General features: G+C 39.7%; 2 protein-coding genes and 2 pseudogenes across 7 annotated transcripts; 1 reads left to right on the forward strand and 3 right to left on the reverse strand.

Moving 5' to 3' along the window:
• Window positions 1-579: 579 nt before the first annotated feature.
• On the reverse strand, window positions 580-162578 carry RALGPS2 (Ral GEF with PH domain and SH3 binding motif 2). 4 transcript variants are annotated; one of them, XM_079105939.1, is made up of 20 exons: window positions 162442-162578; window positions 114735-114870; window positions 108309-108413; window positions 107091-107141; window positions 91525-91608; window positions 83762-83851; window positions 81329-81421; window positions 66981-67107; window positions 31736-31873; window positions 29969-30059; window positions 26094-26161; window positions 24288-24423; window positions 23354-23505; window positions 19739-19793; window positions 16904-16981; window positions 15039-15144; window positions 12223-12315; window positions 6577-6682; window positions 4314-4405; window positions 580-1789 (listed from the first exon to the last, which is right to left on the reverse strand). In XM_079105939.1, exons 2-20 carry the CDS (start codon window positions 114789-114791, stop codon window positions 1760-1762), a joined length of 1752 nt encoding a protein of 583 aa, XP_078962065.1. In that variant the 5' UTR covers window positions 114792-114870; window positions 162442-162578; the 3' UTR covers window positions 580-1759. The 4 variants fall into 4 exon arrangements, with proteins under 4 accessions (XP_078962065.1, XP_078962064.1, XP_078962066.1 ...); XM_079105938.1 differs by having other exon boundaries at window positions 162404-162560; XM_079105940.1 differs by lacking the exon at window positions 162442-162578 and adding an exon at window positions 161824-161943.
• On the forward strand, window positions 38791-57953 carry ANGPTL1 (angiopoietin like 1). Its single transcript, XM_079105945.1, has 5 exons — window positions 38791-39434; window positions 44460-45325; window positions 55174-55367; window positions 55951-56221; window positions 57589-57953. The coding sequence occupies exons 2-5, from the start codon at window positions 44503-44505 to the stop codon at window positions 57774-57776; spliced, it is 1476 nt and encodes a 491-aa protein (XP_078962071.1). The 5' UTR covers window positions 38791-39434; window positions 44460-44502; the 3' UTR covers window positions 57777-57953.
• On the reverse strand, window positions 75778-78643 carry LOC306641427 (large ribosomal subunit protein uL16m-like; annotated as a pseudogene). Its single transcript has 2 exons — window positions 78635-78643; window positions 75778-77191 (listed from the first exon to the last, which is right to left on the reverse strand). The product of its transcript is annotated as a large ribosomal subunit protein uL16m-like (transcript).
• On the reverse strand, window positions 147438-148174 carry LOC306641988 (small ribosomal subunit protein uS7m-like; annotated as a pseudogene). Its single transcript has one exon. The product of its transcript is annotated as a small ribosomal subunit protein uS7m-like (transcript).
• Window positions 162579-288358: the final 125780 nt, after the last annotated feature.

A 288358-nucleotide genomic window follows, 5' to 3' on the forward strand; every position in this document is an offset into this window, starting at 1 on the left:
CTCCGCCCTCTCCAGCCTGTGTCACTAAAACCCAGAAACAATGTATTTCTAATTGTTATATGAGAAACCTATTTGAACTGTTAACATCTTTTCCAAATACAAAATTAAATTTTAAAAAACTCAAAAAAAGTTCTTTTACTTTCCTTTGGATGCATTTTAAGCTATTATTGTATACACAACATTTTCTGTTTGTTTTATGGACTTGAGGGTGAAACTTCCAATAAAATTTATACAGTTCTATAAGAAAATAAATGTGAGAAATTTTATGAGGTCCAAAGTAATCAGTCTATAGGAGGTATCAGTCACAAAACATTTCTTACTCTGGACCACTGCTAAAATTTATGATGCCTCATGAGTTTGTAATATCTGACATAGAGTCCTTGTTCAAGTGCAACTTTTTTGTTAAAATTCTAAGGTATCACACCTTTTAACTTCTAAGTTTGACATTTAGTTTAGAAAGTGAATGCACTGTTACACAGAACTCTCAAAATTGCTTGGTTAACTACTGACAATATGGGTTCATGTCAGGACTTACAGTAAGTTCTTGGAAAAATGTTTTGGTTTGTTTATTGTAAGTCATAAAAGGAAGAAGGGTTTGATATTTAAAATTCCTAGAGCCTCAAACTCTTTATCCCTCTTAAAATTACTGTCTTATGATAAAATACATACATATTTATGAGGAATCTTTTAAACAAATGTGATCTTGAGTATCATATTAAACAAAAACAAAATAAACAAACAAAAAAAAACTGGCATTATGCACATTAAACACTGTAAAAGAAAATATCCTGGCAAAATATCAATATTATCACCCTTGATGACTCCCTGTGGTTGGGAGAGAAATAATCTAATTAACTTGAAAAAAAAATTTATAGTCATTGTAAAATCTTCTCAGGAAAGTTTAGCTTGAGATTATATTCTCTACTAAGCAGATGTATGGTTCCACAATGAATTCATAGAGAAAGCTAAACCTGAACCCCAGCTAGAAACAACCATGTTTTCTGGAACCTATTTTAAAAAAACTGGTATATGAACACTCAGCCTTTGTGCCTCCCGCAGGAAATAATGTTCCCCATACAGTACTCAATTCAGAAGTTTAGTTTTTAAAAAGATGTGCCCTCAACCAAAACAAACCCTTCCTCCCCCATCCCAAACAGACCCCGACAACTTACATTATCAACATGTCTAGCCCTACGTTCTTGCTGTGAGAAAACCAGTGAGGCTATGGATGACTGGAGGCAGGACAAACCTCTCAGGAGGGCTGCTGGTAAATCCCCGCTGAAGGAAAGGATCTGCTCACCACAGTTCAAAACCAGCTCCTGATACAATCCGTAAGAAATATGTCTATCCTTTGCAAAGTGTATCTAAAAAAAGGTGATTCCCCCCTCCAAAATTAGTACAAAGTTAAAAGAAATGGAAATTAGCTATGATCTATTCCAAGCACAGCACCGCCAGAAGATTCACACACACTATTTGGTGTTTCATGTTGGTTTTCCTTTCATTCTTTAAGGCAGTGGTTTCCACAGGTCAGTTCAGAGATAAGAAGCATGGTTCATGGCAGTTTGTTTTGCAACTCCAATTTGTTCTCTGGGAATATCTCACTTGATTCCCTGAAATGAGTGCTTTTTGGTTCAGAATTCCAAAGGCTGGGCTGGAGCCTGTGGGCTCTTCCTGGCACAGGATGGTTTGCCGCTGGCATCTTCTGTCAGGTCCCTGCTCTCACCCAGGAGCAGAGCTTCACCTCTTCCTCTTCAGGCTTTTACTCAAAAGTCATCAAGTTTGTAGGAACCTGAAAAATATAAGCATCACAAACTCATTCTTTAAAATCTGTTTTTCAAACCAGTATTTCTTATCTTTTCTTGTCCTCTTGGCAAGCTGGAATCTTTAAAACCTAACAATCATTTAAAGGAATGTGATAGAAGGCACTTCAATAATCTATGAATAATTAATGTAACATACTGTAACAGTTTAGAGAGAAAAATCACTGAATTAACATGCTCTTTTAAATAAACTGATATTTGCAAGGAGGAAAGGGCAGAAGGGGAATCTTTCTTGCTTAGCATGGGGGCTCCACACAGGTGTTTACTCAACGAACTTAACTATGGTTCTTATGAGATTTCAGACAAACAGGCTTGACATCACTTTCATGGTATGTCACAATGAATTCCTACATGCACACCTTAAAAACCAGCACAAATGCTTTCATAACATTAAGAAAATTTTTGTGAAATCATTATGAACTTTTTTGTGAAAAGAATTAATTAATAATTCTGATCTAATACTTTATGACTCCAAAAGAGCAACAGATTCATTGCTTACAGATTGCACTGTATTTGAGTTCTTCTAAGTTTGGAAATAATTCTCTGGAATACTTTTCATTGTAAAAATTAGTTGATGAATCCTACAGTTAACGGACTAATAAGATGTTTAAAAAAAAAAACCTCAAAACAAAAAATGAACAAACAAAAACTGACTCGATCCTAAAAACCTTTCCAGAGCTATCTGAAGGCCAGTGCTCTCCTCCCTGCCCTGCAACACAGCTCAGCAGTCTGCTCAGTCGTCTGTCTGAAAGCTCTTACACTCAAAACTGTGTGTTCCTTAATGTGTCAGCTTCTGAATGAGAATTCTATTGGGCAATATAATCACGACTGACTTATAAATCAAACATAATCCAGTGCTCATGTGCTTAAAGTGTAAATTCCCAGGTTTGGTTTTAAGAAATTCATATTGAAGAGTAAAAGTCTCGTTTCTTCCTAAATTACCTAAAATGCATTTTGCATTTGAGTCAGTCTTCTAAAAATTTTCAAATTTCAGATTCTTTTTATAAATTTGCTATCACCCTGATTCTTATAAATGCAGAAGCAAAGAAACAACAATAAACCCATTTATGCACATATGGCTGACTTTATTAGCAGGAAAGCCCATCAATGCAGAGAAAGAAACTTGTGCCTCCATGCTGGTGTGTAAATACTGTCTAGATTAATCTTGGATCTGAGTTTTTTTTTTTTTTTTAATTTAAATAAACAAGACTCAATATCCTTAAGGTACATTTAAAGAAAACATGTAGCACGGAAGTGAGTCCAGAAAGGCTTTGGTCTTAGGCAAAAAATGTTTCATTCTGTCCCAGATACTAATGTGTCAGGCGAGAAAATGACTTCTGTATTTCATGCACTTTGTGGAGGTTACTAAAAATGGCAAACACTTTAGTTTTTCATACATAAGTGAAATAAAAATTATGAGAACAAAGCTCACTCTGACAATACTTAAAAAGAAGAACGGACTTACTGAAATTTAAAGGATGACTTTTTTTTTTTTTAAGAGTTCATGTTGTGGGTCTACCACTTTTTACTTGTTGAATCTACAAAAGTGATTCAGAAATTTTTGTAATGTTTACTTGTTATCTACCAAATTGTGATTCAAATCTAACTCTGCACCAGGGTGGGAAAAACAACTCGATAAGATTCCCTCTTCTCCTTAGTAGCTGAAAATCTTTCCATTAGACCATCTTTGTTTCAGTAAAATAAAAACATACAAAAAGATGAAAAAGGTTTTTGGTTTTACTGCAAGCACAGGAAACATCCTCAAGTGGCACTCAAATCAGAGATAACAGGAGCAGTTCCTATCAACTGATAGGTCATCTAGTTCTTGCCCCCAGAGCAGTCCTGCTGTGCTGCCCAGCGCTGGCTCCCTTCTCCATCTTGCACACTACACTGGAATAAGCCGGCTCCAGCTTCAGCGTCTGTGCACGCGCTGTTCCCTTTACCAACACTCAGCTCTCCCTAATCCTCACATGGATGGTTCCTTCCTGTTTTTCAGGTCACTCTCCTTGCCTGGGGTGGAGGGGGAGGTCTCACCTATTTAGCCTTGGGTATCTAAAGCTGTCTCTACTCTCTCTGTCACACAATTCTATTACATAGTTCTCATTATTTGGAATTTTGCTTTTTGTTTACTTGTTTATTATCTAGCTCCTCTCTGAAATGTGAACTTCATGTTTTATTGACCACTACCAACAAGAATAAAAACACCATCATTTTCCCAGTTCATTAAGAAAACCAGTCTACTTCTCTTTGGAACTTTATTTATTTAGGCACTGGGGACAGAATCCAGGGATACTTTATCACTGATCTGTATCCCCAGCCCTTTATTGAGACAGGGTCTTGCTAAGTTGCTGAGGCTAACCTTGAACTTGTGATTCTCCTGCTTCAGTCTCTAGAGGAGCTGGGATTACTGGTGTGCACCACCACGTCCAATGGAACTCTTTTAAATATATTCCCAAGTTATGGACTAGTCTGATAATTAGGAGAAAAGCTCACCTGTTGTTTGTTACTTTGGCAGGCTGCACTCAAATGCTTAAACCACAGCATTGCATTCATTCTACTGCCAGCTTGAAACTTGTATGAATTCCCTAAAATTATCAAAACAAACAAATGCAAAGTAATAAGGATTTTACATAGTAATTCTGTCAGATATTAAAGAGTAAACTAAACATCACTAGAGTTCTCAGTTTCAGAATTCTATCATTCAATACCTAGTCTTCCACTATAAATAAAAAAGAATAGTTTTCTATGCAACACATCCACATGCTATCCTGTATTCAGAAAGTCAGTGTTTTACAGCTTATAAATTGGAAAATGTAATTATGGCTCCTCAAATGTTCTTTAAGAAAACATATACAAAAAGATGGCTTCTCCAGATTTGTTGCTGTGGATAGATGATCTAAATACTGGATGTTAATAAGTTTTTACAGGCTAAAAGGCTTCAAATATGAACACTGGCTACTGAACATGATTAAGGATTAGTCAGGTAGCATCAACACGGGCTCAGTTTTTAGCCTTGAGTCGTTTGTCAGGATCAGAATGTCCAAGATGTCTTTTTTCTCTTTTATGAAATTAGAAATCATCATTGGTGTGTATTCAGGAGTTCTGATGCTAACTAATCAAGGCTGGCACACACTAAGGGTATTTATATGGCTATATATATATTAAGATGAGTAAAGAATAAACTGAAAAAGATTCATGTGCTAAAGGCTGCTCTAAGTTCAGGTCTGCTCACTTTTTTCATTGATTTAAGTTCTTATTTTGCAATTCTTCTGAATTCTACTCTTTTCTTTGTATCTGCCTCAGTGACTGAGGAGCCTGACTAGATGTAAGTAAGCATTATCCAGTTTTCCCCTGAGATTTTAACACACAAGAACTTTTCACTTTCAAAAGCAACTGTTTTTTTCACCAAATATTTAATAGGTCAGATAATACTGTTTTGCTTACTGAACTCAGATTCAGACTAAGGTCAACAGAATAGAACACATCTACAGTTAAGCTGATCACAGCCATAATTTGCTACCCACCCCCCCATGAGCACAGACATCATAAAAACCTTGGCTACTATGAAATAGTTCTATTAAACATGCTAAGGGAAACTGAAGGAAAACAAAACATTTCTTAGCAAAATTCAATGATCTCACTCTAAAATGCAATTTTATAAATAATGTCTTTGGGATTTTGAGGAGCTGGGGCTTTTAATTCAGAATGTTGACTAGGGAGTGCTTATTCTGTAAATCAATCTATTTCCCTGAAAATAAGACATTTTGCTATGATTATTTTTTTTTTTTTTTGCATCCAACATACAAACTTACTTAATTTTTTACTTAAGACTATTAACATCCTAAAATAGAATTTCTTTTGATATGAAATACCAACTAAATAAATGGAAGTCAAGATACAGTTGTAAAGTCAGCAGAATTTTAATGAGTTGCTGGAATGGATGATTCTGGCAGATGTGATGGGTATCTCTCTTTTGGCCTCCTCTGTAGTGCTTGGGGACAGTTGGTGGCTGTTATGAGGGATAAGCAGCAACCAGGGAGGGAGTCTCCTGTGGACCTGCTGCATTCTCTGATGGGGCAGGCAGAGCCAGGAGACGTGGGAGGGTCCACACAGGCCATTTGCACTCTCTCTCCTCAGCTACTCCAGAGGCTGAGGTGGCAGGAACATTAGCTCCAGCTCAGCCGGAGCAACTTAGTGAAACCACACCACACACACACACAGACAAAACCCAAAACCAAGACAAAACAAAAACCAACCCATTTTTCTCTCTTCCACTTTACAATATCTAATGGTTAACAGTCAATTGTTATATTCACAAATGTCTCTGTATTTTACATAACATATCTTAATTTGCAAAGGGATTTGAGCCTACTTAGATTACTGAAAGAAAAGTGTCACTTTCAGAACCTGAGAACAACTGCCTATGGGGGGGGGGGTGTTTATGGCAGGGGAGCATCACCCGCAGGGCAGCCTCTGAGATTTTAAAAGGCTACTATCCTTAGATGCCTCCCTCCCTTCCTGATTAACCCTTTAGGGATTACTTGGGCTTTTAATGTTCAAGTTTATGCTTATGTAGTAAAGAAAGTAAGCTCTAAGAACACTGGGTTCATTAAAACACATGTGACAAAAATATTTCTTGGTAGATAAAAGCTACACAATCACTTACCCTGTTGAATATTCCAATTAAATTAGTTTTGGCTCATCAAGTTATGTACAACACACAACATCTTAAACCCTAGTCATGCTAACAATTCACCTTTCTCAGAGTCAGTCAGCAGGAAGAGGTCTGGATGTTCTGGGTCATCAGCCATCATCACCATCCACCCCACCACAGAGACAGTCTTATTTGATGTTGATTTGAACTGAGACAAAAAGATAATCAGTAAAAACAAGTAGTGATAATTAGTGAAAAGACAATATGCAAAAGTTAAGTGACAGGGAGTATATTTTCAGTTTCTCCTTAATGAGAGGTTAGATTTGTGACTTCCTGGGCTGCGGCTGTAGCTCAGTGGTAGACTGCTTGCCTAGCACTTGTGAGGCACTGAGTTCGATCCTCAGTACCACATAAAAATTAATATGTAAAATAAAGGTATTGTATTCATCTGCAACTGAAAAAAAATTTTTGTAACTTCCTTTGGTCCAGGTCAGTTTGGGACTTTTACTAGTAAGCTGCTGCATGCAGGCACGCCCTCTTCAGAGCCCACTTCTTTCCAGACCTTCCCCAGCTTCAGTGCTATTTTCCATTCCCACAGAGCATGACCCGTCACGTGTCATTTTTCCTAGTTACTGTGCTACTGCTAGGAAACACACTTATGTTTTAATAGCTGTACTTTCTTAAACGTGGTAATAATTCTTAGTGATAACAATCCTTATATTTCTCAAAAACAATTACCATGCACACAAAACAGCATGCCTGCTGTTCTTTTATTATTGTTACTTTAGTTACATTTCCTTTTATAACCCTGAGAAGGATAATCTCATTCATGAACATAAAAGAAAAAACAAAGCGTTGGCATACTGACTAGCAGTGTGTGAAAAGTCTGTTAAAAGATACCATATAGGCCTGGGTCCTAGCTTGGTGTAGAATGCTTGTCTGTACGTGTGAGGCACTGGGTTCAATTCTCAGCACTGCATGCAGATAAATAAAATAAAGGTTCATTGAGAACTGAAAAAATATTTAAAAAATACCATATAGAGAGTAAAAAGTAAGTTAAACTGGAATAAGGTATTTTTTTAACACATAACTGCTAAGAGATTTGTATCTGATATATAAAGAACTTTCATCAATCAAAATAAGTAAAATAGTTTTGCAAGCATTTCACAGAACAAGAAACATGAATGATCAACAAACACTGTAAACAGGGGCATGCAAATTAAAATGATCAGGCAACATTTTACTCATACTAGATTAGCCAAGATTAAAAAGCCCGAAAATATTAAGTATGGTGAGGATATGAACCTCATTCTACTACTGGTGGCTATGAAACTCATGTTCTTGTAAAGTAACATTTGCATTCCTCAGATACATAATCTAGACAACCTGTGCACAAAAATATTCACAGCAACACTGTTAGAAATAGCAAAGAAATAGGAGTCATCCAAGTATTCACCTACAGTAGAATGATGAATAAATCATGACAGACTCATAAAATGGAAGACTATTCAGTTATGAAAAGGAATAAATGATAGTTACATGCATCAACAACAACGAATCTCAACAAACAATTAGGCAAAAAGGTTTGTGCTTAAGAATATGTATGTGATCCATTCAAGCGCAGTTAAAAAATAAAACTAAGTATTGTGTAAGGAAGCAAATACAGTAAAACTAAGGAAAAACAAGGCAATGATGAACATGAAATTCAGGACAGCTGATGGGGAAGGAAGAGGATGCTATCTGGGAAGGTTTAGATATTCTGGTAAAGTTCTGATTCTTAAGCCGGGCGGAAGTTATACACGTTTATTTTATTTACTTTGCTTTAAAATGTGCATGTACCTATCTACTTCGTATGCATTTTTCATAATGAAAAGAAATGGGGAAAAGGACTGAACACAGCATATCTGTAACAGTACAGGTACTTAAACAACAAACACTAAAGAAATAAGTTTTAATATTATGAAGAATGAAACTGGCAATACCAAAGAACTGCTGACTTGAGGTTTATAACTCATTTCGAGTAGACAGTATGATTTTTTTTCCTCTTTCTGTTTCTGGTATTGAGGATTGAATCCAGGGGTGCTTCACCACTGAGTTATATCCCCAGTCTTATTTTGAGACAGGGTCTATGTTGCTAAGGGCCTCTCTAAACTGCTGAGGCTGGTCTTGAACTTGTGATCCTCTTGTCTTATCCTCCTAAGTTGCTGGGATTACAGGTGTGGGCCATGGTGCTGGGTAATAATATGGTTTTCTACTATTCTTAACCCTCAAAATCTCTGCTTCTTAAAAAAGAAAAAGTAGGGCTGGGGCTGTAGCTCAGTGGCAGAGCACTAGTCTAGCATGTGTGAGGTACTGGGTTCCATCCTTAGCACCACGTAAAAACAAATAAAATAAAGGCATTCTGTTCATCTGCAACTACAAAAAAAATTAAAGAAAAAGCAATATACGTCCCTCAGTATACAGGGATCAATCTATAAATATAGTGCAATGGCCTTTGATCCCCAGCAGAATCCCATTCTGGTCCTAGGATTGATCATCATTTGGGTGAGACACCCCGATCTTTTTCTATGCATTTACTTTTTGTTATTCTTGCTGTCGGTTTTTAATATACTAATGGGAGTTTGTTTATACTGTGACTTGTGGTTTGTACCCATCAGTAATGGTTTCCTTATTGATAAATGTTTTGCGTGTTTCTAGATTTCTGCTGTAGCAGACACTACAGGATATCTTTCTACGGACATCTTGGTGTACTTGTTCAAGGATTTCCATAGGGCACATTCTCAGATAAGAAGTGCTGGTTAGTCTTCCCACCACAATACCAATTTAAGTTTCTGATAACCATGGACAACAGGCCATGTTTCCCTACTCTAAGGACAATACTATATTATCAAAAAGGTGTCTTCTACAATTTTTGATAACTAGTAAGGTTGACTATCTTTTCCTATTTATTAGCCATCTATATTTCCCTTTTGCATTTTGTTTTATTCTTAATCAATCATGGAAGGTCTATATGTATGTGTGTATATGTATTATGTATATATATGTATTTTTTATAGGTTTTTTTTCAAGTGCAGATTTGGTTGGTTTTTAAAATTTAACCAAATTAAATTTGGGCTGGGTTTGTTGGCTCAGTTTGCAGAGTGCTTGCCTAGCAAGCACAAGGCCCTGGGTTCAATCCCCAGCGCCACACACACACACACCTGCATGCGCACACACAAAAAAACCAAACACCAAACAATATTTCTTCACTCACTACCATGAAGTGATAGGTTCAAACATATCTGTAAATTTTTTTTTTAATAATACACTAACACTAAAAACTATTTTTACATGAATATGCTTTCATTTATAAACATTAAAAAAACAGAGGCAGAACAAAATAGAGTCCCTTCATTCTTCCCATTTTCCCCAAGCATTCTTTGGTCCCCATTGACCCAAAAAAAAAAAAAAAAAAAAAAAAGTATTTTAGAGAACATTAAAGTATTTAACTCCAGGATTCAACCAGAACACATACTACAATTAGTTGTCAAGTATCTTTTAATCTAGAACAACTGTCCCTTAACCTCTCCTCTACCTGCCATTTTTTTTTTTTTTTTAAAGAATCTAGGCCAGTTGTTTCATACAATGTCCCACACCCTGAATTTGATTGCTTCCTTATAAAATTCAGTTAAATACTTTGGCAAGAATATAATGTAGCAGTGCTATACCCATTACAAATTTTATCTTTATCTGTTGTTTATCTATAGCAGACATTTTCATTCAACAATGTTTTAATTTTGTTTGAAAACAGTTCAAAACTTTTTTCCTTCATTGCTTTTAGTTCTGTGCCACATCACTCCTAATCCCCAAATTAATACTGAATAGCAGACCTGTCTCTATGCCTTCTATCCTATTCTGAATAGGTAAGGAATTGAGTCTATTTTTCACATTCATTTTATTTTCTCACAACCTACTGCACTCTAATTTTTAAATTATTTCATATGCATTATCAGAAATCCCATGTAATTAACCCGAAGCTATAATAATGGATTAGTATATATTAGTATGCATAAGTAGCAAGGTCAAATAGAAAATGTATGTTAGCGCACACATTACATGACAAATTCAGTTAAAACTTCTATAATTTGGCCTCTGATTAAACCTAAGGAAGCAAAACCAAACCCCATTTTATTTTTGAAAAACGACTTCTTTATAATTGTCAACCAACTGAAATTCAACCAAGAAAGTATCTCAAAGTGCCACCTGCTCTGTATCTGAAGACAAAGGGCACAACCTTTTTTCTCCCCCTGCATGCTGAGTACTAGACAATGGCTCTGCACAATGTGCTCATGAGACTCATCAGCGCGGGTCTGTAGGGTATGCAGCACAGTTAGTATTACTGACAAAGAATACCCTTCCATTAAAAACTGCTTTTATAAAGAGTATGCTTTCATTTTTAAACTACATTTGACCATTCAAAATGGAACACAAAATACTTTCACAGAATGGGTCTCCGTTATCACTGACTCAGCCCTTTACCGCAATGCAAGAACCATCTGAAGGGCTGGGGCTGGAGCTCAGTGGCAGACTAAAGCGTTTGCTGTGAGGCTCTGGGTTCCATCCTCAGCACCACATATAAACAGGTGTGACCCAGTGGTGAAGCACAGGCTTGGCTTGCCCAGGCCTCAGGTTCAATGCCCAGCAAAAACACACCGCACACACAGTCCCACAACGTGCTGTTGAGGGAGACATAGATGACAACACCCTAAAGAAAGGCAGGACACGAAGTTCAGGAAAGCGGCAGGCAGTGGGAATGGCTGGTAAGGAAGGCGGTGCGATCTCATGGCACTTCCTACATTCACTTAAACCCAAACTGCCCTTTTCTACACTTTTGGTTTGATTACAGGGCTAAAACCGTGGGGACAAAGAGCATCTGAGCTACACAGTATCATTTGCAAAATGTGTAAGTAGAAAAAGCATTTAAGTTTTCTTTAGTGGCTTGCCTTTCCTCAGTAGGCAATTTCCCTTCCCCAAAACACATGATTTAGAAATAAAGGGATTTTATCTACGTAACATGACAAACTGTCTTCCTTTCAAAGACTATCACTAGCATATAAAAACAGAACAGCACGCGAAAGAGATTTACAAAAAGATTCTACACTGAGAAAAGAGCACTGAGGAGCTTCTGCCAAGCGACACAAAGCACAGGAGAACAGAATGGAGACCACTGTATCCCTGACTGAGATGGAAAGAACTTTAGATGCTGGTCCTAGAGTTTCACATTTTATACATGAGGAACTGAGACTATAACTGAACCATAATCTCAGAGGTGAGGAAACTTCCATGCCAAGATATTGTAATGTGCAGGTTTTGTTTTTTAAAATAATTTCTTAGGTTGTTGACAGACCTTTATTTTATTAATTTATATGTGGTGCTGAGGATCAAACCCAGTGCCTCACATTTGCTAGGCAAGTGCTCTACCACTGAGCCCCAACCCCAGCCCCTGTAATGTGCAGTTTTGACACTTGTAATGGAAAAATGGTATTCAAAAAAGAAACTTCAACTAAGAGAGGTTACTCCAAGATGTTCCCTTGGAATGTTCTAAGTAAAAATAATTCCATTACAGTACTCACACCAGGAGTATGTGTAAGAACTTCTGGGTTAGAACATGGGAAAACCAAAAAACTCTTCCAACTAATAAGTCTATTTTCTTTATAACCATGAAGAGAGGTCTGTGAAACAATGCTAAAAATTTAGAGGAATACTTACATGTTTTCTTTCTGTAGCCTTCAGAGATTTGGCAGCATAGTAAAAAAGTTGTGTTCCACACAAGGCTGCCCAATATTTTGTCCAAGATGCTACCTAGAGAGAAAAACACACAAATATACTATTAAAATATTATGGCTTCTCAGTTTCTTTACCTTCTTAGTGACCATGATCTACTCTTCACTTCAACTACTTAAGTCCTCAGCGCAGAGTTGAGTTGCAGCGGTTCTGAAATCTTTATCTCAAGTATTGCTATCATTTTCAGCTAATATACTCTCTCTTACTCCCACTCGTATTTTTAAAATTTTTTTTTTATTTTTTGGCAGTACTGGGGTTGAACCCAGGTCCCTGGGCATGCAGGCAGGTGCTCTACCACTTAGCTACATTCCCAGCCATCAGTTAATTCTTGATCTCCTCAGGATTCCTGTCTAGTACAGACACTGCCTCCCTGACGCCACAGGTGTCTTCCCTCCCCTTTCTTCAAGCAGGCTATAGCACCATGAGCTAGCACGGCATCCAGTTCCTTCAAGTACTTTAATTGCACAGCCCCTCTCCTCCTGATAAAACCCTAACTCTAGTCAAATCCATCTCTTTGACTGCTTGGCACCAAATCACAGTAGCTGAACACTGTTGAAGAAATAACATGATTATGCCAAGTGGTAAAATTAGGATTGCCAATCTCAAATGGAACAGTATTTTCTTTTTCCCAATCCAGTCAACATACTCTTCACCATCTCCTCAAAATTCCAACTGCCACCTCCCACCACATCACATTTCTGGAGAAAAACAGGAAATCTGGTGAGAACTACTTCACATTCCTTCTGCCTGTTTTGTAGATCCATATATTCAGCCTTTGATCTTGCTACAACAGACTAGTTAACCCTGATTCTACGTAAAAATAAACTCAGCTCTCCTCTTATGCCCTTCATTCCCACTAGCCTCACTTTCAAGTCTGCTTTTGCTGTAAGACCTCCCTCTGCTGCATCCCAATTTCTCTCCCTCCACCATCATCACACAAAGGAGTCTTAACAGAACTCCCACCTTGAAAGTCCCTCCTTTCTCCCATCCCTTTATCCTCTTGACGCCATATATTTTCTCTGCTCCTTTTACAGCATAACTTCTTGCGGGATTGTCCAATTCCCTGCCCCTACTTCTACTTCATCTATTTTCTACTTCATTGGCTGTTAGGCCAAACGAAGCAATGAGGTCACTCATTGCTGATATATCACCAAAGGCTTTGTCCTTATCACAGTCAATACCCTAGCAAGTAGGCCTATAATTTTGTGGCCTGGCTCTATATCTAGTCCCTTCCAGTTGACCACTTTTTCTGCTTCAAGTATTTTAACCACCAGGTTTCTGGGATGAGTTCCTTTGTTTTCCTTTAGTCTTCCAGCAGACTTTTGATGCCACTGAGTTCTAGCTTGCTTTATTTTTTCCTATCTGTTCTATCAGTGTTTTTTCCTTCTTCCCCAGTGATACTCTCTTCATAGATGATCTATCTCATCTAGTTACATATCTCAAAATCTGTTCGTAAGCTAATGACTTCCACATTCTTATCTCTGGTCACCATCTCTGACAGTTCAACTTGAATGTTCAATAAATGTTACACTGAACCTGGCCAAGAATTATTTGGCCCCCTCATTTCAAAAAATGTTCCCAACATCCACCTTCATCAGTCCCCAAATCCAAAAGTTATCTTCATTTCCATATAATACACATCATCAAGCAACTTCAGTCTGACTTTATCTCCTCAGCTCCTGTCTTTCAGGGCTTCAACCACACAGGTTCTCTTGTCTCTAGATTTAACTTCACAAGGCTACTCGCTTTCTCCATAGATCTTGGCTCAAATGCCTTCCTACCACACCACGTTTTGCAACCCATGGTCTTATTATGAGTTTACTTTGTTTTCCCCACTGGAACTAATCTCCGCAAGGCAGGCGCCGTGCCTCTTCTTGTTCACTGCTCTATTTCTAGCTGCAGGCACACAAGAGAGTAAGGCCTCACCTGACACTCTATTCTGAACTCACTGGATGGTTCAGTGCAGCTTCCTGATTCTGTGTACTGGCTGATTGCAATATAAGCAGTGATATAAGATTATTTAGATGGAAAACATTTTTATATTTGAAGAAGGCTTTATATTTTCAAAAGCTTTTAATGAATCCAAGATTTTATATTTCAAATTAGATAAACTACAATGTTATCTGAGAAAAGAAAAAGAGCTCTTTTTCTTTCTACTACTGTGCTGATGTTGGGAAGGAACAAATTTCTTTTCCTCACTCTAGTTATAGTTTGGAGAACAATTACCATCTGAGTTATATTTTGTAAGAAAACAAGACTGCATTAAAGAGATTCAAATAAACCGATGAAATAAAATTGGTCAATTTCCATTTTTTACAGTTGTTACTATATTCTATTTTCCCAAACATATTACTCCAGTACTTCTCAATGATTTACTTGCATAGTTTTTTTTCTTTTTTGTGGTGCTGGGGATTGAACCCAGGGCCTTGTGCTTGTGAGGCAAGCACTCTACCAACTGAACTATCTCCCCCGCCCACTTGCAGAGTTTTCTAAGAAAGTTTTGTGTAAGAATTATACTAGGAGATAAAGAGAAGTACAGTAGTATCTTGATTTAAGCACACTTAACACAGAAGTAACCTGAAATCTGCTAGACAGATGTTAAGAAACATAGTGAGGAAAATGAGTATTTTAGTTTACTTCAAGTCTATCTGGTTCTTTTTCAATTGTTTAGTACCTCTTAGGATTTTATGCATTTGCACATGTTTAGAGGTTTGTTAAAACAGAATACAATGAAATCTTACCGTAGGCTTTTTGCCTTCTTTTAACAAAGTTTTTCTCCTGAGAACACCTTGAATAGTAACAGCTCCTGGATATAAATGTACTGCCAAATCTTCTGACTCTGCAGAACTGTAATAATGAAATGAAAAAGAGAACAAGTAAGAGCTTTTGTCTATAGTAGTCATTTAGTAGGTACTTAAGTAAAACACAATTGTTCTAAAAACTTTGCTGCTTAACTCAGAGTCAAGAGAACAAAATTTTAAAGGGTTATTAATCCAAAATTTGTAAGTTGCCACAAAAGTTAATTAAGAAGTTACTGAAGTCAGCAAATGGCTAAACACACACACACAATTACATATTTGAACAATATAATTGAGAAAGAATGCAGGAATTCACTTTAATAAAGATCACTTTAAGAACTTAAGATTTTTTTCTTCTCATCATGCTACACTGCATCACTGTTGCAACTTTATTTTGCTGATTAGAAACTGTAAGTCCTGGTAAGAAAGAGGAGGACTCTATTTGTTAGAAGTTTTTAAATAGATAAAACTGAAAATGAAAAGAGCAGAAGCTCAAAAAAAAAAAAAAAAAAAGGAAAAAAGAGAAAATGCATGCTTAATTCCTAAATAAATGGATAAAATAAAGGCAAAATCACATTTTAAAAAACTGGTTTCCACGATAAATTTAAATGACTATCTATCTATTGATCAATCAATCGATCATATTGGGGACTGAACCCAGGGGCACTCTACCACTGAGCTGATCTTTTTTTTTTTTTGAGACACAGTCTAGCTAAGTTGCCAGGCTGGTGTCAAACTTGCAATCCTTTCATCTCAGCCTCCTGGGTCACTGGGATTACAGATATGTGCTTTTAATGACATTTAAATGTTGCCAATGCATAAGTGGTTTTTGGTCTAACAGCTCTCCAAGAAAAGAATAACCCCAACTCAAAATTTCCTTTTCATAAAATAATCCAACATTTAAATATCTTTCCTCAATTGATTTAAGATACTACACATAAAGTAAGAATGATTTCTACATGAATCAATTAAAACATACACACCGATAAAAACGTCACTGGTGATTTGAGATGCAGAATTACTACGACAGCAAAGAAAACGTAAGTTTTCCAGTTTATTAATTTATGATTATTTAGGTGTCTTCAAAGTGACTTAAAAACCTAGCAACCAGCAGAAATTTCAGGCTAGAGCTATTTATATTCAAGAAATATGTACACAAGGAGATTAGACACCACAGAATTGACCTAAAGCTTGCTATCCTGCTGCATTCTGAATTGACTGATTACCCATCACTATCTCTCACATCCCAACCAATGTACCACCATCCTTAGATGCTTCTATAGCAAATATGGTGCAGAAAGAGGCTCAGTTAACTAAATGAAGAAATCAATGAATATGAGTTGAAATACACAAATAGTACTTAGTGAAGCATTTGTGTCTAAATTCAGGTTCTGTGGTTTATCTGAAAAAAAAAAAAGTTCTTAAAAAAGACAAACCAAATGTAAAATTATTAGCAAAGTAAATGCTTTGATCACAGCTTAAGAATAACAAGCAGATTTTTTTTTATTTCTCATCCAATAGCTAGCAGCATTAGAAAGACCTGTGCAGTTAAAAGGTTATCAACTTGGAAGCAATTTAGAAAATGTGACATAAAGATTCAAGTTTTAGCAATTAGCACTGTGGATCAGAAAGAATGGTTCAAATTTATCTCTACATTCAATCTTGAAAAGAAAGTTTTCATGGGCAATTTGTTGAGTGTTAAAACCAATTAGTTGAGAAAACAGAAATAATGTCAGACCACACCCATGTATGCCAATCACCAACACCAGAGGGGAGTTCTGTGACCCCTAGGTACAGGGGAATTGTACCTGCTGGCCTTCACGTGGCTTCGATAGCCATTTCGTGCCACTCTTGTCACCGGGCCGAGAGAATGGTATAATCTGTTCCTGTTGGATTCCATTATAAATTGTATGTATTACATATACTTTCATTCACATAATCATCACCATCTAGAATAGTATAATAGTTTGTTCGTGTAATATGGCTTTTTAAATCTTGCAAGAGGACAGAATGTGGATCTGTCCTTTCTTTTTTAAAGCATGCAGAATGTTTTTCAAAAAAATTTCTTTTATTGACTCTAGAAATACTAGTGTTTAGTACATAACTATACATTTATATACACACTTACTTTCACAAATCTGTCAAAAGAATTAAAAATAGCCAAATATAAAAACCTGAACAATGTCTCATAAAACCTTATTTCTATTCTACTTCTTGGATTCCAGTTTAAATATGATGCCCAGATTTATATAAATAATTCACATTTATTACATGTCCCTATGAAGACACCTAAAAGCAATGTGGCTTGTAAACTTAAAACTAATAGGAAAACCTCTTTATTTTTGATAGTAAATCAAAGAAAAAATAAAGGAGACAAACTGAGGAATAAATATAGGCATTATTTTAGTTCTACACCAATTGACAAAGTCAATAAATGGTTAAGAATGGGATGAGTTAATATTTACCCCAAATGGCACCTCACAATTAACAAAGGAAATAAACACAAACACATTGAAACACTGATACTGCTCTACCTGGGAAAAGCTATATGCAGCACTATTGATAAATTATATTTAAAACAAAGACACTGTTTTAGTAACTTAAGCAACAACATATTTGATGTCTCTGTAGGAAATAAGAAGAAAATGATTCTAAAATTCAGAGTACTATTTTCAAGTTCACTATCCACAGACAATACTTTAAATCTTAGTTCTACATTCACTTTTTATTATTTCATGACTGAATCTTGTGGACAGCATCCATTTACTGTTACAAACTATTCCAAAAGCCACTGATTTAACTTAACCCATTAAGTTCCAAGTTTTCCCAATTTCACTGAAATTGATACAAGTGCATTAAACAATGTTGGAAATCAATCTCGATCACATATGTTATTATAATCTAATTATATTCTTATTGTTATTATAATATAATTATGCAATGTATTATATACTATATTTAAGATTCCATAGGTGTTTAACATCTGGGACAATGGGACAAAATGGGTTAAAACTGTCACAATTATAGGTTTCTTAAGCTGCACTTTTTGCAAAGCAAAACATTTACTGGATAAGAAAACTGTTTTGAAATGTGAAGGTAACACCATTAAATACTGTCTTCATAGGTAACCTGCTGGGATGAGAAGGGTTTATTAACACACCATCACCTGGGTTACTCACTTACAACTCAAGCAATCTTTTAAGAAATGATTTTCTTATTCAATACTTCATCCCCAGCTCATTTTTTTTGTATTTTATCTACAGCCAGGTTTTCACTAACTTCCTCAGTGCCTCACTAAGTTGCTGAGGTTGACTTTGACTCTTGATCCTCCTGCCTCAGCCTCCTGAGCCGCTGGGATTAGAGGTGTGCACCACCAAGCCTATCTTCATCAGTACTTTTTACCTAAAAATTACGATACACTCTATAATCAAGATCTGATGGTATTATGCTCTTTCTAGAGGGAAAGACAATTTGTGCAAATTTAGAGAGCATGCCAACTCTCGTGTTTTTGCCATTTCAGACAAACCCAAATTTAGAGAATGAAAGTAAAGGTTGGAAGAGAAACAATACATAAAAACAAATTGTTAACACTTCCCCAAAGAGAACAAAACTTGGAAACACTGATAATTAGGAAAGAAAGGATCAACAAATATTTTGAAATATATAGAGCTTGTAAGTAAAATCTTAATCACATAATAATGAGAAATCTTTATGAAGTTTCATCAGGAATAAGGAACTAATTTTCCAAATAACAAGCTTGAAATTAACTGATTCAAATTTAATTTAATTTAAATTGTTTCCTATTAAAAAGAGACTGATAGGGAGTTAAATATTTTCAACTACAGTTTTCCTATGAAAGTAACATACAATCTAAATGTTGCTGAGAAACTTAGCTGCTTAGTTTATATACAAAATAGAACAATTATTTGGTCAAGAGTCAAATGTGAGAATGGTAGTATTGACATGGTCAGAGATGTGTAAGAATCCTGAACTACTGAACTATCTGGCTACATTCTCAGGGAGACCTTGTATTTAAAGTTCAAAACAATATATTTGCTCCACAGAGATGAATTTTTACAGTTTAAAGCAACAAGGGGAAGAGAGCACAGTTGACAGGATTCGGTATTCGATAATATATAGACTCTGTCCTCTCTAAATTTTGAATTCAAACTTCAAGCTGCTTTACTTATAGTACAATTTAAAATTTACCAATTCACTGTGCCCTTGACCAAGTGAATGAAGTTGACCATTACACTAAATGCCTTAGTATTACTTAAAATTACCTAGACTTAATTAAGGAAATAATTTTATTTTTTGAATCTATAAGTAACTATATAATATTTATAAGAATCTATATAATAACTATAATTGATTATTGAAATTTTATTAAAAAAATTATAATAAAAAATTTGTTATAATTTTAAATGTATTTAATATTCCAATATGTATAAAGATACCAAATAAACATGTAAAACTATGAAAAGCTAATCATTTTCATTACTTATAATTTCAGACTTAAATATCAACTTCTAATTTCTTTCACTAACAGGAAACTTAGATAGTCCTTTAGGGATATTGTTAGTATCATATCCTTTAAGAAACTAAATAAATTCAAAGCAGTTCAACCGGGCATTTTCTTTTACCTTTCAAAAGCAGGCCATGAGGTCTCTTCACTTAGTTCAGAACCATCACTACTACCTAAAATCAAAAGTTATTCTATTATTCAAACATCAGAATTGTTTTTCCAGCTTGGATTTTACATTTAGAAAATAAATTCTCTGTGCTTATAAAACAATAATCACATCGTGGGTGAACATCCACATATTAATTCTTTATTCTACTACTATACCTGCTAGGTTTATTTTGTAATCTATTGGAATACAGTTGACAAGACTACCTAAAATAACAAAATAGCATGGTTCATTTTTGCATTCCTACTTATAGCTCAAATACATTATGTTAAGAAATAATTTGTCTACATCAGAGAATGCAGAGGAAAAAATTTTTGTTTGTCATAAGTTAGGACTAATATAATTATGAAATCCTAAGAAGTTCATGACACACTTGTTTCCTTTTATATTAAAACTCATACTACCCAAAGGATTAAAAAGTTTAATGAAATTCATTTGTCTTTAGAAACAAGGCTGAAGATAACAGCCTTCAAAACTAAAAATAAAACTGCTAAACTAAAAATAAAAACAAAAAATTGGTGCTATAACAATGTAAAATTTTCCTTTTCAGCCAGAATATCTGTTAAAATGGTCTTCAAACAGAAAACTTAATATGGAAAAAACCTGAAGGGAAATGAATTTGAAGAAACCACAATAGATTAGATTGATTTAAAAGTAATCTTAATTTTGGTTCTATTTAGTTAAGATGATTGATATGTCAAGTTGGGTAGTTGGTCCAACTTTTACAAGCAGGGTTCCACAAGAAACGTAAACTCTTAAGCTGTGAACTATCAACTATATATTTGGCATGTGTTAATTATGTACCACCTTTGGATGAACTGAGATAATGGTCAATGGACAAATTTCTATATTGTGTGGCTCAAATGAGAACCAGAGGGAACATAGTTGTGGTGATGGTGGGATCTTGCAGATTATCTTTTTTTTTTTAATGTGTTTATTTAATTATTATTTTTCTGTGGTGCTGGGGATTGAGCCCAGGGCCTTGAGCATATGAGGCAAGCACTCTACCAATAGATTATCTTTTGATTTGTAGCATTATGTAGTCAAGATTGAAAAATTTTAAACATAATCAATATGGCTTATTTGTAGAAAATGTAAGCTTTTCCAGAAGAATGAAGATCAGAGTGGATCAGTCTCCCTTAGTTAAGCAAGACTATTTAGGTTACCCAGGACACATACGCCACATTAGAGAAGGTTTGAGATTACTGTTGTCCCAACACTGGTATAGATTATTGTTGCATATAAAATTTACAGCTAAAAACTCCATTCTTTTGTATGCCTACTAATACCTATTATGGTAACAGACTTATTCCCTTTCATGTTAAAGCTAAAGCTTTAGTTTTAAAAAACAAAATTTTTAGAAGGCAAATGACCATGTAACTTTAATTTACAAAAAATAATGCAATGTTTTTTTGTTATTTATAGTCTTGGAATTAAAAAAAGAAAAAATCCCACAAAAGCAAAAGAGAGAGTCTTAAGGACAACAGTCTCCAAAGAGATGCTCTGTACAACTGAATGAAATAGCTAGATAATTATCTTGCAGTAACCAAAAGAACATCTAAGGAAAGCAAAAGCTACAAATAAACTAGAGAATAATTATCACTGTAATACTGATGATGGGACAAAAGGCCAAGTATGTACCTGAGAGGTATAATTTTGAAAATTAATTTTTGCTTTATGTGGCATGCTGAATTCTAGCTTTTAACTAGAAAAAAGTTCTTTTTTCCTTCAAGAGTATTTTGTGTATTATTTCTTAGTTTGAGGTTGCTATTTACACATGAGAAACTCACAACATTAATAAAGATATATTTCAGGTGACAAATCGTTTTTTATTAAAAAACTTTTTTCATTTAATAAGATGCATTTATCAAAAGGAGAACATTGGATAAACAACTGGTGAATGGTGCTGGAGAGTTCTGAAGCAATTTCCTTTCAGAGCTTGGAACTTTGAAGGGCTAAGGAAGTCATGATGTTCAAGAAAATGAATCTCTGTCTGCATCTCTCTATTGGCTTTTCATGAATAATGAGATGATCATATTAACAATAACAGGCTGAGCCCTCGAGCAACCTGGTAGCTAATCAGAGAGAAAGACATTTTCCTCTTTTATTTCTTTTTTAAAATAGAAACACCATAGCATGGGTATTGTTTTCTAATTAAGAAAAAAGAATGTTCAGTTAGAGGATTCAGAAGATAAACAGATGTTTAGGAAATAAAAACAAACCAAACCTTCTATTAACCTCACATCACTTTCCAATGTGGACCCCATTTCCTGGGGTCCTTCAGAACAGCTGTTTCCTCATCTCTCATTTTCAAATCTACCCCAACCAGGGCTTTGCCTCCGTAATTCTATGAAGAAGTTCTCATCTAGGTTATCAATGCCTGTATCTTGCTGAATCCCCCTGGTCAAGTCCCCTTTCTCATGTGCTATACTTTGAACTAGAATGTCCTAAGAGGTACATGTTAAGTCTTGGTCCCATTAGGCATTATTGGGAGGTGGTATAGCCTTTAGGAGATGGGAACTAATGGGAGGTCTTCAGGTCACTGGGGGGCATGCCCTGCAGGGCGGGTATGGACCCAGGTCTCTCTTACTTTCTGGCCCTGAGGTGAGTGGTTTTGCTTTGCAGACTTGTTTCTGCCATCATGTGCTGCCTTGCTGCAGGCAACAACACCACAGGGTCAATCAATCATGGACCAAAACCTCCAACGCTGCGAGTCAAAATATACCTTTCTCTTTAGAAGTCAATCTATCTCAAGTATTTGTATGGTGACAGAAAGCTGACTGTCATCACCAGCTTAGTTCTCCTTTTTGCTTTGGATATTTGCTACATTTAGCAGCTGCCTCTTCCGTGAGACACTGAGATTTTGAGATACCACTCTGGTTTTTCCCCTGCTTCAATGGTCTTCCCTTCACAGTTTCCTTTGACAGTTCATTTTTCATTAAAAAAAAAAAAATTTTTTTTAACTAAATCTCTAAATGTGAGAATGTTCTTATTTATGCTCTCCCTGGGTGAACTCAACTAGTTTTATGGCCTGAAATACTGAACAAATGCTAACTCTCATACTTCTGTCACCAGAAATGACATTACCCCTGCAGATTTGTATATTTGACAGTCTAACACTATGGGGCCTAAACCTGTCCTAAGTCATTCTTGATTCCCCCAAATCAGCCACCCAAGCACCTCACTGCCCACAAATGATTGCTCTTTCAGTCCTCTCTACCTTAGTAAGAGCACCACCTTCTAAGTAGTTGCTTAATTCAAATAACTTGGAAGCATCTTGTTTTCACCCTTGCCTTCATTCCCAAACCCAAATTGCTTGCAGTTCACCAATCTAGCCAGTCTATGTTATTTTCCCACCGGTGTCCAAATGTTTCCTCTTTGGGAATAAAAAAAATATCAGCACTTTAAAAACCATCACAAATTATATTGCCTTTATCCTGTATGTAATTGTTACTTTTTTTTTTAATCAATTTTTCTCTACTTGTGGTAGTGTTAATGAATTTTATTCCAGCTATTTAATTTCTCATTTCATACAAGTTGGAAACCTTTCAGAGAACTATTTCTCACCTATTGATATTCCACTAGAAAGAGTAGAACTTTCAGCTTGGCCTCGAGACGGTGCATGGGGCTCCATGACACTATCATCTAACAGATGTCTTGGCCCTGCATTTGGGAACGTTGCACTCTTAAATTCTGCTGTATTCATTTTATGAATGAAACTGGAAACAAAGAGAAATATTTTCATCACTTTTACTAGGTTACTAATTCAGGATATAAAAGATCCTTTTATGAAAAGATTCAGGATATAAAACACTTACCCATTATCCTGAACTTATTTCTGAACTCTCATAGTAATGAACACACAAGATTTTTTTACCACAAAAGCTACAAATTAACAGTTTAGGGAAAAATTTCTTTTCAGGAAATCTATATTTACCTATATAACTAGAGCATACTTTAATTCCATCTTGAACCAACGGTACATTAAATTGTTTATTAGTTCTAGAGAACATTTTTTAAATTTTCACAAAAACTATGACAAAGGTGAACATGGTCCCCTTTTTGGGAAAACAGTATCGCAAAACTAATGAAGTCAAAGAAAAAATCACTTTACCTTTGTGTATAGAGTAATTTTTTAGACCTAAATTACTTATTTCAGTTAAGACAAAACAAGACTGTCTTGATATAAAGGTTATGATTTAATGGTATGCTGCTATCTCAACTTTATTTATGATGGCTCTTTGCAATGTTCGCTCATCTCTCAAGTATGTAGGGGCTGTCGAGGACAGATCAATTCCAAACTCAGGTAATGGAAGAAATAAATTCTTTTAGACAAACAAGATGTTTTATTTATCAGAAAGACTAGTGTTATAAAAAAACCCCAAAACAAACAAAAACCCAAAACCTATGCAAGGACATTGTAATCTGTTCAACTAATAAATAGGAAATAAATTCAACTATAAATAACTTAAGAAACAAAGATAAGGTAAAGAATGCTGACTTATAACCCAAGCTGTGGCACTTCCTGTGTCCGTGTGGAATCAGGTTCCGGGGGGAAGGGGGTGTCTGTGGCAGCAAGGCTCCCTCAGCAGCTATACTTTTCCTCCCACTCTGGGGCGATGCTCCTACTTCAGGACCTATGGGTTCAATTAAAAGAGAGAAGGGGAGAAGTTTTCAAATGGTTTCAAAGAATTACTTTATTTTTAATCCCTTGGTATAAAAAAGAGATTTAACTTTTAAGATGATATTAATGTTAGTTCTATATTGACTTGAACATGAGAAATAGTTATTTTCCAAATCCTAAAACATGGAATCACAAACCATACAAAAATCCATTAGTTTTCATCTTACTTGCACTAAGTAGAGGGAATGCAAATATCCCCCCCACTGCAAGCAGCAGAACCAGATCAGCTCAGAATCTTATTGCGCGGACAAAATCTGTACTAAATACCCAGATTTTGAGTCCTAGGTTCAGTGCTTTTAATTTTAAACATTGATTCTATACTCATGGTTTCAGATTCCTCTTAGAATGCACTTGAGTTAGAATTTATACCTTCATGACACTTTGCTCAAGTTTATGGGAATAAAAAACAACTCAGAATTTGCACAGATTTGCAAAATATCACTTTAAGAATTAAAGGGAATAAAAAAAAATAATACAAGGGAGATGAGAAGAGTGTGTAGATCAGGTGGAGAGAGGAGGAAAGGGAAAAGGAAGGTCCTGGGGAAGGAGACTAAGCAAATTGTTACGCGTACATTCAAATATGGCTAATGAACCTGCTATTAAATATAACTACAATTCATGAATAAAATTTTTTAATAAAGGAATTAAAAGAAGCAAATTTAAGAGATCAAACTGAATGTGCTCTCCCCTGGATACTGTCACAGCTTGTTTCCTTCTTCACATCATTTAGATGGTACTTCAAACATTCTTAGAATATACAACAGAAAGCACTGCAATATACAACAGAACTGCACTGGCAATTTTTGAAAAGGTGCTTATCAGGTTGAAGATACAGCTCAGTGGTGGAATGCCTGCCTAGGAAGTGTAAGGCTCTGAGTTCAACAACCAGAACAGCGCGCGTGCGCACACACACACACACACTGCACTTATTAATTATTTCTTAATAATGAGTAGTTTTAATGTTCAAAAATATTATTTGTGGGGGACTGGGTTGTAGCTCAGTGGTGGAGTGCTTGCCTGACACGTGTGAGGCACTGGGTTCAATTATCAGCACCACATATAAATAAATAAATAAAGGTCCATTGAAAACTAAAAAAAAAAATTAAAAAAATTATTTGTGGTATACCAATAATATCCCTATTGTAAGGCAACAGGTCTGATTTTTGTATTTGAGTACCTGGCCCAGTATTCAAGTAAACTTAAAAAAAAAAAAAAAAAATCCACTAAAACTGACTCCTGTAATTATTCACAATTTGTAGAATTTTCCACTTAAGACCAGAGAAAATTTCTAGTGTAGTCAGCCCTCATTGGCTATGCCATTGCATTCTTAAAAATAATTAAAAAAATGAATATTCATAAATTCTTACCTATTTTTTTTCTGTTGTATGTTTTTCTTGATTATGCAACATTTATTTGTATGTTACTGACAAATCATAAGCAACTTTTTAATAAAAAAATGAAACAACAAGAAAAAAAACCTGACAAAACTGATGCATTTTAATGCCCAAACCATTTTTTCCCGGGTATTACAAGATTGTTAAGTATTTATCTGTGTTGGGGTCTATTCTTTCTTATTAGGTACTCTGATCATTATGTGGTAAAGACAGAAAGCAACACACTAACCGACCAAGTCTTCCCTGGAAGCAGCAGAACGAGGCGTGCTTGTCCCTGGTTCTATCTTCAGTGAGAGCCTGAATTTTAAAAAGACAACACAGGGAATGATCAACATCTGACAAAGTAACATGGAAGTCACATATTTTCTCATAAAAAACTAAAAATGTTTTTATAAAACTGAGTTACATATTTTTATTCCAGAGAAATCCTTAATTAAGATGTTAAGCCCCCTATCTCTTTCATCCAAAGCTGATCTTACGATCATTCCAGGAAATATTAGTGAGGGGAAAAACACTGAAATGTTATATTTAAATACACAAACGTCTCCCCAACTATCCCAAAGGTGCCACCAAATTAGGAATCTTCACATAGAGTATTTAATGTAAGATGCAAATTATTTCTAGCATCTTTACTGGATGTTATTGGTTTGACTCTTAAAACCAAAATTTTCAAAAACACCTTATTCCAAACTAACCATCCTACGAACCAATTAATACAACTTATCAGAAGAAAGACTTATACAGGGTTGTGGTTGTAGCTCAGTGGTAGAGAGCTTGCCTAGCATGTGAGAGGCAGTAGGTTCAATCCTCAGCACCACATAAAAATAAATAAATAAAAAAATAAAGGTGTGTGTCCATTGACAACTAAAAAATATTTTTAAAAAAAGACCTATATAAAGAAAAAGGCTGTTTGTGAAATTCCTAGTAAATCCCTGTTACATAAAGTTTCTTTTAGTCTTTAAGTTCTACTTAGAATAATATATCTAGTTTTGAGTTTCACAGCAAAAGAAGCTATGATTTCTATCAGTGGAGGCAACTTTGGGAACAATACCAAAGCAGTGGTAGAAAATGCTTTGGTATGATAAATTGAGTCTAATATTACTAAGAATCAGAAGACTAATAAAGACCATTTAGCATTTTACTGACTAGAATTTTCAATTAGATTATAAATACAAGTGGCATTCATAATGATAAACAAATCTAATGTACCTTCTTATTTTAAGTAATTATTTCCTTGATAACTTGGGATGGAATTAAATGATTACATTCCAAATATTTGACAATGTAAAATGAAGGTATTAACAAGATAAATGATTAATTGGAACACTCTGCTCCTTTTATGTTTACTACAAACAAAAAAAGTACCAACTATACTGTATTTACTCATCTGACAAATATTTACTGAACACCTGCTTTGAGTTAGGCACTGTGCTGAGCACTGTTATGTAAAAGGGAGAAGGCAGATGTGGTGTTCCTGTCCTCGGAAGCTTATAGTACAGTGAGAGAAAGACGAGAAGTAAACAAAATAACCACGATTTCCTAACGCAGCGCCCAAACAGAAAGAACAAGAAGGGAGCTTACTGGGTGCATCACACTGCTCTCTGTAGAAGCTGAAAAATGATAGCTGTATAAAAAGCAGAAGCATCTTAAAAGAGCACAGCAGTGATTGCTACTCTGGTGCTTGTATCATCATCAAAGCACTATAAAGGAAGTGGTGCTAATTCACCAAGAAAAGATAGTTTGGTATTAAAATTAAACAACAGATTTTCACCCTGATTAAAAGATACGTTTGTCATTTGTATACTTATACAGGCTATTTAAATGAGGCTGCAAAAAATAGAGGTCTTTAGATAAATGAAGTCATTTTTATTTAAATATACTTCATTGTAAAATAATTTTTAACTAATTTTAATGGCTCTTAAAATTCTTTAACTCTCAACATTTAATAAGTAGGCTGATGCAATATAACTGCATTCTCAGAAAAACAAACTACCTCTCTCCAGTCTTTCATATGATGCCCCAACACCACCAAATGACCTGAGTTCCCTAAGCCGTTTCCTGTTCCGTTCATCTGCTCATTCTATCCCTGGAATGCTGTCCTGTCCCTCCCTGGGTTCCCACTCACCTGTTAAGGTGCAACCTCAGGTGACACTGTCTCCTGCAGCTGTTCATGTTTCTCTTCTCTCTACTTTTCCCTCAGAGCTGGGTTAGGTGTACCCTCACCTATGCTTCCATAGCATTCTGGGCACAGCTCTACTATAGGACTATTTCAGTGTTCTGAAATCATCTGTGTTAGATGCATTAGACTGAGCTTCTCGAGGGCAAGAACAATATTCTATTTATTTTTATAATCCAGCAATTAGCATAATAATCAGACCACAGCAAATGCTTAATCAATATTTGTTAAATTCACCTAATGAGAAGGCTGTTTTGGTTCTGGCCACTCATGAAGACAAAAGTTAACATAACAGCATCAGTCTTCCTATAAAAATGAAGGTATATGGGGAGTCAGAACTACTTAATAGTGCCAATAGCTAAGTTTATCTTTCCAACAAAATAAAAACTAACTTCAATAAACAATACACTTTAACTGTTGTCAGTAAAAATTTATCATCTTTATAATTGTGCAAAATTTTCTTACAATTCACTTCCACTTCCACTTTTTAAAAATCTAGTGGTTTCTTGAGCCAGATGAAAAAAATTTTAATAGATACTCAAATTTTGAGTTTCAAGACAACTGTTCTACAGCTCACTGGACAAACTGTTAAGTGTTTATTAGGTACAATTTCTATATTAGTTACTAAAAAGAGATGGAAAAAATAATAGTAAATAAAAGACACAGATGATTGAACTCAAGAAACTCACAACCTAGGGCAACAGATCTGCAAAACAACTCCAGATTTAAAAGCTGACCTCATATGTTTTCAAATGAGTTACTATATAAGTCTTTTATAAAATAAAAATTGATATAGGGATATAAAATGTTAGTATCATATGGTGTGTGTATGGGTGGGGGGAGTTGGCAATAAAGGTGTTTCTGAGCATTAATGAAACTTTTAATATAAATCCAGAGCTTAATGTTTATATTTGGAGAAAAGCTAATTTCTAGCTGTCTTCTAGAATTTCAGTCTTTCAATGGGACTAATTCTGTTGTACAGAATTTTTAGAATATAAGGGGGAAGGCAAAAAATTCAATTTGAAAGCTTGGAAACAACTAGAACAACGAAATGAAGAAAAAGGCTGGGCATAGTGATATGCCCTTGCAGTCCCGCTCAGGACGCAGGAGGATCTCGAGGCCAGGAATTTAGAAGCAGCCCCAGTAACATAGATGGATCCTGCCTCTATTGAAAAATTAAAGAAGAAAAAAGGAGCCAGGCAAAAAATAAATAAACAAAATATATTTCTCTAGGTTAACAAATGAGGAAATGAAGCTAAAAGAAAAATGAGAAGCCTCTAGAGAAATAAGCTCTTAATCCTTCACCCTCTGAGAAAACCAGCAGCTATGATGTAAAGCAGTATCACTGAAAAGGGATAGCAATTTAAAAATTTCTATCCTTGAGAAACACTGGATGGTAAGGAGAAAGGAGCAGGCATCAAGGACTTGCTATGATAGAGAGAAAAGAATAAGCAGTGCAATACCGGGGCAATTCATCAATAGTCTGGAGGTAAGAAGGTTCAATAATCTCTCTCAATCCACGAAAACTGGAAACAAGCTCAAAGATGTGTCCAAAAATAACCATTAAAAAGGAGCGATTTTTCTAGTTTGTAGACTGTTTAATTTTTCTATTAAAAACTCAATTTCCATAAAGATTGAATGATTAAGATAGTGAAAGGAAGAAATTCAAAATCTGAATTGTCAAACCTCAGTCCTCTGCAACCTGAGAAAGATAAAATCCTTTTAAATAAAGGAACAATCAGGTATTTGTATATTGGTTCAATTATACCAAGTGATTAAAATGAAAGAAATGTAAGCATCCTTACCACATTAACGTACCACTAGATTAGGCATTTGTACACAATATGGGATTTAGATGTTTAAATAGATGGGGATGGAAGCATGGAGGACAGGACAAAGTACAAACCCATTTTGAAGATCCAACTTACTTGTAATTATCGTCTTCCACAAACTTTTGTAGTTCCTCTATATATTGAACAGAGTTCAGGTATTTTTGGACATGAGGCAATATGGGAATATCTAGGCAAAAGGGCACATATATCAGATAAAGGGTAGCTTAACCAGAACTTTCAAAGTTAAGCTGAGAAAAATAACTGAAGGAAAACTAAGTCCATAAGGCACCAAAATTAATATTAACTCTAGAAGGGCAAAACTGAGATAAACTTTATTTAAAATAAAACTGAAGATAATTTAGAAAGCTGTTGTTGCACACTGCTTATACAGATGTTTTTAAAATGACAAAACGGCTCCAGTTACAAAGTCCCACGTTTGAGAAATTTCATGGAAAATAATCAGAAACTTCACTGAGATTTACATATATGCCTCAACTCAATATAAGAAGTGAAGACAGTTATTTTTCTTTTTAAAAAACTTGGCTCTCATGTTGGGGTTGTGGCTCAGTGCTATAGTGCTTGCCTAGCATGTGTGAGGCACTGGGCTCCATTCTCAATACCACATATAAATAAATAAAATAAAGGTCCATCGACAACTAAAAAAAAAAAATCATTAAAAAAAAAAAAACTTGGCTCCCATTTATAAATGTTTCCCACTTCCATTATAAATTTCAAGTAAGAACAGAGGAAAGGATTATTTCAATTTCAGTAAGATCCTACTACCCCCCCCCTCACCCACTATCACTTTTAGAAAGCTTTTAAGGTTTTCTTAAAAAAGTATAGGTGGACATATGTAAAGTTAGCTTTAAAACATATTTAAATTAAATAATGTAAACCCATTATTTAAAAAAATTTTTTTGTAGTTGTATATGGACAGAATGCCTTTATTTTATTTATTTATTTTATGTGGTGCTAAGGATCAAACCCCCAGTACCTTATATGTGCTAGGCAAGTGTTCCACCACTGAGCTACAGCCTCAGCCCCTCATTATTATTATTATTTTTTGGGGTACTGGGGATTGAACTCAGGGGCACTTGGCCACTGAGCCACATCCCCAGCCCTATTTTGTATTTTATTTAGACAGGGTCTCACTGAGTTGCTTAGCATTGCACTTTTGCTCAGGCTGGTTTTGAACACTTGACCCTCAAGAGTGCCTCAGCCTCCTGAGCCACTGGGATTATAGGTGTACACCACTGTACCTGGCCCCTTATTATTTTTAATACCATAAAAACTATATGAAAATCTAATTTTACTCCCTATCAAAATGAAAACATTCAAATTTTTTAAACCCTCTTTTCTAATCATTTGGGGTAACTTAGTTTGTTATTTGTCATTCCATAAAATATATCTTGGACAAAAATTGGTTGTTTACTCAATATCTGACTCAAGAAGGTAGTCAACTGTTATCAGGAACAATGGTCTCAGCTACTTTCCTAACTGAAAAACATAACAACTACTTCCCTAACAGATTTCAGAGAGCAAATGCAATGAAGACAATAGAAAATAATTTTGTGAACTTTCATAATGGGCTAGAGTAACCCCTGTGCTTTGTTAACAAAGTTACTATGAAATAGCAGAAGAATAAAAGATCAAATGGAAAATTTAAACACTGAATTCTTCCAATTCCTTAAGCACAATCTTAAAAAGGACTGGGATGTAGCTCAGAGGTAAAGCATCCCTGCAGATGAGAAAAACTGATGCACCCTGCCGCATGAAAAGTGGCCATCAATGTGTCAGTGCATCAACAGAATCACGGCCCGGTAATGGCTTGGCTCCCCGCACCCCCCTACCCCCAAAACTTACCATACTCACAGGACTGCTGTAAATCAGAAATTATTCGAAGGATATTATTCATTAAATTTGATCTTTGCTCATTTTCTAGAATGCTGCCAGTTGATGGGTATGCTGAATCAATGTATGTTAAATCTGACAAATAGATACCTGAAACAATATTTTAGACAAATCAGTGTTTCTACTTATAGTGTGGAAGAGCATGACAAAGCATGGGGGCGAGTAGCTCATTTACCAGCAGATTTCAATACATGCCACATTTAGAATCTATTGGTATTAATATATCAACAACAGGGCTGCTATGCCCTGTATGTCCATAAAGTCGGAGTCAGACATGCAAATAATGTGTTCATCATAAATGTCTTCCTATGACACCTTTTTTATGTATGGTTTCAGGTTGCAACTAAAAACTAAAACTCCATCATGTATGGGACTTAATGGAAAGAAACTGAGCTCCTGAATGGGCTCTGCCTGTGACTAAGGTGTGTGGTAGAGAAAGTCACTTCAGTCTCCGAATCTATTTCTACATTGACACAACATTTACCTATTTTCCAAGTTTCCATATGGTCTAAAGAAGTTACCTTGGTCATCCTAGTCAGTGCCTTGCATAGGGAAGTTATTTAGTATCAGTCTTATACCTCCACCTTGAGTTGATTACTATTATCAACTGGGTCTTAACCACATTGAAAATTGTCTCCATCAGGTAGAAATACCTTAATTTTAAAGATCAACAGTTGGATTTCTGAAAGTGTTTATGCAACTACAAATGAACTTGCCTACCTTTCTCTGTTTTCTCTACCAATAAAAATAATACACTGGGCTGGGTTTGTGGCTCAGTGGTAGCAATGCTCACCTAGCACATGTGAGGGCCCTGGGTTTGATCCTCAGCACCACATTAAAAAAAAAAAAAAAAAAAAAAAAAAAAAAAAAAAAAAAAAAGGAATTGTGTCCACCTGCAACTAAATAAATAAAATAATACATTTCCCAAAATAATTTGATTTTACTAATCCCAAACATGGAAGGTCACTCACTAAAAGTATTTCCTAAGAGTTTATCATGCAAATGTAAAATGTATAAAATACTAGAGCTAAAGAGAAAAAAAATATATTTCCCTACTTTACCTTTCCATTCATTTTCACAAACTCCCAGGGTAAATGCAAACAAAATTACATACCTAATGCCTTTTAAATAAGCCCAGTTTTCCTCCCCCACCTTGAATGTTTTTTAGACACATTTCTGCCCATTCAAAATCTTACTATCAGTCATTCTCTAGTTTTCTCACAGATTTCAAGAAATACATTTAGAACTTGTTTAGTTTTTAACAGATGAAGAACATGTCTAATGCCATGCAACTTGTTAGTTACAGAGTTTGATCTCAGAAGTTTCACTTGTAGCCTAGGTTTTTAAAAAACTACATACTGAACTGGATATGGTGGTGCATGACTCTAAATCCCACTACTCAGGAGAGTGAGGTAGGAGGATTGCAAGTTCATGGTCAGCCTAGGCAACTTAGACCAGGTCTCAAAACAAAAAAACAAAAGGGCTGGGGATGTAGCTCAGTAGTAGAATACCCACAGGTTCAATCCACAGTGTTGAAAAAAGACTGTATTCTATTATAAACTTATGCATTATCTATACTATTCACTTAATAACTTTTATGGCCACATAATCTCTTCAGCTGTTTAAATTTCCTCATCTGCTCAATATCATAAACTTGTTTAAGGCAGTTGCTCTACCTTGCACTCTTAGAGAATCCTCTTACTGTTGTGACTGCAGGTGGCATTGAATGCAAGGTAACAGGCAGGCATGGCAATCCTTTCACTCATCTTTGCCCCATTCATTTTCCCTGAGTAACTCTTTACAGTATCTTTTAAGTCACCTTCTTGAAATATTTCCCCTCCCTGTCTTCCAATGACCTACAGCCTGGATCTTTCTGACTTCTTGCAATCTCAGAGGAGAATCCCTTTCTCTTTTTTCCAAATCTGAACTGCAATTCTGAATGCGCATCCCTACTGCCTCCTTCCAAACACCACTGCTGCCTCTGCTCCCAGTCGCTCCCCTCTGACTCCTTTCCCAGAGCCGACACACACAATTCTCTCCCATCTAAGAAAATACAATCAAAGCAACCCTTCCTTCAAATCTGATGCCATTCTCAGGAAAGGACCGTTGCCCATATCCCCTCAACAAACAATGTGAAAGAGAAACACAGAACTTATTTTATGTTGGGGGCTGTGCCATGTTGATCACATCGGCAGCGAGGAGGTTAATTGACATAAGCACACTCAGGTGATTTTCTCGTCCACGCACACGTGTGCACATGTGTTCTCGAACACTAACTGCCTGCTCAGCGCGTCTCACCTAATCTTTGCGAAAGAGGCGTGGCCCTGCTCTCCGCCTCCTGGAGGTGATATAAGCATAGGCGGAGCGAGACAGAGAAACACAGCAGTCATTAGAAGCAGCCAGAGGGAAAAACACGCTACAGCAGCCATTAGCAGAAGAAAAGCAGTAGCAGAAGACACGCAGCGCGGCAGTAGCCAGAGAAGACACGCCACAGCAGCCATTAGCAGAAAAGCCAGAAGAAAGAACACAGCAGCGAGTGGGGGCAGCGGCGGAAGGCAGATCGCGGAATGGAGAACTGAGACACTTCACTAGGGCACCTTGGGTGGACGTACCCTTAGTTCACAGGATGCAGGACTTTAAGGCGTAGCAAATCTCTTCCTCTAAGCTCTAAGCAAAGCCTGTCCTTCTCTCAAGGTCTCTCTTAAGCAAAGTCTCTCTCTCTCTCTCCTCTCAAAGCAAGTAAACCTCATTTCCTCTATCCTCTATAAGTAAACAAGCAAGAAAGCAGTGCACTAAAGAGAAAGATAGAAGTGCCTCAGTTTCCACTCCACCACCCATAAGACCCGTGCAAGTTGTTGCTGCAGGCGGTGACAAATATCCATGGATTTTGGAACCGCAAAGAGCCAGCGGCGTTTTATCCTCTATTTTAATGTAATATTTGATGCACACTGACGTTTACATGAGTCAGAAAAAACTGTGGAAAAACTTTGAAATGGGCAAAAAAGATCACTAAGAATCCTGGGTTCAGTGCATCATTTTGGCCCTTATACGCTGCTGAGGTCCAGTAATAACACAAATTCTTTCTTTTTTCAGAAATAACACAAATTCTTGACCTGAACAATGCCAATGAATTATGTCCAGTGGGATATAACTGACTATTGCCCTTGGATGTTGACCAATTTTGCAAATATTTGTTAATTCATTTCAGCATTCCTAACTATTTACATGTGTTATTACTTAGAAGCAAGCACCCCTTGAAATGGTTCCACCTTCCTGATTCCCTTATAAAAATTTGGCATGTATTGATTTTATATTTGTGTGAGATTCATGAATTTATCTTTAAAACAATCATTGTTTGATGCATGTAATATTTGTTATCAATGTTTGTCAAAGACCACAATTTAAGAATTACAGCCTCCCTAAGGAGAGTGAAAAGGTTCTTCAAGGAACTGACACAGGATGTTAGTGCATGTACATCAGTAATAGCAATAAAAGATATGTTAAAGGTGGCGTGCTGGTGCATGCCAGTAATCCCAGTTGCTCAGAAGACTGAGGCAGAAGGATCATGAGTTCAAAGCCAGCCCCCAGGAACTTAACAAAGCTCTTAGCAACACAGGGAGACTCTGTCTCTAAATAAAATATAAAAAAAGGCCGGAGATGTGGCTCAGTGGGTTCAATCCTTAGTACCAAAACAAACAAACAAACAAAAAATGTTAAAAGTAACACAGAACAGGACTGGGATTGTGGCTCAGTGGTAGAGCACTTGTCTAGTATGTGTAAGGCACTGGGTTCGATTCTCAGCACCACATAAAAATGAATAAATATTCATCAACAACTAATAAAAATATTTGAAAAAAATTAACACAGAACAGGTTAAAGCCAAGTTTTATTTACAAAAATTCTATGCAAGAAAATGTCATTCATACCAGGCACAGTGATGCAGACCTGTAATCACAGTGACTGGAGGCTGAGACAGGAGGATCCAAGTTTAAGGCCAGCCTCAACAACTTAACAAGGCCCTTATGTTTCAAAACAAAAAGTGAAAAAGAGCTGATGATGCAGCTCAGTGGTAAAGTGTCCCTGGGTCCAATCCCCAGTAGCAACAAATAAAAACAAACAAAAAAGCACCAAAAAACAAACAAAAAAAATCATTCCCTGCTGATAAGATCAGAGGCAGCTTCAAGGTAGAAGTGGGCTGGGCACTTAAAGGGCCAACTATTACCATTTGTCACTAAATTCAGATGAAAACAGTTACTGCTATGTGAGGACTATTTCAAAAGTGTTTATTCTGAATTGATGTGTTTAAATAAAATACTTTAAAAAAGAACCAGAATATTATCTGTACTGTTCCACTATCTATATGCTCCTTCTTTCTAGAGGTAACCACTATTATGAAGACCCCTTTTCCCCATGACAAGCCTGCATCCCCACATGATATACAATTTACTTTTACTTATCTTTAAACAAAAAAATCATATTTCACATGTGATTAAAATTGAATATTTGTATATTCTAAATAAGTTATAAGCATTTAAAAATAATTAAAAAAATAGTCTGTGATTGCTGTGTCTCACTTTTTATTACCATTTTTTTTCTGCTGGTCAATGCACCTGTGATTCCTTATATTGAGAACAAACCAACGTGTGACTGTATCACAATGTACTGATTTTATCTGACAGACTTCTGAATTGCTTCCCTCCTTCATGTTGCCAGACACCTGTGCGCCCCCTCGTACACATGCGCAAGATTTCCCTACAAGCCCCCGCCCCACCAGAAACTGCTAAGGTTCAGGAGTCTATCAATATTCAACTTTACAAGAGGATGCCAACACTGTTTTTCAAAGCTTTACCAATTCACACTACCATTGACAATGTTTCTATTGATTCATATCTATATGGACAGTTGGTATTATTAATCTTAATATTTGCCAGTCTTATCAGTATAAAATGGTATTACCTGGTATCTTAATTTTCATTTCCTTGACTAGTAATGTCTTTTTGTTTTTTTCCTGATTTCTGTGTTTTAGTACACTGTGGATATTGATCCATTTGTTAGTTAAATTTTATCCTATCATTTCTTAACCCATTGAATAACCTGAACTGTTATCTATCATGCTGCTAAAATTTACTCTGGCAAAGCCATTAATTACTTTCTCATTCTAAATCTTTAAGCATCTCTTTTAGTTTCTCCCTCCTTTGTGATCTCTCTGCAATATTTTAACCATTCCCTTCTCCTTGGTTTTTCCCAGGATGAACTTTCCTAGACTTTTTTTTTTTTTTTGTCTTCATTCTTCTTTTTCCTCACATTCCTAGAAGTTGGTATTTCCCATGGTTTGTCATTAACTCTTCTCTTTTTATACATACTGGCTCTGTGACATCTTGGTTCTACAGCTTCAGTTACCACCTAATTACTGATGAATTTTCAGGTCTTTGTATAGAACTGAATTCTCAACTTTCATTTTTCAACTTAACAAGCCAAACCAACCACTATTTGTTCCTAAACATCTGCCATTTCAATTTCCTGTGTGGGTTAGTGATAGCACTCACTGCTCAAGTAAAAAAGCTTAAAATTGCTTAAATTAAAAAGCACAGGAGAAATTTAACTACCTCATATTTTACCCAAATTAAACTAAAATGTAACCATCAAGTAATACATGATACGAAATATATCAGAGGCTAGAAGCTGGCAGCCCATCTGGCCTAATGTTTTTATTTTATTTTATTTTTTTCCTAATGTTTTTAAAATCAGGTAAAAGCAGAGGAAAAATCTAAATGACTTTCTTTTCCTGAAAAATGGGAAGACCTTGAAATACTGTCTCATAATTCTTCGTGGCCACCACTCAGGTGCCTCAGAGAAGGCGCAGAACTCTTTAAGCTAACGGTAAGGATTCCAGTTTGTTATAACCTTCATTTTCCTGTTATCTTACTTTTGGTTTACTTTCTTATTTATATAACCTGCTTCATGGCTGTCTGGAGCATTTGTGTTTATTAGGCCTTTAGTTTGCGATCCCTAGTATACACCCATGTGACACAAGAATTTGAAGAGACAACTTGATGAAAGGGATGGAAATTAGACTTTACCTCTACCCCTTTCTTTTTTGGTACTGGGGGCTGAATCCAGGAAGGTCCTGGGACATGCTAGGCAAGTACTCTACCACTGAGTTACACCCCCAACCCTACACATTTTAAATAAAGGAAGTAGATCTATAGGGCCTATTGGGAAGGTAAAACCAGAACAAGCTACAGTAACAAGGAGGGGAGAGTATGTGGTATGTATGGGAAGCAGGAGCCCAAAGGCTCTACTGAGAAGCAGCATTTGGCAACTGGGTAATCCAATGAGAGGGTGGTATAATGCTTTGGCATTAGGTTCAAACCCCACTTGTATGTCTCAGCACTTAAGTACTAAACCAAGTCACCTGAGACACCTGTTTGTGTTTCCTCAGTTATTGAATTACTTACTATTTCTTGATTTAATGAAACTCAATAGCACAGTTGGTACTCAACACTTATAAGTTCCCCCCCAGCACCCTGTTTTCACACAGCAGAAACTGGGCCAGAAGAGGGTGAAGTGACTGTCTAGGTCCACACAGCTCATGGGGAGTGTTTTCATTCCACTCAGGGCTGTGTTTGTTTTTAAATGGCAGCACATCAACTAATAACCAGAGTGACCTTATTTAGACAAAAGGGGTCATTTTGTAGGAGAATGTAACATTATATAACTTCAGAATTTAAAAGTATTAGGTTTCTGAAATTTCACTTATTTTTGGTAATTACACAGAAAAGTTTTATCCTAAGAAACATATTACAACAAGCTTCTTATGAGTCTGAAATCTTTTGAAATGGCAACTTAAGTAAAATGCTTAAAAATTTTTGTAGGCTATAAAGAACATTGTTATTATTTAGGTGCTGCCTCCTGGCAAGTTCTAACTCCTCTTCTTTGTTTTAAAAAAAAAAAAAAAAAAAAAAAAAAAAAAAAAAAAAAGCCAAACTCATCAGCCTGCAACTAACTACTTCTAAAGTGCAGCCGAGTACTATTTTTTCAGCAACTTAAAGTCTCTGGCCGCAGACTAAGATGTTTGTTTTATGATTGCCCACTGAACTATAAAATGACAGTCTGTGTCCAGATGGTGGCCTTCCTTCAACCTGCACACAATCTCCCCTTGTTCAGAGCACGCAACCTCCTGCTGATCCCACCACCCCCACCCCTATTTAAGGCCACAGAGAGGAAATCCTAAGGAGGAGGAGCCTTTCCCTCCTAGTCTCCAGCTATTTTTTGGTGACGTAATACGTGGGCTGAACTCGAGTCTGCACAGAAAGACAGGGAATCACTCTTAAGGGGTGTACAGTCTGTCAGCTGCAGCTGTTACTGCGCTTCTCCATGTGGCAGTCAGAGCAAAGCCACAAAGCTTTCTCTGAGGGACTAGACACAGCCCACAGACCAGACCTTCCACTAGACGACTTAAAATTACATAGGTGGCTTGTCAAGTTCAATTAATTAGTCCTATAAAAAGAAAAAAGAAGCTCCTTATTACAGCTTGGATTCAACGGTCCAAAACAAAAATGCAGTTGCCATTAAAGTCACAGATGAACAAACTTCTGCACTGACTTTTAAAAATCAAGAATAAGGGCAGCAATTTTCGGGATTTGAAAAGGTATTTTTATATTTCTTTTATTTTTATTAAAATATACATATATCAAAATGCTAATTATTTTACATTTGTAGTAGTAATTTCAAAATCTATTTAACAAAGAACTTGGGAATATGGTATAATTCATTTCATCTGTAAAGTATTTTATTTTGTAACTTTCTGATGTAAAAACTAGTCATTAAATACTTTATGTTTAATGTATTACTTGAGGTTTGATTTAATGATACTTAGTGCATATGATTGTAGACTAACACATACATGCTTGATTTCTGAAAACAAATGCTTTCATGACCCTAGGAAGACATTTTAAAGAACTGATTAAATATACGCAGTTTATAGTACAGTAATCAACAACAAAGGAATCTGAACTAAATAGGTATGAACATGATCAATTTCTCCTCTCATAGGACAAACAACAAACTGTTGGAGTTCTCAAAGTACTGCTGCAAGACAAAGCTAAGAAGATATCAAATAACCAAAGGCTTTGCAACAAAACAATTATATTCTAACCAAATATTTAACAAATTCTTGTAAAGATTAGGGCATTTCTTGCTATACTTCAGAATTTTACAGTTTTCCAAGTTTACATTTAACAGTAATTTAATTTGGCTAACAAATTAAAACTGCTGAAATTGGAATTACCCAGAAAAGCAAAGTTGTTAATACACAAACAAAACCTAAACCTTCTTACATGTTAGAATTGAGAAGTATTAAGTAGACAGCATTAAAAAATAGAAAACATGAAACTCAAAGAGGTAATTACTTAAACCCATGATTAAAAGGCCAAAAACGTGCAATATTTTTTAAAAGAAATAATTTTGTTAACCATACATAAGAGGTGTCCTTCAACATTCTACCTGGGGGTGGTGTTTAATTATATTAGAGAATTATTAAAAGCAAAATTACTAGTTACCATTTTAACACCTAAGCCACAAGTTTGTTATGATTTGGGGATCCTCTGAACTTTTAAAATTTTTAATGCTAAGAATTTTCAACAAGCAAATAATGGTAAAGGTCAGATGTTTTTCAACTTTGCTTTCATGTCCTTTCCTTAAAGACTCTAGACTCTAAGTACTATGAAGATCTCTGTTAAGCACATATTTTACAAAAGATTCTGATAAAATTTCCAAGCAATACTGGATCTGAAACACTGTCATCTCTCTGTTGCTGCTTGCTATGAAAAGTTCAGGATCTTATCATTAAGCCTCACTTCTTCCCGAAGCTTTGGGCAAGCATTTCAACTGAAACCCACGTCACACAGATAACCATCCTTTTCTGAAATATAGCCAGAGAATGAGGTTGTTCTCAAATCTCTTCCTAGAGCATATTTCACAACCTAGAAGTTCTTTATCTAACACATCCTCAATGCTTCATAAATTTAACTTCATTGCCTCATGCTGTTTTCGGTGCAAGACACAGCCAATTAAATGCCTCTATGAGTTTACCATCTGCAAAGAAGTAATTCCTGGCTTTTATTTTTTCTAATAGCTGGCAATGTAGCAACTACGAAGATAAACAGTACTAATAAAATTAACCCAAATGCATATAAGATGTTATTTTCTTTTCTAAAAACAACCAAGCAAAGATGTAGATTTATATTTAAGTATACTGTAACTAATTTATAACATTCTCTTGGGATCTAGGAAAAACTTAACATATAGAGAAAGGTTTTATGAGGTAACAGATTTATGGATCTTTCACTTTTAAAACTGAACATGTGGGAAAATATTAAATAATATTTTTAGAAAATGTAATAGTCAATGTATTTTAAAAAGCAGTTCTTTACTCATGACGTAGTTAGTCTACTACTTAAGAAATGTGGCTCCTTGCTCTGCTTTAAGTGACAACGAAGTCATTACTTTTGTAAGGACCAGGGGATTATTACTTTTTTTAAAGGAATTTTAGTTGCCTCCTTTAAAATACTAAATCTTATGATTTAATTTTATTGGAACCATAATGACCCAAGACAGAATATAAAACTTAAAAAAAAAATTAATTAACATTTTGACTTTTTTTATTTTTTGGGTTCTCCAATGATAACACTGATACCAAGTCTTGGATAATATGTTCTTAGCTGTTCTATAAAAAAAAAAATCTGTGTATGGTATTAATACAAATTGTTGAATCAGAATATTATTTATAAAATTCTACTTGTTTTTTTTTTTTTTTTTTTTTTTTTTTTGGCGGTGCTGGGGATTGAACCAAGGGCCTCTACCAACTGAGCTATATCCCCAACCCTCTACTTGTTTTCATGATACTTTCTGAATTTTCCTTGTTTCATAGTAGGAATTATTCAACTAAAGCAATTCTATGGTTTAAGAGTTTACATTCTATTATTTAAAAGAAATGAGGGAATTTTAACACTAAGTAAGTTAAATAGGTGAAATGGTAACATTTTTTACTCTCTTAAAAATAAACCACTTAAAAATTCCCAGACTCTGTAAACACAACACAACATCTTTTATTGGATTTAGTAAGGCAATTCTCTTATAATAAAAGTTTCTTTTTCAAAAATAAAATGGAATGAGGATTCTTAAAAGTCTAAATTTTCTACCAATGTCACAAGGCATGGTATGAAAACATAAAAAGTACTTATTCATCTGTGCATTTGGCCATCAGTCAACAATAAAGAGCTCTGATACATTATCATACTCATCTCCCCTATCTTGATTAGGTTGGTATCAGACAACTCTCATTCTTTGCATTACCTGCCTTATCTGTCCACACTAGACACGACGCTGGCTGAACACTCACTGTCAGAGTGAAGTGTGTAGTCCCTCCTCCCCCAGCTGAAGAGTCTCTGCTTCCTGAGACAACCTTTTGTGGGGGATCACAATCTCAAGTCAGATACATAAACATAACTGACAGAACACATATGGAGGAATGGGAACAGCAGCAAAAATGTTGGGGACACAAATGTGGTGGAATCATATCCCAACACGACTCACAAAGGATGGAGTAGTAGAGTGCTTGACTAGCACGTGAGAGGCACTGGGTTCAATCCTCAGCCCCACACAAAAATAAAGAAATAAAATAAAGGTATTGTGTCCATCTATAACAAATTTTTTTAAAAAAGTGACTTATAGGGGCTGGGGATATAGCTCAGTTGCCAGAGTGACTGCCTCGGATGCACAAGGCCCTGGGTTCAATCACCAGCACCACAAAAAAGACTTTTAAGTACCTTTGCATAATTGGGTAATCAGTCAGTGAAAAGAGATACAAGCCAAGAAAATACCATGAAACATAACACATTAAGTTCCCTCTGTAGTCATGACATGACTAAGAAAAAATAGTAGGTCTAGAAATAATGGGAGTAAAAATTCTGAATCCCATTTGAGTGGTCTTTAGCTTCTATAGGACTTTAAAACCTTTGTAAAATGATGCAGCATTTACTTCACAGTCTTGTTGTGAATGAAGTACTACATACATATATGGGATTGTCACAGTGTTACTGACAGAAAACAGAATATGATGCCATACTAATGCAGTGGTCAACTAAAAACTCTGGAGTCTGCCTGGATGCAAAATCTGGGTCTCTTAAAAGCTTTATGAGACTCTTAATAAAGCAATCAACTTCTGAATGTCAGTTTCATCTGAAAATTGACCTCATCAGGTTGTGGTGAGAAGTAAATGACTTACTACAGGTAAAGGTTCAAAGTAGTGCTAGCACTGAGAACGTACCCACAAGGTTCTAAATACTGTACCCTGTGGTGTGGTTATGTTAATGGTGGGCATGAGTAACTTGGGATCTGCCTTCTCAAATTAAGCAACAAGTACTCAGAAAAGCCAACAGAAAGCTCTTGGAGCACCTGCTGTCATCCTTTAAAAAAGCAGCACAGAGAATTAGCTTTGTAAGATGGAAGGTGGGCTGTAACACAGCAGCTTGCTAATGACCCTGAGGAGGAGAACACGCACATCTGCCAGTTACACTGTTCCCACTCTTTTGGGAGGCACATACAAAGGAAGAACTTGGCTCTCAGACTAGTTCCAGCATTTCCTCAGAACTGCACTATAAACAGGCAGTACTTCTCATCTCCCACCACAAACACAATACATTCCAAGCACACATTTGGATACATACACTGATGCTGACCAAGGGCCAGGGAGCCTGAGTCTTAGGCCTGATTCTGATAGTGTGGCCTTGGCCCTCAAAATGCACCTGGGCCCAGAGAGGTTCTTCATATTCAGTTATAGGTACTTTCCTTCCTCTGCTGAATCATCTATAAGCTTATAGCATGTATATGATTATTACTCAGAATAATGACTGTGAGAATTCTATGAATTTTAAACCTGTCAGCAATATCAAAAGCAGATGCTACAAAAAAAAAAATCAACAGATGATGGCAAAACAGTTTAGATTTGTTTATATTTATCTGATAGGTTAAAAAAAATACATAATATTTATGGTAGGGGACCAATTTAATTGAAATTGCAAGATATCAATCTAAAATGCTGACTAGTAAAAGCACCTAGTAATTTCAATTCTAGTTAGGCAAAAATGTTTAAATTAAACCTATGAACACTGTGTACCCTTTACATGGTCTTAAAGAGAGAGCTTTCTCAAGGTAAGAAACGCATCTTACTGGGGTTTCAAAAGACCGATAGCACCTACCAGTGCCTTTGCAGAACCCTACAACAGTGGGCACTGATGGACTCTGCGTAGTGAGCTGGGACCGAAAGGCATTATAGAAAGGTGGTAGCTGAGGGGTTAGCTGCTAAATCTCATTATTAAAAAAAAAAAAAAAAAAAATTGTAGTTGTAGATGGACAGCATGCCTTTATTTATTTTTATGTGATGCTGAGGATCAAACCCAGTGCCTCACACGTACTTGGCAAGCACTCTGCCAAGCTATAGCCCCAGTCCTAAAATCTCATCTTGAAACAAGTATCGAAACATTATAAGTTAGTGTCAAATTTAAGAAATAACGTTGATTCTAATTTATGAAGTATTCCAATTTTCCTTTAGAGTGTTTTTACAGTACTGACTTTAAATGTAGGTTAATATGAACTCTTTACTTTTCCCCCTCAGTGACCTGTTTTCAAGAGACGTCACTGTACAACGCAATTTCAAAATGAAGGCTTTTATTTGGACCCTAGGTGTGCTCCTCTTTCTACTAATGGGCACTGGACACTGTAGAAGTGGGCAGTTGAAAATAAAAAAAATAAACCAGAGGCGATACCCTCGTGCCACAGACAGTAAAGAGGAAACAAAGAAATGTGCATACACATTTCTGGTACCTGAACAAAAAATAACAGGACCAATCTGTGTCAACACCAAAGGGCAAGACACAGGTGCCATCAAAGACATGATCACCAGGATGGACCTGGAGAACCTGAAGGACGTGCTCTCCAGGCAGAAGCAAGAGATAGACGTTCTGCAGCTGGTGGTGGACGTAGACGGAAACATCGTGAACGAGGTGAAGCTGCTGAGGAAGGAGAGCCGGAACATGAACTCTCGCGTCACTCAACTCTACATGCAACTGCTGCACGAGATCATCCGGAAGAGGGACAATTCACTTGAACTTTCCCAGTTGGAAAATAAAATCCTCAATGTCACTACAGAAATGTTGAAGATGGCAACAAGGTACAGGGAACTGGAGGTGAAATACGCTTCCCTGACAGATCTTGTCAATAACCAGTCTGTGATGATCACTCTGTTGGAAGAGCAGTGCTTGAGGATATTTTCCCGACAAGACACCCACGTGTCTCCCCCGCTCGTCCAGGTGGTTCCACAACACATTCCTAACAGTCATCAGTACACTCCTGGTCTGCTTGCAGGTAATGAGATACAGAGGGATCCAGGTTATCCCAGAGACTTAATGCCACCACCTGATTTGGCAACTTCTCCCACCAAAAGCCCTTTCAAGATACCTCCGGTAACTTTCATCAATGAAGGTGAGTCAGTTCCTACTGGTAAAAATAGAAATATGAGGTCAATATGCTTTATGACTTATGAAACGATGCTCATATAAATGCTTACTCTTCATTTTGATGATGCTACTACCCGTGTAAGTTAAGATTTCGATTTTTGTTTTCAATGAATAGTATCAAGAACTGAACTTAAATATATCTCCTCTCCCTGCTTTAAATTTCTAGGAGTTTAAAAAATTGGTTACTCTGTGAAAAAAGCAGCCGTCCCTCCAAGCTCCTAGAGTCTAGGTTTCCTCAGTGACAGGACGTGCCTGCTCGGTAGCCGCCCACGGCGCCTCCAGCTGGGACCTCACTGCTTCTCAATAGTTGGTGTGGTCCCCTCGTGCTGCTCATTCCATCTTCCCTTTTAAAAAGAACTCTTAAGATTTTGCTTCCATTCTCTTCAAGCCTGCAATTATGTGTCCTTACCCCCACCCCACTCTCAGATCACTCATTTATTACTTAGATCAAATATCACATTCATTATTAGAAAGGAAGTCTAATTAGGTCCTGCGTTCTTAGCTCCTTCCTGTAAGGTAATGAAAACAGTTGTATAAAAACCCAGTCTTTTGGCTGTCAGCCTAAAGACGAAAAGATACCTTCCTATTTTCCAAGACTAAACAAATAATAATTTGTACCTGTAGTCAAATAAATACAAATAAGTTTCCAGTACCATAAACCACTGTGCACTGATCTGAGATTTCCTGCCTCTACTCCTTCATTTCATTCCTTCCTCCATTCACTCACTCACTATCAGTCTCAATCTAGAAGCCCAAAAAACAAAGATGAATAATTCTTCTGTTTCATTTTCAAGTTCACTGCCAACTTTCTGAATGAATATCTTTCATTTATATTCATTCATTTTTCACCTGCATCCATTTTTTTTATGAACTGGTTTTCTTCCTTTGAATGGAGGAGAAACCTAAATGCCCAAAGTAAAGATGTAAGAAAATCACACTCATTCACTTACTGAAAAGGTGGACATAAAACATACATAGACTATGAGATAACTTTAAACAACAAAACTACAAAACAAAGGTGGGCAAGAAATACACCACAAAGAATTGACCATTCACCCCTCTGCTTTCTGGGTTTCCACCTTATAGTATTCTGATTCTTCTTACTTTTCTAGGCCTTTCATCCTCTTTCTATGCTGTAAAAAGCCAGCCTTCTTCATAGTATTCTATTTTGGAGGTTTCATGTATCACTGAGGCTTCAAGTGTCACCCTGCCCAGGAGTTCTGCCTTCTGATACTAACCTAAGATGCACGTTTGCATTTGGACACTACCATGACCACCCTTGCCATGGCGGCTTCTACTGAGATACTTTCATTTATCTGTCAATTGAGCAGATTAAGGCTTAACTCTAGGTTTAAAGGTTCATGTTTTGCCTTCCCAGATTCAAACGTACCTACCTAGATCTCCCTCCCTAAAGCATAGGCTAATCCTTCAAAGTATTTTCTGTGTCATATTACACTGAAGTTAATGATTTATTTGTATGTTTCCCTGCTGGCCTGGATGTTTCTGTAAGATAATGAAATTTCTTTTCATTATTTCATCTCCGTATCTAGTCAGGATCAGATGTGGCATATTTTTTAACATAATGAAGGTATTTGAGGAATGAATGAATGAATTAGTAACTAAACTCTAAAATTATTTCCTTTTCTCAAACTAGCATTCTTTTAGAAATAAGTAATTTATCAGCATTAAAGTAGTAATTTATTGAAGGAAATCTAGAAAATAGCAATAAGATTTTTTTTAAAAAAGCATCACTGAAGAGTGAAATACTCAAATAGTTAACATTTTGGTAATAATCTGCAAGTCTCTTTCCTTCTCATAAACATGGTAACCAATATTTCTGGAACTTTTAAAAATAATTTTTCTTTCCTTTGTTTTTCTATTATTATTTTGTTATGATAAATTCCTGTAAGTAAAATTGATAGATTCAATTATTTTGATTTCTCTGTTTTGACTTGTGTTGCTGCTCATTCCCCCATCTGGCCTATGCACACGCCCAACTGAATTCGGTCCATGTCTCCCATTTCTGCTCAGAGCCAGAACCATTAACATATTCAAATTACCCACAGCAGTAGCTAGAAGACAGAGGCTTCCTGAGTTACTAGCTGTGTGGCTTGGGAGGAGGGGGCAGACTTCTCTGTATTTCAGTTTCCTCATCTGTAAAATAGTAATACTGCTGCTACTACTACTACTTACACCTCATGGAATTTAACACTTGAAGACTGGTTACAGTAGTGCCTGGCACTCACGTTTCCTTTTACTAAGAACCGTACAATAGCTTGCCAACTGTTCTACCTCTGTTTTCTCTCTCCATCAAAACATATTCTGCATTGTCACCAGATTCATCTTCAGCTACCCAAACATCACACTTCTGGCTCAACAGTTCCCCACCACAAATACAAAAAGTCCAATAAGCTTAGTCTGACTAACAATAATGTCCTCTCCTAAGAATAAAGACTACTGTGTTAGTTTCCCTTCCATTAGTTTTCTTCGTAAAACCCACCTCTGCTCCAGTGAAGTGAATCTACTCATTTTCTCCTATTTTCCATTACTTTTATTTGATAAAATTACAAAGCTGAAATCAAATGAAATAAACAAACAAACAAGTGGTAATTTCTCCCTAAAGCCCTTGCTCATTCCCACAGGCTTAAAGTGATCTTTGTTCTCCATGAACACCTCTACTCTCTGATACGAGTGGTATTTCATATAGTCTCTCTTGGATTATCAGTTACCGTTACATGTATAGACAGTACATCTAAATAAAATGCCTTCCAACTATACATAAGCTCTTCCTTGATGGATGGATATTGCATCTCATCTGCAGCTAAATTAAACATTAGCTGATTTTACAGCATTTTATATAATATTTTAAAGTTGACATTCCAAAGACCTTCAATGAAAATATCTTACTTATTATACTGTACTGGATTCACTCAGTATAAACTGTTCTAAGAGTAGCAACGGTCCAGAGTATCATTAAATTAAGTAAATGATGATTTTCAAAATGAAGATGTATAAAAAATGATCCACTGAATTCTATAGAAAGAAAAACATTTATTTTTGGTAGACGTCTAAAAAATTGTTTTGCGTAAGCTTTTAAAGTATATAATGTATCAACACAGTAGTTTGTATATATAATTTATAAATAAACAAAACCGAGGCATGTGGATTTTTAAAAACCAATGGTGTGTGCAACTACCTATGTGTGTGAAAGTACGGAGGTGACTGCTGTGGCGCATTCTATATAGTCCCTCAATCTTAAGTGGAAAGTACCACCAATTCTAGCAGAAATGATCAATCACATATTTATACAGTGACAAACTGACAATGAAAATGCTTATAGCAAAATGAAAAATATCAGTTCCAGATTTTATTATATATTGAGATTTAAAATGATAACAAAACCCTCTAATATTACGAACACAAATCCCATCCTAGAGATTTAGCATGTCCAAATATTTTACACATAATTTGCTTTAATGAAACAATGGTGTGCATATCCCCAATAAGCCAATTTTTAATGTAAAAATTAAGGATAGGTAACTTTTCCTTTTATTCATGATTTATTATTTTAAGTAAATCCTACCTCCTTGTTCTATAAATGGTCTTTTAAATTCAAGTCCACGATTAATTACACCATTAGAATTATCACACTAATCAGTAAACTAATGAGCAAGAGAAAGAGCACAGAATTTGGAAAACCTGGCTGCACCACTACCTTTGCCATGTGACCTTGGGTAAGTCAATTTGCCTGCCTTTTTCTGTATGTGCCTTTGTAGAAGGAGATTGTAGAAGTGCTGATTGGACTAGATGATTCTCATGTGCTTTTACAGTCCTCATACTCTGATTATTACCAAATATAAATTATTATTAACAACAACAAACAGGCTTGCTGTTTTCTTTATATAATGTGCTGAATTATTTGCTCATGTTATGTCACAATTCTCTGGAAATAACTTCTGGTGCTGTTTGGGCACTTGAACAAAAAGGGCACCAATGGGTGTCTACTGCTGTATGTATGCTTCTGAACCCCCACGGTCACTCTAAAGTCTTTAAGTGTATAACGGGAAAATAATGACAATTTGTATTATTTTGAAAGGTGTTCAGCCAGTTACAAAAAGAAAAGGACTGTCATTCTCCTTATATGAGGTAGTCAAATTCATAGAGACAGAAAGGAGAAAGGAGAACAGATGTTGTCAGTTTTTTGGGGAAAGGTCAATGAGGACGCTACAATTTTTAAAAAAGGTGATATAATGACAATTTCATATTTTCTTTTGAAATGGTTATAAGAAAATGTATCTGAAAAAGTATAGGGAATAATAATGTTTTAGTTAAAAAATGTTTTACAGAAATATTACTTTCACTCGACCTTAAAAATAAAGTATTTGGGAAAATAATTATACATCTGGAAAGCAGTCCACTAATGCAAATCTTAACTGGACTATTTGCAGTCTGCTCCTTGGGCTAGCGTTTTATAAAAGAAAAATTTAAATTTTTACAAAGTAAATTTTAAAAATAAGTTCATTCTTTGTAGTCAATGGAGTTGAGAAAGCTCCTTCACAGTATAAGAGCAAAGATTTGAGTATCAGCAAACTTGGATTTTGGCCAGCTTTTCTAAGGCACAAATGCCTTTGTGTAAAGACCGCCCCCTTGTGGGGAGACTGTTGTGGCTGCATGAGGAGATGCGTGAAGAACACATTCACTCTTGTTCTGGTGTGGTCTGACCACCACACATTTTAATAGTTTGCGCATGTCTATTTATGTACCTTGCCATGTCAGATAAATGGGGGTCTTAAAAGGTAAGCTTAAATGGTTAAATTTGAGGCACAGTCATTAGATATTAAAAAAATGTGCTTTTTAGTGGCAGGTTTGTTTTAAATCATAGAATATTCATGTTTTTGAAATAATTTGTACTGTCTTCTATTAGTAAATTCTCAGGTTCAATTTTCAGTGGAATATTTATATTAATACTTTATAAAATATTTGCCTCAAACTTCCTTCTCTTGAAATGAACATAGTTATACTTAACTCACAACCAGATTAAAAAGTTCATCTCTTAGAAGATTCTATTTGCTAGCCAATTCTCTAAATTTATGCTTTTTATTTCTCTTATCACAAAGAGGATTTTTCTTGTAATTTAAGGTACTTAAAAAAAGTTCATGTTAAGATGGCTTCCTTATATGGGTTTATAATGAAAAATACATTTTGGAAAATAATGTGGTACAACAAGTCAAAATTTTTCTACACTTGATCTTAGCCAAAAGTTGGAAGAGTGGTAGTCAGTATTTTCCTATGAATCAAATTCTACAAATTGGAATTTATTAGCCCTACATAAACTTTAATCATCACACAAACTGCAGGAGAGAGAGACTGGTACTTCAACTCAATTTACAGAATTCCGGTTTTCTGCTATGAGAATAATCCAAATGTGTATCAGGTAAGATGAAAACTATTTCAAGATTATTCAATGCAAGAAAAAGGTTACTACAAGTCTTAAAGAAAGGATAAATACCCCTTTATCATTAACAAATTCCTGACCCACATGTCAAATTTTGTTTCTGATAATATGCAAGCTAACAAGTTAAATTTGACCTCTTGAGACTAAAGTTGGTAATTTTCTATTAGAGATTTAAGAATTCCAAAATCTAGTCTCGTATGATACTTAGAAAGAAGTAAAACATTTAATATAGGAATAAATTATAATCGAATTCTAGAGCAGAAAGTAAATAAGATATACAAATAATAAGAAAATGTTTCTGTCACTATCAACAGTCTGCACTGGGCTAAGACAGATTAATGGTTTATTTATTAAAATAAACAAATATTGAATTCTGATACTATCTTTACTTAGGAGAAAAAGCACTGCTAATTTTATCCATGTGTTCTGGAAAAGGATTTCAACTAAATTTTCCTAAGTCTTTATATTAACAAAGTCTAATGGACAACCAAATTAAACATGAAGCCCACTGCCAAAAAATGGAATGAAAAATAAAGTTGAAGATAATTTTAAATTTGCATAAATTGAAGTTTTGTCAAATCAAAGCAGGATTCAGAAAATCATTCACTTAAACATCTGAGTACCATTAAACAGCAGAAAAGGAGTTTAGGAATATGTAACAAATGGTAGTTGACAAATAGAGGTTAATCTGAAAATCTGAAATGTCCCCCAAACCTGAAACTTGAACATATTCCAAAATCCAAAAATTGCCAAAATTGGAAACACTTTTGGTCTGAAGTATTTTGGATAAGGGATATTCAACCTAAATTCTGTCAACATTCAACACATCTTGACATTTCTAAATGTCTTCCAGCAATTCAAATACCCCAATGAAAGTCCAACTTTCAAATATACACATATATGTAAAACAAAAACTGTCAGAACTATGCTCAAATGAGTGCACAGTAAACATTTACAAAGATGACAATCAGAACAAGCAATGCAAAAGTGACAGAACATGCAAATTTCTGAAATGAGAGAAATATTTATGTGTATTACAACAAAACCATTTTGTGTACGCACTAACTACAGTACCAATAGGTTTTAAAATAAAAGGAATGTTCCTCAGACATCCTTGACTTCTCTGAAAGTGACAACTTTGAGGAAAATTTCTGGCTAACTTTGGAAATAGCCATGACCACACTTTTAAACAGAAGCAGTCAAGCAACTGACTGTGCCAGGCTCTACAGCCTACCTGAAAAGTTGTAACATCACCCTCAGCCATTTTTACTTGAGACATAAGAAACTTGGTAACTGCTCTGTTAAGACCAAGCGCTCTTGTCTCCATGCCTCAGCACACGTTACCCATGTGTGGCCTTAATTAGACCTACTACTCCCAATGGCTTCTTCATCTTCACACCTGAGCTCAGACAGAGGCAGGATCCAATTTTCCCCTCAAATTTCAGTTAAATCTTAGCCATAGTTACCATCAAAATACTTAATTACTGTAGTGGAATTTTCCTCATGTAATTTCTCCCACCTGCCCCTTGACTCTAAGGTTGTTTAACCCTTTAGCCCAGAATAGAGTAGATGCAGAAATTTCTTAATGCAGAACTAAGGAAAACATGGCAAGCATGCCTATCAGATCATTTAGTTCAAATATCTTCATGCCTAAGTGAACTCAAATTTACACACAATCACTAACCATGCACCTGGGTGTCAAACTTCATATTTCCTTCCTTCTCACTATCACATAGGAAATTCAAGTTCTGTAAATTTCATCCTATCTGAAATATGGCTTCTCTACCCTTCTTTGACCACAATGCATGCTTCTGTAATATGAAATAGCTCATATGTGACTGAGGAAAAGGAAAATTTAATATTCGTAGAAGAAAGAAGTCACACCAGTTTACATGGGATTTTTTCCCAGGCATTTTAATGTCTGGTGTCACAAGAACCCGAGGATGAATACAAAGTATGCTAACAGCTAAAACCAGCTATTATTTTTAGTTCGTGAACTTGCAGAACAGAAATATTTCTCTGCAGTAGAAATAACTATACATTAATCTTTAACTGGTCATATTAAATTTATAAATTAAATAAGCATGTTTATTAAGTAAGCTATTTAAGTTGTTAAGTAAGCTATTACTGTGTGTTAACATCAGGAATAGAAGAGTAAAGAAAGGACCAACAGTTACTGATGAAGATTACTTTGCTAAGTACTCTTAAGGGCTCTGAATATTTTGACCAAGATGATTCCACCCCAGGAATACAATAATGTTACACTTATAATTGCTATAATTTCCCATATTAACAAAGAAGGAAAAATCCCATCACTATCTCAGTGACAGATTAAAAAAAAGCCTTTGGAAAAATACAAATCCATTAATGACAAACAAAAACAAATAAATAATCTGTCAGCAAACTAGGAAAACAAAGAACAAGAACTTTAAAGTACTTATTATAGCTATCTTGAGGTATTGCTAAAGAATGCAAAAATAAGGAAATATCAAGAGAGAAAAACAAATGAAATTGAAACCCTATCAGTAAAAAGTGTAATGCCTAAAATAATACAACCTGAGGAGGACACCATAAATCTTTCCAGTTTCTCTCTCTCTTTTTTTTTTTTACTAGTAATCTGTAGTGTTTGTTGACATGGTATAATTTTTGAAAATCTGAAACATAATCGAATATGGAATACAGAGAAACATGTTCTCTTGGCTTTTGTGTGTACTACTCAGTTTCCTTGAGCAGACTGACTCATTTATTTAACAAAAAATTACTAATACCAAAAGTTACATCAGTTGAGACAAGAAGTCAGAAGAAAGCAAAACATTATCTCCTTCCCTGAAAAACAGTCCTGAAAGAAGAGCTCACAATCTCTGAGAATCTCTTCTAGTGACAGATGCGTATCTACTTAATGAAGCTAATTCTGTTCTACTAAAGCCCAAAAGGGACACCAAATTCTTTGTACTGTACACTTAACACACTTCTTAAAATTTTAACAGTTCTATTATCCTTATCAAAACCAAATTCTTGTAAGAACTTTACTAGATTTTCTATTTTCACTTAATTTCTAAAAACTATGAATTTTAAAAACTTCTAGCAAATAAAAAAATTTAGCAATAGGAATTTCTGCATGTTTCTTCTAATAAATCTTTAGGATAATTCTTGTTTTTGAATCATAATTTTTCCCAAGCTTATAAAAAAAGGACTCAAAATACTGGTAACAGATGAAATTAAAGAATAGTTAATAAAACTAGATACTATCTTTCTCTAGATTCCATAATGTAGAAATCACAATGTAAAGAATCAGAGATTCTACATGTGACTTTACAAAACGCTATGTCATTTAAAAATTTTGAAGAACTTATTAGTTGATTAAAGGGAGAATATCTTAAACTATGAAATAACAGGAGGGCAAATGCAGTACAGTAGTTCAGGGCACAGACTCTGGGACTACAAAGAGACAGGTTTATATCCAGGTTTGCTACCACCCAAGAAACAGCCCTTCCCTAACTGTTCTTCTGCACAAAGTTTGTACACTTTCACAGGGTAGTTGTGCAGAGAGTCATAAACTGATACAATGTGGAAGAAAGGCATTTAGGTCAACATTCTTGAAATGCATTTTTATGGGCTGTTAGTAACTGTTGAATGAGGGAAAATAAGAGATTCTCTAAGTCTGGGACACTGGTTTCTTTCAGGGTTTCTCAGTTTTAATATATGAATGTATACCATGAGTTTCTAAAAGGGAAATATTTAGGATTTCTAATACTTATTTGACTTTGTTACTTCATTTCACTGAGTATCTCAAAGGACTAGTGTGTTTCACTAAAATCAAATTTAGGAAATTGTAAATTGGGTACCATGATGATATATATAAGTGTGTTTAAATCCCCTTGATCAATCCCACAGCATTTTTATAATATAAAAAAGGGAAGCCAGTAAAAATGAAGATACTTTGTACAGTAATGACAAAAATCAAATGAAACTTCCAGGTCCAATGATAGAAATAAATATTGATACATCAACATCAAGGACTATTTCATAGTAATTATAAGCGTTAGAATGGAAACTATAGCTTCATGGAAATGTTTGTTAAATTAGAAGACAGAATCCAATTTTCTACTTGTTTTAGGGTTTTAGCAATACACACAGCGGCAAAGCAGAAGAATGGGAAATGAAATGAGTTAATGTTACAAATAAGGGATTGGAATAATCCTTTTAGTTAGTTTCTTTAACTTTTATAGTATTGTATACACAAGAGATAAAGAGTGGTTTTGTAAAGAAAAATGTAAAGGTAAGAATCGTGATTAAAATTATTTTAATATCTCTTTTCATATTAAGTTTTCTGGTGATTAATGGTATTTAAATCACAGGGCCATTCAAAGACTGTCAGCAAGCAAAAGAAGCTGGGCATTCAGTCAGTGGGATTTATATGATCAAACCTGAGAACAGCAATGGACCAATGCAGTTATGGTGTGAGAACAGTTTGGATCCTGGGGGTTGGACTGTGATTCAGAAAAGAACAGATGGCTCTGTCAACTTCTTCAGAAACTGGGAGAATTATAAGGTAAATCACAGGGCTCAGACTGAGGGGAGGTGAAACAAAGCAGTGCTCGCATTGTCTCATACATTAATTTTACTTAAAAGAGAGCTAAAGATAATCTTTTCTAAAACACATGCTATCATTTTTAATGAGTAACCCATAATAATAATATTACATATCCTTTGACAAAGATGGGGACAGAAATCGTCTACTTTCAGGGAAAAAAACGGCTCTCTGAATGAGTATGAGACAGATAAAGAATCTCTTTTAAGGATGTAGGTAGTTCACTAGTTAATGTTTTCAGTAGCTATGAATTTATTTTGTTCTCTTTTGCCTTTGTCTTATCTGTAGGGTTTGAAGCTAACTAGCTATGAAAAACAAAGACAAAAACAAAACCCCCTGAGGTAGTAAGAGAAAGCAAAGTGAAACCAAGTAGCAGTGTGGAGCTTACAAAAACCAGGTGATTTACTAAAACAGAAGCTCACCTGTACCACTGGAATGGCCAATATCCTTCTGCTACTGAATGTTTTAAAATTTATCTACGCTAATGTTTACTATCTCTATACTTATTTATGCACTCATGTTTCTTTTTTTTTTTAATTAACAGAAAGGGTTTGGAAACATTGGTGGAGAATATTGGCTTGGATTGGAAAATATCTATATGCTTAGCAATCAAGATAATTATAAGTTGTTAATTGAATTAGAAGACTGGAGTGATAAAAAAGTCTATGCAGAATACAGCAGCTTTCGTCTGGAACCCGAAAGTGAATTCTACAGACTGCGCCTGGGAACTTACCAGGGAAATGCAGGGGATTCTATGATGTGGCATAATGGAAAACAATTCACCACACTGGACAGAGATAAAGATATGTATGCAGGTGAGTAAGAAAAAATGACATTGGGCTAGGGCTACAGTTTAGCAGTAGAGTGCTTTCCTAGCATGCACAAGGCCTGGTTTGCTCGGCACCACAGAGACACACAAAAACACCAAAAATAAAACAAATTTCATGAAAGTCACTTCACCTGCTATACATTAATCTTGTTATTAAAGTACATGCTACTAAATCTTTTCAAAAAGGTCGTGTGGACATGGTCAAAGGGAATACAACCTATTGAAAGAAACAATTTTTGGGGGATCTCTTCCAAGTGGGATCTTTGTGGAAAACAAGGGTAAAAATAAAGCAAAATGAAACCAAATTCATTTGAAAATAAAATTTCCCCTCAAATTCAATGCTCATTATATACCTCCCATATGCCAGTACTGCTGTAGGTGCTGGTGATACAGCAGTGAACCAAGTTTCTGCCCTCTGTTACTTACCACTAAGGAGGAGACAAAAATCATTTACTAGGTAGCCATGTATGCTCTAATGAAAATAAAACCAAGTAAGGGAACAGAGTGATGGGCAGGAGAGCCTAGGACATGTTCTGTTTTATGCAGGTGGCCAGGAAAGGCGATTGTGAGAGGGTGTTATTTGACTAGAGACCTGCAGGAAGAGAAGAGGGCAATTCATTTGGATGTATGGTGTAAGAGCAGTTCTTAGAGAGGAACAGTTAGAGATGGTGAAGACGGTGAAATGTGGAACAATAATGCAAAACAGCTTGATCGAGAGGGAAAACTAACATTTTAATTAGAAAACTAAACCATCCATATAATGCTAAATATAATTCTCATATACTCTGCCTTTTAAACTTGGGTTTCTGGCACTGATAAAGACACAGCCACCAAGAAAAATGATTTATTTTTCTCTTTAGTTGTTATCTTAGCAAGCAGCATTAGGGTCTCTGTTTAACCTATTTCACACTGGAAAAGAGGGAGAAGAAAGATATGACCATAACATATGCCTTGTGTGTTTACAGAAAGTCAATTGATTTTTGGTAGAGCTATTTTATTTCATGCGATTTTAGTATGAGATCTCAGTTTCTCCTAAGCTTGACCCTCTGCCTTAGCCGACTCTGTGTCTTTCTTTTCCCAGTCTTTCCCAGTTATGTCTCACAAACACTGGGCTTTTACTTACCCTGCTACTTAGAAAATCACATCTTAAAACAAAAACAAGCACGTATTAAGCAAGTACAAAGCAAAATAAAAAGACAATTCAAAGAGGTCTTTCAAGTAGAGCAATTGAATAAATGAAAGAAAACTAAAATAAGGTTAACTAAGATGAGTAAGGAAAGCTCAACTTAAATTATTCCAAAGGTACCGCACTTAGAACCAACTTTCACTTTGATATCTGTTTTTTCCTCAAAGGAAACTGCGCCCACTTTCATAAAGGAGGCTGGTGGTACAATGCCTGTGCACATTCTAACCTAAATGGAGTATGGTACAGAGGAGGCCATTACAGAAGCAAGCACCAAGACGGAATTTTTTGGGCAGAATACAGAGGCGGGTCATATTCTTTGAGAGCAGTTCAGATGATGATCAAGCCTATTGACTGAAGATGGTCCCCAACTTAAATGACACAGAATCTTGTATTTTTTCAGCTCTCAAGAATGTAAATGTTACATGTACATAACTTTGCACAATTTTTTTCTACAGATACATTTTATAAAATGTATTTTACCATAATTATGAAAAGAGATCTATAAATGTAGTTTCATCTTCTTGCAATATACTACAAAAGATTATTTGTATCCATATCCTAGCTATTTTAAAATTATACTGACTGAATACAAGCCAAGTTTGTTTTCTAAAATGTAAATATTTGCCAACAATGTAAAACAAACCTTAGTTTTATTTTAAAGCAAAACTAAATACATGATCAAGATATTTAGCAATTTATTTAAAAACTATGAGATCACTCTAACTTCCAATGAAAAATAATTTTAAGATTTCAACCAAGTAATACAGTTTATTTATAAAAACACAGACAGGAAATTAGAGAGAAATCTCTAATTTTGTCAATAGAAAACACATTTTTCCAATGAATAAAAGTATACTTAAAAATGAATTTCTGGCCTTCATGTGTAATGATTACATTTGAACTCTTGACAATACAAAGAAATAAATGATGTACAGTATTGAAATATATATATTATTTTTTAAAATGAAAAATGTACAAGTAATACATGCATTATTTAAATGGAAATTTTATTTTAAAATATATGAATGAATGCAACATTACCTTCATTTGATATGGTCAACACCGAATATCCTGAAATACATTTTATGTAGTTATAAAATCAGAAAATTTATATTACAAAAAGAGTATTTATTGCACCAATGTTTTACAGACTTGAATTATAATTTTACATGTATTTATTAATGCCTTTTTTCCCTGACTGTTTAGTGTTAAAAAAAATCCTTTCAGCTATTCCATTTAGAAAGCTTAGACAGCTTTTACAAGTATTAGCATACACTTATAAGTGGTACTAAAATAATTACATGTTTTACCATCACTAAGGATTTAAGAGCTTCAGAACAGAAGCTTATTTCACTTCAGAGTGTGTGATGAACTTAGCCTTACGCTATCTTTACAACAGGCTTTATTAGGATCTTCTGAAACGATTTCCTTCCAGAAATATGTTCACTGCTTAGAGGTGACTCTCCCTTAAGTCACCCGTGAAACTAAAATTTTAAAGGAATACCACAAGACCTCTGCCCAAGCAAGAAGCAAATTCAACCATAACTAAAATGTGTGAGGCAAACTATCTACAGGAATGGGCTGATCTGAAGATAACCATCTGAACAACTCAAGGCCATCAACTAGACCGATGTTTTTCATCTGCCACATCTCAAAATAAAACTTCTGGTGAAAGTTATATTTTTATAATTACATGATTCTTTGGTTTCCTTAAGATGGTTTTGAGTTCCCACCATTCCCCGAACGAAAAAAATCTGCTATAAGATTTCAAGGAGAAATTGGGCATCTAATTTTTATACTAAATTTAACTGAATAAAACTGAACCAAGGCATTCCATTTATCAATAGAATTACAAGTTTTCCATTTTAAACACCCAAAACCTCATTAAAGACAAGTTTTAAAGAATTTTCAAACAATGTTATTAAAACTAGAATAACGTGGAAGTCAACATACGAACTAGGAAACTGGTCTGAATGCTAAACTGCCTTACCCAACGGGCCCATTCTATTCTTCACATAGCTTGGTTATGCAGGTCTAGAAAGCTTAAGGATAAACTGGGTAATCAAGTTCCTTGGGAGAGCAGAATAAAAGGAAGTATTATATGATGGTTAGTGTAGGTTCTAAAGTCAAAATGGCTTGGGCCTGAGGCTCAGCATTATCATTTGCCAGCTGTGTTACCTTCTGCGGTTTATATGCTCTTGCCTCCGTTGCCTTATCTATAAATGGGGATAATAACCATGTGGTTTTTGTGAAGATCAAATGAGGTAATATATGGAAAATAGGCAGAATCATTCCTAAGTACCCTGAAGATTGTAGCTATCACATTATTACTAGTCACATTTATGCTTTCTGTAATGATGATGTCTTACATAGAGGTGATCAATACAAGTTCAAAGTACACAAAATCCAAGCTTTTAGGCATGAAATTACACTGATCCATGAACTTCACTTGCAAACCAAATAGAACTATGTCAGCTGTTAAAGCAGGTAGCTGATTTAAAAACAAAATGAAAAATCTAGGCAACTAAATCTAATTTCCCTATGTACATATACCACAGTGAATCTCAACATTGTGCACATCCACGAGATCGAGATCCTAATTAGAATAAGATATACTCCATGTTTGTATAAATATGTCAAAATAGAAAAAAATCTATTGCTATTTAGAAAGTGTTTTGGTTTGAAATGTAGAAAATATTTTGGTACTCAGAATCATACTTCCCCACCATATATATTTTGGTACTCAGAATCATACCTCCCCACCATATATATATATATCATTAAAGTCCTAGAAAGATATTGATACAAAATATGAAGTCAAATGAAATACTGATACTATGTAGTTAAGTTAAATGAAGTTAGTAATGGAGTAGCCTACTATAAATTATTATCTCATTAGTATTATATAATAATGAATAATAAGGTGTATTATTTATTACCCTTATAAACAAACTGTGATACAGAAAATATTTTGAAAAAAAAATTATTCATATTAAAAAAAAAATCAAGGCAAGAATAGCCCACAGTGGGAATTCCAGCCTAAAATGAGTTTTGTGTGAGATTAAGTTAGGTCACTTGTGTGGTAAGGTCTAAGAGCTCCCTACTTTTCAGGTTAGCTAGGAATAAAGATGTGATTTTCTTCCCTGCAGTAAAATTGAACTCATAGAACCCTGACTTGGAGTTTACAGAAGGATTCTTTATGTTCAATTATTGTTAATGAATGCAGTTAACTTTATCCTACAAGACATGTAGACTCTATTCTATACTCAACGGGAGGCCATAAATGTCTAGAATACTTGGCCTCTCTGAAGTAAATTTTTTTAAAAACTTGAGATTTTGGATAATGCCAAAATTAGACACTAACTTGAAAATTTTTTACCCCAGGGCTCCAACCCTGGTGGAGCATAAAGATAAATTTTCAGTCTAATGTTTACTTCATTCTGAGTCATGATATGAGTGCCAATTCTTTTATTTATCATTATATTTTTCTAGGACTCCTAATACAGCACAGTCTGTAAAAGTTTCTGTAACCATGAACCTGTTAACTTATTTGTAAATCCATACTAATGTTACATGATTTATACATAGTATATTCAAATTCATCATCAAAATAAAGATTATTATACCCTAACCAATTTTTTGTCTGTTATTTTAGAGCCTGTGAAAGATAACGAAGCAAAAAAATGAATGATTCTACCTATAATGCCCCTGCAGAAAAATACAAGCTCACTTTTCAATTTTATCAGTGAAGGCAACAGCCATCAAATTTTAATTCTGTAGTAAATTAGACGAAAGATGGATAAATAAATCCAAAATTTTAACCCATCTATAGATTCCAAAACCTTTAATGTAATTCATAATGCTTTCTTTAATCTATAAATAAAATGGTTATAAAGCATACCTTTTTGGTAAGTCAATTTAATCTCTCTTGCCCCAGTTTATCTGTTAAAAATGACGAATACCAACTACTTTATAAAATTGTTGGGTGTTAGATAATTTATGTAAACTACAGTGTGCCAAGCACATTAGTTCTTAACATTTTTATTTTTCTTTTAAGATTTGTTCAAAAAATCATAAAAAACAGTTTAGCAGTATCAAAAGTTGGAAACAGCGCTGGCAAAGTCATTCAGACTGGGGGACTCTGATTCTGTTGATGATTAGCAGGCAGAGCTGTATAGCTGTTGCTTTTCTTTTTTAAAGAAAGATAAAAGTTCTTAAAAACCATGAACATAAGAATGAAATTAATGCAACTCCAGGCTCAGTTGTTTTACATTGCAAGTCTCTGGTCTAAAGTAATCTTCAGAAAATACGCACCAACAACCCCAACAACAACAACAACAAAAACAAAAACTAGAGGAATTTTAAGCATATAAAAAAGAAAGGGTAAAAAAAGGATATAAATGAAGTAATGGAAAAAGGGAATGTAATTTTGGCTCAAGAAAAAGCTAGGGCAAGCTGCCATTTGGTCAGAGCTCATTCTCAGGAGTCAAAGAAAAATGATAGAACATGCTTTGCTGCTATTTTAGAGCACAATATATAACAATATGTGATGAGAACAATAGGGTCAAGTAACCCATGGGTGTACTATCTACAAATCAAACCAAAGAAGTGAAAATGGAGTAAAACTCTTAAAATATTAAAAGGCAATGTCATCTTTATACCACAAGGCATTTTTGAGATCACAGAATCTTTTATGTATTTAATCAAGTAAAATCACATCAAAGGGAAATGAAAAGAACCCATTAATTCATACAGAACTGTAGAAAGTCTTGGGTTTTGTTGAAGTTATTTGAATAGAAATGTGACTGAAATAAATCATTCAGAAATATTTGTAACAGGTTAGAAGAAATTTCTTAAATTAATGTAAAATTAAAGAACTGTATTCTACTGAGAGATTGGTATTCGAAGTGGCAAAACTAGCAAAAACTACTGGAAAACAAAAAAGATCAGATAAAAATCTTAAGATTCTTCTAAGTTTAGGTATGCTTTAAAAACGTCATTAACTGTGATGAGGATACCACTAACAATGCAATACAAAAGATAATGACACATCTCTTTCACAACAGATTAAGGGAAGTTAACCCATGAGGCAATGATATCAACCTGAACTTTGGTTATTAAAGTGATATTAAGTCCCTCAAAGGCAGGGACAGATCTAGCACCAAGCACAGTACAAAACAAAACAAAACAAAACAATACAAAACAAACAGCAAAAGCTGGTTGCCAGTTGAGACACCAAGAGAAAACTGGGTTGAGTACACAACTGATCCATGCAAGTATGCCACACAAATGCATTTACTGTAGTTACACAGAAATTAAAACAAAGTTGCTGAACCAACTTTGTTTTTCTGGAAGAGCCAGAAAACTAATTAATTAATTAATTAAATTCCTGGAACTAACAAATATTTATTAAATTCTTACCTTTGTTCACATGCTTAAGCCTTAAACCAAGACAAACAAGGGTTCCCACTTGTTGGGGGTGAGATGACTAATGAAAATATCTAGAAATTTTCCCAGAGAGCAGTAAGACTGATATTACAGAAGTTATGAGGCAGCCCTCTTGACATTTTAAATTGAAAATTCAAGGGAGGAAGGGAAGGAGAGTTGTCTCTCAAAGAGTGAGAAGGAGTTAAGTATCTGGACACATCAAAACAGCACACCAGCTTCCTACAGAAGGGCTGGAGATTTCACAAAAACGTCTCTAACATTCTGCTTCCTTACTTAGTAGGAAGCAATATATAATACTAAAACAATTTACTTATTTCCATAGTTTAAAAAATATGCCTTCTTTCCCAGAAAGCTACCTAAGCTGGCTGAGCTACTGCATCTTCCCATTACATGACTAAAATAGAAATGAGGTTTTAGAAAACACATACAAAGGAGTATTTACCATGTTTCACAGAACTAAATTATTTTTGTACAATTTTGTTCTATCTCTGCACCAAAGCAAAACATCCCACACCAAATTCTTCAACAAGATTGTTTTCCAATGACAAGAACAAATGAGTACTGTTAATGACTTTCAGATTTAAAGCAATAATTCTCATATAAAACAAAATTTTCCTTAAGATTTGCCAAACTATTCCTCTCTAGACAAATTGCATCCTTGCGCTAAGAATTTTTCACTATATTATTCAGGCCGACTACGTTTTTACTTTGAATGCAAACCAACAGAACAGGCAATTTTTCAAGGGATGAGGAATGGGGAGCCAAGAAGACATTTTCTATTTCTTATAAGTCAATCTACATTGAATTACACATACATTTGGTGGTATGAATACAAGGGCTTTTGCTCCACTCTATCCCAGTGGCTTGGGAGGCTGAGGTTTTTCAAAGTCAATTTCAGCAACTTAGCAAGACCCTGTCTCAAAATTTAAAAGGCTGGGGATGTAGCTCAGTGATTATGCACCCCTGGTACCAAAACACCAAAAACAACAAAAAACTCAAGGGATTTATCACCACATAAGCCCCATGCCCTTTTTTAAGCCTCACAAAGAATGGTCGATTTGGATTATTATTATTAGCAGAAAAAAACACTATTAGTTTAGACTACCTCTCTCATATTAGGAAATAGTCATTACCTCTTCTCTATACACTATAGATTCCTTTTTATTTTTTTTTTAATATTTTTCTAGTTGTAGATGGACACAAACCTTTATTTGTTTATTTATTTTTTATGTGGTGCTGAGGATCAAGCCCAGTGCCTTACACATGCCAGGCAAATGCTCTACCACTGAGCTACTGCTCCCTGACACTACAGATTCTTTGGGTTGATACATTCTTTCCAGAAGAACCTCTGTAGACATAAGACATAAAGAGTAGCATTATGCAAATCCTGTATACCCAAAGAAGAACAGTTTTAGAAGCCACCAAACTGCATAAGGAGTATTATCTTCCAAATGTCTTCATAGCAAGGTCTATCTTATTAAATGTACAGTATCTATAAATATGTAAATTTTTGGCAGTAGTACTAGGTCAATTTTCAGATGAGTGGGAAAGGATTCTGAAATCAAGGCAAGTTAAATTTTAAAAATCAAGACAATTATAAATTAGAATAAAAGATGAAAAAAGTAAATATTAACAGGAAATAAATTAAGGTTAATAAAATGTGCATTCAATGTACTTTGGTACTTAAGATCAGGAATTTTAAAAAAATGAACTATCTATGATATAAATCAAGCAGTTAAAAGTTGCAAAAAAAAGTCTACCTCACATTTTCTTGAGAAAACCAAACTGTCACTACATTAAATGATGATTTTCATACTGCAATCTAACTAAACTGAGTCATAGTAACTTGTCTAATATTTTATTTTCAAGTATTTATGCCAAATGGTCCACAATCATCTCACAATCTATATGCTTCATCACATGACAGTATAGCGATGAAATATAGGAAGACTGCAAATGTTATGGTTTGGATAGAGGGTCCCTCAAAAGCTCCCAGATTAAGGCAGGAATATCCAGAGGTGAAATGACTATACTGTGAGAGTTGTAATATAATCAGTTCATCAGAGCTTTGAATGGACTAACTGGGTGGGATATGGCTGGAGGAGGTGGGTCACTGGGGGCACGCCCTGGTGTTCATCTTCCTTGACTCCCTCCTACCCCCTTGCTTCCCACCATGGGTTGAGTAGCTTTCCCCTGACAAGCCCTTTGCCCATGATGTTCTTCTGCCTCACCTGGAGCCCAGAGTAATGGAGTGGTGACCTTATTGGGAAGATTGTGTCATGAGAACATACAAAGGAAACTTGAGAGAAGGAGTCATTAGAGATCAAACTGAAGATACAGAAAAGATAATCATTCTAATATTTTCTCTTAATTAATATCTGCAACTCAGTATTTGTCTCAAGTATCAGGGCTGGGAGAGAATAGGTATAGGTCTCTAACAGAAAAGTCCTTTCCAGATTCCACTGAATAACTTTGCTAGTGTTTCCTCCCCATCTTCTCTGTACATGTATGAGAGTGTGTATGAATATACATGAGGTGTACATGCACACAGTTTCAAATTCTGTCCTGTCTTCACTATGGAAAAATATATAACAACAACCCCTGTATAGCTTAAGGCTTCATTTATTTTGTTATTTTTTTCGCTCTGAATAAAAATATTTTTTCTACAAGATAAAAATTATAGAATTTAGTGTGAGAAAAACAAATTCAATGAAAAAGAAAATAATCACAGGATCTGTGAGAGTTTACCAAGTACAACTAGAGGATGCCAGGTCAAAAAAAAAAAAAAAAAAAAAAAAAAGATTTTAGGTTGCAAATCTGTCATTAATAGGTCTTAGGACCATAAGCTAGTTCTTCCATCTTTCTGGATGATTTTCTAAATTGTAAAATAAGTGTATTAAAAGACATCAAGATGGCCCCAACCAGCCTAAAGAAGAACATGACTCTGATCCTATGCATGCTATTTCTAGGTAAAGATAAAAAGGTTCAAAGAAGACAATCAATGATTTGAAAGCTCAGTATAGAACCATTTTGGGAATAAGGATTGCCAATTTTCAGTCTAATGTTCTTAGTGCTATAAAAGCTTATGTTCTTGTGGATTATGAAGATACTTTTTTAAAAAAAATCCTCTATTCCTTCTTTTCCTCAAATTATATTTTCCAGTATGGCCACATCCATGGCAACAGAAAAAAGTGGAACACATGCTGTGTAGTGACCACTAACTACACTATTCTTGGGTTATTCTGCACAACATGTCTCCATTCCTACTGGAATGCTAGGACATCCCACAATGTTCTATGGACAGTTACAAAAGAGACAACAGAGATGGGGGATGTGGATATTAGAAAGAAACAAATGTTTGTCATTTGCTTACTGTCTACTAGGATCAGACCAAGTAATTTTAGTGTATGCTAGGTACATAGCACCTAGAATTTTTTCCTGTATATTTAATTTACATAAAAATGTAAAAGGACAGCTTATTTGAGACCTCTTTTCATTCAAACACCCAACAGTGTTATTCATATTGTACTGAAAACAGTATTATAATGCCACTGATTAAATAGTTCTGTGAATTTATAAACAATATAAGATATACTGTTAAGGAGATAAACTTTTAAGTCATAATATATATAAAATACAGAACTGTCCCAGCACTAGGCTAAATTTCTACAATTGAACAACTGATTTCCTCCAGGTAAACTATAATACCAATATACATTAACACTACTCTTCAGAACTCACACTGAAATATCTGTCAAGAACTTTAATCAATGTTCAGTTAATATGTTAAACTTCTGTCTTTATAAACTACTGTCTCATTCTTTAAAAGCATTACTAAAACAGCTAAAACATCATTTTACCATTTGGCCCATTTTGAAGAAAATGATTTGTCTATGAAAAAAACCTTAAGGGCAAAGACTAATTCAATATGAAAACACATTCTAGACAATAAGGCAACAGCTTCCCTAGTCAATATTTTCAGCTTAGCAATTTTGCAATAATTTATTTTCAGGATACATATGCTTTTTACAATGCCTTGAATTTCATTTAAATTACTGAATTAAGGAAGAGCAACAACTAGGAATAACGAACACACAGTGACATAACTCACCTAAATAGGGAATGCAAGGTGTCATCTTTAAGCTACTTATATAGTCTCTGAGTCTTTTGTAGTTATCTTCTTTACTCATTACATATTCTAATTTTTCAAAGGTAGTTTTGTCTTTTCGACTTAATAACTAAAAAGCAAACAGAAAAGTCTAAGTTATTTACAAGTCCCATTTTATTGTAGCAAAGATCTGCAGTTGTATTTAGTCCAAATTTGGATTTTTATTTCAAAGTTATACCTTCTTTGATTATATTTTGGTATTATACAAATAAAACAAAAATCAGACGTCTATTAATAACTCAAAACTATTTGTAAACTAACCTTTGCATGTACATAAAATTGTTAACTAAGTAGTAAATTATAGTACTTTTTTTATCTTTATCTAAGTGATAAAGCAATTTTGGATCATTTTCCTAATTTAAAATACATATTTACATTCAGTTCAAATGCCCAAATATTGTAACTGACTACCTCCTTAAAACAAATAAGATTATGCTTGCAGAATCATTAAAGAGATACTGAATTTTGTGATATAAATCACAGTTTTTCTTGACAAATCTAATGATGGATGGTCCTAGTAACTATAAAAACCTGTAATTCCCTATCTTTGAAGACTTCTCACAAACTTTTACTAGCTTTATCACACACAGCATAACTAAAAGAGATATTGTTTTAAGAGACTTGGGTAAATTTGTAGTGAATGTCCTCTGAGATCAAGAGAGATAATAACTAAGGGGAGTAAAAGATAAGTAAGGTCAGTTACCCACAAGTGTTAATTAAAAGGTTCAGGAATTTTTTTTTTTTTTTTTGGACTCATTCCAAAGACGGGAATATTTTTTTCTTTAAACATATGAAGTTATTATTTCACTACTATATAATAAAATTTCACTTCAGTTCATATCAAAATAGTGTTATATTATGTGAAACACTTCTACCTGTACAATTCTCATCTAATTCTATAAGGTTAACAGAAAAGTTTGAGTACTGGACATGAGGAGACCGAGATTCAAAGGTGATCACGGGGTTTGCAAGCAGCAGAATATTAATGCTCTCAGTCATCCACTCACTCCCAAAGATGTCTGTTCCTGTTTTTCAGGGTCTCAAAGACAGGTTTTGGATACAGAATATTCTGACATCTAATCTACTACACTTCCTAGTATTACAAATAGTACAGGTGTGATGTTTTCCATACTCAAAGATGCAGATTAACTGCTGATCATCTCTTCAAAAAAATTAATAGTATCCCTCTTTAAAATATAATTTCGCTAATTACTAGGGATGATGAGCACGTTTTTACATATTTGTTGATCACCTGTACATCTTCTGTGAAGTGTCTGCCCATTTCCTTAGCCCATTTATTGATTGGGTTCTTTGTATTTTGGGTGTAAAGTTTTTTAAGTTCTTTATATAAACTTTGGAGATTAGTGTTCTGTCTGAAGTGTGCATGGAAAAGAATTTCTCCCACTCTGAAGGCTCTCTTTTCACATTTTTGTTTCTTGTGCTGACAAAAAGCTTTTTAGTTTGAATCTATTCCATTTATTGATTCTTGCTTTTATTTCTTGCGCTATGGGGGACGTAAATTAAAACCACCCTAAGATTTCATCTAACTCCAATTAGAATGGCTATTATCAAGAACACAAGCAATAGTAAGTGTTGGTGTGGATGTGGGGAAAAAAGCACACTCATACATTGCTTGTGGAGTTGCAAACTGGTGCAGTCACTCTGGAAAGCAGTATTGGACAGTCCTCAGAAAGCTTGGAATGGCTCCACCATTTGACCCAGCTATCTCACTCCTCGGTTTATACCCAAAACTTAAAGTCAGCATACTACAGTGATGCAACCACATCAATGTTCATAGCAGCTCAATTCACAATAGGTAGATTGTGGAACCAACCTAGATGCCCTTCAATTGATGAATGGATAAAGAAACTGCGGTATATACACATAATGGAATACCACCCATCCATAAAGAAGAATAAAATTATGGCATTTGCTGGTAAACGGATGAAGTTAGAAAATATCATGCTAAGTGAAATAGGCCAAGCCCAAAAAACAAAAGGTCGAATGTTTTCTCTGGTAAGTGCATGACAATATATAACGAGGGCGAGGGGTAGGGGGAAGAGAAGAATGAAGTAACTTTGGAAGGTGTAGAGGAAAATGGGGTGGAAGGAGGTAGAGGACAGAAAGACAGTAGAATGAAACAGACAGTATTACCCTATGTATATGTATGATTACATGAATGGTGTGAATCTACTTCGCGTACAACCATAGAAATGAAAAGTTGTACCCCATTTGTGTACATTGAATCAAAATGCAATCTGTAAAAATAAAAAAGATTTTAATAAAAAAAATATAATTTCAAAGAGCTCTTTGCTATAATGTCTTAGGCAGATATTCCATGGTTTAAAACCATGATTTTACAATCTTCCCCTGGGTCCATTTGAACACACTTTGATTAGCATTCTCCAGACTGGGTGTGAACCCCTGCTTGCTACCATCCTTCTCTCATGCATAACAAGCAGTCAGATATGCAAAACAGGGAATGCTGTATGGATGACAATAAAGCTATCCTTTTTTTTCTAAAACAATTATTCAAAAACTTTGGTACAAAAAAATCAAGAGAAATAAGTTACTTGAATTCTTAATTCATCTTGCCACATTTGAAAATAAAATAATATTTTGCAATTTTCAAAATAAATCAATAACCAGATTAATAGGATTCAATCTGAGATGTGGTAGAATTTTCAAAAGAATAATAATGATATAAAGAATTAATTAGATGCTAATACAGGTAATTTCCCTAGTGATAGCTCAAACTTGATATAACTATAAAGTTTTGATTTTCTTTTCAAATTTTTAAATGTTTTCAATATTATCTTTATACTGTCACTTCATTATATTCTCCCTTCCAGAAGCAAAAAGGATGGGGAGGGTCAAAACACTATAATGTTCCAACTCAACATGATTTTGGTTCTATCACTCTTCTTTTGGCCAAGAGTAGAACACCTGGGGGCAAACTCTTCATGTTTTCATTGGTATCAAGGAAAAACGAGGCCACAGATATTTAGATGTTTCTGGTTAGATATCTGTAACTCCTTAACATCACTGTTTGCCTGCTCATGTCAATCACCACAGAGACCCAAAACTTTCAGATTACCCCTCATCACCTTCATTTGCCTTCCCATACAATATGTATATATGTGTGCATGTGCCTAAGTAAACATTTTTTAAATCTTGGCCTTGGATACAAATTATAATTCTTTGGTTGTGAAACTAATTATTATTTGTCTCTGGCATGACTTTTTAAATTTAAGTTTTATAACAAACATACATGTATCATCTTCCTATATTAAGAACTATACACCAATAGCTTTAAAGTTTATATTTTATATTCAAGTCTTCAATTCATCTGACAATGATTTTAAAAAATTGTATAGGGTCTTCAATTAATTTTTTTCTCCAAATACCTGCTCCAACTAATAAATAGTCCCTGTTTCCTGAGTTACACTGCTGTCATATGTCAGAGTTTTAAAGTAAGGATATATTTCTGAGCTCTTTCTTCTGTTTCATTTGAAAATATACCGAAACCTGCATGAGTTTTACATTGCCCAAATTATTCAATAATCTTCATATTGGTTAAACCAAGTGTGCATGTCCCTAACCCCCATTTTCTTCTTTAGGAATGTCTTGGCTCTTTGTAAATCTGTGCGTCTCCATATAATTTTATAACCAATCATTTCCCTCCCCAGCATTATTAGGGTATTAAATGAGAAATTGTATATATTCAAGGTGTACAATGTATTTTGATATGCATATATTGTAAAGTGATCATCAAACTATTAATATACCCATCACCTCATGTAGTTACCTTTACACATGTACAGTAAGAACATTTACAATCTGAGCAAATTTAAACTGTACAATACAGAATTATTAACTATAGTCACCTTGTATGCTAGATCTCCAAAACTTACTCTATGTAACTGAAACTTGGTACCCACTGACCATCATCTCCTAATATTCCCCAACCAGAGAAACTATTCTACTCTGCTTCAACTTAGGATTACAAATATGAGATACAGTATTTCTCTGTGTCTTGTTTACTCTACTTATGATAATGTTCTTTAAGTTCATTCATGCTATTTACTGCAAGTGACAGAATTTCCTTCTTTTTAAGGCTGAATGATATTCCACTATGTACATATAATATATTTTATCCATTCATCTGCTGATCCTTGGTCGCTATCCCATCTTGGCTGTTGTGAATGATGCTGCAATGAACATGCAAAGTGCAGGTATCTCTTTGAGATACTGATTTCAATTCCTCTGAATAAATACCTAGAAGTTTAAGTGATGGATGTTATGGTAGATTTATTTTAATTTTGAGGAACACCCATGCTGTTTTACCTAATGACTGTAACAACTTACAAGGGTTGCACAAGGGTTCCTTTTTCTCTACATTCTAACAAACATTTGTTACCTCTTGTCTTTGATAACTGACATTCCAACATGTATGCAGTAGGTGTTGTGGTTTTGATTTGCACTTGCCCTGATGATTAGTAATGTTGAATACCTTCTCATATACCTGCTGGTTATTTACATCTTTTGAAAAATGTCTATTCAGGTAATTTTGTACATTTTTAAATAGGTTGTTTTCTTCCTCCTGCATTAGATTTTTGGGATATTAACCCCTTAGTAGATGTATGTTCAGCAAACATCCTCTCCATTCTGCAGATGGTCTTCACCGTGCAGCAATCTTTTAGTTTGATGCAGCCTCATTTGTCTACTTTTGTTTTAGTTGATTGCATTTTGTTGCCTGAATAATGCTTTTTTTGGATATGGGATGATATGGGGTTTTAAACACCAATGTTTAGAAGCTTTTCTTTTCTCTCCCCACCCCCTACAAGTCTTACAGTTAAGTTTTTAATCCATTTTATTTTTGCATATGGTGTGAGATAAGGGTCCAATTTCATTCTTTTGCATGTGGATAACCAGTTTTCTAACACTAATCCTTGAAAAGACTATTCTTTCCCTCTCCTATATTGAGGCATGTTTGTTGTATTTATTTTAACCTTTATTTTGTTCCATCTGGATGTTTTTATACTATGACCACACTGCTTTTTAACTGATAAAAATAATATATATTGTCACGTATAACACCATGTTTTGAAGTATATAGACACTGTAGAACAATTAAATCTAGCCAGCTAACACGGTTTTGTTCACTATAACTTTGTAGTATATTTTGAAATCAGGTAGTGTGATGTCTCCAGCTTTGTTTTTGCTTAAGATAACTTTGGTTATTCTGGGCTTTTTATGACTTTATATGAATTTTAGAATTATTTTTTCTATTGCTATGAAAAGTATCATTGGAATTTTGATGGGGATTATAATGAATCTACAGATCACTTCAGGCATATGGATATTTTAACAAGATGAATTCTTTCAGCCCACAAACACAGGATATCTTTCCATTTTTATGTATCTTCTTTTCTTTCATCAATATTTTAATGTTTTGAGGACTGGGGATGTGGCTCAGTGGTGAAGTGCTTGCCTAGCATGTATGAGGCACTGGATTCAATTCTTAGTACCACATAAAAAAGAATAAATAAAGGCTTGTGTCCATCTACAACTAAAAATTTTTTAAAAATACTTTAAAGTTTTCAGTATACAAATCTTTTTGGTTAAATTTACTCTTAAGTATTTTGTTCTTTTGGATGTGACTATAACTGAGATTTTTCTTAATTTTTCAGATAGTTTGTTATTAATATATAGATACATAACGGAACTCCGTACATTGATTTTGTATCTTAGAATATTACTGAATGAGTTTATTAGAAGAAATATAACCCATTTTGTATATTATTTATATACTTATTCACCTTAGTAAAATCCTAGTTTTTAACTGTGGTAAAATAGGAGTAACATAAAATTGACTCTCTTAACCATTTTTAAGTGTATACTTCAGTGGCATTGATAACATTTGCACTGTTGTGCAACTATCACCAGGACTTGCTCATTTTTTCAAACTGAACACTTAATAAGTCAGATTTATGTCACTGAGAGATTATAAACTTAGGAGGAAAGGTTTATTTTGGCTTCAGTCCCTCATTGCTTGGCTCCTTTGTTTTGGGGCCTGCGATGAGGGGGAATACCATGGTGGGGAGGATGTGGCCAGTCAAAAGCTGTGCATTTATGTTTTTATGAGAAGGAAAAAAGTGTGTGGCGGGGAGGGAGATAGAGATATCCCCAGGATTCCCAACATCCCCTGTGAAGGCACATTCCCAATAACCTTCACAAGGCCACATATCCTGAAGTTTCCATCATTTCCTAACAGGGCCACATGCTACCAACCAAGACTTTGAAGGGCATTTAAGAATTAAACCATAACATTATCTCTTGTTCCCAAAGGCTTATAATGCAAAATGGATTTAGACCATTTCCAAGAGTTCCCCAATTTCAACAGTTCCAGTATTGCTCAAAGGTCCAAATACAAAGTCTCCTTAGAAGCTCAATGTAAACTCTTAGATGTGAGCCCCTGTAGAAATCAAAATAAACAGATTACATGCTTCTATATATAATGGCACAGGGTAAACATTCTCATTCCAAAAGGGAGCAGTAAGAAAATAGCAAGAAGAATTGGATCAAAGCAAGACTGAATCCCAGCAGGGCAAACTAAATTCTCTAGCTCCATGTCTGCTATCCAAGTAACACAGTGGCGTGGTGTGAGCTGTAGCCTTGCTGGTTGTCCCTCTTGGTACAACTCAGCTCACTGTCCTTAGTAGCATTTCATGCTCCTGGCACCCCTGATTTCCTATGGTCTCCACTGCAGCCTCAGCTTTACGCTCACAATGGCATGCACTGCTGGGGTCTATTTGTAGGGACTCTAACCCTGCCACCTTTGCCTGGCCTCCCAGACTTTCCTTTGAAATCTCTGTAGAAGACTCCATGACTTCCTTTCTGAATGCCTGCAAAATCAGCATTATATAGATGATGCCAAAGTCTGCCACTGCTGCAAGATCTTCCAGTACCTGGGTACAGCACAGCTGCAGTCCTGAGTGCCTAGATAGTTGAACAAGGCAAAGGAGTCCTGGGGAGACAATTCCCCGGGTGGCCCTGTGCAAGGAAGGCTCCTCAGGACTCCCAAACAACTCTGTGACCCTGTGGATGGGTGTGATCTTCATGATTCCTGAGATGATCTCAAGGCATCTTTCCCATTGAGCAGGTGCAAAGTACTTGGATTTTTTTTTTTTTTTTTAAATGGTCCTAGTATCTTAGGCAACCATACAACTTCAAACACATTTCTTCTCTGACCACAGTGCAAGCTTTTCAAAACTTCCCACTCTCCATTTTGCTCCCCATTCCATACCCATGCCACTGCCTGAATGCTGTGCTGCCTTGAAATTTCCTCTGCCAGATAAACCAGTCTGTTACCTTTAAACTCAGCCTCCCACAAAGTCTCAGGGCATGGACAAATTGTAGACAAGCTGTTCTGTGCCAGATATAATACAAATGGCCACTAGTGCACTTCCCTAATTTCCATCTGAAACCTCGGGAGTATAGCCTTTACCTTCACTGTCATATTCCTACTACCATTCTGGTCTTCTGGTTCCAGTATCAGAATCACCCATTAAGTTTTGCTTACAATGTTCGCAGCTTGCTCTAGCCTGCTTATTCAAACTTTTCCAAACTCCCCCCAGAAACCAATTCTAAAGACCTTTCTGAATCACATTACTAGATACACTCACAGCAAAGACCCCAATTCTCAGCTATGTTACTCAGCTTTCCTTTGCTGTTATAAATACTTAGACAAACCTACTCTTAAGGAGGAAACAATTTATCTTGGCTCATGGTTTCAATCCATCATCACTTGGCCCTGTCTCAAGGCAGAACACCATGGTGGGTAGCAGAGTGTAGGGCAAAGTTGCTTACCTCACGGCAGCCAGGAAGCAAAGACAGACAGAAAGGGGCCATGGTCCCAATATTTACCTTTTAGGGGTACATGCCCAATGACCTAACTTCTGTCCACTAGGTCTCATCTCCTAAAAGTTCCACTATCTCCCAAGAGCACCATGATCTGGGGACCAAGCCTCCAACACCTGAGCTCCGAGGAACATATAAATCATAACAACTCTATACCCAGTAAACAGTTACTCCCTCTTCGTATCCTTCCCAGTCACTGGTAACCACCATTCTATTCTCTGCCTCTATAAAACTCATGATGCTAGGTATCTTATATAAGTAGAATCAATCAAATCATATTTGTCTTTTTATGTCTACTCATTCCACACAGCATAAATCTACAATACATGTTGTAGTATGTTGCAGAATTCCATTCTTTTTAATGCTGAATAATGTTCCATTATACATATATACCCCATTTCAATCATTTATTCATCCACTTACAGATGCCTGGGTTGTTTCTTCTTTTTGATTGCTGTTAAAAATGTTACTATGAACACTGAAGCAAAAATATTTGTTTATTCTCTGCTTTCAATTGTTTTGGGTATACGCTCAAAAACAATTGCTGAATCACATGGCAATTTTGTATTATAGGAGAAATTTAATACAGTTTGAGTTTTCTACAGATGAGTAAATAATCGTAAATAATGATAAAATTTTCCCCTTTTTATTCCTTATAAAAAAAGCTTCTTTTATTTTACTATGCTGGTTAGGATCTCCAAATTGAAAAAATAATGAAAATGGACATCTTTTTTCTTGATGCTACAGAGAATGTTCCTAATGTATTCCCTATTACAGGATTTTGTAGACTTTCTGTTACATTCCCTTTGTCAGTTAAAAATATAACAAAAACCTTCAATTCTTTAGTCATTAAACATTTTAACCCAAATAGGCATGAAACCCACACAAGTTTTATTTATTCTCTAACTTGATCTAATCATTACTCCTCCAAAACTTTCCAACTATACTCTCTGAAATTCTTGGTCCTCTTCTGCAAAACCCCATTCTTAATCTTTCCTCAAGGAGCCTCTGTTCTTTTCTTGTAACTTGAACTTGGAGGTAGGTAGACATAATCCCACTGCTTACTCTTTACAATCCCTTTCCAGTTTATTATCTTACTTTCCTCCCTAAAGTCCTCTGTCATCTATTAAGTTCAAGGTTCTACAAGATCAGTGCTGTCCAATACAATAGCCACTAGCCAACATGTGACATGAAGCACTTGCAATGTGGCTAGTATAGCTGAGAAACTGAATTTTTATTTTTAAAATTTTTGTTTGATTCCTGAAGACATTTAATTCACAATCCACAAGAACCAAGAGCTCTTAATCATTCTTAATCTTTTAAGGGATTAAAGGTGACCAATGAGAAGTTATACCCTGAGGTTACACTTAAACTTTAATTTAAAAAACCAACAGACAACACACTTCTACAGAAGTCATCCAACACATGCTGCTGCTTAGTTATAACCTAAGAGGCACCCAGAGACTTAAAGGGCAGGCTGAGGAGAAGAAAAATACAGGTCCCCCTCTCAGCAGCCCAGGTCTGTGCATTCCTGTGCTCTCACCGCACCCATCTGAGCATGTAGAATCTGCCTCAGCATCGACCCTCCTGGGTCCAGTCCCACGGGCTCAGTACTTTCCGCTGGCAGCATGTTGGCAGTGGCTATACGCGCAAAGGTCCAGGAGGTTCTGACTGTTACATTTTTTCTCCTCTGGACCTTTGTGTGCCTTCTCTAGGGTCTCATGACTCAGCCTTTGCTGGGAAGGGCAACCTGTGGGCAGACTACTTCAGGAAGTGTGGTACTTCTCTGAATTCACACCACCCATCCATCTCGGCTATGAGACAGCCTGCCTTCACTGATGTCATGTAGTGATCAATGGCACCTTTGTCTCCCCTGATGCACTGCCCAACTCCATTGCGGGCAATGGGCTTGAAAGGGGCTGGTACTCGCCCTATGGCAAACATATTCTTGGGGTCCATAGAGCAGTTGACTGTCAGGTGCATCATTTCAAAATGGCCACAATGGAGAAACCACCTCTCAGGGCCAAAACTGTAAAACTGCCTTCCGTGAATTCAGTAGCTTCAGTGGAAGGTCCCTGTATGTCACAGAAGTTTTTCGGTTCTTTTCTTACTTTTTGTAGAAGTGGTACCCTTTCAACAAATTTAAGCTTAGGCTTTTTAGGAATAGAAACATCTTCATAGGATGCATTGGGAGCAGCATCTTTAGGCCAGCACTGGCGGGCAGGGCTGCCCTACGTTCGGACACAGATGCCCCAGGAGCAGTGTACTGGCTCAAGCCAGCAGCCTGCTCAGGACACTGCTTAGCCCCTTATTTTTATATTATTTTTTATTTTTTGTGGTGCTGGGAATTGAACTCAGGGCCATGTGCATGTGAGGCAAGTACTCTACCAACTGAGTTATATCCCAACCCTGAATTTTTATTTTAATAACTGAAACTTAATAGCAACACGTGGCTAGTGGTTATCATGCTAGCTAATACTACGTAAGATTTTAACACATTACTGTCACTTATTTACCTATTGTTATTCCCCCCGCTCTATCCTGAAGACTTTAGTGGAGAGAAAGAGCCTATGAAACGATACTACCCTTATCATAAATCTTAGTGATTGCAGTATTCAGAGATGATACTCCCAATACCCTGGTGTCTCAGTTTCTTGACTTCTGATCCTCCAATGATTTTATCTTCCACCACTTTTATCTTCCACTCCTTCTGTCACCTTGAATTAATTATCTGATACCACTGGGACCTCCAATTCAGTGACCACACTACCTTTCTACTGTTCATCATCTCCCTCCTTTCACTTGGCGTGGTTTCCTCATGTATCAATAAAACAATTCCTGAAGTCTCCCTCTTTCATCTCTTGTGCTACCCTGGAGCTCTCTGATACAAACACAGTTTGAAAAAATCTCAGCTCTGATTAGATACAATTCTTAGCCCTACTCCAGACTTATGCTGGGCATATGAACCTGGTTGGGAATACATAACTTTATTGACTGGTTTCACTGTAAATTCATGATCCAAAGCCTCAAGTGTATTCTTCATAAAGGCCTATCAAGTCTATTAAGTTCTCTTATGTACTGTGATTTCACTGTCCTGCATGACTTTCATTTCCCTTTCTTCAACCCTTCAGCACTTCTTCCTCAAAATTCTCAAACCTTGCTTCTTCTATTTCTGAAGAACCAAGGCAATCAAAAGAATGTCTACAGAATCCCACCATCCAATCTACCAATTTACCTGCATCTGTAGCCAAACACATCCCCTTTCCTCCTGTTAAAGTGGACAAACTATTCCTGCTACCCCAGAGTCTCAGCTAGTCAGGAGTACTGCTGGAGTGCTGCTCTTCCTTTTGTAGTTTTCCCCATTCTACTATGTCATTTCCCCCAGCACTAAAACATACTGTCATGGATTCCGATTAATAAACAAAACACTTCACCTCACATCTTTTGTCTTTTATTCCTCCCCAGCTACTGCCAGATTTCTTTGCAGCATAATTTCTCTCCAGTTCTTTATAGCAAAATTACTCAAAAGATGCCCCGCTTCTTTGCCACCAATCCCTCAAGTCCAATCCATTCTTCACCTCCCCACTGGAGTGAAGCCACTCTTGCCAAGTCACCAATCCTCTCTAACTGTCAGATTTAATGGGCATCTCAAAGCTCTCACTCATTCAACTTACTGTCAGCATTTTGGCAAAGGTGATCAATCTTTCTTAAAACATGTGCTTTTAACCCGACTATGGAAAACTTCCCCTGCCTATCATTTCCTTTGCTGATTCCTCTCCCTGTTTCCGATGTTTGTATCTCAAAGGGTGTCCCAGGTTTTCCACCTGTGCTCATTCCTTAGGATTCCACCTAGCTCTAAATACTTTATGCTGATGACCACCGCATCTCTCCGGTCCCAAACACTCCTTTAAACTTGTATATCTAACTGACTGTAATTTACAGTTAACATGGATTTTCGTTTATTTTTTAAGTACTTAGTTCCAATTGCTCCTTTCTCCCAGACTCTGTTAGCCACTAACTTATCATCTATCTTTAGGACTCCCCTATTCTTGACATTTCTTTTCTCCCCCCTTTCCATACTTTTTTATTGGTGCACTTTAGTTGTGGGATTTGTTGTCACATATTTATACATGCACACAATAGAACAACATAATTTAGCCAAGGGTTACCCAATATGTCCCCATTCCCTCTTCTCCTCCCTTCCCCGATCCCTTTCCTCTACTCTATTGATCTCCATTCAATTTTTGTAGGATTCCTCCACCTTTCTTTTCCTTTCTCCCTTCTAATTTTCTACATATTACATGGATGTTTATCAATTCAAACCCAGTATGTGTAAAATAGAGCCACACCCTGTAAGCTCTATGTCTCTCTGGCTATGAGTAAGCAGCATTTCTGCTGTGATTCAGTGTCATCTCTCTGAATGCATCTCCTAGCCACTAATCCTAGGCTAAGTCCATCGTGTCAACAATGACTGCCCTGCTGTTCTCTAAACATAACTATAACTTTTTATACTCAAAATTCTCAACTCCCAGATAGTCACATAAATGGTTACCTTAATTTTCAAAGGTATCTCTCTGCTATAATTTTGATCTGGAATGTTCCAAAAGGCCCCCGTGTCAAAGGCTTGGTCCCTAGCTCAAGTGCTACTGGGAAGTGGTGAAATGTGTGTGTGTGGGGGGGAGAAGGGGCAAGGAGAAGGAAGTTAGGTCACTAGGGTATGTCCTTCAAAGGAATATTGGGATCCCAGTCCCTTCCTGTCTCTCTCTGCTCCAGGTTACCATGATGTGAGCATCCTGCTTCACCAAGTGCTGTCCCAGTGACATACTGTCTTGCCACAGGTGCAAAGCAACAGGACCAATCGACGTAGACTGGTGGAAACTTCTGAAACTGAGTCAAAATAAATCTTCCCTCCTTTAAGCTAATTATCTCAGTGATGAAAAGCTGACTGACTACCCATTTACACTTACGAGGAATTCTCTTTCCACATTACATAAACAGTGTTGCCCGCTTTCCTTTCTATCCTGTTTACTTCAGAGCACTTTATCACTATGATATGTCATTTATTTAATTCCAGTTGATCATTCTCAAGTAGAATCTAAGTTGTATAAGAATGGGACTTTGTATCATTCAGACAATTAGTGCTTGACACAGTGAGGAATATTTTAAAATTTAATACAAACACCAAAGCTTTGTTTCAGATTAATGTAGTTGTTACCAAATAAAATAACTTCCATGCAAACACATGAGGGATAACAAATATATCTTCAAGGAAAATAAAAATTAACTTGAAGGAAATGTATATCATTTCTAAACTATAGAAGTCAGAGTACAATGCTTTACCCTAAAACTTTTAAGATGGAACACATAATTGTTTATTTATAAGCATTTCCATTGGCCCATGAAATTCAAATTTTAAGGGAAGAGAATAAAGGCCATAATTTAAAAGAATTCTTTTAGAGTAGAAAAACGTTTAACTCAGATGTTCCTATAACACAATTAAACAAGATAAGTTCTTTCACACTGTTTTTCTAATATAGGAATCCACCTGGTTTTCATGAACAAGTTACACTTTAATAATAAAAAAAAAATAGGTTTTTAAGGTTAGGTCTTTAAGCACGGGGCCTTTAAAACACATGAAACCTTTGTAAAAACATGTAGTAAACTCTAAACAAAATCATTGGCCTTTAACATGAAATAGTACTGAATATAAACACATTTAATTCAAAATATTACACGTATAAAATCTAAATGAAAAATACCTGGAAAAATTGAATGCAGTATCATGTCACTCAAAGAGGAAAATACACAAATTTGCAAATGTCAAAATTCAAACTCTAACCTTTTCAATGTAATAGAACCAAAAATGATTAGTACACATCATCAGAACGTATAGTAATACCACCTAAGTCCATGTTGAACATTAGATTTTCCATTAATCATAAAGAAAAAACTGTAAGGTTTATGACTAAATTGTAAACAGTAAATTTAGATTTTCCTCAAACTTACCAAAATCATAATCTTCACATGATTAAATTTTTTTGCAATTTTCTTGCCTTCATACTTTCCCATCAGCAAATATGAAACACTATGTTTGTCAAAGATACTTAAAGAGGATATAAAAATGATTCTCTAAGAAGAAACCAAAGTATAAAACTGTAATCTAATCACAAATTACATGAAAAATCTGTGAATTGCTTAAGGGGAGAAAAATGCAGGTTTCAAAGAATAAAGTACAATGTAATTTAAAAGAATTATTATTAAAAATTCTTATCTATTATCATAATATTAACCTTTATAAGAACAAAAGAAATTAATACACCTTTACTTCCCACAGGAAGCCTAACATTTCATTAATGAAGAGTACTCACCGCCCATGTTTTTGTCAATCTGAAAATTGGGGCACTCTGTAAGCCAGAAACCACTGCCATGAGTGCATGAAGGTTATTCAGCTCATATAGTTTCTGAAGATTTAAGAAAAGAGGGAAGAATGGACAAGAAATTTTAAAACAAATACAAGAAAAATAAAGATTAGTAAGTCAATGTACACAGTTGGTCTTGTTCCAGGATTTACTACCCTCACTGTTGCAACCTACTCTATTTAAAGTAGATTGTTTTCAGCCCCCCAAAACCCTTCCATTTTAACCTTGATATTGTCCCTAAGCACTGGGAATAAATCTGCCTCTAAAAGGGTAATATACTTAAAAAACATGTTATGGTTCAGTATCAAGTTTACCTTGTATGAACACATACCCTGACTCTAGTAGAAGATTCATTCCTTAATCTTCTGTTAAGCCTCTGTTTTTTTTTTTTTTTTTTTTTTTTTTTTTTTTTTTTTTTTCTGGTGCTGGGGATTCAACCCAGGGCCTTGTGCTTGCAAGGCAAGCACTCTACCAACTGAGCTATATCCCCAGCCCAAGCCTCTGTTTTTTGTTTTCCAAGTTTCAAGAAAGTTTCTACCTAGGATGATCATCTGGTTTCCTGCCCAATATTCCCATTATTCTAGATCGTCTCAATCCCTTGCTTCCTACTGCCTAAAACTCCAGATTCTTTGTTTCTCATTCATTTTATAGTGTGCATGCAGAAAACACCTACCTAACTCTAGGTTCCATCCATTTGCCTAGAGATTTGACATTTATTCTAATTTGCCTGGTAGAATTTTGTCATACTTTCTGATACTTACAATTCCAAAGGTCCTGTCTAAAATTCAGTCATTTTACAACAGTCCTAACTCTGCTAGCGGTAAGCCCAGGTCTAGAAAATGCTGTGGGTCGGACATTTAAATGAAAACCCAAAGAAAACAAATAAAATAAAAAAATATATAAAACAGTATATAAACCTTTACATAGGAAGGTTATCTAACCTACTTCAGAAACTATTCATTCAATATCTTATGTGAAGCATTTACTATAAACTAGGCACCATGTTCGACTCTACATATGCAAAAATAAAAATGATCTATAAGGAAAAGAACTCCTGCCTCAGTTTCCAGCCTGTTGGCATGCCCTACAGATTTCAGACTTGCCAGCTCATATAACCTCATGAGCCAATTCCTAAAATCTCTTCATACATGTTTACATGGAGTGTTATTGGTTCTGTCTCTCTGGAGAACACTGACTGACACAATCTACTAAAAGAAGAGTCAGACCTGCTAATTTTATAACAAACAATACAGAAGGCAGAGAGTCAGAACATAGCAACTTAAGAGAGTGGTGAGAAAAAAATCAGTTATGAATTAGAGCTTGGGATAAAGGCAAAGGCTGTCAAATATAACTCAAGGTCTAAAAGTTTAAGAATTAAATGATTATTTGATGAGGAAGCTGAGATATGTTTGATGGGAAAATTGGTGATTTTCAGTGTAACTACATTATGTTAATAAAAATATGTAAATAAAAAACCAAAAAACTAGAAAATAATGGAAATCCAGAATCTATGAGAAAAGTCATTAATTTCTACTAGCTAAAATCCAGTATTTATCTGACTTACTGCAAAGAATGCTAATTTTATGACACTTCTGCAAATTTGCAGAAGACTTCTTCTGCCACCTAGTGCCACAGAATTTGATAGAATTCAATTGTTTCCACGTGCTCAAGTAAAACACGGCAAGAGTCAAGGCCTGCATCAGCTGCAAACACAGTACTTTCACTTCATTCTACCTTCTTCATTGATGGGTGAGTTAGTTTATGTATTTATTATGAAAATCGTGAACAATGAGCTTGGCTACAATCGCCACACTTCTCAGTGAACTAAATATAAATCTGAAGTTGTTCAGGTTTATCTCATTATACTCTTTAAATTCTGAGTATCCATGAAATCGAAGCTCCCTTGCTCCTGCTCTATGTACTATCTATGCCACACAATAACTGCTCAGTTAACAGATTTGGTAACATCACATACACTATTTTTTTTTACAAGTCATTCTCCACATGGTTGGTCAGGGTTGATCTATTTCAGAAGCAATTCTGTTTTTGCCTACTTGATCATAATTATATGGCTTTCTCCATCACCTTCAGAATAGTCTCATACTTCATAAATACCATAATCTGACCTCTGTCTACTTATCCAGTGAAATAGATCATGTAATTTAGCTACTAAAGAAGAATGGATATAAAAGAAAGAGGAGGAAAACAAGAGGAATAAAGGAAAATGTAGAGAAAATAAGCATTCAATAAATAAAAAGACTGACATTAATCAACAGGTACTATTTTTCCAGTCTCAATAAAACAGTAAAGTATTATTGGCAAATATTGACTAAAAACATTAATGAAGAGTTGAATTACAAAATAAAAACAAGTTTTTCTTACCTTAGCAGTTTTAATATAGTGGCTCAAAACTTCTGCTCTAATTTTTAATGTTTGAGCATGAAGAATCTCTCTTACAACCCAAAAGCTTACCTGTAAATACAAATTAAAATCACTTGAAGGGCAAGATTATTTACTTGCTAGGATCAAATTAATGAAGAAAACTATTTGATGAATTTCCAATAGTGGCTTTAAAAAACACCGTTTTCTTTTGCCCTTGACTTATCACAGCCAATCTTCAAATATTGCACTTTCTTCAGACACAGAAATACAATGTGTGTGCCCAAACATAAAAACATCATTAATAAATCAAAGTTTATATAAAGTTTTATGGAAAGGCTGAGGTTGTGGCTCAGTGGTAGAGCTCTTGCCTGCCATGTGAGAGTCACGGGGTTGGATTCTCAGCACCACATATAAATGAATAAAATAAAGGTCTATCAACATCTTAAAAAAAGAGTTTTAGGGAAAAGAGCTAAGAGAATGCAACACGACCAGAGCAGTACAACACGAAACTACACAAATACAATTTTTTGTGTGTGCTGCATTTTGAAATATTTTGGCAGAATTAGGTTAAGTTCTAAAATCAGACATTGTTGAAGACACTACTAATAGCCTGTTTTTCTGTGGCTGTGTAATCCTACACTGTCATTTGTTTATACTAAGCAGAATTATAAGCATGAAGGTTCCCAAGAATGGTTTTCTTTTTATGACTAAAACAAAATGCCATAAAAAAATACATATCCGAGTTAGCATTCTCATATTAAGACTGCATTTCAAAAATCTGATGCTTTCTAATTCAAAGAAACCATCTTCTTGATATGGAATTTTCCAGCTGTGGCATCATACCAGTGCTCAAAAAGTTTTGGATTTTGAAGCATTTCACATTTGGATTTTCAGATGAAGAATGTTCAACCTGTATATTATTCTGAGATTGCTGTTTATTATGTAGGATAAAGCAAATGAGGGGACTATTAGACCCTGTATCATGCTCTGTGTTCTTTGGAAAGAAACCAGGATACCGGATGTGGAAGAAAAAGGACATGAAAATATAATATAGAAGAGATGATATAAAGATTCTACTCCTAAGTATCTGAAGTAGCAATATAAATTTATGTCATATTTTACAAAGTTGTGTATTACATATAGATATACAAATATCCTAGATAAATCTGCTAAAAAGACCTAGAAAAATCATCATCACCCAAGTAGCAACAAGCATCCTTGGCATCCAGATCCATTTTCCACTGTTAAGAAACCAGGACTTCTTAAAGAAATGTGGATTCCACACAGGGGGCAGAAAATACACAAAATAAACCTTTATACTCTGGCTTACCAGAGTATAAAGAAATGATTATGAACTACTAGGTCATGACAAAGACATGAAAGTCAATCTGAATAGACTCCCACTGGCCAAAAATAGGACAACATGAAAATGGATTGAAACTCTTAGGTTTAAATCTATCAGTTTATAATGATATATATATTTTTAAAAAAATCTGGTCACCATCTAAGGATGACAGATCACCAATTCATTATATTTAAAAATACTCCCTCCTATCCCAGGAAAATGGGCTTCTGGGCAAGCAAATACCAACTAAGAGAAAATGTCTCTTCATACAAGTATTCCAATGAAAAAAGAAATCAGGAAATGAGAATTTACCTCTAATAAGCCCAATTAACAGATTTGCACACAATTATCAAAGAGACAACCAGATATTATGTGTCTCCTGATGAGCAAAGTACAACACAATCTATACTCTTGCCAAGGAGATTGAACCTGATCCAGAACCTTTGGAACCAGCAGCTATTTGCAAAAAACAGAGTACGCTTTACTCCACAGGATGCAATCTAGGTCAAAATGCCTGGGTTGTACCATACAGATAATTGGTAAAGAAAATAAAGGCATAAAGGGGGAAATTGTAGATTAAAAAATCTTAAAACATCAAAATTTAAAAACAAAACAAGAAATAAAAGGAAGTTAGTACTGTTAAGAGAATGGCTCTTTTTGGAGGAAAAAGGATGTGCCCGGGGTGGGGCACATGGATGGAGCATCTAGGGCAGCTGGAAATGTTATTTTTTGACCTGAGTAGTGACTATAAGAATATTTGCCTAATGATAATTAAACCATACATTTATTTTGTGGTTACACCCATGTTTTATGTTACAATAAGTAGTTTAAAGCAAATAAGAAATAAGGAAATAAAAAATGACAAAGATCTAGAAATGGTAGAACTTCTAAAACTGGGTACAAAAATGAACATTCTGGTAGATCTATTATACAGCACGGTAAGTGTAATTAATAATGTATACTGTACCTGAATTTGCTAAGAGAACAGATTTTAAATATTCTCATAAGAATATAATCATTTCACATGAGGTACCTATTAATCAACTTGATTTAGTCATTCTATAATGTATGCATATATCAAAATACCATGTTGTACACACGAATGTATACAATTTGTCTATTTAAAAATTAAAAACTTGGGGGCTGGGGATATAGCTCAGTTGGTAGAGTGCCTGCCTCGCATGCACAAGGCCCTGGGTTCAACCCCCAGCACCGCAAAAAAAAAAATTAAAAACTTGGAACAGTCAGAATGAAAGTTCCTTGAAGGTAGCGATCTCTATTTTTCTTATTCACTGATATATCCCAAACATCTAGAACAGTGCCTAGGACATAGGAGGAATTTAATAAACATTTATCAAAAGAAAATGAGAGATAAAGTCATTTTACACAAATTGGGCTGCAAAGTGTGATGATAGTATTGATAAGAATATGCAGAAAGGAAAACTCTTATAATACTACTCTGCTGGTAGGAATATAAATTATATAACTGGAAAATAAAACTTTTCTACGGCTAAGCATGAATATACTCTATGACTCAAATTTTATATCAAGGGGCATATTATTTCTAATAGAGCATTATGTTCTTCACCCATTTTATAATATTAATTCAGTGAGTCTAAGCAGCAATTTTTTCAACTGATTTTTCTAACAGAAAAGATCAAAGTACATATCATCTAATACAAGAACTCAACTATGTTGAGTTGCAACATATATTATATCTTACTATACGTCACAGTAAATAGTTTGAAAGCCCCTGCCTACAGAATGTACTAAACAAAGGCAGCAAGAGACTTTTGTTCTTTGTTAAGAGCAAAAAATTAAGAAATATACCTCATGGTCACCCTCAAAAGAATGATAATTCATTCTGATATATTCATGCAAAGAAATCTGGAGAGCAGTGAAAAAAAATCAATGTACTGGAGCTACAACATGCATCACCAAGGATACCTCAGAGAACCACACCCGATGCAAAAAGTCATGGTAGCATATATCTAGTATGATTGTTGGTGCTAAGCAAGGCAGGCACCTTCAGGGGAAAACTCCGGTATTAAAGCACATTCAAAGTTGTCCTTTCTGTTTCAGCCAAGAGTCTTTGAAACAACTTGCAGAAGAACTGACGTCACCAGGCTACCATGACTCATTCTTTTAGGTGACCTGGAGTATACCTGGCTTATTATAATATTGGCCTGAACATGCCTAGAAGTGTTTAGGTTCACCATCTAACCCTTTTTGACCATGGGGGTATATGACTATGAACTGAGCATGCCCATAAATGTGTCTGCCATCTGACCTTCTTGAAATATGATTCTAAAACTGAGCATGCTCAGAAACATGTCTGTACCTATAATATTCTTCTATATGAACATTATAAGCTCCCTGAATAAAATCCCCATGCTTCCATTTCTCAGAGGGCATTGCTTTGCAAACAACCTTAGTGCTCCCTTCCCTGCTGCAGGTAATAGTCTTCTCCATCTTTTTTATCTCCTACTTGTGGTTTTTGGCTTTGTGCTCACCAAGATGGGAACACATTACATTCATTTAGATGATGGTATAATGTAAAAAGATGAAAAATAAGCATGATTATACAACATGTTGATACAAATCTATATCCCTGTGTAAAGACACAAATATTTCTGGGAAATCTAAAACAGGAATTAGGAAGGAGTTAAAAAATTTACTAAAAAAAGGAAAAAGGAAAAAAAGCACATATATAGATCTCTAGATAATGGTACCTACTGAGTGAAAACAGAGGGAAGAGCACAGAAAAACAATTCAACAGTGTTTAGTAATATTCTTATGTGATGAATTCAGCTGTTATAATGCTTTTTAACATGGTATATTATATATATTATGTGTTATATATTATAAAGTTACAATGCTTTTTAACATATATGGGGTTAATCATATAAATTGATCATTTTTAGAGGCTAAAAATGGCCATAAGTGGGCAATTTCATATGACTCAAATACTTAGCACACTCATTGAAATACATCAATTATTTCATAAAAAAGTAAATCTTAGAAAACATTTATTTATAAGATATTAACTATAGTTGCTTTATTCAGGGTTTATAATCATATATAAAAATCTTACATTCATAGTCAAAAATGTTACACCTTAAAGATAGTTCTTTAACTATTTTTTTAAAAAATACATATATTTTTAAGTTGTCAATGGACCTTTATTTTATTTATTTATATGTGGTGCTGAGGATCGAGCCCAGGGCCTCACACATGTTAGGCAAGCGCTCTACAACTGAGCTACACCAACCCAGTTCCTTAACTTTTTGTTATGGAAAACCACAAGTGTTTACTGGACTAGACAGAAGATAATAATAAAGTCCCAGTACACACCAACTATCCTTAACAATCAAGTCACTGCCAAGTTTTTTACCTGTACTGTCTTACCATCCTCCTATGCCCTGGTAATATGAGGAAGCAAATGAGACAACATAACTGCTTCTAAATTTTTTTAAAAAGTTCTTTTTAATAAACATAACTTTTTAACTCCTAAAAAGACTAATTGTTAACACTATCATATTTCTAATCAAATTTCCAATTACCTAAAGAGAGCACTGAAAAGAATTTAACACAGTTTTCTCTTGAATTAAAGGCGGGGCAGGAAGTCACTGGCCAGAAGTATGATCATATCATCAGAAAAATACTGAGATGGAGGGATTATTGAAAGAATAATATGTTCAAGTAATTAATATAAAAATCTAATTAAAAGTAAAGAAAAGAAACAAAGGAAAGCAGAAACTAAAAAACTGGAAAACTGATTCCTGAGAAGCAAAGCACACAGGCAAAGATTCACTGCTAGTTTAGGGCAGCTAAAACTCAAGCAGGTGGTCAGTCCGAATGGCTTCCTAAGGGCTTGAAAACCAAGACAGTACTAAGGCTGCTATCCTGACTAACAAATGAGAGGAAAATTTCTAGAAAGGAGGGAGAGATAGAGGGAAATGTCCCAATGGACAAATAGCTGTATAATCAATTCCTTGGCTGACCTTGGACCCTAGTGCATGGGGAGCGGAAACTACAAGACCAACTGAAAACAAAATCTAGACGGCTAAAAGAAATTATCTGCTCCCCACAGAGAAAGAGAATTTGGATGATCAATCCAGCCAAGGAGACTGCTTGCTAAAATAAAAACCAAACCCTATGAAATAGAGTCCAGAATCTCTGTAACATATTGTCCACATGCTGAGTATACAAATGAAAAAAACTACCAGATGTGCAGAGAAACAGACTGAGAATTGAGAGGAAGCATTTGCTGGGTGCAATGGTGCACGCCTATAATCCCAGTGGCTTAGGAGGCTATGGCAAGGAAGGACCACAAGCCTGACACCAGCCTGGACAACCTAAGTAAGACTGACTCAAAATAAAAATTTGTTAAAAGGGCACAGGATGTATCTTAGTGGTAAAGTGCCCCTGGGGTCAATGCCCAATGTAACAACTTCACCCCCTTAAAGAGAGAGAAAGCATTCAGTAGCAACAGCACCCCAAGTTAAGCATTTTGCTGGAATTAGCAACAACCAAATGCAACACAGTATCCCAAACAGTATCTTAGAACAGTAACAGAAAGGATACTAGTGGGAAAACTAAAGAAATCTGAATGAGGTCTTTAGTTAATCGTATACTACCAATTTTAACCTGATTCTGTTAACTGTACTTGTTATAAAAGCTGCTGACATGGTGGGGAGAGGGAGTATGGATAGATAAAAACTCTCTGAACTATTTCATTTTTTTTCCTAAGTCTAAATTAGACTTCCCTTTTGTATCACATTAGATATAGCTGCCCACAAGACACTCATTTAAAAAATAAAGATGCATGATCTCCAGGACCATAAAATCATTCGATCAAATGCATTACAGGTTCTCTAAAAGATTCTTCCCAACTTCTTTTCCAATGTTCAATTTCAGATCTTCTGTGACCTTCCAGAAAATAATAAGAGTAATGGAATAACTATGTAAAAAAGCTAGCGAGAAGATCAACTACAATCTGGAATAAGGACAAAAGCTTTTGGTATTTTGTGATATGTTTGACAATGTTTTTGACTTACTTAAGAATGAGAGATTAAAAGCTTAGATCAAATTTCTGAATATTCTAACAATGCTTTTGTATATTTAAAAAAAAAAAGTGTACTGTGATGAAAAATTCTGACCAACTCAGAAGAAATTTTAAAGTAACTGTTACGTAGCTCAGATACAGAATTTAGTACAAAACAGGTCTTCCCTATGTGCCTCTAATGGGTTTAATCTAATTCTTAAAAATTTCCATTTTGGGGAGTTCAGGGAACAACATGAGAAACTATTTGCTATAAGCTCCTAGAAATGCTAGATTAAATAAAACAAATTAACAACAGCAACAACACACACACATATGTCTGAGATGAAAGGATTTCCCTAGAGACCAAACACAAAGAAGGCAACAGCAAAGCAGTGGTTATAAAAGTGGACACTGCAGCTGTCCTTGCAAAGCTGCAATGACAGAAGTCTAGGACTCAGACTTCTTCAGAGACAACACAGCCTCACACTTCTCCCCTCTACCTCCATTTCTACCCAAGGGCTCCTCAAAGGACTGTAATCTCAGTGAAAAGGTAGACTAAAACAATGCACCTATTGGAAAAGGGAGACAACACGTAAGTTTATCTATTGGGATGTAGGCTCTGGGACATCAAAGAGAAAAAATTAGTCCCTCATGAAAATTTGGAACCAAAGGCCTGCCCTTAGCTGGATTTGGAGTTTAAGGTCCCATTACAGAGAAGTACAGACATCCACCAAGCAAAACATTTAACGTAAGAAACAGTCCCACGAATGTGACAGCTCCAGGAACCAGCAAAGCACGCAGCCCCCACGGGGCTACACCCTCAGTATGGGCAGCAGTGAATTCCCACGACAAAGCTCACACGGGCACGGACTTCCATGGGCAGTTACCGATCAGCTAAGAAAACGAACCACCGTAAGGACCAGCAGAAACAAACAGAGACGTATCCCAGGAACTTCAGATAGTAACAGAAACTATACAATAAATTGTCCAAAATTATTTAGGAAACTTTTTACTTTACTAAGTAAGAACATGACACTTGGGTAAAAGCACATAGTCTGAAACAGAACACATTGGAGAGAATTAGTGAGCTGAAATACAGATTTGAAGAAATCACTCAGAATGAAACACAGAGAGAGGTATGAAAACAGGAAAGTTTAAGAGACAAGCAAGAAAGAATGTCAACCTTCAATAAAATCCCAATAGTAATTATAGAGGGGAAAAAAGCAATAATCATAAGGAGACAAAATCTGAAGAAATACTGGCCAAAAATATTCCAGAACCGATGAGAAAATGAAAACTATTTCTTAAATAAAAATTATGTTCTAAGGAAATGAATTTCAGAACCTAAGCATCAAAAAAGTAAAAACTCACGTGATTAAATCTTCTTGTGAAGGCAACTGCATTTGGTGCAGAACTATATTTTTCTTTTTTATTCCATCCACAACTTGAAAGCTCCTAGAAAATTAAAGTGCAAATTAAATAAAAATTAAAGAAATAGACGTGTTTTCTTGTCATATTAAGGATTTTAGGACTTTAAAGAGAATATGTGTTCTTTTCTGGAATGACTAATTTTAATAACAAGATATCCATTATAAACAGTCAGTAAAATCACAAATGCAAATTTTGCTGGAAGAATATAAGCTAGCAAAATTATTTGTTTAAAAGAACACAGGTAAACTTTAAACATAAGTGGATTCTTCTGGGAAGAGATGCGAGTCAAAAGAGGAAAGATGCAGAAGTAATAAAGCTGAGCACTTCACAACTCACAGTGAAGACTCCTAGTTGTCGAGTTCCATTCTGTCACCAGAGTTCCCATAATCAGCTTTACAGTATCTCACTCTGACCTGACAGTTGCTGATTCTAGACATTTGAAAACACCTCTAGTAAAAGGGTTCTTAATCCCCCAAAGGACCCAAGAACTAAAATGCAAAAACTAACATTAACCTTTAAGTGAAATGAGACATTTCTTTACAATTATAAACACAGGCTGAAGAGTATAGTAGTATTGGCAACACATGTACTTGTCTCCAATAAAAATCAGGTATTTTCAGTTGGTGCAGATCTCAAAAATATTTATACTCATCATTACTTCAAAATTGTGATCATTATTAGGTCTACCTCTTATTTTACAGAATATGTTAATAAAGAAGCACATATATTGCTATAGAACAGTTTTCAAAAATATTTGGATAAGTATAGTTTACTAGAACAAATTTCCTTTGATTTTAAAAAAGTTTCTGTCTGCCAAAGGAGTCCATGGTCCCATGTGGGTCAATGACCCTCTGGAATATAACAACAGCCACCAAATAGAGAGACAGACAAACACACACACCATTCACAGGGAAAAAAAGAAAAAGAACTCTTGAGTTAGGGCAGGGAACAGAAGAAAACTGAAAAAACAAAAAGATAAATCATGTAATTACTTAAATGAGAAAAACTATTGTGCTCAATTAGGCAAAAACTAGATATAAAGAAGAAACACTGAGAACAAAATAAGGCTTTTAGAAACAAAAAAAAGAGAAATTATAAAATCAACAGAAATGAGATAAAGGTGATAAAATCTTTTAAATAAAAAGCTAAAATTAGGTACCCATTAATTTTATGGTAATGAAAAGTCTGTAAGAGTCAATACCTAAATAACAGGAATTTTAATAGAAAATAAGAGAAAAGTAAACTATTGAAAGGTAATTCCATTCCCAGAAATTTAAGATAAGAAATAGCCTGCTTAATGTTCAACATAATAGATTAAAAAAAGAAAGAAAGAAAAAAGAAAAAAGATGTAAACCAGAGCAAGCCATCACAAAATTGTAGGATACTGATAACAAGAGATCATAAAGTCTGTCAGAGATTCAAAAACAGAACAAAAAAATAGATCACATATAGAAAAACAGGGACCAGCTCTGGAAGTTACTAGACAACTGAAGGAAGCAATGTCTTTGAAATTCTTGAGGTCCACATTCAACAAAAGTATCAATTAAGTATGAAAGGAAACTACAGACATTTTTAGACACGAACATTTCAATTTGCCTTCTGTGCACTTACTCCCAGGAGAGTCAGTAATAATACATGCTCCTTTAAAGTAAATTAGCAAACCAAGAAAAGGGAAAGGAACTGGGTTTATAGCATGTACTTAGTGTGCAGAAGGCCCTGGGCTCAATTCTCAGCACCAAGAAAGAAAAAGGAAAAGGAAAATGGAATACATGAGACCCAGGAAATGGAGGAACCAACAGAAAAACAAAGTATTTGAAATCTCCTGATTAATCTCTAAGGGTAATCCTGGGACCTTAAGAAGAGTCAAGAGAGAACAAGAGGAGAAATTTCACAAGAGAAAGATTTAGAAAATGAAATCAAATTCCTGATGTGTTTCAACATATTGAGAAATTCACTACATTCAGTTTTGGCAAGAAAACTGATAATGGATACAGAGTGAGCCAAAGTAAATTTTCAGTGCAAGGAAAACAAAATTTGAATAATCACAGCTCAGAAGTAAAGAATATAGTTACATAGTCAAAATCGTGATAGAACTAGAGGGGGAAAAAGAGTGAACAGTGCTAATGTGATGGGGGGCTATAACTTATAACAGTGAAATAACCTACTACAGCATAATCAACAACACATCTGAATCTAAAAAATCAAGAAACAATACACGTTTAGGCATTATTTGAAAAATGGTCATAAATTCCCTAAGGAGAAATAGCTAGGAGACTTGCAGGTGGGAGGCAGGGAGAGTGGGACTGACAGGGCTGCTGTCAGTTGTACTCTGCTCTCGTACAGAAATCTGGGGTTCCTCGAACACGCACACGCGTATCTCCACCAAAATCTTAAATTAAAATAGAAACAAACGAAAAGGAATGGACTGAGTGGAAGACTGCAGAAGTAGTTATTACCACAGCACAACGCTCCAGGAAAAAAGCAACACTCCCTTGACGAGGGTACTGCCAGTGTATATCGAGACAGTGGTAGATTCAAGATACCCTGAAGGCAGACAGGACTTCAAGTGAAGAACTGGATTTATATGATTTAAGCTAAAAATGAAATATCCAGGACTACTAAATCTCCAGGTGTCTGGCTTGAGATGGCAGAATAATGAAGAAAGCGCTGACAGCTACTGTTTGAACAAAGTAGAAAAGCACTAAATGCTCTATGGATGTGAATTACTTTAAAAATTAGATTATAACTTTTCTTTTTAAACTGGGGATTGAACCCAGGGGTGCTTAACCACTAGCTGCATCCCCAGCCCTTTTTATATTTTATTTAGAGACAGGGTCTTGCTGAGTAGCTAAGGATGGCTTTGAACTCGTGATCCTCCTGCCTTAGCCTCCTGAGCCACTGGGACTACAGGCATGCACCACCATGCCCGGCTAGATTATAACCTTTAAGTTTGAATTTAATGAAAGAAAAAACAAAATGACAGAAGCAATTCTACACTAAAAAAATTGCTTGCTACTCTATTAGCCTAGATGTATGCTCATTTCATAAAATCCCCCTGTAAAGGCAGAGAATATTATGCTAATATAAAATTATAAATATAACTACTATATAATTTATGATAAACATTATGGTAACAATGACAGATAACATAAAAATGATATTATAAACAACCTGCTTTCTAGAAAACACTTTTGTTCTTTCTAAAATCACAGCATACTTAAGACAATGACATAAAGATATCACATTTTAGGGCAAAATTCCCAGGGCTAAATCTATACATATACTGAATTTGGTTTTTAACAAAGTACACAAAATTTCCAAATTTGTATTACTGCTACAATCAAAATGTATCCATCAAACTTAGCAAACCACTCAAACAGCCATTTGACACAATTCAATCTCAATTATAGACCTTTAAACATAAGATAGATTTCATTTTTCTGTTAGAAGTAATACTACATTATAAATAACAAACTTTTTCTGACATTTCTCATCATTCCCTAAAAATATAGTCCTACAAGTGGGATGGTTAGGTCAAGGAGCACATAATCTTCTCAAGGCTTTGATACCTGTCAAATTTCCCTCCCAAAAGAAGGGAGGGGCCAAAAACATCTAAGAACTACACAGACATGTATTGTTAAGTTTCAATTTTCTGGATTAACTTTGTACTATAATTAAGATATAACTGCTGAGGAAAAAACTGAATGGAGGGTAACTAAGACTTTGTCTTTACTATTTTTATACTTCCTATAAATCTCTTAACTATTTCTGTACTTTTTTTTTTTTTTTTTTACAATTTCCTGTGAATTATCTCAAAATATAAGGCTTACAAAACAACAACAGAAGGATTCATAATGGATTATGAAACTAAAACTGTCTTGGGACTTCAGGACCCCGCTCACTGGTTTCTTCAGAAACCTTGACATGTGTTATGGTTATCTCGCCTCAAAGGAATTCTGTCCTGCCCCAACAATCTCAACCTCCCAAAAGCCACTTAATTTCTTACTTCCAAGGTTTTCTCTTAGCTTAAGGGAGATCAAAATAGGCCACCTCGAATATACTTCTTTGTTATATTTCAAATTGGTTATTCAGAGAAATTGGAGACTTCTCTAGTCACAGAAATGGCTCTGAAAAGCTATACTTTAAAAAAACATTTTAAAAATACCTACTTATGTTAGTAAGCAGGGGATATAGGAAGAGAGGCTCTCTCCAAGATCCCCTTTTTCTTAATCTTTACACAGGAAGGAGAGATTGGGGGTATGACATCTGGTCCACAAAGATCAATTACTACAGTGGTCTCCTGAAGGTTGCTACCCGGGAACTTTGTTCCCATAAGATAGCCTTTGATGGCTCTGCAGTTCCTCTCCTGACCCTCCCATAGCTGCATCCCACCCACCTGAGCGCCAGTTCTTTGGCTATAATGTAATTTATTATATAAATGGCTATCATCATGCCCTTTTCTCGAGTCTCATAAATATATATGGTTTCTATGCCTAGGCATATAAATTTTTGTTTAGTTTTTCTATTGATATATCAATTGTCAATTCATTTCATTCAACTAAAATTATTGAACTCTTTTGGAAGGAAAAGAGAAATTTTTTAACTTCCCTACAGTTCTTTCTTTTTGTCTTAGACTCTTAGGATCTCTCTCTAAATCACACTAGTATATAACCTAATAAATAAATTCTGCCACAAGTGTCATCTTTGTATTGACAGTTTATTGGCCTGGTCAAGAGACAGAACCACTGTATGACCCAGCTATCCTACTCCTTGGTATTTATTCAGAATCCAACTAAAATCAGCATACCATAGTGATACAGTCATATCAATGTTTACAGTAGTGCAACTTACAATAGTCCAGTTATGGAACCAGTCTAGGTGCCCATCAAAAGGCAAATGTGTGTATATATATATATACACAGTGGAATTTTATTCTGCCATAAGAAAAATGAAATTGTTATTTGCTAGTAGATGAATGAAAATGGAGAATATCATGCAAAGTGAAATAAGCCAAATACAGAGAATTACAAGTCAAACATTTTCTTTCATATGTGGAAACTAGGGGTAGGGAGTGGGAATGGGAGTAGAAGGAATTTTAAAAGGTGGGAGAGGGGAAAAGTAAAAATTGAAGACAAGGAGGGTAGAGGAAAGGAATGGGGGTGGGGATGAGAGCACATGACGAAGTACTGGGGTATGATTATGCCATGAACATGCTGTAACGAGCCCTGCAGACACAGACACACACACTGAAGATTCACTAACAATAATCACAGAAGCGCGGTACCAGAGAGAAGCAGATCAGGGGGAGGAAAGATGCAAAGGAATGGGAAAGAACTGGGGAATGAAACTGATCATTATGTGCATTTACAAATATAGCACCATCATCCTATTACTATGTATAATCATAAAGAACTAATAACATTATTTAAAAAGAGATAATTTACTCCAAAGCATCTCACATGAACATCACAAAGTCTAGGCAAATTTAGTGACTCAAAGGATGCTTTTCTTTTTTAGGGTCTGACTTAAGAATAGGATTTTTTGAGAATATACTGTGTTATGGTTTAAATATTAGGTGTCCCCCAGAAGCTTATGTGTGAGACCAACGCAAGAAAGTTTAAAGGTAAAATGATTGGATTATAAGAGTTGTTTTTTTTTTTTTTTTAAACCTTATCACTGCGTTAAACAATTAAATGGGTGGTAACCGTAGGCAGGTAGGGTGTGGTTGGAAGAGGTAGGTTGTTGGGGGTATATATTTTGTCCTTAGTGAGAGAAGTCTCTCTCAGCTTTAAGGTGATGAGTTGCCTTCCTCTGCCTTGACCCTCCCACCATGATGTTCTGCCTCACCTTGAGCCCAGAGCAATGGAGCTGGTTGTCTATGGACTAAGACCTTTGAAACTGTGAGCCCCAAATAAATTTTCCTCCAGTAAAATAGTTCTTGTTGGATCTTTTGGTCACAGTGGTGAAAAAGCCAAATGAAACTCTATGTAAATGAGCCTCCATCTTAGCAAAGGCTAAGTGAAATATAGCAGCCATGACATCCCTTAAAATTTATTCCAGTTTTTTGTGGTGCTGGGGTTCACACCTAGGGCCTTGTACATGCTATATCCCAGCCTTTAACTTGCAGTTTTAAACTCAAAAGGCAAAAAGAAATAACTCTGATATATAAAGGCAAATTCTTAATGATCAATCAAAGTATATTTTAAAGAATATTCATGGATTCATTTTGAATCATCAAACTATTAAGCCCAATTTTCAGATGCATTTATTCTGGAAACACAAGGGAAGGCAAAAACCACACAACTGTTGACCACCTACCCTATGCAAGATTTACTGAATTCACAGGAGTCACAGCTTCTCTTACGTCTTGTAGGTCTGATCTGTAAAGGGAAATTCTTGATCTAAATTTCATCTTGTAGGTTCCAACACTCTTAAAAGGACTGTTCTAAGGGTGATGATGTAAGGATACCTATAGATAGAAGAAGAGAAAAGGCCAATATAGACTAGCATATAGACAGAGACCAAGAGAAGAAAAGAAAATTTGATGAAGCTAAAGGCCAGGGGTGGGGTGGAGTGGGGGACTGGAATGGGAATTCTCAGGAGGAAAAGATAACTTGCTGAGGAAACTTAATGCTCAAAAGTGGAAAGATTAAAACAGAATCATACATCCACTAGTATTCAGCTTATATTGCCACACAGAAAGAAGTCTCTGCCACAGATGAAGTACTCCTATTGCCACTATATTTTTAACCCACAAAATACAACCTTAATGTAATAGGATAAATTAAAATTACTCCTTCTCTTTCATAATGTACTTATGCCCTCTTTTCCTTCCCGCCTCACAATAGGTTAAAGTTATCTCTATGAGATAAAAAAGAAAGGCAGGAGCTATCTTTTCCTTCCACAAATATCCTGATGAACAACTCTCCAAAACACATTTTCTTCTAGCCTTCTCTAGTCCTAATCTAAGCCTTACCTTACTATATATGAAGGAAGTTCATGGCAATGAACAGCAATAATTCATGACAAAACAGCTGCGTCTTACTTCTAATAGGACAATTAAGTTTATTCCAGGCTACAATTAGAGCTTCAAGTCTGTGCTACTGTTATGGTTTGGATATGAGGTATCCCCTAAAAGCTCATGTGTGACACAATGCAAGAATGTCCAAAGATGAAAGAATTAGATTATGAGAGTTATAACCTCTTTAGTGGACCAATCCACTAGAATGGATTAAATGGGTGGTAAACTTTAGGCAGGTGGAGCATGGCTAAAGGGGGTGGGGTCACTGGGGGGGGTGTACCTTGGAAGGTGCACCTTCCCTGTGGCCCCTTCCCCCTTTTCTCTGCTTCCAGATTGTCATGTCCTGAGCTGCTTTACCCTGCCACAACCCTCTGCTATAAAGTTCTGCCTCACCTTGGGTCCAGAGTTATGGGGTCAGCTGACTGTGGACTGACCCTCTGAAACCATGAGCCAAAATAAACCTTTCCTCCTCTGACTTGTCCTTGTTAGGACTTTTGGTTACAGTTACACAAAGCTGACTAAAATAGCAATCTTCAAATATTTCTTCATATTCATAGATTGCTTATGTTTTAACAAAAATGACAGCTTTCATTAAAACAAGGGTAGGATGGTGATATTTCTGATGTCAGGCTTTGGAAGTTGCCACGATTATAGTCTTTTGGCCAACACAAAAAATGTTTGCTCAGAGAAAGCACTTTATACACACATTGCCAGAAATATCTCAATTATAAAATTTTCAGAAACATTTTAAGTTTCAGAATTAGGGCTGGGGTTGTGGCTCAGTGGCAAAGTGCTTACCTACCATGTGCAAGGCACTGGGTTTGATTCTCAGCACCGCATGTAAATAAATAAAAGGTCAATTGCCAACTAAAAAAAAAAAAAAAAAAAAGAATTCAGAATTAACGAACATGTCCCTCACTTAACCAATAATCTCCTTAAATCTCTAGTGTATCCCAGATGTATAGAAGAGTCTTATGTATTTTTATTTAATGTCTGTTTGTTGCTATATAGTCTTCTCTTGGTATACAGTAGAGGATTGGTCCTGGGACACTCCCCTAACCAAAGTCTGCAAAATGGCATGGTATTTGCATAGCAAATACCTCGAAGTATTTCTACATTACATATAATACCTAAAACAATATAAATGTTATATAAATACAGGCTGAATATCTCTTAACTGAAATGCTTCAAGTGAGAAGTATTACTAAATTGACTCTAAAAGGTCTGAACAAATTTACACTCTCATGAACAGTTAACTATCATTATCTCGTGGCTTAATTTATATGCCTTATCTGAAACGGTGGGGACCAGAAGTGTTTCAGATTTTGGAATATCTGTATGGACTTTATAAGTTGAACATTACAAATGAAATGCTCCAAAATCTTATGGATTTTCAGATCAGACATGCTCAAACTATAACTATTCTACTTTGTTTTGGGAGCAAGGACAAGGAAAAAAACCTGTGTATGTTTAGTACAGATGTAATCTTTTTCCAAGTATTTTCATCTGTGGTTGGTTAAATCCCTGGATGCAGAACCTGCAGTTACAGATGCCCAGTTGTAATCTAAATAACTTACTGTGTTGATCTGCTAGAACTCAAGTAAGGAACTTTCTTCTTTGAATGTGGAGCTTGTCACCTTAGGAACACTTCAGATTCTTCTAAAAGAAGTAAATGATATTACCCATTTAACAACTAAAGTGTGGATTTCAAGCACAAATCACTTCTTGCTTAAGACTTATCCAAAAAGTCAGAGAAGAGGAAAACTACATTGGCAAGCCATCATTCTGCTGAATGACCCAAAACTCACTCTGAAGGGAAACCCCAATGGTGTAATAAATATGGCAATGCCTTCAGAAGAAATACAAGCTTTGTAGAGAATCATGGCATTTTTAACAGGCAAAATAAAACCCCTAAGAATGTAATAACATGAAGAACCTTTAGAATACAGTCAAGGATTCCCAACATGAAAGAATGCATGCAGAGAGGCCTCAGAATGTCCAAGAGCTTTCTAAAAGAAAAAACAAAAACAAAACAAAAAAAACCCTTCATGGTCAAAGGAGAAATCATATGGGGAGATCTACGTATGTAAGAAATGTGAAAAAGTTTTGGCAAGAGTTGAGCTTCAAATAAACACCAGAAATCACACTAGAGATTAACAAATATACAAAACCCTGTGCTAAACTTCCACCCTTACTCAGCACTGGAGAATTCATAGTAGAGTAGCCTCCTGAAAATATTCTAAATTACAGGAAAAAAACCTATTTCCACAGAGAAAATATTAGTTCACAGAATTCTCACTGGATAAGTAACAGAGTTTTGCTTCTCCAAATGGGACAAGCAATGGGAGGTGACATGGGTATAGGAAACACAGTATGAAGCTTTGGAACACTCACTTCAAACTCAAATTCTGAACAGGTTAATGAGAATGACAGACCCTCAACCTAGAAGAGTTTGACTCATAACCACCCCTCATCCTTATCACCTCTTAAGACTGGTAAGTTTTTATCAAAATTCCTATTTATTATTGTCTTACAACTACATTTAACTGTTGCTCTTCCAGGAATTTCTTTTTCTTTCTTTCTTTTTCTTTTTTGGTACCAGTGAGCCACACCCCCAGCCCTTTTTTATATTTAATTTAGAGACAGGGTGTTGCTGAATTGATTTAGGACTGCACTAAATTGCTGAGGCTGGCTTTGAACTCGAGATCCTCCTGGCCTTACAAGCCACTGGGATTACAGGTGTGTGCCACTGTGCCAGGCTCTTCCAGGAATTTTTCTGAATATCTAGTAGGTATTCTGAAGATCAGTCAGTCCAAATATCCTTTTTATCAGGTTCAGAAAAAGAAATTAAAGGCTAAAGATAAAAAATATAGTAATTAGTGGCACAATGTATCAACAGCAAAGCTGAGATGAGCCCACAGATCTTCCAGTTCACGGTTCCAATGTTTTTGTCACTAAATTTTATTTTATAATTCTAAGAAATTTAAAATAAATTTTAGATTAAGTGAAATTAAGTAAAATTTACTAAACACCCATTCAGAACTCTATGTTGGACACTGATTTAAAAGTAGGAGTCAGCAAAATAAGTAATTTGCCCCCAAAAATGGTTTAAAGAAGAAAAGACAGCCAGGCACAGTGGCACCCCCCTGTAATCCCAGCGGCTCAGCAGGCTTAGGCAGGAGGATCTCAAGTTCAAAGCCAACCTTAGCAACTTAGTGAGGCACTTTGCAACTCAGCAAGACTCTGTCTCTAAATAAAATATTTTAAAAGACTGGGGATGTGACTCAGCAGTTAAACACTCCTGAGTTCAATCTCTGGTACCAAAACAACAACAACAACAACAACAACAACAAAACAACGAAACAACGAATAAAAAAGAATGCAAAAGGAAAAGGAAAGAGCAAGTGATAAGAGTTGCAAAGGTCTGTTGGTAATGACTGAGCACAGATCATAGAACTTATACCATGCCTTCTTTGTAATCACTATCTTTATAGTTTCAGCAACCACATTACTGTGTTTTCTCCCCATCACCAAGAGAAAAAGGCTACTTATTGGTAGGAGGAGAGAACAGCCAAAGCCTAGTCTTGTGTGAAAGGGATCACTATGCACTGTGAACGCGAATAAATCACCACCTGAAATAAAGTTACATGTGGATACATACAGTGGTCCCTTCTTATCCATGAGGGACTGGTTCTAGCACCTTCTTCCCCTTAAATACCCAAAATCCACAGATGCTCAACTCTCTTATATAAAAATGATGTAGGTTATTTGCATGTAACTTAGGAATATCCCCCAATATACTTTAAATCATCTCTATACTACTTGTAACACCTAATATAAAGTAAATGCTATTTGATAGTTGTTATACTGTATTGTTTAAGAAATGAATAACAACAAGAAAAAAAGGATGTTATGTGTTCAGTACAAACTCAATTCTTTTCCCCCAAAATTTCTGATCCTTGATTGGTTGAATCCATAAATGTGGATCCTTAGGGGTATAGAGGGCCAACTGTATACATAAAAAATGGGCTGGGATTTGAGTAGTTTTGGTACAACTTAACTAATGATCTTTCAAGTAGTTTCACAAAGTGTACGTACAGCTTTTATAACATTTTATATAAGCACGGATTCAATACTGGTATAATGGGGTAGAAACGTGAAAATAAATTTACTAGTTATAGACTCACAAGACAGTCAATATTTTTTCATAACGTGAAATTTAATTTTGATTTCACAAGAATTTCTTCAATCTTTAGTGAATGTTCATATTCTAACTGCAAACAAAAGGAGACAGACACTTTTATGCTAGTAAGTACACTAGACTAATAGCAGAACCTACACAATCTTTCGTCAATTTATCAGTAGCAATAGCTTGACAAAATACTTATAAAACCATTTTAGAAAACAATTTGACAGTACTTAATAAATTTAAAGATGTTCATGATCTACAGCCAGTGATTAACGTACTAGAGCACATGTATCAATGTGAGTTCTAGTCAACCATGTTGAACATAAAAAGCAAGCTAAAATATACAAAAACAACAGGATATCATTTCATAACAATCTATAACTTGTAATAATACATATTGCTACAGGATACCTATTATTATGGAAAAGATATAACCAAATGGACAGGAAATATACTAGTTAGTGTTTACCACAGAGAGGTTGCAAATGGGCTTCTAGTTAGGTATACAGGGATTTACCTAACAATTTTTATTCCTTGTGGTATGTCTTCCATATTTCATACTAAATAAAGAAACATTTTTCTGCCAGATGACAAAGTCCTGTTTATGCTGGCCAAATGGTCAGGAATGATAAGGACCAATACCAGTTAGTGTTCCCCCCACAGGGAGGATACGTTCATTTATTTTGAGACTGAACCCAGGGCCTCACACATACTAATACGTGGATGCTCCACCATGGAGTTCCACCCTCCTGCCCCGCATCCTCCCTTTAAATGCCATCTATCTCTACAGTGGTATCCCTCAAACTTTATTTCCTGCCTGGTCTGAAAATATATGCCAGCACATACTGCCTAACTGAAGGTAACATCTAAAAGACAAGTAAAGTAAGTACATCTGATTCTAGCACTGGGGTCTAAATCTGTCCCTCCAGCCTTTCTCCACAGGGCTGCATTCCACCTTATATTCTACATGAATGGATGCCCCTGGAGTTGAACAACACAACAATCATAACTTTCTACCCCGGAAAAATATCAACCTCATGCTTCTGGTGTCTGACCAAAAACTCTGGCGTCGCCCTTGGCTCCTCTTGCACATACACTGACCACTTCTTACTCTACCCCTCCCATTCTGATCCAAGCTCTTCATCTCTCACCTGGTCTCCCTGATTCAGTCCCTGGTACTGTCCTTCTTCCCTACCTATGCTCACTTTCCCATATGCCCTAGTGGGCAGTCAGAAAAGTTAGAGACCTACTTAATACCTGAATCAGAAAAATCACGCCTCTGCTCGAAATCCTCTGATGGCTTCCCATCTTTCCAGATTAATGATCTTTGAGCTTCACACTCATCGAGCCCTCACTCTGCCTCTCATCTTCTACATTCCTCCACTACTCATTGCAGCTCACTGGCCTTTGCCCAGCCACTCCTTGCCTGGAACACCTTTTCCCAGACACCCTCATAACTTGTCTCTCACCTCTTCCCAGTCTTTGTTCGTACATCACCTTCTCAGTGAAGCCTTCCAGATCATCCTATATAAACTGAAACTCCTGCTATTCTCACCTTCCATTCTCTTGTCCCTGATTTATGCTTTTCATGACACTGTTCAGCTCACCTCACCAAATTAAGATCATGGAGGGAGGAACTCTGCTTTTGTTTACTGCTGCATCTTCAGCAACTAAACCAGTGCCTAGCATGTAACAGGCATTCAGTAAGTACTTCCTGCATCACAACACAAATGGAAAACTGCAAAGGACAAGACCAATGAACAAGCAGAGTGCTGAAAGAGCCTGTAGGAAAACAAAAAAGCTTATCTGAGAAAGCCAAACTTGATGTGAGACAAGTTCACTAGGATGTGCACAAGCTCAGTGGTGAGAGGGACTAAAGGAAGCCCAGTGTTAATGAGAGGAAAAGAGGTAGGAAAGGTGTAGGATAAGGTTGGAGAAGAAAGGTGGAGGCAAAACCATGGAGAGAGCTGTCAATTTTATTATGATGGTTTATTCCTATCCTCAGTGTGTCAGGAAGCCACTGGTTTTTTAAGCAGAGAAACCACATAAGCACACTTACATGGTGAGAAGATTACAATGGCTACCAGGAAGAGAAGAATTCTTGAGGGGTCAGAGTAGAAGCACACAGATCAGGTAAGAAAGTACTGCAGTAATTCAATTAAGAGCAGATGGCATCTTGGAATGGGGCACTGGGAGTAGAGGTAGATATGGTATGCAGGAGGTTAAAAAAAAATGGTCAATGAGATTGGTGTTGAATGATATTAAGGGAGTGAAATCAAGGCAATTTTAAGGTTTGAAAAGTACTGTTAAGGGAAACAAAATGTTGCCTTAGAAGCGAGTCTATGTCTTTAAGTAGTAGTATTTAGATCTTGTGTCCAAGTCCCTAGCTACAAATGGCTACTGAGCACTTGAAATGTGGTTCCTCTGAATAAAGAGGTGTAGGGCTGAGGTTGTGGCTCAGAGGTAGAGCACTTGCCTTAGCATGTGTGAGGCACTCGGTTCAATCTCCAGCACCACATATAAATAAAAAATTAAATAAAGGTTCATCAACAGCAAATAAAAATAAAAAGAAGTGTAGTAATTGTAAAATATATACTGGACTTCTAAGGTTTAGTACAGAAAAAGAATACAAAATATCTTAATTTTTATCATGTTTACAAAGTTGAAATGAAATTTTAAATGCAACAGGTCAAATAAAATCATTAAAGTTTATCTACCTTTTACTTTATTATGTGGTTACTAGAATATGTGAAGTTATAGAGATGACCTATTGGCATTGAAGATGACTACTTTCATATGAAACGGCAATGTAAATGTTGCAGTTTATTCCAAAGGGAAAAAGTTATGTCTAAGGAGAAGATCACCGAGTTTCAGGGAAAAATTTTAAAAAGTAATTTCGTAAAGGACTTAGTTTCTTTGGTTCTGTTTTTCTGGAAGGTGAGAAAATGAATGTTTCATTTTTTGGCATTTGAATAGAAAACCCATTTTCTATTGATGTTATTTATAGAATATATCATTTCTCTTTTGTCTACTGCTTATCCAGTGGTTCTATTTAGGGAAGTTTCTATATTATGGGAGAAAAGTTAGGAAAACATTGTGGAGATGACAGGGACTCAAATCATTTGGATCCACCCCTTCATTTTATAGGTAATAAACTTGAGACATTAAGTAACTTATTTGAAAATCACTGGACTAATACCATTTATATCACAAGTATGAGGGAACTCATTACAGTCACTGTAGTGTTCAGGTCACTATAGATTTGTAATTTCACAAAAGACAGAGTAGTACATTTTGTTCCCTAAAGAGCTTTAAAAAATCTGTGCTATGATACTGACTTTTAGGATTATCAAAGACTGTTTTGAGGTACAAAATCCTATTCATATTCTTACTTGATAAAAGTGGGAAAAGCATCAGTTTTTAGAATCTGAAACCTAGTCTCAACCCTTAGCTGTTGCTATGGTTTGGATGTGGTTTCTGTGTGTTCCTCTAAGGTTCGTGTGCTGGAAGCTTGCTCTCCAGCATTGTGTGTTGGGATATGGATTGAAGTTTTAAGAGGTGGAACCTTGTGGGAGGTGACCAGGTCATGGGAGTACCACCCTAGGAATCCTTGGTCTCAAAGAGCAAGGGAGTCCTCCGAAGAGAGAAATGTTCTAAGTTAGGCACCCCATGTGCTTGGCTCCTGCTGTACATGGCTTCCTCCCTTTCTAATTCTCTCCTATGCTGTGCAGTAGCCTCAAGAACTGACATCACTGAAGGTTCAACTGATACCGTCTCCTGATTTTGGACATTCAGCCTCCAAAACTCTAAGTTAAATAAGTCTCTCTTCTTTAAAGTGCATCAGTAACACAAAATGGACTAAGACTGCTGTGTATCGAGGATAGCTGTCACTTGTTTCCTCATCAGTAAAATGGAGACGCTACCATTCCCCATGGTGTTCTCCTAACGTCAACGCAGTTCCGCCTATGATTCAATGTACAGCTATGAATGCCATGTTTCTGAGGCCTGAATAACAAAGATGTTAAAGCAAAAGCTTTAAACACTTTAGAATTAAATATAAAATCTGACATTTCTAAAACATCTTAATTTAAGATACTATAATGTACTGTTTTCTATATTTAAAAGAAATACTTCAAAAAAAATTTTTAGATGTAGATGGACACAATACCTTTATTTTATTTATTAATTTTTATGCAGTGCTGCAGATCGAACCCAGTGCCTCTCATGTGTCAGGCAAGTGCTCTACCACTGATCTACAACCCCAGCCCCAAAGGATACAGTCTTAAAACTACTTACATCTGGTTGAATAGCTTTAAATACTGGGACATCCATTAGTGTTATCTGACCCTGAAATAAAAAACAAACATCAATTTCTTCTTTGGAACTTTAGGATATAACATATTCTAAACAAAAAAATTTATTCTGTACTAAAATATTACTGAATAATTCTATAAGGAATTACAGAAAAACGAAAATTTAGTTCCTATGCCATTAAATAGAATTATTTCTAGTTAGCTCATGTCTATTTTTATTTTCTTGAGATAAATGAGGTAAAATTATAAAATAAAGATAATTAAAAAATCAAAATCAAAATCATGTCTATTGGTTCATAGAGCAATGTTATAATAATGATTATTATTTCTCAACTAGTAATAGAAAACTGATATCAATAAAAAAAGTTTTCTTCCTGGTCAGTGTGGTAATCCTAGCAACTCAGGAGACTGAAGCAGGAGGGTAAAAGTTCAAGGCCAGCCTCAACAACTTATCAAGAACCTGTCTCAAAATAAAAGGACTAGGGATGTAGTTCAGTGGTAAAGCACTCCCAGATTTAGTTCCCAGTAACCACCCCAAAAGGGTTTTCTTTCTCACTTATAAAAAGTACTAACATTACATTAAAAAGGCAATATATTATATCTATAGACTTTACATGCTTAGGAACTATATCACTTATGGTTATAAATATAAAACAAAATTTAACAATACACGAAAGAATTATATATTCTGATCAAGCATAGATCATTCATGGAATGTAAGAGTGGTTCAATATAAAAAAATCAATGTACTATGTTAACAGATTAAAGGAGATATAAATGAATATTTATGTCAGTCAAGAAATAAAAAATTTTCTAGATACCTGTCACAATATTCCATTGATGTCTCCATATTTCACTTCTCAATTTTTAAATTTAATTTTTAAATTTTCCAAACAGTAAAAATACTTCTTTGATATGTCAATAAAGTACAATTGACTTGGGAAGATAGTATAAGTAGCAATGAAAGGAAATACTACTTACTAAACCGAAGGTCTAACTTATGAAGCTGCTCTAAAAACACTACACAGTTCTTAACCTCCCCATGCCATCCTTCTGCTGGTTCCAGTCGCGCTATTCCCAAAGAATTCCCACACCCAGCTTCTTTAACCATCTCCTCTGCTAAGGTTACAAATTCTAACTCAATAGCACCAGTATGTAAAATATATGCAAAAACCGGAGTCAGGACAGACAGGAGGCTTACCGCATATTCTTCTGGTGTAACCTTAAGAACATCAAACACCACAGCATCGAAGCTTTTCTTCAATTCGGAGCCTTTGTCACTTAATGATTCAGAGCTGCTACTTTTCTATTAAATTGAAAGAAAATGTGGACATTTTAATATTATCTCACAGTCAATGTCAGAGAACCCACACCGACCTTAAAAGTTGAGGAAACTAAGAACTGCAATTAACAAAGGCATGGAAAGCTGAGCAGAACATGCTGCTAAGCTGGAAGAGTACTAGACAAGGGCCCAGGCAACCTCAAATCTAACCTCAAGTTTTGATTTTAGGTTCTTAAGTAACTATTTCTTTTTTGGAGGTGCGAGTATGTGGGTTTCTTCATCCAGACATCCTATCATCCTATCATTTCCTACAGAAATAAAAGATATAAAATAGTACCAAGATTCTCAAATGGGACAAAGGAAAGTTGGGGAGAATGACACACATATACAGTCAGATATCAGGTACACGCTGAGAAGTATGTTGTTAAGCAATTTTGTCACTGTATAGACATCACAGAATACACAGACATGATAGAAAATGTTTATGGCCTGAATACCAATGTACCTAACTACATAAAAAAATATTTCTTGACATTAAATATCAGATAAACCTTAATACAATAATACTGGGTGATTTTTGACATACCTCTTTCACCGAAAGGTCATCCCAACATAAAAATCAATAAAAATATTTCTAACCTAATATGATAAATCAAATGAACCTAACAGATATCTACAGAATACTCTGTCCAAAAACAGCTAAATTCACTTTCTTCCCAGGAATTCATGGAAACTTTTCCAATACAGTCCATATTCTGCCAGCGCAGTTGCACATGCCTGTAATCCCAGTAGCTTGGGAGGCTGAGGCAGGAGGGTCATGAGTTCAAAGCCGGCCTTAGCAACTTAACGAGGACCTAAGCAACTTAGTGAGACCCTGTCACACATAAAAAATAAAAAAAGGGATGGGGATGTGGCTCAGTGGTTAAGTGTCCCAGTTCAAACCTTAGTACCAAAAAACATAAAACCATATTCTAGGTCATGATTTAAGTCTCTTCATATAATCCTGTGTATTTTATCAGTTCATAATGGAATGAAATGAGAAATCAATAGCAAGAAAAACTATAAAAACCAGGTAAACACATGGATTGAACAATACTTCTATTTTTTTAAAATTTGTTTTAGTTGTCAATGGATCTTTATTTTATTTTATTATTTATATGCAGTGCTGAGGATCAAACCCAGGGCCTCACACATGCCAGATAAGCACTCTACCACTGAGCCACAACCCCAGTCCAACAATACTCTTTTAAATGAGGAACAGATCATAGAAGAAATGAGAGGAGAAATCAGGAAATTCTTAGAAACAAATGAGAACAAAGATACAACACATCAAGATCTCTGGAACAGTATAAAGGCAGTTCTAAGAGGAAAGTTTATAGAATGGAGTACCTACATTAAAAAAAATAGAAAGATCCCAAATCAATCTAATACAACACCCTCAATGCTTTAGAAAAGGAAGAATAACCTAATGCCAAAACCAGTAACCAGTAGAAAATGGGAAACAAGATCAGAGCCAAAATTAATGAAATTGAAAATGGGGAAAAAAAAAAAAAAAAAAAAAAACCCAATACAAAGGATTAATGTAACAAAGAATGGATTCTTGCTGGGTGTGGTCGCACATACCTGTAATCCCATCAGCTTAAGAGGCTGAGGCAAGGAGGATGGCAAGTTTGAGACCAAACTAAGCAATCTAATGAGGCCCGAAGCAACCTAGTGAGACTCTATGCCAAAATAAAAAGTAAAAGGGGTTGGGGGTATAGCTCAGTGGTAAAGTGCCCCTGGATTCAATCCTCAGTACCAAAAACAAGAACTGATTTTTTGAAAAGATAAATAAGATTGATAACCTCTTAGCCAAAATAATCCAAAGACCCAATCAATGAAATTAGATGATAAAAGGAGATATCACCACAGACACTTCTGAAATCCAGAGTATCATTATAAACTATTTTGAAAATTTATACTCCAACAAACTGAAAAACCTCGAAGGCATTGACAGATTTCTAGACACATATGACCTACCCAAACTGAACCAGGAAGACACAGACCTGTTTAGGTTTAAACAGACCAAAATCAAGCAATAAAACTGAAAGCAATTAAGGGTCTTCCAACAAAGAAAGGCCCAGGACCAGATGGATTCTCAGCTAAGAATCACTGGTATCACCCTGATACGAAAATGAGATGAAGCCACACCAAGGAAAGAAAACTACAGACCAATATCCCTGATGAATACAGATACAAAACCCTTAATAAAATACCAGCAAAGCACATTCAAAAACACATGAAGAATGTACACATGACCAAGCTGAATTCATCCCAGGGATATGAGGTTCCTTAAACATAAACAAATCAATAAATGTAATTTACCACATGAATAGAATTAAGGATCATCTCAACAGATTTAAAAGAGTACTGTTCAAGAAAAGGTCTGTGATAAAATCCAGCACCCATTCATGTTAAAAATGCTGGAGAAACTAGGAATAGAAGGACCTTACCTCAGCATTATAAAGGCTATATATAAAAAACACAAATCCAACATGAGACTGAACGGAGAAAAACTGAAAGCTTTTCCTTTAAAATCAGGCACAAGACAAGATGTCTACTCTCACCACTCCTATTCAACCTAGTTCTTGAGGCAAAAGAGGAAAATTTAAGGGATACAATTAGGAAAAGAAGTCAAATTATTGGTTTGCTGATGACCTGATCCTATATTTAGAAGAACCCACAAAAAACTCTACCATGTGTAGAGTTTGCCACTCTAGAGGTGGCAAATTCAGCAAGTAGCAGGATACAAGATCAACATATAATAAATACCTTTTCTATAATCCACTAGTTATTCTGCTGAGAAAGAAATCAGGAAAACTATCCAATTCACAATAATATCAAAACAAACAAACAAAAACCTTGGGAATTAATCTCACTAAGGAGGTAAAAATAGAACAATGAAGAAAGAAACTGAAGATCTTAGAAGATGGAAAATATCTTCTATGTTCTTGGATCAGCAGAATTAATAGTCAAAATGGCCATACTACCAAAAGCAATATACAGATTCAATGTAATCCTCATCAAAATACCAATGATATTCTTCATAGAACTAGAAAAACAAGTCCTAAAATTCATTTGGCAGAATAAAAGACCCAGAGTGACCAAAGGAATGTTGAGCAAGAAGAAGGATGCTGGAGACATTGTAAAACCTGATCTCAAATTATACTAGAGCTATAGCAACTAAAATAGCATAGTGTTAGCATCAAAATAGACAAGAGGACTAAAGGAACAGATTATAAGACAGAGATGAACCCACATAGTTAACAGTCATCTGATACTTGACAAAAGTGCCAAAAATATATGTTGGAGAAAAGATAGCCGTTTTAACAAATGGTGCTGGGATATCCATGTGTAAAGGAATGAAACTAGATCCTTCTCTCTCACCCTGCATAAAAGTCAAATCAAAGTGGATCAAAGACTTAGGAATTAGATCAGAACTCTACAAATGCTAGAAGAAAACATAGATTCAATACTCCAATACACTGGCACAGGCACCAGCTTCCTTAATAAAACCCCTGAAGTTCAATAAATGAAATTAAGAATCAGTAAGTCAGACAGCAAATTAAAAAGTTCCTGCATAGCAAAGGAAACAAGGGTATGAAGACAGAGTCTACAGAACAGGGGAAAATCTTTGTCAGCTTTGACAGCAGATTAATATTCATAACATATAAAGGACTCAAAAAAGCTTAATGTCAAAAAAAAAAAAAGGCACAAGAACCAGACATTTCTTAAAAGAAGAACTACAAATGGCCAAGAAATATAGAAAAAAACAAAGTTCAACTTCTCTAGCAATCAGGGGAATGCAAATCAAAACTACACTGAGATTTCATCTCATTCCAGTCAGAAAAGAAATTATTAAGAGTACAAATAAAAATAAATGCTAGTGAGGGTGTGGGGGAAAAGGTACACTCATACATTGTTGGTATGACTGCAAATCAATACAACCACTCTGAAAAACAGTATGGATATTCCTCAAAAAACTACAAATGGAACCACCATAGGACACAGTTAATCCATTCCTTAATATCTATCCAAAAGGACTCTCAAAAGTTCAATGATACACCCACATTAATATTTACAGCAGCACAACTCATAATAGCCAAGTTATGGAATCAGTTCAGGTGCCCATCAACAGATAAATAAATTGAGAAAATATAATACACATACACAATTGAGTTCTCCTAGATATAAAGAAGAATGAAATTATGGCATTTGCTGGTAAGTGGACAGAAATGGAGAAAATCAGGATAACTGAAAGAAACCAGACTCAGAAAATCCAGGATTGAATGTTTCCTCTCATAAAGAATCCAGGGTAAAGTAAGGGGAAAAAAATGGGGAGGCATGATCAGACACCCTAAGGATAGAGGGAATACCAGTGGAGTAGAAGAAGGCCGTTGAGAGGCAGGGAGGAGGGACAGGAAAGAGGAAGAAATGTGGAATGAATGACAAAATTGTTTTGTACATATATAGCATAGTGAAACCTATCTTTAAGTAAATCTACAGAGCACCCATCAAAAAAATAGGGAGCTGGAGTTGTAGCTCAGGGGTAGAGCCCTTGCCTAGCATGTGTGAGGCACTGGATTGAATCCTCAGCACCACATAAAAATATATAAATAAAATCAAGTACTGTGTCCATCTATAACTAAAAATATTTTTTTAAAAAATAAACAGAATAAAAAATGAATACATTTATGATAAGCCAAGTAAATATATATACAAACAGCACAGTTCCTATCTCAAAGAGGAAGAAAAGTTGTGCACAAATTTATACAAAAAGAGCTCAAAATTTTTTGAAAGTGATAGTTTCAAAAACAGAGAAATTCCTGTTTAGGGAATTAGAAAAGCCTTTATTAAAAGTACAGTGTTTGAAATATATTTCAAAAGACAATTTTGTTTCTGTGCAGTGAGGGAAGGGGCACATTGGAAAGGGAAGAAAAATTCTGGGTGGAAAAAATGATATAGGCAAAGTTATAACAAATAGGAAACACTAATGATTTATATAAACATTAACAAAAATGTAGTTATTTTCTTAACAGAAGTGTCAAGTAGGAATTATATCCACTAGAAATAAAATTGGGGGTCCATGCGAGGAAAATCTTGAATGAATAGCTATGGGGGCATTTGAATTTTATTATTTGGTAATGAGAAACCACCAACTGTTTGGGGATAAAAATTCAAAAACTTTATTTTAACGATGTTAATGTTAAATTTCAATCAAATGGACCAGAAACAACAGAGAATAGAAGTGTACAACCAAACTAAAAGGTTGCTGCGATGTCTAGACAAGAAATCATAAGTAACCCAACAAAGATGGTAATAGTAGGCTCCAAGACAGCCGCCAAGGATCTCTGCTCCTGGCATTCTCACCCTGTGGAATTCTCTCCCCTTCAGTATGGCAGGACCTGTGAGTTGTTCCTAATTAGTAGAAAATGGCAAAAGTGATGGGACAGCACTCCCATGATTATGCCACCAGGTTGTAATTTCTGTTTTGCTAGTAGACTCTGCTGGGATAAGAAAATGGTTGTGGCAGGCCAAGAGAAAGGGAGTAAATAAAAGAATCTAAAGATTTAAATGTGGGTGGCTACGGAAATGAACTACTAACAGAACTGAGAGAAAAGTGTTGGACTATTAATTGTTATTAAAATACTTTGAGATCAAAGTGTTAAGAGTCGTGTTAGTATCCTCCAATATAGGAGAAAAACAAAGGAGAAATATAAGAGACAAATGCTAAAGTTATTAAATATCCTAGTTTTGTAGACAAGGCAAAAAATAAAATCAGAAAGAAATAAAATTATAATATACTAATTAGAGAGATGAACACCTGGCTCAGTCCTCATTTCCATCTAAATTCCAAGCTACATCAGCAGAATAAGTCTTTCTAACAGTCCACTCTGAGAGTTCTTTGATCTCCTTCAACAGGCTTGAAATCAGGTGATCTATATGGTATCCAAGAATCCAGTGATTCCAAATAAAGGAAACTTACTTTGCCTCACTTTTACTATTGTCCTCAAAGTTCACATAATGTAGGAATATTCTAAAAGGAAATTATGTTTCCTCTAAAATTAAACCTAAAAAGAAAGTTTTAAATAATCATTTCTTATCATTATCTTTCAAGTATTTTAAATAGATAAGGACTATTTCTAAGATAAACAGTGAATACATGAATGGCAAAATTGCAAGTTCTTAAACACATGTAGCCCTTTATCTCACATTCTCATTTTAAAATGCAACCAACCACACTAACTGAAAAACTAGAAAAGGCAGGTGAGAAAATTTACCATGCGGTTTTGTGAAACGTCTTACCTCAGAAGCAGTAGCTGCGATATTGACACTGCTTGCCTGCCCGTTCATCAGGTCCATGCTTCCTTCATCAGCCCCACCCTGTTTACAGTAACAGAGGGCTGATTACTTCATGTCCAAGGCCACAAATACATTATGCCTGCAACAAAAACAAAAAACAAACAGAAGTTAAAATGTGCATCTCCCCTGAAGTTCAAAAACATCAATCCATGCCTACCACCATGCTAAGAAACAAAATAGTTCGACTTTGCTGAATTCTATTTTTTATTTTAGCTAAGCCACTAAATCCAGATTGAGAACATGAGAACAATCCTGTAAGCTATTTTCAAATAAATGGAAACACCAGATGGGCAGTATTCAATAGTTGTTACTGTTTTCTTCCTAAGTGAAGCATTACTTTTCACTGATAATGCAGATACTGTGAGAAAAAAAATCAAATTGAATAAACTTTTAATAACAAGTATAAAAATCATGTGGCAAAGTAATGTATACCCTACACAATAAAAATTTCAAGATCCAAATGGCACCTTTATATCAAAAATATTGAATAAGCTTTCCATTTCTGGTGATCTAGCTTTTTAGGAACCAAGATACCACAGACACATAAAAATAAAATATGGAATGTGTCATTAAAATACCACAAAATATGACCTGTTTATTTGTACAGGGCTTTCAAGGTTTACTGAATACCCTTGACCCATTATCTCATTGATTTTCAGAGCTACCAAAAACATTAATTACTGAAGATATTATATCTATACAATACAATGTTATATTATTCCCAGGTAATACAAAGAAATAGAACCTCTGGGAAAACAGGCGAGTAAATGAGGAGCCAAGAACAAGACAAAAACCATCAAAACCTCTAGTTAAATATTCTTTCCATAATATTGCAGTTTTTCTATCTTACTGAAAGTCAGAATATTTTCTTGAGGTTCTACGATCTTTACACAAATAACTTGCCATACAGCACTGAGTGAGTAACTTAACCTCTCTGACAAAATTTTCTCCTCTTGTAAGTTGACTTTAAGGTGACTGGACTTTAAGGACCCTTTTAAAATTTTCACAATATTTTTCATAATACAACGATAAGTGTTTATAATTTAAGCATTCTACTTTAAGTTTACAATGTCAACAGTAACTCCTTCAATACTAAGTTTTCTTTCTCTGAAGAAGCAATGTAAGATAGCAACTGAAAAGCAGAGAACCTAGAACAAGATTGCCTATGTGAACCCAGCAGACTTGAACTTTCCTGTGCTGTTTCCTGGTCTATAAAAGGGGGATAACAATAAGTACCTACCTGACAGAGAGTGCTGGAGAGAAACAAGCTAACGTATGCAAAGCACCTAAACAGTGCTGGTTCCCAATAAGAGTGCTATTATGATGATGCAGATTTTGTTATACATACTTAATCCACATAAAGTTTGAATTTAATGGACTCTTCTACATAAAGACAAAAACCTTAGAAATATGCCTCTGCTAAGCACACACCAAACTGTAAATGCAATGAATGAAAACGCCAACCTATTTCCTAAATGTAGCAAAACATGCTCCTGGTTTTCAAACACTTAAAAATTATTACTAATAACAGCCTTCAGTTACATCCTAGATTTATCTTCATTTTTTCAGATTGCCTAAAAGTACTCAAGATGAAAACACTGTGCTACAATTTTTAAAATAAAAAATGTTTGAAATAATGGTGGTTTTGTGGCTGGGGAGATGGCTCAGTCGGTAGAGTGCTTGCCTTGTAAGCACAAGGTCCTGGGTTCGATCCCCAGCACCCAAAAAAAAAAGGTGGGTTTAAAACCATTTCAAAGACTTTAGAAAACTGATGTGAACATGAAAATTCCCTCCAATGGATATTATCTTATTCTATAACTATCATTAACCCTATGACAACATTGTTAATGATCAATTTATGTTCACGCTATTATACAAAACCAGCTTGGTCATTCTCCTTCTCTTGACAGTAACATTCAGTTTGCGGTGAAATGTTTTCAAATAATTTCATCTTTTTCCACATTCTATGCAGAGACTAAGTATGACATGAATTCATAAATCAAGAGTGCCCCCTAGTGCTATAAGATTTTAAAAATTTAATAGTTAAAGGAATTGTACTTTACCTATTAAATATGTAAATTTAATTACTATTATTTACTGAAAAAAGGTAATGCACACTAGGAATAATAATACATTTACAAACTATGATCATAAAAGAATCAACTTTCCTCCACCTGGTTTTAATTAAACTGTCAAATATTCCATGATAGTGGAGGTCATATTAAAGTTCATTATGTGTTTGAAAAAAAACAGAATATAGTATATCTTAAAGAAAATTCCTCATAATTATTGATGAATGTACTACATGTCAACTATATTTAATAATGCTGAAGTAAAAAAGGTTCACAATTAAAACTGCAGGTTCTAAGGGAGACATGGGTTTATTCTTTTAGTATGTGTCTTAAGACAAATATAAACTTTAATGTTTTAAGCTTAGTTTTTAAGCTTATTTTTCCTAGTGTTATACATGGCACAAGCACTCATAATGGCTATCAACATCACAGCAGCTATTTTAAAATTCGTTAGTTCCTACTTACTCTCTTTTCAACTTGTAAGATGGTTACCAAAACAGGGACATTGGTTCATTCCAAGAAACATCCCCAAACATGAAATCTTAAAAGTATACAGACATACTTCCTTCTCAAATTCACAGAACCAGATTATCAAATTGCAGGCACAATCTCTCAGTCTCCTAACTGCCTACACCTTGCCTTCCCAATGTTATTTCCACAAGAAACCAATGCCTTTTTATAAATGAACAAGGAACTGAGCCAAAGCAAGAATTTCTCACGGATCTATTAAATCTCATTTCACAGTACCAGTTGCATATTCTTTTCTAAAATAATTTACATTATCATTACAAATATTATGCTAAAGATTTAAGAATTTTACAAAACATACTCTAGAAAAGTTAAGCAAAAGAATTTTACAAAACATACTCTAGAAAAGTTAAGCAACAACTATAAGGAAACTGGTAATGAAATGCATAACTGGAAACTTTTGGACAGTATGGAACTGAAATGCACAGGTCTGGTCCAAAAATCTCAGTTCTGAAAATTCATGCTATCAAAATTCTGTAGAAAAGGATAAAAACAAAAAACAAACAAAAATCCTACAGAGAACTATCTGATAAAGCACTATTTACCATGCAGAAGCAACTTCAATGACATTGTATATAATTACTTTTCTAAAATACAAACTGGGGATGTAGCTCAATGGTAGAGCACTTGCCTAGCCTGCACAAAGCCCTGGGCTGGATTCACCAGCAGCAGCAGCACCACCACCAACAAAAACAAATTTGCAAGGGGTGGTGGTGTGTGCCTGTAGATCCAGATATTTGGGAGGCTGAGGAAGGAGGATCAGTTGAGCACAGGAGTTCAAGTCCAACTTGGACAAAATAGCAAATCTGTCTCAAAAATAAATAAAATAAAAATAAACCAAATTTTAAAATAACAATTCAAAAGGACAATTATAAGAAACATGAAAACAGCAGAGACAGTTTAAATAACAGAAACTAAATCTTCTCAGGATAATATTCTTATAAAGTTTCAAGAAGAAAAAAGATCATAGGGTAAAATATTTAAAAGTTACTACAAAGTTTCCTTTAACATTAATTTTTAAACAAAAATTAAAGGTACACTTTATAGGATATTCACGGAAGACTCGAAGATATAAATGGCCTACATGTGGTAGCACTAAGACAAGCCCACTTTCAGCATATGACAGGTAAGATTATATGGCCTTCTCCATTTTTTTAATCTAGGAAAATTAAATATTAGCCCCAAATTTGCCAACACTTTATTTTCAATAATTATAGCTGGCTGGGCGTGATGGCACACACCTATAATCCCAGTGGCTCAGGAGGCTGTGGCAGGAAGACCTCAAGTTCAAAGTCAGCCTCAACAAATTAACAAGGCCCTAACAACTCAGTGAGACCCTGTCTCTAAATAAAATATTAAAAAAGGGTGGGGATGTGGCTCAGTGGTTAAGCATCCCTGGGTTCAATCCCTGGTACAACCCTGCCCCCAGCCGCCCCTGTCAAAATAAGCTTTTTGGACAAAAGTATGATGAATGCAGTTGTCTCTTAAAACCACTTCTGGGATAGGACTAAGCAAGATCATCTTTGCTATTTGCCACTATGAAAAGTTCAAGTTATTAAGATGGGAATTTTAAAAGGAACTGAATTGAGACAGGTTGGAGACATAAAAAGTTCCCTGAATACACCTCCCAGAGTTTAGTCTCCCACCTTTGTGCTTCCAGGGCTCTTCTGCCAAAGTAGATTCCTGTATTCTCACACTGTTTATGTTCTCCTCCTTAATGATCTTTGACTTCCTTGATTTTCAAGACCCATATTTAAAAAACAAAACACACAAGACTAAACAATGCAATCATTCATAAATGCCAGACAAAGATGAAAGTACAGGGAGAATAGCAATCAAACAACCAATACACACAAGATTTAACAGTGTGGTGAAGATTTTTACTTTGAGCAATACAGCTGACAAAACCACCTAAAACTATGCTCCAAGAGAAATTTAGAATAGGGGCTTGAATTCTGATACTAGTTGGAAAGAAAAGACAAGGTCGCCAAAACACAAGAATGGAACTAAGCTCCATGCTATCTCCTTCCCACCATATCCCTGCATATTCCAACAGCTCGAAGCCTACCCACCCCATCAGTGCTAAGAAGCTCAAAGGGGAAAGATGTATCTGGTAAAGAAGATGAGATGAGTTGTCTGGGCTAGCCAGGGCTTCATGTTGAGGCTGAAAGTATTCCCAAAACCATCATCTCAGGCATGTTACCACACAGATACAGAATCTGAATTTGTTACCAGCATGGTTCAAGACCCTCAAAACAAGAAAGTCACATAGAATATGTTCACAAGCCAGCAAGACTGCTCAAAGTCAAGGCAGATGATGGGAACAAAAATTTAGGAGAGGAACATGCCTTCAACCCAGGTAATATGAGATTCCTACAAATGAAGCCCCACTGACAAACTCAATATAAAAGTATTACCAACTCTATAAGCTACCAACCTACTGTAGGTAAAGGATACGAAACATCAATTATGAGGATTACTTTCCAAGAACTTCAAATGAAAAAGTATTAGAAATAGGAGATAAGACAAGGATTCAAACAGTGGCCTTAAAAGAAGAAACTGAAAACACAGGACATGATAAAGCAAGACAAACATTTCTAAAAGAAATAAAAATTAAAAAAAAAAAAAAATACTTTCACTGAAGAATTAAGCAGTAGATTAAACCCCAATGAAGAGAATTCATGAAGTCAACTCAACAGAAAATTTTAATTAGACAAAAATTCCAAAGAGTAAATGAAATGGAAAATGTAAGATTACAAAGAAATGAAAAACAGAATAGGATCTAACACAATCTAAGAAGAAATCCAGGAGAGAGAATGAAAGAAAGGCAATATTTAAAAATAATGAAACATGGACTGAGGCTGTAGCTCAGCAGCACAGCGCTTGCCTTGCACGTGTGAGGCACTGGGTTTGATCTGTAGCACCACATAAAAATAAAAAACAAATAAAATAAAGGCATTCTGTCCATCTACGACTACAAAAAAAATTAATAATGAAAGAAAGGAAATACTTAAACGTCCTCAAAGAAAGAATATACCACAAAATTAGTCTACGTGTTAAGCAATTAAGAATATCTTACATGAAAAACTAGTAACTTTTAAAGTAGAAAAACCTGTCCTGGTTTCTGTTTACTTTTATAGCAGGTGAAAGTAAAGTTAGGAGGAAAAATAATTGTCTCAACCATGATTTTTGAGATGATTAATATTTCTGAATTACTGTCAAAGTTTTTAAAAATTCAAAATTAATTTCTCTTCATAGCAATTTTTTAAAATGACATTCTTCTTATATAAAAGATGTACTATTGCTCCTTTCCTAGAAAATTCTATCGTTTATTTTATGCATTGGAATGTACAGCACAATAACAAAGACTAACCTTTATCAGGCCGTGCACTATGTAACTCCTCTTCAACCTATGAGGTTAAATTACATTACATACCCATTTTTAGACATCAGAGGCTCGGCAACTTGCCTTAGCTTAGAGAATAGGAATGGATAGCTGAAGAGAGGAATAAAGACAGATGGAAAGGGAAATTAAAAGGTTGTTCTACTCTGTCTGAGTTTAAAATATGGCCAGGAGGGGGAAGGAGTAGGAAATCAAAGATCAAGAAACTACAACTCCTACACTGTAATTCAGCTTCAAGAGTCACAGTTTCCACACGAGCAAATGTTTGGGATTACAATGGAACATAGGCTGGAGTCAAGAAGAAAGCAGAAGTCAAAGCAACAGAGTAAAAGTAAAAGCAATATAAACAAAAGCACAAATTTAAAAGTAAAGATGATAACATGGAACACCGGCCTGCTAAATAAGAACTTTCTGATGAGCTCTGGTAAAGCCTGAAGTGACAGAACCAGATTGTGGAAGAATTTTAAGTGCCAAGTAGTAGAATTTAGAATAAAATCATTAAGTTTCTGAGTAGGGCCAGGTGTGGTGATATAAGCCTGTAAACCCAGTGACTCAGGGGGCTAACAGGAGGATGGTATGGTGTGTTCCAGGAATACCTGGGCAAATTAGTGACACCCTGTCTCAAAATAAAAAACATAGAAAGGGCTGGACATATCGGTCAGTCGTATAGTGCCCTGGGTTCTACACCCAATTTCCCCCTGGCAGGGGTGGTTCTGAGTAGGGAAATGATCTTAGGAAACTAATACCTATATTTAAACACTTAACGAGCTAGGAACTCAGGGAAGATGAGTAATAAACAATATCTTTCCACCTGTTGCCAAAGACAGGAAAGTATCTGAAGTGATGGGCAGGTCCCTTCCTTCCATGCTTCTCCAGTCTCCTCTTTAGGACCTTCTTTTCTAGTCTTCCATTTGCATGCTCACAATCTAGCCCCTTGACTTCAATCACCTTCATCCTATCACCCAGTCCTAATTCAGAATCCTTCATCACTTGTAAATGGCAATTTCTGATAGATGGTAGTGCAAAAAAAATTAAGCATTCACACTGATTCATGAACAATCCTCACTACCCATTATGCCCACGGGGCAAAGAAAGCAGTACGGGGGAAAAAACATGAGACACAGAAAGCCAACTTCAGGACTGACTGGGTGTGTAATGCCGAATAAAGTATTTAGACAGGACAAAAAAAAATATATATGAATCTATAATTTAAAAATATTCTTAAAATTTACAGTTTGCAATATTAAATCACTGATTTAATGATGAGAAGAACCTTGAGAGAGGGGCTGACTGATTTCCACAAACAGGTTGGGTATCCCTTATTCAAAATTCTTGGAATCAGAAGGGTCTTAACCTATATAGATTAAATGTAAATGTTATTTTATGAACTTATTCAGAAATACACAGTTTGAAATTATCCTTAGTTCTTTAAAATTGAAGAATCATTAATCCTTAGTATAGAACTAAAATATATCCTAAGGTACACTTAAATCTTAATAAGAGAAATTTTAAAGCAGCAGCAATTCACAAGGACAAGAACACACCCATTTTTTAAACCGTAAGAAAAAAAAGACAAGTTCTGGAGAAACTTCCATCACTGTAAGCCAACAATGACAGGTTTAGCAATTTCACACACCACCCAAGTTGCAAAAGAAAAAAAAAAAGTTGGTAATGAAATTAATCCACCCATTTGAATGAAGAATAAATCATTCCCCAGTAAGTTTGACTAGATCACTTACCAAATAACTGTTTAACTAGAACATCTATTTACATTTTGCAGATTTTATATTTACTTCTAAGTATTTTAGGCACATATTCAAGATGTATGAGAAAGATGAGTTTCAAAACAAACTAAGCTAACATCTGAAATTAGAAGATGACAGCAGAAAACTGTTTCACTTACCATATAACCATCTTAATATCTACTTGAAATAAAGTGCATAATACTAAAGGCAATGGGAAAAACTGGCCCACTCAACATGTACCTTATGCTGGGCATGGTGGCGCACACGTATAATCCCATCAACTTGGGAGGATCACAAGTTCAAAGCCAGCTCAGCAACTTAGCAAGGCCCTAAGGAACTAAGCAGGACTCTGTCTCAAAAGAAAACATAAAAAGGGCTGGGGAAGTGAGCACCCCTGGGTTCAATTCCTGTTATAAAAAAGAGAAGAAAGAAAATGCTTTGTGGTGCTGGAGGTGTAGCTAGATAGTAGGGTGCTTGCATACCACATGTGAGGCCCTGGGTTCCATCCCCAGCACTATAAAAAGTAAAATATTTTGTAGATCACCATCTTTAAAAGAGCACACATTATTTCTTCAAAGTGTAAAGGAAAGTTTAAAAATAATGAAGTTACTTTATTCACTGGAATTAAAATTATTTTTTTAAACTACAAATAAAAAGTTTAATTCAGAAACTGAGTTCATCATTTATAAATACACTAAAGTATAGTCCACTCAAATTCAGACTAAGTACAGGTACAGTATTTTAACAAAATGACTTTTCTAAAAGGTCACGTGTGAGAGAATTGTCTCACCCAGAATACTTAATGATTTGAAATCAGAACATTTTTAGATGTTAGTAAAATTGTTTTAGCTTAATAAAAAAAGATTCCACATCTAAGTCTTTCAAGAAATGACTTTGTTGCATTTGCACTAAACAGCAGCATTTGTGAAGGGGCTCCCATCTACACAGAAGGGTTATACTTAAATGGCCTGGAAATGAATAACTTGTAGAGCAAGAGAGACTTTAAATCAACTATGTCAAAGGGAAAAAATCTATAATTCATTTAAAGGTCATGCTTTATCTTTTGTATAGAAAATTCAGTGAACACAATTTGCTAAATGATTCTAATACCAAGGAGTTCTGAGCTCTCCTATACCACCTGACCCTAAATATGAATATAGGTTAACTAGAAATTCAAATAACAGAAATGAAGTTCCAAGTAAAAACATTTCTGGTTTATGTTTTTGTTTTTGGAGGGTGTGGGCATTATGGTCAGATTCTCTACTTAAAAGACTAAAGGCCCATTCAATTAATAATACTACATATATGAAATAAAACAAAAAAATATTTTAATAAGACATTAGCAGTTGAAAGCATGAAAATGATACAAATCAATCAAACAGATTTAAATATTTGTCTAAAGCATGCCACTATGGACCTACAAATGGTCAGAGAACAGAAAACCATGTGTAAGGGAACTGAATTAACTATCAACTCTTCTAGATATCCAGCTTGCCAAATGCATATTTTGTCAGCCTCTGTGATCATGTGTGTCAATTCCTTATTCACTTATTTATAAGAGTATGTGTGTGTGCATACATACACAAAAAATTAAGAAATGAAATTTATGATATGTGTAGAGTTATACATTAAGTACATTATTGCATAAGGAGCATACATATATTTAAAATACACATACACACATTCTATTGGTTGTTTCTGTGGCGAAGCCTAATACACTGTTCTTATAACTCACTATTAGCTTGAAACTATTTCAAAATAAAAAATAAAAAGTACAGGGGAAAACTATAAATTCTCCTGAATTACACTTGCGGAATTCCATAGGAACTATGTGAGCTACACATCCAATAAAAGTACAACTCTTATTACCAACAGATGGCGCTAGTGGTCACTTGTTTAGTGACACTGGAAGAGCCAAAATGGACTCAAGAACAGCTTTTTGGAATTGATCTACATACATATAAATATTTCTGCCTCATGCTAATAGAAAAAATAATACTGGCAAATATTACAGAGAGATCTCAACTTGGGATGTATGTGAAGTCTGACACTTGCCCCTTATTCCCAAGACATGCTCCCCCACTGGCTCACCTTCCGTTCACACAGAGGATCATGGTTACAGGAATTTACTGAAAAGTGATCGCAAAGTATCTTTCAAATGTGACACAATGAAAAAAGGGGAAGGAAGAAGGGAAAGTAAAATAAAGGAAAAAGGAAAAAAGCAAGTCTGTTAAACCCATCGAATTAATCCAATCTCCTGATTTTACACGAGAGCCCAGGATCCAACACTGAAGTCATGATCTGGCTGAGCTCACTCGCACAACCAGTAATGGCAGAGATATATCCTAACTGCACATCTTCAGTTGCTAATCCTTGGTGCATTTTGCAAAATCAAACTACCTTTCCCTACCAACCTTACTTGAATGTTAAATACTGTGGAAATGAGGAAGTGGCCAGAGGTGAAATATCTAGTTTCTTTCTCTCTTCACATTTAATAGTAGTTCATTAGATGAACAACACGACAAAGGAAATATCAGCATGAGCAAAGGCCAGGACTGGCAAAATCTCTCATATTCTGAAACTTCCAATAGTTCAAAAAGAGCAGAGAGGGCAAGACACAAGAGATGCAAGGCATTAGGAACTGAGTCTGGAGATAAAGTGTAAAGGGTGATATCTGTCACAGTAAAAGAGAAACCTGGACTTTATCCTTTATCCAATGAAAAGATAAGTCCTTACACATGAACTACTAAATTATATGGATCATCAAAGTTTTATCCAGAAGGGTGTGTATGTGTAGAGAAAGAAAGGAACAGAAACACAGAGAAAAAGACTGAGACTATTTCACAGTTCCAAATGAATTCAGAAAGTTCAACAAATGAAATCTCTATGATGACTTCAAGTACAATAGATCCTTGATATTATGAGGAATTTGTCCCAAGACATCTGGAAAGGTGCCCAAATTTGAGAATACTACCATGCTGTAGAAAACACTAAGTATAATTAATTTCCTTTTTATTCCTACATGCATTTAAGTATGAAGTAATTCATATTCACATGACCAAATAATTATATTCTTCTGCATCATAAATTTAAATCATCACAAAATCCTACATTTTACTCTTTAATTTACTGCAAATTTCTCCTTCTAGTTCTATTGCAATTTTCTTTTCTTTGGTCATTAGGAGTTGCCAGCAGAACGTAGTGCCAGCAACAAAAATCACTATAAAAAATAGCAGAAATTCACAATGGGGGATGGCTAGGGAAGGACAGAGATACTTTAGGTTAGACAAAGGGGAGGGAAGAGAGGAGAAGGGGGATGACGGAAGGAGTGATAGGATGAATCAGACATTATTACCCTGTGTGAATATATGATTGCATGACCAATGTAACTCTCCTTTACGTAAAACCAGAAAATGAGAAATTATACTCCATCTATGTATGATGTGTCAAAATCAATTCTACTGTCATGTATAACCAGAACAAATTTTTTAAAAGAGTAAAAGAAAATAGCAGAAATGAACAAAGCACAGAGATGTGCCTATTGGGTAGTAGACTAGGATCAAATCTGTGCTCAGCACAATTACAAGTGCCACACACTCTCCCAGTAATTTATGAATACTGAAAACCACAAGTACTAACTTGTGAAAGCCAGAGATCTATTCTGTCAGCGATCAACTAGTCAAAAAAAATCATGTGCTCTACCATTAAAGATTCCAACAGCTAATATTTAAGACCCTACTTTAAGGTAACAGTGCCTCATGCCAGGTGTGACGCACACACCTGTAATCCTAATGACTCAAGATGCTGAGACAGGAGGATCCCAAGTCTGAGGCCAGTCTGGGCAATTTAATGAGATCCTGTATCAAAAGAAAAAATAAGGAGGACTGGGGATGTCACTCAGTAGTAGAGTATCCCTAGGTTCAATCCCCAGTACTAAGAAAAAAAAAAGTAACAATGCCTATTAATACAAATGTGGTCCCATATTCTAGGATTCAATTAACAACAGATGAAAATAGTTGGTGAAAAAAATTGCAAATGCATCTGGGAGAGGTGGTGCAGGCAGCTTTCTGCTGCAGAAGCCCAGGAGTTCTTAACATGCATGAGCCACGTGCGTCTGCATGCACCCACTGGGGTACACCACTGCAGACACAGAGGGAACCGCACCTGGTGGGGCTCAGGCTGGGGATACAGAGCACAGTGCAACTTGCTTACAGGTTGGGTTTGGTGGCTTGCACGATTAGTCCAAAAGAACCCAAAAACTGGATAGACTGGTACATTTGTGCTCAAGATCTGATCCTGGGAAGACTATATTTGTGGGTAGTGGAGAGCAGAGAGTTGACTGTTTTGCCTCCAGAGTAAGTTCTCTGAAGGTCTCAGAGATCCAGGTGCCCAGGGGAGATGGACAGCAATAGAGTGGGTGGAGCTTCCCTCTCTAGAGCAGATACTCAGGACAAAGTTCCAAAGGTCAGTCAGAACCATACAACACAACAGTTGCCTGAACTTCACATGCAGAATTACCACCCTGCCCTGGGAGGGCATCTACTTAGCTTACACAGACTCAACTCCAACTGTCACTACCTCCCATTCTGCCTTAACTTCAACTGGCAAGAAAATGAGAGTCATTACAGCTTTGGTTCCAGGTCACTTGATCTGACAGTTTAGTGAACAACTTAGAAGACAGGTTTAACAACCTCCAACCCTTGCTGTCCCTAAGAGGTAAACAACCTAAGAAGAAACAAAAAGGAGAACAGTAAGGCATAAGCAGTGAACAGCCATCCTGTCAACAGTGTTGACAGTTTTGACCATCTCAGCAGAGACAAACCCTTCATTTTCATTAAAATGTCTTTTCCACTGAGCATGACTGTGGAATGTATGTGTGTGTTATAGCTGTGTTGACTGGCTTCTGGAGATGTGTTTTTACACAACACATACTCATTTTTTCTCTTCACTTTTATCACTTTTTTTTCCTTCTTTTTTCTTCTGTTTCAAAGAACATCCTCATAAAATAAGAGGAATCCACCTCAACGTGGGAAAGTCCAAGAGCTCTGAAAACATGAGGAAACAGAAAAAAAAGTCCTCCCCCGACAGAAGTTTCAATCCCCACCAAACGAACACACAGACATGGATTAGGATGAAATGTCAGACAAATACTTAAAAACTGATTATTAAAATTACTCATGAGCTAGCGGTGGTGCACACCTGTAACCCCAGAGACTTAGATGGCCAAAGTAGGAGGCTCACAAGTTCAAAGCTGGCCTCAGCAATTTAGTGAGACCCTAAAACATAATGACCAAAATAATACTATGAATCAAATGGACCTAATGGAAAACCACTGAAAACCCTTTCTTCTTAGCAGCTCAAGGAAACATTTCCAAAACAGATCATATTTTAGGATACAAAATGAGTCTTACAACGACATTATCCCATGCATTTTATCAGATGATAATTGGTTAGGATTAGAAATTAACAGCAAGGTGGGCAAAGTTGTGTGCACCCTCCTGTAATCTCAGAGTCTCAGGAGGCTGAGGAAGGAGGATCCTGAGTTCAAAGCCAGCCACAGCAATTTAGCAAGACCCTATCTCAAAAGAAAAAATAAAAAGCACTGGGGATGTGGCTCAGTGGTAAGTGCCACTGGGTTCAATCCCTGGTACAAAAAAACTAAAAAGAAAAGAAAGAAAAATCAACAAGAAAACATAAAGAAACCACATAAAATACATGAGGAATGGACCATAGAAGAAATGATAATTTAAAAAAATTCCTAGAATCAAACAAGAACAGTGATACAACATACCACAGTCTTTGAAATACTATGAAGACGGTACTAAGAGGAAAGTTTATAGAATTAAGTATCCCCATTAAAAATCCAGATTCCAAATAAACAATGTCGCCACATTCCAAGGCCCTTAAAAGCAGAACAAACTAATTCCAAAATCAACAGAAGACAGAAAATAATTAAGATCAAAGCTGAAATTAATGAAATAGAGAATAAAAAATACAAAGGATCAATGCAACCAAGTGAGTTCTTTAAAAATAAACAAGATTGACAAGATCCTAGCCAACTAACCACAAGAAGACACAATTCAATAAATTAGAGATGATAAAGGAGAAACCAGACATTTCTGAAATCCAGAGTATCAGGGACTATTTTGAAAATTTATATTCCAATAAATTTGAAAATATAGAAGATATTGACGAATTTCTATACACATACTGACCTACCCAAACTGAACCAAGAGGATATAGGAAACCTAAATAGACCAATATCAAGCAATGATATTGAAGCAGTATTAAAAAAACCTTCCAACAAAGAAAAGCCAGGACCAGATGGATTCTCAGCTGAGTTCTATCAGAACTTGAAAGAAGAACCAGCACCAGTTCTCTTGAAATTATTCCATGAACTAGAAAGGGAGGGAACACTCCCAAACTAATTCTATGAAGTCAGTATCACCCTGATGCCAACCCCAGATAAAGACACATCGAAGGAAGAAAACAATAGAGCAACACACTTGATGAACATACATGCAAACACCCTTAACAAAATACCAGCAAACAACATTCAACAACACATTAAGACTGTACACCATGATCAAGTTGGATTCATTCCAGGGATGCAAGATTGGTTCTATATACATAAATCAATAAACATAATTCATCACAAAAATAAGCAAAAATCACATAATCACCTCAACAGATGCAGAAAGCCTTTCACAAAATTCAGCACCCATTCATGCTAAAAACACTGGAGAAACTACAGACAGAAGGAACTTACTACAAAATTATAAAAGTTATATATGACAAACCCAAAGCCAACATCATACTGAACAGAGAAAAACTGAAAACATTTCCTCTAAAATCCCAAGACAGATGTCCACTCTCATCACTCCTACTCAGCACGACTCTTGAAACCTGAGGCAGAGCAATAGAGCAAGAAAAGGAAATTAAAGGGAAACAAATAGGAAGAGAGAATTCAAACTGTTTGCTGACAACATGACTGTACACCTCAAATACAAAAAACAAACAAAACTCCCCCAGAGAACTTCCAGATCTGATAAATTCAGCAAAGTAGCAGATACAAGACCAAATACAAAAATCAATAGCTTTCAAAAGGAAAATCAGTATAGCAGAGGAAAAACAATTGGAGGGTAGAGAAGGGTAAAACTGAAATTAAATTCCTTGCATGTATAATTTTGTCAAAATGTACCCAACTATTGTGTATAACTACAATGCACTAAAATTAAAAAAAAATAACTTTAAAATAGCTTTATTAATATTCCAGTGATTAATCCATCAAGAAAGAAATCAACAAAACTATTCTATTCACAATAACCTCAAAAAAATAAATAAAATACTTAGGAATAAATCTAAGGAGATGAAAGACCTCTACACTGAAAATTATAAAGCACTGAAGAAATTAAAGAAGACTTAGAAGACAGAAAGTTCCAACATGTTCATGAGCAGAATTAGTGTCAAAATGGCCATACTAAACAAAAGTAATCTATGGACAATGCAATCCCCATCAAAATACCAATGATATTCTTCTTAGAACTAGATCTAGATACAACAGCCCTAAAATTTATAAGAATAAAAGACTCAGAATGGTCAAAGCAATCCTGAGTAATAACAGCGAGACTGAATACCTCATCTCGAATTATACTACAGAGCTATAGTAACAAAAATAGCATGGTATTGGCATAAAAACAGATATGAAGACCAATGGAACAGACTAGAAGACACAAAGTCACATAAATACAGTCATCTAATCCTGGGCAAAGGTGCCAAAAGCACATGTTGGAGAAAAGTGCCTTTTTCAAAAACGGTGCTGAGAAAACTAGATAGCCATATGTGGAAGAATAAAATTAAATCCTAACCTAGGAATTCAAACAGAAACAATGAAACTTCCAGAAGAAAACACAGGGACAACACTCCAATACACTGGTACAGGTACCAACTTCCTTAATAAGACTTCTAAAGCTCAAGAAATAAAATCAAGAATCAATAAATGGACACGTGGCTGCCCCCATTTTGAGACAACAGCCAGGCCCTGTAGGATCCCTGGCCGGACTGACTGAGTCCCGTCTCCAGGATCCCTCAGCCCAACCGATCACTCCCTGCCTCTGGGGCCCTCACATCAACTGACTGCTCCCTGCCGCCAGGACCCCCGGACCAACTGACTGCGCCCTATCACCAGGAATCCAGACCGACTGATTGCACCCGGCCTCCTGGATCCCACAACCACACCAAACACACCTGACCTCCAGGACCACTGCCCAACCAACTGCATCCTGTCTCCAGGACCTCCAGCTGACCATGTCCACCCTGAGCTGCAGCTCCCCATTTGCCAACACATTTGGAAGCCAGAGCAGCCATCTTGGATAATCCTGGAAGCCGGAGATCTGATCTTTGGGTGGGGCAAATCCCATCCTGAGACGCCTGCTGGAGGCTTGAAGCTCATTGTCAGGTACCTCTCATACATCAGGCTACTGAACACAATCAATAAATGGGGGCTGGGGTTATGGCTCAGTGGTAGAGTGCTCGCCTAGAAGACATGAGGCCCTGGGTTCAATCCTCAGCACCACATAAAAATAAACAAATAACGGTATCATGTCCATCTACAATTTAAATAAATAAACAAATAAAATTAGGGTATTGTGTCCATCTACAACTTAAAACACAAACTATACTGAGATTTCGTCTCACCCCAGTCAGAATGGCAACATCAAAAATACAAACAACAATACTTGGCTGGCAAGGACATGGGAGGAAAGGTACACCTGGACACTGCTGATGGGCCTGAAAATTAGTACAATCACTCTGGAATGCAGTATGAAGATTGCTCAAAAGAACAGGAATGGAACCACCATTATGATACAGTTACTCCATTCCTTGGTATTTATCCAAAAGAACTACAATCAGCATATTATAGCAACAGATGCATACCAATGTTTATAACAGCACAACCCATAATAGCCCAAGTTATGAAAACAGACTAGGTTGGATGGATAAAGAAAATATGGTACATATTCCCAAAGGAGTTCTACTAAGCCATAAAGAATGAAATGATGTTATGGATGGAACTGGTGAACATCATGCTAGGTAAAATAAGCCAGACTCACAAAATCAGGGTCCAGTGTTTTCTTTCATATGTAGAAACTAGAAAAGGAAATTTTTTAAAAAGGGGTGGGATCTCATGAAAATAAAACAGGGGATCAGCAAGACAAGTGGGAGACAAGGGTGAATCAAGGGGAGAGGGCAAGGGAAAGAACTGAAGAATGAAGCTGACCAAATTATGCTATGTGCATGTATGAATAGATCAAAATGCATCCTAAATATAATTATAATGCATCAATTAAAAAATAAATAGAAGACAAAAAGGGTAAAGAAGGTAACCAAGGGAAAGAGGAAGTACTGGGGATTGAAATGGAGAAAACTGAAAATGCATTTATTAATATCTCAAAATGAACCCATTATGAATAATTATAATGTACTATAACATAGCTACATAGCAATATAAAACACTGCATCTGTACTTAACATGTACGAACTTTTCCTTATCACTACTCCCTAAGCAATACAGTATGACTATTTACATAGCATTTACATTAGATTAGGTATTAATCTAGTGATTATCTAAAGTATACAGGAAGATGCGCACAGGTTATAAAAATATTATGTAATTTTATAAAATATTATGTAATTTTACAGGTTCTGTAACCAAATCCCCATAGACAACAAAGGAAGAGCTTACATAGTGCATTTACATAGTGACTTGTGGTTTAAACACATACCTCACTTTCAAAAAGATTTCAAAAGATGTTCAAGTAAATTTATGCCACTTTATATTAGAACATATTTATCGAACACTGAGTACCAGCTCTCTGATGATGTGTTCACTCTTGCATAAGTTCCTGGCTACTCAATGATCTGGAGAAGGTAGTTTTCTACATGAATACTGAGGTGTTATGGGGACTGGAACACTGGCCTTCATTTTTTCTAGGAGCCCTCTAAAATAAATATTCAACTTAGGAAACTGAGGCTCAGGTTACATGGAGGGAGTTCTCTCAAGAAGACAAAAGAAATAGTTTTTTGACTATTTCTATTCCTCTTCACTGTCCCCAAATGGAAATCTCACGTGCCAGAATTCCTTCATATTTATTTACTTCTGCCAAGGAGGAGATGTTCTTACATCTGAAATGAGTCTAAAGTAGAAACTGAGGAGGTAGAGAAGAAGTTTATGGGTAAGGGCAACCCAAGCAAGAGGAAATTATTATTTGCAAAGCCATAAGAATGATAAATCAGAATGACAGAGGAATGTTGATTAATTCTGGCAGAAAAAGCACCAGAGTATGTATGTATACATGAAAGATAAATTGCTAAGGTAGACTCTAACCAGATCATGAAGCAAGGACAAAAGTATAGGACAAAACATGCACATTATTCTCTAAATCAAGATTTCCTAACTAAAAAACCATGAATGAAACTCCAGGGTCATCAACTGTCCAACTCTTCAAAAGTACAAAAACTGTGCACATGAGCACACACTGAAAAAAAAAAAAAAAAAAATCATCCTTTTCCTGGACATCAAATGAGTCTCTAAAGGGACTTAGGAATAAAAAGCAGCTAAGAATCCCCACTCTGGGTGACTGGGAATTCCTATATAATTATAGAAAGGGAGAGAAGTGTATCATGATACTTTTGTTTTAAACAGGGGACTTAAGCAACATTTTTGAAGGCTGATGGATAAGAAAGAGAACTTTAAAAGCAGAGACAGCAATAAGAAAGTTAATGCCCTACTCCAGCCAAGTGATTATAAACTTAGTAAAAAACCTAATTCTAGAAACCTCTTTCCCAATGCAAAATTGCCGGAATTTTTTGGCCATCTACATAAGAGTTGTGTAAGAAAAAGAAGTCTGCTTTATCACTCCATATCTCATTTAAAACTCCTGTCATTCACTTATTCCATACAATTACTGGTAAAAGCAATTAATACAGCAGAGTAGCTGCAAGTCAAAAGCCATTTTTTTCCATTGCAACCAACCACCACTGGAGAAAATAACCAAAAAATAACAAATATCCCAAAAGGGAAATGCAGATGGCCTAGGACAGAGGTTGACCAAATCCATTTACTCCCATAAATATGCACAACTGTTTTATGTATCAGTTAAAATAAATTTAAATGTAAAAAGTAAAAAATAAAAAAGAAGAAATTACTAAGATTCAGTGTCAGCATGTAAAATGCTGATGTACCTGAGACCCAGGGTCTTGGTCTATTTACTGGAATATTGGCAAAAAAAGTTGGATAGGTAGCTTTTTAATTACTCAATCAAATATAAATTTCAGACTTCAAAAAGTCACCAATTATTTCAAAAAACAAAAATTAAATCTTAGACCACCAGTTAGAATTAAGCCCTAGTGATGGCCTCCATTAGACGAAGCTGGGGAATTGTGTGTACTGTGGTAGTGATGTGTCAACACTTTAAGTGACAAAAACTACTGCAACACATCTAAAAGACATTCACGTGACTATATGAAAACAATGATTCACGAATCACAGTCTTACGAACACGTCATCCACACATTCATTCACACGTTCCTATAGACCTAAGACACAATTTTCTCCACAGGTTTTTGCTTAGCAATCTGTCTTGCCAATAACATATTCAACATAGGAATTTGCAGTAACAGGATGCAAACAATAAGCATCTTAACTGACTTCAGATAGAGTCTAACTCAAAGTTTCTCAACACTGATACTACTGACATTTGGTACTGTTTAATTCTTTGTTAAGGAACTCTTGTGCTTGGTAGACTGTTGGCACTACCGCTGACCTTTACCCACTAGATGTTAGTGTAAGATGTAAAAATCAAATATCTCCAGGGGGACAAATCACCCCCAGTTGAGAGCCAATGCTCTAAATGAATTCTATATCTTGATGATTTCTAAGAACCAATCTCAACCAGGTGGTACACACCCTGTAATCCCAGTCACTCAGAAGGCTGAGGTAGAAGGATCACAAGTTTGAGGCCAGACTCAGCAATTTAGCAAGACTGTTTGAAAATAAGATAATAATAAAAAAAATGGCTAGGGTTATATCTCAGTAGTTAAACACCCCTGGGTTCGATCCCCCATACCAAAAACAACAACAAAAATCCCACAAACCTCACTCAACTTTTTCTGCTTTATATTTAAAGCAACAGCTTTTTATTTAATACAGATGGCATATGGTAATAAGCTGCACATGAAAAAAATACCTACAATGAAGGGTAGTGAACATACTCAGCCACTCTCAAATGCCTGGTTTCTTATACTCAGCACATTTCTTTTAAGATTCATCCACATTGTTTTATCAAAAGTTCATACTTTCATACTGCTAAGTTGTATGGATAAGTCACAATTTGTTTATCCATTTTTCCACTGGTGGGATTTAGGGCTTTTATAAATAAGGTTGCTGTGAACACTAGTATGCAATTCTTTTCCCTTCTGTAAATACCTGGAAGTGAAATAGCTGGAACATTTGGTACAACCAAACCATTGTACCAGTTTACAATCCCATGGCAAAGTACAGAGTTCTAGTTCTTTCACATACATGCCAACACTTGACATGGCTGGTCTTTTAAGTACATAGTGGTAGTTCACTGTGATTTTAATTTACATTTCTTCAGTGACTAACAATAGTATAACTAATATGAAGATGAAGCATCTTTTCAATATACTATCTTCTCTGTTGAAACATCTACCACGTCTCTTGCACATTTTTTAAAATTTAGGTCGTTGGTACTGAGAGTTCTTTAGGTATCTTAGATGCAAGTCCTAAAATCAGATATTTGATTTGCAAAAATTTTCTTCCATTCTGTGACCTACCTTTTCATTCATTTTTTTTCTTTTGAAAAGCATACATTTTAACTTGATAAAGATTATTTAGCAATGTGTTGTTTTATGGATCATACGTTTAATGTCCCTATCCAAAGAAAATAAAGATATTCCTGCTCCCTGTTTTTGTGTAAGTTTGTAATTTTAGGTTTAGCATTTAGGAACATAATTCTTTGCTGTTGTTCCTTTGTATAACCAGGTATTGAACCCAACTGTGCTAACATTATTTAATAGACTATCCATTTTTTTTTTTTTTTTTTTTTTTTTTTTTTTTAAACTTCCTCGCAGAGGGCTTTAGAGGGTTGAAATAGTCTCTGGGAGGATTTTTTTTTTTTTTTTTTTGCAGTGCTGGGAATCGAACCCAGGACCTTGTGCTTCCAAGGCAAGCACTCTACCGACTGAGCTATCTCCCCAGCCCCTAGACTATCCTTTCTTAATTGAATTGTCTTTGCATCTTGTCAAAAGTTGGTCCATGTAAGTATTGACTTATTTCTGGACTTTGTTCTATTCCATTAGTTTATTTTCCTTCTTTACACACATACAACCCTGTTTTGATTACTTTTACTCCATAATAAAACTGTGAAATCAACTAGTAAGAGCCTTCCAACACAGTTCTTTTTCAAACTTATTTTGGCTATTCTAGGTCCTTTGCACATCCACATGAATTTTAGCAACAGTTTGCTAATGTCTACAAAAATGTCCGCTAGGATTTTGGTGGAAATTACATAAATCAAGAGATCTGATCCAAGATGGCAGACTTAGAGGGAGGCTGCATTCCTTGTCGCTCCATAACTCCGGTTTCAAGCACAGGATATCTGTTTCTTGATTGCTCACTGTCAGGTACCTATCATCCGCCATTTGCCTGCCTCTCGCCTGCCTTACACCTGTCCATCACCCAAGGCACAAGGTTCACCTCCTGATCGTCCGACAACAGTCAACAAACTGATCGCTGACCACCAGTGGAGCACCAGCTACCTGCTGTTGCCTGGAAGTTCACTGTTACAGTACCTGCAGGTTTGATTACACATGGCTGCCGCCATTTTGAGACAACAGCCAGACCCCATAGGACTGCCTGGACTGACTGAGCCCCATCTCCGGGATCCCTCAGCCCGACCGATCACTCCCTGCCTCTGGGGCCCTCACATCGACTGACTGCTCCCTGCCGCCAGGACCCCCAGAACAACTGACTGCACCCTATCACGGGGACCCCAGACAGTCTGATTGCACCTGGCCTCCAGGATCCCACAACCACACCAAACACAACCAACCTCCAGGACCCCTGCCTGACCAACCACACCCCGCCTCCAGGACCTCCAGCTGACCACGACCACACACTGAGCTGCAGCTCCCCAGTTGCCAACACATTTCGAAGCCAGAGCGACCATCTTGGATAATCCTGGAAGCCCTAGCTCCGATCTTCAGGTGGGGCAAATCCCATCCTGAGATGCCTGCTGGAGGCTTGAAGCTCATTGTCAGGTACCTCTCATGCATCAGGCTACTGAACTCTGGGAGGTTTCATTACTATATGACTGTTATACTGTAGATTTTCTTTTTTCTCCTTATTGAAAAAATTTAAGTTTTTCTTTCTTTACTCTTCTTGCTCTTTTCCTTTTGTTTACCTGTTCCCTCAGAGTCCCTTTCTCCCTTTTTTGCATGCTAACATCTAATTTCTTTTGATTACACTCTCACCCTTTCTATTATCTAGAACTTCTGTATATTCTTTTCTTATCCCATTAACAGCCACATTCTACATCCCTCTGCATCCTCTTTGTCCTCCATTACAAACTGCAGACCTTATTGCAAATATGTTTGTTTTACTGAAGATAATATTTGAACTCATTCTGTTTATTATGACAATTTTGTTATTGTCCCCACAGGGGCTATTTGGTCTAGGATTGCACAGTGTCTGAATTGGGCACTGCTAATATTGATCTCCCCTTAAAGAAAGGATTTTGGAAACCTATAGGGCCACTATAAGCCTATAGGGGGAAATCTGCAATACCCCAGATCTGCACTGCTAGAGGGGAAGATACATGAACAACATGAAAAAACAAGGGAAGAAAATGATCCAAACAAATCTAGATTCTATATTAATAGAATCCAATGACAGTATGTTAGAAGAAATGTCAGAAAAGGACTTCAGATTATACGTGATTAAGATGATTTGCGAAGCAAAGGATGAGATAAGAGAGCAAATGCAGGCAATGAATGATAATACCAATAAGCTGAAAGAGTGAGGACCTGCAGGAAGCAAAAGATCATTTCAACAAAGAGATACAGATTCTCAAAAAAAAAAAAAAACAAAAAACAAAAAAAAAAAAAACAAAAACGGAAATCATTGAAATGAAGGAAACAATAAACCAAATAAAAAACTCAATGGAAAGCATCACCAAAAGACTACACCACTTGGAAGACAGAACCTCAGACAATGAAGACAAAATATTTAATCTTGAAAATAAAGTTGCCCAAACAGAGAAGATGGTAAGAAATCATGAACAGAATCTCCAAGAACTATGGGACATTATGAAAAGATCAAATTTAAGAATTATTGGGATTGAGGAAGGCACAGAGATACAAACCAAAGGATTGAACAACCTATTCAATGAAACAATATCAGAAAATTTCCCAAACCTGAAGAATGAAATGGAAAATCAAATAACAAGAGGCTTACAGAACACCAAATGCACAAAATCACAACAGGTCCACACGAAGGCACATTATAATGAAAATGCCTAACATTCAAAATAAAAATAGCATTTTTAAGGCCGCAAGAGAAAAGCATCAGATTACATATAGGGGGAGACCAATACGGATAGCAGCTGACTTCTCAACCCAGACTCTAAAAGCTAGAAGGGCCTGGAACAACGTATTTCAAGCTCTGAAAGAACATGGTAGACAACCAAGAATCCTATACTCAGCAAAACTAACCTTCAGATTTGAAGATGAAATAAAATCCTTCCATGATAAACAAAAGTTAAAAGAATTTACAAAGAGAAAGCCTGCGCTACAGAATGTTCTCAACAAAATATTGCATGAGGAGGAAATGAAAAACAACAATGTAGGTTAGCAAAGGGAGGAACTACCTTAGAGAAAAACCACTCAAAGGAGAAACCAAGCCAAGTTAAAAACCAAAAATAAGCCAAGTGACTGGGAATACAAATCACATCTCAATAATACCCCTGAACGTTAATGGCCTAAACTCATCAATCAAAAGACATAGACTGGAGGAATGAATTAAAAAGAAAGACCCAACAACATGCTGCCTGCAAGCGACTCCTCTCATAGAAAAAGACATCCACAGACTAAAGGTGAAAGGATGGGAAAAAACCTACCTCGCACATGGACTCAGTAAAAAAGCGGGGGTTTCCATCCTTATATCAGATAAAGTGGACTTCAAGCCAAAGTTAGTCAGAAGGGATAAAGAAGGACACTTCATACTGCTTAAGGGAACCATAAATCAGGAAGGCATAACGATAGTAAATATGTATGCCCCAAACAATGGTGCATCCCTGTACATCAAACAAATCCTTCTCAATTTCAGGAATCACATAGACCACAACACAATAATTCTGGGTGATTTTAACGCACCGCTGTCACCACTAGCTAGATCTTCCAAACAAAAACCAAACAAAGAAACCATAGAACTCAATAACACAATCAATAACCTAGACTTAATAGACATATATAGAATATTCCATCCATCAACAAGTGGATTCACTTTCTTCTCAGCAGCACATGGAAACTTCTCAAATATAGACCATATGTTATGCCACAAAGCAGCCCTTAGGAAATGCAAAAAAATACAGATAGTGCCTTGTGTTCTATCAGATCATAATGGACTGAGAGTAGAAATCAATGACAAAATAAAAAACAAATTACTCCAACAACCTGGAGACTAAATAATATGCTATTGAATGAACCATGGATAACAAAAAACATCAGGGAGGAGATAAAAAAATTCTTAGAGGTCAATAAGAACAACGATACATCAAAATTGCTGGGACATTATGAAAGCGGTAATAAGAGGAAAATTCATTGCATGGAGCGCATTCCAGAAAAGAATGAAAAGTCAACAACTAAATGACCTAACATTACAGCTCAAAGCCCTAGAAAAAGAAGAACAGAATAACAGCAAAAGTAGTAGAAGACAGGAAATAATTAAAATCAGAGCTGAAATCAATGGAATTGAAACAAAAGAAACAATTCAAAAAATTGACAAAAAGTTGGTTCTTTGAAAAAGTAAAATAGACAAACCCTTAGCCACACTAACAAAGAGAAGGAGAGAGAAGACAAATTACTAAAATTCGTGATGAAAAAGGAAATATCACGACAGACACCACTGAGATACATAATGAGAAGCTACTTTGAAAATCTGTATTTCAACAAAACAGAAACTACCGAAGACATTGACAAATTTCTAGAGACATATGCTTCTCCCAAGCTGAACCAGGAGGACATACACAATTTAAACAGATCAATATCAAGCAATGAAATAGAAGAAGCCATTAAAAATCTACCATCCAAGAAAAGCCCAGGACCAGACAGTTTCTCAGCTGAGTTCTACAAGACCTTCAAAGAACTCATTCCAATACTTCTCAAAGTATTCCAGGAAATAGAAAAGGAGGGTACCCTACCAAACTCATTCTATGAAGCTAATATCACCCTCATACCCAAACCAGGCAAAGACACATCAAGGAAAGAAAATTTTAGACCAATATCCTTGACGAATATAGATGCAAAGATCCTTAACAAAATACTGGCAAACCGTATCCAAAAACATATTAAGAAAATTGTGCACCATGATCAAGTGGGGTTCATCCCTGGAATGCAAGGATGGTTTAACATCCGTAAATCAATAAATGTAATCCATCATGTCGATAGACTTAAGGATAAGAATCATATGGTTATTTCAACTGATGCAGAAAAAACGTTCAACAAAATACAACACCCCTTCATGCTCAAAACACTAGAAAAAATAGGGATAGTAGGAACATACCTGAACATTGTAAAGGCTATTTATGCTAAGCCCATGGCCAACATCATTCTTAATGGAGAAAAACTGAAACCATCCCCTTTAAAAACGGGAACAAGACCAGGATGTCCTCTTTCACCACTTCTATTCAACATTGTTCTCAAAAATTCTAGCCAGAGCAATTAGGCAGACTAAAGAAATTAAAGGAATACAAATAGGAAAAGAGGAACTTAAGCTGTCACTATTTGCTGATGACATGATTCTATATTTAGAGGATCCAAAAAACCTCCTCCAGAAAACTTCTAGACCTCATCAATAAGTTCAGCAAAATAGCAGGATATAAAATCAACACGCATAAATCTAAAGCATTTTTATACGCAAGCGACGAAACAGCTGAAAGGGAAATGAGGAACATAATTCCATTTGCAATAGCCTCAAAAAAAATAAAATACTTGGGCATCAATCTGACCAAAGAGGTAAAAGATCTCTATAATGAAAACTACAAAACACTGAAGAAACAAATTGAGGAAGACCTTAGAAGATGGAAAGATCTGCCATGTTCTTGGATAGGCAGAATTAAGATTGTCAAAATGGCCATACTACCAAAAGTGCTATACAGATTCAATGCAATTCCAATTAAAATCCCAATGATGTACCTTACAGAAATACAGCAAGCAATCGTGAAATTCATCTGCAAGAATAAGAAACCCAGAATAGCTAAAGCAATCCTTAGTAGGAAGAATGAAACAGGGGGTATCGCAATACCAGAACTTCAACTATACTACAGAGTAATAGTAACAAAAACGGCATGGTATTGGCACCAAAGTAGACAGGTAGATCAATGGTACAGAATAGAGGACACGGACACAAAACCAAATTCTCTCATACTAGACAAAGGTGCCAAAAATATGCAATGGAGAAAAGATAGCGTCTTCAACAAATGGTGCTGGGAAAACTGGAAATCCATATGCAGCAGAATGAAACTAAACCCCTCTCTCACCTTGCACAAAAATCAACTCACAATGGATCAAGGACCTCGGAATCAGACCAGAGACCCTGCATCTTATAGAAGAAAAAGTAGGTCCAAATCTTCACCTTGTTGGCTTAGGGTCAGACTTCCTTAACAGGACTCCCATAGCACAAGAAATAAAAGCAAGAATCAATAACTGGAATAGATTCAAACTAAACAGCTTTCTCTCAGCAAAGGAAACCATCAGCAATGCAAAGAGGGAGTGGGAGAATATCTTTGCCACTCATACTTCAGATAGAGCACTAATTTCCAGAATATATAAAGAACTCAAAAAAGTCTACAAGAAGAATACAAATAACCCAATCAACAAATGGGCTAAGGATATGAACAGATGCTTCACAGAAGATCTGCATGCAATCAACAAACATATGAAAAAATGTTCATCATCTTTAGTAATAAGAGAAATGCAAATCAAAACTACACTAAGATTCCATCTCACCCCAATTAGAATGGGGATTATCAAGAATACAAGCAACAATAGGTGTTGGAGAGGATGTGGGGAATAAGGTACATTCATACATTGCTGGTGGGGCTGCAAATTAGTGCAGCCACTCTGGAAAGCAGTGTGGAGATTCCTTAGAAAACTTGGAATGGACCCACCATTTGACCCAGCTATCCCACTTCTTGGCCTATACCCAAAGTACTTAAAATCAGCATACTGCAGAGATACAGCCACATCAATGTTCATAGCTGCTCAATTCACAACAGCCAGACTGTGGAACCAACCTAGATGTCCTTCAATTGACTGAATGGATAAAGAAACTGTGATACACACACACACACACACACACACACACACACACACACACACACACACACACACAGTGGAATATTACTCAGCTATAAAGAATGATGAAATTATGGCATTTGCAGGCAAATGGATGAAACTGGAGAATATCATGCTAAGTGAGATGAGCCAATCTCAAAAATTCAAAGGACAAATGATCTCACTGATAAGCAGATGATGACACATAATGGGGGGGTGGGCAGGAGGCAAGAATGGAGGAAGGAGAGACTGTACAGAGGGAAAACAGTGGTGGGAGGGGTGGGGGGGAAGGAAAAAATAACAGAATGAACCAAACATCATTACCCTATGTAAATATATGATTATGCAAATGGTATGCTGTTACTCCATGTACAAACAGAAACAACATGTATCCCATTTGTTTACAATAAAAATAAATTTAAAAAAAAAGATCTATTTGGAGATAATGTCACCTTAACAACAAGACTTCTAACCCACAAATAAGGGACACCTCCCCATTTATCTCTCTTCTTTGATTTCTATCTGCAATGTTGTATAGATTGTAGTTTTCATATTTGTTGCTATTATCAATGGCATTAGTTTTCATGAAATTTCAGTTTAAAAATGTTAAAGAAATGCAATTGATACTTACATGCTATGTAAATTGTTAACTTTATTAAACTTACTAGTTCTAAAAAGTTTGTATGTATCAACAGATTTTCTACATCTGCAAAATGACACTTTTTACTTCTTTACAATCCAGCTATCTCATGTTTCCATGTCTTGCTTGACTGCACTGGTTAGAATCACCAATAAACTATGGAACATAAGGGGTTACAGTAGACATCTATGTGTTATTCGTAGTCTTAGGGAGGACAAATTTAGTCTTTCACCATTAAATATGATCCTATCTATGGCTTTTAAGAATTTTCATCGATACCCTTTATTGGGCTCAAGAATGTCCTTCCTAATCCAGTTTGTTCAAAGTTATTATCTAGAACAAAAGACTGTCAAATGTTTGTTCCACTTACTGAGATGATCATGTCGTTTTTGGGTTTCATTTTTTTTTAATGTTGGTTAACAGTGACTCACAATGACTACTTTTTAAATGGGAAATCAACCTTACATTCCTGAAATCTCACTTGGTCATGAGGTATTCTTTAGTATACTACTGCACTTAATTTGTTGAGACATGTTTAGAAATTTTGCATCTATGCTCATGTGGATTGTTTCTGGTAATCTTTTCTCATGATACTTCTGTCTAGTTTGAGTATGAGGATAACCCTAGCCTAACAAAATATTAGGAAGTATTCTTTCTCTCCTATGCAATTTTCTGCAGGTGTCTACCCAGAACTGGTATTGTTTCTTGCTTAAATATTTAGAATTTACTTGTGATGTCATGTGAGTCTCAAGTGTTTTTTGTTTTTTGGTAATATTTTAATCACAAATTGTTTCTTTGACCCTGGGTTATTCAGGCTACCTACTTCTTGAAAGAAGTTTAACAGTATGTATATTTCAATGAATGAGTCCCATTTCATCTCTATTAAAATTTATATGCATAAAGTCATTCAATGGTCCCTTGTTATCCATTTACTACCTGGAGGCTCTGGTTATGTCACCTGTTAGATACCAATTGTCTGGTAAGAACTTTATCAATTTTATTGACTCCCCCTGCCAAAGTTTTTTTTTTTTTTTTTTTTCACTGATTTTTATCTAATGAATAGAAAGCAGAAAAAGTTAATTTTCATGTTGATATTTATTGTTTCCTTTTCCATAGTTATTTAATCTCCTCTTTCACTAGCTTTTAAGGTCGAAGTGAAAACGGTTTGAGATCTTTCTTTTTTTCTAATTTAGGCATGCTGGGCTATACAGTCTTCCCCTGAGTACTTTTTCCATTAGCATCCCACAGATTCTGATGTTGAATTTTCATTTTCATTGAGTTAATACTTTCTAGTTTCCCTTTTGAATTCCCCTTAGAATTGTGTTAATTTGCAAATATGAATAATTTTCCATAGCATTCTCTGTCAGTAGTTTTTAACTTAATTCCACTGTGATCAGAGAACATACTCTGTAGGTTTCTAATCCTTTTAAGTTATTGGGACTTGTTTCATGGCTCAAAACATGGTCCACCCTGGAAAATATTGTGTACTTGATTTTTTTCCTTTCTTTTGGTAGTACTGGGGATCGAACTCAGGGCCTCCTGCACCTGTCTGTATTTGAGAAGAACTGAGGATAATCTGCTATTGTCAGTAGAGATTTTGTAAATGTTAAGCAGGGAAAACTGGTGAACTGTACTGTTCAAATCGACTGTATTCCTGGGTAATTTTGGGTGATTTTCTATCTGCTTGTCGTTATCGTCTACAGAGAGGAGCACTGAAATCTCCAACTAAAATTGTAGATCTGATGGTTTTTCCTTGGAGTTCTGTCAGCTTTTATTGCATGTGTTTTACAGTTCTGCTACTAGGGACACAAATGTTTAGAATCTTGATGTCCTCTTTAAATTTATTTTTTATTGTGCATTATAATTATATATAATAAAAAATACTTGAGGAAACAAAAAAATTATACATAATAGTGGGATTTATTATGCTGTATTTGTACATGCACATAATCTGCTCCCTCTCCTTTCCTGGTATCTTCTTGAGAATTGTTGTGTCCTCTTAACTGATCTCTTTATCATTATGTAGCAACATCTTTTATCCCTAGAAATACTCTTCAAAGTCTACTTTATCTGACATCAATATAGCCACAACACCTTTCTTGTGAATACTGAAAGTATGGTGTACCTTTTATTTTTAAACCATTTGTCTTTAAGTGTTTCATGTAGGCAGGACCTTTCTTTTTTATCCAATCTGACAATCTCTGCCTTCTAATTGATGCATTTAGGATATTTAAGTTTAATATGATTATTGATATAGTTAGGTTTAAGTATATTATCTTCTTATTGTTTTTTTATTTGTCCTATAGTCTCTATTTTCTTCTTATGCCTTCTTTATGATTCCATTTTATCTCCTTTGTTGGCTTGTTAGCTATAGTTCATTGTGGCTGTTTTATAATTACTTTATGATTTACAATATATATCCTTTAACTTACCAGAGTCTTCTTTCAAATGATGTTATACCACTCTGTGTACAGAAGAACCTTACAATGGAATAATACCTTGAATTATATCTTACCCACATGTCTCTGTATGTGAGATGTGCTATCTCAAATGAAAGAAAAACAAGCATTAAAAAAGTATAGAAGATATGTCAACAACACAAACTGAGCCCTTCTCCTCGTCTTCAATACAGTAAATAAGAACTGAAAAGCAATTAGATATTTAAGAACTGAAATTCTAGAACAAGACTACTTGAGTTCAAATCCTATCTCTAACACTTAAATATTACCTAACCTTGGGCAAGTTGATTAGTCTCCCTGCACCTCAGTTTCTACATCTTTAAAATGAAGAGAATGGTACTTTATCAGGTTTTAATGAAGTATCAATGAATTAACACAGATAAAATGCTTACACCATCACCAAGCATCTATTAAATGCTCAATAGTACCAAATATTATCAATCACACTGCATAAGACAATACGACACCCAGTATGCTAACTTTGTTTACCAGCCCACTACGTAGGGTTACACTAATCCAAGAGAATCTGAAGGCAGATGAACTCTAGTTAAGAATCTTTTAGTTGCAAACAAAAAATCATCTCAAATAACATTATATATGTGCTGCTACTTACTGAGCATTTGTTCTGTGCACAGCATCATTCTAACAGCTGACCATGTGTCACCCTCAATTCTCACCTCACCTCTATGAAGTCAGGTATTAGGATGCTCTTTTTACAGATAATAAACGAGACACCGAGGTTGGAACAATGTGCCCACTGTCTCATGGCTGATAAAAGTCAGAATTCTGAAATGGAGTCTGACAAAAAAGCCTGCACCCTTTCCTCAGGAAAAAAACAAACTGAACGTGGTCTCAAGGAGAATCGCAGTCAGAACAGTATTAGAGTAAATGGAAGAACAGTGTCTACAAACTCGGGAATCAGTACCTTCATTCTCTCCTAGAGTTCTGTGCTTGCCTAGGCACACCTGCCCCATTCTTTTCTAGTTACCCAACGGCTTCCTCATCTTCTACAGCATTTCTATAACTCATAGCTTCTGCTTAGACCTATTTTTCATTCCCTTAAACTATTTTTATAGGACGCTACGCCAATGCATCTTTCCAGCTTCAGCTCCCAGGGTTCAAAAGCAGATTAATTCCAAGTTTCCTATAACTAGCTGTAATTTTCCTAACTTGTTAGGTGACTTTGGATTATTAGCCCTTGGGTCAAATACCCACTGCCAGAACAACCCTTTGTGATACATTTTGTATGGTATAAAACATAGTTATTGAGTTCTGCTCTTCTGAAACATAATATAGAAAAAGTATATTTTCTTCAAAGGAACGGTGGGCAGGCCAGAATTATAAATGACATACCTAGTACAATGAGTCAGACAAATCACCATTAATCTGGGACTCAAAAGTCCTACTGGTATTTCTAATCTACTTAGTTATAGTAATTAAGCAGTTATAAATACAAAATTTAGTTGCAATTAAGGAGATCATATCATTTACAACAGCATACAAGTGAAACATGGGTCACAGGTCCAACTTTTATTAAGTCAAGGCTTACTATACTACATCAAGAGCACTTGAACTGTCATCTATCATTTCTAGTTCTAATCAGAGAGCAGCAGTATCGAATCTCTACTTCCTTCCCAAAGCTCTATCTTCTGGGTCACACTGGACTATACGGATGACAGGCTGGACTTGTGGACTCCAGTACTTCAGTCAGTTCATAGCCACCCACTCTGCCTTTTTGAAAAACACAGTGCAGCACAGAAAGCTTCAACAGCACTGCTAGTTTCTCCAAGTTCAAACTTCCAAAGAGGTATCTTTACTTCTTGTTTTTTATTTTTATATCCTCCAGTCAGTTTTAATGAATGGTAGTTCTTATATAATGTGTTACACTAGTTAAGATTAAAGATTTTCTAATAAATTTCTTATGCAAAAATTGCTTCCTTTCATAGCATCCAAAGGCCCACTCCGAGGTGAGAGACTAGGCCCTGGGTTTCTTGGAAAAAAAATCCCTAAATTGACAAGTTCCCTCTTTACAGAGAGATGGTGCAGGGAGAGCCAGTTCTAGCCCCAAAGAAAGAGGATCAACAGGCGAAAGAATGTCCTGCTTCATAAAGGAACTACATCCTTAATCACAGCTACTTTTCAACAAAAGAGTGGCTCACAAGGGTTGTTTTTTGTTTTTTCTTTTTTTGTGGCAGAGGCCCTGGGGTCTGCTGGGAACCTTTCCTCTCCCTCTACTACCAATGGTAGTGGGCCAGGGCTAGGTTGGCCTCGGCCATCTTGTGCATGTCATGCTTCCTCTTGATCACAGGGCCCTGGTTGTGAAAGGCTTGTAGCAGCTCATGTGACAGCTTCCCTGGCATCAACGTTCACTGGTGCTTATTCTTTCAGCTCTCAGTGATCATTCACTTCATGGCTAGGAAGCAGCAAGAGCGGTCAGCTAAGGGCACGGGGACCTGGTAGAAATGGCCACCCTTAAGGATGGGTACCAGTCCAATTACAGGCTTACAGTTTTTCAGTGCCTGGTGGAAGATGGTATAGGGGTTGCATTCAATGGTAGCCTATTCCTCTCCAGAAGCAGCATGGTACTTCTCAAACTGCTTCCTTTTCACAGATTCCAAAGTCTGGTTCATGAGAGACCTGGCCAGCTCTTTGTTTCCTCCTTTCATCATCATGTTGGTGAATCTACAAACACACAGCCTGTTTGATGAGCTGAGTTTTCTTGAGCTCCTGGTTGTATTTCTCCTCTTCGGTGAGCTCAGCCCCAGGCTTGTGGTAATGTTCTTTGTCAATTACAGGATCCCTGAATTCAGGACCACAGCGGCTACACCTCACCTGAGTCTGCCTGAAAAGTAATAATTCTGGCTCTTGTCCCAGGAGGTAGGAGGATCTCCCCCAAAAAGATCAGGAAAGCTTCCTCCCTAGAAGTGGACAGAACAGCATGCTTGGCGCCAAGTCCGACCAACCAAAGAGCTATCTTTAAAAATCTATGGCAGATGAGTTCTACCTTCTACCTTCTGGCTCTCTTAAAGGAAGCAGGAAGGCTTCAATTTAAAACTTTGCTGCTACAAAACTGCTAAGACTAAGTAATAGAAATAGGAGGAAAACAGTCAACATAAACTTAGAAATATTACTTCCTATGAGTGATATTTCAGCCCTCTTCTGGGGAAGATTACCCAGTACATGCCGACTAGAGGGCTTTTAAAAAAATTTCTCATCCACTCTTACTTTATACACTTTATTCAACCTCAGGAAGAAAGAAAAGAGAGCAAGAAGTTGAAGGTCAGTGTTAACAGTGTGTACTATGATTTCACTGCCAATCTCCTCCACTTCATTTCCCAGGGTAGCACACCCTAGCAAACTGAACTGCATTTTCCTATCCATTCCAAGTAAGTCCTTCAATCCAAAATGCCAAAAAAACGAATTCCTGTTGCCATACTTTACTTTCCTTCTAAATGAAACACAGTCCTAAGGACCACCCTTGTCCTCACGAAGCCTCCTCTCCTGGAAAACACTGAAGCTCTTCAATCTTGACATAATTACATATTGTTTTATGTTATTTACTGTGATTTCACATAGATTGCGTTTTCCCACCAAGATGTGAACTTCTGTAACACTGTGCGCACCGCACTCACAGACAATATTTTAAAACGCTGTTGACTTAAAGAAACCCACGATGTTTAGCTAGATTGTGGAACCAACCTAGATGCCCTTCAACAGATGAATGAATAAAGATACACAAAAGAATATTATTTAGCCATAAAGAATAATAATATTATGGCATTTATAGATAAATGGATGGAACTGGAGACTATCATGCTAAGTGAAATAAGCCAGTGCCAAAAAACCAAAGGCCAAATGTTTTCCCTGATAAGTGGATGATGATACATAATGGGGTGGAGGGATGGGTGATGACAGAAGAATGGAGGAACTTTACATAGAGGGAAATGAGAGGGAGGAGGGGGCAGGGGTATGAAAGATGGTGGAATGAGACGGACATCATTACCCTATGTACGTGTATGATTACATGAATGGTATGAATCTACATCATGTACAACCACAGAAACAAAAAGTAGTACCCCATTTGTATACAATGAATCAAAATGCAGTCAGTAAAAATAAAAAAATTAATAAAATGTTTCTCTTTTAAATTTGTTCCTGTCCCAACAGCTTTTAAGAAATAGGATCTAAAGCACACAAAACCTACAAAAATATATCAGCAAATTTAAACTGTCAGAGAAAAGCACAAAAGTGGTGTCATTCAAACCTAAAATATACACTAATCACTCCCTACAAATTCCTAAACTGTAATAAAGTTTTCAGCACAGAAGTGTGGCAGAAAGCATACAGAATTAGCTCCTGGGACTGGAAGAGGCCTAACAACTTACCCTAGTAACCCCAAAGATCTATAGTAACTACAGATACAAGAAAGGCTGGTTGTGATTACATCTGACCTTCAAGACCCTGAAGAGAAAGAGAGAAGAATTCACCCAGCCACGATTACTTACACTATGTCACTACAGTGATCCACAGAGAAGGTTCTACCCATGTCCATTTTACCAAAAAAAAAAAAAAAGGAAGCTAAGGCTGGGATGTAGCTCAGTGGTGATGCACTTGCCTAGCACACACAAGGCTCTGGGTTCAATGCCCACCACCTCGAAGAAAAAAACAAAGAAAGAAGCTAAATGTTACAGAAATGAACAAACTCACACAGATTCAGACTTTCATCAAAAAAATAAAACTATGTTGCAAAATTTTTTTTAAATTTAATAGTAAATTATTTGGTTCTAAGAATACTCAGATGCTTATTATAAATTTAAGGCAACTTGAAATCAAAATTTAGTTTTGATATTCATTTTTTTCAAAGCAATTTTAAGACAGACTTTAATATAGTGTATATTTATATATAGCCACAGTAATGTTTAACAAGCACATCTGACTCTATCATTCCTTATTCAAAGGCCACTAATATCATTTAACTTTATGACTTTTGATTAACCATTTCAATAAAAAAATAAAAATAAAATTTACATTAAAGTAAGATGATTAAATATGAAAAACATTTAAGCCATAAGGAGGCAAATATTTAAATGTATCTGACATAGTAAAAAGTCCACAACTGACACTAGTAACAGAAAAACAGAAGAAAGTGATGTCACTAAAGAAAATGTATGATACAGTAAAACATATCTCACCAAGTCTAAGAAAAACATTTTCTCACCTTTTAACATCTCGGAAATCAGGATGCCTCTTAACATCGATAGTGTCATGTATTCTCAGATGTACATAACAGTGTGTTCTCCAGCTGAAGTTATCTTAGAGTTAATACAATATAGTTAGGCGATTAAAAAAAAAATAGGGGATATTACCTAAAACAAGAAACAAAGAGCTAGTATTTTTAGTACTTGAAGAGCTCCTGCACATTCATGTGAATTAGCAGGGTGCTCCAACTGCACTGGTAGTTTCATTTCTTAAGTTGGGAGCTAACCATATCATTCTTTTTATACTATTTTGTATATATATTTCATTTTCAGACTGGCAAAAAGAAAATGAGTAAAGGATGTGAAGAAAGAAGTAAAGAAAGCACTAAAGTCAAATGTGAAAATATCAATTTTACTGAAAATGTTTAAAGATCCAAATTACTACCATGATCAAGATGGATTTATACCAGGGATGCAACATACACAAGTCAGTAAAAGTAACACATCACATCAACAGAATGCAGAATAAAAATATATATATAAATAGCTCAAAAGATGGAGAAAAAGCATTTGATAAAATTCAACACACCTGAAAAAAAGTAGGTGTAGGAGGATTATACTGCACAATAATAAAGGCTTTTGTGACAAACCCACAGCCAAGATCATACTGAATGGGGGAAAGCTGAATAAGATCTGGATCAAGACAAGGTGTTCACTCTCACGGCTCTTATTCATATAGTACTAATTTTAGTCAGAGCAGTTAGGCAAGGGGAAGAAATAAAAGGCATACAAATAGGAATGGAGGAAGTCAAATCATCCCATATATGGGCAGATGATACAATACTACAGGTAGAAAAACTGGGGCTGGGGATATAGTTCAATGGTAGTGTGTGCTTAGCAACTACCGGCCCTGGGTTCAATCCCCAAGACCACATCAAAGCAAAACAAAACAAAACAAAACAAAACAAAACAAAAGCGTAAAGGCCCCACCCAAGATGATTAGAAATGATAAACAAATTCAGTGATACTGAAAGATATGAATCAACATAAAAATCAGAAGGGTGAATACAATCAAAGCACTTTATATATATGCATGAAATTGTCACAATGAATCCCATTCTGTACAATATGCACTAATAATTATAACAGAAAAATTAAAATAAAAATTTGAAAAAATCAGCATTGTTATACATCAGTAACAAGACTGCTGAGAAAGAAACCATGAAAGCAATCGCATTCAAAATAGCTACCAAAAAAAATTAAATAAAATATGCAGAAATAAATTTAACCAAGGAAGTCAAAGACCTATACAATGAAAATCACAAAACACTGATGAAGGAAAAAAGGTGATACCAAAAAAATGGAAAGACTTCCCATGTTCATAGATTAGACAAATAGTATGCGTACCACCCAAAGTGATTTTCAGTTGCAATCCTTATCAAGATACCAATGATATTCTTCACAGAACTGGAAAAAACAATCCTAAAATTCACGTGGAAGCACCGAAGACCCTGAACAACCAAAGCAATCTTGAGCAAAAGAATGAAGCTAGAGCTATGACAATACCTGGTTTGAGACATACAACAGACCCACAGAAACCAAAGTAGCATGACACTGGCATAAATGCAGACACAAACCAAGGGAACAGAATAGAGATCCCAGAAAAAAACCTCACACATCTACAGTCAACTGACTCTCAAGAGAGGTAGCAAAAACATATGCTGGAGAAAGGCGAGCCTCTTCAATAAATGGCTGGAAAAACAGGACACCCACATGTATCAACTGAAACCCCCATCTCTCACCCTGGACAAAAATCAAACTCAAAACAAATCAGACACCTAAATGTAAGCCTTGAAACTCTGAAATTACTAGAGGAAAAAAAAGGGGGAAATACTTCACAACGAAGTCCAGGCAATGATTTTCTGGACATGACCCCAAAAGTACAGGAAACAAAAGCAAAATAGACAAATAGCATTATATCAAACCAAAAAGCTTCTGCAAAGGAAATGATCAACAAGGTGAAGAGACGACCTACAGAATGAGAAAAAAACGTGTGCCAACTATTGATCGGACAAAAGATTAACATCTAGAATACATAAAAACTCAAAAAACTAAACCAAAAAACCACGTAATCCAATTTAAATATGGGCAACTGATAAGAACAGGCACTTCCCAAAAATAAAAAATACTAATAGCCAACAAACATATTTTAAAATGTTCATTATTACTAGTCATCAGGGAAATGAAAATCAAAACTACATGAGATACCAACTCATTCCAGTTAGAAGTGCTATTATCAAAACAAAAGTAACAAATGCTTTGCCAGTAAATAGATGGAAATGGAGAACATCATGCTAAGTGAAATAAGTCAGACTCAGAAATTCAAGATCGAATGTTGTTTCTCATATGTAAAAGTTGGAGGGAAATAGAGGAGAAAAAGGGATGGGGGGTGGAGGATCCAATATCCTAAAGATATAGGAAAGATCAGTGGAGTAGAAGATGGAGAGGGAAGGAACAGGAAAGAGAAGGAAATGTGGAATGAATTTCACAAAAGCATGCTACATGCAAAAATAAACACACCACAGAGAACTCCACCTTTATGTATGTGTAGAAAGCACCAATCAAAAGTACACAAGGAAAAGGAAGATAAGTAGAGGAAGGAAAATAGGGGAAGGAGGAGGGGAAGGAAAAGCAGAACAGGACTGAAGTACACCAAGTTCCACTCACCGCATGTATGACTTTGTCAAAATGAAACCAACTACTATATAAAACTATAATGTGCTAATAAAAAACAACAAATGCTGGTGAAAACATGGGGGAAAAGGAATTTTCACGTTGTTGGTAGGAATGTGAATTAGTACATTAAAGAGAATAGTATTGAGGTCCTTCAAAAAACTAAAAATAGATCTATCATATGATCTAGCTCTCCCACTTCTAGATACACATCCAAAGGAAATCAAACCAACATAACAGAGATACCTGCACGCTCATGCTTACTGGGGCCCTGCTCACAATGGCTAAAATATGGAATCAACCAAGGTGCCCACCAATGGACAAATAGATGAAGAAAATGTAATATACATCTCCAGTAAAATGGATGGAACTGAAGACATTATGTTCAAGCGAAACAAGTCAGACAGAAAATCAAGGACTGCGTGGTTCTCTTAAGTTTTCAAAAAGGCTGCATTTTGGTTTGATGTGTTTCACTTTTTACTGCAATATACACACTTACAGTAATGTGCATCTAGCTGAGGTACACCATTTGACTTTGTGTCTGGATTTTCTGGCTCAACATTTTGTCTGTGACATTCACCTGTGTGTAGTATATAGGTGCAGCTTGGTTTTTTGTTACTATATAATGTTTCACTGTAAGATGATAACACAAATTAGTTATCTGGTTTTTTGTTGATGGACATTTGAATTGTTCCCAGTTACTAGTAGTAATGAAGTTGTTATGGGCAGTTTTACACATGTCTGGCTTTTTGGGTTTTCCACACTTATTTTTATTGCCTCAATTTTAGATGTTTTTATTAATAAAAAGAATCAAGCAGTCAGAAAAAAAAAAAATACCTTAAAAAAACCTTTTTGCTATCCCAATCACATAGGTAACTACTAACATTTGTACTGTAACACTTATATTTTACATAATGAAGATCTTTGTTGGAGAGTTGACCTCCATACCTGTGGCTTCCACATCTATCAACCATGGACTGAAAAACTGGGTGGGGGGGACAATTCCAGAAAGTTCCAAATGGTAAAATCTGAATGTGCTGCTCGCACAGCACTAGGCTCCATCTATGAGTCCACACTGTGCTGGCACGTCCTGGCTGCCCTCTCCTTCAGTTCAGACCCTCAGCCTAGTACTGCTCCTTCTCAGTCTTGTTTTTGTACTATGAAATTAGGCCTATCACAGTTGTGAAAAGAACGTGTACACTTTTCTTATTATTCCCTAAACAGTATACAGTGTAACTATTTACGTAGGGTTTACATTGTATTAGGTATTGTAAACAATCTAGAGATGATTTAAAATATAGAGGCAGAAGCATAGGTCATAATGCAAATACCATTTTATATATGGGACTCAGGACATCATTTGTGTGGATAAGAAATCTGTAATAAAATCCTAAAATTCAGTATCTGTGGGGAAGGGAGGTAGGTGGAGGGTCCTAAAACCAAGACAACTAAGTGTACATGCTGTTTTAGTTACCGTCTCTCTCCTCTCCCCATCTTAGTTCAATAAGATACCAAACATTTACATTTTCTGTGCAACATTTTTCTACCCTTACAAGATCACACAAACACAGGGGTTTGTTGGTTTTTTTTTTTTTTTTTTTTTTTGCCTAAAAAAGGGAAAAAAAAAAGGACTATTTCATATAGTCCTCTGCATTTTACTTTTCTGAAGTAGATATGGTGGCAATGTTGCCACAAATTCCCATTTTCTTTCTTAAATTTTTGGTATCTAATTCACACATATCATAAAATCTGCCCACTTAAAGTGCACAACTCAATGGTTTACAATATATTCATGGACATGTACAACTATCATCAGTTTATTTTAGAACATTTTTACCATCTCAAAAAGAAATCCTCTACCCTTTAGCCATTATCTTCCCCAACACACACTGTGCTTCAGTCCTAAATCACTACTGATCTGCCTTCTATCTCTACAGATTTCCCTATTCATCCCTATTTTGTCAGAATCATAGAACATGTAGTATTTTGTGATTAGCTTCTTACATCTAGCGTAAGGTTTCTTTCTTTCTTGGTACTAAGGATTGAATCCAGGGGCGTTTAACCACTGCACCACATCCCCAGTCCTTTTTTATATTGCATTTAAAGACAGGGTCTTGATGAGTTGCTGAGGCTGGCCTTGACTTCTCGATCCTCCTGCCACAGCCTTCTGAACAGCTGGGATGACAGGCATGCACCACCATGCCTGGCTAGCATGTTTTCAAGGTTCATCCATGTCATAGCATGTATCAGTACATTATTCTTTTTTATGGCTGAATGATATTTCATTGAATGGGTACATTACATTTTGTTTGTCCATTTATCCATTGACGGACATTTGGGTTGTTCCCACCTTTTGCCTACTGGGAATAATGTTGCTATTATAGACAGTCAAGTGCAAGTTTTTGTGGAGACATGATTTCATGTCTCTTGTGTATGTACGTACAAGAGGAACTCTGAATCATATGCAACTCCACGTTTAATCATTTTAAGAAGGATTAGACCATATTCCAAAGGAGGTGCACCATTTAAAGTTCCCACTAGTGCATGAGGGTTCCAATTTCTCAGCATCCTTATTACCTTACTTTACTTGAGCCATTCTAGCAGTATAAAACGGTATAATGTCAGGCAAATTTTCACGTGTATATTGGCTGGAGAAATGTCTATTCAGATTCTTTGCCTGCTTTTAAATTGGATTCTTTTTATTGCTGAGTTTGAAGAGTTTTTATATATTCTGAAAATAAAGTTCTTACCACAGATAAATGACAAAGATTTTCCCCCATTCTGTGGCCTATCTTTTCACTTTTTTTCCTTCCCAGTACTGGGGATTGAAGCTGGGGACAACCCATCATTAATAACACTTTTCATATTGAAATGGGATCTGGCTATACCTAGGCTAGCCTTGAACTAGCAATCCTCCTGCTTCAGCCTTCCAAATCACTGGGATCACAGGCATGCACCACTATGTCCAGTTGTCATTTTGCTTTCTTGATGGCATCCTTTGAAGCACAAAAGGTTTTAGTTTTGATGATGTTCAATTTATCTACCTTTTTGTTCTGTTATTCCTGCTGTTAAGTGTCACCTGGTATCAGATCCAAGAGTCCTTGGCCTATCTCAAGGTCATGAAGATATGCCCATTTTCTCCTAATACACATGCATTTTAATGCACGTATATATTAGTTTCTATTGGTCCTGTGCCAAACAACTACTGGAGCATAGCGCATAGACACAGAGCTTTAGCTGATGCTTCCAAAGAATCTTCTGACCATTCTATCAATTTTCAAACCCACCAGCAACGTGTGGGATGTTCCAACTACTCTACGTTTTTGTCAACGTTTTGTATTTCAGAGTTGTATATAATACTATCACATTCAAACTCTGTCATATATTATTCTCTCCTCAAACCTCTATTACATACTCCCATTCTTCCTTACTCTGAGCTGATGATCTTGGTTCCCATACACTACGATAAATAGAAACACTCACATGAGAACTTCCTCAAGCTATCACCACCATGTCTCTGCCTGTATATTCTGTTTTCTCTCCCACTTCTATGGTAACTCTCCTTACTCCTGGAAAAGCAAAGGCACAGATGGAGAGTCAACAAATCACACCCCACGCTGCCTGTGGATGCTTTCATTCCACAATGGCAACTGAATGTTAAGAAACACAGACTTTTGCCCACAATGCCTACACTTGCCATCTAGCCTTTTAAAGAAAATTCTTTGCCAAGGTCCACTAAGTTTCATGCACAAGAAATGAAGATTACTATAAGACATGAAATATACCAGTGACAGAAGATCTTGAAGCCAGGTCACATATAAAGGATGAAGACTTTGGTATTAAGACTTTGTAATAACCACTTGAAGCTAGAAAACTATAGAGCAAACACTCATATTTTAAGGAAAAATTATTTTCACCTTGGAATTTCTTATCTAGTCCAAATATCAACCAAGCATCAGGGTAGAGAAAAATATTTGCAGCAACAGAAACACTTCAAAAAGGCCACCTTACCACACACTCTTTTCTTTATTTAAAGTTACCAAAAGATACAACTCACCAAAACAAAGGAGTAAACTGAAAAAGAGGACAACATAGATCCAGAAAGCATGGATTCCAACAAAAGAAAAAGTCATCTCAGAAGCATGATGAAATCACAAGCTAAAGCTACACAGCCTGCATTGAGAGCAACAGGGCAGATCAGAGCAAGAACATAGAGAGCTCAAGAAATATTTTCCCAATTAAAACAACAACAACAAAAAAAAACCAAAACTTGAATGATCAATTACCTGATGTGTCTGAAGATACTGGGACAGTGTATAGAGAAAAATCAAAGACAAACTAGGAAACTAAGGGGAAAAAAAGAATTTTAACACCAAGAAATGCAATCATGTTATACTGCAAGGTTGAACTATAAACATATTTACAAAGTCTTAAGAATATAAACAATGAATTTTCATTTAACCAAAAGCATAATTATATTAGGAACATAAAGGGAGAAAAGTTCAAGATGGTTAAGAATCCTATAGCACAGACTCATCTTCCACAGTATGAGAATATCAAAAATTAAAAAATAAAACAGTAGAACCATGTATTCAATGCTGAAAATAAATAAAAAAGAAATTCTAAGAAAAGAAAGTAAATATCAGAAGAAATAGCTAAATGTATTAAAAATGGTTGCTCTGAGAGCAGGATCTGGGAGGAAAAGTTAAAGAGGAAGCAGAGGACTAGGGTTTTCATTGTAAGTCTTGTGAGTAGGACTTTCTTTTTAACTATACAACTGTATTTATTACTTAAAGTATTAATTTTAAAAAAAAAAGTGGTTTTTCTATCACTTATTACTAATGACTTTCAGTCATTCCCCGAGTGTCTGAGCAGTGGTTCAGTGTGTCAGGTACTTTTCTAGGTACTGGGAGGACAGCAGTGAACAAAACTAAGTACTCATCCTCAAGAAAGCTTACATGCAGAGAGGTAGGTACACACAGTAGCTCAGATAACGCAATACCAACATACAGGCACAGAGTGTGATGGGGATGCTATTTAGTAAGGTTTTCAGGAAAGGTCTTTCAAGAACAAAAGTAGAGCAAACTATGAAACAAAACTGTTCTGAGGGAAAAATGTTCATAAGTCAAATAACAATAGGGTATCTACTAAATTCAAGGTAAAGGCTTCATGTCAAGGCTCTCTCAGTTCAAAGCAATGTGTCACTCGAACGTCAGTACCAGAAGTTTTCTGCTGTGGCACATGTAAGTTGTCTAGTTTCCTCAAACTAACTCCCACATCACAAAAATACAGACGTGTATCCATCTGAATCAATCCATAGCCTTCTGATAAATCTAATTAGCCATACATTTTAAATGCCAGTGTCATATTCCTATTAGGAAGTTAAAAGTTTTCCTAAATCAAAAGCTGAGGATATTAATCAAGAAATATTCCATCACAAAGCAGGTGCAGTGGAGCACTCCTGCACCCCCAGCCCTCAGAAGGCACAAGCAGGAGGCTCTAGAGTACTAAGCCAATCTCAGTAACCTAGGGAGACCCTGCCTCAAAAAGGCTAGGGTAGGTGAGTGGTAAACTCCCCTGGGTTCAATTCCCAGTACAAAAAAAAAAAGGGGGGGGGGGACAGGGAGGGAGAGAAAAAGAAATACCCCATCATAAAACATAAAAAAAAAAAGGAAAGATTAATTCTAAGATACTAAAATCTGTTATACCTAGTCTTCATTCACTTCCTAAAGAGAAACCAATGGGAATGGAAAGCACATTTAGAGAAATCATTTATAGGGTAATGCATTAATTTTTCTTTCCAAAGACCTCACTCAAGCTGAGGAAGTTTTAAGCCATCTAATTATATTCTCACTGAAAAACAAATAACTTTAAAGAAGTAACATTTTTATTTCAAATACACAAAAACCTCATAGTCAAAAAAAATCAGGTTCATTCTAACATCTTATTCTCAAAAACATATACCACTAAAGATAAACTCGAACAACCTCTTTTTATTTTACATCTCCTTGAGAGAAAATGAACAGGCTTTATATTGTTATTGTTGTTTTTCCAATATTGGGACTGAACCCAGGGGTGCTTTACCACTGAGCTACAGCCCCAGTTCTTTTAATTTTTTGAGACAGGGTCTCACTAAGTTGCCCAGGCTGACTCAAACTTGTGATATTCCTGCCTCAGCCTCCTGAGTTGCTGGGATTACAGATGAGTGCCCCTGTGCCCAGCTGAAATAAATAGGTTTAAATTAAACCTACAAAAAGAAATGAACTTGACTAAATTTCAATTAGTAGTTGGATTTAAGGTTTAAAAAGTTTCTTAGAAAATTCTGGGAATGCAGACCAACAGTGTAGTAAAATGCTGAGTTGTAGCATCAGGTGTTGATGTTCTCCCCACCAAACTCCCCACTTCTGAGGGGATCATCACATTCTAGTAAAAGCTACAATTCCTGTTTGGGTTCACTGCTTGCTTGCTGGTGGCTTGCTTACATATCCAAACTTTAGTGTCCTGACCTAAATCAACAAGATATTAATACCTACCAAGGATCAATGTTAATTACTAACACTGCAGATAAGGGAGTAACAAAATATGTAGGTATAAATAATATATAAAAAGAGCTTTCAAATCTGTAATGTCTGTCATATTTTCACCACTATGGAAACCAAACACTTCTAGTAAAAATTTTCTTAATTTTTGCCAATGAGGGTTACATGATCTGGTGGAGGAACAATAGGGCACTGGTTCACTAAAAACAAAAGGTGACCTTTTTTTAAAACAAACTATGAAAAAAATTAGACACCCTTGTAAACCAGTAAATGCGGAGAGTATTTTCAGCAAACATTTAATTATATAAACCAAAAGAATACTATTGTTTAATCACACAGTAAACCATGCATCTGACTTGAGTTGGAATGTTTATCCTTGATACACTTGGAAACCAGACACCTGATGTGTATAAACATAAGCAGTTTTTAAAACAGTTGTCCTAATGCTTTTGTTCACAAAGTAATAATTCCCTCCAAGAAGAAAAACACAAACAATACCTTAATCAAAAAGGCATCAGAGTAGTTTTTAACTTCTGAAACTTTTAACCTAACAGATTTGCCCACTTACCATTTAGGCTCCTTCAGGGCACAGACCTCTTTTTCCCTGCTGTATCCCCAACATCTGGGGGAATAACTGGCACCAAGTAGGTACCATACGAACTACACCCCAGAGGACTGTTTCAAGTAGCCACAGAATTAATTTCATCTACATATCATTCACTACACACTACTGTTCTCAACTGTAATGACATAACAAACTCAAAAATATGTACTAGGTATTTAAATACACACAAATATTACAAGTGCATCGAATCTATTTTTTAGTCATTTTTCATATTTTCTGAGAATTTTAGAATATTCTTTAATTTCTTTTCTTTCTTTTTTTTTTTTTTTAGTTGTTGATGGACCTGTATTTTATGTATTTATTTGTATGTGGTGCTGAGAATTGAACCCAATGCCTCACACATGCTAGGCAAGTGTTCTACCACTGAGCTACAACTCCAGCCCAGAATATTCCTTATGATATTACAAATAAATGTTAGAAAGGCATATGGCAATCTAGATATGTGAGCATCACCTTTAAATTTGTTGCAATCTGAAAAAATTAAGTAAAGTTAGCAATATTTCCAGAGTTCCATCCAGAGAATTTTGAAGTCAAAATCCTTAATTCAATGAAAGGTGGAATATAATGGGAAAAAAAAAAAAAGGTCTTAACATTTCGAATTAAACTTATAAGAATTACATTTAAAATTATTTATTCAAAATGGCATCTAAGGAAAGCCCTTATATTTGCTCTAGCTAGGGCATTTTCCAAATATTGGACGCCACATAATAAACTTCGTGTCTACAAAGCTTAGAAGTTATTTTTAACTAAAATAGTTTGGATATAAGTTCCTTCATAATTCTAATGATATTCACCAGTAACACTAATATTTGATTCTACTGTGCGTACAGGCACATTATCTGGGTGGAACACGTTTATGGCTTGAGGATATGTACTGTGTCACGCTGCAATACCCTGCAAGCACGGATTGAAAAGTTTCCCAAAATCCTCATGGTATCTTCAAAGAGACTTGAACACGAGTCGATCTGATGGTAAATATTAACAAAGCACCACAGTCAACTCATAAACACTGGCACGAAAACAAAGCTCTCTATAGCAACTACCGTGCTGCGGGCGGCGGGGTGTCACAGGCGCATATAAGATAAAGCTGGATGACTCGCTGCCGGCTTCCACTCGGGGTCACCGACACCGAGCAGCAGCAGTGTTTCCAGCGCTTCCTCAACAGAAGTGCGGTGCTTGCACCGCCCCTCCTCCACGCTCCGGTCGGTGCCCTCGGTTCCTCCGCCCTCGCCCCTCCCAGCTCAAACAAATTAACATTTGCACGGAGGTACCTCCTATCAGCTCGCAGCTTCTTCCCAAACACGCCCACGCACCCTGAAACCCGCCTGCGTCTGCACAACACTCCGCCACAGGAAAAGGGCTCTGGGGGGCGGGCGGGGGCCCGGGCTCCGCACAGGTTGCGGCTGTTTCCCGACCCCGGCCCCGCGCCGGTGGCTCGGGTTTCCCCCAGCTCACCTCCGAGGCACGGTGTTTATGAGCCTCCCTAATCCGACACTGCAATGGAATTCCGGATATTTGCAGACAGCTATCGCGGCTTTGCAAGTGTTTGATCAGATACGTGCGGAATCCCCCGCCTTCCCCGCGCGCCCGGCCCCCGCCGCGCCGCCAGCCGACCCGGGGCCGCGTCCGCCGCCCGCACGACGCGGCGCCTGGGCCGCCGGGGCCGCCCCGCAACAGGTCACCCGGCCCCGACCGCGGGCTCGCGGGCGGCCGCTCGGCGGTCAGGCGCGGGTGCAGCGCCGGGGCAGGGGAGGGGGTGTGGCCGGCGCGGCGGGCACCGCCGGGCGGCCCGGGCTCACCTGAGGGCAGGCTGGGGCGCCGCCGCACAGCGCGGAGGCGGCCCGGGCCTCCGCCGCCCGGGGGGCAGCGGGGCGGGCTCCCGGGGTCCCGCGCCCGCGCCCCGGGCCCCCTCCGCCTGCCCCGGAGCGGCCGCGGCCGACTCCGCAGCCGCCTCCCGCGCCGGGGGCGAGCCGCACGCCGCAGCGCCGGAGCCGCCGCCATTCCCCGCGCCGCCCGGGGGGCGTAGCGCACCCACCTTCCCTCCTCCGCACCGCCACGGGCCGCAGCGCCGACCTGTGCAGCCGCGGCCGTCGCCTCGGAGGATGGAGAGGCGACGCCGGCGTCACGCCTCGCCACTGCCGCAGCCGCCGAGGGTAGCGCCGGCCGACCCGGGCGGTCGGCGTCTCTCATTCAGCGCCCGCCGCTGGTGCTCGGGGGAGGGGAGTGCGCGGGATCCACCCCGTTCGCGCCGGGGAGGGGGAGGAGAGCGGCCCTGGCGGGGGCGCGCGCCGGGCGGGCGGGGCGGAGCCGCGGGCGCGCGCGCACCAAACGAGCGCGCTCGCGCGGGCCCCGAGCGCCGCGGCCGGCGGGGTCTTTGCGCGCCTCCCGCCTGCGGCTCTTGGGCTCGGCGGAGCCCAACTGCCGCCGGACACCGGTGTCCGCGGCGCGCGCCGCCCTGCGCAGCATCGCCGCCGCGCGCTTGTGCGGGGAGGGGCTCGCGCCGGCGAGCGCGGCAGCGCGGGGCTGAGAGGACGCACAGGTGGGGCCCCGCGACCGCGGGGACAACCGGTCCGCGCGCGGCCCTCGGCGGAGCCGGCGGTGGCGCTGGGCCTGGGCGCCGGCACCTCCCCTGTAAGACCCGAGAACAAAGTCTGGCCCCGGGACTGGGGGCGAACGCTCGGCCCCCTGATCAAAGACCCTGCACACGCCCGCGGCGCTGTGAGAGGTCGCGGCGGACGCGAAGGGGGCTCCAAACGAAGAGTCGCCCCTCTGCCGCGGGACCGTGCGCGACGGCGGTCGGTACTCTGCGCGTTACATCGGGAGGTGCGCGGAGTGGGCCTTTGCAGGTGTTATGCGGGGTGTTCTTACCCTGGGCTTAATGACCAGTGTCAGACTGGGCACCCCCAGACTCTGGTTGAGGAATCCAAGGCGAACGGTGTCTTCACGTCCTTGCCAGCACATAATTCTAAAATATTAAACCTTTCCCCTGAATGAAGAAAAGGAATGGAATCGGTATACACGGCGGAAGGGTGTTGTTTCAGAGGGCGCGCCTTCCATGGGTGGCCTACTTACAATTAGCACCATTGGATGCTGTGTGACTTTCAGTGGAAGGTTGTCAGCGAGCCACCCTGGCTCACTGCTGTCCTTAGCGCTTGTGCAGAGGAATTTGATGTTCTGCGGCCCTTTCTTCTAGGCAGCGTGCAGTAGAATGTGGACGGAATACTGTGTAGCAGCACTGAGGATAAAACATGAAGACCAGAATTGCCCCTGCTTGGTTTCTTTCCTCCCTTTAATAACCTCTAAACAGAACTGATTACTCTCGTTGAAGAATGCTAATCCACCTCTCCTTTGGCTACCTTATGTCCTAGTCTCTTACTCTAGTTGATGAAGCTAGAATACCCTTAAGCCACCTTCTCTCAAATAGGGTTACTTCTTTAAGGAACAGCCACCTAAAGGTGAATTAGAAACAAAAACAAAACAAGAATAAGAAAGTTCATAGTGTATCATATTTGTTCCATTTTGTTTTAAAAAAAAAAAAAAGTCTCGAATTACAATAAAAATCACTGAGAGAAGTAGAGAAAACAAATGGTCCCAAAAAATTTCAGGGGAGGGGCAGACATTGGTTAAAAAGGGTGGAAATGCTTTATGAATACAGGAAGTTTCTCCATACATTTTAATTGCTTCAAGTCCCAAAGAAACAACAGGCAAACTGAATTAGCACTTGGAGGAAAAGCCCCTTCCAGCTATTGACCTGGGTAAATGTTTAGTCATTTTTCAGACTTAGTAAGAGATTAAGGAAAAGGTGGTTGGCTGTGTGCCAACAATAATACATACAACAATTTTATATATACATATGTATGCCATTATCACAAATAATTAACTGTTCTCAAGAAATAAGAAAACTGAAGAACAGGGAATTCTATTTTGTATAACTGTCTTACAATTACTTTAAACTTGAATTAGGGTTTCATAAAAACAAATGAGCCTGTGTTCCTACATCTGCCAATGATTTTCACAGTTTACTGTAAAAGCAGTGAATTTTTCATTTGGACTTTGATGAGAAAAAGCCATCTGACTCATGAGGTAGGCCATGGATATACTAAATTCTCATGCCTACAAAATTTCTGAGTTCAAATAAGTACCCATAATCTGTTTCTTATGTCGATGACCTATAAAATCATACTTTTATTAAATTTGAGTTGTCTTAAGTATTTGTATATAAAAATACAGAAAAGTTCATTCCAAATGTCTTGTTTGGTTGGTTGGGTGGTATTTTTGTTTGGTTTTGGATTTTTTTTGTTGTTGTTGTTATGTCTTAGGAATCATTTTACAAAGTCAGTGACCCTTCCCATCCATTGATATGTAAGTGAAGCAATGACTTTTTACACCAGCACCAAACTCTATGTATCAGAGCTGCTTTATGGATTCTATTTGCTTTTGCCAAAAGAAAAGAAATATGCAAAGTCTTAGTATTACAAAAAGTACTAATGTATAAAATAGAAATCAATAAGAATTCAGTATGCTTAAAAGTCATTTCAGAGGAATCACCATTATGTAATGTCTTATTACTAGCCATCAAAATTATTTCCAAGGTCTAAGCCAAGGAACTAATGTAGATACAGAACAAGCAGTTCAAAGATAAGAGACCACCACTGCAAAAAACAAATCAACAAAAAACTCATTATAGCTATCAAACTGGCATTGTAAGAAAGATCATTTCCATAAGACCTAATTCTATTACAACAAACAGAATTTCAGTAGTAACATTTGCCTCTGTTATTTCTTGAACCTTCAATCTTTTTTTCATATATATATATATATATATATGTATATATGGTAGCTAGACAGTTTAAAGACATTTGTTGATTGTGTTTTCAATGTTCTGATTTAAAACATAGGCAAAGCAGCATACCCAAAATTTTCACTTAGGCATCCTTTAGGGGAAAGATGCATAAGAACGAACACAAACATACAAGGAGAGTCTATCATGATTCCCAATCATGAGAGACTGCCACAGGTATTAAGATACCAAACACAAAGATGATCAACAGTCCATTCAAATATATGAGCACTGTTTTAATTTTACAATTTACAGTTGGGTTTACAATAAAGCTGCTTCTCACAGGGGCAACTCCATGCAGGGTGTGGATCAGCAGGGAATTATTTACTTAATAGTGATTAATGTTTCCCTGAAACAACTGGTGAGAAAGCCAGTTAGTGTATAAATAAGTGTTTGCCCAGACTCATTATTTTCATTATTAACTTTAAAGACAGTTTTAGAGCCCGTGCAGTAGTGCACACCTGTAATCCCACCACTTAGGAGGCTGAGGCAGGACGATCACAAGTTCAAGGCCAGTCTGGGCAACTTAGATCCTGTCTCAAAATAAAAAGGGCTGGGGATATAGCTCATTGATAGAGCCCCTCTGGGTTCTACCCCCAGTACTGCAAAAATAAAAATAAATAATGTTTCCGCAATGTTTTGTTTATCTGACAGGATTAGAAAAGGGGCTGTTGGAGGTAGAATATGATTAAATGTTCTAGTGAACCAGGTTTTCATCTTGAAGCACTAGAAACAGTTTAAACCACTCACCAACTTTTCTGCCTTAAACTAATAAAACACAACATAGTTGAACCTATTCCTTATGACCCAGAGGTATTGTGAAAAAAATGGAAGTTGACACCACGACGTCCTCCAGGATTTAGGAGTATTTAGTACTCATCTCCATTCAGTAAGTGGTCCTAGCCCAGTCTGTCCCTACAGTCCCCTGAGTCCCACCGTTCTGGGGCTTGTAAGTAATCTATCTGTTCTTCCTTCTTGTTACTGCTACAGCACTGCCCTCTGAACACACATGCACACATTCACACACACACCCATGAGTTGTCTTATGTAGAAAGGTGTAGAAATCCAAATAACCAAATTTTAAATACATACAAAAATAAGGATGCTAAAATAACCCCAATATTTGGGGGGCATTTACTTAGTATAAAGACTTTTTGCTGACTTTCATGTTTTCCTCTAAAATTGGGATAATTGCATTTACCAGACTTTTCCAGATAAGTGAATTAATTCATAAAAATTGTAGGCATTAATAACTTTTGTTGTTGTTGTTTTGTTTTTTGGTGCTGGGGATTGAATCCAGGGGCCCTTTGCCATTGAGCTACATCCCCAGTCCTTTTTCTTTTGAGACAGGGTCTCACTAAGATGCTGAAGCTGTCCTCAAATTTGTGATCCTCCTGCCTCAACCTCCTGAGTCTCTGGGATTACAAGCAAAAGACTTTTCATTCTTAACAGAGAGAAAGAATTTTGGTTAATGATCTTTATCACAGCTTTTTGATATACCCTACATATAAAAATATTTTATATTTTAAGAATATTTTAAAAAAGAAATTCATAAACCAGTACCAATAATAAATAGATAAATGGAGAAAAAGGAAATATTCTTGCTGTGGTAGGATGCTGAGAATCTGCTGGAGTTGGAAAATCATCGTTTTGCACCCATTATGGCAGAGAGTGGGTAAGGCAAGAACCATGGATGGGTCTAAATGCAGGAAGAAATTGAGGTGACAAGATATTTGTGTGATATTAGAGGGTTTTCTCACAGATTTCTTATTAGTTGCAAGGAAAGATTAATTCTACATTGGAGAAATTGACAAAACCCTGATCTGCCAATCAAAGTTAACCTCACAAATGAGGGACAAATTGACAATATTTACCTACAGATGTGACTCCCCACAACAGTATCTAAATGAGGAAATGAAGAATGTAATAAGGAAATATTGAATTAATCCAAATAAGAAATCTTTTGTTCTGTCTTGTTTAAAAGGGGGCTGTATTCTTCAAAGATAAAAATGTCATAAAAGACAAAGGCTATAAAAATATTCCAACTGAAGAACCATGACAACTAAATGTAATATGAGATACTAGACTGGATCTTTTCCTTGAGGAGGAAAAAATGCTATAAAGGACATTATTGGTGTAATAGGAAAACTAATGGTAGATTGATTAAAGTATTTCTTCAATGTTAAAGTCACGGAAATTGGTAACTGCTGCACTTATGTCCCTATTCTTAGAAAATGTACACTGAGGTATTTAGGAACAAAGGGACAGAATGTATATATGGCTCAGGAAAAAAATATACATTTATAATAAATACATATATTTATATATCAAGAGAGAAAACTAAAATGACAAAATATTAACAGTAGGTGACTGGATAAAGAGTGGGTGTTTCTTGCAATCTTTCTATAAATTTGAAATTATTTCCAAATAAAAAGTGTTTTTTTGAATTTTGGAATTTTATCTGGTCACAGTGGTATACACCTGTAATCCCAACTACTCAGGAAGCTGAGGGAGAAGAATCAAATTTGAGGCCAGCCTGGAAAACTTAGCAAGAACTTGTCTCAAAATAAAGGCTAGGGCCAGGCACCATGGCATAGGCCTGTAATCCCAGCAACTCAGGAGGCTGAGGCAGGAGAATGGCCAGTTCAAAGCCAGTCTTAGCGAGATCCTAAGCAACTTAGCAAGACCCTGTCTAACAATAAAATATAAAAAGGTCTGGGGAGATGGATCAGTGGTTATGCACCCCTGGGTTCAATCCCTGGTACCAAAAAATAAATAAGGGGTAGCTCAGTAACAGAGTGCTTGCCTAGCATGTGCAGGCCCTGGGTTCAATCCCCACTAGTGGGGGAAAAAAAAGGAAAAGGGTTTGAATTTTAAAGAAGCATGCAAAGTAAGCAATCCATAGGCTATAACAATTATCTTTCACTTTATTATTTGGTAGTGATGGGGATCAAACCTTAGTATGCTTTTTGTATTCTAAGCATGCACTACTATGAAATTATCTTCCCAGCTGCAACATGATTATTCTACATGACCATCTATGGCAAAATCCCATATGCTTTCTGAAATTGCCAACTACTTCCATGGAACAGTCTCAGCTCTTGGGTTAAATTGATAGAAACAGGAATTTTACACTTGGAAGACTCATTCAACTTTTCATTTTATAAATGAGGAAACAGGCTTAGGGTTTCAAGAGATTTCCCCCAGGTCCCTACACGATTTATCATGAAGAGGACAATCTCCACAACTGCTAAGCTACTATGGCTCAGTTTCTATCACTTGCTCCCTCTTCTCCCTAACTCTGGATTTCCTAAGGACTTTGTATTCTATTCTTTATAGGATTTCACAGGGAACTTAAATGCACTTATGCTTTCAGCTATCACTGCTCCACCGCTGATTCTCACCAAACTTCCAAACCACATCTCTCATTGCTTCTGTGATGCCTAATCAGGACTTTCCATCATCACTTAGACTTCTGTAAGCTCAAAACCAAAGTAATGCTAGAAGAAAAAAACATAAATGCCTAATAAAACCTATGAAAATATATTCATCCCTACTGATAATACACACCTGTAATCTCAGCAACTAGAAAGGCTGAGGCATGAGGATTACAAATTCAAGGCCAGTCTGAGCAATTTAAATCCTGTCTCCACATAAAAAATACAAAGGGGGCTGGGGCTGTAGCTCAGTGGCAGAGCACTTGCCTATCCTGTGTGGGGCACTGGGTTCAATCCTCAGCGCCACATAAAAATAAACAGATAAAATAAAGACATGCTGTTCACCTACACCTACAAAAACATAAAAAAAAAAAAAATAAAGGGCCAGGGATGTATCTCAGTGGTAGAGCACCTGTGGGTTCAATCCACAGTACTGCGAAAAAAAAAAGGGAAAAATTAATACAGGATGCATTTGGTCTAATAGCTCAGTAAAAGTTGTAATATTCTGTTTTAGCAAGGATGTGGGCAACAGTCTCATATTATGGAACTATAACAGCATAACTCTTTGATGAACAGTTTGCCTTAGTCAAGGAAGAATTTAAATGTGTATATCCTTTGACTCAGCAATGTCACACATGAATGTTTGCCCTGTCCCAGCATTACTATAACAATATTCAAAGAAATATATGACTTCTCATTAAGCATAATAATAGCACATTTTGAAATATTTATCAATGGGGGAATGAATTAATATAATTATGATAACTTCTTACCATGAAAAGATACCTCAGTATGAAAGATACCAATAGGCAGAAAAGAAGGTAAAGAAAATTTTGTATACTAGCATTCTATTTCCTTTTTTAAAAAAGTTGGTTTGAACATAGAAATCAACTACAAAGGTGTGCAACAAATGATCACAGTGGTTACTCCAAGAGGATGGAATTAGGGGTGGAGAAAAGGACTTTCGTTCTTCTACTTTATATATTCCCATTGCTTGTTGTTATTTTTAACTAGAAATGTGTCATGTCTTATAGAAAGAAAAACAACCAGGCACAGTGGCACATGCCTGTAATCCCAGCAACTTGGGAGGCTGAGGCGGGAAGATGGCAAGTTCAAGACCAGCCTCAGCAACCTAGCAAGAACCTGTCTCAAAAAGTACAAAGGACTGGGAATGAAGTTCAGTGGTAGAGCACCCCAAGTTCAATCTCCAGTTCCTAAGATGCGGCGGTGTTGCTTTCTTTTCAACCTGAAAACTTGTAATTCCTGACTCGGCACCCCATCCAACACCACTATTCCCATGATTTCCTCTCTCTCCCAGGCTTTAGAAACACCTCTAACTCTTTCTCTCCATCCTTCATCTATTTAGGCCTGACCCTTGTAAATTCTTAAAATTCTTTTTATTTTTTATTTTTATTTTGCAATTAGCTGAACTACACATGCAGCAAGTTATTCCTAGCTGACTTCTTAGATGAACTACTCTCCACTCCTTTTTTTTCGTTTTCCTGCATCACTAATGTCACCGCGTGACTTATCAGCTCTGTCCCCTTCATGTCCCAATTCAAAACCCCCCGTCCTTCCTTATGCTTTACTAAAGTGGCATCGGGGGCAGCCATGACCCTACTCTGCCCACCACTTTGCCACCCCTCATCACTCCACACTAGCCAAACCATTCTCTGACTCACTCAGTCAGTAAACAGCACTTGTTTCTCCTCGCCAAACGTGCACCTGCTCCTGTCATTCCAGCACATCTTGTCCAGCACCCTGCTCTGTCCATTTCTTCAGCAGCTGGCTTCAGACCATCTCTACTCCTTCTCTGAGGATGTATGCCCACAGGCTCATCCATCTCACACTGACACCTCCCTTCTGCAGACCCTGCTGAGGTCATAATTTGGGGTCCTCTCACTTTGGCAATTTATATTACAGTGACTTACAGTTTTATCAATGTGTGCATGTCTTAAATGCCCCAATAGATTATGAGACAGCCCCATATAATTTTTACTGTATTTAGTTGAGACTTCACTTAGCACTTTTTAATTATGATGTATTCCTGCATACACAAATTTGATGCTTATTGTTGAGTACTGGCAATTTTATTTTCCATTAAAAACAAGACATAGTAGTTGCTATTTAAGAGTATTTCACTTGGGAAAACATAAGCAATAGTAAAAGTAGTATAAATTGACTTTCAAACTGTGATTCCAGTTAGAAGATTACTTCAAAAAATAAAAAAAAAAGCCTGGTGATAATCAACTTCTCAAAAGATCGTGTGAATTTAGTGATACATACTATGATATAAACATTACTAGCATATACACTGAACCTTAAAACCACTTCAATAGACTCTGGGACTGAATTATACTAAACATAAATACCTGCAGAAACTTACATTTTAGCACTTTCCTTTCCTCTCAAGGTTATTAAATTTGAAATATATCCCCAAAAGAAGAACTTCTGACATATTAAAACACTTATAAACCTCTTTCTACAACTGGTAAGTTGCATACACATATTTATCTGTACTATCTCCCAACTTCCCTAAAATTACAATAAAGAACAAAAAACATGGGAGAGATGACAAGATGTTTTTGGAAGATGAGGAAAAGCGGATAAATAGTAATTGATTTAGATAGCAAAAAGAAAAAAATAACTGTCTGTAGAGGTAAAAGGCAAAAAGAAGCCAGCTGATGTGCACAGAACTCTGGAAAGTTTTGGAATTGGCTGCACCAAGTAGTAAGGAAGTGGGGATAAGAAATGCCTCTCAAAATGATTGAAGTCTGTAGAAATAATGAACCACTCAGCCTCTCCTTATCGTACCTCAGCTACCACTCTGCTCCCTCCCCAACACGGGAATTAAGTCAGAGAGAGAGAGGGAAGGGGCACCTAACTTTTTATGTATAAACCATCAGTTAAGGAACACCAAGCATTTGGGGCAAATCTTTTAACTTTCTAGGCAGAGCTTCCTCCCACTACCTCACTACATCTCATTCACCTCCAAACGCCCCCCCCCCCCCCACACACACAAAAATGCAGGAACATGGGGAAAAAATTTTTAAAGTTTACTATCTATAGAAATCATACAATATTGCACTCATTAAGTAAGACTAAAATGCTATGAAAAAGTCACAAAGAACAGAAGAAAGTTTCTTGTAAATTAAAAATGTAATAGCCAACATACAAATAGATGTCAACAGGGGATTGGAAGATATAAATTGAAAATGTCTCTCAGAAAGTGAAAGATGCAGGACCTAGTAGCCATACTGTGATTCTAAACAGAGGTAAAAGTGTGGAAAAACCAGTGCTATTATGAAACTGTTGATTGGAAAGACAAATTTCTACTAAGAGAAGTTTAATAATTTCTTTCAAAATAAAACATGTTTAAAATTCCATGTAAACTCACTTGTATATAAAAAGATAAACTCACTTGTATATAAAAAGAAGTACATACAAGGATAGGAGCTGGGGTATGGCTCAGTGGTAGAGCACTTGCCTAGCAAGGGCAAGGCCCCAGGTTCCATCCCAGTAGCAACAACCAGAAGGATACACAAGAATAGTAACAGCAGAAGACTGAGAAGTTTACTAATGTCATCTACACAAGACTGGTCAAAGTACATTATTTCCACACAATGGAATACTGTGCAGCTGTTAAGAGAATGAGGTTGCTCTAGAGGTACTCCTACAGAATGATTTCTAAAGTATACTGGAAAAATCAAGATGTGAAAACATGTGCTTATATTCAGAGAACACATTTCTAGGAAAATGCACCAGAACTAATCATGGCAATTACTTCCAATACGGGGAACTGGTGGCCGGGGGTATATGTGGGAGACTAAATTTTCAGTGTGTGTTCCTTTGCATCTTTTAAGGTTTCTTATTTTTTAATTTTAATTTTAATTTTTTGTAGTACTGGGATTGGACCTAGGAGCACTTCACTACTTACCTACATTCTCAGTCTTTTTGTTTTTATTTTGAGACAGGGTCTCACTAAATTGCCCAGGCTGATCTTGAACTTGCAGTGTTCCTGCCTCAGCCTCCCCAGTTGCTGGGATTACAGGCATGTGCCACCACACCCAACTGATATACTGAATTAATGCCTCCATTTATCTTTATTAAAAATGTTTAAATTTCCAATCAAAATTAAGTTTGTAATTCTCTTCTGAATCATTTCTAAATTCATTAGGATTTTTTTGTTGTTGTTGAAATGCCCAAATCAGACCCTGTATTATAATAAACAATGCTCTTGAACTGAACTTGGTATTTCATTATAATCAATAAAGGCATATTGTCTTCTTTTTTAGTATTTAACTATAGGAACCATACGGATAGTTTTTGACCACATAGTCTATCTTAGTTACTGTGCACATATCTCTTTACCCGCTTCTACCACACCCGTAGGCCCTGCTGAAATGTCTGTCCTGTTCTCAGGGATGATGCCCTAGGCCACTCTCAACCTTCCTCTTTTCTCCAGGGATTTGGACTAGATCAGGATCACAAGGAACAGTCAGTTCAACTTGGGAACCAAACCTTCCAGTGTTTGAGCAGAAAAGAAGCAAAGAGCAGGGAAAGGAAGCTAGTCTCCAGAGAGGAGCACAAGACTGAGTAGGGACAGAAGTCACGTGAGAGATGACCCCTGGCTTCCTGTTCTTGATCCATGGGCCTCCTTGTACATAGCCTGGTGGTTGTCTGCCACGCCTGTTTCTTTGCCTAGTGTGAACAGTTTTCCATCCCTCCCTCCAAATCCTTTCCTAGCTAGAACATCGTCTATCATGCATACACTATTTCCATGCTGCTTTATTAACAACTGATCCTTTATTTACTAATGCTTCCATTATTTATCCCTGTAGAAATAATATTATGGTGGCAGCATGCTGATCTGGGAGTTAGTCATCATTCTCAGTAAACCACAATAAACAATGCAGCCTTCCTTTCTGTATCCAGTTTCTTTTACTTTAAAATTAGAATAATAGTTGCTCTTTCTTCCTTTTATCTTTATTCTGAGGATTGAATAATATTACAAAAGCAAAAATAATTTTCAAATGTCAACTATCATGATAAGTAATAATAAGTAGTGTTGTGTGTTATGTGTCATAGTTCATGAGCACTCCCTTGAACCTCTGAAGTTGATTTGAATGTTTGGTGCTAACGTGAAGTTTTAAGATCTTGGTACTGTCTTAGTGGCCCCGTTTTCTTCCCTTTATTTCCAGTTTGCTGTCCCAGTCCACCAAATCACTGTTTGGGTTGAGCCATGTTGTCCTTGTCCCAGCGTTGGCCCTCAGCACTTTCAGGTGATTTCCAGTCCTCTGCTTTGCCAACCACTGGCTAGCCCTGCCCTACCTATGGCCCGGTCAGCCTCCTGGAAATTGACATGAGCCCTCCTTGCCTGGCAAGAACTCAGATAAACTTACCCGTACAGCACTGAACCAACGCCTCCATTCTTTCCAGAGTTATTCATGTGACAAACCCACATTAGGTTCCAAACCACATTTCAGAAACTCACTTTTCTGTCACATCTCTGTAATATAGTGGGGGGACAGTCAACTGGCAGAGTAAGGAAAAAGAGGTCATCTGTCAACACCTATCCTGACTCAGGAAGGACAAAGCTCCATCCCATCCTTCTTATAAACATGAGGTCTTTGCGGACGTCTTTTCCTTTGTGATTTATTGCATTGTGATGTTACCTGAATATGACGATTTTCCATCAGGCAAGGCACCCGCTTGATTTTCTCAGGTTTCATACAACCTCATAAAGACAGCCAAATGGATGCCAGGATACAAATGAGCTAGGTTTCAAATGAGATATGAATCCTATTCAATTAGCCAAATAAAATTTGTTATATAATCAACAAACAGAAATCTAAGTTTTAAAAAACGAGGTAAAAAAAAACTCAGTCTAGAAATAGTATTCAAGACCTAGGATAAAAGATGGAGACAAAAAGTCAGGAAAAAAGTAATCAACTACTAGGACAGTGTTTGTTTTCTACAGAAAGCTTCCAATGTATCCCTTTCTATAGTAGAATTTGGAACATACTAAAAGAAATTAAATTTCCTCCTTAAATGTCATCAGGAAGAAACCAAAAACATAGCCAATGTAAATGAGCTAGAAACTTGGAAATTATATGGAAAAATTGTCTTAATTAAATGAAAAAAAAGTCATAATAGAAAAAAAGCATAAAAAGAGGAGAAGAAAAAAAGCGATTATCCAGACACAAAAGTGGTCATGTAGTTAAAACGAATGTTCTTAGAGTAGAAAATGTCCATATGCCAATCGGTCTCTTGGTATATAATTTATTCCACATGAGTCTTTCTGCCAGGAATGATGGAGAGCAGAGGTAGAGAGAGAAGAATCAGGGTTGTGTCCTGTTGTTTAATTAGAAATCTAATAAATTCTCATTCTGATTCATCTCTTGCTCATTTAATGGAGGTCTCATCAGGCTCTAGCAGCCTGGTTAAATTTCCCATCCTGCAAAGCCAAGGGAGAACTCGTACCAACACTATCTTACCCCAGAGGCCCCACCCCTGTGTCCCACCTGGGTTCCTTGGTGTGCCAAAGAATTCACTCACTTCTCCATGTGCCTAGTAGAATTTCTGGAAACCATTGGTTGCCAGCTGGTGTTGCTGTTCCATGTTATGTTTGACCTTACCTTTTGCTTCTATATAACCTCTTTTTAAAAAAAATTTTTTTTTAAATTTTTTTATTCAATTGTACACAAGTGGAGTACAACTTTCATTTTTCTGGTTGTACACGAAATAGATTCACACCGTTTGTGTAATCATACGTGTACATAGGGTAATGATGTTTGTCTCATTCCATTATCTTTCCTCTCCCCTGCCCCCTCCTTACCCTTCATTTCCCTCTACACAATCCATCTTCCTCCATTCTTCCCTTACTCCCCTCCCCCCTATTATGTATCATCATCTACTTATCAGAGAAATCATTCAACCTTTGGTTTTGGGGGATAGGCTTATTTCACTTAGCATGATGTTCTCCAGCTCCATCCATTTACCTGCAAATGCCATAATTTTATTCTTCTCTATGGATGAATAATATTCCATTGTGTATATACACCACAGTTTCTTTATCCATTCATCTATTGAAGGGCATCTAGGTTCGTTCCACAATCTAGCTATTGTGAATTGAGCTGCTATGAACATTGATGTGGCTGCTTTACTGTAGTATGCTGATTTTAAGTCCTTTGGGTGTAGACCAAGGAGTGGGATAGCTGGATCAAATGGTGCTTCCATTCCAAGTTTTCTGAGGAATCTCCATACTGCTTTCCAGAGTGGCTGCACCAATTTGCAGCCCCACCCACAATGTATGAGTGCACCTTTTCCCCCACATCCTCACCAACACCTATTGTTGCTTGTAGTCTTGATAATAGACATTCTGATTGGGGTGATATGAAATCTTAGGGTGGTTTTGATTTGCACTTCTCTTATTATCAGAGCATAAGTGATGAATCCTCTGAAAGAGAAATTAGAAAAACTACCCTATTCACAATAGCCTAAAAAAAAAATAAAATAAAATACTTGGGAATCGATCTAACAAAAGAGGTGAAAGACCACTACAATGAAAACTACAGAACACTAAAGAAAGAAATTAAAGAAAACCTTAGAAGATGGAAAGCTCTCCCATGTTCTTGGATAGGTAGAATTAATATTGTCAAAATGGCCATACTACCAAAGGCACTATACAGATTCAATGCAATTCCAATTAAAATCCCAATGACATACCTCATAGAAATAGAACAAGCAATCATGAAATTCATTTGGAAGAATGAGAGGCCCAGAATAGCCAAAGCAATCCTTAGGAGGAAGAGTGAAGCAGGAGGTTTCACAATACCAGAACTTCAACTATACCACAGAGCAATAGTAACAAAAACAGCATGGTATTGGCACCAAAATAACAGGTAGTCTAATGGTACATAATAGAGGACACAGAGACAAACCCACATAAATACAGTTATCTCATACGAGACAAAGGAGCCAAAAACACAACTTCTTATAACAGACCATTAGCTTCTTGAGGATAAGGGCACCTTCAAATCTAGTCCTTTAATACCACAATCCCAGTGTCTGGCACAGAAAAGGCTTTCACTAAATGAATCAGCGTGAGTAATGCTGATAATGGACCAATCACTTTATCAAAGTCCTTGAGTTAAAATCTCTGTAGTGGTAAACCACAACTTCAAAATCCAGGTCATAGCTCGCTTTCTGCACAAGCTTTCTCTTTGATCTTTTGTGTGCTTAATTATTGTTTCTTCAGTTTTTATTTGGGGTACAGTAGTGTATACCTTAAAGAAAGGAGCTGCTATACCTCTTCTCAAGGCACATCATAAGCAGAAGCTTTCAGCCAGTTTCTATAGTCCCTGAAAGTGGAGAGCTATACCCTTAACGTCATCATGTCAATCATATGCTGTTCTGCTCAGTGCTAACTACTATCTACCAAGCACTTTTCCTGTTCCAGGTGCTTTTAAAACACTTGGTAGGGATTTAATCATTTAACCCTGGAGCTCAAGGTCATGCTACCAGGAAATGGCAGCACCAAGACTTAATCCACATCAGTTTTGCCCCAGAGCCCCGGTCTTAAGCACTCTTTAGCCTCCCAGACAGAATGCATTAAAACATAGCTACTCTCTTGCCTCATTGGCAGAATTCATTATAATAGCTTCCTGAATGAGTAGTTTGATATAAAACGTTATTAAAGGCACAGTTTTAGAGAAACAATAATTGGTACTGTCATCTGGTAAAAGAGATTTTTCTGTCCCATTTGTTGTATTATTTTATATTCCTAAAACATCTCCCTTAATACTTTAATGTGATTCTGTTTTTCATGGAAGTCTCATACTACCACCAAGTTATCCATAAAACCACAACCTCTTTGCAGTTTGGGCATTTCTGACACTAGTGTATGTCTCAGAACATCAATCTCTAAACTCCCTGCTCCTGCTGCGTCACTCAGGAGAGTACCACCAGATTTCCCAGAAGGCGAGTCACAGCCCTGCTTCTTACCAGGTGTTGGACATTGGGCAAGTGATTCACATATTACTGTCCAATGTAGAGGTATTCTTAAAGGTTTGCCTGGTTACTGAACCTAACTGGCAACGTCTTCTTTTGCTGTTGTTAAAACTGATCAAATTATAAACCTTCCTGATGCTTGTGCCCTGTTAATCAGGGACAATAGCTCCTATAAAACCACATATCATTGCTTTAACTCCTAGTCTCTTCAGAGAATTTGTAATGAGGTCACATGAGGTCATATGAGCTGGTCATTTCACCCTCCTCGGCTAGCCCCACAGCTGTCAAGTAGAGAAAACAATGACAATATTGATCCTGGGAGTTTCTTGCAAAGAAGTGAAAATTCCCCCATCACTCTCCTAATGTTTATAACGGTGCCTCCTGGGTCCTGCATAACGGAGTAGGCAGGTTGTGCAAATTGGTCTTTGTTATTGAAGAATTACTGCAATCCATGTCATTGAGGTAGGTACCCCAGAGGAAAAAGACAACAAGTGATTGATGCTTACTAATGCCTATTCTAAAATTAGTTTGTTCTAGACTTTGGAGGTGTGGAATCTTGCATTTGGAGAAGACTCAAGGGTCTCTCCACTTCCTCCTCTCTTCCACCTCCTCCTTCCTACTCAATATTTGGATTCCTCTACATAGTCTGGCAAAACGTCATCCAGCCTCGGTGTCGCCCCTGCCATGAAGCTCACATGAAGAAAGATGAGACAATTCCCAATTACCAATCCCTAGCTGGCCACGCTGCTCAAAAAGTCAGATTCTGCTGCTTTTTTTTTTTTTTTTAATTAAGCACTTCTGTGGCATATTGTGCTATGTGGGACATTAAATGCACATCACTATTTTTATTTTATTGAAAGTCCTGGTTATGAAAGTAAAACTACTCAACTGGAGATGTGGGGACCCGGGCTCTATTTCTAGCTGAGTCATTAGTCCAGAGAAGTCCACCCCTGCAAGTTCCAAAACGCTGATTCTCTATCTGACCTGCCCAGCTGCGTGCGACCTGCCCCCTCAGCCAGCAGGGAGGCCCTTGCTGACAAATGAATCCCGTTCCAAAGACCACTGAAGCCTGTTACTTGGAACGCAGAAAATATTTCCTGTTGAAGTAACATTATAAATGGTGGTTGGGATCTCAGGTTTGTCCACACAGCAATCTATTTCATTTATAATGTAGTTAAATTGTGATTCTAGTCCAAGAATATGAGAGAGGAAAAAAAAAAAGTCTTCCTCCTTTTCTGGTGCAAGTCAACCCTAGACAAAGCCCTGAGACCTGTGCTGTTTACTCTGGCACTCTCTCACTTCCTGCGCCTTTCCCCTCTTCCATCTTCTTAATGTCCTTTACTCCAGGGGCCCAGAGGCTCCAGTGGTCGCATCCCAGGCAAGCCTTTGCACTCCGAAAGTTCTTAGCTTCCTGTGTCCTATTTCCGCTCACCCTTCCCCCACTTCTCTACCATCCCCCAACTTTGTCCCCCACAGTCCTCATCCCCCGACCTTCCCGTCAGGCTGCAGACAGTTTGACTCCAGAGCCCAGGCTCTCAGCTGCCATGTCACGTTGCCTGCATTTAAGTGACACGGGGACCGTGCTTTTAATGTACTTCATTGTAATGTATTCACTTTCAGAGTTAATGGTTGCATCCATGAATAAATCAGGAAGATATCATAAACCCAACTCGAGTTAGTCTTAATGCAGACGTGTTTCAGGTGCGAGAATACAACGAGAGACCTGAGCTACATCCAGGGACACAAGCAACAGCTTCAGGCCCCTCTTTCCATCTCTCAGGTCTTCTGACCTACAGATGAGAAGACAGCACCATATCCTTTCAGCCCGTAAGTCCCAGCTTATCCCTGCTGTTGCTAAAGTCCTGGGACTTGGAGGATTTTGATGGGCTCATTTTGGGTGGCGTATTTACTCCTGAGCCAATCACTTTATCTGAGGACTTGGGTTGTCTGGCCTAGTTATTTATTTGTCACCATGACGAGGGAGAGTGGGTGGCAGAGTACTGTCACTGACAGCCCCACCAAACTCCATAAAGAGGGAAGGGACAGTTCTCCAAATAAAGGGAGACTCTGGGCAATAAAAAACTATATAGTCTATTATAATATCTCTGGTTCAAAAATTAGAGAAATTAGAGACAAAAAATTCTTACAGTGGATAACTCAAAAATTCAGAGCCAGCTTTAGGGTGGACACTTCATGTACTTTAGTATTTATCTTCATAATTATAACAAATGATAAATCAAAAGTGAAAAATTCACCCAATCATAAAGACATTTTGAAATGTTTATATTGGCATCTTATGAAAAATAAAGATAACTGACTGACTCCCTTTATTTTTTTGTAATCTGAATGTTTTACTATTACTTAAACCCAATTTAATGTCATTTAGGATCTAGAACATGTAACCTTGAATCATAATTACCTAATTAAAAATAAAATCATTGGATTTTAACAAGCAATATATATATATATACTTTTCTTTTAGTTGTATGTGGACACAATACCTTTATTTTTATGTGATACTGAGGATCGAACCCAGTACCTCACCTATGCTAGGCAAGGGGTCTACCACTGAGCTACAACTCCAGCCCCTTAACAAGCAATATATTGTTTTGCAATATACGTACTCTCAACAAGCTGGAGCTAAAGCAGTGTTTATCTTCAACTCATATAAGATAAAGTAGAAAAGTTGCCCCACCATTATATTTTCAGGACAGAGTTGAATAAAGAACTAAAATCAAGATACCCTTTATTAGAAAATTGTTGAAATCTTTTGTAAGTCTTGCTGTTTCTCGCCCCGCCCCTTATCCAAGTGGTATGTCATGCAGTGAAATATAAGACTTTCGGGGAATATTCTCTTCAAAGTCTCTTTCAGCATATTCACTATCACTACAGTGTGCTAATTCTCCAAATTTCCAATTGTGATGTGGTATGTGAAAGTAAAATTAGAATTTAATTTTATACATTAGGCAGATTTATTCCCTTACTATATAAAAATAACAAATTTATCAAAGTTATACCATGAATCAGGCCTTTGTGCTAAGCATTGCACACAAATAACTAATTTAATCCTCAAAACAATCATCTGAGGTAGATAACATTTTAGTCCTCTACTTCTAGTGAGGAAACAGAGGCCTAAAGAGGTTATGAAAATTATCCAAGTTTCAGAGGTAATAGGGATAGAGTTGGGATTTGAGCCCAGGTAGTCAAATGCTATCCTCAGACTCTTAATCACTATTTGCTACCTCTTCCAATTGTTGCTTAATAGTTGGCATATTGTCAAGTACATAACCTTAACAGATGACAGTTAACCATAAAATATGTCTTAAACCTCCTTCTGGATCTCCTTGGTCAAATTCTTCTTCAAAGATCTAAAGTTGCCACAACACTTTTTCTGTATTTTTCTCTTTTTGGAAAGTGGAAATAACTAATAGTAATTCCAAATTATCGTTCTCAGATAAAATACACCAAATATATGTGTACATTTATTAGAAAGACAAATTCCACAACATCATAGTAATAGAACATGTAATACTTACATGTTCCTATGAAAAAAATCTCTGACCCATATTTTCCAGTTTCCTGCATCAAGCTCTATGTACAGAACAGAGAAGGACCTACCCATTAGGTCATTTAGACCTGCTGCCAAATGAAGTGGTACAGCTGTGCTCCAAATCTCTCCAGCAGCAATCATTTGCTCCAGGAAAGAAGTTCCTCAGTTCCTTCCCCTTTGAAGCAGACACTGGTTCGTGAACAAAACTTTCTATATCTGCAAGAATCTTCTTCCAAAAAAAGCAAACGTGGGGCATCCTGATGTGCTTGGATATATAAGAGAAAGAAACATTCTCACCAACAGAAGTTGAAACCACTGTGACGTTGTACAATTTGTTTACTACTCTTGTGAGATTGCAGCCCTGAAGGGCCCCACCTAAAATGGCACTTGGTTTCAGGGAAACCTTCATGATTCAAGAAAGCACCTTAAGTTCATGGGTCTTCCTGACTTTTTGTGTGTTGCCCATGTCTGAGAAGGTGAAGCTTCAAGTTAGAAACTGCTGATCTCACATTGGGGTGTACCAAATTCAGAACATTTAAAGCAGTCTAGGTAAGTAAGTTTTAGTCTTTTAGATGAAACTGGAATATTTTAAATTATGGATTTTTAAAGATATTTCATAAAACAAATGGGTAAAGATTATATGTGCTTGAAAGTGGGTACACTTTCTTCCTTTTTTGGGGGGGTGGGCACTGGGGATTGAACTCAGAGGCACTTTTACCACTGAGCTATATCCGCAGCCCTTTTTCTTTTTTCTTTTTATTTTGCTGGGGGTCTTGCTAAATTGCTGAGACTAGTTTTAAACTTGCAATCTTCCTGCCTTAGCCTCCCAGTTTGCAGGGATTACAGGCATGAGCCACCCTACCTGGTTTTATTCAATAAAGCAGTCAATTGTATTTCAGGTATGTATATAATCTTACCCAAATATTTACTATATACGATGTATTTGGGGCATGTCAGATAATGTATTCCAATTTTAGTTAATCTTCACCTTATAAAATATTGATATATTCTCTCCTATTAGTAAGAAATAGCTTATTTAACCCTAGGATGCAAACTGTACATGTTGATTTAAATATATACAGAAAAGCAAATATTTTTCAAAATTCTTGTGTAATGCAATAAGCTATACATTTTGAATATCCCTTGATCTATAGAAAAACAATCCTGACTCCTTCCTATGACTTTCAAAACCCTTCATAATCTGACCCTCACCTTCCTTTCTAATCTATTCACTATCCATATCTTGTGTGAGGTTTTTAAGAATCCTAAGCAAGATAAATGAAATTTTTAAAAACCATATTTGAGCACATAGTGTAACTGAAGAATAGCCAAGAAAAAGAAAAGATCTTTTTAAAGATGGAGAGAAAAGAAACATCTTCAAAGGTTGAAAATGAGACTCAATAGCAGCCCTGGAAGTCAGGAGGTGGTGAATACCTTCAATAAGTTGAGAGGAAATATCTAACAACCTAAAAGCACATCACCAGGGAACAAAACAAAACAAAACAAAGGAACAAAAAAACTCGCAAGAATTGAGGGACCTCCATCTCCCAGTTTATTAAGGGAAGTTATAAAGAATACACTTCCAGCAGAATTAGCATAATTACGGAAGGAGTTCTGAGATGGGAGAAGAAATGAAGAGCCAACACAAGTGCTGAGAGTAAGCAGGAGCCAATGTGAGTAGAGCCAACCGCCGCACAAAGTCAACATCAGGCAGCAGGCTCTGCAACAGGAAGTGCGTCAAGGCGTGGTCAGGAGCAGCACGCTCAAAGGTGCTTGCTCAAAGGACAAAATAAAGGTATTGATAGTGCTAGACTTAGTGTAGTACTTGGCATAGTGCTAGTGTATAGCTTCCTAACTATTACAGGGACAAACAAATGGAAGGAGAAAAAAATATATATATGGGAAAAATATATATAAGATGGGAAAAAATATACATGAGACAAAAAAAAAAAAAAAAACCCTAAGACAAAATAAGATGGTAGAGGGCTGGGGATATAGCTCAGTTGGTAGAGTGCTTGCAAGCACAAGGCCCTGGGTTCAATCCCCAGCACCGTGAAAAAAAAAAAAGAAAAAAAAAGATGGTAGAAAAAGTCAACGAGAGTCATAGTCTGTATGCACGGATTAGTGTGTGTGCATATATATATATACATAAAATTATAATAACAATAATATTATCAATATCATACATAATACTATTATCAATATTATACAGTATTAGAGATACTATATAATTATGACATATTTATATATAATATGATTGTATTATATATATTATTATTATTATATAGTAGCTTATGTGTGTACAGAGAGTGTATTGCATCTATTCATTTTCTTGGTATAGTTCAATTTTACTAACAAATTCATGTATTCATTTTCTTTTTACAGTCCAAATTACTCACAAATATCAAGAAGATAACTAGAAAAAAATTCACATATGTATACATTTTGAAATAATTCAGGGATCGAAGAATAGTAATGAAAATTGGAAAATAATTCTAATCAAATCACTATGGAAATACAGTAGCACTACTCAGAAGAAAAGAAGAAAGGTTGAAATGAGCTTAATACCTAACTTATTCAGCATAAATCCAAAGTAGAAAGAAGAAAATAATTCAGTTCAGAGAGCAGGAGTTAATGAAAAAAAAATTAGATAAAAATTAATAAAACCAAAGTTGGGTTTTTGAAAAAATGAATAAAATTGATAGAATTCTGGTAGGCTTTTCAAGTAAAAAGAAACATGTATCAATAACCAATAATTGGAGTGAAAATGGACCACATTACAGATGTTGCAGACACTAAAAGGTGATATAATACCATAAACAATTACATGCGATGGATTTGAAAATTTAGGTAAAATGGAAAAACTCCTGGGAGAGTATAACTTAACAAAACTTCCTCAAGGAGACACAAGAAGACTGCCAGGCCCAGTGGCACACATCTGTAATCCCAGAAACTCGGGAGGCTGAGGTAGGAGGAACACAAGTTTGAGGCCAGACTCAGCAACTTTGCATAGACCCTGTCTCAAAATAAAAATGAAAAAGGGCAGGGATGCAGCTCAGTCGTAGAGCACCCTGTTCAATTCCCAGTACCGACCAACAAACATATGTACATATGAAACTGAGTATATGAATTTTAAAAATGGAAAATATTTCAAAATCTCTCCACCAAACCAAAGGAAGCACGTAGCACCACCACTACCTCCACTGATTTTGCTACTGTGTCTACCAAACATGCAAGGAACACACAGTAATAAGGAAACACTCTTTAAAACATATTCCAGGTTATAGCAAAAGAGGAAACAGTCCCTAATTTATATTATTTGTTGGATATAACCTTGGACTCTATAAGGTCACCCCCGCCTTAGGTGCCAACATAGCGCTGGCTGAGCTTCCTGATTTTATTCCTCTTAACTTCTTCCCGCTGGCTTGAACTTGCACCCAATCAGCGCTCAACACCCTACCCAGACCCCTAGCAACAAGGCTCTCCCAATCAACTCTCACCCCATTTCACACCCCAACCAATCAGCCTCTTCCCGGCCCTGTATAGGTGTGTGCAGTTTTAAAATAAAATGGGACTTCTCTGGTGATTTGATTTGACTGTGGCTTCTTGCTAGTTTCAGACTCTAAACTAACAGTAAAGAGCAAGAAACAAAACTTGAAACTTGGTCTCGCTTATGGATGTGGAAGCAAAAATACTAAGCAAAATATCTGTAACTGCATTCAGCAGGTTGGATTTACTCCTGAAATATAAGGCAGCTTAACATTAGAAAATTGATTAATGGGCCTTGGGGTGTAACTCTGGGAAAGAGTACATGCTTATGTGCAAGGCTTGTGTTCCATCTGTAACATTTAAAAAAATCAATTCATATAATTTACCACATTAACAGATTAAAGGAGAATCATATAATTATTGTAGAATTTCTCTAAAAGTAAAGGTCTAGTTATATCGCAATTCTAAGCAGTCAGCAAAAGATAGGCTCTGTGGTGGATTGAAAAGCATGCCTTAGAATTTTGCTTATCCCCCATCAGGAAGTCAGTTTTATTTTCCTTCCTCCTGAGAGTGAGCTTTCTTAGTTACTAGCTTTGACCTACAGAGTGCAATGGAAGTTATCTTGTGTGAGTTCTAAGTCTGGTCTATGAAGCCCGGCTTCCACCTTCATCTAATTAGAAGACCTGAGATGTTCTGCAAGAAAGTCCAGACTATCCAGCTGGAAGGCCAAGCAGAGGGAAAGGTTCTGGAGGAAGTAAGACCGTGAGGAAAGGGAGAGGCCAGTACTCCCTCCATCTCATAGACCTAGAGGCCATCTTGGATTCTCCTGTGCAAACTGCAGCTGGCACTAGCTAGAAGAGAGATCTGTTCCAATTCAGTCCCACAGCCAACCCACAGAGTCATGAAAATAATAAAACACTTGTCATTTTAAACTATCATGCTTTGGAATGGTTTATTACACAGCAATAAATACCTTGATATATAGTGCTTCCAAAAAGTCTACAGCAATCACCCTATTTATGGATAACACACTGAAAGCATTCACTCTGAGATCCAGACAAGACCAAGGGCACTTGTGTCATTACCTTTACTTAACGTCAAAAGGCGGTCCTGACCACAGCAATCAGAAAAGAAAGAAAAGTATAAAGACTGGAAGGAAAGAAACTAGTAAATATTGCAAGGACTCTGTGGATAAAACTATTAAGAGTTACTAAGAGTGTTTAACAAGGACGATGGATAAAAAGGAATTGCATTACTACATGCTAGCGATGGTGAGAAAATGCAAACTTTTAAAATATATTTTAAAATAGCATAAAATAAGACTTATGATATGACTATAAATACATCAGATGTACATGACAAAAAAATTGCTTTTATCAAAGTCATTAAAGATGACCTATAAATGGAAGGATATGCCACTGTATGTTTGGAAGTTTCAATTTCAATTTCAAAAACACATCATTCCCTCCCAAATTGTTTTAAAAGTTGAATGTAATTCCAACCAAAATTACAGCACAGGTATTTTTCTTTTGGAATTTGAAAAGTTAATTTCATAACACATATGCTGAAGCAAGAAGGCAAGAATAGTTGAAGAAAAACAAGGTTGGAAGTGGGGTGGGGTAGTTGCCTTATAAGATAGCAAGGCTTACTATCAACTGCGGTGATTAAGAGTGTACTGTTAATTCAGGAATAGACAAACGGACCAATGAAACAGAACAAAGAGCCTATAAACAGGTCACATCATGAGGAACCAGCAACTGGTGGTGGACCGTGGATTATCTATTATGGAGTAATGAACTTGGACCTCCACCTTATGCCACACCCCAAGTGCTTGCCTTGCAAGCACAAAGCCCTGGGTTCAATCCCCAGCACCACCAAAAAAAAAAAAAATTACAAAAAGAAAAGGCAAAATTTGTAGAAAATAATATAGGACAATATCTTCATGCTCTGGGTAGGGAAAGACTTAAAAATGCAACCCCCAAAGAAAAGATTAATAGGTTTAATCACACTAAAAAAATCCTGGTCATTAAAGACACACCACAAGCTCAGAGAACATATTTGTAAAACATGACTGGCAAATAATTTATAACTAGAATATTTTTTAAAATCTGCAGAGTAAATAAAAAACTATAGCTCAATAGAAAAAAGGCAAAAGGCATTTCACAGGAGAAACCTGAACCAGAAAAGTGTAAATTAAGATCACAATGTGACACTACTGGACAACCAGTCTGAGTAAAACTGAAAAACCTGACAATATCGACTGCTGATAAACATACTGAGCAACAGGAAGAAACTCATCTATGACTGATAAGCATGTAAATTAGCAAATAATTTTAGAAAATTATTTGTGTTATCTAATAAACTTGAAAAGGCACAGAGTTCATAAACTAACAATTCTACTGCAAGATAAATACCTTAGAGAAACTTTTATGTGCTGAGTGCAATGGTGCACACACACCTGTAATCCCAATTATTTGGAGGCTGAAGCAGGAGGATCAAAAGTGCGAGGCCAGCCTGGGCAACTTATTGAGACCCTGTCTCAAAATAGAATAAAAAGGAATGGGGATGTAGCTCAGTGGTGGAGTGCTACTAGGTTCATCCTCCCCAGTACCACAAAAAACAAACAAAACAAAAATAAAATTAAGAAATGTGTATATCAGGAGAAGTGTACAAAAAGATCAGATGGTATGGATCTGCTAAAGTCAACCCTGAATTAATCAATAGTGGTACGGTTCATACAACAAAATGCCACATAGTGACACAAATCAACGAATTACATGTACATAAATTCATCTTAGGAACACAATTTTGGCAAAAGAGCAAGTCACAGATGAGTATTTACTGTGTGATTCCATTTGTACAAAGTTCAAACACCTGCACAACTGAACAATAGTGTTTCGGTAAAATGGATATGTCAAGACCCTCAAGGAAAGCAAAGGAATGTTATTTACAAAATTCAGGACAGTCCTTACCTCTGAGCTGGGAGAGAAGGGGAACGTGCAGGGAAAGGTTCATAGCTTAGTTCTTTAATTTCTTAAACTTGAAAGTTGGGCACTTGAGACAGTCTATCAGGCTATCCTGTCTACATAGTTATTTTTTTCAATCTACTCAATATTTAGATTCTGTCAAGTGTTTAAAATAAAACTCTCACATTTTATTAGGATGGCCTCAGGAGGCATGACCTTTGTAAGTAACAAAGCCAGCTGACCAACTGTGGTGGTCACTGCAGGAAGAAGGCCTTGCAAGTAGAAGATCTGCTTAGCCTCTCCAGAAGGACCACAGCAACCAAGAATGTGGTGGTGTCAATCTGTCCAGTCCTACCCCCCCACACACTCCTTGCTACTTGACCCTGCCCCTCCCAGCCCCCTCATCTCCTTACTCCTCCTTCCACTGTGAGTTCATTTTACTTTGCTTTCAACACATTCCACTTCTCCTCATTTTGAGTAGGTCAGCAGGCCCTTTGCCAGTCCTTTTAGGAAGCTGCCTGCAGGCTGTCGGGAGGCAGGACCTCAGCTCCGGGAGCCCCACCTCAGCACAGAGCCCTGGGCCTGAGCACGGGAATGAAGAAATAGCGCTGCTGGCCTTTATGGGTCCGTGAGAATGAGAGACCAGAGGGTCTGCCATCTCCCTGGTATCCAGTGAACATCTCCACATTGGGCATCTGGGGCAAGAAAAGGTTCCAACTGGAATTTCCCATCAGCTTGGAAGATGGAGGCTCATAAATTGATTAAGCAAATAAATAGACACTTGTTACATTTCTGAGTTTGTGGACTGAAATTCCACGGCAAAGACAGAATTCTTTTTGTCATCTCTGCCTCCCTGAAACCTGGAATAAACAGCGGAGCAAATGGCAATTGCTGAACCAAGGGTAGATCCAAGTTTTGTGGGATCTGAAGCTTTTCATTAAAAAAAAAAAAAAAAGAAGACTACATTATAAACACAAACTTAGGCACAAGAGCAAATTAGTTTGAAGGAGAAAATAAGTCACCATCAACACATTTTTGAAAGCTAACAAATGCCACAAACTCCCAGAATCCAGAAAAAAGAGAACATGGTATCAGTTAACTGCCTAAAATACTTTTATAATGTTATTTCCCCCCGAATTTAAAAATAGACAATCTCAGTGTAACAACAGTTTTGCCTTTTCATTTTATGGAGAGAGAATAGAAAGGTAATTCAGCCTCCTGGCTTGGTTTGTCAAAAAAAATTTAAGCACCGATGTTTGGGGTGCATTAAATACTCAAATTCCCACACAGATATATTTGTAGTTTATAATACAACCCTCTAAATATATGGATTCTAATATTGCCTAATTCCCATCAAGAAGAAAAAAGTACGGCAAGTTTATCATGGTATGCACTGCCTAATTAAATATATGCCTGATGAGGGAAAAAAATTCATTTTGAACAGGCATTAATTAAAGATAAGGGAATTTTCTGCTTACAGTGTTACATGTGTGATAGCTAGGAGGACTTCCCATGACTGTATTTTCAAATCTTCTTTTTCTTCCACTCCACATGACTTCCATGCTGCAGGACATGCTCTGGCCCAGCACCTTTGGGTCCCAGTGCTTGGTGAGCTGGCTCAGTGGGTGGTAGAATTCCCAGAAGGTATTCTGATATGGGGAAGCCCCCAATCACCTATTTGCAGAAGTGATTGTGAACCACTAAACCCCGACAAAATGTATCGTCCACTGGATTCCTCCTTTGCCAGGACCCCCAATGCCTGTGACCATTCCAACCCCACCCCGTCCAAGGGCAGTATTCCTGAGGGGACGTTGACGTGCAAAGAGACAGTAAGAAGCTGAATTGCACTTAAACTATCTTAATTTTGCAAATATTACCAAAATGTATAAATACGTCACCATATTACCAAGGTCCTCTGGTGGGTTTGAAAGGGTGCTGGTGAGGGGCCCTGAAACTTCAGCTTTAATAACCTCTGTAAATCTGCTCATGGGCTTAACAAAGGTTTGCTAAATAAATAAATCAATCAAATGTGAGGCACTTGCCCAGGTTGCTCTTTTGTAGAGTAGGAATTGTTCTACTTTCCCATCTTTCAGGGCCTGATAGGATGTATTTGCTGACCTATGCTCATGGAATCTTCTGGTTAAGAACCACCTCCCACCTGGGCTCCTTTTTGTAGGGAGTAGCCTCGCCATGAGAAGGGGAGTCTCCCAGGGTGCCCCAACAAACTCAGCCTCAGAACTCATGAAGCCAACGCAGGTGCCTGGAGGGGTGGTGTCCCAGCATACTGCCACCCACAAATTTTCATCACAGCAGCTAGTTGGCCTTTCCAAGGGGATGCATCTCTTAGGTGCTGGATTTGATCCCCAACACCGAAATAAATAAACAGAAGAGTATAAAAAATTAATGCTTTTTTTCATGATAATTTACTTGTCAGTATGGGGATGCCAGTTCATTTTCTGTTGTTATAACTAAGTACCACAGACGAATTTATAAAGAACAGAGATTTATTACGCTCAGCATTCTGGAAGGCAGGTCTGGGAGGCTAACTGACCTCTACTAAAGAAAGCCTTCTTGCTGATGGGGACTCTGCAGAATCCCAACGTTGCCCAAGGTGTCACATGGTAAAAAGGGAAAGAACCAAGAGATAGACTCAAACTGGCTTTTATAATGGACCCACTTTCAAAATAACCAATTAATCCACAGGTGGATTAATTCATTCATAAGGCAACTCCCTCAAGTTCTAATCATCTCTTAAAGTCCCACCTGGTCCCACTTTTTAACACCTCACAATGGGGATTAAATTTCACCATGAATTTTGGTGGGGACATTCAAACCATAACATGGAGCAAGAGCTTTTTGCAGTTATGGAGCAAGTAATTCTTAAACCCATACGACAAAGAACAGCAAATCCCTTATCAGCAGCTCTAAAACTGCCCAGAGACATCAACTATGGGTTCAAGAACATGGGTTCAACTATGCTTCAAGATCATGGTCATATTCTTCAGTCCTTCAAGCTTTGGGTGCTTTTGGAGAAAGCAACTTCTCCTTCATTCCTTTTTTGGGTGCTTTTGGAGAAAGAGGAAAGGACTGGGATGATATCAACATTCACCACGTAACAACTGATCCCATTCTTATGAAATTTTTAAGAGCGGCTGAAAGATCACTGTAGCTAGCAGGTTCAGCTTACAGACTGAACCTAGTACCAAGGGCAAGTTACTCCTGCGAGGTTACGTGGCTAGTGACAGACAGTGGACTCTGGAATGGGTTTAGGATATTATTTTTAGGTCAAAGAAATTCAGACTCAAGGATCACAGAGAAGATGTATAGTGAGCCAGCGGCTGTCTGCCCCAGATTGTTTGCACAGGGCGTTCAGATTCCCACCAGATCAGCCAAATTAACAGCTGCTAACAGTTGGAGACAACGGTCAGTTCTTAGAATTTTGAGCTTGCAAAAGTCTTGTAATTAATGATATCAGGGAATGTCTGCTCCGTTTGGTCCTATCCATCATTCATCAGAAGGTGACTCGGACCACCAGCTGTCACGAACAGGGAATGGAGTTGGAAAGGGGATAAAACCAATATCAACCTACAGCAATTTGGCTTTGGAAGAAGAGTCCCTAGGGGAGCTTGCCTTGTCTTTTTAGAGAAGGGATAGGAAAGAAAGAGAGGAAAGATGGCAAAACAAGATAAAAAGGCCCAACATATATCTCCAGGGAAAAAATGAAACAGTACAAGAAAATGATAACAGAATATCTCAGGAAGGATAAAGAAGGAACAGGTAATTGCCTCCCAGGAGGGCAACCATGAGTTGGGAGTTTATGCGTGGGAGAGATTTTCCACTGTACTCTATAACCTTTTGTACATTTACACATTTGAATCACATGAGTTTTTAATCTGCTTTTTAATTTCATTTTTAGAAAGAAAATAATAAGAGAACCTTCCTTAAGATTATAGCAGTTTTAAAACAATCCATGTGAAACAAGGATCTGATCAGCTTGATCAAATCCAGACTGAACCTGGGCCTTTGCAGAGATTTGGAGACAGGGTGGCCTGGCCTGCCGCCTTGCTGGGCAGCAGCTCTGACCAGGACACCAGGCCGTGCATGCTCCTTGTCCTCCTCTAATGCTTCTTGTGGTAACTACTAAGGGCCTCTCTGAACTAAATATCTCCTTTTTTGGAGAAGGATTAAGTATAGGCAGAATTCTATTTTAACAGTTATCATCACACTGTCCAGCTCAATATAACAAAGTTCCCATCCTGGCCAGAAGCCCACACTAGCATAGTCTAACTCATACTTATGGGTATATGTTGATAGATACGGAGGCAACAGTAAAGGATTTTACACACACACACACACACACACACACACACACACATGCACACATGCACACTTATTTATTTATGCATTATATTTTTTCTTTAAAAATTATGTACACAAATGTATTATATATATCTCTTTCTCTGTGTGCATGTATATATATATATAACTTTTTAAGAAAAATATTTCAGAAACATAGCATTATAAGGTATCAGATCAGATCTACTAGAGGGTGGTGCCAAATAAGATATGAAGTAACAAATGTATTCTGTAGGATGTAGCAGCAGAGGTTGGTGTACACTACAGAAAAATGCAGTTTTCAAGAAGCAGAGTAGCAAATGGTTTAAGGTATGGACTCTGGAGCCAGGGCCTGTGAATCTCGGCTCCACCATTTAATTGATCATGTGACTTTTAGCAAGTAACATCACTTTTGTAACTTAGTGTTACCATCTGTAAAAATGGGGCTAATGAAAGCATTAATTTCAAAGGTTTATCATGAAGATTAAGTTGGTTAGTAGTTAAAATGCCTGGGATAGTGATTGGCCACATGGTAAGCACCACCACATGTAAGTATAAGCAGTTGTCATTCTGCAAAGAGAACTTTGGCAGTGTGGACCATGCCAAAATTCCCCATGTCGGATGAGATAGCTCTTCAGGGTCTTGTAATAGCCTGGAGGAAATGGTCCTAAAACTGGTCCACGACGTCTTTCTTTTCTTTTCTTTTTTTTGTAGTTTTTTTTAATATATATTTTTCAGTTGTAGATGGACACAATACCTTTGTTTTATTTTTATGTGGCACTGAGGATCGAACCCAGGGCCTCATGCATGCTAGGTGAGCGCTCTACCACTGAGCCACAACCCCAGCCCCAACACACCCTCTTTCTCAATTCCATGCTCACTGGCGATTGTCTTGATAACCAGTCCAGCCTTTCAGATATGTGCATTGTGAATGAGACATAGGTTATCTGTCTCTGCCACAAAGGATCATTTCCACTTAAAAATAAATGTGCTGGTGTTCTGGCTGGGCATGTCCATCTCAGGTGAGTTCCTCTGGGGATACACTCATGAAGTTTAATCTGTGGACCTGCCCAAGTGAGGGCCAGAATCTGGACCTTGGTAGTACAGGATATATCATCCCAGACCTACCTGGGGCCATTCAGCTATATTCTTTCCCAGGCAAGAGTCCTGATGCTGCCCACTCATTGTAGGAGCAATCATTCAACATGGCTGCAAAACACACTGGGCATTTTGCTTAACAAATGTGATTTTTTAATGTGGTATTTATGTATGGTAATTATACATTTGAAAACCTATGGTTTGTTAAATTCATGCAACACCACCGAATCAAGGAAAGAGTTTGTAATTCTGTTTTTGAGAACTAAAGCAGAAACAGAAGGGAGTAGAGCCTTTACATGTGGAAGCAACAAGGTGAAAGTCTATTCTAAAACATACTTTTCTTGTTTCTCCTTCAAGCTTTTAGGTGTTTAGGGTTTGTGTGTTCATGACTAACTTGTGAAATAGGTAATTTTCTGGTGAGAGTTGTTGGAATTGGGGTGCTCCAAATCCTACTGCAGTGTCAGGTTCAGATATAACATTGCATTCAAATCCAGGCTAAGGAGAGCCCTCTGGGATCTGCACCACTCCATCTTCACGTAAAATAGGAAAGAGGGTCTTTGACAAAGTGGCCTAGGAGGGCAACCACAGAAAAGAACCATCTTCCATGTTGCAGGATATTTTAAGTTGCAAATGACAAAACACTAGAATCGTATGGGACTAAGCAAAATAATTTAATGGTTTGTAACTGAAATCACATAATTCTGAAGCAGAAGTATCTTTGAGCGAGGCTCTTTGCATAATATAACAAGGACCCAGATTTTCTCCCCTTCTCTCTACTTGCTTTTTGAATATGGACACTTTCAGGTAGGCTCCTCCTTTCATGATCTAAGATAAATGTCAGTGGTTTCCAAGGTAATGCCTCTTCAACTTCATGCTGTACCTTAGAGCCTGCATTTCTAGCTGAAGTCCTGAGATTGGATCTGATTGGACTGACCTAGATCAAGTGCCCACCCCCGAAGCCATTGCTGTGGCCAAGAAAAAGCCTAAGCCATGTACTCAATTCTTGGCTCTCCGGACCACATGGAGTCCCACCCGGAAATCAGGCCTACTAAGAAAAAAGGAAGGAATGGAGGCTGCAGAGGAAATCTGTGAAGGTGTCTTTCATTATATAAGGAAACTTTTGGTTGTTTTTTTGGGAGGTGTGTGTATCGGGGATTGAACTCAGGGGTACTTGATCACTGAGTCACATCCCCAGCCCTATTTTATATTTTATTTAGAGACAGGGTCTCACTGAGTTGCTTAGCACCTCATTTTTGCTGAGGCTGGCTTTGAACTTGAGATCCCCCTGCCTCAGCCTCCTGAACTGCTGGGATTACAGGCATGTGCCAGTGTGCCTGGCAAGGATACTTTTTCTAAAAAGCAGGTGTTCTGGGAATGTGTTGTGACTCAGTGGTAGAGTGCTTGCCTAGCATATGTGAGGAACTGAGTTCAATCCCTAGCACCATATTAAATAAAATAAAATAAAATAAAATAACTAAATAGGGCTGGGAATATGGCTCAGTTGGCAGAGTGTTTGCCTCGCAAGCACAAGGCCCTGGGTTCAATCCCCAGTACTGCAAAAAAAAACTTAAATAAACAAAATAAAGGTGTTGTGTCCATCTACAAATAAGTGTTTTTTTGTTTTGTTTTGTTTTGTTTTAAAGGAGGTCCTGGGCTGGAGATGAAGCTTAGTGGTAAGGTACTTGCCTAACGTACCCAAGGCCCTGGGCTAGATCTCCAGTGCAGCAAAAAATAAAATAAAATAAATAAGAGTCCTTAGCTTGAAGAAGAGCAGTCATAAAAAGGACTAAGTATTTGTCTTTGAAGATCTGACAATGCCATTTGGAGGAGGTATTAGATCTATTCTGTGTAATTCTACTACTGTGGTTGAAGCTCACAGAGAGGCAGATTTTCATTACATTTAAGTAATTCATCCATAGGGGAATACAGCCATAACAGCAGGGTATAAAATTCAAAAATCACCCTCCTTCTTTCCCTGCTTCTCACCTTCTTCCATCTCTACTTCCCAGGGAAAACCCAATGAGCCAGTTAATGGAAATAGGAAAAGAGCTACCCGTAGGCTATGTCTTAAAGAACCGATGCACCAAATCTTCAAGCAGCATATCTTAAAGAGGACTTCTGCAGTGGGACACAGACTAAGTGACTGGAAGATACCAGTATTCCATGTTTAAAGCAGAGTGATTAAAGGGGGAACTTGGGAGGTGCTTATAAAAGGGTGAGAAGAATTTAAGATATTTAAGAGTAAATATTGTTTGTTGTTAGAACATAAGAACTGTAAAGTCCTTTCCTTAAAACCCCATGAGGGCAGAAGGAGTCACTAGGTTAACCGGAAGGATGGAGTTCAGAGGAGTGGAAGTGAGGGTCAGGCCAGTTGATATATACCTGGATCTAGAACACGGATGCAGGACTGAGCAAACAGCACGTCAGGGACGGCTGAGGTCCCTCTGACCTGGGGAAGCGTGTTTTGACGGAACATCATCTTCTGCTTACACATGAATAATTAAACTTAACTCCTGTCCTGATCTAACCTCAAATGATTTCTCAGCTATACCTGCTTGAGTTTACTTTTGATATGTCAATGAAATCGTTGCCATCAGGTGATGTTTCTATTGTGGTCAGAATCACAAGGAACAACAACAAAAATCTTAAATTTGCTCTTTCATAGACTAAAAGGGTCTATGAAAAGACCCTAAAAATCAGAAAGAAGACCAGGTGTGGTGGTCCTCACAATCCCAGCAGCTCTGGAGACTAAGCTTGGCAGGAGGATCACAAATTCAAGGCCAGACTCAGCAACTAAGTGAGGCCCTAAGCAACTTAGTGAGATCCTATCTCAAAATGAAAAATAAGAAATATAAAGGACTAGAGATGAAGCTCAGTGGTTAAGTGCCCCTGGGCTCAATCTCTGGTACCAAAAAAAGGCAGGTTGTCCAGGTCTAGTAGTATACTGACTCTTAAAAAAGTAAATAAATACCGTGTAGTGAATGTTTATTTTATATACTACTTAGCATTCAACACAACTCATTTAATGAAAATTTTGGGAAATTCTTTGACATTCATATTGTCTCCATTTAACAGATGAAAATTAGCTCTGGAAGGTTAACTAACTTGCCCAAAGTCACATAGCTAAGAAGCAATAGAACAGAACCAGGACCTAGTACTAGCTGTGGTGGTGACACTGATAATCACAGCAGCTCAGGAGGCTGAAATAGGAGGATCACAAGTTCAAGGCCAGAGAGGGCAACTTGGTGGGATCCTGTCTCAAAATAAAATGTAAAAAGGACTGAGGATGCAGCTCTTGGGTTCAATCCCCAGTACCAGGTAAAGCAACAACAACAACGACAACAAACAGATTTGGGACCTAGCTCTATCTGACCAAACCCACGCCCTTTCCACAGGGCTTTGCCTTGTTGCACGTAAATGTGTCTGTGTGTGTATAGACAGCGTGCTCGTGACGTTTACATCTGTGCAGAGTGATCTTGAAATAGATACTTTTAATTTTCTTTAAGTATTTATTGTAAAAAATAAATTTATCCAGGGGGGATTGTTGTAAAGAAATAAGCATGACTGTTGGATTTTCAGAGACGCCTTGAAATTCTCTGATGCTTAGCTACGCAGACTGTAAAATAGACTTGCGTTCCCTATTTGCTGTGGCTTTGGTTTGAATGAGTTGTATAGCAATGACACATTCCATTGTTATTTCTGAGGCTTGTTTTGAAATGTGTTTTGAAGCCTTGGGAACTTTGCCGGTCCTATGGTCATACATTTTTTTCTTAATGACTGCTAAGTGATGTGTTTTTTCCAAAACCCACAGGGGAGTAGGACCTCCTTTAACCAACAAGTCTCACTTTCAAAAACTAAGTTACACTAAGCTAGACAAGTCCCACTTTCAAACTAAGCTAGATAATTTCTTTTGTTTTCCTTCCTGCTTCCCTTTATATTGAGAAAGCTTCGCGTGCTCAGCCCTTGTGCTGGGGCCTGTGAGGGATCCCTAAGGAGAACACAGCACCCGGGTAGCTTTGCTATTAGCAGCTCTGCAGAGAGCTGACCTTCCTAAGCACAGTCCCTATGCAACCCCATGGATCTAATCCAGCTCCTTTGTCATCTGCTTTTACAATATGTGGTTGTTTCATCTACTCGTTTATCGACTGTGTACCCCTATGGTGAAGTTCTGAGAGGGCAGATGCCTCACCAGTCTGCCACACTGTCCTGCTCCCTGCCCCTTAGCATGACATAGGATGATGGAGGGAGGGGAGGCTTTGAATAAATTCGCTGGCCAACAGAAGGAATAAAGGGCTGTTTCCAGCACCTAGCAATGCCCTAGCATGGGAAGTGCTCTGTGAGTCTTTGTTCAAAATGGACTACTTTGCTCTTCTGTGGTCTAGGAAAGAGACAGGGTTTGATCCAGTCCTAGGGTGAGCATTTGACATTTTGTCTGATTAGAACTGAAATTTTCCATGCTGGTTGCAGAGGTGCATGCCTTTAATCCCAGCAGCTCGGGAGGGTGAGGTCGGAGGATCAGAGGTTCAAGGCCAGCCTCAGCAACTTAGTGAAGTCCTAAGCAACTTAGCAGTACCCTTTCTCTAAATAAAAATGTAAAAAACTGGGGATATGACTCAGTGGTTAAACCACTAGGTTCAATCCCTGGTACCAAAACAAAACAAAACAAAACTGAAATTTTTCTGGCACAAACTCCTCAAAACTATGTGGAGCTACTCATCAAGACAAACTCCAGGGGCTGGGGGCTGTAGCTCAGTGGCAGAGCCCTTGCTTAGCATGTGTGAGGCACTGGGTTTGATCCTCAGCACCACATAAAAATAAAAATATAAAATAAAAGCATGTTATCTGTCTACAACTACAAAAAAAAAAAAAAAAAAAAAAAGACGTACTTCAGAGGAAGGGCACATGGCCCAAGCTGAGTCAAGCACTGTTCTGCATTCGACCCATTGATTGGTCCTGGGACTCAAGCTTCCATCCAGGCCCATCAGTGTCTTTTGCCAGTAATTTCCAAACTTGAGCTGGAGAACCATATTACTTTTCTCCTCCTCCTCCCTGTCCCCCTCCCCTCCCCTCCTTCATTTTCTTCTGGTTAGAGAGCTGTGAGGATGTGCACCTAAGCCAGCTCTGGCTTTTACTCCCACAGAGGAAGCCGGTCAGGGAGCATGACACCAGCAAGCAGAGATTCGAGGGGCGGAAATGTCTAGAGAGCCCCAGTGGCCAGGGCCCAGTGAACCCGTCCTTTTCCAGGCTTAACTGTCCAGTTTCAAATCCGTGAGCCAATCGAGTGTCCTTCTGAAAAATGACAAGCCTAAGCAGCTGAGTCTGAGAACCCCAACTAACACACTCAGGGGCTCGGGAGCTGCTGGGCAAGGCGCAAGGTCAGGCTCAGCGAGTCCGCTGGGAACACTCCGAGCCACCAGCACACGACTGATACGTAGGGCCTCAGTCAACAGGAGACCGCCCTCTCTAGTGTGAGCCGCACTTACACTGTTAGCTTTTACCAAAAAGTAGGAAACAAAATGTGATCACAAGAGAGATTACTTAGCACGAGAAGCTAAATGGAAAAGCGTGGAGGTCAATAAACACAGGGCCAGAGCACAATGGAGAGGGACCGTGCAGCGAGCGGCCGACTTGAGTCAAACACCGTGGTCAGCACAGCTCAGCTGGTGCGTGTGACCTTGGGCACACGGCTTCCTATCTTCCAGCTTTCAGTTTTCTGGCCTGTAAATGACAGTACCTCCCAGAGTTGTTATGCACTATGTAAACACCCCTGCAGAGTTCCTGATATCTGATGGAAGTTACTTTTTCTTTATGTGAAACGATAACAAAACTCAGTTTAAAACTTAGAAACTTTGGAAGGAACACATGTCACTGTCAGAGGAGTTTGGGTTTGGATTCATTCCACAGCCACTTGTTGAAGGCTGACAATGTGCAGGTGCCGGGATGACAACTGGACAGAACAGCCGTCCTTGACCTTGTGGAGCTAGAGACCGTAACAACTACGTGTGGCCGGGTCCACACTAGATGCACACAGGAGCCGGGGTCTGGTGTCCGCGTGTGCAAATGTGGGTGAGCAACAGTTTTAAACCAGACGTCCTGCTCAACTCACTGGAAGAGCGGTATTTGGGGAAAGATTTGAAAGCAAAGACTATGGATAATTTTTCTTTTTTGTTTTCCTTATATCTGCCTTTCTTTTTTTTAAATGAACACTTAAAAACTGATTTCATATGTATTTTTTTTTTCTCTTGGAAAGTGACAATATTTTCCAATTTTATTAAGGTAGATTGAAAAACAAAAATCACAGATACTTAGAATGTACAATGTGATGATTTGATATGACACACTGTAAGCTAATTGACACATCCATTGCCTCACATGTTACCATTTGTGTGCATGTGTGTGCATGTGCACGTGTGTGGTGAGAGTACCTAAGATCTGCTCACTGCAGATTTCAAGTCTATACTACAGTATGGTTAACTGTAGTCACCCTGCAGTATAGTGGATACCCAGGATTTCCTCATCTTAGAGGGAAAGCGTCTTCCCTTTGACCTTCATCTCTCCCCTCCCTCCCTCCCTGGCAACTCCCATTCTATTCTCGGCTCCTGTGAGTTTCAGCCCTGCTGGAATTTCACACACTAGCCAGGGCATGTCATCTCTTTCTGTACTTGGCTTAATTCACTTCGCACGATGTCCTTCAGGTTGATCCACGTTATCATAAATGGTGGGATTTCCCTCTGTTTTAGTGGCTGAATAGTGTTCCACTGTGAATCCATCCACCCCATTTCCTTCATCCGTTCTTCGCCGTCGTCCTCACATGCTTAGGTCGTTTTCCTGCCTTGCAGTGCACAGGGGAGTGCAGCTGTCTCCGTCATACTGACCTCATCATCTGACACACACGCAGACATGAAGTCGCTGGATGACACGGTTGTTCAATTTTGAATTGTTTTAGGAAGCTCCGTACTGTTTTCCATAAAGACTGCATTAATTTCCATTCCTACCAACAGGTGCAAGGGATCCTTTTTCTCCACACCCTCACCAACACCTGTCACATTTATCTTTTTTTTTTTTTTTTTAATAGCCATTTAACAAAGGGAGGTGATGCCTCCTGGTTTCGAGCTGCCTCGCTCTGATGGTTGAGGACAGGAGCATTTTCTCACATACCCGTTGGTCAGTTGCCTATCTCCCTTGGGAAGAGGCAGCTCAGGCCCTTTGCTCAGGTTTAAACCGGGCCACATCTTCTTTCTGCTACTGAGTTCTGAGCTCCTACTGGATATAAAGTTTGGGAATGTTCTGGACATTATCCCCTTATCACGTTATGGCTTGCAAATCCTTCGTCTCCTTCCGTAGACTGCCTTTTCATTCTTTCGATTTGTTATAATAAGTTACACATGACAGTGGAAAGCATTTTCATTGTGTTGTTTCCTTTGTTGTGCAGGAGCTTTTTAGTTTGATGTTTTCCCGGTACTTTCCCCCTATGTCCTTCTAGAAGTTTTATGATTTCAGATCTTACATTTAAGTCTTTACTCCATTTTGTGTAATTTGTGTGTGTGTAAAATAAGGATCCAATTTCATTCTCTTGCGTGGGAATATCCAGTTTTCCCAAATCTATTTTTTGAAGAGGATTTCCTTTTTCTATTGTGTATTCTTGGTGCCCTTGTCAAAGATTAATTGACACTGTGTACTGTTATTTGTGGGTTCTCTGTTTTTATGTCAGTACCATATTGTTTTTATTACTATTGCTTTATAATATTATTTGGAATTAAGAAGTATGATTCCACCAGCTTTCTTCTTATTACTCAAAATTGCTTTGGCTATCCAGGATCTTTTGTGGTTCCATTTGAATATTAGTATCATTTTTTTCTGTTTCTGTGAAATATGCCATTGGCATCTTTATTATTATTTTTTTTATGGCACTAGGATTTGAACCCAGGGACACTCTACAACTGAGCTAGATCCCCAGCCTTTTAAAAAATATTTTCAAAAAATTGAGACCGGGTCTAGCTAAGTTGCCAAGGCTGGCCTCAAACTTGGGACCCTCCTGCCTCAACCTCTTGAGTCATTGGGATTACATGTGTATGTCACACTTGGCACCATTGAAATTTTGGTAGAAATTGCACTGAATGTGTAGATCACTTTGGGTAGTGTGGACATTTTCATAAGAGTAATTCCTCAAATCCATGAACATGGAATAGCTTTGCATTTGAAGTGCCTTCTTCAATTTCTTTAATTGAATGCTTCTTCAATCAATGCTTTATGGTTTCCAGCCTCCTTGGTTAAGTTCATTCCTTATGTATTTTATTCTTTTCAATGCTATCATACATAGGATTTTTTTCTTAATTTCCTTTTTAGATAGTTCATTTTTAGTGTGTAAAAATGGAACTGATTTTTGTGTGTAAATTTTATATCCTGGAACTTTTTTGAATTTATTATTTCCAACAGGTTTTTGGAACAACAACAGGTTTTGGAACAACAGTCATTAGAGTTTTTCATGCATAATATTGTATCACCAAAACAGAGATATTTAACTTCTTCCTTCTCAATTTGGATGACTTTTACTTCTTTCTATGGAGTCGGTAGTTTCTATCCTGACTTCCTTTGAAAACTTTGGGCTTCTTTCTGTGACATTTTTAGTTCAAACCCAGTGTTTTTATTGCGATCCATAATCCAAGCATACAATTAAACTAAATACAGTAGTGACATTCTAACTAAGATGAAGTTACAATAAAATATAGTTATAAAATATTGGCTTAGAGTTCATAGAACTAAGCTTGTACTCTTTCAACAAAAGCACATTTTTTTCTATTTGTTAGAATCCTGAAAAATCCAAGTGTCTGAGTCTTAGAAGTGTAGTATTAAAATAAAAATCAGAAAAACTTCCTGTTTCTATGATTTACTGAGAGAAAAGAGACAGATAGAAATAAAATAAATAATTTTAAAGAAGTTTAAGGAGAGTAAGGGAGGGAGACAATTTCTCAACTGAGTACCACATCGTTTGTTTCAAAAAGTTTACTGTGGGCTGGGGGTATATCTTCATGTTGGAGTACTTGCCTAGCATGCATGAGCCCCAGCACCATATGTACACACTAAGAGTCTACTATGATTTTTTTCCTCCTTTTTTTGCAGTGCTGGGGATCAAACTCAGGGCTTTTCATATGTTTGGTAAGCACTCTACCACTGAACTACACTCCCGCTCCATACTGTGATTTTCTCCCTGTATAACCATGACTGTGAATTAAATGAGATAAAGTGTATGAAAACATTTAAAATGGTACAAAGTTGGTGTTCAGTGCCTGTTTATTACATGCTCACCTGAATCTAGATTTGAACAGATGGTGGAAACTTTGTGAATAATAGTACTGAATTCTGCCTTTACAAAATCTCTTTTGTTCCTATTTCTTCAATAGATATTAGCTCATTGACTTAGAAGCCGAGTTCAATAGAACATTGTTTTTAAATTGAGTACCTAATATATGCCTTGCCTCATATGTATTTTAGAAGCCTTGTGTTTAATTAGTACCCCGTTAAGTGCCTGTCAAGCCTCAGAGAAAGTCGGTGTCAGGGTGGAGATTTATAGGTCAGGATCAATTCATAAAGAACACTCATGTCATTTTCATAACTTGTACAAAAGTTTTTGCATATTTAAGGAGCAAACTAGCTAATTTGAAGGGCAAAGGGAAACAGCATTGACTCCTAATGCTTCTACATTCTGCTGTGCAGAGTCTGCACATCATCAAGTGTTCTGTGACACTAAGGTACAAACTCCCCAGGGTGGACACCAGCACAGCTCTCGCTGGCTGCTGGTGCCACCTCAGAGAACTTTCCTGAGCTCGTGCTTCTCTGCTTGGGTGATACCCTAGGGTTAGTACCAGGAACAGTGTACCAGAATCTGAAGGTTTCTGTGGCCTTCGAATAGCCAAGACCTTCGCTCATCTCCTACCTCTTTCCCACCAAGCCCCACCTCCAATAATTTCTAGTGAATTCGGAGAGTTCCCTGGCTATTAAACACCCAAGAAGCTCTGATGGCAGTTGGGGCTGTCAATAAGAAAGTGTAAAGATCTCGACTACACATTGTGTGATTTCCAAACAATCTTCACTTTGAGAATAAGGGTCAAGACACAGAGTTGAAACAGAAAGACACACTTTCCTCACCAGTAATGTGATAAAGTTTTTTAAAGGAAGCATTACATAGGAATATTTGCATTTTGAAAGTTTTCTTCTCAAAAACTTGAAGTGGCCGAGGAGGGAAGGGGTGAGGAATGAAGTGATTTACTACGCTCTACGGTGACAATGGAAAAGGATTCTGAAATGCCTTCTTTTGTTAAGTTCAAGAATGCTATCAAGGCTGGGTGTGGTGGCACATGCCTGTAATTCTAGCAGCTAAGGAGGCTGAGACGGGAGGATTGCAAGTTCAAAGCCAACCTCAGCAATGGTGAGGTGCTAAGTAACTCAGTGAGACCCTGTCTTTAAATAAAATACAAAATGGGCCCCTGAGTTCAATCCCTGGTTTAAAAAAAAAAAAAAAAAAAAAAAAAAAAAAAGAATGCTATCAAATATTTCCCATAAAAACCTTGGGCCTCTGCTTGGGCTCTTTCATGAAGGTTGTAAAGGAGCAGATATGCTATAAGAAAAGTTTACTGTGAATACATGAGGGGCAGGAAGTATATGATTATGAAACTGGACCACACCTTGACCACAAACAAAATTAACATCACCAGTTGAACAAAGTGGTACATGCCTATAATCCCAACCACTCAGGAGGATGAGACAGGAGGATTGCAAGTTTGAGGCCAGCCTGGGCAATTTAGCAAGATCTTATCTCAAAATAAAATGAAAGGGGGCTGGGAAGGTAGCTCAGTGAGAGCTTGTCCAGCATCCACAAAGCCCTGGATTCAATCCAAGACAGACCGACCTCCGTGCTTCCAACTGTGAGAGTCTGAAAAGGACACAACTTTACTTATGTAGTATTCCAACCTGAAATACATAATGTGGGAAAACAGCAGGCAAAATCAAATGGAAGGACATAATAAAATAAATGACTTGATTTCTTAAAAAATCAGAAATGTTCTGAAAGACAAAGAAGGGCTGTTCTAGATTAAAGGCGACTAAAAAGTAGGTTGACCAGCTGTCTCTGTGTGCTTGGGCCTGAAGGGTTTTCCAATATGGAGGACTCCGCATGCTAAAACCAGTTGCGTCCAGTCACGCAGGGATGAGGTGGTAACCCTACTAGGGAGAAATAATAAAAGCAGTATGTTAAAGGAACTATCCTGGACCAAAATGCTATAAAAGACGTTGTTGGGGCCACACACAGAATTGGATGAGTCTTTTAGAAAATGTGTTTAAATATACACAACTGCCAGCTGTGGTGGCGCTGGGTGTGGTGGCGCACTTGTCATCCCAGCTACTCGGGAGGCTGAGGCAGGAGAATGCCAAGACTGAGGACAGCCTGGGCAACCTGGCAAGACCCTTCTCAAAATAAAAAAGGCTGGGGATGTGGCTTTGTGGTGGAGAGCATGCCTCACATGTGTGAGGCCCTGGGTTTAATCCTCAGTGCCTCAAAAAATTTATATAGATACATGAATACACACACACACACACACACACACACACACACACACACACATCACATCACATATAGTTTCCCATCTTAACTACTTTAGGGGTATAGTGGCAATAACTACATTCACAATGTTGGGAACCTACTCCTACCATCCATCTCCAGAAGGAGTTTACTTGTCCAAACAGAAGCTGTGTATCTGGTAAACAATACTCCCCGGGCCCCTCCCCCAGGCCCCTCCCCTAGGCCCCTGGTTATCACCCTTCTCTCGATTTCTGGGAGTCTGCCTTCTCTGGGCCCCTCATGCAGGTGGACCACACAGCACTCTAGTTGTCCTTTGGGGTCTAGCTTATTCTGCTTGTAGGGTGTTTCAGGGTCCATTCAGGTTACAGCACTTGTCAGAATTTCATTCCCTCTGGGGGCCGAGGAAACATTCTATTGCATGTATGCACCGTATTTTGTTGATCCATTTGTCTCTTGATAGACATTTGGTTTGTTTCCATCTTTTGGCTATTGTGAATAATGCCACTGTGAGTATTGGTGTGGAAATGGGGACTTTTGTATTAAATTAATTTGTCCATGTAGAATTTTCTGAATTTGATACCTGTACTGGAACTATAGAAGAAAATGTCTATGGAAAAGCACATTAAATTATTAAGAGGCGAAGGAGCATGTTGTATATATCCTATTCGCAAAAGTTTCAGGTAAAAGTGAAGAAAAAAAGAAAGAAAGGAACTATAGAAAAAAATGTAAAATATTGGTGAATCTGAGTAAAGGGCATTTGAGGTCTTTGTATTCTTGCGAGTTTTATAAGTTAAATTAAACAAATACACAAGAAAGTAGAGAAAAACTTGTTTACAAAGGTCAGCCCTCAGGGAAAAAGAGAAACCTAGGAAAGGCTGTCCCTATGGCACCTGGGAGACACAAGGGGATGGAAAGCAATTCAAGTGGTCACAGCCTCTGAGCGGAAGCCGGCTGCTCTGCCCCTTGAGTCTCTGTAGTTATGGTTTCTCAACTTCTCTCTGTTTCTCCTTGAACTGCTTCAACTGCTACCAACTCATTTTTCCCTGCCGTCCTCGCTTGCTCTTGTCTTCAACTTGCTCAGAGCTTGTTTTCCCATGACTTCTACTTCTTCTTTTCCATGCAGGTGAATGAGAGTGTGTATGTGTGTGCCTGTGTGTGTGTGTGTGTGTGTGTGTGTGTGTGTGTGTGTGTGTCTTGGCTGCTGCCGCCATTTTCCTCTGGTCTGGCTAGTTGGGCCATGTGGCACAGAGCATGGTGACCTGCTTTAGAAGGGACTGTAGCCATATAATTTAAGTGCATTGCATGACCAGTCTAGTCCAGTCCAGCTTCAAAGCCTGTAGGTGGAGTGAAGGTGTGTTTAGGAGGTAGTACTGAGGCTGTGATGGTTAGAAAAGAGGAACCACCAAAATTCCCCACCCCCCCAGGGCTAATGATCCATGCTGGATTCACCTGGAAGTGTGTGAAAAATAGGAACTATGAAAAACAGTTAAAGAGAATTGAAGGAGACAAGATTTAATTGCAGTCTTGGAGAAAATTAAGGTTGAGAAACAGAAAACAAATTATCTTCCTTTCTCCCTCCTTCCCATCTTCTTTCCTTCCACAGAAATTCATTATACACAAGGCAGCATAACGGGTGCTCTGGGGAATCTAAATTGCACAAGAAGAGATCCTGCCGTAAGAAGCCTAGGACAATGCATTTTAAACTACAGGCTGCAGCCCATTAGTGATTGTGAAATCAAATCAAGGTATCTGGTCAGATTTTCTTTTTAATGAAATAAAGTTGAGATCTATTAGGGTCTATCACACTTAATAATGATATTATCGAGTGACTTTGTAAATGTGTGTGTGCGCGTGTGTATACAAGATTTTTATATAAAATGTAATTCTGTGGATTATAGAAAAACTGTCCTGAAAGTCATTGATCTGTAGACTCTACAGCTTCTGTGAACATCCTTGGGCTGATTCACATCTCCTGCCTGTAATTTGTTCCTAAGATCCAGCCACAGCCACCAAGCTGCCAGCTGGGCACCTCTAACTGAACTTGGGCCAACTGCCCATATTCTATTGCTCCTCAAATTGTTCCCTTTGCCTACACTGTATGTTGGTCAGTGACATCAACGTTCATCTGGTAATTCAAGCCAGAGGCCTGAGTTAGCCTTTTCCACTTACTCTTCCCATCCAAATGGCGAAGCTGCCTCCTCTCCACCCTCTTTCACGCTCCTCGGTGAGATCCTGTGTAATTTTTTACCTGGTTTCTCGCCAGACCTTCCCCACTAGTCTCCCTTTCTCTAGTCTTGTTTTCTGACCCCTCTCCTCAAGTCTAGGCATGAATTTGCTTTTCAAATGATCTTCCAAAAGTGCTCACATATCCTTGTTCCTGGTTGAAATCCCTTTGATGGTTCCCTATTGCTTCAAGAAAAATGTCCAATCATGAGAACTAGAATCTTGTTGGATCTGCCCTCTTCAGCATCAGTTTGGAATTCTCTCCCAGATTCGAGTGGTACCAGCTAGCTGTGGTTCCAAACAGCTCAAGGGTTCTTTATGTCAATAACTTTTCCCCCACATTTTTTATTGGTGCATTAGAGTTGTACATAATGATGGGATTTACTGTTACATATTCATGCATGCGCTCAGTATAATTTGGCCAATATCACTTTCTATGTCAATAACTTTTACACCTGTGTTAAATACACTGACTTGGCTTCTCCACCTGTGTCTATATGCTGATCTTCTGTCCCAATTTTAGGGTCACCTGGTCTTGGGACCCTTTCTGACTGTACGCCAAGGCTTTTCTGGCATCCTGGGCATGCTGCTGCTGCAGCAAACTATATAGTCATTATTATTTGGGTTGATTTGATTACAAGCTAATTGCCAGCAAGGACTATTTGGTTCATCTCTGTAAAACAAGCAATTAGTCCAATGCTTGCTGTGCTAGGCACTGAGCAATGTTTGTTGAAAAAGTGAAGGAAGATGAACCCTCTCAGTAGCCTACACCTTGATAGAAGTGATGTTAATGATAATGTTAAGTAATTCTTGCAATGCTGTTGTTTTCAAGAGTCATTATAACTTCTAGACTATCGATTGGCCAGATGTGCTTTGTCTAATCCTGATCCTGTCATTCCTTTTCCCCTCTCTGTCTGGTTCCTGTCACCTGAGAAGAAGAGAACATTGCCATCTGCTTGTGAGAAACATCCAGGAACTCTCCTACCAACAGATCCTTGTTTAAAAATAAAGAAATTCAGAAGACTAGAAAAAGGAGCAAGAAACCAATGTTGATCCTGTTTATTTTATTCCAAACCCACTTTGTTTTTCTTACTGTCCATCTGTATCGCTTTGCAGGCCTTGTTGAGGAAGGTCAGATCCTTTCTTTGCTTACTTTGGGTGTTAACATGCCCAGAAGGTTGGGGCTGGCCCACAGTGACCCTGAGGGATCTTCCAGGCCACATTCGATGATGTAGGATCCCAAAGCCACCATATGAAACGATTTTAATTCTCTCTTTACTGTAGGCATTGAGAACAGAGTGACAAAGACGGTGTGGCCCCATCTGTGGGAGGAAGGGATAATTTTCCTGTGTCCTTCCGTAGTCTTCTGTTGCCCTGGACTTTGGTTTTCTCAGTTCTTGCTTGAAATAAGTGAGATCTAGCCATGTCTAAATTATATAGCAATTTTACCACGAAAGGTTCCACCTCTGTACAAAGGTTCTTATTTTCTTCTTCTCCCCTGTGCTTGGGATCAAACCCAGGGCCTCATGTACTAGCAGAACTATTCTTATTGCAAAGAATTGAAGCCCAGAAATGGGAGTTCCAAGATCAAACATATTCTTTTTTGGGTGGTGGGGGGAGGGCGTTTACTGGGGATTGAACTCAGGGGCACTTGACCACTGAGCCACATCCCCAGTCCTTTTTTGTATTTTATTTAGAGACAGGATCTCACTGAGTTGCTTAGCGCCTCACTTTTGCTGAGACCTCCTGCCTCGGTCTCCCGAGCTGTTGGGATTACTGCTTGGGCCACTGTGCCTGGCTAACATATATATCTATATCTGAAATACACAGTCCGTGGAGGGCAAGTGTCCCCTGGGGTTTACTTTTCTGTGTATAACGTGGGTGTAATGTTATCTCCTTCACGTGTGAAAATTCACTGAGTAAAAATATGAGTTGGTTCCCACTGAGCGACACCCACTAGATGTAATTCTCCCTCTTAGTGCATCAAAAATGGGGGGAGTGCAGTGCAGCCACTGAAGCCTGAAAGACGGGGGCCCCAGCTCAGTGTTCCCACCATGCAGGGTGTTGCTGTGCTTTATGGTGCACAGTAACAGTAGGAGGCGCAGGGGATGGACTTTTCTCAAGTGCAATAAATGACCAGTTAGAGGTTTGAGAACACGGTAATGCCAAAGCCTTCTTTAAAATGTAGCTTGGTGCCACGTAAGGAGTCGTCTTTCTCATCTTTGAGGGGCAGTGGAATCAGGCAACCATAGCAGGTTCACCACCCAATTAGTCACTTGATCTTAACAGAAAAAAAGAGTGGGTCCTGGGGTTTTGCTGTACTTATCTAGGTCATTTCCAGCTTTTCCTCACAGCAAATCAGTACTGTACCACTGATGCGAGTCCATAACACCTGGAATAAGTGGGATTTCTCAAAAGGTCACGGGTGCATTTTTAGAGCAAGGTTGCGAAGTTTTACTTTGGATCAGAACAAACTTCCACTTTGTAAGCAATGATGTTTTTAAAGCAGCTGTAACAAAACCAGGGGTGGGGGTGTTTGATTCATTTGAAGTTCTAGTGTGATCATTTTTTTTGGTGATGAAAAACCTGACATTTTTCCAACAATGTCGCCAATATGTTTTTAGGAAGTTCCATTTCCATGGCACCGGAGAAAACCAATGCCTACTGGATTCTAGAGCAATGAACTCCCTGACCAGAGTCAAGTGAGGTGCCACTGGCTGGGCCCATTCTCAGATTCTATTGTGACCCCGAGGGGAAAGGGGATTCTTCCTGGCACTTCGACTCAGGCTACGCGGAAGTTTGACTGTACGGCTTTATCTGTGCCTGAGGCTTTGCCTGGGTGCTGCTCAGGTGACAGAGCTCTCCTCTACACCCAGCTTTAGTCCCTGCATGGCCACCACCAGCACCTCACCACCTGCTGCAAAAGCCACCTCCCCATCAAACAGCTCCTCTTGGTGACATGTCAACATGAGCTCTGGGCAGTCTCTCTTCTGCTTATTCAATCTCTGTTTCTTTCTGCATCGGCCATTTGCTTTCTGCATCTATTGGATCAGTTTCTTTTTATTCCCATACAAATCTTATGGTCACCTTTGCACTTTGCCTGAGCTATTTCCCCACCTGCTAAACCTTTTTTATTCTTTTTTTTTTTTTTTTTTTCACTTACACAAAGACATCAAGGCCCAAATAGAATCTTTTTTTTTTCTTTTTCTAGTGTATTAATATTTTTCTTCTGGTTCCCCAAACCTTTTTATTAATAACAGTTGACCATTCATTCATTCATTCATTCTTGCAGCAAGAATTCACCTACTACTGTAAGTTAGTCACTATTTTAGAACTCAAGACACCACTGTAAGACCAAGTCTATACCCTCTCAGAGATTTTATCATAGTGCAGAAGGCAGACGGTGTATAAACAAGTAGTGTAACTTCAGGTGGAGAAATGTGAGAAAAAAGAATAAAGGAATAAAAAGGCAGGGTAAAGGCTGGAGCATGGCCACAGAGTGGAGGCTGTTTCCCACTGGAGAGGGTACGATCTTGAGGAGGCAACATTGACACCGAGCCATGAATCGATGCAAGAGAAGAACGCTCCAGGTAAAGGGAACAGGAGTGAAGTGACTGAGGTGGAATGTTCCAGAAAGATGAGGGGTGTTATAGGACAGTAACAAGGCTAATGTGGGCTAGAGCTAATATGGGAGATGCGGTAGGATGGGGGGAGGTAGCTCTGAGAACCTGCAGGGTTTTGGGCAAGAGCTGGATCTAGAGTGACTCTTTAAGGTCAGGTCGAGAAACTGGGTAGGGGACAGAACCACTTCCTGGTAGGGAACACCTGGGGGAGGCAGTGGAAGCAGGTTTGTGTGGATAGTGGAGCTTTGGGATCTGGAAACGGGAGTTCCTTTTTGGACATGCTAAGGATGAGAACTCCTCTGGACACCCATGTGTAGGAGTCTGTAGCCCAGCGAGAGCTCAGGCTGTGAAGACAAACTTGGGATTTACTGACCCCCAAGGGCCTGTGAGATCACCTAGAAGGAGAATGTGGACTGAGAAGTCATCTCCCCGGGGCCACCAGCATTGAGAGGTCGGGAAGGAGGCCCAAGAAGGGAGACTCAGGACCCATGGTCGTTGAGGTCTGAATGTCACATACTCAGACACCCCATGGCACTGTGTGGTTGCTGCCCATGTGGGGGACTTGTCACCACAACCAAGAGGGCCAACTTCTTGTGACCACCTGTGTTTCTCATAAGAGCAGCTGCGGAGGTCCAGGATGCTCGGCTGCTGTGTGCAGTCTTGGCACGCAGTGGCTGACTTCATATTTCTAAGTATTCCCAACTTTCTCACAGAGCAGAGTGGACACCGCCAGTCTCCTGGGGAAACGTGGTTACTTCCTTTCTCAAGGACTGGATCTGTGAGTTAGTTAAGAATTCTCAGGCTCGCTGTCCTGGCAGTACACAGACCCACAGGGAAATGAATTGATGGCATGGCCTTGTCAGCCAGCTTGAGGGCACACGGCGATGACTGCCAGCATCCAGTCACCCGCAGTGATGCTTTAAAAGAAATTGCTAACAATGTGTCATCTGCGCTTGACAAACAATGTCGTGAGGTCCTCACAACAGCCCCATGCAGCCTGCACTGTGGTCCCCGTTTTACAGACAAGGAGCCTGAGATCTGAGGGAGTTCCACAGGGAGGACGGTGTAGCATATGGGTCTGGCTCCTAAACCCAAGCACTCCTGCACAGTGTTGCTCATTCCACTGAAACAGACTCAGGGAATGGCCCATGGTGTTTAGAAATACTTCTGAGATGTTTTCATGAATGTGACATTTTGAGAACCAAAGGTCCACTGGATCTTAAGCTTGTTCTATGAAGCTCAGACATATTCATATTCTCTACTAAACCATTTTTTTTTTTTTCAGTTTAGCAAATTTATCAGTCTCATAGATTTTTTTTCAGGACTGGGGATTGAATCTACGCCCTCATGCATGCTAGGCAAGTGCTCTATATTTAGTTATATTCCCAGACCCTTCCTTTTTTTTGGGGGGGTGGGTACTGGAGATTTAACCCAGGGATGCTTTACCATTGAGCTATATCCCCAGACCTTTTTTTAAAAGATAAATTCCCACTAAACTACTGAGGTGGGCCTTGAACTTGAGCTCTTTCTGCTTTAGCCTCCTGAGTTGCTGGGATCACAGGTATGCACCAATGGGCCAGGCCCCAGCCAGCCCTTTGAAAAATTTTATTTGGATACAGAGTCTTACTAAATTGCCCAGGCTGGCCTCAACCTTACTATCTTCCTGCCTCAGCCTCCTGAGAAGCTGGGATTACAGGCAGGTGCCACCACACCTGGCTTTCATAGACTATTCTTAGCAATATTCTGTTAAACATAGGTAACAACTTACTGCATAGCGTATTATTTCCAGAGATGTAAGGCATATAATTGCACATTGAACCAGTTCCCATTGTCTAATGTTGATTATAATTACCTTGCAATTTAAAGTCTTACACCATAGTCACTGATGTGGCCCAGTCTCAACAAGAAAATGTCTTTTTTTTCCTTGTATTTATGATTTGCCTACTGAGATCCATCAACAACGATAAAATAAGGACTCATTGGTAGTGTGCTTGCCTAGATGTGAGAGGCCCTGGGTTCTATCTCCAGCACCATACACACACACACAACAACAACAACAACAACAAAACCACAATAATGAAGCAAACCAATAGCAGGGCCAGCACCACAGCATGAATGACTCCACGGTGGTTTTTGCCTTGCTGGCTGGGAGGAGGTGGTCCCCTGGCACATGTCAGTTCTGGGCCCTTCAGGCTGGGAGAGAGGAAGCCTTTTGCTGTTGGGATGACTCAGAGCCCTCAGAGAAGACAATCTGCAGATTATTCTCCGACCTTTGTGGATGGTCTCAAGAGCTTAGGGGTGAAAGGGAAATGGAGTCATACTGGCATTAAAATTATAAAAAACAATGAATCTTTCTCAGGTGGTAAAAGATGTTGAATGTACAGGCCTTGGCTGGCCGCAGACAGCCCTCGGTGCACCCTTTCTGTTGGCAAGGAATTGTGGCCCGATCTCCACCCAGATTGACGCTGCAGCTTGCACGTTTACACAGAGAGACTGGTTTCACCTGTTTGTAACTGTTGAACTATTAGTCATCAGTTCAGAGGTTGCTCAAGCAGATTCCCTTCCCTGGCGGTTTATCCTATACACATTTTTTAAATCCCACAATAGAAAGCAACAAAGACCACACACCTGCTGCATATTGTCAGAGGAGACAAAAACCTGAAAATAATTTGGAATAGAAGTGAGTCCATTCACTAGGCCTAGGAAGAACTGGACGTTTACAGAAAAGAAAAAATAAATAAATGGTACAGAGGATGGATGGACAAGAGGGAGGTTAGTAGTGAAAGAGTGGGAATTGGGATAAATAAGTTTGGCCTAAGTTTTGGGGGTGGCGTGTCAAAAAAGACAAAAGGAAATACAAGATGCCCAATTAAATTTGATTTCAGATACACAATGCAACACCTGAGACATACTTATATTAAAAATCATCTGCTATGTATCTGAAGTTCAAATTTAAGGGAGAGTCAAAAATTTTATCTGGCAATCCTACTTGAGTAGGGCCTTTTAATCTCTATTTGAAAAAAAAATCTTTTAGAAAACAGATATCTTCAGGAAACTGGGTCATGGATTCAACAGTACAAATACTTGCTAATTATGTTGCCCAGTGTGATGGGATTGAATATTTATTTACCATTAATAAATGAGCAATAGTAATGACTGAAAGTTAGCTTCTTTGATTTGAAAAACCATCCATTTTGGCATCGAGTTAAAGAGTTTCTGCACAACCAAGGAAACAATTAGGAGTGAAGAGAGAACCTACAGAATGGGAGAAAAATCTTTTGTCAGCTGCTTCTCTGACAGAGGATTAATATTCAGAATATATAAAGAATTTTAAAAGCTTAACACCAACAAAAACAGTTAACAAATAGGCAAATGAATCAGACATTTCTCAAAAGAAGCACAAATGGCCAACAAGTATATGAAAAATTGTTCACATCTTTAGCTATCAGGAAAGTGTAAATCAAAACTACACTGAGATTTCATCCCACACCAGTCAGAATGGCAGTCATCAAGAATACAAATAACAAGCTGGATGGGATGGTGCGTGCCTGTAATCCTGTAACTGCAGGCTGAGGCAGGAGAAGCCCAAGTTCAAGGTCAGCCTCACTTAGCAACTTAGTGAGGCCCTATCTCAAAATAAAAAAATAAAAAGGAATGGGGATGTGGCTCAGTGGTAAAGTATCCCTGGGTTCTATCTCAAGGGCCAAAAAAAATCCCCAAAACAAAAACAAAACAACAACAAAAATACAAATAACAAAAGCTGGTGCAGATGCAGAGAAAAAGGAACTCTAACACACTGTTGGTGGGAATGTAAATTAGTCCAATCATATGGAAGACAGTATGGAGGCTTCTCTAAAGACTAGGAACGAAACCACCATCCAGTTATCCCATTGTACCACTCCTCAGTATGTATCCAAAAGCATGAAACTCAGCATGCTGTAGTGATACACGCACACCCCTGTGTATAGAAGTGCAGTTTACAAAAGTTATGGAAGTAGCCTGCTTGTCTCCACCAATGGATAAAGAAAGTGTGGCAAGTATACACGATGGAGTTGTATTCAGTGATAAAGAAAGAAACTATGTCATTTGCAGGAAAATGGGTGGAACTTCAAGGATCATGCTCAGTGAAATGAACCAGCCTCAGAAAGTTAAGGGTTGTGTGTTTTCTCTCATAGGTGGAAGCTGGAGAGAAAATAGGGACAGGGACCTCATGAAGATAGACGAGAGGGCAGCAGTGTGGAAGGGGGTCAGGGGAAGCAGTAGGTGGGGGCGCGGGGAGGGACTGGGGAATAAAACTGACCAAATTATGTTATATGCATGTATGAATATATCCCAACAAATCCCACTATCATGTAAAATCATTAGGCACCAACAGAAACACTAAAGAAGAAAAAAATCCATTGTATTCATCTATGTGATATGTGTTAGAATGAACTAAAAATGGACAACATTAACTCTAAGATTTATGGACAAGAAAACACCTATGCATTAATTTGATTACTCATCTAAGCTTATTCTTTCTCTGTAGAAGGGCTCCCGGGTAGATATGTTTTATTAAATTCTATTTTATTAATCGTAAGAATTACCATATATGGATTCCCTGACCCAGCTTCTTAAGTAATCAAGCATGACAATAATCTAAATTTATAGAGATAATAGACTGGACCAAAGACAAAATAAACCCCCAAAGAAAAAGCAGACTTAGCACGTTCTTGCCCCTTACCTGATCCCAATTGAGATGCAAAAAGCTGCTCAATAAATGAACTCAGAGCTTGAAGCTAAGGCCTAGAGCTGGGTGCTAGGTTGACAGTGGGAGGAAACAAGGAAGCAGCACGAAGAAGAAATAAAGTCCAAGTCCCCACGTGCGGAACTCTGGGGCTGAGAAAAGATAACCAAGTGCTGGGGAAAGTCAAGGGCAGCGATCTGGGTGCACTCAGTGGGAAAGACGAGGGCGGCAGAGACCGACGTAAGCCAGCATCAGAATGATGAGCTGCACGTGGACCGGCATCTGAAGGCCTGTCAAGAAATTTACCTTGTTCCGGAGGACAAAGCCAAGGTCAATAAAGAGCCATAGCGGGGAAAAAAGATCTGGACACCACTTACGCAACACTTTCTAGGAATCAGAGCTACCAATGGAGAACTGGGCTATGACGGAAGGGAGAGCAGGCTGGCGGGCTAGTCAGGTCGGGGTTGGAGAGGGCTTCTTCTGCCTGGGCCCTGGTTTGGGGACTCTGAGGCCTCTTTTCACTTGTATGTATGTTTTGACCCCAAAGTGGCAACAGAGGGACCGTGTCTCTTTTATTCATTGTTATATCCTCAGTGCCTGGAGTGGTGTGCGATGCACAGAGGCCTCGGTGAATCTGGGGCCGGAGGCGGGTCCTTGGTGGAGCAGGGCATGCTCACCTGGGGCTTGGTCCCCACATGACAGGGAAGGGAAATGAGAGTGAGTGCGATGGACGTACCCTCAGCATCCACACTGGGGGCAGGGGGCTACGCGGCTGTATTTTGTGAGAGTTACAAGCATATAATCCACATTTACCCAATCCACATCAGCCTAGAAGGGAAAATGAGAATAAAATAGTAAAAAATATATAATTTTCATCTGTCAAAGAAGAGAAATAAAACTGGAAAAAAAAAAAGTGAAAAGCAGTATTTCTTTGGTCCCCCTATTCCCCTCTGCCACCACAGGACTTTCAGCCCCTTCAAATTCTTCCCCAACTGCTCTGAGGGACCCCCAGGGGATGTCCCTCCTGCCTTCTGAAAGGGAGGCTGTGCAAGTGTCTGCTTTGCTACTTGCTGTCCTCCGACGGTTTTCTCTCCTGCTCTGTGGTGCCGCGGAGATGTCTCTCTATCAGCTCCAGTGATGCCAGTTTCACACACCCCATGAACGGGGTTCTGGGAAACCCAATGGCTGCAGCGCTTCAGAGAAACAGAACCAGTAGCACAGATGGAGGGATGGATGGATGGGTGGACGAATGGATGGATGGATGGACAGATAGACGAATGAATGGATGGATGGATGGATGGATGGAAACAAAGATGAGAGTGAGAGAGTAATTATGGGGGATCAGCTCGTGGGATCAAAGAGGCTGAGGAGCCCCATGATCTGTTCTTTGTAAGCTGAGGCCCTGAAAAGCCAGTGGTGTGGTTCTAGTCCAAACCTGAGAACCAGGAGACCCACCAATGTAAGTCCCAGTCCCTGTCCACAGGCCGCAGAACCAGAAGTGCCAACATCAGGCTAGAGAAGAGGATGCCCCAGGCTCAAGCAGAGAGAGCAAATTCACTTTCCCTCTGATTCTGTTCTACTCACGCCCTCAAAGGACTGGCTGATGGCCACCTGCACTGGTGAGGCGGGTCTTCTTTACTCAGTCCGACAACCCAAACGCGAGCCTTTTCTGGAAACACCCTCACAGACACACCCAGAAATCCTGTTGGACCAGCCATCTGGGCTTTTCTCGGCCCCAGTCAAGTCGATTCAGAAAATGAACCATCGACCTGCCCCTGGCACCAGCCAAATGTGCCCGGCCCAACACTGTTGGGAATTTGCACTCAGGCTCACGAGCTGAGGGCCTAAGTGGAAGCTGTCAGGGACAGGACACAGGGCCAGTCAGCGAAGAGGCAAGAGCTGGAGGAGACAAGTGGGGGGTGAGTCACCGCTGCCACGGGAGCTCAAGGTCACCTGCGCTGGGGACAACCACAGAGTGGCTACATTGCCTAGCAGGAAAGATCTGGGTGGAGGGACATGTCCTTGCTGCTATGTGCCTCAGTTTCCCACCTGCAAAGCAGGGATAGTGATAAGGCTTTGGGAGGACCACTTGAGGGGATGCACCAGGCGCCGGGCTCTTTCTCCAGCGGTGTGAAACAACAAAAACAACAGCAAAACGATCATGGGGTGATCAGAGGAGCATTTCATAAGACTTGATTTTTGCCTTATTTAAAAAAAAAAGTTTCCATTCCTGAAATCAAAATGCCACTTTTTGCTTTTGCATTTCATTTTGTCCCAGGTCCCTGGGCATATGCATCTCATTCTTGAGCATGGCTTCTCTTTCACATGCCACATGGTACCTGTCATCGCTGCGTGCTGGAGCAGAGGGGATTTCAAAGCATTCACTGCAATGCTATCAAATTAGGGGAACAAGGGGGAGGAGCTACGGAAGAGATTTATAGTGAGGTGGAACGGAGAGGAGAATATGGACAACCACGTGGAGGTCAAAAGAGTAGTTAACTGAAGTAGTGATGCCCCCAAAGATCAGCAGTGAGTTCATGTGCAGGAGCCCCAGCTATTGATGGAAAGAAAAGCCACAAAATCAGAGTTGGGTTGAAAGCCCACAACTCCCAGGTCTCCCCCACTTCCTCCTTGGTTCCCAAGTCCCTCTCCCTCACCCCTTTCAGGTTAGTGGGGGCCACCTTGGGGTGGCCGACCATTCTGGTTGACTTCAGACCGTCCTTGTCTTAGCATGAAAAGTCCTGCTAGGACAGCCGAGGTTCCAGGCAAGGCCGACCCCCGGCAGTCTGAGTGGCCTCTCTGTTGGTAGAAGGACAGATCTCACCTTGGTGGAGGAGGAGAAAAGAGGTGAAGAATGAATCATGTGGGGAAATGCTGTGGAGCAAGGTGATGGAGCATCAGCCTAGACCGAGAGGAAGACCATACCTTGGAAAATGATTTACCACAGGAACCAGAAGATTTGGGGAAACGTGTGGTATGCTCAATAGACAGAAAAAGGGAAGGGGTTGTGGGAAAAGAGCACCCTAACAGAATCCAAAGAAAAAAATGCACTAACAATAAATCATAGAGGTCTGGGGATCGAGCGCAATGGAAGAACATTTGCCTAGTGTGTCCTAGGTTCTGGGGTCCATCCTCAGCACTGAAACAAAACAAAGCAAAACATCAGCAGATACTAAGTAGGGGATAGCTGATATTTGTGTCAGGCAAAGAAAGAATGCAAAAAAAAAAAAAAAAAAAATTTATCAAATTCTGCCTCTGCAGAGCTATCAGTTATTTTGGGTGGGTGGGGGGAGGCAAAAATTCATTAAATGACAATGCAATATTTGAATATCTGTTTACAGATTTAACAAAAGAGACAACGCTAGCCCCAAATCTAGACATCATGGAAGGAAATTGTTTTCTGATCTCTTATGGGTTATTCAGCCATTAGCAACTTTCTCTTTTAACTTTCCGTGAAAGTTAAACAATGAAATTTTTCTTTACCTGGAGTGGGTTCCACACTGTCCAACTCTGGCCTTTCATTATGTAAGAGAACCTCAGAGAGCGGACTTTAATGTCAAACATCTTGGGAGGAAGTTATCTCCACAATTACAGTTTGAAAGTATCTACAGGATATCAATGAGAGGTATTTGCTGGTGTTGAGAATTTAAACTTAGCATTTGAGAGAGAAGTCAGGAGAATAGGTGCATAGATTTGGAAATCGGTAGCATTTAGGTGAAATTAAAGCAAGAGGGACTGCAGATTGTGTAATGTGAAAACACAAGAGGACAAAGGTTACCACCCGGCCCCTCCCCCCAGGGCGCTGGTGCCAGGCTCACCTGTGGAGCTTTCTGTCCCCAGGCCCCTCCCTGGACCTACTGAACCTAAATGGTGGAGACCCCAGGAATCTGCATTTAAGAAAAGCATCCAAAATGATCCTTACGCAAACAAAAGCTGGAACCCCAAAGAATGCAGGGGACATCCGATATTTGTGTCAGGCAAAGAAATAATGCCAAAAAAAAAAAAAAGCCCGGAGGCGTGTGAGTTGCCTCCTGCCTGGTGGCTGCTGCTTTTTAGAGCTGCCACCTCCTCTCGGTGGTTCCTGGAGTTTAGGATTCAGAACAGTGACATTCTTGAAACCAGCATGACCTCCAAACATCAAAAGGGAATGAGAGACCCACAATGGTGTTGGTCACAGCCTTAGACCTTGTAACTGCTCTAAGCTGTTCCCAGAACGTGCTGGAACACAGATGTGTGAGTAGTTTTTCCACAGTGGGTTTGTCCAGGGATTTCTCAGTAGGGCTCTGTCCTTGACTTCGCTAACTGCCATCAGAGGCAGTAGAAAGTAAAAGAACATGACTCAACAGAGAGTGGTAGATTGTCACTGAGGCATCCCCTGCCCAGCCTGGCCTCCATACTGCCACGCCTGGGGTGGGGTGTGGGGTGGAGAGTCCTGAGTCCTCTGCTATCAGGATGAGGAAACCTCACTGATGTAACCCAGAACCCAAGAGCTGTGAGATTTGAGGGTACCAGCAAGCTGAGACCTCTGATCCCAAGGTCGCCTTCCTTTATTTTATTTATTTATTTTGTTTGTTTGTTTTTTCCAGAATTTTATTTTATTTTAATTAAAAATCATAAATTTACATAGGGCAATGTTGTTTGATTCATTCTGTAATTTTTTTCCCTTCCCCCATCCCTCCCACCCCTCCCACCCCTCTTTTCCCTCTATACAGTCCTTCCTTCCTCCATTCTTACCACCCTCCTTATCCCTAACCCTAAACCTAACCCTAACCCTAACGCTAAACCCTCCTACCCCCCATTATATGTCCTCACTGCTTATCAGCGAGATCATTCGTCCTGTAGTTTTTTGAGATTGGCTTATCTCACTTAGCATGATATTCTCCAACTTCATCCATTTGCCTACAAATGCCATAATTTTATCATTCTTCATGGCGGAGTAATATTCCATTGTATATATATATGCCACAGTTTCTTTATCCATTCATCAACTGAAGGACATCTAGGTTAGTTCCACAATCTGGCTATGGTGAATTGAGCAGCTATGAACATTGATGTGGCTGTATCTCTGTAGTATGCTGATTTTAAGTCCTTTGGGTATAGGCCAAGGAGTGGGATAGCTGAGTCAAATGGTGGTTCCATTCCAAGCTTTCTGAGAAATCTCCATACTGCTTTCCAGAGTGGCTGCACTAATTTGCAACCCCACCAGCAATGTATGAGTGTACCTTTTTCCCCACATCCTCGCCAATACCTATTGTTGCTTGTGTTCTTGATAATCGCCATTCTAATTGGGGTGAGATGAAATCTTAGGGTAGTTTTGATTTGCATTTCTCTTATTACTAGAGATGGTGAACATTTTTTCATATATCTGTTGATTGCTTGTACATCTTCTTCTGTGAAGTGTCTGTTCATTTCCTTAGCCCATTTGTTGATTGGGTTATTTGTATTCTTGGTGTAGAGTTTTTTGAGTTCCTTCTAGATTCTGGAGATTAGTGCTCTATCTGAAGTATGATTGGCAAAGATATTCTCCCACTCTGTAGGCTCTCTCTTCACATTACTGATAGTTTCCTTTGCTGAGAGAAAGCTTTTTAGTTTGAATCTATCCCAGTTATTGATTCTTGCTTTTATTTCTTGTGCTATGGGAGTCCTGTTAAGGAAGTCTGACCCTAAGCCAACAAGTTGACGGTTTGGACCTACTTTTTCTTCTATAAGATGCAGGATCTCTGGTCTGATTCTGAGGTCCTTGATCCATTTTGAGTTGAGTTTTGTGCAGGGTGAGAGATAGGGGTTTAATTTCATTCTGTAGCATATGGTTTTCCAGTTTTCCCAGCACCATTTGTTGAAGAGGCTATCTTTTCTCCATTGCATATTTTTGTCCCCTTTGTCTAGTATGAGAAAATTGTATTTATTTGGGTTTGTGTCCATGTCCTCTATTCTGTACCATTGATCTACCTGTCTATTTTGGTACCAATACCATGCCGTTTTTGTTACTATTGCTTTGTAATAGAGTTGAGGATCTGGTATTGCGATACCACCTGCTTCACTCTTTCTACTGAGGATTGCTTTAGCTATTCTGGGTTTCTTATTCTTCCAGATGAATTTCATAATTGCTTGTTCTATTTCTGTAAGGTACATCATTGGGATTTTAATTGGAATTGCATTGAATCTGTATAGCACTTTTGGTAGTATGGCCATTTTGACAATATTAATTCTGCCTATCTAAGAACATGGGAGATCTTTCCATCTTCTAAGGTGTTCTTTAATTTCTTTCTTTAGTGTTCTGTAGTTCTCATTGTAGAGGTCTTTCACCTCTTTTGTGAGAATGATTCCCAAGTATTTTATTTTTTTCGATGCTATTGTGAATGGGGTAGTTTTCCTAATTTCTTTTTCTGAAGATTCATCACTTATGTATAAAAATGCATTGGATTTATGAGCATTGATCTTGTAACCTGCTACTTTACTGAATTCACTTATGAGTTCTAAGAGTTTTCTGGTGGAATTTCCAGGTTCCTCTAAATATATAATCATGTCATCAACGAACAGGGATAGTTTGAGTTCTTCTTTTCCAATTCGTATCCCTTTAATTTCTTTGGTTTGTCTAATTGCTTTGGCTAGAGTCTCAAGAATGATGTTGAATAGAAGTGGTGAAAGAGGGCATCCCTGCCTTGTTCCAGTTTTCAGGGGGAATGCTTTCAGTTTTTCGCCATTTAGAATGATATTAGCCATGGGCTTAGCGTAGACGGCCTTTACAATGTTAAAGAATGTTCCCACTACCCCAATTTTTTCTAGTGTTTTGAGCATGAAGGAATGCTGTATTTTATCGAATGCTTTTTCCTGCATCAATTGAAATAATCATGTGATTCTTAACTTTTAGTCTGTTGATATGGTGAATGACATTTATTGATTTCCGGATGTTGAACCAACCTTGTATCCCTGGGATAAAACCCACTTGATTGTGGTCCTCTATCTTTTTAATATATTTTTGTATGCGATTTGCTAAAATTTTGTTGAGAATTTTTGCATCGATGTTCATTAAGGATATTGGTCTGAAATTTTCTTTCCTCAAAGTGTCTCTGTCTGGTTTAGGTATCAGTGTGATATTGGCTTCAAGAATGAGTTTGGGAGGGTTCCCTCCTCTTCTATTTTATGGAATACTTTGAGAGGTATTGGAATGAGCTCTTCTTTAAAGGTTTTGTAGAACTCAGCTGAGAACCCATCTGGTCCTGGAGTTTTCTTTGTTGGTAGGCTTTTGATGACCTCTTCTATTTCATTGCTTGAAATTGATTTATTTAAGTTGTGTATGTCCTCCTCGTTCAGTTTAGGTAATTCATATGTCTCTAGAAACTTGATGTCTTTGAGGTTTTCTGTTTTGTTGGAGTATAGATTTTCAAAATAGCTTCTAATTATGTTTTGTATTTCAGTCGTGTCTGTTGTGATATTTCCTTGTTCATTCCGAATTTTAGTAATTTGAGTTTTCTCCCTCTTTTTCTTTGTTAGTGTGGCTAAGGGTTTATCAATTTTGTTTATTTTTTCAAAGAACCAACTATTCATTTTGTTAATTTTTCTGATTGTTTCTTTTGTTTCAATTTCGTTGATTTTGGCTCTGATTTTAACTATTTCCTGTCTTCTACTACTTTTGGTGTTGGTCTGCTCTTCTTTTTCTAGGGCTTTGAGCTGTAGTGTTACGTTGTTTATTTGTTGATTTCTACTTCTTTTGTTGAATGCACCCCATGAAATAAATCTAAGTACTGCTTTCATAGTGTCCCAGAGATTTTGATATGATGTGTCTTTGTTCTCGTTTACTTCTAAGAATTTTTTTTTATTTCCCTCCTGATGTCTTCTGTTATCCATTCATCATATAATAGTGTATTATTTAATCTCCAGGTATTGGAGAAGTTTCTGTTTTTTATTCTGTCATTTATTTCTAATTTCAATCCATTATGATCTGATAGAGTACAAGGTAGTATCTCTATTTTCTTGTATTTGCTAACAGTAGCTTTGTGGCATAAAACATGGTCTATTTTAGAGAAGGATCCATGTGCTGCTGAGAAGAAAGTGTATTCGTTCTTTGTTGGATGGTATATTCTATATAAGTTGGTTAAGTCTAAATTGTTGATTGTGTTATTGAGATCTATGGTTTCTTTATTCAATTTTTGTTTGGACGATCTCTCCAGCGGTGAGATAGGTGTGTTAAAATCGCCTAGTATTATTGTGTTGTGGTCTATTTGATTTCTCGAATTGTGAAGGATTTGTTTGACGTACATGGATGAGCCAATGTTCGGGGCATAGATATTTATGATTGTTATGTCTTGCTGATTTATGCTTCCCTTAAGCAGTATGTAACGTCCTTCTTTATCCCTTCTGACTAGTTTTGGCTTGAAGTCCACATTATCTGAAATGAGGATAGATACTCCAGCTTTTTTGCTGTGTCCGTGTGCATGGTATGTTTTTTCCCATCCTTTCACCTTTAGTCTATGAGATGAGTCTCTTGCAGGCAGCATATTGTTGGATTTTTCTTTTTAATCCAATCTGCCAGTCTATGTATTTTGATTGATGAATTCAGGCCATTAACATTCAGGGTTATTATTGTGATATGATTTGTATTCCCAGTCATTTGACTCATTTTTGTTTTTTGACATGATTTGGTTTCTCCTTTATTTGGCTATTCCTTTAGGCTAGTTCCTCCCGTTGCTGATTTGCATCGTTGTTTTTCATCTCTTCTCATGGAATATTTTGCTGAGAATGTTCTGTAATGCCAGCTTTCTTTTTGTAAATTCCTTTAGCTTTTGTTTATCATGGAAGGATCTTATTTCATCATCAAATCTGAAAGTAAGTTTTGCTGGGTATAAGATTCTTGGTTGGCATCCGTTTTCTTTCAGGGCTTGGTAAATGTTGTTCCAGGCCCTTCTAGCTTTTAGGGTCTGGATTGAAAAATCTGCTGATATTCTTATTGGTTTCCCCCTGAATGTAATTTGATTCTTTTCTCTCGCGGCCTTTAAAATTCTGTCTTTATTTTGCATGTTAGGTGTTTTCATAATGTGCCTTGGTGTGGGTCTGTTGTAATTTTGTATATTTGGAGTCCTATAAGCCTCTTGTACTTGGTTTTCCATTTCATTCTTCAGATTTGGGAAATTTTCTGATATTATTTCATTGAATAGATTGTTCATTCTTTGGTTTGTTTTTCTAAGCCTTCCTCAATCCCAAAAATTCTTAAATTTGGCCTTTTCATGATATCCCATAATTCTTGTAGATTCTGTTCATGGTTTCTTACCATCTTTTCTGTTTGGTCAACTTTGTTTTCAAGATTAAATATTTTGGATTCAAGATGGCGGACTAGAGGGTGACTGCGTTTCGTGTTGCTCCAGGACACAGGACTCAAGAAGAGGAGATATAGAGAGACTTGGGACCAACTCAAAGCAGCCGGGGGAGCGTCTCCCACTGGGCAGGCGTCCTGGACGGGGCAGGAGTCCCGCACGGGGCGGTAGCCCCGAAAGCAGGGATCTTTGTGAAGTAGAGCTGCTGGCGAGGTGCCCCTCCCCCCGCCGGAGCAGTGATCGCAGACAACTGGGAGCATTGGAGAGGTGGCTGTTCACCACAGCGTTTGGACTCGGTGCAACCCACCCGGGCTCAGGGAGGCTGCCCAAAGGAATAGGTGCTTGGTGAGCTGTTTGGACTGAAAGCGACCACCCCTGAACACAGGGGCTGCCCAGAGGAGAAGGAGAAATACGGGCTCGGCACGTCGCTTGGACTTGGAGCAGCTGCGCCAGGGCTCCGGGCGGCTATCCGGAGGAGCAGCGTGGACTCAGGACTCAAGAAGAGGAGATATTGAGAGACTTGGGACCAACTCAAAGCAGCCGGGTGAGTGTTTCCCACTGGGCAGGCGTCCCGGAAGGGGTGGTAGCCCTGAAAGCAGGGAACTTTCTGAAGTAGAGCTGCCAGCGAGACGCCCCTCCCCCCGCCGGAGCAGTGATCGCAGACAACTGGGAGCTTTGGAGAGGTGGCTGTTCACCACAGCGCTTGGACTCGGCGCAACCCACCCGGGTTCTGGGAGGCTGCCCAAAGGAGAAGGTGCTCGGTGAGCTGCTTGGACTGAAAGCGACCATCCCTGAACACAGGGGGCTGCCCAGAGGAGAAGGAGAAATACGGGCTCGGCACATCGCTTGGAATTGGAGCAGCTGCACCAGGGCTCTGGGCGGCTATCCGGTGGAACAGCGTGGTGAGTGGTTTGGTCCCAGAGCATCCGCTCCTGAACACAGGGGGGTTGTCTGGAGAAGGAGGAGGAGCGCGGCGGGGTGCTTGGGCTCGAAGTGACTGCACCAGGGCTACGGGTGGCAGTCGGGACAAGAAGGTGCACAGTGAGTTCTTGGGACTCGTGACGCACCAGATCTCTGGGTGACTGCCTGGTGGAGAAAGGGGTGCGTGGTGGGTCACTTGGACTCAGAGCGACCGCACGGAACAACAGGTGGCTGCCGGAGGAAAAGGCGTGTGGCGGGTCACTGGGACTCGGAGCGATTGTAAGGGGCTCCAGGTGGCTGCTCAGAGGAGGGGCCGCATAGCCAGGCGAAAAGTGCAGAGCAGGGTCCTAGACGGCTTCTTGGTGGAAGAGCCCCACAGACAAACTGAGGGGCAGAGAGAAGGCTCCAGGACTGCAGGCAGCTTCTCTGAGGAGAGGCAGCCTAAGGAGATTCGTTTGCGAAGGGTGAGGCTTCCAGGCCCAGGAGGTAGGTCCAGGTCCCTGGGAACATTGCAGAAGAAGGCTGCCCAGCCCAGGCGGTAGTTGTGAATTGAACGGAACCTCTGGGAGGAAAACCGACCAGCGAGACCTCCCCACCGGGTGACTCCTCCCTGTTCGATGAGGTTCTCCCAAAAGGACTGTAAAATCAGAGACACAGGCCCAAACTGGTCTTGCATCAGCCCACATCCTACTTCCCTTTTCGATGACCATTCATCAGCAAGTGAAGGTACCTCTGCCCACTAGCAGGGAATATACCCCACCAGAAGGCCACCACCCCTAGGGAGTCAGCTCCCTTGTGGAGCACTGCATTATCAACTTCCTCCAAGACTTCAGGCTACTGAAGACTAAGAAGGGATATAATAGAAATCTTCAGGGATATTATAAGACAATAGAGGAAATCTGCAATATCACAGCGGTCAACTGATACCTGAACAATATGAGAAAACAAGGAAAGAAAATGCTGCAAACAAATCTAGATGTTACATCAATGAAACCCAAAGACAGCATGGCAGAAGAAATGACAGAAAGGGAGTTCAGAATGTACATAATTAAAATGCTCAGGGAAGCAAATGACGAGATGCAAGAGCAAATGCAGGCACTGAATGATCGCACCAATCGACAGTTAAAAGAGCAAATACAGGAAGCAAAAGATCATTTCAATAAAGAGTTAGAGATATTGAAAAAAAACCAAACAGAAATCCTTGAAATGAAGGAAACAATAAACCAAATTAAGAACTCCATAGAAAGCATAACCAATAGAATAGAACACCTGGAAGACAGAACATCAGACATTGAAGATAAAATATGTAACCTTGAAAACAAAGTTGAACAAACAGAGAAGATGGTAAGAAATCATGAACAGAATCTACAAGAACTATGGGATATCATGAAGAGGCCAAATTTAAGAAGTATTGGAATTGAGGAAGGCTTAGAGAAACAGACCAAAGGAATGAACAATCTATTCAATGAAATACTATCAGAAAATTTCCCAAATCTGAAGAATGAAATGGAAGACCAAGTACAAGAGGCTTATAGGACTCCAAATATACAAAATTACAACAGACCCCACACCAAGGCACATTATAATGAAAATGCCCAACATGCAAAATAAAGACAGAATTTTAAAGGCCGCAAGAGAGAGGAATCAAATTACATTCAGGGGGAAACCAATACGGATATCAGCAGATTTTTCAATCCAGACCCTAAAAGCTAGAAGGACCTGGAACAACATTTACCAAGCCCTGAAAGAAAATGGATTCCAACCAAGAATCTTATACCCAGCAAAACTTACCTTCAAATTTGATGATGAAATAAGATCCTTCCATGATAAACAAAAGCTAAAAGAATTTACAAAAAGAAAGCCAGCATTACAGAACATTCTCAGCAAAATATTCCACGAGGAAGAGATGAAAAACAAAGAAACAAATCAGCAATGGGAGGAACTATCCTAAAGGAATTGTCAAATAAAGGAAGAACCAAGTCGTCTCAAAATAAATAAATAAAATGAACCAAATGACCGGGAATACTAATCATATCTCAATAATAACCCTGAATATTAATGGCCTGAACTCATCAATCAAAAGACATAGACTGGCAGATTGGATCAAAAAGAAAGATCCAACAATATGTTGCCTGCAAGAGACTCACCTCATAGAAAGAGATACCCATAGACTAAAGGTGAAAGGATGGGGGAAAACATACCATGCACATGGACTCAGCAAAAAAGCTGGGGTATCCATCCTCATTTCAGATAATGTGGACTTCAAGTCAAAACTAGTCAGAAGGGATAAAGAAGGACATTACATACTGCTTAAGGGAACCATAAATCAGCAAGACATAACAATCATAAACATCTATGCCCCAAACAGTGGCTCATCCATGTATGTCAAACAAATCCTTCTCAATTTCAGAAACAAAATAGACCACAACACAATAATACTAGGTGATTTTAACACGCCTCTCTCACCACTGGACAGATCTTCCAAATAAAAATTGAACAAAGAAACAATAGATCTCAATAACACAATCAATAATTTAGACTTAACGGACATTTATAGAATATACCATCCAACCAAGAGCGAATACACTTTCTTCTCAGCAGCACATGGATCCTTCTCTAAAATAGACCATATATTATGCCACAAAGCTAAGAAGATAGAGACACTACCTTGTATTCTATCAGATCATAATGGATTGAAGTTAGAAATAAATGAAAGAGTAAAAAACAGAAGCTACTCCAACACCTGGAGATTAAACAATATGCTATTACATGATGAATGGATAACAGAAGATATTAGGAAGGAAATTAAAAAATTCTTAGAGGTAAATGAGAACAAAGAAACATCATATCAAAATCTTTGGGACACTATGAAAGCAGTACTTAGAGGAAAATTTATTTCATGGAGCGCATTCAATAAAAGAAGTAAAAATCAACAAATAAACAACCTAACACTACAGCTCAAAGCCCTAGAAAAAGAAGAACAGACCAACACCAAAAGTAATAGAAGACAGGAAATAGTTAAACTCAGAGCTGAAATCAACGAAATTGAAACAAAAGAAACTATACAAAAAATTGACAAAATAAATAGTTGGTTCTTTGAAAAAATAAACAAAATTGATAAACCCTTAGCCACTCTAACAAAGAGAAGACGAGAGAAAACCCAAATCACCAAAATTCGGAATGAACAAGGAAATATCACAACAGACATGATTGAAATACAAAACATAATTAGAAGCTATTTTGAAAATCTATATTCTAACCAAATAGAAAATTTCGAAGACATCAACAGGTTTCTAGAGACATATGAATTGCCTAAATTGAATGAGGAGGACATACACAATTTAAATAGAACAATTTCAAGTAATGAAGTAGAAGAGGTGATCAAAAGCCTACCAACAAAGAAAAGTCCAGGACCAGATGGGTTCTCAGCCGAGTTCTACAAAATCTTTAAAGAAGAGCTCATTCCAATACTTCTCAAAGTATTCCATGAAATAGAAGAGGAGGGTACCCTCCCAAACACATTCTATGAAACCAGTATTACCCTGATACCCAAGCCAGATAGAGACAAATCGAGGAAAGAAAATTTCAGACCGATATCATTAATGAACATTGACGCAAAAATTCTCAATAAAATTTTAGCAAATCGCATACAAAAATATATTAAAAAGATAGTGCACCTTGATCAAATGGATTTTATCCCAGGGATGCAAGGTTGGTTCAACATCCGGAAATCAATAAATGTAATTCACCATATCAATAGACTTAAAGTCAAGAATCACATGATTATTTCAATAGATGCAGAAAAAGCATTTGATAAAATACAACACCCCTTCATGCTCAAAACACTAGAAAAAATAGGGATAGTGGGAACATTCCTTAACATTGTAAAGGCCATCTATGCTGAGCCCATGGCTAATATCATTCTAAACGGTGAAAAACTGAAAGCATTCCCCCTAAAAACTGGAACAAGACAGGGATGCCCTCTTTCACCACTTCTATTCAACATCGTTCTTGAGACTCTAGCCAGAGCAATTAGACAGACCAAGGAAATTAAAGGAATACGAATAGGAAAAGAAGAACTCAAACTATCCCTATTTGCGGATGATATGATTATATACTTAGAGGAACCAGGAAATTCCACCAGAAAACTGTTAGAACTCATAAATGAATTCAGTAAAGTGGCAGGTTACAAGATCAATGCTCATAAATCCAATGCATTTTTATACATAAGTGATGGATCCTCAGAAAGAGAAATTATGAAAACTACCCCATTCACCATAGCATCGAAAAAAATAAAATACTTGGGAATCAATCTCACAAAAGAGGTGAAAGACCTCTACAATGAGAACTACAGAACACTAAAGAAAGATATTAAAGAAAACCTTAGAAGATGGAAAGATCTCCCATGTTCTTGGATAGGCCGAATTAATATTGTCAAAATGGCCACACTACCAAAAGTGCTATACAGATTCAATGCAATTCCAATTAAAATCCCAATGATGTACCTTACAGAAATAGAGCAAGCAATCATGAAATTCATCTGGAAGAATAAGAAATCCAGAATAGCTAAAGCAATCCTTCGCAGGAAAAATGAAGCAGGGGGTATCGCAATACCCAAACTTCAACTTTATTACAAAGCAATAGTAACAAAGACGGCATGGTACTGGTACCAAAATAGACAGGTAGATCAATGGTACAGAATAGAGGACACGGACACAAACCCAACAAATACAACTTTCTAATACTAGACAAAGGGGCCAAAAATATGCAATGAAGAAAAGATAGCCTCTTCAACAAATGGTGCTGGGAGAATTGGAAATCCATATGCAACAGAATGAAACTAAACCCATATCTCTCACCCTGCACAAAACTCAACTCAAAATGGATTAAGGACCTTGGAATCAGACCAGAGACTCTGCAGATTATAGAAGAAAATTAGGTCCCGATCTTCAACATGTCGGGCTAGGACCAGACTTCCTCAACAGGACTCCCATAGCACAAGAAATAAAAGCAAGAATCAATAACTGGGATAGATTCAAACTAAAAAGCTTTCTCTCAGCAAAGGAAACTATCAGTAATGTGAAGAAAGAGCCTACAGAGTGGGAGAATATCTTTGCCAATCATACTTCAGATAGAGCACTAATCTCCAGAATCTATAAAGAACTCAAAAAACTCTACACCAACAATACAAATAATCCAATCGACAAATGGGCTAAGGAAATGAACAGACACTTCACAGAAGAAGATCTACAAGCAATCAATAAACATATGAAAAAATGTTCAACATCTCTAGTAATAAGAGAAATGCAAATCAAAACCACCCTAAGATTCCATCTCACCCCAATTAGAATGGCGATTATCAAAAATACAAGCAACAGGTGTTGGCGAGGATGTGGGGAGAAAGGTACACTCATACATTGCTGGTGGGGCTGCAAATTAGTGCAGCCACTCTGGAAAGCAGTGTGGAGATTCCTTAGAAAACTTGGAATGGACCCTCCATTTGACCCAGCTATCCCACTCCTTGGCCTATACCCAAAGGACTTAAAATCAGTATACTACAGAGATACAGCCACATCAATGTTCATAGCTGCTCAATTCACAATAGCCAGACTATGGAACCAACCTAGATGCCCTTCAATTGATGAGTGGATAAAGAAACTGTGGTATATATACACAATGGAATATTACTCAGCCATAAAGAATGACAAAATTATGGCATTTGCAGGCAAATGGATGAAATTGGAGAATATCATGCTAAGTGAGATAAGCCAATCTCAAAAAGCCAAAGGACGAATGATATCACTAATAAGTGGAGGATGACACATAAAGGGGGGGAGGGAAGGGTTAATGTTAGGGTTAGAGTTAGGGTTAGGGAGGGGGGCAAGTATGGAGGAAGAAAGTACTGTATAGAGGGTAAAGAGGGGTGGGAGGGGTGGGGGGAAGGGAAAAAATAACAGAATGAATCAAACAACATTACCCTATGTAAATTTATGATTACACAAATGGTATGCCTTTACTCCATGTACAAACAGAGAAACAACATGTATCCCATTTGTTTACAATAAAAAAAAAAAAAAGATTAAATATTTTGTCTTCAATATCTGAGGTTCTGCCTTCCAGGTGTTCTATCCTATTGGTTATGCTTTCTATGGAGTTTTTAACTTGGTTTATTTTTTCCTTCATTTCAAGGATTTCTGTTTGTTTTTTTTTCAGTATCTCTAACTCTTTATTGAAATGATCTCTTGCTTCCCGTATTTGCTCCTTTAACTGTTGATTGGTGCGATCATTTAATGCCTGCATTTGCTCTTTCATCTCCTCCTTCAATGCCTGCATTTGCTCTTTCATCTCCTCATTTGCTTCCCTGATTGTTTTAATTATGTACATTCTGAACTCCCTTTCTGACATTTCTTCTGCTGTGCTGTCATTGGGTTTTATTGATATAGTATCTAGGTTTGTTTGGGACATTTTCTTCCCTTGTTTTCTCATATTGGTCAGATGTCAGTGGGACTCTGAGATATTGCAGATTTCCTCTATTGGCTTATAGTGTCCCTGTAGATTTCCAGTGTATCACCTACCAGCCTTCAGTAGCCTGAAGTCTTGGAGTAACTTGATAATGCAGTGCTTCTGAAGAAAGCTGCCCCTAGCCCGCTACTGGTTCCAGGGCTTGGAGCTGGTTATGTGTGGAAAGGCTCTCACTTGGCGGTCTGCTCAGAGAAGCTGGCCGTGTGGGAGGAGCCCACCGCCGGAATGCTCAGGGCTGCCTGGGGAAGACTCTAGCTGCCCTGCCCTACTCTGATAAGCCGCCCCTATCTGGGCCTGCCGCCTGGGCCGAGCTTCACTGGGTGGGGGAGAATCACCCGTGGCTCTATTTTAGTCCAAGTCTCTCAATGCCTCCCCTTCTTGAATCCTGGGTTCTGGAGCGACTGGAGATGCAGTCACCCTCTAGTCTGCCATCTTGGATTGCCCTGTGGAAAAAGCCTGCAGCTGGAGGGGGCAGGGCCGCCTGGAGAGGTCTCTGGCTGTCCTGCCCTGGTCCCAGAGGCTGCTTGCGGGTCGGAGGTCTCCGCTGGCTTGGGGACTTCTGGCTAGCTCTGTGTAGAAAGGCTCTCACTGGGCGGTCTGCTCCGAGAAGCTAGCCTAGAAAGGCACTTCCTGCTGGAGGGAGCTGGGCTGCTTGGGGAAGTCCCCAAGGTCGCCTTTCTAAAGACGTGTTAAGAGGAATCTACCAAACATCAGAGCTACCTGCAAGTTCCAGAGAGCAGCCCTGTGTGGGCTTCAGGGGCTGGGAGGCACGCCCGGAGAGTTTGTCTGAAGAGGGCAACCGGTATGCTACCAAAAGAGTCCCTTTCCTGCCCAAGGGCTGCACCTGGCCTGTCGCAGACCATGAGGCAACACGTCACTCAGACCATTTCTAATGCTGCCACTTAAGCTACTTCTGGTGGCTACTTTTAGGGAACTATTATTTTAATAACATGTAGCAGTTTTGCTTCAGTAATTCCATCTTTCACGCAGGGTGAATTTGGGAATGACTTTCACAGAACCTGACCATGTCACTCAGGAGTGACAAGTTGCTAAGACGCAGGAAGAGTGGATTTTCTTTCTTGTCATGGTGCATGGTTCTGAGAAGTGACTGTGGGATGGTTGTGACGGTCCCAGAGTTGGGTCAAAAGCATGTGGGGAGACTGGGGAATAACGTGCTTACAACTCCATCCAGCACCGAACTGCTGGGCCTGAGCGGCACCACAGGCCGGGTTCCCCTCCCCTCCCTGGGAAGTGTAAGGAAGGAAGGGAATGAGGCGGGCAGCTCAGCTGTAACGGGTTCATCGAGACTAACCTGTAGAGGGGGCCTAGCGGACCCTGAGACCCTCTTCCTCTCACAGTCTGTAGACACAGGGGCACGAGGCGGGAATTTTTCGGTTACGCCTTTGCTGGGGGGGGTGGCAGGGAGGGGTCCTTTTGGTTGTCACCTCCACACTTTGAGATTGTCACTGTTCTGTGTGGAACCAAGCATTTTTAGGATTCCAGTCCAGGCAGCAATTTCTTATCTTTGCTTGATGATGGAGTATCGTCTGGGGTTTAAGGTCTGCTGAGTCCGAGTGACCGTGAGGTGACTCTGGTGCAAAGATGCGGGTGTTTCAAAATGGTGCAGCTGGTGCAAAGTCCTACCTGACATCCCCGCCCTTTCCTTTTTATTGAATGAGAAAAGGGTGATGGGAGAAGGGATGGAGATGCCTCCTACACTGCTTCTTGCCAAGAGGGGGTGTATTAGTCAGGGTTCTCTAGAGGAATGGAATCAACAGGAAGTGTGATTATAAAAAGGGGATTTACTAGATTGGCTTACACGACCAGAAGCTGGAGAGTCCACAATGGCTGTCTGCAGCTGGAGAGCTGGAAGAACCAGTAGCTGTGTAGTCCAAGAGGTGGAAGCCCCAGAACAAGAGGGATCAACAGGGCTACCCTAGTCCAAGATCAAAGGCTTCTGGAAACTCCTTGGAGAATCATTGGCAGAGTCTGCTTTGGGAGAGTGAAGAAGTGAGAGTCGATATCCTCAGACAATCACAGCAGCAATCAAGAACCCATTCAAGAAGGGTTGAGCTTGCATCTGCTTCTGCTTCCTTGTTCTTCCAGCTTTTATTCCATCCAAGCCACCGCCCTATTGGGTGGTGCTGTCCACACTTAGGGAGGGGATCCACTTTAGTTCCCTATTCCACGTTCCAATCATTCCTAGACACGCCCTTACAGACACACCCAGGAGCCTCACTCATCAGCATCTCTTAATCCAATCAAGTTGACGATTCAAATTGACCTTTACAGGGGCGTTGGTCAAGGACTCCTGCAGGCACTGGTGGTGAACAGTTCTAATGGAGCTCAGCAGAGGGATGTCCTGGACTCTGATCAGTCATGCCATTGATGGTCCTTGTGTAAAGGAGGTAAACAGCCAAAACAGGGAGGGCCTAACATCAAGGTCAACCATTATAAGGAGAATGAGGAAGAGGAAACATAGGGGGAGGGGAAGCCGGGTGGGGGAGAGGAAGCCATCCCTTAGTCCATGAGGAGGAATACTAATCAAACTTGGTAGCCTGTTCTTTCAACTTTTTAATGCCTCCCTTTCCAGGCCAGACTAGTTAGTGTAAAAGTGGCAGGTTTCTTGTAGGGAGGCATAGACACTTCCTTCCTTTTTCTGCAGTTAATAAATCTAGTCCTTGTCTGGTTTGGAGGACAACTGCTGCCAATGAATTTCTGGTCCTGAAGGGTGGACAGTTGGCTCAAGGTTTCTCCAAGGCTATCTGCCATTTCTTTAGATGGTACTGCAACATGTTGGGTGGGCGCTCCCTCTGCTGCTCCTGTGCTCACCTCTGTGTTCATGCCCAGGCCTTCCAGGAGAGGAACAAGAGGGATAGCTCATTTGGGTCTGAGTGGGGTGTTCACTGGGATGGGGATGTGTCCCTCCTCGGTGGAGCATAGAATGGGGGTGTGAGAAAGGCCAGGGTGCAAGCTCCTGTCCAGTGGGTGGGTAAACAGCTGTGCTAGGTCCACACAGGAAGAAGGGTCCCTGAGTACAGTCAAGGCAGCCAGAGAGGTGATAGGGACTACTATGGCCCTGTGTCCACCCCTGGTAAAAGGCGATGGTGGTGGTCATGTGTGCTGCCCCATGGAGCTGGAGATCAATATGGGTGTTTGAAAGTTGGGGCTCTTCAATTAAAACTTAGTATGTTTGGAGGTTCAAGAACACCCTTCCAGGTAAAGGAAGGGGTTGGCAGTGGTCTGGATCGTATGGGGTAAGTTTTGTGTTTAGTAGAAACACATTGGTTGGTAGGCCTCTACGTTGGCAGAACGAGGACTGGTTTTTGGTTTCAGGTAAACTCCAAAGGGCACAGGGAATGAGGTGCTCCTAAGTTGCCTGGTGGGTCCAGTGTAAGATAATGTGTTCAGAAGTGGGAGAGAGAAAAGGTATAGTTGCGCAGAGAGAGGAAGGGAGCCCACTGGGGTACCCTGTCCTGGGTGTTGGATACAGAGTGGAGCCTGAGAGAGAGGAGGCTGAGTATTGGTGCCCCACTGACCTGTCATGGGAATAATTACGTGGGAGGCAAGAAATTCGGCTGTCACCCATGGGGAGATGAGGTGTTGTACTGGCTGATTCCCCAGATTCTGATCTGTCTTCTCGGTGCTTGTGAAATCTGGGGCTCATAGGGGAAAACAGGCCCAACAGGGGGCACTGGGCCTGTTGGTGGAATTGACCAGCAGGTCAACAGAGGTTTTAATAAGTGCAGACATGTAATGAGGGATTAGGGCCAGACAGAAAGGAGGCAAAAGAGAAGAAAGAAAGCTGATGTGAGAAGGCCCAATATGTTCCTTGAAGCCACAGTTCATGCGTGGGGTTGAAAATTTGAACTGGGAATTCTGGGAATTTGAACAGAGGTTCTGGGAATGAATACCACACAAGGTCCTAGGTAGCGAGAATAATACATTGGCAAACGTTGGGATAGGAAAGAGGTGGGTAATAAAGAGACATGGGTTTATAAGGCAGAACCTTGGTCCTCTAGGTCTTCAGGTATCTGGGTCAAACGTTCAGAGGCGGGGCCCCATGGAAAAGCAAGAATATTTTGTAGAGCAAGGGAGGGGTGGCAGAGAAGAATTGTTGGGGTGACAAGTGGAGCTGTTCCCTTTTTAGCTTGGAATGGTGTACCCGGTGTGGAATGATTTCAGTTTGGCCATAGTGGGGGTTGCCAGGACTACCCGATAGGGACATACCCATGTTGAGTCAGGGAGTGGAATAGTCTATTCTCCACAGAATGGATCAGGTGTAGTTTTAGGAGGGCGTTCACGCTCCACCTTTCCTGAGGGTTGTGGGCGAGGTGGGTTGTGCAGCCCCCTGTGATGTGCAGATCTTGGAGATGAGTTCAGTAACCTTGGCAATGAAGACTCGGCCATTGTCTGATCAGATAGGGGTGGGCAGCCCCAATCTGGGAGTGATCGAGGAGGACAGAGGCTACTTACTGTCTGAGCCTTCTCTGAGTGGAAGGAAAGGCTTCTACCCACCCTGCCAAAGTGTCCACCAGGGTGGGGAGATTTAGTGTTGGATAGGGAACGTGTGGGCAAAGTCAGTTTGCCAGTCTTGGTCTGGGACAAGTCCAGGGCTTGGCGAGTGGGAAGCGGAGGGGACCCAAGGGCTTGGGGTAAGCTTGGGTGCATATGTGGCATGTTTGGTGATCTGCTTGATCGCGGTGGCTGTCGATGGGGAGTGCACGGAGGTGCAAAAGGGGCAAATTTCCTGAGCGAAATTGGGAATGGGAGGCTGAATGGAGAGGCTTTTCCTGGGACTGAAGGAGAACAATTTTGTTGGTGATCAATTAGAAACCAACCATTTTTTGAGGGGAGCCTCGCGTTAGAATATCTTTGATTTTCTGAGGCTGAATAAGATGGAGTAAAGGAAGGGACAGTGGGGAGTTTGGAGGAGTGTGATGGGGACTCCTTTAAGCTCTGGGAAAGGACAGTGGTGGCCCGTGGGGAATGGGCCTGCTCAGCAGCCTGCTCTGCTGCCGAGCCTGCCAGCGCATTGCCTTTGGCTTGGGGTTGACTGATCCTTGGTGTTCTCTTCAGTGGATGACTGCTACAGCCAGCGACAATTCTGCAGCCTCAGCAGGTTGTGAATGAGATGAATAATGGGGGTCTCTCAGGTGGTTAAAATCCCCGTACTTTGAATATATACCTAGGAGTGGGATAACTGGGTCAAATGGTGAAGGACTTAAAATCAGCATACTACAGTAAAGCAGCCACATCAATGTTTATAGCAGCTCAATTCACAATAGCTAAGCTATGGAACCAACCTAGATACCCTTTGACAGATGAATGGATAAAGAAAATGTGGTATATATACATAATGGAGTATTACTCAGCCATAAGGAAGAATGACTTTATAACATTTGCCATGGATGGATCTGGAGACTATCGTGCTAAGTGAAATAATAAAGTCCCCCAAAACTAAAAGTTGAATGTTTTCTCTGATATGTGGAAGCTAACCTACAATAAGAAGTTCAATAGATTAGACAATGGGGAATCAAGAGAGGGGAGAGGGGATAGGAAAAGGAAAGACAGTGGAATGAATCTGACATAATTTTCTCATGTTCATATATGAAAACAACACAGTAAATCCCACCATCATGTACATCCATAAGAATTGGATCCTAACTAGAAAAAGATATATTCCGTGCAAGTATATTAAAATGGATCCTGTGGTCCATTTAGTTATATAACTAAAAAGAACCAATAAACATAAGAAATAAAAATCCCCGTTCTTGCCAGATCAGGGCATGAGAGCAAAGAAGGTGGAAGGCCGACTTGGAGTCAGTGTGCATGTTCGCTCTGCCCTGAGCTGGAGGGAGCACACTGGTTAAGGCTGTGGATTCAGCCTGTTGGGAGGTGGTGTGGGGAGGTAAGTCCCCCACTGTGTAATCTGATCATTGGATGTTATGGCATATCCTGCCTTAGGATGAGGGGTTTTGAAGACACTCCTGTCAATAAACCATGAAAGGGCACGGGGTAAAGGAGAGTCTAAAACATGGAAGGGAGAGGCCATGGTATCTAAGATCAAGGCCCGAGGGAGCGGGAAGGGGGTCTGAGTTGTTTTCTGAGGGAAGACGGAGGATGAATGGTTAAGGGGTTTACAGCATTGAAAGACATCAGTGGACTGTCTGAGAGCTTGTATTTGTTGGAGTCTGGATGCCAGGCAGGATAGGAGAGAGCGGTGGCTGTTAGTTCTGTGAGAGGAGAGGATGGTGGTAAGTTGATATAATGTGTGGGCCTCTGAGGCGAACAGTCTGCAGCAACCAGCCCCTTTAGACAGGGGGCCAGCCTTGAACTACTGTGTCTAATCATTTTGAGAGCTCAGTCATTGCCCTGGGGGAATTTCTGAGGATCTGACATAGGAGTCCCAGGACTATGTTCTGGACCACAGAGACATAGAGGGAAAAAATGGTTCTTGTGGGTCTGGAAGGCCCACAGCAGGGGCCTGCAAGAGGGCCTGCTTTGACTTTTGGAGGGGAGTGTTGATGGGAAGAGACAGGTTGAGGGGTTCAGAAAGGTCACCATGAGAGGCAGAGTAGAGGGACTTCACAGAAGGCCAAAGTTAGGAACCCGGAGGCAGAAATAACCTGCCAGTTCCAGAAAGGAGAGAAGATCTCATTTGGAAGTGGGGACCGGGGAGTAAGGGTGAGTCCTACACAGGTAACTTGGGTTTGAGCCACTTGGGCCTTGTGAGAGGAGGTGTGGTAGCCAAATTTATTTAGAAAATGTAAAAGCAGGATGGTGTGACTGATAGAAAGGTCAGGGGAAGGACTGCAGAGAAGTGGATCATCTACATACCAGAAGGAGACTAGGGGAGAGATTGAGAGCAGCCAGGTTGTGAGATACGGCTTGGCTGAGCAAGCAGGGGTAGTCGGCAAAGTCCCGAGGAAGGACCACCCGGTCGGCTGGGTATAGAAATGAGTATCCAGTCTGTCCGCAGAAAGGCAAATAGGTCTTAAGAAGAGGGATCTAATGGGATGGTGAGGAAGGCGTCTTCGAAGTGAGCTACAGTTGAGGGACGATGAGAGGGCAGGGTGTGAGGCTGGGGACTGGAGGATGGATTGGGCCAACAGGAGGAACCTGGCAGAGGTCCCGGACCAGCTGGAAAACGCCGTCAGGCCTTCTGACACCAGGACTGGAGTGCTGGGAGGCAGCGGGCGGGTCTAAGGATGTTAGCTTTGAGATGGTGGGAAACGGTGGTCTGAGGCCTCTGAGACCCTGGCGACAAGGGGACTGTCAAGGGTGGAGGCAGGGTCTTAGGGAAATTGTAACAGGAGTGCAGTGGGTGGCCAGGGGGGGCTTGGTGGTGCCCCACACAGGGGTGGACACCCCAGGAGGAGCACTGGCAGGGACGTTAGAGGGGACGGAGGAGCATCTGGTTGGCGTAGAGGATGAAGGAGGCAGAAGGGTGTGGGGAATGAAAAAGAAGGGAAGCGCGGAACCTGGTTAGGACGTCCCTAAGGACAGGAGCTGGACCCTGGGTGTTATGGTTCGGAAGTGAGGTGTCCCCAAAGGCTCACGTGTGAGACAATGCAGGAAGGTTCAGAGGAGAAGTGACTGGGCTGCGAGAGCTTTAACCAAGCAGAGAATGAACCCCCTGATCCAGATTAGGTGAGTGGTAGCTGAAGTGGTGGGTGTGGCTGGAGGAGGGGACTGGGGTGTGGCTTTGTATATATTCCTATCTGGAGCGTGGAGTCTCTCTCTTCTTCCTGATCACCATGTGAGCTGCTTCCCTCCACCACACTCTTCCACCATGATGTTCGGCCTCACCTTGAGCCCTGAGGAATGGTCTGCTATGGACTGAGACCCCTGGAACTGTGAGCCCTTGAATAAACCTTTTCTCCTCTACAGTTGTGCTGGTCGGGTCGCAGCAGCAGAAAAAGCTGACTAAAACACTGAGGGGTGACTTGGAAGGAGGAAGAGAACAGAGTGTCAGGTCTCGCCTAGTGCTGGGATTTGTCAGAGGAACAGAATCCATGGAGGGAGAGGCTACAGCAGGGATTCCAGGGATCCAGAGGAGTCAGAGAGGGCCCCTCACCCTGTGGGCAGAGGCCAGGGGTGATGTGAAGTCCAGCAGTGTGAGCGGTCCTTACCGGAGCCACTGGAGGAGAGGAGGAAGAATGAGAGAGGGGAGGCAGGGAGGCCAGGCTGAGGTCAAGGGCACCCTGGGGAGGTTACCCATGGTGGGAACCTCGAATGCCAGTCCTGGGCTTCCGCACCAAGGTGTCAGGAAAGATGTGAATGAAGGAAACAGGGAGGGGGAGTATCAGCAGCAACAGGTTTACTCAGGACAAACCTGCAGAGGAGGCCCGAGGCCCAGTGGACACTGAGACCCTCTTCCTCGTACAGCCTGGGGTAGGTACAGGGACATGAGGCCTTTGCTGGGGGGTTGTCAGGAAAGGGCCTTTTTGTTATCACCTCCATTCTTTAAGGTGATCACTGTTCCACATGGAACCAGGGATTCTCAAGATTCACTCCCAGGTAACAATTTCCTTTCTTTTTTTTTTTTTTTTTGGTACCCGGGATTGAACTCAAGGCACTTAACCACTGAGCCACATCTCCAGCCCTTTTTTATTTTTCCTTTAGAGACAGAGTCTCACTGAGTTGCTTAGGGCCTTGCTACGTTGCTGAGGCTGGCTTTGAACTCACAATCCTCCTGCCTCCGCCTCCCAAGCCTGGGATTACAGGCGTGCACCACTACGCCGGGCCTCGATGTCCTTTCTTTGCATGATGATGGAGTATTGTCTGGTGTTTAAGGTCTGCTGAGTCCGAGTGACCGTGAGGTGACTCTGGTGCAAAGATGCAGGATGCTTCAAAATGGTGCAGCCTGTGTCGAGTTCTACCTGACAGGAAGCAAATGCAGATTTTAACTGAAGAGTCACCTTCACGCTTTCCTTCAGGAGGGAGGGGCCAGCCGGCCTGGGCAGCTTCAGCTCTGCACTTGCAAAGACGACTCATGCACAGTCAGGTCAGCGTCCTTCGCAGAGGAAAGCGTCAGAGAGCACGGGGGAGGCCCCAAGTCTGGGCACCTACCCCCAAGGTGTCAAGCCTAAGCATCCGTGCTCATTTTCCTCCTCACACGTGCTCACCACGAGCATTTCCAAGGTGATCAGATGCAGTTCCATCCTCTACAGACGAGCAGGGTCAGCAGCTTAAATATTCTTGAAATTGTAGATAAGCAGTGACATGGGCGATCAAGAAACCCCTTTCCATTAAAGGGCAGGGAACGTATGAATCCCTGGGAAAACACACTCCCGTGGGAGGGATGTATTAACCCTCCTCAGAGCTGAGATGCCAACAGTCAAAACCAACTGCGAGGCGGCCCTGGCCCGACCTCAGGCGGCCTGTGCACCACAAGCCCAGAGATTTAGTGAGCTCCCCAGACTGGCGCGTCTGTCTCTTCTTGCAATCCGATTTTCTTCCCATCTGTTCCTTTACTCCAGCCTTGGCTGTAAATAAAGTTCATGCATGGCCCTGCATGTGGCCAGGCAGCTCTCTGGGCTCCTCCCCAAGCAGAGGCAGCTCTGGCGCAACAGCCCACCGGCTTCCTTATCACCCACTTTCCGCAACAATCGAAATCGTGACAGTCAGAAATCATTTTAGAGGTTGGGTGTGGGACTTCGTTAGGTAAACGTGGTGCGACAGGACTCTCTGGTTTAAAAAGTTCTGTAAGGAAATGTCTCAATGAGTTGGGAGGACTTAGCTCTCAGGAAAGGGTCTCCCCTGCCCATAAGAACAGCAAGGCCATCGTGAGGGGCATCCCGCCCCCACGGGAATGGGTCAAGGAGAGATTGACCAGCGAACACAGCAGGAGGAAACTCACTGCCCCCCAGGTGAGACGTGAGGCTGGGCTCTTAGGGACGTGTCTCTAGGAAGTGAACCTGTGGCCCGGAGAATGTGCCAGAAGAGCCGGCTGTCTGGCAGCTGTAGGGAGGGATCAACTGACCTCTGGCCTCCAGCTGAGGGTTTTACAGCTACCTAAGATTTACACTCTCCCTGGGAGAAGCTTCGAGCACCGCACCGCATATCTTTGAATGGACCCAGTTAATCCTTTTACTGTCCCGTGAGTAATCAGAAGTAGAGGGGAGCAAACAGGGAAAGAATTCCACATTTAAAGGGGTTCCTTCCATGGCAAAGAAGAGAATAGCAGTCGCTCTGCTAAGCAGCGACAGGAAAAGTAAACCCTGTGACTCTCCCTGAGTCTCGGAGTCCAGGCGGTGACAGATGCAGGCAGAATTGGCTCAGAGTCCATTCTGATCGCTGCAAGCTAGCGCTCATCCAAGTCCCCCGAGGTGGGAAGGGACCTGCCGGTTGTTTTTTTTTTTTTTTTTTTTTTTTGAGAGGGGCTCATGGGGCTCATGTGTCATGTGAGGGGACAAGCTTCCGGTCATTGCAGTTGGGGACCTGAGGACATACAGGGATGATTGAGCAAATAAGTAATACACTGAGGATAATGGAGTCAGGTTTCCTGCTGTCAGAAGAGAATTAAAACTGCAGAAAGGGGAAAGGCTAGAACAGACACCGTGATGCTTGACTGAATGGAGGAGTCAGTGTGAACTCAGCTCTGTAGACAAGGACACCGATGCTGAAATACATAAACGTGTGCAGACATTTACCTGTGTGCACACGTGTGCACAGAGACCTATGCCACACATGTCTACACCAGCCGCACCGTGGGTAGATCTCTACATGCGTTTCCTAGTTCTATCTGCTGCGCCAGAAGCCAAACCTTCCCGATAGCAATGAACACACCTCGTTTGCAGTGCGGGGCTTCTAAACATAATTCTCCATGTAAAGGAGCTTGGGGTCCCTTGAGAAACCATTAACTCTAGGGGTGGAGTGGAGGAGATCAAAGACGGTTCAGAGAGACACCTGTTGACTATAAAGTAAGAAATGTTCAAAGCATGATGGGGACTTGTCAAAAGGGTGCAAGGAAGCTTCTTCACAGCCGAGGAAACAATCAAGAGCGTGAAGAGAGAGCCTGCAGCGTGGGGGGAAATCTTTGCCACCTGCACCTCAGATAGATAAGATTCATATCTTCAGGACGTACAAAGAACTCAAAAACTTAATACCAAAGAAAACAAATAACTCAATTAATAAATGGGCAAAGGAAGTGAACAGACACTTCACAGAAGAAGAAATGCAAATGGTCAACAAATATATGAAAAAAATTTCAATATCACTAGTAATTATGGAAATGCAAATTAAAACTACACTGAGATTCCATCTCACTTCAGTCAGAATGGCAATTATCAAGAATACATGTAACAATAAATATTGGCAAGGATGTGGATGAAAAGGTTCATTCATACATTGCTGGTGGAACCTGCAAATTGGTGCAAACACTCTGGAAAGAAGTATAGAGATTCCTCAGAAAACTTGGAATGTAACCACCATCTGACCCAAGTTATCCCACTCCTTGGCATATAAAAGGACTTAAAATTAGCATACCCTAATGACGCAGCCACATCAATGTTCAGTTCACAATAGCTAAGCTATGGAAGCAACCTTGGTGCCCTTCAATAGATAAATGAACAAAGAAAATGTGGTACATATACACAATAGAATATTACTCAGCCATAAAGAAGAATGAAATTTTGGTATTTGCCCATAAATGGATGGAACTGAAGACTATCATGCTAAGTGAAATAAGCCAATCCTGAAAAAATCAAAGGCCAAATGTTCTCTCTGATATGTGGATGCTGACTCACAATAAGTGAGGGGTGAGGGAGGGAGGAGTGGAGTTTCATTGGATTGGACAGGGGAGAATGGGGAGAAGGGAAGGGGTATGGGAATGGGAAAGAAAGTAGAATGAATTGGACATGAACTTCCTATGTCATATATGAATTCACAACCAGTGTGACTCCACATCATGTACAACCACAAAAATGGGAAGTTATACTCCATGTATATATGATATGTCAAAATACATTCTACTGTCATGTATAACTAAAAGGATAAATAAAATTTTTTTTTAAAAATAATAAAAAATTTTAAAAAAGGATTCAAGAGCTGGCTTAAAGCACTCCTACTGGTTGAGTCTTGGCTATCTGAGTGTCACAGTAAGTGACAGTTATTGATTTTTATTTTATTGTATTTTTGTTGTTATTGAGAGGGTGTCTTGCTATGTTGCCAGGCTGACCTTGAACTCCTGGGCTCAAACGATCCTCCTGCCTCAGCCTCCCTAATAGTTGGGACTATAGGCATGCGTGACCTCCTGGTGATGGTTACTGATTTTAACACTGAGTGAACTAGGAATCCACAAGTCTGCATTGAAAAATTTAAGTGAGTGAGTGGAAGAGCAAGAAACACTCTTACAAAAGACAACTTTGGATAGTTCCTCACCAAAGACTTGGGGAAACACCTGTAAGGCACCAGCTTTACCAGGTGTAGCAATTAAGGACACCAGTAAAAGGACAAACGGGCATCCTGTGCCTTGTTATGGGGTAGTATGTGGTGTCCCCAAAAGCTCTCGCGTGAGACAGTGCAAGAAAGTTTAGAGGTGAAATGATCAGGCGAGGAGGGCCTTAAACTAATCAGTGCATGATTAACTGGGTGGTGACTGTAGCAGGTGGGGTGTGGCTGGAGGCGGTGCCTTTGGGGTGTGTACTCTGCCCCTGGTGAGCCTCCCTCGCTCAGCTTCCTTCTGCTAGGTCCTGAACGCTCTCCTCTCCCATGCACTGCCTCAGGCCCCGAGCAATGGAGCTGGCCATCTATGGACTGAGACCACTGAAAGTGTGAATGCAAATAAACTTTTCCTCCTCTAAAACTGTTCTTGTTGGGTCTTTTGATCACAGTGGCAAAAAACTGGACTGAAACCTGCCTCCTGATAGGGTGCAATGGGAAGAGCGAAGCATTGCTTCTGTGGTATGCTTGCTGTAAACACCAAGTCCCAAGGAGAGGGCAGGTAAGTGTAGATCGCAGGTGTTCCACAAAGTAAGCCCGTGCTTCCAAAAGTATCAGGTCATGAAGGAGGAGGAAACCGGAGGAACTGTTCCAATATGAAGGCGACTGCAGAGAAATGATAACTATTTAAGGGACTTGCCCCTGTACATGATATTGTTGGGGCAATGGAGAAAATCTGAATGGTGTCCGTAAATTATATGGTAAAGTTGTATGAATATTAATTGTCTGAATTGTTAATTGATAATGTTGATTGATGGTCGTATTGTATAAGAGAATGTCCTTGCTTATAGAAGATACACATCGAGGGATTAAGTGGTGATAATGCCAGCAATAGTTTCTCAAATGGTCGAGGAGAAAGCACCTTTGGTGTGTGTGTGTGTGTCCGATGCGATAACACGGTGTCAGTTGGTTATCTTGGTAATTACCTGTACTTGGACTACTCGAGTGCTTGGAGAAGAGTTGGAATTCCAAATACTATTTTTTCTATGAATTTTAAAATTCAGAATAAAAAATATAAAAACAAACAAAAAAATCTACCCTGGGTCTCCATGTACCTGGATTCAGTGAGTCCTGCTGACCAGGTCAATTAAAACCAAGTCCAGTGTCTGTGGAATGCCAGTGGTGTTTAGGGTGCCACACGGAGACACAGGGCCTGCCCTCAGGTTGCTGACCAGGGCCAGTGAGACGGAGGGGCTGCTGGATCCACGACACAGGAATAACGGAGCCAGAAAGCTTGGGAGGAGGTGGTATTTGGAGAGGTCTGATGGGTTGGGCAGGGGACCATGGTCTCCATCTGTGTGTCCTCCCTGGAGGCTTGGTATCTCCAGTGTCTGGCCACAGTGGGGGCTCAATAATTGTTAAAATAATCAAACCAACCTCAGACTTTCCCAAACCCTGTTTTTTCCCCTTCTTTTCTCCTAGGACAACTAAAGCCTTTCTTTATCCATTGAAAACTGTCCATGGACTTCGCAATTTGAAGCACTATGAATCCACATTTTGGGGAAAGATTTTCCTCTCTCCCTCGAGACCATCAGAAGCCAGAGGGGGAGACTTACTAGCCTGTCTAGCACATTAATAGTAGCGACAATACCACAATACTGCCATACCATCGACTTCAAGGATTGAGTAAGGGCTCAGTGGTTAATGCAGATACCTGAATTACTGTTTGGGGTAATGAGGGCTTTGTAATAACCACAGCTGATCGTGACAACCAAACAAAACGATGTCAGCCACCAGTGCTCAGGAGCTCCTGATCCAAAGCAGGGCATTTACAGAGGCCAGCTTGCTCCTACCGACAGTGTTGTTATAATAATAATTAGCAATCGCCAACCTTCCTATGAGCAGCATTCACTGAGGCTCCATAAGCACCCCACAGACGTGTCCATGAATGTGCACATGGATCCCCCCGGAGTCCATCAGTGGCATGAAGCAGCACTCGGGGCAGAAGGCAGCTGCGACCTCTGAGGCAGCCGGCCTTGGGCCCTGGGCTGCTATGGAGGCTCCCTTTACACAGCCAAACGCCGCCTCCCCGTCGCCATGGTAACGGTACTTAGACATTTGAAAGACCATCTTTTGTGAGTCCATTTCCCCCCCAAACTCTTATTGAGACCACGTCTGAGGTTGCCCTCCTCTTGGGAGCAGTAAACATCGGCCTGCTGAAGAACTGGAGGGATTTCTGAGCAGAAGCTTCTCCTGGCTGTAGTTAAGGAGCGGCCAGACGGCGGCCCTCTGCCTCCCCGGTCTGAACATTTGTTCACGCGAGTGTGGATTTGCCCTCCAGGGAGCACCCTCCTCACCTGCAGGCCAGGTGGCCAGCTGGAAGAGTTCGCAACACTGGATTGTTTTAAGACATCTGAAACGTGGTTGAAATCTAACTCCAGTGAAAATTAAAAAAAAAAAAAAAAACTTAGAAATCCATCAGAAAAGCACTCAAGGCCTGCAGAACCGCTGACTCCTCCAAAACCTAGAATTTTACTTGATGCCCCAAAACATGTGCAAGAGCCTGTCCTGAAAACCATATCAGAGGCCGGCCTCAGTGTAGAAATAACGTGATCCCCCGCTTCTGCCCGCTCGTGCAGAGTGACACGTGACCACGGCAGCAGGACAGCAGGAGGACCACTGTAATGACAGTTTCTGGTTTCAGTGACTTCACATGGAAATGGCACAACTAGAAAGTCCTTAGCAGATGGTATTTAATTTCCAGATATGTATTTAGTAGTAAATATCAACGTGATTCCATAGCTTGTTGATGTGGGCTTTGAGTAAATTAAAAAACAAAACAGCTTTCATTCCTACATGTAAGAGTGCAGCACATCTCTCTGTCCTGTGTGATGCCACACAACAGTGCTGTTCCATCTGGTTGAGCCAAATATCAGCTGGAGAAGCTGATATTGCTGCTCCGTCTGCAGGGCGGGCAGCCCACATCAGCCCGGCCTGGACTGCCCACAGGGAGGGTGGTGTGATTGCCCTCCGCTCACAATGAGGGAAGGAAGGCCTGGAGAAGATGCAGGACAGCTGGTCTCAGAGTGTGGTTCTCATAGTCCTAAATTTAGCCCATCAAGTCATGACATCTGGTTGGGGATTATCATTTTAAAAAAGACTGCTCATGCAGCAAATCATGATGATGAACAATCTAATAATTCAGGAGGAAGGAACTAGAAAACCAGGGCTAGCCACAAGTGTGTGACAGCTTGGTTTTTCACCAGCTGTATTCCTTGGCCCCGGGCCAAAATACCATCTGACCTTTAAGCTGGCCAAGCACGTGCATTTTTTTTTTTTTTTTTTTTTTTTTTTTATCAGTACTCAGAACTGAACAAGTGCTCTGATATTTTAGGGTTGCAGAATTTCATTAGGCAGAGGTAAGGGTGAAGAAAACAAAGAGGCCAAATGGGTTGATACTACCATCAAGTATTTAGCAAACGCTTGATTATGAGCTTACCCCTGTGTATAGCTTCTGTGGAGATATGATAGGGTTATAGTTTTTCCATCTAGCTGTGGACAATATGAATACAGATGAAGTCCCATCAGCAAACTGTGGCCCATCCATCAAATCCAGTCCACCACCTGTTCTTGTGTAGTTTGTGGGCTAAGGATGGTTTATTTTTAAATGGTTAAAAAATCAAAAGAATGACAGTGTTTTGTCACATGTTAAAATTACATGAAATTCAAATTTCAATGTCTTAAATATGATTTTATTGGAACACAGTCATGCTCACGGATTCATGCATTGTCTATGGCCATGTTCATGCTACACAGGACAGCTGAGCCAAAGAGTTGTGACAGAGACCATATGGACAGCAGAAACAGAAACATGTTCTATGTGGTCCCTTATGGAAAAAGTTTGAGGACCCCTGAGGGAGATGACACTCTAACGTTGGGGCGGGGAGGGAGAGGTCTGGAGCTAGATGGAGAACCAGACAACTTCCAAGAAGGGAGAAATGACCAGATAGAAACAAAGCTTCATGGAGGACGAGCATCCAAGTGGAGCTTCCAAGAGGAAGACACTGGGCACTGTGATTATTGGGAAAGGCCAGTAGATGTGGCTTGTCAGTGTGACTCACTCGCTGAGAGCAGTGTGACCTTGCCAAGTTCTTCAACTTTTCTGTATCTCGGTTTCCTGAACTATTAGATGGAAATAGTAATACCTACTTCCCAGGGCTGTTGTACAGTCCTGATAAGATGGCATAGGCCGAACAAGAAATGCTAGCTGTCAGTAATAGCGACGGCCATGTTGCTCACACTGGCACATCTCTTAATAAATCTAAGTTCAGCTTCAAAGGTAAGCCTCTGAGACGTGATAAGTGAGAAAGCTTTAAAATCCTTCTTATGTGATGAAGGTGAGCAATCGAATTCTATGGAAGTTGTTAAAAATGGAGTCATAAAAGAACTGCATAGGAAAACATTCACAGTGTGCTCTGTAAAGGTGAAAAGAAAAACAAAACTGTATTATGAAATAATTCACTTAGCGTAAGACATTATAGTTGGAGTAAGGAGGAAAAGGATGCTGTCAGGCATTGTTATTTTGCAGCATAGTGTCTTCGTGTGGTGGCTTCAGATTTTACCAGTCCAGAAATTCTGTTTTGCCATTGCATTTGAAATCATGAGAATCCGGTGAAAGTTACTGACCTCCCTGATAACAGTGCGCACACGTGCACGTGCGTAAACACACACACACACACACACACACATACACACATTTTGCATACAATCTCAGGACTTAATGGAGCCTTTGAAGCTGAAGCCCATCCTCAGTTTCCAGGTTAAGAACGCCTGTGCTAGTTACTCACAAACCCCACAAGATATCGACATATGAGCCAGAAAGCCATATTACTCATTTATGAATAAGAAGTAATGTCAAGTGGACTAAAACCCTTCCTTGGCCGATCAGCTCATTATCTTGCCATGTAAAAGCTACAGTCAAAGCACAATTTAAAGTGACTATGCAGTCACAGCAAAAGGAATTCAAGGTGGTCTTAATGGCTCTTGTCACCAAACTGCGATAGTCTGATGTGTCGGTTTCGGCTGGAGAAGAAACCCTGCCAAGGCCAGAACGGCCAGTACAGGCTTCTCCTGCGGACCAGGCCAGTGCCTGCACTCCCTGCTCGCAGACTCGGCGAAGCTGAACTACTGATGTCGCTCTTGCCAAAGAAAGGTGCAGTTCCAGCAGCTAGACCTGCTGGAGGCATGCCGATTTCCTCACGCTGCACGATCTCCTCTATTAGGAAGGGTCCCTCGTACATAGACTGCGGTTTAAGGTGGTTTTTTCTTGTGTGTGTGTATATGTTGGTTTTCATAATTTCCCTTTCAGAAGGGACCCTCGATCCCAAATTTCAGGGTTACTTCACTGCTGTAATTCAGGTGTTGAATGTCCCCAAACATCCGTGTGTTGAGGACCCAGGGTGCACCATCAGGAGGTGGTGGAAGCTTGAGGACCTGGGGCCTTCTTAGGTCACTGGGGGCATGCCCTCAAAGGGCATCTGGGGACCTCAGCCCGGTTTATTCCCTTTTGCTTCCTAGCTGTTGAAGTGAGCCGTTTCGTAGCACATCACAGACCTGCCATGCCGCGCTGAGGCCAAACAAGCAAGGAGTGGAACCTCTCAAACCGTCAGCCCAAACAAGCCATTTCTTTGACAGGGCACTGACCTCGGGCATTTGGTTGCAGCGATGCAGAGCTGAACCACACGTCCTGCTCCCACCTCTTCCCTACCTCCAGCCCCTGCCGACCACAGAGGGAGGCAGGATCGGACCCCCCTCCTCCCTCGTCCCGCCCTCCCACTCCTCTTCCTCCCTTCCTCCGTTTCTCTCTCCTTTCTTCATCTCTTCCTCTTTCTTTCAAATGCCTTTTATTTTGAAATGCTTAAGACAGGAAGTTTCAAAAATAGCACGTAGGGTTTCCATACGCACTTTACTCAGCCTCCCCCAGTGACAAGGCCTCATCTAACCAGAACCTGGCCTAAACCCGGAAATTGCCAAGGTGCAATATATTGAAAACTCAAGTACAGACCTTATTCAGATTGCACTAGATTTTACATGCTCTTTTTATGTGGTGTGGTGTGTGTGGTGTGTGTGTGTGGGGTGTGTGTGTGTGTGTGTGTGTGTGTGTGGGTGTGTGTGGGTATGGTGTGTGTGTGTGTGTGGTGTGTATGTGTGATGTGTGTGTGTGTGTGGTGTGTATGTGTGGTGTGTGTGTGTGGTGTGTATGTGTGATGTGTGTGCGTGTATGTGTAAGTCATTCTTTGAGATCTTAGCATACGTGTAGGAAACCACTTCCACAATTAGACAGCCATGAAGAAGGTCCCTCATGTACCACTTAGTAGACAATGATTTTCTCTATCTACTCTGTTCTTGGTGAAGAAATCTTAGTTCAGCAGACTTTTGCTTTTTCAGGCACCTGCAATTCTTAGGCAAAGGCTTTAGGGACAATACTTTTGTGACCTCAGCAACTTCCCTCCCTGGGGGTAAACACGGTATCACCAAGGCTTCGATGGCAATTTCAGACTTTGTCTTAGACTTCATTTCTGAATCTCTCTCTTTTGTCATCTGACAATTCTTTATGATGCATATTCTTGCCCTTGTGCAGACATGACCTAGAGGATTTTTTGAAGAAGTCAGAATTTCTGACCACAGCTTCTGTGAGTCCAGCTGCATGATAGAAAACAGTTTGTGAACAGAACCCGCGAGCCGTGCTGGCGTGACCCCCCTTCTCCCCGAGCGTGTCCCTTCTGGGTTCTGAGGCCTTCATATGCCTTTTCACCCCAGTGACTTTCACGTGGACCCGTTTAGGGCCATGGTACCTGATGGAAAACTCCGCCCGAGGTCGCACCCCTCTGAAATCTCCTTTTGGGGGTTTGGTTTCCTTGTGCATCTTCTGAGCGACGAAGTGCTGTTTGCTTCAGAATTTGTATGAGCACCTTTACACGACCATCCCTGGAGAGAGTCGAAACTGAATGGTTATTGGAGCCGCTCGAACGAGCTGAGTGTTTGAAATAAATAAATAATGACATGTGTGCATCGAGTGTGACCATCATAAATGGCTATGTAAGGTTACCATAGAGAAGAAATCACAGTTCAACCCGGGAGAACATAGCCGTAACATTCTCAAACTTACCCAGGAGTGGTCCTTCTCATCAAGGACACGTGACGGACAGGACAGCAGGGCCAGAGGATGCTGAGCTGATGAAGAAGGGGAAGCGGAGTATAATCTAGGCAAGACCTGGGCAGGAGATACGGCGATCACACCCCGCAGTGTCCACAATGGGCAGCGCGGACCGGGACTTGGGAGTGTCCCTCTTGTGAGCTCTGGTTCTTGAGCAGGTCACTTCTCTGCACCAGTTATCTGTTGCAGAGTTTGTTACCGTGTGAGGAATCTGTGCTGTGTTGGCCTGAGTGTCGCTGCCTCCAGAGCAGCCTCACTGGGTCCTGCTGTGCTGAGGCGCGGAGCCCGCTGCGCCTCTCAGCCCGGGGTTCTTTTTGTTCTTCTCTTTTTTTTGTTAGTCTGGGATTCCTATGGCACTGGGAAGTCCTTTTCCATGGTGCTTTCTAGCAGGTTTTCAGCTCTGCACAAGCAGCTCTCGGAAGCCCGAAACAGGTCCCTTAGGAGACCCGGTCTGCCCTGTGCTTTTCAGTGCTGGCTATTTCACCAAACTGCAGTGTGCAACAGCTCATCCAGCCTCTGCCAAAGCAAATCGCCTAGGTCAGCGGGAATCAGTACCAGGGGGCGCAGGGAGTGACATGAATACCCCAGGGGGCTGATTCATTCGGGGACATCAGCATAACCATCTGCCACACTTTTTAAGCCTGTTTCTTTGTCTGTAAAAGGAGGATGATGATGACGATGGTGGTTGCTAGGTTTCCTATGGAGAATAAATGGAATGTACAGAAAGCACCCATCACCATGTCCAGTGCTCAGTGCTGACCCACCTATGCCACGGACACGAGGGTTCTTACCACTATTGCACTTTCCCCTCAGCATTTATCAGAGAAAGACGTGAGAGTGGAAAACCAGAGGGTCTGAACTAATCGACGAGGTTGGGAAGACTTTCTAGAGAAAATGGTGGGTAGGTAAAAGTTTACTAGGCGAAAGCGGTCAGTGGAGAAGGGTGTCCCAGTGAGGGAAGGGAGTGAGCAAGGGCCCTGAGGCTGGACAGTCGTTGGCAGCGGCCTCAGTCAGGAAAGCAGGGACTTGTAGAATGTTAGCTTTGCAGCTCCAGAGCTGCTCCCGGTGGTACGCGCCGGCCTACGGCTCACACTCGCAGGGCAAAGGTACAAAAGGAGGCACAGAGACCACACAGCTATGTACTTAAGGGGTAGACATCAGGCTAACCAGCCAGAAATAAAAGGTGTGCGATCGTCCTACCTTATCAGACAGACCTGGCTCCCGTACTCCAGCCCCGCCGGGCTCTGCGAGTCTCGGGTGCAGCCTGGGGACTCTGCAGACTCAGACCCGTCTCCCCCCAGCAGCCATGGCCGGTGCCCGGCCACACCTGAGGCCCAGGCTCCTGTTCGCAGCCGTGGAGGCAGGCATCTGGAGGAGGGCAACTTGGGATCTAGGGTACCCAGAGCGTGGTCCAGTGGGAGCGAGCGGGTGCTGGGGGGCACATCCCTTGGCCCCCAGCTCTGCGCCCTGTAAGGAGGCTGGTCCAAAGCAGGTCGGAGGAGGGCTCCTAAAAACACAGGGCCCGAGCCAGTGCCCTCCGCACCCAGTGCTGGTCAGGGGACCCCGAGAAACTGAGGCCAGGAGGGTGTAGGGTCAGGGAAGGCTTCCTGGACGAGGGGGGACTGCCCCAGCCCAAACGTCCCCTGCAAAGCCGAGGTACACAGCATGTCGGACCTAGTGTCCTTTGAATTAAAAGATGAACGGTGGCCGCGGGTGACAGGGCTTGGGGTAAGGCGACATTCCTCTGTAATGCCCTCATCTGGCAAGGCCACCATGCTTTGCTGGACTGCACTTTGGTTCCGGGTGAGCAGCTGAAAGTCAGTGTGCGTGACGAGGCTTTAACGTGAGGACTTCACTGTGGCACCGTCCCAGGGTGCATGCGGTGGGATCTCAGTGCATCCCTGTGTGTGGCCTGCTTGTTGAGAAGGGCAGGAAGGGGACAACCAGGCAGAGGGACAGCAGATGGGAACAGCGACATGAGTACCCCCATCTCCCCTCCTAAGGAGAGCTGACCACCAGCCTCTGACGCCTGTCAAGACAGTCGTCCTTCATGTTTAAGGACTAGAAAACCCGACCCAGGAAGGCTGTAAACGGTGGAGATGATAATTGTCCATTTGTTTCTGGAAGCCCAAGGGGGGAAAGTAGAAGCGTTGTGGAGAGATTAAATAAATGCACTAGAGACGCCAAGAATCCGTGTATGTTTAAATATATCCGCCTGTCATTTGGCCCTGGGGGCAACGGCAATGTCGGGAATGAACTACTAATTACCAGCCACGTCCTGGAAGAGAGGCCGGCGCTTCCACGCTGCAAGGGATGTGGGGGCTGAACGTTCTCAGCAGTGAAGTCCAAGAGCCCTGGCGAGGAGGCAGCCCCAGGGAATTCCCTCCAGATTCCTCTTGCCCTGTCCAAATCCCCCAGGAAAAGGACAGCGAAAGAGAGAGATGAAGCCAAGTGTCTGGAGAGGTCGCCAATGGGGACGAGGGGCTTGGGGGTGGGAAGGGGCAGGGGACGCCCTTTAAGGAGCACTGCCTGTCATTACTGGGTTGTCAATCTACGGAGCGCTTGACGCATGTCCAGCGTGCTAAAACCCACAAGCCTGACTCCAGGAGGACATGTAGGCTCTGAGGAAGTGCCGCCATTGTTCTTCCTTACAGAGGAAGAGCAGGAGGCTTACTAGGGAAGACAACGGGTTTACTGTTGGACATAGAGAACTGCAGGTGACATAAATTCTAAAAGGGGATTCCCCAAGACAGTCAAAGCTCGGAAGACTGACGCCGGGTGTGGCAGCACGTACCTGTAATCCCAGCATCCTGGAAGGCTAAGGCAGGAGGATCACTTGGGCCAAGAGTTCAAGGTCAGCCTGGACCACAGAGTGAGACTCTATCTCAAAAATAAATAAGAACTGATCCTGGAGGATGGTAGGGAGGGGTACTGTTGAAGAAGGAAGATGCAGGGCACACAGGTTTCCATATAGAGCCTCATGTATCTTGAGCTTTGGTTGGGACAGAAGAATTAAGAACAGGCAGAAAGGAGAGAAACAGGAAAGGAGAGAGGGACTGAGACTTTAAAACTCCACGAACACCTTCCCCTTTAATCCCCCAGGCCTATTTCCTCCAGGTCTGAATGCTTAAAAGGTCCAGTAAACCTTAGAGCACCGTTAATTGGTGCCTGTCTACCTTGTTGGCTTCCAGAATGTGTTTTAGACTAATTAAAAGAAGCCCAGAGAGAGACTGCTGGAGACCCGATAGGGTTCCGTCCAAGCGCTGTTAACTAGATAACGTCAGCCTGAAGATTCTGAGAAGAACCAGACCAAGACGGCTGTGCGCTCCACCATGGAGAGAACTGAGCTCAGGAGACGCCACCCAGGCAGCTCTCCTGCCCACTATTTACAAAGTCCCTGGGAGAAGAGGGAGCCCACGACAGGACAGCAGCGTGTGTCTCACTCTTCAGTGCCCACGCCCTGCCCTCGAGAGCAAACCTGCCCTAGGCTTGCTTTCCTGGAGAAGTCGCCCTGCTTGCCTGAATCGGCCTTCGCATGTGCCTCATTTGACGAGTCCTGAGCTTCCTTTGTGCAGCTTAAGTCAAGAACTTGCCAGGGCTGAGCTGAGGTCCCCCTTTCCTTTCTGGGGATTTCCTGGGACCCCATCTGGTGAGAATGAATGTATTACCTTTCAAGAAGGAAAAATGTTATAAACAGCAAAGCTTGAAGCGAGGAAAGGTCAGGACTGAACATGTAAGTTCTGGGAGTCGGGTGGGATTGACAACAAGGGGATGTGAGTGGGAGACTGGGAAGGACGGGCACAGTGGTGAGCCCTGCAGCTGAGGCAGGAGACATCTTGTGCTAACCAGTCAATCAGAAGCAAGCTTCATACTTTCTTGGGCCGCAGGTTAGGGTCTTAAGAGATAATTTGCTTGTAATCCCAACAACTCAGGAGCCTGAGGTGAGAGGATCACAAGTTTAAGGCCAGTCTGGGCAATTTAGCAAGACCCTGCTCCCCACCTCGCCAAAAAGAAAAGAGATCTTGACAGATAAGAATTAACTTGGGGGGCTGGGGTTGTGGCTCTGTGGTAGAGTGCTTACCCGGCACATCTGAAGCACTGCGTTCAATCCTCAGCACCACATAAAAATAAATAAATAAAATAATGTCAATCTACAACTAAAAAATATATTAAGAAGAAGAAGAAGAAGAAGAAGAAGAAGAAGAAGAAGAAGAAGGAGAAGAATTAGAAGAATTAACTCCAGGATTGCAAAATTATTTGGCAGACTTTAGGAGAGATTTTCCCCAATTGAGTGATCTAGGGACATGTGTCCTGTGGAGAGGGCTGGGGTCTATGGCTAGTGATAGAAACATGCAGGAATGATCCACGGTGCCATTTCCTCCTGCGAGCCCCTGGCTCAAGCATTTTAGTAAGAGACCAAGGCACATGAGCCCCTGCTTGGAGCTTAATTATGCATCTGTTGGCTTCTTTAATGCTTTCCCAGTAGGGTCATTAAGTGTTTTACATTTAATCTGTACCTATTGTGAGCAGACATTCAGTCTGAGTGCCGGGGAGGAGAACCAGTCCACCAGAGTCCCAGCACTCCCTGTTCCCTGGCTGGCCCTTTGACACACCAAATAAATAATGAATGGACTGAAGGAGGGTGTCCTTTGTCACAGAGTTGATAGGAGAAACAAATGAGAACCACGGAACTTTAGAGATCAACTAGGGCAGTGGTTCTCAAAGCTGAGCCTGCCTCGGTCAGGAGCTTCTGGAGCAGAGGTGGGACCAGAATCCCGCTCTTTCCCTCACCTCCACACTTCGGCATGCGCTTCCTGACGGTTAGAGTACCCCCCTTCTCCCTGTCCACCCATTCATTCCCATTAGTATGGACTCACGGATAATGCTAGAATTCCTATCTCTTGCTACCATATGGCCCTGCCACTTACAATACTATTCATTCAGAATGACTTATTAGCTTATCTCATTAATTCAAAAACAGAATTGACATCCAGTCATGTGTGGCTTAACAGTGAGGACACATCCTGAGAAACGCGTCATTAATCAATCTCGTCACTTCTGAATGTGGCAGAGCATACTTAAACCAGCCTAGAAAGGACGGGCAGTCACTGGGAGTCGCCTCTCGACTCCAGGAAGAGAGGTTATAAACTCGAGATGCATGGAACTGCTGTCCACAGAACGTGGCATACTGTTGCACAGTAATTTTTTTATGATACAGTGAGCACACTCTAAAATAATGATGAAAGCATAGCATAGTAACTATGTAAACTAGTAAGGTCATTTTTATTAGCGAGTATGACATACTGAACGTAATTGTGTGAGCTGTGCTTTTATATGGCTGGCAGCACAGTGGTCTGTTTACACCAGCATCACCACAAAACCCCAGTAATTCCCTGTGCTGTGACAGTACCATGGCTATGATGTCACTAGGCAACAGGAATCTTTCTGTTCCGTTGTATCTTATAGGACCACCATCATATTTGTGGTCCATCACAGACTGAAATGGTGTTGGGCAGCCTGTGGTTATATCTCTAAACACCATATTGTAAATGAAAGATACAACGGTTTTTAGTTTTCAATTAACATTTAATTTTTTTAGGGCTGGGGCTGTGGCTCAGCGGCAGAGGCCTTGCCTGGCACGTGTGAGGCACTGGATTTGATCCTCAGCACCACGTAAAAAATAAAAAAATAAAACAAAGGTGTTGTGTCCATCTACAACTAGAAGGCATTTTTTAATTTAATTTTTTAAAGGATTAAAACACTACAACAGAACTAGGTCACAGAAATTTCATGCACATTGTAAATGACAGCCACATGTATAATTTTAAGTTTTCTGATAGCCATATTTTAAAAGGAAAAGGAAATATCCCCCACAGAACCAAACTGGGACTTTTTAATTACCTTTTTACCAGCTTAGAAAGTTTATGGTGGTTTTCCTCTTACTCACCAGTGCAGGCTCCAAACTAGGGCCAAGGCACGCTAGCAGTCTCAAGGGGTGCTAGGGATGTGGCTCTGGATCATATGTTCAGGGCCATAATAATAATTGTAAAAAATTCATCTTAGGGCTGGGAATGTAGCTCTGTGGTAGAGCACTTGCCTGGCATGCACGAGGCCCTGGGATTGAAACCCAGCCCCTCAGGGAGAGAGAGAGAGAGAGAGAACATTGCCAGCCTCCTCCACCCACCCTAATGACTCTTAGGCTGGTGCGTTCAGGGCCTGACCTGGAGCTAAGGGGAGACCATGTCCAGCTCATACTGGGGGAAGACACAGGCAGCGCTGGCCAGAGCCAACCCCGCTGCCGTCGGTGGTGAGCCCTCTCCGCTTACCCTCCCACTCCACCGACCCAGGCCACCTAGTTTACATTGGTGTTTGACTGCCTGAGTCCAAAGGAGAATGCCAGCTCACAAGTAAATATTTGCCATTTTGGCGACTACCTACATCGTCTGGTTAGAAATAAGCAAACATTTACCGCAGACTTGATGTCATCACCATGCCACTGTGCGAGAAAGATAATCAGTTATTACTGGAAGCAAGTTGTGACTTTAAAAAGTCCAAACACCTTTTGTTTTTAGAAACAAACAGGTAACTCCAAATTGGCAATTCAGGGCCAGTCTTAGAGTCCTCTAGAGTCAGACACCAAATTGAACAAGCAGAGCTGGAATGTCCCTTGTGGCAATACTCAAACTATGGCCACACTGTCCCCAGCGGGCCATCTGGTAGAGGGTGAGGGTGCTTCCACAGTTGTCACAGTATGGAGGGGAGCTGAAGAAATAGCTCGAGTTGGAGAGCACTGGCCTAGCACACTCAAGGACCCTGGTTCAAATTCCTGGCCCCTCAGAGGGGACAAAATAAATAAATAAATAAATAAATAAATAAATAAATAAATAAATAAATAAATAAATAAATAAATAGCTGAAGAAATAGCTGGTGTTGGAGATCACTCCCCTAGCATGCACAAGGGCAGCAGTTCATATCCCCGGCACCTCAGAGGGGACCAAAAAAAACATGCTCCATGTCCTGCTGTGCACGGGTCAGTCCCTGCAGCGTGACTGGCTCTTCCCAGGAAGCTACTGACATCCCACGAGGAACAACCAAAGGGCTTCCCCAGGAGTTTAGAATTGGACTAAGATTCCGACTCTGTGTAACTGCTTTCTCAAACCAAAGAGTGGGGACTTGGGATCTGGGGATTATGGCCATTGTTTAGTTTGGGGTCTGGGGACTAGAGGGAGCTGGTCTGCAGGGGGAGTGGACTGCTAAGAAACAGGGCAAAGCCACAGGGGACTCCTGCTCAAACCCGCATTTAAGCCTGTGGTCCTTCTTGCACCAGAGGCTGACCCACAGTCCTGCCGCTGGTCGCTGCGACACTGTTACCGGCAAAGATTCTCCCCGGGAGGGACTAACTGCACCACCGCCTTCTGCCACTGAATCGAGGGACAGAGAGCCGCAAAAGAAGGGCAGAGAGGAGCAGAGAAGAGCTGGGCGGCACATGGCAATCACTCCACAGCCCCTGGGCTAGGAGGTCAGCCCAGACTGAGAGGTAACCTTAAGATCCCTCGTAGGGAAAGGAGCCGCATCCAACCAGAGTCCTCACCGTGGTCAGGGGATGAAGTCGTTTTAGGTAGGTATCACGGCCAGGGCTGTGCCTATGGATTAGAGGTCAGTGAAGGAATATCTGCAAGCTGAAAATAAAATCCACCCAGATTTGCCATCAGAATTGAACCCAGGGGCACTTAACCACTGAGCCACCTCCCCAGTCCTATTTATTTATGTAGAGACAGGGTCTCACCAAGTTGCTGAGGCTGGCTTTGAACTTGAGAGCCTCCTGCCTCAGCCTCCTGAGTTGCTGGGATGAGAGGCCTGGGCCACCATGTTTGACCCCCAAACACTTTCTTTAAAAGGAAAATGAAAAATAAAAGACGAAAGCCCTCACACCCAAGGGAAAACATTTCCTAAAGCGTTGGTGCCTTGCTTTCATGACTAGCCTGTTTTTTCCCCCGTCAGGGCTGGGGATCAACCCAGGGCCTCATGCACGCCTGACCAACAAAGCCGTCTTCCCCTGGGCCCCAGCCCCAGCCCTTGCAATTAGCCTTCTGTTGCTTGGGTAGAATACTCAAGTTTGGGTTGAAGGTGGTGGGTTTCATTTCTGGTACTTTGGGACTTGAAGGGATGGAGCAGGGAGTTTAGGGGGATTTGGTTTAGGGGATATTTCTGTGGAGTGCCCAACTGCGTGGCCGCAGCTTCTTTAATTGAGAAGGGAGATGGGGAACTTTTGGTTTTGTGAGCCAGAAAGTCATCTAATGATGATAGAGGAAGGGAGCAGGCCATTTCCATCATCACCTGCCATGACAGTCGGTGAGCACAGGCAGGGCAGGAGGCGTGGTGGACGACAGTGTTCCGTCAGTCGCGTGGAGGCTGGCCTGGAGAGGGTGCGTGGCTCGGCTCTCCATGCACGGCTTCCATCCCGATGTACATCTTGGATTTCCAGGAGAATGCTGGGTCCCGAGACTGGTGACCTGCACTTTCCCCAGCTCCTGCTCTTGGCACTACCCCCTTAGCAGGGTCCTCTCGTCTCTCGACACCTCTGAGTGCAGCATTGGCCTCCGAATGGATTGACTTAGCATCACAGCTGGGTATGGTGGTACCTGTAATCCAGCCACTGGGGAGCCTGAGGCCAGGCTGGACAACTTATTGAGACTCTGTCACAAAACAAAACAAAACACTTGAATGAAAAATGGTATCTTGATTTCAGGAATGGAACAAAAACTTCAGCGAAAATCAAGTCTTGTGGAATCGCCTCTGGTCTCCAGGGATCTCTTCTTTTGTGGTACTAGGGATTGAATTGGGATCTGACTCCTGCTAGGCAAGCTGCACCACGACCTACGACCCCAGGCCCCAAGTTTTCCCTTCTTTTTCTTTTTTCCATTGCTGAGGATGGAGCCCAGAGCCTCATGCATGGCGGGCAGGTGCCCTACCTGCGCCATGCTCCAGCCCCCCCAAGACATCTGAAGGCAGCCTTTCCTCAGCCGCAGACTCACCAATGTACTCCTTCCGTTTTTGGACCCTGCGGTACCTACACAGCTCTGGACTGGGAGGAAAGAGTGCCTGACACACAGAGCAATCGTAAATATTAGTTCCACTGAATCAAGGACCTGGGTTCTAACCCTGTCTGTGCCTTTAACTCCGGGGGGAACGGGGCTTTGTTTTTGGCTTATCTCTAAGGTCTCCTGCAACCCTAAGATCTATGAGAAGTAAGGCTTTTTGCAGCGCTGTTGGTATTTGAATCCACTTCTCGAGGTGCAGGTGCAGTTTGCTGGGAATTAGCTGCACTCTAAACCCCTAGGCCAGCCCCGGGTCACTCCTACGTGCCCCACTGCCTTGTCTCTGATCCTCGGGCAGACCAGTTGTCTGGCCTCTGAGCGGCTCTTGCTGTTCACTCTGTTGGACACTTTTCCTCCCTGTGGTTCGCAAACCTGGTTATTCTCATCACTGGGGCCTCAGCTGAAGTGTGGTCTCTCAGCAGTCTTCCTTGACCTCTTATCTAGAGGAAGCATCTCTCTCAGGCCACTCCGTGACATCATCCCACTTATATCCCTACAGTGCTTATGACACACACAAGCATCTTCCGGGTTACTGGCTTGTTAGACAACAAATTCCACAAGGACAGGGAATTGTCTTTATTATTTTTCTCTATATCTGCAGAATCAGGCTCCAGGAACCCATTCAATGCTTTTTCTGAAACAGAAAAGTATGCTTCTTCCTTCTTCCTGTTCCCTTTCTGGGCACTGACTTGCTGGGCTGCACATGGCTTGGATTTCAGTCCCTCCTTGCTCTTTGACCAGTTGTTCTTGTTCAGTGAACAACCTACACAACTATGTACGTTCTCCCTGCAGTGCCATACAAGGTCCCTGGCAGATTATAGAAACTTTATGTAGTTGGATGAATAAATCAAATTTATGGAGATATATAATTTGCTTATAATAAAATTTACTGTTTTAACCATTTAGTTCAATGAATTTTGACAGATGTTGCACCCAGGTAACAATCACCACAATCAAGATATAGAAATTTCAGCTGGGTATGGAGGCTGAGGCAGGAGGATCTCAAATTCAAGGCTAGCTTGGGCAACTTGGTGAAACCCTATCTCAAAATAAAACTTAAATAAGGTCTGAGGATGTAGCTCAATGGTAGGAAGCTTGCTCAGCATATGTGAGGCCCTGGGTTTAATTTCCAGCACCTCAAAAAAAAGATATAGAAATCCCATTTCCCCCAAACCTTCCCTCTTTGCTCCTATGTCCCTCCTTCCTGGCCTCAAGGAATCATAGAATCATTTAATTTTAGCTATATTTCACCTCTTTCCAAAAGCATTTTTAAATATCCTAAAAGGGAATAAATGTATCAAAACCAATAAGAGGGAGAATAAGAGGAAACAGTGAGGGAGTAGGAGGAGAACCACAGAACTCCCAACCCACAAGGGTGGATGAGCGTCTGCCATCGAGCTTGAAGGCTGAGGTGCGGCCGCAGCTCCTGAGGGCTGAGGTCAAGAGGGAAAGTGGCCCTTCATCAGGAGGAAGAGGCTCATCGCCTCCCCAGGGGAGGCAGGTTTCCTGGCACAAAAGCCCAAGATGCCCCTCGTGCAGATCATCAGACAGAAAGTTTTGAAGGATGCTCTCAACCGTCTCTGCAGTTCCATGGCAGACGCAGCAGGAAGAGTCATGTCTTACCTGGACCATCTTCCAGAACCATTCTCACAGCAGATAGTAAAGCATCTTCCCTAAATAAGATGATCCAGCTGGGTTCATCAGAGAAGTAGGGAGAAAAGAGCTCAAAATCTTCTCTAGTGAGGGTCTGGGACTCGGGAATCACCCTGTTATGGGCGGAGGCATGATCTTCCAAAGCCCGGTGAGCGTGTGGGAGGGGTAATGTTCAGTTAGGAAACTTAAAATGGCCTGGATGGGACCGTGCCTAGATCAAAGGCCTCCCTGTCCCACCTGGAGCTGGCTGCGGGTGCGGGGGAGGTAACTGAGGGAAAGCCAGGATTTTCTTTAGGAACTAGTTTTGGAGCTGGGCCAACACGAGCCAGGGCTCTGCTGAAATGCCAAATTTTCATGTAGTAGAACATTAACACTTTTAATATGAAATGTGTTGTGAGCAAGTGTTGGCAGCTTCCCACTCAGCCCTAGACATCTCTTGGTGACGTCCTTGGAAGACCAGTTCTGAGCCACATCTCCCTGACTTCGCGAAGGGCCCAAGAGCTCCTGAAGCTGATGCCCCGCTCCCTGCTGGATTCTGAGCCCACTGAGAATGAAGACAAAGGGCTGAGACAGGTGGGCAATACTACATCTGTAGCTGGACACGTGGCAGTGTCTGAGGGCACCTGAGTCTCCAGGGTCTGAGCCCCAAGTAGACAGCAGCTCCCGCCCCATCAGAGGTCACACCCAGGCAGCAAGAGCCTCTGTAAGAAGCAGGACAAGAGGACCTGAGGACACACTGTCCCTAATGGGTACTTGTTCTCCCAGGCTGGGGGAGGGAGAGAGTAGGGACAGGGAGACACAGCCTGGGCACCTCTGTGCATTTGCCTTATAAACTCACCCGCCAGGTGAGCCACTGACCCTCCTGGGTTACTGGACCAATTTATTACTGTGTCTTCTGGGATAAATTAACCATGCAAGTACCACTGAAGGATGGAAGGCAAGTTATGGATTCGGTATTGACCATTTAAATACCGGTGTCTGCCAGCCCTAGGCAGTGATTTTAAAGTAAAGCCTTTGGCGGTTGAGGTTAAACCCTTCTCTTTGGAAATAGGTGAATACCAACACTATTTTCTTCCTTTCGTCTTTTCGTAATAAGACTACACATGCTGGTAATTATGCCGGGGCGTCTACATGGTCTGAGTAGATTCAGCCACTAAGACCCATGAGGAAAGGAAGGGGGGTCCAGGGCTCCCTTGCTTTTCAGTGGCTCATACTCATCTGGTCCCTTCTGCTCCTTTGAGATTGTTCTCACCACACCTTGATTTAGGGGGTGGTGTTGTCAACAAGATTGTGCAGGGGTGTTGAACAATGATCTAGATCTGCACAGGTTGCTTTGTCTGCAGTGAGTTCTGGTTCATGGTGTTCTAGGAGACACAGAAGAAACGATTCTGAAATAAAGTCCAGGTATGTAGCATTTTTCTCTTCTTTTTTTTGAGACAGGATCTCACTAGGTTGCTGAGACTGGCCTTGAACTTGCCATCCTCCTGCCTCAGCCTCCTGAGTCACTGGGATGATAGGGGGTGTGCACCGCACCCAGCCATATGTAGTGCTTTCTATTTTCCAGTTTTTGAGGGGCAAATACTTCCTCCACAACTGATTTTAGGCCACCAATGTGATGTTACTACATGTGGAGTTGGGAAAAGAAATCCAGTAGCACATGTTTATGGTATTTCTACCACATAGATAGAATAGACCTAAATAATCTCAAGATAATAAATATTCAACACAAGAAAAATATTAGTCAATAAAATATTCATAAAACAGGAAGTCATGTTTTGTGTATGTGTGATATTTTTAAAATAAAATTTAGTTTTAAGATCATATATTTTAATGTTATAATGGATATAATGTTCAGCCAAATTGCTGAACATTTAAGGATCAGTTAGCTCTCTTAAGCCAGTATGAACCAGTTTGAGCACATACTGGTTTTGGTCAATATACTTCAAGGTCAAGGAAGGTCAATTTCTTCACGAGGCCAAAAAAGCACCCATTGGTGATCAAAACTATAAAGTCATGATTGGACGGAGCCCCAAACCTGTTACTAAATACCCAACCCTGTCACTAAATATTTATTTATTTGTGTATTTTGCAGTCCTGGGATGGAACCCAGGCCTCACGCTTGCTAGGCAATGCTGTCTGAGCACATCTCCAGCCCTTTCCCATTTTGTTTTGAGACAGGGTCTCACTAAGTTGCCCAGGCTGACGTCCAACTTGCTATCTTCCTGCCTCAGTCTCCTGAGTTGCTGGGATTTACAGGTGTAACTGTGCCTGACTTCAACCTTGTCATTTTTTAGGTAAAGAGCTTAATGATTTAATGACTAATTGAGTGATCTGAACAGGTGTAGCATTTCAAGAGCGTAGAGGAGATTTGCCCTTCGGAAAAAAAAAAAAAAAGAGATGAATTCTCTTTCGAGTGAGCCTAGAGGGACTCAGCGGGTTGAGCCCCTCTGTCAGAAGACACTGATAATTCTGATGAGAAACCTTTTGACTTCAAATGTGAGTCGTTGTCTTTATGCATCAGATATGCAGAGTGGCACGGGGGTGTCGTAGCTGAAGGAGTCACAGAGGCTGTACCGAGATATTCCAGTGTGTGGTGACCAGGACCCAGACCAGGGAGGCAGCAGGGCCAGGAGGAAGGACAGGCCAGGATGAATCACAGCAGACCCTTCTACCTCCCTCGGGCCTGAGGCCATGAACAGGAGACTCAAGAACAAAGCTCTGGAGGCACTTTCACAGAATTTGAAAAGGGACCCTCCCTCCCCAAATATCCAGCAAATGTGATCCATGGCACCAGAACAAGCAATCTGCCTTTCTTTCTTCTATTAAAAAAGAAACAAGTGATTTTGCCCAAGACTGTCGAGCAGAGGGTGAAGAGAAGCAGGTTTGGAGTTTGCTACCCTCTGCACAGTTGGCTTCAGGGCTCCCAGCCTTGCTTCTCCGCCAGGCACAAGTTCTGTCCCCACACGTGAGTATCACCTGGGACCCAGCAACTCCAGCACACGAGCGACCCTTTAAAATGAATGTGTTGCTTTTGCGTATAGGTTTTTTCCCCTCAATTTTTAAAACGCTGTTCTTCCAGAGGGGACTGGACTGTGAGAGGAGACACGGGCCCTGTTGTCCCTGGCTCCCTGAGGCCACCTCCGGGGGCGGCCATTTCTGAGGGGCGGCTTCTCTGGCCTGCCTGCCCTCTGTTAGCTCCTCTTACTTAAAAGCTGACTGAGCTCTTGGTGCATCTGTGAGGCCTCATTTCTTATCTGAGGACATCTTCACCCGGGTGACATGGTTATCTGTTTTTAGACCTTGATGGTGGACATTGGACGAAGGGGGTAGTTCTGTTCTCTGCCTGAGGTTTATACGCCAAACCAAAGAAAACAAGCCAAAGAAGAAAAATCACAAATCACAGTGAGCTGGAATCCCTTAACCTGACAAAGACCCTGAAAAGTGGCCTGGAGTTCTTCATCATTTGGTCTATTTGCTAAGTTCAAGGTCATCTTGGGTTCGGCAGACCATGATGCTGTTTTTCCAGCTCTTGGACAGAAGAGAACACAAAGCAGATGTTCTAGCCAGGTTTTACACCCACAGGGCTCAGGATAAATCCAATACATATGTTCTGATTCGCTCACTCTACTCACTAAATAACTATTTGATATCTAAGAAGGCTTTAGTGTTTTAATGAAATATCTCTTCCAAGTATGATTTTCTTTGAACCCAGCAGTCAGACTCTCCTAAAGATGAGAATTAATAATGGTGGGTGGTGTTGGTGTGTGTTTGACACATTGCCAAAGATCCCTCTTTTCTCAACAAACAGCTCATGTAAGTAATCGTAATAAAATGCAATAAAAAAGCACCCTCGTGGGGTGAGTGCCCAGCACATGGGGACGCACCAGGAGCCGTGGAGGCACTTTGCACTGCCACTAACACCCAGCAAGGTTCCGATGAACCCTGAGTCGGATGCCGAGCCCAGACGTTTTTCTCACTTGAATCAAAAAGCCAAGATTCCACTGAACTCTCCGTTTGAATCCTCTTACTTTTGCACAGTTCAGCAAATACTGATCAAGTGCCTCTGTGTGCCAGGTGCCATCCCATGCCTGGGGAGGAAACAAGGAAATACCTGAGACACTCTCAGGAAAGGGCTTCTTATTTCCCTTGTGATCAGAGATGGCAGGTAAGGCGGAGCTTGTGAGACCCATCAGTTAGGATGTGTCTGACAAGAGGAGCAGAAAGCTCACCAGGGCTGTGATTGCTGATTACCCCTAATATCCATTTCCCCTTCTACCAGGAGTAGAATCCCCAATTTTTAGCCCGCACATGGCTTTCTGGAATAAGGATGATGTCTCTCAGCCCGAAGCTGGTGTGGCCATGTCATCAAGTTCTGGCCTATAAAGAGACTTACCAAGGGCCTCTTCTGGGACGTACCACCCTTTTCTCCTTTTTGCTGACTGGACTCAGGTGTGATCGCGGGGGTAAGAGAAGCCAGCTTGGTCTCAGGGAACAAAGTGCTTGTTTGGGTGGCAGAGCCACCAGAGAGATCTGTGGTCCCTGGGCTTGCTCTGCATTTTTTTTTTTTAAACTTGCAAAACAAATAAATGTTTAACTTGTTTAAACCACTGTCATTTGGGAGCTTTGGTTACGTGCAGCTGAACCTAAGCCTGCTCATGCATTGGTGGCTGGGAGTCTAGAGGCAGGATGGACTTCAGTGCTGGTTTGATTCAGCAGCTCACTGCTGGCAGCCAGGAACCAACGTCATTCCAGGTGGTTGTTCTGCCTTTGCTATCGATTTCATCCAAAGATGATGGGGAGGACCATGTCCAGAAGTTCTCTCACGGTGTGAACGGGTGCTTTCCTGGAAGCCCTCTGACATCGCCTGGCCTTTCATTGCTCTGAATCAGGTCAAGCACAGTCAGGAGATTGCCCAGGTGGACTGGCTTCGTTCCAACAGAACCAATCCCTGTGACACAAATCAGGCTTACAGTAATTGACCTGGGCTGAGCAGGGTCCACCTGTGGAGGTAGGGTGGCCAATCTTCCCCACTTTCACAGTTAGTGCCGTCCTTGAAGGACCCCGTGGTCCACCCTTGCAAGGAGCGGCATAGCGTGGTCTTTGAAAGGTTTGCCATGGTTGGCTGGAACATGCTGCTTCTCTGCCTCAGCCACTAGGAGGAGGCTGGCAGGCCACCGAGAGCCATGCTATTGTGTTGGGGGCTGTGCCATATTGACGGCGCCAGATCACATCGGCAGCGAGGAGGTTAATTGACATAAGCACACTCAGGTGATTTATCGTCCACGCACACAATGTATGCACATGTGTTCTCAAGCACTCCTAATTGTGCCTGCTCGGACATCTAGCGTCTTGCTAATCTTTGCGTAAGAGGCGTGGCCCTGCTCTCAGCCTCCTGGAGGTGATATAAGCATAGGCAGAGCGAGACAGCGCGACACAGCAGCTAGTAGGGAGACATTACAGCAGCTAGCAGATAGAAACAGCAGCTAGCAGAAAGCGGTGGAAGGCAGATCGCAGAGCAGAGAACCAAGACGCATCACTAAAGCACCTTAGGTAGACGCACCCTTAGTTCACAGGATGCAGGACGCACCAGTAAGAAGCAGTAGACCTTAAGTGAGGCGTAGCAAGTCTCTCTTCCTCTAAGCTCTAAGCAAAGCCTGTCTTTCTCTCTGAAAGCAAAGTCTCTGTCTGTCTGTCTGTCTGTCTGTCTGCCTGTCTCTCTCTCTCTCTCTCTCTCTCTCTCCCCTCTCAAAGCAAGTAAACCTCATTTCCTCTATCCTCTATAAACAAACAAGTAGGAAAGCAGTGCACTAAAGAGAAAGATAGAAGTGCCTCAGTTTCCACTCCACCACCCATAAGACCCGTGCAAGTTGTTGCTGCAAGCGGTGACAAATATCCACGGATTTTGTACCGCAAAGAGCCAGCGACACTATTGGAGGGTCCAGATGCAGGCTCCACACAGTTCCCAGAGAAACCCTTTGGAGATGCACAGAGTAGTCAGAGTGACCTCCTCCCGGGACGGTACGATTTAGGTGAATCCTAGGGCTGCCCCCTAGAAGTCCTTCTCCAGCCCACCCCCACTCTCTGCTCCAAGGCTACTTGAGGTGCCTACACTGGAACTTAGTTATTTAGGATTAAAGCATCCTTCCAGAGAGTCCCCAGTAAACAGGGAAGAATAACACGTTAAACCCAGCACAAATTTGTTGATTAGACTAATGAGAAACTCCATCCCCCATCTCCTTTGCCATAAGGAACCAGTGGGCAGTTGGTTTTCAGAGAGGGCAGGGTGGGGTATCATGATGGGTGGTCTTCAGTCCCTGGTCAGGGTCTGAGGCCAGGATAATAGGAATGATTGGGAAGGGGACATCAAAGTTGACCTTAATGACTTAGCACCTTAGCCCAGGCTAGCCCCATGCAATCTATTCCGAGTGACAAAACTGCTCTCACTGGATTCTGTGGTTGTTGACAGACAACAGCTCCATTACTCCCTTTCTTGGATGCACCAGTAGTTGCCAGAATCTTTGAAGCTGGGCTTCTCCCTCATCCACTGGGCCCACAGCATGGGCACCTGGCTCAGAACACAGGCTTGTTAAAGTGACAGGACTCCATTAGTCTCCCCAAGTGGAAAGGAGCAACCAGGAGAACATTCATTCAGAACAGAAGTCATGTCGGGGGAGTGAAGCCAGGAACGCTGGCCCAAAATAGGACCAGAGAGCTGACATACAGTGGAGAGCAAAAGGTCTTTCATATTTTCAACCAGTTCTAAAAGCAATGCTATAACAAATGTCTGTTTCTGCAGTGAATTTGTTTGGGAACTATCTTCCAATAGACTATCAGTTCACTGGCTTATTTAAGCTTCTCACTTAAAGCCATGAGATATATTTAGATAATTAATCCCAAACTGACTGCCATGACCCAATTTATTCTTCCAAAGGGTCATTTCTGATGTTCTGAAGTGTTTTATTTCACCTTCAAACCAGCATCTCTCCAAGTATCATCCCTAGACCATACACAAACCTCATGGCAGAGGAACGGGGGTAATGGCTCTGGTGGGCTGAGTACTGTAAATGGCTCTACCTGGAACATACTAATCAGACTCACTGGAAATAGAGCCTAGAAATGAGCATTTAAAATAAGCAAGTCAAGTGATTTTGATGCAGTCTGGGGTTTAAGCCCACTGATTCTTAGAGTACCAATTACAGTACCTTAGAGTTTAAAAGGCTCTGTTCTTTACAAGGACTTTTGTACACTTGGGCAGCATGGCAGTGGCACAAACCTGTAATCCTAGCTACTCAGGAGGCCAAGGCAAGAGGATCACAAGGGTGAGGCCAGCCTCAGCAACTTAGCTCAAAATAAAATCAAAAGGGCTAGGGATGTAGCTCAGAGAGAGGACACACTTGGTTGACTTGATCAAACGCAAAAATGATCAAGTTTTCACAATAGTGAACCACGTGATCAGAAATCCAATTAAGTGGATGCCACATTCATTTACTACTAATGACAACGGTGTTGAATGAGAATCCATGTCACAGAAACCTGAGCCAAGGACATTCGAGGAATTATTCATACCTACTTTTCTTTTGTTAGCAATCCATGATGTCCCAGTTCCATTTCTAAATTTAGTGGAATTAAAAGTGAGGAACTCAAAATGATCTTGTGAATTGCAATCAGCAACCAACTGGAGGTCACTAAGGAGACGCCTGTTGGGATGAGTCTTACGACCCTGGAGCTGGCTGGGTGTGGGGTTTCTGCAGAACCCCTACTTAGACTGTGGTTCTCTTCCTCCCTCAGAATCCCTGTTGCCATGACATGGGGACAGAGGGGTCACATTTAGCCTTGGACTCCATGCCAGCCACTGAGTTCACAACACAACAGAGACCAGGCTCTGTGGCGGCCCCGGGCGGAATCGCCAGCTTGGCTGACAGACCCTCACGTGGGTTTTCATGCCACACTTGGTGAAAGACACAGATTACACTCCTGGGCTTATACTGCTGCGTTAAAACATTTTCCCAGGGATGACTTTTGGATTTGTGACAGTCAGTCCTGAGTTAGAACAAATCCAGGCCATTCAGGGGTGATCTGGGCACAACACGTGATTGCATTTTTCTAAGCCCTGGTCAGGCTGTACATTTTCCCATGATTCCTCCCTCTAATTATCTCTGCTTTTAATCTTTTTGATACCACCCAATTTATTTCTCCTGTACCACTGAAATAATAGCTTGTTTTCTAGTTTTCAAAACAGTCTGTGGTGGTTGTGGAATAATTCTTTGACCGTCAGCATTTATCAAAGTGTACAATGTTGGTATAAAGTGTTCCACTGCAAGAAATATCACCGCCTCCTTCATATCCCTTGATTTGATGAACTTCTTTCTGGTTCATGAAATCTGGCTCCTTATTTACTCTCTGAGGTCAGCAGCAAGCATTTGGGGAGTGGTCCTCCTTGTCTCTCATTTCTTCCGTGGGTTGAACCTGGACCCAACGGCTCACTCCATCTAAGAGGACGGAGAGAAAGGGCTCTGTCAGGAGTCCATTTGGTCAGCCCGGAAGAGGCTTCCTGCCCAGCCTCTTCTACTGCCTCTTCCGACTGAGGCTCCGCGGCTGTCAGTCAGCCCCATCAGCACCAGCAATGCTTCACGTCAGCTCTGACGCCAATCATGCAGCCAGGTCCCATTCAAGGTCCTCCACCTCCTGGACACTTTCTGATCCCCCTTCTTGGAGAATCTCAAACCAGAGATCCACCACTTTCTTCTTGGGATCAAGCCTCTCCCAACACTAGACACCTCATAGTCCCCCCTCCCCACCTCCACCCAGTCTCCTCCAGTGTTCCCAGTGGTCCGCAAGCACAGCGACCCTCAGGAGCCAGGGACATAGAAACACAAAGCCTGGAGCCTGGCCAGGTGAGGTAGTGCACGCCTGTAATTCCAGCAGCTCAGGAGGCTGAGGCAGGAGGATCGCAAGCTCAAAGCCAGCCTCATCAACAGCAAGTCACTAAGCAACTCAGTGAGACCCCATCTCTACATAAAATACAAAAATAGGGCTGGGGATGCACCTCAGTGGTTGAGTGCCCCTGAGTTCAATCCCTGCTACCCACCACCCCGCAAAAAAAAAAAAAAAAAAAAAAAAAAAAAAAAGACTGCCCTCTCCAAGGGAGGCAAGGGGAGAATTTCTTCTAGTCTTTTTATGAACTACAGGTGCAGTAGCAGCAACAGCAACAAAAACAACCTACACAGAACCATGAACCACACGCAGACAAAGAAAAAAAAAATGTACAACATTAACTAATTTCTCAACAATTCAGTCTGATATAAAATTCTCCCCAAGTTTTTCCTACAAGTTTGTTTAATGCTTCATTTTTTTTCTATTGTTACGCTGGTTGGGTTTCTACCTCTGCTCCCTCAAGACATTTCCACTAATGCAGCTGCATCTAATTCTGCACGCCCATTTCACCCAGCGAGTGATGGTTGCCCTTTCCCTGGTTTGAAGTCAGTACCATACAATTCCACGAAAACTTGCTTGTGGTATGTTTCAGTTCTCGTAGGGTCTATCAGTAAAAACTTAAACGACTGCATTATTCTTAAGTGCTCTTTCTTTTGGATAACTTTCACACTATTTGTCAAGTTGTATTAATGATCCTAGGGGAACTATAACACTAAATTCACATATTAATTCAGGATGCATTATCTTTACTGTGTTCTTAACCAGAGGCAGAAAAAAAAGGACCATTTAAAAAATGTCTCTATTTTTTCCTATTATGGTATTTTGCAGTTCTTTGAATAAGATAATGTTTCTTATTCCAAGATGAGTCAGGACTCAAGAATTTAAGTTTTTTTATTGTTCTTCTAGAATGGAATATCTTTTCCTATGTGTTACCAATATAAGGAGTAATGCCACATTTTATGGATCTATCCTGACCTCCAAAACTCTTCATGGCTCTCCTCTCGTGGGTGTTGTGATGGGTAATAATGTTGTTTTCCTGTGTGGCTGCTCCCTGTCTTGCTTTCTGCGATGTCACTGTTGACGTTTCAGTCTGTGCTGACTGTAACCATGGCAGAGGCCCAGCTCTCCTGCTTGAGGGAGTCTCCGTCTTACACAAAGCCTGTCATCCCAGGCACCCGGGAGGTTGAGGCAGGAGGATTTCATGTTTGAGACTCACCTGGGCAACTTAGTGAAGCCTCGTCTCAAAATCTAAAAACTAAGACCAAAAAGGGCTGGGGATGTCGCTCAGTGGTGGGGAACCCCTGGATTCAATCCCTAGTACTGCACAAGAAAAACAAAACAGGGGCTGGGGTGGTGGCTCAGGGGTAGAGCGCTTGCCTAGCACGTGTGAGGCACTGGATTCGATTCTCAGCACCACATACAAATAAATACACAAATAAAAGTAAAAAAAAAAAAAAAAAGAATGCTTTTAAAAAAAAAAGCAAAAACTTATCACGCAAATGGATACATGGGCAATGCAGTAATATCTAAATTTGGCTCAAAAACTCAAAGCTAAAAAACAAAGAAGCAAGAAAACTAACCAACCCACCAGTAGCTAAGAAAAGCCAGAGCTTCCTCCTGAGAATCTCTGAGTGTCTCCTTGCTTCATGGGCACAGTCTCCTGGGGTGTTTCTCTCCCCGAGGGGCCCACCCCCGGCTGTCCCTGGAAGGGCACCCAGCGGTTTGTCCAGCGCAGCCCTGCTTCCCGGGTGAGGCTGCCTATGGGCTACGTGTGGGCGGGCCTCTAGCCCAGCCCCGGGAACTGCCCCTTCCAGAATCTTCCTTATTTCAACTAAACTATGCAACGTGGCATGTTCTTTTTGGTCCTTCAACCCCAGGGATGAAGACTCTGGTGACTGCCTTATAAGTACCAAGCAGTGATTACACGTCGTGAGGTCCCTCTGTGAATAGGTTGGCTGTCATCGCCAGGTAAACACCGACAGTTACGACAAACAGTAGATTTTCCTAAGTGGATACTGAGGGGGAACTCTTACAACCCCAAGTGACACAACCTTGGTTAAAAGAATTGTGTGTTTTTCTGATATATTTTGGACTGTTGAAATATACATTCTGTCTTGGCCAATAAGGGAGCATTTTTCTTTACAAGTATTTTGGGAAAGTAGCTCCATTTTTTTTTTTTTTTTTTTTTTACACATATCAAATTGGCAAAGATTTTAAAAATTTAACTCATATTTTGTAATGGCAAGAGCAACTTGGCAAATCTATTATTATTTTAAATGTACATGCCCCTTTACCCAGTAATCCCAATGCCAGGTAGTTATTGTTCATGTATAATAAAATGTGTGTAGTGTCCAGGGATATATAGAATATATATAATTTATAATAACAGAAAACCTGGAAGCATCTTAAGTATGTCTAGAACTCGATTGGCTATGATTATACTGGTTAGAACTATGGGAACTATGGTTCTGGATGGTTCTATGCAAACTACAGTGGTCAACAGAGCATTTATGGCAAGGATCTTGAGGGGGTGGCGATCACCAAAATAATTACCAGCCGTACTAAAGGAGGACGTTGGAGAAAACAGCGGGAACTTCATTGCAGGCCGTGTGTCACCCTGACCACGTCTATCTCTGGGAGTAGCACATTGCGGCAGAGCGCAAGGCGTACACCAGAAAATGCTGTCCTGTGGAGATGCTAAAGAAACCCATCTTGCAGGACGACATTGAAGACTGATCTTCTGTTGATCTAAGATGATTATTTTGTAAAAGACTTTCTAGTGTACAAGACACAATAGCTGCCAATTAGTTTTCTTTTTTTCACTTTGTCCTTTGCTATCTGTGTTATGACACAATGTGGGTTTGTGTTTATACAAATTTTATTTGTATGATTTCATGTTAAACCTCAAATAAATGCTTCCTTATTTAAGAAAAAAAAAAAAGAAAAAGAAAAAGAAATCGACTGGCAAAATAAGTAATGATACAACTGTTTCCTAGAGTCCCACATAACCGATGTTACAAATCAGACAGACCCATAGGAAACATGACCGAGACACAGTAATTGAAAAGATTAGATGGAGCACAATACGTGCCCTATTTGTATTTTTAAGAAGCAGAATTATACTCATATATACATAGAAAAATTCTGGAAGGGGGCTGGGGATATAGGCCTTGCAAGCACAAGGCCTGAGTTCAATCCCCAGTACTGTGCAAAAAAAGAAAAAAAAGGGGGGGGGGGAACCCTGGAAGAATACTACTTGCCTACTTTACCATTATAACATGTAATTTCTATAATTAAAGAACATCTATTGTTCTCATTATAAAATGAACACAGTTTTATGGTAGAACTCTTAAAAGACAGAAAGATGGGCTGGGGCTGGGGCTCGCAGTAGAGTGCTTGCCTAACACACGTGACACACTGGGTTTGAACCTCAGCACCATGTGAAAATAAATAAATAAAGATATTGTGTCCATCCACAACTACAAAATATTTTTTAAAAAGACATAGAAAGATAATGATGAAAATAAGAATTACTCAGATAAAAATATAAATTAGCCAACAACAACCCGATGTTTTTCCTTTGGTATATTTTTTCCAATGCACACTTGCTTTTCAAGGTCAGCTAGCGTCCACCTAGCTTTAGTCACCTTTTTCCCACCGCTCAGTGCCCTGTCACGAGGATTCTTCCATATTAGTCAATAAGGGAAATGCTTTCCCTGGATTATCCAACCTCATTCCCTTTATGGCAATTCAGGGCAGTGGAATGGGACAGGCTTTGGGATCAGAAGACCCATGATCAACCCACACCTCTGCCAGGGAGTCGTTCAGGCAAGTCACTGGCCTGAGCCACCTCACCATGCTGGCAAAGCAAGCCAGCGCCATTACCCACATGACAGTGACAGCGCGAAGATCAGATGGGACACCACGGGCAGATGCTCTCTGAATCACAAAGTGGTAAGAGGCTGTCCTGGCTCTAACCCAGACCCTCAGGTCCTCGCCGGCCCTGGTGACTCAGTCTCCTCCTTGTGGAGGGAGGGACTAAGATTCTCTCAGGAAACCTCCTTTACCCAACCAGTCCTTATTTCCCCTTGCGTCTGGCAAAATCCTACTGGCCCTTTAAGGTCCACATCCAGTGCTGACTTTCCTGGGAGCCCTTCCTTGACATCTAAGACTAAAATTAGGGTTTCTGCTTGTGACCTACATCTTGGTCTCTAACTGATCCATATGTGGTTATCCCATAGTTTAGGAATCCCTTGACTCTTATTGTGTAACTGGAACCTTTTAGAGCATCTCCTATTATTGTTTGGATCTGGGATGTCCCCAAAGGCCCAGGTGCTAAAGGCCTGGGCCTTAGCTTTGGGCTATTAGAAAGTGGTGGAAACTTCTAAGAAGTGGCCTACTGGGAGGTCTTAGGTCATTGTGGGGAGTGCACCCTTGAAGGGGCTTGTGGGGATATTGGTTTCTTTTTCTATGCTTCCTGGCTGCTATGAGAGGGACAGTATACTCTACCATACTCTCCCTGCCATGATGTCCTGTCTTACCACCGGACCAAAGCAACAGGGACAATCAGTCATGGACTGAAATATCTGAAACTGTGAGCCAAAATAAAACTTTCCTCTTTTTAAGTTGATTATCTCAGGTATTTTGTTACAGTAATGGAAAACTGACTAACATACTGCCAATCCTATAATTCATCTCCATTTTTTCAAGATCTGCCTTCTTGTGCACCAGCCAGATTTGGCCATAGTTGATGAAACAGGGGCAAAATCCCTGAGATTCTCTCTTTAGGGACTTTGAAATTGACAGAGAATGTTGTATGCCAAGAAGATCCAAAACTAATGAACGGAGACCAAAAGCCATGTAACCCCAGCAGGAGAGAGTGATTGAAAGGAAGCAACTTGGTCCTGACAGCTTTCTAAGTCAGGGTTTTAGTGCATGGAAGTTTCTGCTGTGACTTTCAGCAGTTTTGGGCTCCATGAACTATCCCTACAGGTGGCAATGTCTTCTTCCGTTTAAGGAGCTGGACACCTAAAGAGATCGCCATAAAACAATGTGAATAGTCAGTAATAGAGACACACCCTAAGTTTTATGGGCACAAGGAAGTGAGGGAAAGTGCTGAGAGGGATGGTCAGTTCATCTGCCTTTCCATATTTAATGCCCTGGTTTATCTTCTTTGTATCATTACTCTTGAGCTTTAGGGCAGTTATTAAGAAAAATAAGGGTTGCCTGAACAAAAGCACTGTGATATCTCAACAGTGGATCTGATAACAGAGATGGTTACTAGGCAACTAGTGGACAGGCAGAATACAGAGTGGTGGATATGCTGGACAAACGGATGATTCACATACTGGACAAGACCGAGCAGGATGGAGGAGATCCTATCGTGCTATTCAGAATGGTACAGAACTTAAAAGGCTGAACTGTCTGTTTCTGGAATTTCTCATTTGGTATTTTTCAAGCCACATTTGACTGTGAGAGCGGAAAGTGAAGCCACAGAACATGGGAACCTCTTGCAGGCATGCCGTCTCCCGGGCCGTCCAATTAAATCAGAATCTCTAAGGTGGAAGCTGGGTGCTGATTTTTTTTTTTTTTTAAGCTGCCCAGGTGATTTTAATGAGCAGGTAGTGTGGACAACCCGGCAGGACTCCTTGGGGGTTTTCAGCTAGAGAGAGATTCGTTTGTAGAAAAATCATTGTGGAAGCTAGACTTGAGCAGGGAGACAGCGAGTCACCTGCTGAGCACGCGGGGAGGGTGCAGCACACCTGGAGTGGGACAAAGTCGTGGGGATGGAGAGAGGAGCACCAAGTAGGAGTTAAACACTTTCAGGTTTAAGCTGTAGTGTCTGCAGAGGAGGCGAGGTCGCTCAGGCGGACTTGATGTTCCAGCTCAGGGAACTGGAAATTCCCCAGACAGACAGAGGCAGGGCTGGGGGCAGGCGGGGAGCTCTGCTTTGGGCCCGCGGATGGGAGATGGTGCCTGGGTGTCCAGGTAGATGGCGATCAGGCAGCTGGAGAGACCCGTCTGATGCTTCAGGGCGAGACCACATAGAAATTATTTGCAACTTGACAGCGGATTGTGTGTTGTTTTATATTTTTATCATTTTTTGAGTGTAGACTCCAAAAAAAGCACTTCGATAGGTTACAAAGGTGGTGTGGGTGTTAAAATCAAAGGCGGCCCCAGCCCCGTCACCGCCTGAGCTGGGGTTTGACCGTCTCCCAGGGTTCTAAAGTTAGCAGCACGGTTGTGTCGTGGTGGGCAGGACGCTGAGGCCCCCTCAGCTGACAACTGGGCTCTCCTTTGTGGGCTCTGCTTATGTGAGTGGGTCAGGGATCAAGCCGAATCTGTTTCTTTGAAGAATTTCCCCCGGAGCTGTGTGTCCTTGTGCCAGTGTGCTCAAAGAGGACAGAAATGTCTTCTGTTGCCAAGTGGAAGGGGAAGAGCGGGGAGGGGCATCCGCAAAGCGGCCTCATGGAAGGGCTGATTTTCAAGACAGTTCACAGTGGAAATGGCACCTGAAGACAGGTGAGGAGCCAGGAGCAGTAGTCCACGGCTGTCATCCCAGAGACTTGGGAGGCTCAGGCAGGAAGATCCCAAGTTTGAAACCACCCTGGGCAACTTTAGCAAAGCCCTGACTCAAAAAAAAAAAAAAAGAAAGAAAAAAGAAAAAGAAAAAGAAAGTGGGACTGGGTGGAGCTGTAGCTCAGGATCCCCAGGACTGCAAAATAAAAATAGAAAACAAAAAATAAATGAATCCAGCAGGTTAGACTCTGGCTCCGTGCTTTCTCCTGGGCTGGGGTGGGGCTCTGTGGCAGAGCACTTGCCTGGCAGGAGTAACGCCCTGGGTTCCATCCCCAGCATGGCCAAAATCTAACTAAACAAATAAGATCCTCTCCAGGGAACACCTTGTTTGGAACCAAATGCTCTGGCATATTTCAGAATGGTTCCTTTCGCCCTCCCTCTGCTGGCAGCACGAGGGGATTTTCCTCTGGTGTTTAATGTGGAAATCTGAATTCCAAGAAGGGAATCTCATGGAAGTGTGGGAGTCCCCCCTATGTCGGGGTCCCCCTGGAATTTTTACCTCGCAGCCTTTTCACACTTGGCCTCCAGCAATTCATCAATTAGAGTTCAGATTTTTCTGCAGTGCACCAGCTCCCACACAAGCTTCTGCTAACGGGTTTCTGCTCTGGTAGGTAAGCTGTGATTCTCCGTATCCATCTGCCCTTCTCTCCAGTTTTAGGGACACCAGTTTGCCCTGTGAGCTCACGTCTCTTGGAGTTGTGAGTAAGAACTGCTTGGTCAGTTTGTTCAGCTTGTCACTTCTTGTTGGGGGGGTAGTGGCGGCTTCCAAGTTGCTAGAAGGCAGAACTGGAAAACAGAAGTCTCCTCACTGGCTCCGGTGAAGCCTGTTGCCAGGTTGTGAGCTGTCTTTCACAGACACCCGGAGAGCAGGACACGGACTTCCGGCCACAGCTAGTGGGGACCTGAGGCTCTTACTGTAACTGAGACCCTTACTCTAGGATTCAGACAGGGACTGAATTCTGGCAACATGACGAGAAAGCAGGTCCTCCTCACGTGAGCCCCAGCCGCCACCTCAGAGAGCTCCGGGGCCGGAGGTCCCCTACACAGGGCCTGGATTGCCCACCCACAGGACCGGAGAGATAAAGTTCATTGTCTTGAGTCAACCTGTCACTGCACTTTAGATGGCCAGTGCTTACCCACTCTGATCTCTATTGTCAGAGGACTGCTGGACCTGAGCTCCCCCAGACTCAGTCCAGACGACCAGCCCCCTGAGCTCCCAGCTAGACTCTTCACAGTTCCCTTCCATCATTTGGCATTATAGACCTTTGCCTGGCCTGTTTAAATCCCTTTTAATTAGGCCCACAAAAATAAACTTAAAAAATTAAAAGTCAAATAAATGAGCCTATAGCTTTTCCGATTTCCAACCGGTCAGGCCGAGCACAGGGCTCAGTCTGAAGGGCTGATCCTGAGGCCAGTCTGTCCCTCCCATGTCCCTCAGCACAGCACCCCTCCCAGCCCACCTCCTTCCCAGCGCTGGACTTTCTGCCTATTTGCTGGGAAGGTGTAGGAACTGCCAACTCCCCCCAACCACAGATCCCAGTGTTTTGCAGCCTCCTCCTGCTCAGCTGAGCTGCGGACTCAGCAGCAGCCTCCCCCCGCCCTTCTCCTCAGGTCACGTCTATGAAACGTGCCTCCCTTAGGCCCAAGCCCTCTGAGGATGGGGAGTGGCCCTGGGGTGGAGAGAGGGGTCCAGTCCCAGAAGCGCAGCTTTAGGTGACTGGACCGAGGGTGTGGAGGGGTGAGGTGAGCCCGTGGAGCTGGGGGCAGAGGGTGGGGCTGGGCGGGCCCTGGGCGAGGGAGAGCAGCCCACGCAGAGGGCAGAGGGCGAGAGAGGAGGCCGAGCTGGGTAAAAGGTCGTGGGTGCTGGGAGAGCACTGGGGTCCACTCTGCTTTCTGCCTAGCCCTTGCTACTCCGCCACTGCGACTTATTTTTAAAATGGACATGTTTCTTTCTCTTCCTCTCTCCCTCCTCCTCCCTAAGCTCAGGGGAAACAGGATTACCTTTCTTCCCCATCCTAGGCAGAGTGGTCTGTCCCTGAGCTCACACCCACCATAGGAATGAAGTCATCCAGACTTGGGGATGGTACCAGAAGTTCTCAGAAATGACTGCCTCCCAAATTAACAAGTGAATGACAACAGAGACAGAGAACACGTGGACTGTAGCCTTTGTTTTTGTTTTTGTTTTTTTTGGTACTGGGGATTGAACTCAGGGGCACTCAACCTCTGAGCCACATCCCCAGTTTGATTTTGTGTTTTATTTAGAGACAGGGCCTCACTGAGTTTCTTAGTGCCTCAGCTTTGCTGAGGGTGGCTTTGAACTCGCAAAGCTTCTGCCTCAGCCTCCAGATCTGCTGGGATTACAGGTGTTGTACTACTGTGCCTGATGGAGTCACCTCTTTAAAAACCCTGTTCTGCTAATGGGCAGAATCACCACCACCTTTGGGACAGTAGTCCCCTGTGTTTCTCCTTTGCAAGCAAAGCAATAAGCCTTCTTTTTCCTTTTTCTCAAAAACATGTCCTTATTATTGGATTGGCACTGGGGATAAGGACTGAGCTCTTTCAGAGATAGCAGCAACAGTATAGGGGTTAAAGCCAGACTGAGAGGTAAGAGCTTCTTCTTTTTTTTTTTTTTTTTTGCGGTGCTGGGGATCGAACCCAGGGCCCTGTGCCATGAGGCACAGCACTCTACCAACTGAGCTATCTCTCCAGCCCCAGGTAAGAGCTTCTTGGAACTTGGATGCTAGCACTGCACTAACAAGGGCAAGGCCAGCCAGGGGACCAGACTTGGCCTGCAATAGGTATGGGCATCTAGAGGTCTTGGATGATCCTGGATACAGCTGGACCCAATCTCCAGTCTGGATGTCCTTCATTTTCCGTGATTGCCGCCCACATTAAGTGCCCTCCTGCTCAGTGAGGACAGAAAGCAGGTCAGGGCTGTTGACCTCCACAAACTGGACCCTCCGTGGCCTTTGGGGTGGGAGTGGGTTGTGGGGTGGTGGGCTGTGTGCCTTCCGTGTTCCTGGTGCCTCTGTCTAATAATGAAGAGAAAAGAGAAGGGGTCTCCCCAGTGTTTGGTTGCTTCAGGGTTTTGGGAGTGAAGAGGTTCCAAAAGGACAGAAGCACCTTAAGATTCCAGAAGAGTCCACGGAATATCCCTTTGACCCTGGAGTGGCTGTCAAGCAGAAGAGTTTCTATGTCTTCCTACCACCTACCTGGTAGATGCTCCGAACATTTCCAAGCCTCTTGGTATGAAGTGACACTCATGGAACAGAGCAAGGTCACAGAATGGCTGTGTGATATTATGATAGCTTCTAAAACCCCTGGAATCTCCAGAGTGACAAGCGTCTTTTTTATACTAAAGAGGGGACTGGTGGCTGGGAGTCCCTGGCAGCTTCCGGAGGGAGGTTCAGGTTCATCACCTGAGAGACCATAAAAGGATTAGAGGCCTGGGACTTCCAGCCCCACCCCCTAACCTCTTGGGAGGGGTAAGGAGCTGAAGGTCAAGTGGATCAGCAATGGACAATGATGTAATCAATGGGGCTTAGTAAAGAAGTTTCCATAAAAATCCAAAAGGACTGTGTTCTGAGAGCTTCCTGGTTGAACTAGTGCAGGTTCCTGGAGGGTGGTGCACCGGGAAAGGGCATGGCAGCTCCCTGGCCCTGGGCCCAGAGGCCCCTGCACCTCTCCTCCATCTGGCTCTTGATCTGTACCCTTTGTAATGTCCTGTATAGTAAGTGGGTGAACCTAGGTAAAGTGTTTCCTGCAGTTCCATGACCAACCCTAGCAAATGAAAGGAACCCAAGGAAGCAGCCACCAGGCCTTGATTTATAGCCCGTTGGTCAGAAGCAGAGGTCACACCCTGGAACTCACAAATGGTCTCTGAGGTGGGGAAAGTCTCGTGGGACTGAGCCCTTGGCCTGTGGGGTGTGATACTACCTCCCAGTGCCAGAATGAAATAGAACCGGAGGACACCCTGCTGTGTCTGCTGGGGAATTGCTTGGCCTGGGGGACTCACCCCGGGCGTGTATAGTTTTACAATTTTATGCTGTGTGGTGAGAACAGAGAGGGGGAAAACACTTTGGATCTTTTTTTTCTTGACTCTTCAGATAGGCTGCTAGATTCTACTTGGATCAAATTGTTTGACATAGATCAGTACTTAAAAAATACACACACACACACACACACACAGACACACACACACATATGTAAAACAAAGCCACTTGAAAACCAGTATAACTTAACTCAGCCAACATTTCTGGTTTCTCTGTCCACACTGGGCCTTGTTTCCTTAGGACACCAAGCACCTGGCTCCCAGGTGGGCACAGGTGGGCAGCCTCCCTCATAGACAGGCAAGCACTACTTCCAGGTCCAGTCTCCACAGTCCTCACCCACCACCGGTTTTCCTCACCTCCTATCTTTCCAGTCCCACAGTCATGGATTTTACCCATGGAACTGAAGAATCAACCAGGCCCAGAAGAGAAGAAGATGAGCGCCGTAAAACAAAGACCAAAATTCCTACACTTAAAATGAGCTTTCTATACCTGAGAAAGGATTTTCATCATCTCCCTAATTACATGTCGGCTCTATTTTATTCTTTCCTCCTTTGCATTTTCAAGAGCTCTCAGAAATTGCCTGAAAGAGCCAACTGCACTTATGTAATTAGCATAATAATACTGGTCAAGACAAATTAGCTGAGCACAAACAAAGTGAACAGAGGGAGCCGATTCTCATTCACTGAAAGAGGTCATATCATGTAGACTAAGTCCAGAGGTGCTACTTTGGTCAAAAGTAATCTGCTCTGATTAAAATAGAAATAAAATAGCTGAATGATAATAGAAGAGCAGCTGCTGAGCGCATGCTGATTCCATGAGGAGACCAGGAGCCGGGGCGGGCTACTGATGGTGATGCCCCAGAGTGTCACTCAGGGAGAGGCACAGTCATCTTCCACCGCTGTTGAGATATCAGCTATTCAAATGAATCATCCAAGTTACGTTCAGCTGAACATAACTAGAGCATTTGCTTCTGCTCCATCGTTTTTAAATGAGCCCCTATATGACTGCGCTAACCAGCACCGTGCAAAACAATCCCCACTTAGAGACGTTCAGGGCACTCTAATTGAATTTGAACATGGGTTTCCAGAAAGATCACCAGCAACCAGTAAGTTCTAGTTTCTAGTTTGGCTCAATCGCTCTTTTCTCTGTAACACCGGGCAAGGGGTTTCTGCGATCATTTTCCAAGTCCCTTGCCTTGCAAAAATTGTGGCTTCTGCACAAAGACCTTTAAGGCAGAGGGGATCAGACCCTGGGGACCTGTGGCCTGGAATCCCTTTAGAAGTCTGAAGCGGTTTCAGTCACATCTGCCTTCAGGCTGCTCTCCAATATGTCACAAGGGGTTGTGGTCTTACCCCCGAGGAAAGGTAGTTTAAAGCAGATGAACTTCAAAAACCTTAAGTAAGGAAGCCTAAGAAAGAAGGTAGATCAATACAGTGCTTCTAATTAGAATGGAGAACTAGGTTTAAAAAGCTTTAACCGTGAAACCACAAGTCACTGGTTACTCAACAGACCCTGTGACGGTCTCATGGGCCGGCGACTAGTGCCAGGGCAGGATTCAGGAGTACCAGCAACACGACTGTCCCCGAGGAAGGGAACCAAATCCACGTCCCCTTGCTGTCGTAGTGCCCTGCGTTGGGTCAATCAACAGTCGTACGATGAACCTACCTGTACCTGCCCAGACCCTGCCTGATATATACTGATCACTGATCAATACCCTCAATCCCAAGCTCCCTCTGTAACGTCTCCCCTGCCTGCTGTCACTGGGACTGAGACAATATTAAAGATGCATTCCAAGTTGCATGCGTGAGATGGACCGCCACCTGATGACTGCGCAGAGCTCCCTCCCACGCGCCCAGGCGAACCGCACACCCTCCTTTTGCTGTTCTGCCATCATCTCCTAACCCCAGGAATCTGGTTCTCGTTCTGTTTTTCCTGCGACATGAACTTAAGTTTCTTCTTCTTCTTCAGATGATATCAGAGGCAAATATGCACCATGGCAGGCTGTGGGAGATGTTAAAATCCCCCTGTTTATCCCTGGGGTTCCAGTTACTCTCTCCCATTCCAAGCAGGAACACTGACCTCTCTTGAGCCAATGTCAAAAGGCTCAGTTCTTTATTGTTTTCTTTTAAATAATTCATATTGGCAAGATGTGCAGTTTTTGAAGTAAAAAATAAAAAAGGAAATAACTCAAAGTAACTCAGGGAAGACACGAGTTACGCATTGCTTGTGGGGCACCATGCTGAGGTGGCAGGACAAGGCTGCAGAGGGAAGACGGTCAGGAGGCACCACGGGGACGCCCCGGACATGGCCCAATGTCCATGAGAGGAAGGACGAGGACATCAACCTGCCTTGCACCTGAGAGATGAGTGCAAAAGCCAGTCCTGCCCACAGCTGCTTCCTTCCTAAGACAGCTTTCTCCTGACCGAGGACTCAGGGTGGAAGGTGTTTTCTCTTTTCTGATTAGAAAAACAGAAACCGTGCCTTGGCTTCCCCGTGGTGGTGCTTCACAGACTCCCTCATCTGCCTTGCTCAAGGGACAGTAGAGCAAGCGCTGCTCTCTGTCCTTGATTGCGCCTACTGCAGTCTCCAGGGCACTCAGCTCCGCCCCGGCCTTGGCAGAGAGCGACCTCCCCCAAGCAATATGGAATTCTGAGTGTTGCTGAGCCCCCAGGACTCGCTCTGTGTCTCTCCGAGGCTATTTTCTTTGAATGCAATCCAGTCTCTCAGATTCCCACGTCCCAAGAAGCTGTTCTCTGGTGTCTCATGGAACATTCTGTTGCTGTTCACAGGGAGCCAGTCTTATTTTGTTCTTTTCATTAGGGAATGTTTTCATCGAGCCCACGAGTTGAAAAGGCAGCATGCTCAGAAAGAGGGTGGCTTTGTCTCCTCCCTTTCATGACCTCGGACAGGAGCTCTCTCGAGGATACCAACCAGGCATCTTGGGGAGAACGGCTGAGAACAGTGCTGGCGGAACATTGGGATTTGCAGAGAAACTGCCAGTCAGGCTGCTTGGAGATATTAAAATGTCATCTCTATATTTTGGACCTGCCTGGCTTATTTAGCTAATGCTGGAGAGGAGAATTGAGTTTGTTCTCCAGGGAGAGAGCAGAAGGAGAAAACAGGCACAGAGACAATTGACAGTGTTCCAGCCGCTCTGTCACAAGGAGCTAGAGCCCCCAGTATCAGATCCAGGGACCATCAGCCAATTCAAGTCTCCATTATATGATGCTGGCCTCCTGCAGAGGTACCAAAGTCCCCCCTGGACACAGAGGTAGTGCTGAGTTCTACTCTGTTAAGGCAGATTCTTGGGAGGCAGAGATTCAGATAACATTTGCTGTTAATTATGTGTCAGGCATTAGGCTTGGTGCTTTTACTTACGTGATTTAACTTCATCCTCACAACAACTTAGAAGATAGAGGTCTATGACTGATGTGCATGTGTGGATTTATTTACTTCTCTGCATTCACATGATCACACACTTACTACTCAGTGCTCAAACCACTCCTGTGACAAACCTCTCCCAAGCCCCTTAGCCATGACCATGGCACCTACTGTCCTCTGTGTGACCTCCTTTGTCACTGTTACAGTCTAGATGGACTCCTTATGGCAATTCCTTAATATTCTCTCTCTCTCTCTCTCTCTCTCTCTCTCTCTCTCTCTCTCTCTCTCTCTCTATCTTTAGCACTGGGTATTAAACTCAGGGTACTCGACCACTGAGCCACATCCCCAGCCCTGTTTTGTATTTCATTTAGAGACAGGGTCTCACTGAGTTACTTAGTGCCTCACTGTTGCTGAGGCTGGCTTTGAACTTGCAATCCTCCTGCCTCAGCCTCCCAGGCCGCTGGGATGACAGGCATGCACCATGAACACTTGGCCTTAATTCTCTCCTAATGTTTAATCTAGAATCTGTCGTATGGGATGTCCCCTCCCCTCACCAATGGCTATGTCTTCCTTCTTCATGATTTCCAATTGTACATCCACCTGTGCTTATTTCATTTTCACCTATGTTTATATTATGCCACCAAATGGTGGCATATATTCTTTAAAAAGATATAATTCCCTCTTCGAGGGTTCTAAAGGTACATATTTTCAAGTCTTTCAGTCTTTCTTAAAAAAATTATTTTCTTTATTTCTGGAAAATCTCATCTTCCAGATATCGATTTCACTGCCTCTCTTTGTTGATGTAACATTTCTTCACGCGGTTTAAAGTTGGGCTGCCGGATCATCAGATGTGGAAGGACTCCCCGTCTTTCTTCCCTCTCTGTGTGCTCCTTCGTGGGGCTTGGCCTTGACCTCCTCTTTAGGTACCAAGCTATACTCCAGGCAGCACTGGCAGCAGCGCCCGCGCCTCCTCCACTAGCCAGGGAAGCCCCTTCCTGGCCTCTTGTGGCGGCCTCTGAGGCAGCCTGGCTCCCTGGCCCCACGTGGAACACTTTCCCCTGTAGGGCACATTCACCTGAAGAAGCCAGACTTACGGCAACGACTGACCACGCCCAGATCCCGAGCCCAGTGGGCTCTCAGACCAGTCTCCACTCGCTGCTTCCCATTCCTTTCGGTCCCAGGTCCCTGGGCATATGCATCTCATTCTTGAGCATGGCTTCTCTTTCACATGCCACATGGTACCTGTCATTAATGCGTGCTGGAGCAGAGAGGATTTCAAAGCATTCACTACAATGCTATCAAATTAGGGGAACAAGGGGGAGGAGCTACAGAAGAGATTTATAGTGAGGTGGAACGGAGAGGAGAATATGGACAACCACGTGGAGGTCGAAAGAGTAGTTAACTGAAGTAGTGATGCCCCCAAAGATCAGCAGTGAGTTCATGTGCAGGAGCCCCAGCTATTGATGGAAAGAAAAGCCACAAAATCAGAGTTGGGTTGAAAGCCCACAACTCCCAGGTCTCCCCCACTTCCTCCTTGGTTCCCAAGTCCCCTCTCCCTCACCCCTTTCAGGTTAGTGGGGGCCACCTTGGGGTGGCCGACCATTCTGGTTGACTTCAGACCGTCCTTGTCTTAGCATGAAAAGTCCTGCTAGGACAGCCGAGGTTCCAGGCAAGGCCGACCCCCGGCAGTCTGAGTGGCCTCTCTGTTGGTAGAAGGACAGATCTCACCTTGGTGGAGGAAGAGAAAAGAGGTGAAGAATGAATCATGTGGGGAAATGCTATAGAGCAAGGTGATGGAGCATTAGCCTAGACTGAGAGGAAGACCATACCTCGGAAAAATGGAAACCCTAACAGAATCCAAAGAAACAAATGCACTGAGACTGAACCTGAGGACTTGCGAGCACACAGCCTCTGAACCCGACCAGGGACCAGGGTGCTGGACCACCTAGCGGCTCACGCACAGCTGCCGCGACAGCCCTCAGCAGGATGCCTTATTCCAACTCTAACACTGAGCTGCGATATCACCAAGTCCCGCTGCATTGTTCACTTTCTGAACACAGTCATTTTATTTTGGAAAAACACTAAATTACCAACTCCTGGTGGCAGGTACCCGGGAAGATAGGTAAAGTCACGATGACAGAGGCTGCTGCTTCTGCCCTTCAGCATCCTGCCCGTGGGTTGAGCACAACCTTCCTGATGACTCGTGAAGTCACTGCTCCAGCATGGGGACCCGACAGGGAAGCTGTGGAGCCGGTCCTGCCCCCTCTCTGCCTCCCGTGTCCCCTCACACTCCTCCAAGCCGGCTCAGAACATCCAGTCCTCTCTTCCTCACCTCCAGGGAAATATCAGTCGAGGAGAGTTCAGGGGAAGTGATCAGTTATTTCTCAGCCCATTCATCAAGCTCTGAGGCACAACCTTGCCTGCGGGTCACAGTGATAGATACAAACGGCCACAAACGAGGCCAAGCAGAGATCACAGATGTCCCTGGCACAGCGACTGGGCGAGGGCTAGCCATCTGACCCAGGCAGGGCCAAGTGCGGTGTGTCCTCTTTAGAGTTCAGAGCACAGTGCTCACTGTGTCTCCGTGGTGGAGACGGGCAGCTCTGAAGACCCCAGGATGGTGCTTCCCATCACAAGGGGCAGCTGGCTGGCAGGAGGACCGAATTGGTCCTCAACACTCAGAGCTGCAGAGAGGCCACATGCATTGCCGCCTCTCCCTGAGGTGTGGCCACACCTCTACCCTGCTGAGGTCCCATCAGCCTCCGTATGCATTCTCTTCAAGTCTAAATGAGTTTAAGGTAGGTATTGACATTTACAACCAAAATAAATAAGGGATTATTGTTCTTTATGTGTTTTGGTTTTCCAAAAGAAAGTTGGTTTTTTCCTGATTATGAGAATAACATTCATTAAAAACATTTTTCAAACAATGCTAAAAAGTGTAAGTAAAAATCACTCTCATCCACCAACCAGACACAATCATTGCCTGCTTTTATTTTACCAGGCGTTTCTTTCTCTTGAAAAAAAGAGAGAATTTTACAAGAGTGAGGTACATGCAATTTTAT

This window comes from Sciurus vulgaris, assembly GCF_902686455.1.
Source record: "Sciurus vulgaris genome assembly, chromosome: 12".
NCBI classification, from domain to species: domain Eukaryota; kingdom Metazoa; phylum Chordata; class Mammalia; order Rodentia; family Sciuridae; genus Sciurus; species Sciurus vulgaris.

Excerpts from the sequence above, each read along its gene's own strand:
- ANGPTL1 (XM_079105945.1), top strand. The coding sequence starts at position 44,503 with ATGAAGGCTTTTATTTGGACCCTAGGTGTGCTCCTCTTTCTACTAATG. Across the intron at positions 55,368-55,950 it reads GAAACTGGGAGAATTATAAG|AAAGGGTTTGGAAACATTGG; the intron begins GTAAATCACAGG and ends TTTAATTAACAG. Across the intron at positions 56,222-57,588 it reads AGATAAAGATATGTATGCAG|GAAACTGCGCCCACTTTCAT; the intron begins GTGAGTAAGAAA and ends TTTTCCTCAAAG.
- RALGPS2 (XM_079105939.1), bottom strand. The coding sequence starts at position 114,791 with ATGGACCTGATGAACGGGCAGGCAAGCAGTGTCAATATCGCAGCTACT. Across the intron at positions 91,609-107,090 it reads TTAAAGCTATTCAACCAGAT|GAGCTTTCAAGTTGTGGATG; the intron begins GTAAGTAGTTTT and ends TTAATTTTCTAG. Across the intron at positions 12,316-15,038 it reads AAGAAGGCAAAAAGCCTACG|GTAGCATCTTGGACAAAATA; the intron begins GTAAGATTTCAT and ends TTTTCTCTCTAG.